At 44.1% G+C, this 288,358-nt stretch overlaps 15 protein-coding genes and 1 non-coding gene across 23 annotated transcripts; 6 read left to right on the forward strand and 10 right to left on the reverse strand.

Moving 5' to 3' along the window:
* Nucleotides 1-2,592: 2,592 nt before the first annotated feature.
* Nucleotides 2,593-4,448, forward strand: il8 (interleukin 8). The gene is made up of 4 exons (NM_001140710.3): nucleotides 2,593-2,832; nucleotides 3,227-3,359; nucleotides 3,606-3,692; nucleotides 3,973-4,448. The coding sequence occupies exons 1-4, from the start codon at nucleotides 2,769-2,771 to the stop codon at nucleotides 3,980-3,982; spliced, it is 294 nt and encodes a 97-aa protein (NP_001134182.1). The 5' UTR covers nucleotides 2,593-2,768; the 3' UTR covers nucleotides 3,983-4,448.
* A 7,880-nt stretch (nucleotides 4,449-12,328) lies between these two features.
* LOC106607048 (permeability factor 2) lies at nucleotides 12,329-14,116 on the forward strand. Its single transcript, XM_014203609.2, has 4 exons — nucleotides 12,329-12,563; nucleotides 12,903-13,035; nucleotides 13,282-13,368; nucleotides 13,649-14,116. The coding sequence occupies exons 1-4, from the start codon at nucleotides 12,500-12,502 to the stop codon at nucleotides 13,656-13,658; spliced, it is 294 nt and encodes a 97-aa protein (XP_014059084.1). The 5' UTR covers nucleotides 12,329-12,499; the 3' UTR covers nucleotides 13,659-14,116.
* On the reverse strand, nucleotides 13,830-26,563 carry LOC106607049 (ferredoxin-2, mitochondrial). Of its 3 annotated transcripts, none has more exons than XR_001329153.2 (5): nucleotides 26,256-26,563; nucleotides 22,059-22,142; nucleotides 20,620-20,707; nucleotides 18,013-18,061; nucleotides 13,830-15,785 (listed from the first exon to the last, which is right to left on the reverse strand). XR_001329153.2 is itself a non-coding variant. In XM_045720327.1 (4 exons), exons 1-4 carry the CDS (start codon nucleotides 26,266-26,268, stop codon nucleotides 15,668-15,670), a joined length of 303 nt encoding a protein of 100 aa, XP_045576283.1. In that variant the 5' UTR covers nucleotides 26,269-26,563; the 3' UTR covers nucleotides 13,830-15,667. The 3 variants fall into 3 exon arrangements, 1 of the variants encoding a protein (XP_045576283.1); XR_001329154.2 differs by having other exon boundaries at nucleotides 13,830-15,848; XM_045720327.1 differs by lacking the exon at nucleotides 18,013-18,061.
* A 43,281-nt stretch (nucleotides 26,564-69,844) lies between these two features.
* LOC106607047 (sphingosine 1-phosphate receptor 1) lies at nucleotides 69,845-74,798 on the forward strand. The gene is made up of 2 exons (XM_014203608.2): nucleotides 69,845-70,126; nucleotides 71,815-74,798. The coding sequence occupies exon 2, from the start codon at nucleotides 72,093-72,095 to the stop codon at nucleotides 73,293-73,295; it is 1,203 nt and encodes a 400-aa protein (XP_014059083.2). The 5' UTR covers nucleotides 69,845-70,126; nucleotides 71,815-72,092; the 3' UTR covers nucleotides 73,296-74,798.
* A 1,423-nt stretch (nucleotides 74,799-76,221) lies between these two features.
* LOC106607046 (kinetochore protein Spc24) lies at nucleotides 76,222-78,261 on the reverse strand. The gene is made up of 6 exons (XM_014203607.2): nucleotides 78,141-78,261; nucleotides 77,736-77,902; nucleotides 77,487-77,631; nucleotides 76,853-76,957; nucleotides 76,637-76,713; nucleotides 76,222-76,502 (listed from the first exon to the last, which is right to left on the reverse strand). The coding sequence occupies exons 2-6, from the start codon at nucleotides 77,887-77,889 to the stop codon at nucleotides 76,396-76,398; spliced, it is 588 nt and encodes a 195-aa protein (XP_014059082.2). The 5' UTR covers nucleotides 77,890-77,902; nucleotides 78,141-78,261; the 3' UTR covers nucleotides 76,222-76,395.
* A 20-nt stretch (nucleotides 78,262-78,281) lies between these two features.
* LOC100286593 (protein KRI1 homolog) lies at nucleotides 78,282-84,104 on the reverse strand. Its single transcript, XM_014203605.2, has 19 exons — nucleotides 83,901-84,104; nucleotides 83,510-83,586; nucleotides 83,233-83,338; nucleotides 83,011-83,113; nucleotides 82,861-82,921; nucleotides 82,723-82,772; nucleotides 82,505-82,595; nucleotides 82,326-82,403; nucleotides 82,130-82,236; nucleotides 81,855-81,987; nucleotides 81,669-81,764; nucleotides 81,383-81,553; nucleotides 81,215-81,290; nucleotides 80,993-81,120; nucleotides 80,680-80,833; nucleotides 80,424-80,554; nucleotides 79,870-79,934; nucleotides 79,664-79,759; nucleotides 78,282-79,562 (listed from the first exon to the last, which is right to left on the reverse strand). Exons 1-19 carry the CDS (start codon nucleotides 83,983-83,985, stop codon nucleotides 79,076-79,078), a joined length of 2,295 nt encoding a protein of 764 aa, XP_014059080.1. The 5' UTR covers nucleotides 83,986-84,104; the 3' UTR covers nucleotides 78,282-79,075.
* On the reverse strand, nucleotides 80,114-80,211 carry LOC123743613 (Z30 small nucleolar RNA). The gene has a single exon (XR_006770469.1). It is a non-coding gene; the product is annotated as a Z30 small nucleolar RNA (small nucleolar RNA).
* A 9,805-nt stretch (nucleotides 84,105-93,909) lies between the features above and the next one.
* LOC106607045 (low-density lipoprotein receptor) lies at nucleotides 93,910-106,055 on the reverse strand. The gene is made up of 19 exons (XM_014203604.2): nucleotides 105,861-106,055; nucleotides 105,705-105,765; nucleotides 100,892-101,017; nucleotides 100,645-100,767; nucleotides 100,088-100,465; nucleotides 99,830-99,952; nucleotides 99,599-99,721; nucleotides 99,298-99,417; nucleotides 98,805-98,930; nucleotides 98,507-98,678; nucleotides 98,138-98,365; nucleotides 97,906-98,024; nucleotides 97,648-97,787; nucleotides 97,371-97,512; nucleotides 96,963-97,106; nucleotides 96,602-96,850; nucleotides 96,387-96,461; nucleotides 96,090-96,253; nucleotides 93,910-95,940 (listed from the first exon to the last, which is right to left on the reverse strand). The coding sequence occupies exons 2-19, from the start codon at nucleotides 105,760-105,762 to the stop codon at nucleotides 95,908-95,910; spliced, it is 2,643 nt and encodes an 880-aa protein (XP_014059079.1). The 5' UTR covers nucleotides 105,763-105,765; nucleotides 105,861-106,055; the 3' UTR covers nucleotides 93,910-95,907.
* A 5,345-nt stretch (nucleotides 106,056-111,400) lies between these two features.
* On the reverse strand, nucleotides 111,401-130,552 carry LOC106607010 (transcription activator BRG1). 5 transcript variants are annotated; one of them, XM_045720332.1, is made up of 31 exons: nucleotides 130,311-130,552; nucleotides 126,724-126,981; nucleotides 126,406-126,541; nucleotides 125,238-125,651; nucleotides 124,886-124,984; nucleotides 124,056-124,603; nucleotides 123,231-123,404; nucleotides 122,969-123,142; nucleotides 122,758-122,805; nucleotides 122,226-122,356; nucleotides 121,940-121,994; nucleotides 121,208-121,471; nucleotides 120,849-121,012; nucleotides 120,537-120,603; nucleotides 120,283-120,393; nucleotides 119,924-120,166; nucleotides 119,721-119,834; nucleotides 119,407-119,514; nucleotides 119,192-119,278; nucleotides 119,025-119,071; nucleotides 118,743-118,909; nucleotides 118,321-118,484; nucleotides 117,860-118,126; nucleotides 117,348-117,425; nucleotides 116,903-117,121; nucleotides 116,536-116,798; nucleotides 116,273-116,378; nucleotides 113,397-113,498; nucleotides 113,004-113,145; nucleotides 112,385-112,521; nucleotides 111,401-112,075 (listed from the first exon to the last, which is right to left on the reverse strand). In XM_045720332.1, the coding sequence occupies exons 2-31, from the start codon at nucleotides 126,937-126,939 to the stop codon at nucleotides 112,043-112,045; spliced, it is 4,878 nt and encodes a 1,625-aa protein (XP_045576288.1). In that variant the 5' UTR covers nucleotides 126,940-126,981; nucleotides 130,311-130,552; the 3' UTR covers nucleotides 111,401-112,042. The 5 variants fall into 5 exon arrangements, with proteins under 5 accessions (XP_045576288.1, XP_045576286.1, XP_045576287.1 ...); XM_045720330.1 differs by having other exon boundaries at nucleotides 116,273-116,381; nucleotides 130,311-130,551; XM_045720331.1 differs by having other exon boundaries at nucleotides 122,758-122,808; nucleotides 130,311-130,551.
* LOC123743535 (transcription activator BRG1) lies at nucleotides 127,965-144,185 on the reverse strand. Its single transcript, XM_045721295.1, has 7 exons — nucleotides 143,485-144,185; nucleotides 138,553-138,769; nucleotides 138,230-138,365; nucleotides 136,839-137,252; nucleotides 136,495-136,593; nucleotides 135,824-136,273; nucleotides 127,965-128,044 (listed from the first exon to the last, which is right to left on the reverse strand). Exons 1-7 carry the CDS (start codon nucleotides 143,493-143,495, stop codon nucleotides 127,965-127,967), a joined length of 1,407 nt encoding a protein of 468 aa, XP_045577251.1. The 5' UTR covers nucleotides 143,496-144,185.
* A 3,902-nt stretch (nucleotides 144,186-148,087) lies between these two features.
* On the forward strand, nucleotides 148,088-150,178 carry LOC106607044 (galactose-3-O-sulfotransferase 2). Its single transcript, XM_014203602.2, has 3 exons — nucleotides 148,088-148,383; nucleotides 148,669-148,986; nucleotides 149,184-150,178. Exons 1-3 carry the CDS (start codon nucleotides 148,265-148,267, stop codon nucleotides 150,091-150,093), a joined length of 1,347 nt encoding a protein of 448 aa, XP_014059077.2. The 5' UTR covers nucleotides 148,088-148,264; the 3' UTR covers nucleotides 150,094-150,178.
* A 418-nt stretch (nucleotides 150,179-150,596) lies between these two features.
* On the reverse strand, nucleotides 150,597-159,816 carry LOC106607042 (cysteine protease ATG4D). The gene is made up of 11 exons (XM_014203601.2): nucleotides 159,673-159,816; nucleotides 156,396-156,636; nucleotides 154,214-154,297; nucleotides 153,910-154,083; nucleotides 153,386-153,662; nucleotides 153,225-153,292; nucleotides 152,983-153,131; nucleotides 152,795-152,873; nucleotides 152,632-152,708; nucleotides 152,243-152,362; nucleotides 150,597-151,714 (listed from the first exon to the last, which is right to left on the reverse strand). The coding sequence occupies exons 2-11, from the start codon at nucleotides 156,628-156,630 to the stop codon at nucleotides 151,529-151,531; spliced, it is 1,449 nt and encodes a 482-aa protein (XP_014059076.1). The 5' UTR covers nucleotides 156,631-156,636; nucleotides 159,673-159,816; the 3' UTR covers nucleotides 150,597-151,528.
* A 460-nt stretch (nucleotides 159,817-160,276) lies between these two features.
* Nucleotides 160,277-217,254, reverse strand: LOC106607040 (microtubule-associated serine/threonine-protein kinase 1). Of its 2 annotated transcripts, XM_045720333.1 has the most exons (26): nucleotides 216,418-217,254; nucleotides 203,979-204,007; nucleotides 181,378-181,475; nucleotides 181,182-181,257; nucleotides 180,569-180,641; nucleotides 175,526-175,762; nucleotides 174,863-175,072; nucleotides 174,183-174,284; nucleotides 172,571-172,703; nucleotides 172,374-172,441; nucleotides 171,890-171,966; nucleotides 171,530-171,738; nucleotides 171,267-171,405; nucleotides 171,009-171,141; nucleotides 170,226-170,391; nucleotides 170,011-170,112; nucleotides 169,645-169,767; nucleotides 168,993-169,102; nucleotides 167,620-167,780; nucleotides 167,177-167,448; nucleotides 166,848-167,078; nucleotides 166,409-166,638; nucleotides 166,100-166,222; nucleotides 164,366-164,502; nucleotides 164,066-164,253; nucleotides 160,277-163,942 (listed from the first exon to the last, which is right to left on the reverse strand). In XM_045720333.1, exons 1-26 carry the CDS (start codon nucleotides 216,454-216,456, stop codon nucleotides 162,270-162,272), a joined length of 5,139 nt encoding a protein of 1,712 aa, XP_045576289.1. In that variant the 5' UTR covers nucleotides 216,457-217,254; the 3' UTR covers nucleotides 160,277-162,269. The 2 variants fall into 2 exon arrangements, with proteins under 2 accessions (XP_045576289.1, XP_045576290.1); XM_045720334.1 differs by lacking the exons at nucleotides 203,979-204,007; nucleotides 216,418-217,254 and adding an exon at nucleotides 202,003-202,144.
* Nucleotides 217,255-236,536: 19,282 nt separating this feature from the next.
* On the forward strand, nucleotides 236,537-246,059 carry rbp (Riboflavin-binding protein). The gene is given in 6 exon segments (NM_001173783.1): nucleotides 236,537-236,611; nucleotides 237,509-237,716; nucleotides 237,887-237,980; nucleotides 238,166-238,294; nucleotides 238,424-238,520; nucleotides 244,416-246,059. Coding segments are annotated over 5 exon segments (855 nt in total). The 5' UTR covers nucleotides 236,537-236,611; nucleotides 237,509-237,553; the 3' UTR covers nucleotides 244,788-246,059.
* On the forward strand, nucleotides 245,835-254,508 carry LOC123743536 (peroxiredoxin-like). The gene is made up of 5 exons (XM_045721296.1): nucleotides 245,835-245,847; nucleotides 246,150-246,234; nucleotides 253,438-253,559; nucleotides 253,687-253,818; nucleotides 254,078-254,508. Exons 1-5 carry the CDS (start codon nucleotides 245,835-245,837, stop codon nucleotides 254,161-254,163), a joined length of 438 nt encoding a protein of 145 aa, XP_045577252.1. The 3' UTR covers nucleotides 254,164-254,508.
* A 3,616-nt stretch (nucleotides 254,509-258,124) lies between these two features.
* Nucleotides 258,125-259,999, reverse strand: LOC106607037 (transcription factor jun-B). The gene has a single exon (XM_014203597.2). It carries the CDS (start codon nucleotides 259,613-259,615, stop codon nucleotides 258,635-258,637), a length of 981 nt encoding a protein of 326 aa, XP_014059072.1. The 5' UTR covers nucleotides 259,616-259,999; the 3' UTR covers nucleotides 258,125-258,634.
* Nucleotides 260,000-288,358: the final 28,359 nt, after the last annotated feature.

The raw sequence follows: 288,358 nt of genomic DNA on the forward strand, positions 1-288,358 counted from the left end.
TGGGCAATTCCACTAAGGGTGACCCCTGGCTCTACACGGGGCACAACATCAGGAAGTAGAATTAGCCACTAGTATGGTGGTGGAAAATGGCGTTTTGTAAAGAAAGAACACATTTTCCCAAGTTTTTTCCCGCCTTCTGGTCATTAAATCGAGTTAGAGAGTAAATCGACTCCATTGCAGCCTGAATGGAGAATGTTTTATGTACAAATATATAAAGGAAGAGAAGCTTAGACCTAATCCCAGAGAGAGAGAGAGAGAAATATGCCAGGGGCATGCTACAACACCTAGATACATTTCATTATGTCAAATGGCTCCTGCATCAGCTATACAGATAGAGATGTACAAAAGGAGGCTAATTCGTACATTTTTATAAAGTTAAGCATTATATTGTTAGATTATAGGAGTAACTCTGGTAGCCCTGAATCAGACTTCCTCACCTCAAGTTCAACTGTCTGAGTCAGTTGGAGAGCCGGGTCGGGAGCGCTGGGGCGCACTGCCTTCATATCACAGGTCTGCAGTAGCTTAAGCTTAACAATAACCAAATCTTCACAAACGTTTCTAAACTTTATTAGGATAATATAAAAAGCCATTGTTTATAGGGAAAATACCAACAGAAGAGTGAATGTAAACCAGGGAAAAAACACACAACCATCCCCCCAGTAGATTTCGACCTGTCCCTATAGTGTCCGACTTTCAATTGTTGCAGATGCACCTTGCTGACTTCACTCCTTGACTTTTGTATACAGTTGGTTGTTTTGCCTCACCACTTAAACGAGCCCTCTGTTGTTAGTTACTGAGTTTTCCCAGTGAGGTCACTTTAAGGTCAGAAAAAACTCCCTTCCCTACTTATAGCACATGCATTGCAGCAAAATCGGTTAACCTGTTCATTTATATAAAATCCCCCATCAATCTTATTAAAATTTTCAAAAAAGACACACGTCCTCTCATAGATGTGGGCTGAATGGTCATTCATGGTGTGATTTCGTAGTTGTACGGGCCTGATGTGTTGGTTTATGTTTAGTTTAGAGTCTCTGGCACCCTGCCTGTCTGGAGGAATGTCATTTCAGTTACTCAATGTTTACTTAAATTGTATTGTTTGCCACTTCCTGTTTTAGTGAATGTAGTGTTTATAACAGAACATTGTATTTAAAGTGTGGACAGAGATTGTGATATAGACTGTGTATACCAAAGATTAGGAACCCCCCCTTTTGCCGTCAGAACAGCCTCAATTCGTCGGGGGCATAGACTCTATAACCATACCCTGTTCAAAGGCATTTACATCTTTTGTCTTGCCCATTCACTCTCTGAATGGCACATAAACACAATCCATATCTCAATTGTCTCAAGGCTTAAAAATCCTTCTTTAACCTGTCTCCTCTACTTCATCTACACTGATGTGAAGTGGATTTAACAAGTGACATCAATAAGGGATCATAGATTTCACCTGGATTCACCTGGTCAATCTATGTCATGGAAAGAGCAGGTGTTCTTAATGTTTTCTATACTCGGTGTAAAGCATGCACAGATATGATGATTTAAAGTGTTATTAGGTAGGCCTATTTTTTGAAATAAAACATCAGTCAGCTGTAGAGGCCCAGGAGGTGTAAAGTAGCCCTACTTGCAATAAAATGTAGTACTTTTAATAAAAGATTATTGAATTGAATAAAATTGGATTCAATTGGATTCAATTAAAGGCTGCTTTCCCCTACTATGTCTTCATTGAAACTCCCCATCATACAGTAGGTGAGCGAACATACAGTATTTCATGCCCCATTCAATGGTAGAGTAAAATAAATAGGGTCTGTGGCGAGGCTGTCAGGGAAAACTACTGGCCCTCATATCATAGTTAGGTTCAGAAGTTTTGTGATCCAGTGAGCCTAATCACTGGCGATGATGATTCTTTGTTGAAACATTCCATCCTGTGTGACGAATGTCTTGTGACACAATACGCATTAGAAATGTTCTATTAGTCGATGTCAGTTATGATTCCAGTGTACTCATCTTAATGTGTTAATACATAGTTGTCAGTGAGCAATATAGCGCTGTGCACTTTACTCATATGAATAGTTTAAAAATAAATCTGGTTAGTAAAGAATCATCAATGCATTCAAAACTCAAGCATTTCATAACATTTCATGACACTTTCATTTGGCATTTTTCCATCTGTATGATGTGACAGGTTGTTCCATGAAAAAGCTGTTGATAAATCAAAATCAAATCAAATTTCATTTGTCACATGCGCCGAATACAACAGGTGTAGACCTTACCATGAAATGCTTACTTACAAGCGCTTAACCAACAATGCAGTTTTAAGAAAATAGTGTTAAGAAAATATTTACTAAATAAACTAAAGTAAAAAATAAAATCTATAAAAAAGTAACACAATAAAATAACAATAATGAGGTTATATACCGGGGGTACTGGTACCAAGTCAATGTGTCTTGCTGTCACTCATGAGTTAAAGGGAGAAATTCCCTACCTCAACTAGCCCTCAAAATCAGACAAATCCCAGATTTCACAATCTTTCACATACCACAATGACTCACTTCCAGAATTTGGCTTTAAAACAGCTCTCTCCCCACAGTGGCAGACAAAGCGGCTCTCTTCTCATAGCGGCAGATTCAAACTCACCACAGACAGAGAAGGAAGGAAAAAAAGAACTAGCAACTGGACTGACAATAAGAGAAAGATATAACAATACTTGTTACCAGCGAGATAACAACAGACTTTATTAGAGGATTTCTAGTAGGATCATCTGTAACTCCAAGATGAGCATCAGAATGTCAGCCAGCCTTGTCATTGTGCTCCTGGCCCTCCTGACCATTACTGAGGGTGAGTTTATATTATTACCTACATCACTCTGACTCAATGCATTGACACCAATGGACATGAATATAATGGTTATGAGTAGCAGGATTACTATTTACCTTTATATACTGTACTGTATCTTGTATCTTATTGTACATAAAATAAATCTGCATCTCTCTCTCTCTCTCTCTCTCTCTATATATATATATATATATATATATATATATATTAAATATATACTGTATATATACAGTGTATATATATGCCATTTAACACACGCTTTTATCCAGAGCAACTTACTGTCATGCGTGGATGACTCTCTCTTTCGCTCTCTCTAACTAATCAAGTGTGTTTGTCATCACGGTGGATGCCTGTGCATTCCTTCTACCACTGACCCTTGACCTCTTACCTCTAACAGGGATGAGTCTGAGAGGCGTGGGGGCTGACCTGCGATGTCGCTGCATTGAGACGGAAAGCAGACGAATTGGTAGACTCATTAAGAAGGTGGAGATGTTCCCTCCCAGCTCGCACTGCAGAGACACTGAGATCATGTGAGTTCTGTTGCTTCCTGATTATAGTTCTATTACATTTGCAAATGCTTACTGTAAAATATGGTTAATATATGATGTTGACATTAAATGTGGTTACTATATAACGGTAACTTAAAAATATAGAATTTTAGTTAATCAGTCCTACTCCCTGACTACCATCCAATTTCACTAGCTAATGTGGACACTAAAATGTAGTTATTACCAGATTTCATGATTGTCTGACTGTGCTGTGTGTCTGCCCTGCAGTGCAACTCTGAGCAACAGCGGTCAGGAGATTTGTCTGGATGTCAGCGCTCCTTGGGTCAAGAGGGTCATTAAGAAGATGCTGGCCAAGTAAGTACAAGTTAGGCTGTATGAGTTTAAGGATGTGAACCGACCGGGTAAAACAACACAGATAGGATGACTGTTAAATGACAGAGAGTTTGATTGGACAAAATAATGTCATAAATACAGCAGAGCATGACTTGCTTCACCTGACAGAAATATGTCTAGGTTCAAGTGACATTTTCTTTCAGCTGAGTTTGGGGAATTTTCTTGTCTAGCTTCACAAAAAGTTGTGAAACCACATGGGCAATTATATTGTAATAACGTAACCTTTTATTTTCCTCAACAGCAACAAATGAAGAAGGGGAATCATTCCATGAAAACTCTGGGATTCTGAACTGTTACAAGATACAAACCAAATAAGTATTTATAAGATTGATAGGCTGAATTCTATCATTTTCTATCCAGGTTGAAATACAATACTAGATTTAAAGTGGCATGAGACTTTTTTAAATGAAAATATCTCTATATATACACAACCAAGTACTATGTACTAAGCTTATAATTTATTTTTTATTTCTAAAGTGTTTTTCTTTCATTGTTATAATCAAATTATGAGATTTACATGCATTCCGGTTGTATTGGAATGATTTCGTATGAATAACGTCACATCCTACTTGACCCTCAAACTAATGTATTCATGTAAACCTCAGGATATTTATTGATATATTTATTTATTTGCCTACTTATTTATATTAAACTGTTGGATCATGTTGAAACTTCCAATCTAATTCAATTACAATAAATGTGTGAAAAAACCCTCTGAAATCTGTCTCTCGCTGTCTCTATTTTCTGTATATAACCGTTACTCCTTCTAAAATGCAATCACAGCTTTTTACAACAGCTGGACTTAGACAAGTCTTATGACACTTTTGCCTGAAGCAAGGGAGGGTAGAGCATTGTAACAACAATACTAACAAGCAATCATTCAGTAAAAATAAGAACATCTCCTCACAGTAAACCAAAAGTTGGATTTCCATTTGACAGGAAAAGGGTAATTTATTGTTGCCCGTTTGAGTCATAGATTAAGATAGTGCTTGTTTCTACACAGTGGCCAATGAGCTCGGCTTGGATTACAAGTCACTTTAGAGCAGTGGTTCTCAGCTGATTTTGCCTGGGGACCCAAACTTGACAATGATAATTGAGTTGCAAACCAATGTTATGCACTGTTGATGATAACATTTTGTAATGTTGTATTGCAGCTGCTTTCTTGGGCAGGCTTCACTTGCAAAATAGACTCAATTATGGTATTAAAGAAAGGCATTACACAGCCATATTAACTGAGAAAACATGTAGTATAAATTCAAGAGAATAAGCCATTTAATTAAGCGACCAGTTCAGGAGTGGGGTGTAATACATTTTCACTCAGAACATGACATCAAAACCAGCCCAATAATGTTAATGAACTGTAACCCATAACAGTGTTTAAAATAGAGAAAAAAAACAATCATTAGGAAATCTTAATCATCAATTACCATGTGAATAGTTTCACAACTTTGAATTTTTTTTTTAAAGGTGTACGTTTTTAACCAGTTCAATGAAATGTTATATGAATGTCAGAATGAATTAACAATAATAATTAACATAGTGAACAATAACTCATTAACCTGTTTATGTATTGTGTGTGTGCGCGCGTGTGTGTGGCCTGTCAGTGTGGAAGCTGGGGGTGTTTCTTTAGTTTGATAAGTTCATTGAAGTCTGGGGTGATGGTTGACAGGGCAACTTGGAGGTCATGCTGGCAGTCCAATTTGTTTCTACTTTTAGTTTTCAGCACGGCCATAGCAGAGAAGTCACTTTCACACAGAGGTAGTGCTGAACGGTAGCATGATTCATGACAGGCGAGAGCAGGATACTCTCCCATTACTAGGCACCAGAACTGTGGCAGTGTCATTTCTGAGAACTTCATGACAGCTCCAACAGCAGATCCTTTTCGTTGCTTGGCAACATGAGGCTTCCCATCTCCACTCGAAAGGTGTCTGGTGTCCAGTCATCTAGTCTCCTGTTCTCCTCCGGGAAGTAGTCGCTCTCCTCTGGGAAGTAGTCGCTTTCCTCCGGGAAGTAGTCGCAAAACTTTCCCTGCAGGTTGACACGATGCTGTTTAAGGGGTTTTTTCAGTGTCGTGGTGTCAGATTCTGAATCTCGAAATCAGCATTGGGAAACATGTCAAACCTCCTGTTAGAAACATGATATGCCCAAATGGTAAGCTTAATCTTGAAGGAATCCACTTTGTCCCTCTGTTCAAATTGATTTTGCCCCCTCCCTTGCATTGATACATTGAGCAAATTCAGATTATCAAAAATACCCACCAGGTAGGCAACCTGTGCAAGCCATTCCTCACAATCAAAATCTTCGAAGCTCATAAAAGCGACCCAAAAGTTTACCCTGGAAAGCCAGTGGACCTTTGCATGATAAAGCACCTGCTGGTGCTCCCTCCCCATATTTCTGCAGAAGGCCTGGAAACACCTGCTTTTCATGGAACTCTTTTGATATAGTTGATACACTTGATCACATTCTGGAGAGTGGCGTGGTGCTCAGGCACGATGTCCTTCGCTACCAAAGCCTCCCTGTGTAGGAAGCAGTGGTTCCACGTCGCACTCGGTGCTCTCTCCAGGATCCGCTTTACTACTCCGGTGTGCTTTCCCGTCATGGCAGCTGCCCCATCAGTGGTCACACCGACACACCCATCCCAGGCCAGTCCCACGGAGCCCAGGTGCATATCCATTGTGCCTAAGACAGCCTCTGCGGTGGTGGTGGGCAAATCAGCACTAAAGAGGAACTGCTCCTCAAAGTTATTATCCCAGACGTGTCTGACATAGACCATTAGAATTGCATTGTTAGCCACATCTGTGGATTCATCAAGCTGCGGTGCGTAATGGCCATTTGCAGTGTTGCACTATGATGTCTGACACGATATGTCCTCAGACATGTCCTGGATTCTCTTCCTCGTGGTGTCATTGGATAGGGGTATGGTTTTAAGTTTGTTGGCGGCTGACTATCCCACGATTTCAGTGCACATATCAATCGCAGCAGGGAGTATGAGATCCTCTGCGCTGGTTGGGCTTTTTTGCACTTAGCAATATGCTGGGCCACAAGGTACGATGCGCAAAGTGCCTTTTCTTGTACTGTGCATACCTTGTTCAATTCATCTTGTGAAACCTCCAGATATTGACATTTCCTTTTAAAAATGTCAGCTGTCTATCTTTATGGCTTGGATGCTTGGGGCCCAGATGCCTTTTAATTTAGGAAGGTTTCATGCTCTCATTAGCTAACAGTTCATTGCATAGGACCCACTTCAGTCTACACCAGTGGAGGCTCCTCAGAGGAGGAAGGGGAGGACCACCCTCCTCAGTGAAATTTCATAAAAATACTATTAGTGAAACATAAAAAAAATGATCCTTCACATTCTTTTTTATATATAGTGTATGATCAGGGCCGGCCCTAGCCTTTTATGTTTTAAAGTTAATTTCCTGCAATTCTATACATTTTGCCATTGAGTATAGTGGAAATATTGCCATTTTAAAGCAAGTTTCCTGCAATTCTACACATTTTGCCATGTGTCAGAGAGAGCATTTAGCAATTGTATAACTCATATCATGCAATTCGGGCTAGGGCCGGCCCTGCTCCCACAGCTCACTAACAGCATCACAACAAAACACACAAAGGCTTTTGTTGAAGTAAATACTTATTTTCCTCTCTGTAAGGGCTGTCGTGAGAGAGAGTAGACCAAGGTGCAGCGGAGTTAGTGTTCATCACTGAATATTTAATAGCAGAAAGAACACTATACAAAACAAAACGAGAAAACTGACAGCCAAACAGTCCTGTCAGGTGCAAACACTAACAGAAACAATTACCCACAAAACCCCAACGGAAAAACAGGCACTTATGTGTGACTCCCAATCAGCAACAACACTCTACAGCTGTGCCTGATTGGAAGCCACACGGCCAAAATCAATGAAACAAACCAACATAGAAAAATGCACATAGAACGCCCACCCAATGTAACACCCTGGCCTAACCAAAATAATGAACAAAAACCCCTCTCTATAGCCAGGCGTTACACTCTCACACTATCGGTTCCTCAATGTGGTCTAATCCTGCCCCCTCCATTGTCCACTGCCCACCCTTTTCCCATCGTAAACCCCGTCTCACAATTCAACGCAGGCCCTGGTGTGGTATCACTTCATGATTTTGCCCCATAGAACATCCGATGAAGGTAGTAGGCTAGTTGAAACACACACTTGAATCCCAAATCACCCCCTTCCCCCCTCCATTTGTGTGTTCACGCAAAAGCGTCCATAAACTGAAGGAGCAAAATTTATCGAGGGTGTTGTAGCATCTTGCCAATGCCATTCGGCCATCACTCATCCATATATTTATATGTACATATTCTCATTCATTCCTTAACACTTGTGTAAAAGGTAGTTGTTGTGAAATTGTTAGATTACTTGTTAGATATTACTGCATGGTCGGAACTAGAAGCACAAGCATTTCGCTACACTCGCATTAATTAATCTGCTAACCATGTGTATGTGACCAATACAATTTGATTTGATTTGATCTAATTCGACCCTCCCGTAGACACTTCTACTGAGCCTGCAACGCTGCCGCCTTCATAGCAAATTAGAATACAATAAGGAACAGTGTTATTTTTGAGTTTGCGCAATTTCACACAAGAATGGAGAAGTGTGACTAATTATATGACACTTGCATTTGTTTTTTTCTGATTTCGAGACTTGACAAATACAAAAGATGAGATACTTATGAAATTAAATGTTTAAGTGTTTAGCCTACTGATGTTTTATTATTTAAAAGTGGAACATGAATTGTCCTGAAGTTGATGGGTTTACTGATCCTCTCACCACTCAATTCAAGGGGCTTTATTGGGTAGGCCGTCATTGTAAATAATAATTTGTTCTTAACTGACTTGCCTAGTTAAATAAAAGGTAAAAAAAAATTGCCAAAGCACCACTCTGGAAGTCACCCTCGGAGTTTCGTCAGCAACACGTGACAACAGAGGGTACTCCGAGCGAGTTGGTAGCAGTGTTTAGAGAGTATTCAGACCTCTCTAGCAACATATTTTCAAAAAAGCAACTAGCGACAAATCTAGCGACTTTTTCTGGTGTTATTGGAGACTTTTGGAGACTCTGACTTGAAAGCACATATCGTTCTTACTCTTCTCAATGAGCAGTGGGTACTGCCGTGGGCCCCACCCCTTCCCAAAGCACTCACAGGCGGCCCAGTCCTCGCACAGCAGTCCCTCCCAGCTGCAGTCAGAGCAGGAGATGTTCACCCCTCCTCGTCCAGACTGCAAATGAATCGCGCATGCGGGAAGCCGCCGCTAGCTGATCCCGCCCTGGCTTACATTAAAAAAATTTTTTACCTGAATTAGGGCCAGACTAGTTACCATAATTTTCTCACATTGCCATTGCCAGTTTTTTCTATTGTCTCTTTTTGGTCCATTTAGATTGTTAATGTAGATTGAATACAAAAAATGTAAAAAATGTTATGGTTAAAAATGTCATGTTTTACTGTGACTAAGTGGACCAAAAGGTTAAAAACCAAACCAAATTAAGAAAAATAAAAAAAAAAAAAAATAAAAAAATTACAATAAAAACTAAGTAACTCTGCCAGAGTGTCTCTTTTGGGTCACTTTTGCCGGTCCCAAGCCCGGATAAAGGAGGAGGGTTGGAATTGTGACATAAAAAAAAAAAAAAGAATCGACAGAAGAAAGTTCATTTGTAGTTCTAAACATATTCAGGGTGTTTCTTACTCACTTTTTGTCTCTCCCACAACGTTATTCCTCTCTCCTACAGCATCCATCACAATTACATGCACATGGCCAATTATGCAAATTAGGCGATGACGTCATTTAGCGACTTCTAGCAACTTTTAGGACAGCCAATAGCTACTTTCCTTACTGAGGAGTTGGCAACACTGGTTGGTAGGAGTGAGACAGTGGTTTGGGAATAACCAAGAAGAGCTGCATTCCAAACACTTAAAAGACACACCCTTTCCCCTCAAATTATGTGGATACTTCTGATGTCTGACGAGTTGACACTTGCAGGGCAAGGGAAGAATGAATTCATTTTAAATGGACCGGCTCTTGCCCGGAAATTTCTCACTCTTTCCTTCCACTGTTGTGTTTTCAGTTTTCAGTCATCATTTTCTTAGCGGATGTACAATAATCACGAATTGAATTATAAGGCGTTTCGTGCCCCGGAGTGAACATAGTTGTACACTCGCAAACTCGATGAAAAACAAGTGCTGAGGTGCGTAAGTTGCCAATTTCTTTTGCCTGGCTAATCATTTGGGCTGACTACAGAGATGGGTGCGTTCTTATCTCTTTTGTCAAATTATTTTGAAGTGTGGTACATTATGGGGATACAAATTGTCTGACTTGAGCCTACATGTCGACTGCATGAACAAGACAAAAATCATGTGATCAAAGGTAATCAAGTTTTGACTGCGGCCATCGCTTGCATTGTGGGAGGCTCTATTGTCAATCAATCAAATAAAATCGTATTTGTCACATGCGCCGAATACAACACACATGAAATGCTTTCTTACAAGCCCTTAACCAACAATGCATTTCAAGAAAGAGTTAAGAAAATATTTACTAAATAAACTAAAGTAAAAAATAAAAAAGTAACAAAATAACGAGGTTATATACAGGGGGTACCGGTACCGAGTCAGTGTGTGGGGGTACAGGTTAGTCAAAGTAATTTGTACATGTAGGGAGGGGTGAAGTGACTATGCATAGATAATAGACAGCGTGTAGCAGCAGTGTACAAAACAAATGGGGGGTGTCAATGTAAATAGTCCGGGGGGACATTTGATTAATTGTTCAGCAATCTTATGACTTAGGGGTAGAAGCTGTTAAGGAGCCTTTTGGTCCTAGCTCCTGTACCGCTTGCCGTGCGGTAGCAGAGAGAACAGTCTATAACTTGGGTGACAGGAGTCTGACAATTCTTTGGGCCTTCCTCTGACACTGCCTAGTCTATAGGTCCTGGATGGCAGGAATCTTGGCCCCAGTGATGTACTGGGCCGTATGCACTACCCTCTGTAGCGCCTTACGGTCAGATGCCTTGCAGTTGCCATACCAGGCGGTGATGCAGCCGGTCAGGATACTATCGATGGTGCAGATGTAGAACTTTGAGGATCTAAGGTCCCATGTCAAATATTTTCAGGTGTTGCCGTGCCCTCTTCACGACTGTCTTGGTGTGTTTGGACCATGATAGTTCATTGGTGATGTGGACACCAAGGAACATGAAACTCTCGACCCGCTCCACTACAGCCCCGTCTATGTTAATGGGGCCTGTTCGGCCCGCCTTTTCCTGTAGTCCACGATCAGCTCCTTTGTTTTGCTTACATTGAGGTAGAGGTTGTTGTCCTGGCACCACACTGAAATAAGTTATGAACATTACAGTGTTTGTTTGACCCATGCGAGGGTGACTGAAACAGGAACCAACTTTGCTGTAATTCATGTATACAGTGGATATGTACAAATTAATGTAATATTTGAGTCTCTCTCTCACACTAATTGATTGTACAATGTACACATATATATTTTCAGTTTGTGAGTGTGTAAATATGAGAGTTGGAGACATGTTTGTTTGTACATAATAAAGAAAAACTTTTGTAAACAATGGGAACACTGCCATTTTGCACTGAGCCTTGCTGTTGGAAAACCACATCAGTAGTTAGGTTTCCATCCAATAGGCAACAGATTGTCATGCCAATATTATGAGAAAAAAGAAGGAACCCGCACACTGCTCTTGATATTATCACTGCTCTTTAATAAGCTTTACTTGTTGGCCTTACGGCCTTCATCAGAGCGTTTGTGAGTTAAAAAAAAAATATCACCCTTATGTAAACCTAGCCTCACCCACATCTGTTCCACGCATCAAATGGGGTTGGAGTCGATATTATAAAATCCGCATAAAGAGTATGTTTCCACCAAACTGACTTGTTGTTAAGTCAGTGCATGATGACATAGTTCACACAACATGTACTTTGCTTACGTTTTCATGTACCAAATAAAAATCTAAAGTTCATTGTGTTTCAATCGCATTTTCTACTCTACCACCATTTTTGTACAAAAATAAAAATGCAAATGTGCCAACTCTGTGAGGGTAGGCTAGTCTACATGATTACATTATTAATAATAAGACAGAGAATATTTATATTTGTCAAAAAAATTAAAAATATATATATATTACAGATAACTATGCGCACACTCCAACACTGACATCATTTACAAACAAAGCATTTGTGTTTAGTGAGTCTGCCAGATCATGGGCAGTAGAGATGACCAGGGATGTTCTCTTGATAAATGTGTGAATTACACCATTTTCCTGTCCTGCTAAGCATTCAAAATGTAACGAGTACTTTTGGGTGTCAGGGAAAATGTATGGAGTAAAAAGTACCTTATTTTCTTTAGGAATGTAGTGAAGTAAAAGTTGTCAAATACCCCAAAAAATGACTTAAGTAGTACTTTAAAGTATTTTTTCTTAAGTACTTTACAGCACTGATGTCACTCAGGAGTAAAATTGAGAAATGCCCTGCCTCACTCTGCCAAGCCCCCGATTTCACAATCTTCTATATGCCATCATAACTCACTTCCAGAACTCGGCTTTAAAACATCGCTCCTCACAGCGGAAGATTCATACTCGCCACAGACAGAGAAGGAAGAAGAGCAAGAAAGAGAACTCACAACCGGACTGACAATAAGAGAAAGATATAACAATACTTGTTACCAGCGAGATAACAACAGACTTTATTAGAGGATTTCTAGTAGGATCATCTGTAACTCCAAGATGAGCATCAGAATGTCAGCCAGCCTTGTCATTGTGCTCCTGGCCCTCCTGACCATTACTGAGGGTGAGTTTATATTATTACCTACATCACTCTGACTCAATGCATTGACACCAATGGACATGAATATAATGGTTATGAGTAGCAGGATTACTATTTACCTTTATATACTATCTTGTATCTTATTGTACATACAACTCAATCTGTCCATCTGCATCTTATATATATATATATATATATATATATATATATAATATATATATAATATATAAATGCCCTTTTAAAACACGCTTTTATCCAGATGACTCTCTCGCTCCCCCTCTAACTAATCAAGTGTGTTTGTCATCACGGTGGATGCCTGTGTATTCTTTCTACCCCTGACCCTTGACCTCTTACCTCTAACAGGGATGAGTCTGAGAGGCGTGGGGGCTGACCTGCGATGTCGCTGCATTGAGACGGAAAGCAGACGAATTGGTAGACTCATTAAGAAGGTGGAGATGTTCCCTCCCAGCTCGCACTGCAGAGACACTGAGATCATGTGAGTCCTGTTGCTTCCTGATTATAGTTCTATTACATTGGCAAATGCTTACTGTAAAATATGGCTATTATTTGATGTTGACATTAAATGTGGTTACTATATAACGTTAACTTAAAAATATAGAACTTTAGTTAATCAGTTCTACTCCCTGACTACCATCCAATTTCACTAGCTAATGCGGACACTAAAATGTAGTTATTACCAGGTTTCATGATTGTCTGACTGTGCTGTGTGTCTGCCCTGCAGTGCAACTCTGAGCAACAGCGGTCAGGAGATTTGTCTGGATGTCAGCGCTCCTTGGGTCAAGAGGGTCATTGAGAAGATGCTGGCCAAGTAAGTACAAGTTAGGCTGTATGAGTTTAAGGATGTGAACCGACCGGGTAAAACAACACAGATAGGATGACTGTTAAATGACAGAGAGTTTGATTGGACAAAATAATGTCATAAATACAGCAGAGCATGACTTGCTTCACCTGACAGAAATATGTCTAGGTTCAAGTGACATTTTCTTTCAGCTGAGTTTGGGGAATTTTCTTGTCTAGCTTCACAAAAAGTTGTGAAACCACATGGGCAATTATATTGTAATAACGTAACCTTTTATTTTCCTCAACAGCAACAAATGAAGAAGGGGAATCATTCCATGAAAACTCTGGGATTCTGAACTGTTACAAGATACATACCAAATAAGTATTTATAAGATTGATAGGCTGAATTCTATCATTTTCTATCTAGGTTGAAATACAATACTAGATTTAAAGTGTGCATGAGACTTTTTTAAATGAAGAGACAGTCGGTTTCTTATATACAACCAAGTACTATGTACTAAGCTTATATTTGCTTTTTATTTCATAAATAGTTTTCGTTTCATTGAGATTTACATGCATTCCGGTTGTATTGGAATGATTTCGTATGAATAACGTCACATCCTACTTGACCCTCAAACTAATGTATTCATGTAAACCTCAGGATATTTATTGATATATTTATTTATTTGCCTACTTATTTATATTAAACTGTTGGATCATGTTGAAACTTCCAATCTAATTCAATTACAATAAATGTGTGAAAAAACCCTCTGAAATCTGTCTCTCGCTGTCTCTATTTTCTGTATATAACCATTACTCCTTCTAAAATGCAATCACAGCTTTTTACAACAGCTGGACTTAGACAAGTCTTATGACACTTTTGCCTGAAGCAAGGGAGGGTAGAGCATTGTAACAACAATACTAACAAGCAATCATTCAGTAAAAATAAGAACATCTCCTCACAGTAAACCAAAAGTTGGATTTCCATTTGACAGGAAAAGGGTAATTCATTGTTGCCTGTTCTACACAGTGGCCAATGAGCTTGGCTTGGATACAAGTCACTTTAGACTCCCCCACTCCAGAATGGATGATTGTGCTTTCAGATGATGTTATTTGAGAAGATTCCGAACTCATCAACAAAAATATTTTGCTAGATGAAACTTCTCTTACAGACTAATTGATGCAACGTATCACAGCGCTTACATTTTTGAAAATCTGGCAGTGGAGCTTGGCACTCTTTTGGTCATTACATGATAAGGTACATGTGTTTTAAATTCATTATCAACCACTATGTGATCTACATCTCATGGCTTCAAGTTCATTTGCTTTACTTCAATGCTGTACTGGCAACAGAAGATACACACAACTGACAAGGTGAAGACATTGTAGACTCCAGGTGAAGACGGTGTAGACTCCAGGTGAAGACGGTGTAGACTCCAGGTGAAGACGGTGTAGACTCCAGGTGAAGACGGTGTAGACTCCAGGTGAAGACGGTGTAGACTTTAGGTGAAGACGGTGTAGACTCCAGGTGAAGACGGTGTAGACTCCAGGTGAAGACGGTGTAGACTCCAGGTGAAGACGGTGTAGACTCCAGGTGAAGACGGTGTAGACTCCAGGTGAAGACGGTGTAGACTTTAGGTGAAGACGGTGTAGACTCCAGGTGAAGACGGTGTAGACTCCAGGTGATAAGTGTTTTTGAACCAGCTGCAATATACAACTTCAAGGAACTTAAAGTTCCCAAGACCTTTAGTATCCTAATGTAACCGAGTTGAGTTTTCTAAACTCACTCCTCTGAGTTTATTTTTTATTTTTTTGCTGGCGTAGCTGGTTAAAGGTATTTCAAGAGGGTGGTGAGGTGCGTTTGCAAGACAGAGGATGGGAAATCTAGTCTCAGTGCGAGCTGGTGAGCCAAGAAGCTATGCTGTTGAAGCAGCAGCGTGTGGCCGGGTACACTAACAGGACTTACCTTGTGCAATTTGTGTGGACACATTTGTATTAGTCCAACTTGTAACTCTCTTTTCAACTTGCTAAGCACAGTATGAATCCATGGAGGAATTTGGTCTATCTCAGGGAGGAGGGGTACAGTACACTCCTATTCATAAGATCATTTTGAAAGTTAAGACGAAGAAAATGTACAGTAAACCTGGCTAGGCATTTACCCTAATACCATGCTATCCACACACCTAAGACATTTATGTGCCACAAGGAGCTTCCATGAGCAATGGCACTTCCTCTTTCACCCTAACTCAGCTCACTTTAATCCTCACTCAGTTCTCGCTTTGATCCTCACCGCTCTCTTTGGGTCTCAGCCTCTCTCTTCCCTAAACTTAGTGGTGTGCGGGCACGTGCCCGTCCACATAGAAGTTGCGTGTGACCTTGGGCAGGGTGACCCCGATGCCATCCATCTCTGGGGTCAGGATGATCTGGCAGCGCAGACGAGTTCTCCTGGAGCAGAGGGGCCATATCCAACACGTCATCCTCCCAGTGGCGAGCAGTCATTTGATACAACTGTATGACAATCATGAACTTGTGTCAAAAATTCAATGTATATCTTTCCAGAATGTAATAATTACAGTGCATTTGGAAAGTATTCCGACTGTTTCTCTTTTTCCATATTTTGTTATGTTACAGCCTTATTCTAAAATTGATTAAATCTTTTTTTCTTCTTATCAATCTACACACAATACCACAACGACAAAGCAAAAACAGGTTTTTAGATTTTTTTTGCTAATTTATTACAAATAAAAACAGAAATGTTAACCTTATTTACAAAAGTATTAAGACCTTTTGCTGTGAGACTTGAAATTGAGCTCAGGTGCATCCTGTTTCCATTGATCATCCTTAAGATGTTTATACAACTTGATTGGAGTCCACCTGTGGTAAATTCAATTGATTGGACATAACGTGGAAAAGTACACACCTGTCTATATAAGGTCCCACAGTTGACAGTGCATGTCAGAGCAAAAGCTAAGCCATGCGGTCGAAGGAATTGTCCGTAGAGTTCCGAGATAGGATTGTGTCTAGGCACAGATCTGGGGAAGGGTACCAAAACATTTCTGCAGCATTGAAGGGTCCAAGAACACAGTGGCCTCCATCATTCTAAAATGTAAAGAAGTTTGGAACCACCAAGACTCTTCCTAGAGCTAGCCAGCCGGGCAAACTGAGCATTCGGGGGATCAGGGAGGTGACCAAGAACCCAATGGTCACTCTGACAGAGCTCCAGAGTTCCTCTGTGGAGATGGGAGAATCTTCCAGAAGGATAACCATCTCTGCAGCACTCTACCAATCAGGCCTTTATGGTAGATTGGCCAGACGGAAGCCACTCCTCAGTAAAAGGTATGTGACAACCCGCTTGGAGTTTGCCAAAAGGGACCTAAAGAACTCTCAGACCATGAGAAACAAGATTCACTGGTCTAATGAAACCAAGCTAGAACTCTTTGGCCTGAATGCCAAGCGGCACGTCTGGAAGAAACCAGCCACAGCTGGGGTTGTTTGTCAGTGGCAGGGACTGGGAGACTAGTCAGGATCGAGGGAAAGATGAACGGAGCAAAGTACAGAGAGATCCTTGATGAAGACCTGCTCCAGAACAGGACCACAGACTGGGGCGAAGGTTCACCTTCCAACAGGACAACAACCCTAAGCACACAGCCAAGACAACGCAGGAGTGGCTTCGGGACAAGTCTCTGAATGTCCTTGAGTGGCCCAGCCAGAGCTCAGACTTGAACCCGATCGAACATCTCTGGAGAGACCTGAAAATAGCTGTGCAGCAACACTCTCCATCCAACCTGACAGAGCTTGAGAGGATCTGCAGAGAAGAATGGGAGAAGCTCCCCAAATACAGGTGTGCCAAGCTTGTAGCATCTTACCCAAGAAGACTTGAGGCTAATCGCTGCCAAAGGTGCTTCAACAAAGTACTGAGTAAAGAGTCTGAATATACTTTTATACATTTGCAAACATTTCTAGAAACCTGTTTTTACTTTGTCATTATTTTGTATTGTGTGTAGATTGATGAGGGGAAAAAACGATTTAATCAATTTTAGAATAAGGCTGTAATGTAACAAAATGTGGAAAAAGTGAATGGGTCTGAGTACTTTCCGAATGCAGTGTACATGTTATTTAATGCTTTCATCATATGGTGTCATTATAAACAGGTATTTTTAAGAGGGCATTGCCTTGCACTTGTACTGTATCAGACATGTGTGTGTCATGTACTGGACTATTCAGGAGTGTGGGGTGCTAAGATGTATTTTAAAAATGAAGATGTCCATAACAGAGCACTATGTTACTTTTTAGGTGTCCACAAGTTTGCACCTTGCAATAATTGGGAACATGGGCTGGGAACCCTGTGAGGTGAGATGGAAGGTGTGTATGGTGAGACTTTGGAATAGTCTGTTGGATATGTCAACTGCCAGAATAGCTAGTAAAGTTGTTCAATGGGATCTATCCATAGCGGGAGCCTGGGCAACTGAAATGTCTGACCTTTTTCAACAGTCTGACTGTGAACATCTGTACGAAATCCAAATTAAGGGAGACAGAGATATGATTAAAATACAACTGTTGATGCAATATGAAAAAAAATGGGTGGAGGAGATTAATCATAAACCCAAATTGAGACCCTTTTGTTTGATTAAGGGTGAATTTGTGTGTGAGAGATATATTATGTATAACTTACCTAAAAGCAAGAGATGCTATGTGCACAGCTAAGATCGGGGATTTTGCCTCTGTGAATTGAAACAGGTCGGTATTGTGGTGAAATGGAAGAGGAAAGCCTATGTAACTATTGTAACCTTGAAGAAATAGAGAACTCATTTTATCCTATATTGCCCTTTCTACCATGATATACACTTGCTCTTATTCCAGAAAGCACACCAGATAGACCCTGGCATTATGTGGCTGAGCAATGAGGAGAAACTGAAATATTTTTTTGTCCATTGTTTATTTCTGTTTGGGGAATATTTAGATAAAGCCTGGAATAAAAGAAAAAGGGCTACCTGTAATCAAATTGTAAAAATGTTTAGCTTCTATGTGGTAAATGGCACGTGTGTGTATATAGATTGTGTATAGGCTTGTCTCCCATATGAATCTTCTCTTAGTGCCAGACTGGGTTCAAATGCCTTCTGTTTATTTTTTTCTGTATATGTATGTATGTATGTATGTATGTATGTATGTATGTATGTATGTATGTATGTATGTATGTATGTATGTATGTATGTATGTATGTATGTATGTATGTATGTATGTATGTATGTACAGTTGAAGTCGGAAGTTTACATACACTTAGGTTGGAGTCATTAAAACTCATTTTTCAACCACTCCACAAATTTCTTGTTAACAAACTATAGTTTTGGCAAGTCGGTTAGGACATCTACTTTGTGCATGACACAAGTAATCTTTCCAACAATTGTTTACAGACTATAGATTATTTCACGTATAATTCATTGTATCACAATTCCAGTGGGTCAGAAGTTTACATACACTAAGTTGACTGTGCCTTTAAACAGCTTGGAAAATTCCAGAAAATGATGTCATGGCTTTAGAAGCTTCTGATAGGCTTATTGACATAATTTGAGTCAATTGGAGGTGTACATGTGGATGTATTTCAAGGCCTACCTTCAAACTCAGTGCCTCTTTGCTTGACATCATGGGAAAATCAAAAGAAATCAGCCAAGACTTCAGAATAAAAATTGTACACCTCCACAAGTCTGGTTCATTCTTGGGAGCAATTTCCAAATGCCTGAAGGTACCACGTTCATGTGTACAAACAATAGTACGCAAGTATAAACACCATTGGACCACACAGCCATCATACCGCTCAGGAAGGAGACACATTCTGTCTCCTAGAGATGGACGTACTTTGGTGCGAAAAGTGCAAATAAATCCCAGAACAACAGCAAAGGACCCTGTGAAGATGCTGGAGGAAACAGGTACAAAAGTATCTATATCCACACTAAAACGAGTCCTATATGGACATAACCTGAAAGGCCGCTCAGCAAGGAAGAAGCCACTGCTCCAAAACCGCCATAAAAAAGCCAGACTGTGGTTTGCAACTGCACATGGGGACAAAGTTCTTACTTTTTAGAGAAATGTCCTCTGGTCTGATGAAACAAAAATATAACTTTTTGGTCATAATTACCATCGTTATGTTTGGAGGAAAAAGGGGGAAGCTTGCAAGCCGAAGAACACCATCCCAACCGTAAAGCATGGGGGTGGTAGTATCATGTTGTGGGGGAGCTTGCTGCAGGAGGGACAGGTGCACTTCACAAAATAGATGGCATCATGTGGAGGGAAAATGATGTGGATATATTGAAGCAACATCTCAAGACATCAGTCAGGAAGTTAAAGCTTGGTCGCAAATGGGTCTTCCAAATGGACAATGACTCCAAGCATACTTCCAAAGTTGTGGCAAAATGGCTTAAGGACAACAAAGTCAAGGTATTGGAGTTGCCATCACAAAGCCCTGACCTCAATCCTATAGAAAATTTGTGGGCAGAACTGAAAAAGCGTAGGCGAACGAGGAGGCCTAGAAACCTGACTCAGTTACACCAGCTCTGTCAGGAGGAATGGGACAAAATTCACCCAACATATTGTGGGAAGCTTGTGGAAGGCTACCCAAAACGTTTGACCCAAGTTAATCAATTTAAAGGCAATGCTACCAAATATCAATTGAGTGTATGTAAACTTCTGACCCACTGGGAATGTGATGAAAGAAATAAAAGCTGAAATAAATAATTCTCTCTACTATTATTCAGACATTTCACATTCTTAAAATAAAGTGGTGATCCTAACTGACCTAAGACAGATAATTTTTACTAGGATTAAATGTCAGGAATTGTGAAAAACTGAGTTTAAATGTATTTGGCTAAGGTGTATGTAAACTTCCTACTTCAACTGTATGTATGTATGTATGTATGTATGTATGTATGTATGTATGTATGTATGTATGTATGTATGTATGTATGCAGTATATATGTGTGTATGTATATTTTATGCTCTAGGGATATAATTATTGCTTGGATAACCTTATTTACTATTATGGATTCAGTTTTACCTTACATTTTTTCACTCTTCATGCGATGCGCAATGCAGAGAACACGGGAAGAATAATTCTTTTTAATTACCACAGTGAATTATTGTAATATTTGTTTATGTGTCAATTAATCCCATAAGGGATGGGTTGCCAATTGGCAATTTGACACAAAAATAACATGTCATTCAGTCATTCATGTACCTTACTGCCTTTAGATAAACAGTAGACCTATAGTTTTTAATTGTTCATTACCTCTCCTCAGGTTGGGGCTGCCTGTCGACGTAGACTTCATTTACATACACATGGCATGTAGAACAGGCCCACGAAGCCTCATATGCACCTGAGTATAAACACAGTACCAGATGGTAACAGAACAGATCACAAGTAGACTATGAAATGCAGGCACTGTTGTCTTTCCAAGTAGTATACTAAGAGAGAAAGACAATACATTTCAACCTCTTGAGGAACCCATGTCTTTGATCATGGACATAAATGTGGGATGGATAGAGGATGTTGTCCTCCACATGAGCCTTCACTGGGATTCTCTGTCCTGAGTGGGCTATGTAAACAACTTTAACTCTGCAGACAAGTGACAGAGAGCAAAACAATTGGACTCCAAGAAAATGATGCTACTTTGTAGGCAAAAAGATAAGCAAATGGTGGCACTCCCAAACAGAAGGCCTATTTCAGTTTCTTTTAACACACACATAGAAAATAGGCAAAAAAAATTTGGCCCAATTTCAAAGACATTTCTTCATTTCAACACCTGGTTATAAAGACTCTGTAATAGACTATTTGTACAAATGTTTCAAATTATACAAACTAAAGTATTACAGTTTATCCTATGGTAGTTTCAATGAGCAGCAATAGCCCAAAGGCCGGCAGATGGCAAAATTGAGTCATGTCATCTTACCGTCCAAAGGCTATACATATGCTCGTATCCCCGTGGACTGGTTCATACATAAAACATTCTCCATTCAACCTGCAAATAAGGTTTTCACTAGTTACCACAGTCACAAAGTCAAAATGGCTATATCGTAAAAATGTATGAAAATTCAAATTAGCTTTTTGGTCTTAATTTAAGGTTAGGGTTAGGTTAGCAGTGAGTTTTGATTAGGGTTAGGTTAAAATCAGATTATAAGAAGATAAATTGTAGAATTATTATGACTTTGTGGCTGTGGTAACTAGTGACAACCATGCCAGAAGTGGATAATGCCTAGGAATGCTAGTCCCGGATGTTGAGTAATGCGTTCTGACAATCAGGTTGCTGCAGTCTGTTGTTTACGCCTGGCTAACCTAACAAAGCAGGTGTAAAAGAAAACGCCTGAGCCAGGGGCGAAAATCTGATATCAACTTTGGAGGGGACAATTACATGAAATTTTCTCAAGAGCAATTCCTGAGGGGGACACCAAAAGTAGTGCTGTAACACATAGCCTACATTGTAATATGGTAAATGTATATTGAGGAACCAAAGAAATAAGGTGTTTGCCGTACTCCTAACTACCGGTACCCAAAACTACACAACTAATCACAACAGCAATACCATTGCCTTTAACAAATCTTAGTTCAGTCACCAGTTTAAGTTGAGAGTGGGGGTATCCATGGCATTTTCCAATTATGTTCCTATTTTACAAGTAAAAAAAATGGAGAACCTTTCATAATGTTGCCAAACAAAGACTTAACAAACTTACCTGAGACTCCCTGTCTCTGCCAGTCTGTCCCTGCATATCTGTCCCCAGCTCTGCTGTCTGTGTGCCATCTGTTGCCTGCTCTGCCTAATGACATCATTGTGAAACATTTCCATTAGAATTTCATTTCTTTCTTATGAACATTTTATCAACTAGTCTTTGAGATATTAGGCTACTAGGGTTCTTACTATGCGTTTTGGTGTATTGAAAAATACTCTGATGTCCGTCTTTTATTTTTCTGCCATTTTTCTACCTGGCTGGCTGGCTGGTTTACACACACACACAATGTGTAGGTTATTTACAGTAGGAGATGGGCTTCTATCATCTTCAATCATTCTATTTGGGCTTCGATCTAAAAGGTAGCTAGCAAATGTGAAACAGATTAAAATGACTAGAGTTGACAGCTGTATGAGTTCACCATTTACACAACATATGCTGCAACCTTTTGTAATTTTAATAGTTTGTTTCATATTGGCTGGCTTCCAACAATAGCTGAATTTGCAAAGCTAGCGAGCACCAATTCAGTTTCAGTGGTGTTTGCTATAATCTTTGCTACCCGGGTTAAATAAAGGTGAAATAAAATAAATAAATAAAAGTTCCCTTGCGACAATTTAGCTTTTGCAACGAGACCATTAAATATATTTAAGACAATGGTAGAAGAGAGTGTCGTTCTGTTCAGTTTGGACTTCAGTTTATCGCTAACCTTATCACAGGGACTTTGAAGCACTAACTTACATCATCTGCATGCTGAACTTGGAATAAATTGACAATAGCAAAGATTCCATCTTTGACGACGCCACATAAATGGAATAGGTACTAGCTAGCTCAATAGTTAATATTTGCGTGCTAGCTCTGCATATTCAGCTAGTGTGTGTGCGCGATTGACTGGATTAACCTCACGTCAGTTACGTGCATTGAGTGCCTTTCAGACAGTAGATACGACCTCTCTGTTACCTAGCAAGCTAAGGAACTGGCAGTGGATCAAACCATTGTGAGGCAAAGGGTGGGGGGGTCGCAATCTTTTGAAACTTAAAAACGCCCTATTAAGTGTCTATAATCAGCACAATTGCTTTCATTGCGTATTATTAATATTATTTAAATTACATAGTTATGTTTCAGTGATATATTGGGGGGGACAAATCATATTTTTCCCAGGATGGGGGGGTCGTGTCCCCCCGTCCCCCCCGGGATTTCCGCCCCTGGCCTGAGCGGAGTTCCCACATCCGGTTTTCAGAGGGGAAAAAAACTACAATACATGACCAAAAGTTCTTCGAACATCTCATTCCAAAATCATGGGAAATAATATGGAGTTGGTCCTCCCGTTGCTGCTATAACAGCCTCCATTCTTCTGGGAAGGTTTTCCACTAGATGTTGGAACATTGCTGGGGGGACTTGCTTCCATTCAGCCACAAGAGCATTCGACAAACATTTCTGCATGGACTTTGTTCACTGGGGCATTGTCATGCTGAAACAGGAAAGGGGATTCCCCAAACTATTGCCACAAGGTTGGAAGCACAGAATTGTCTAGAATGTTATTGTATGCTGTAGCGTTAAGATTTCCCTTCACTGGAACTAAGGGGCCTAGCCCGAACCATGAAAAACAGCCCCAGACCGTTATTCCACTTCCACCAAACTTTACAGCTGACACTATGCATTTGGGCAGGTAGCGTTCTCCTGGCATCCGCCAAATTCGTCCGTCGGATTGCCAGATGGTGAAGCATGATTCAACACTCCAGAGAATGTGTTTCCACTGCTCCAGAGTCCAATGACGGTGAGCTTTACACCACTCCAGCCAATGCTTGGCATTGCGCATGTTGATTGTGTATGGCTGCTCAGCCATGGAAACCCATTTGATGAACCTCCCAACGACATGCTGACATTGCATACTTTTGTATATATAGTGTAGGTTGAATTAGCTGTATCCCTGAAAACCGGATGCATCTGGTTGTTGGCAATTCCACTAAGGGTGACCCCTGGCTCTACATGGGGCACAACATCAGGAAGTAGAATTAGCCACTAGTATGGTGGTGGAAAATGGCGTTTCGTAAAGAAAGAACGCATATTTTTCCAGTTTTTTTCTGCCGTCTCGTCAAAAAATCGAGTTACAGAGGAAATCGACACCTTTACAGCTTGAATGGAGAATTATTTATGTACGAACCTGTCCACGGGGGATACGAGTTTATAACTAGCTGCATACAACGTCTTTGGACAGTAAGATGAAACGACTCGGCATGCGCTCCGGACCTTCTTTCAAGGATTTTTGATCCTTATAACATTTGACTGGAGAGGCTTGGGAATTCCTCAGGACGGCGAGCGCCAGTGGAGGAAGTGCAATGATGCGAAGGTGTAAAAATTGTGCTGTTAAGATCAGAGATTTGTCTCCTGAGTATACATCTTTGTTCGAGGTGTACATACCTACGTCTCCTGATTACAAACCAATATGACTTCCAACATTTGCCCTGAGAATTCTACCAGAGATGAGTTTGGACAGGTAGAAGTGAGACTTTAGGAAAGAGTGGATTCTTGCTTTTTGGCCAACCTATACATTGTGTCGGGCTGGGTAAAGGACAAACTGGGAATGGATGCATGTGAAAGTTTCCAGAAGTGGAATTGTTTCCATTTGTTGTGTATCCGCCACCCAGAGTAAGCGTACGCTTTGAGTCACACGAATCGGGGCTCAAACTGTGGTGTGCTTTGCTCTCTGGAGCCACTAAAAGGGGTGATCAGTGGGGTAGTGTTGAGTGTAAAAGGGGTGATCAGTTGGGTAGCGTTGAGGGTAAAAGGGGTGATCAGTGGGGTAGTATTGACCTATGTTCCAAACTCGCTTCTGTGCTTTTGGGGCCAAGGATTTGGACACGTTGCAGCAGTTTGTAAAAGGGAGATCCCACGATGTGAGTGGGCATAGTCAGAGGGAGATTACAGTTGGGATAGAGAAAGCACTGTGTCAACTGTAGGGGTGTACAAAAGCTGAAGAACAAACACACATCCAGGTACACGCAACAGCACATCTTCAACCTCAGGAGGCTGAAGAAATTTGTCTAGGACCCTAAGACTCTCACAAACTTCTACAGATGAACCATTGAGAGCATCCTGTCGGGCTGTATCACAGCCTGGTACAGCAACTACACCGTCCTGTCCAGAGGGTGGTGGGGTCTGCACAACTCATCACTGGGGGCACACTGCCTGCCCTCCAGGACATCTACAGCACCTGGTGTCACAGTAGGGCCAAGAAGATCATTAAGGACCTCAGCCACCCAAGCCATGGCCTGTTCACCCTGCTACTATCTAGAAGGTGGGGTCAGTATACTGTAGGTGCATCAAAGTTGGGATTGAGAGACTGAAAAACAGCTTCTATCTTAAGGCCATCAGACTGTTAAATAGTCACCACTAGCCGGCTACCACCCAGTACCCTGCCCTGAACTGTCACTGTCACTAGCCGGCTACCACCCGGTACTAATAGAGACAGCTTCCCTATGTACATTGTCATGGAACACTGGTCACTTTAATAATGTTTACATACTGTTTTACCCACTTCATATGTAAATACTGTATTCTAATCAAGGCCTATCTTATTTAACTATTGATTTACATATACTTTCCGTAATGTCTATACATCCCATCATATCTACATGTATATTTATATTCCGGACTCTGACATTGCTCGTCCTAATATTTACTTATTTCTTAATTTGATTATTTTACTTTAGATTTTGTGTATTGTTTTGTATTGTCAGATATTACTTCACTGTTGAAGCTAGGAACATAAGCAGTTCGGTACACCCGCAATAACATTAGCTAAATATGTGTACGCGACCAATAACATCAGCTAAATATGTGTACGCGACCAATAACATCAGCTAAATATGTGTACGCGACCAATAACATCAGCTAAATATGCGTATGCGACCAATAACATCAGCTAAATATGTGTACGCGAACAATAACATCAGCTAAATATGTGTACGCGAACAATAACATCAGCTAAATATGTGTACGCGACCAATAACATCAGCTAAATATGTGTATGTGAACAATAACATCAGCTAAATATGTGTACGCGACCAATAACATCAGCTAAATATGTGTACGCGACCAATAACATCAGCTAAATATGTGTACGCGACCAATAACATCAGCTAAATATGTGTACGCGAACAATAAAAGAAGTAGAAAAAGAAGAATGAAACGATTCAATATCACCATCTGCAGGCATTTGGGTAGAGCAGCCAGAAGTTGGAACAGCGAGATGACTTCCACTTCCAATTAGATGTTTGCAGGCTTCTTTTCGGGGGTTCTGAAAATGTCAATGTTGTATTTCTCTGTCTGCTCAATATTCAAGTATTCAATTGAGGCAAATTAACATTGCCATGAGTGTGTTTAGGTCACATAAAATCGAATTGAACCTAGGCGAGAAACAATGTTGCCAGTTCGAAAAAACAATGACACGAAGAAATGATTACATACAAGGCTTGTGGAATTACAAAATGTGTCAATAGGCTCATTTTCTTTCTCTCACGGGAAAGACAAAACTACACATTTTGTGTGGCGCTTCAATTGCTTTTGACAACAGAGGGCGCTCTTGCATTGCATTTTAAAGAAGAGGGCCAACAACCTTTCATCAACAACAAGAAGTGGTACCTTTTTGTTGTTTGTTATTGAAATGGAAATAACTTTCCCTGCATTCACAACAGCCTATACATTTTATGATAAGCATTAAATTGAAAACAGTGAGGGTAAGGTTAAAACTCTTGAAGGCCTACACACCCTTTCATGCTGTAATATGGCTGAGATATTCCCCAGAGCACATACACCACTCTGTCAGGTGTCTCTCTCACACACACTGACAGACAAACTCCCACCTCATTTAGCTTGACTTAATTACCTTCTTTGACTGACACCATACACCATACTGCACTAGTTAAATACTGCCTAGTCAAATAAAGGTTGAATAAAATGAAAATAAAACTAGCAGCTGTGTTTGCTGGCTGTTACCTCCTGAGAAAGCAGTGGGCTACCACTACATATGTGTTGTAGAGGCACTAATTAAGATACTATATAATGATGGGATATTGCCAACCTGGACTCAGGGGCTAGATGTAACATAGTAAATGTAATTCATTTTTGTATGATATGTAATGTTTGGTATGGTATGTATTAATTTGTGGATGTCCATCATCCATTTTGTATAATATGTTACAAATTACAATTCATACAATATTTTACGAATTTGCAAAACGTATAATGTGTTACGAATTCCAATTTGTTGTGGGTAACATTGGCTAGGTGGCTAACGCTAAAGTTAGCAAGGTGGCTAAATTAGGTGGTTAAATTAAAGGGTTTGGGTTAGGATTAGAGGAAGGGTAAGCTAACATCTAAAAAGTAGTAAATAGTTGCAAAGTTGCTAATTATCTGAAATGATCACCTTGTCCGTGATGAAATTCAAACACACATCCTTTGGGTTGCTAGACCTTCGCGTTATATGCCGACCCATCCACCCTAACCAGCCATCCTGCTTTTGTTTTTGCCTTAAGTAACCTTCTGTTTTATGTAACCAAACTTAACATATCCTACTAATTTGAGTATCCCAGATGTACATTTACTATGTTATGTCTAGTCTATGAGACCAAGCTGATATCACTGATAAAGGTATTACCTCAGCAGATGGACATGTCAATTCTGTAGCTCTGCAGTAAAGATGGAAGCACAGATGGAAATCTTACCACACTTCCCATTATTGTAGCTACAGTTCTTGGCACCTAGAACATCCCTTTACCCAGTTGGCCTTGGTCAGTTGTTTGTTATTGTAGGATGTTGGAGGGGCATTAAAAATCTGTCTAATATCAATGGTTTTTGGTTGTGTTCCTCACTCAACTCTATGCAGATTGACAGCAGTGGTTACAACTCTGAAACAGTAGTTTCCCCTGAGTTGTTGTCAGTCATCTCACAAAGACTGAGAGTGAGAGGAATGCAGATGTTTTTTTGTTTTAAAGCTCAGTGTGTATCAGATTGACAGACGCTCTGAGGTCAGAGGACTAGGGGGGATTGTGTACAGCAGCGAGTTGTTGGAGCGTATGTGAGATGAACGGTGTTATGACTGGACTCTACTGGGTGAGGAATGGGGAGTGGAAACGTTAGCTCTCAGGCTCTATGCCTCTACAACACAGACAGGATTCTGAGAGAGAGATAAGAGTGTGAAGATGTACTGTAAAGATGTGTACTTGACAGCTTTGTGCTCCTCTCACTTCACGTGTCCCTTCCCAGGATCTAAGGGCTGCAATGTAATGCCAATCTTGTATCTCTCACTGTTATCATAACAAGCAGTGAGTTAGGACTTGTCCACAAGGACCATTGAATCACGGCGTGGTTTGAAAAGCGTGGTTTGAAAAGTGTATTGTTTGGTCTAAGATCTGAAGGAACGGTGGAATAATGGGCTAGCCTCAGAGTAACTGGCAGTGTAGGATCCTCTGATGTGCGCACATTGGGTCTTGGCAATGATACACGATTCCACTACACAAACACTACCAGCAGGGCTGCAGCCTGCAGCCTGATGATTTTCTTTCATGTGGTTTTCAACAGTTAGGATTTGGTGGTCCTCAGAGGTCAATGGGATGGACCACCTGGTTTCAGTAATCCCCCCAAATATTACTGTAACGGAAACTAAAACATGAGATTCCAGAGACATTAACCCTGAGGCAACTGCACCTATAGATCATCACCCTAACAGCCGTAAGGGAAAGTTGAGCAATATGTAACTTTCTGAGATAACGAGTTGTAAAATGACTGTCTGAATTATATTTGTAGGCCATGATTCTATCCGTAGCGCAGCACGCTGGACAGCTGGCAATGCGTTTTTTTAAAGGTAACTTTCCAATTGAGCTGACATCTTCACATATACAGCATTGACCGTGAACGTAATTTCCGCAAATGTGGGAACTTTGCCTTTCAAAGCCGCATTGTCCACAACGCGCGTTCGGATTGAATTGGGTTGAGTATCTGTATATAGACATTTCATGATGGTTTATTACTATTGCAGTGTATTATTATCATCAGACAGTGCCAGTAATGTAGTCTGAAATGTTTCTTACTTCAATTTAATTTAAAAAGCGTTACTTATCCCCGAGAGCCAATTCATTAGGGCAGTCTGCAGGAAAGACAACAACAAGGCAACATACCACAATGACAATACCACACACAGGGTTGGAAAGGGAGGACATATTACTGGTAACTTTAAAGGTTTACCAGTAACTACCAGAATTTGGATAACTTTCAAGTATTTATTTTATTTTATCACATGACATCTACTGGCCTTTTTGGGTGCTTAAGATTATCACAGATGTCTGTAATTATCTCTGGCCCTCTGTGTGGCCTTATCACATGTAAAATATATCAAATAATAAAATACGATGATTTTCAAATACAAAATAGAATGACAAATCTGTAAAACATTATCCTAAAAATAACCTGTCAACTTAGTGAATTCCTTTGGTGTTTTATATGAGGGTTTCCGCATGAAATATCCTTTCTTTTTTATACACTTAGATTTTTTACTATGTAAATATGTCTGTAAATGTTTTGGCACCAAGCTGGTGGCAGTTGTGAAAAAGTCAATAGTTGGAAGAGTTGCAGAGTTAATAGAAAACAATTCCATTGTTGATTTGATGCTTTATTTCATGAATTACGCTATTTTTTCTTAAACCATGATGTCTATCCACTAGAAACTCATGGACAATATGGACACATATAGAAAAATGTAATACTATATATGAACACATTTTTCTAAAAGTTATTCAAGTATAAATTACCAAAGTTACCGTAGATTGCCATGGATTCTGGTAACTTTGCTAAATTACTGGTAGTTTTGCAACTCTAACCACACACAACCATCACATCATCATTAAAATCATCATAGACCACAGGACAGTACCTGGCATACACATTGACAGATTTAAAAGGCATAACAAAATGTATGTCCATAATAAAAGGTCAAAGATCAAGTCCATTACCTGATGATGTATGTCTTTACATGGATACAGCCAGACAGAGGGAGCACCAGGCAGCAACTGCTTTCAAGGAGCCCTGGGGGTCATGACCCTGGGGTGGTGTGTAGTTGAGAGAGGGGCGACCGCTGCACTGAGGCCACGTTGTTCTTGTACCCTGCCCAACCACCCTACACCCCTCATAATCTCCCCAACCATCCAGGCAACTGCTCCTGACCCCCTCAGCTGTGACGGCACCACATTCCTCGGACAATTCTGCTGATAGATACATTCCATCAGTGGCATTCTTTACACCCACCTGGGTCTCTCTATAGTTTGGATTACACCCATAAGGCTCCTCCATAACTTCTGTCAAACTAAATATTTTCTGTACTTTCTGATGTGCTAGCACAGCAGTCATATATATGACAGCCAGGCCTTTGATTACTAGTAAAGTTGCATGTTGTTTGATATTGATGGAGTAGGGGATGCATTCCTACAGTTTCACCAGTCTGTGATGTTTGTACACTTGTGGATACCTCCTATGAATTCATTTGCCAATGTATTCATGTAGGAGTGAGGTTGTTTGTGCTATGCCTGTAGATGAGTAGGTGGTGATTATGCACGTGGATGTCTGTTGAACCGCTGGCCTACATTCTCTCTGGGCAACAGGCCTGAGAATCTGAGGGGATGTCCCACTGTTCTCTCTGACTTCCTGCGAAATCCATTACTATCAGTCAGGCCCAGACGTAACACCACACACTTCAACCCAAAACAGCAAAGAATACACAACAGAGGGGCCATTTCATCTCCAGCTCATCCATTTGGGCCCCCTTTCTTGACACATCTACTGTAGAGACTGGTTGGGGGCCATGCTAAGAGGGGTTGGAACCAGTGTCAGGACAGTGCTCTGGTCAAGGATGAACAGTCTTTTGTAAACTTCCCTCTCCTGGAGTCATGTGTCTGTGGACTGGGCAGCTGATTTAATTAGTACAGTAGACATTTTTAAACCTTTATAAAGCACTAAGGACCCGTGAAGCCAGCTATGAGCTGGATTGTCGATGTGTTTATTAAGTTTGCCAGGAGGTTTCTTAGGCAATGCCACAGGTGATACTACATTTAGATGTAGCATTACATTTGGACAGCTGTGAAATGTGTTTTACAATAACTTTACTGCAGGGAGTTGCAGTAGATATGTTAACGAGCAGTATAGTTGCCATGATATGTCTGTCAGTACTGGGCATCAGTGTGTGAAACGTGTGGATGGTAGATGATGGGTAACAGAACTGGCAGCTTGCTTGCCTGCCTCTCTCTCTCTCTCTCTCTCTCTCTCTCTCTCTCTCTCTGCCTGCCTCTCTCTCTCTCTCTCTCTCTCTCTCTCTCTCTCTCTCTGATGAGTGTTCCTGGTGATGGGAATCCAGCTCCTCGCCTGCTCCTCAATCGCCCAACCTTAACACACACACACACACACACACACACACACACACACACACACACACACACACACACACACACACACACACACACACGCGCGCGCGCTCATGGACATGCACACGCATGCACCCACACAGAAAACACCTCAATAAAGCATCAGCACACTCATCCTAAACTCAGCAGCTTGCTCCCAGGAGGCTCCCCATGTGTCCTCACATTCCTCTCTGCTATAAACGGATCAGTGTTTACCCTCCGTCTCCTCAACATGAGGACATTCTACAGACAGACAGCAGCCCCACTCCACTCATTAGCCCTGACTTTGATCCCTCTTCCTCCCTGTCTGACTGTCCGTTACCTGTCTGACTGGCCCTCCACTTTAATTGAAGAATCGTTTGAATGTAGCCTAAGAGTAACAGTATGCATTCAGCACATTCTTCACTCTTGCCTATTTTAGGTTATCATTCACTCAATGCATACTGTTTATAATGGGCTTATTGGTCTTCCTCCAAGTTTGGGTAATTGACATGACATGACATGACTAAAGGTATGTTTGACAGGAATGTGACCTTAACCACTCTCTCTTTCTCTCTCTCACACACACACACACACACACACACACACACACACACACACACACACACACACACACACACACACACACACACACACACACACACACACAAATGCACACAGTACTGCTTGCAAAGGGCATTCACACTTAAGAAATGTTATTTGTCCACACCGATCACACACCCATCACTTTGACACTATAAGCTCAGTAAGCATTCATGACAAAAGACAAACAGGTCACAACAAGTGTGCATATTGTTTACAGGGTTGCTCAATTTTCTCTAGAACCAGAGCTACAGTACATTACCAACTACCCTTGAAAGAGGGTGGACCGCCTCTGCCATGCCAAGCCAACTCATTTAAAACAGGTTTCTCTATGTGACACCACTTTCAGTTGTGTAGATGTGTGGGAAAATGTCACTCTATCTCAGAGACGCTCAAACTATGAGGAAATGTTTTTCCTCCTATTACAGTGAGGTCCCAGCTTATCATGGCCACCCTAACATGGTCTCTGGGCCAAGAATAGCAGCAATGAAGGAGTATTATCTTTTATCTCCTTTGATTGTGTCAATGCCTTCCAGCTATGAAACTGTCTGGCAAAGAAGTGGATGTTTTTTAAGCTATCATTTTCATTTTGGTAAAGTAAATGGTATGGTTAATCACACATACTGGCCTAGGTGTCACAGATGAAGCAGTGAGTCAAAGAGATGTTGCCATTATATGTCATTTGATCTTGTTTCTCAGCTTAACTCAAACAGATTTACAGGCTTATGTATTGATCTACCACTACGCTGTACTTCTTTTCCTTCACATTCTTTCTGTAACAACAAAACAACAAAACAGAAAGTAAACACAAAGTTCAGTTGAAGGAGTGAGAGTCCGGAACAAAGATGTACCAGGTAAACCTCTCCACCAGTTAAACCTCTCTACCAGTTAAACCTCTCTACCAGTTAAATCTCTCTACCAGTTAAACCTCTCCACCAGTTAAATCTCTCCACCAGTTAAACCTCTCTACCAGTTAAACCTCTCTACCAGTTAAACCTCTCCACCAGTTAAACCTCTGCACCAGTTAAACCTCTCCATCAGTTAAACCTCTCCACCAGTTAAACCTCTCTACCAGTTAAACCTCTCCACCAGTTAAACCTCTCCACCAGTTAAACCTCTCTACCAGTTAAACCTCTCCACCAGTTAAACCTCTCTACCAGTTAAACCTCTGCACCAGTTAAACCTCTCCATCAGTTAAACCTCTCCACCAGTTAAACCTCTCCACCAGTTAAACCTCTCCACCAGTTAAACCTCTCCACCAGTTAAACCTCTCTACCAGTTAAACCTCTCTACCAGTTAAACCTCTCTACCAGTTAAACCTCTCTACCAGTTAAACCTCTCTACCAGTTAAATCTCTCTACCAGTTAAACCTCTCTACCAGTTAAACCTCTCTACCAGTTAAACCTCTCCACCAGTTAAACCTCTGCACCAGTTAAACCTCTCCATCAGTTAAACCTCTCCACCAGTTAAACCTCTCTACCAGTTAAACCTCTCCACCAGTTAAACCTCTCCACCAGTTAAACCTCTCTACCAGTTAAACCTCTCCACCAGTTAAACCTCTCTACCAGTTAAACCTCTGCACCAGTTAAACCTCTCCATCAGTTAAACCTCTGCACCAGTTAAACCTCTGCACCAGTTAAACCTCTCCATCAGTTAAACCTCTCCACCAGTTAAACCTCTCCACCAGTTAAACCTCTCCACCAGTTAAACCTCTCTACCAGTTAAACCTCTCCACCAGTTAAACCTCTCTACCAGTTAAACCTCTCCACCAGTTAAACCTCTGCACCAGTTAAACCTCTCCATCAGTTAAACCTCTCCATCAGTTAAACCTCTCCATCAGTTAAACCTCTCCATCAGTTAAACCTCTCCATCAGTTAAACCTCTCCATCAGTTAAACCTCTCCATCAGTTAAACCTCTCCACCAGTTAAACCTCTCCATCAGTTAAACCTCTCCATCAGTTAAACCTCTCCACCAGTTAAACCTCTCCATCAGTTAAACCTCTCCATCAGTTAAACCTCTCCATCAGTTAAATCTCTCTACCAGTTAAACCTCTCCACCAGTTAAACCTCTCCACCAGTTAAACCTCTCCATCAGTTAAACCTCTCCATCAGTTAAACCTCTCCATCAGTTAAACCTCTCCACCAGTTAAATCTCTCTACCAGTTAAACCTCTCCACCAGTTAAACCTCTCCACCAGTTAAACCTCTCCATCAGTTAAACCTCTCCACCAGTTAAACCTCTCCACCAGTTAAACCTCTCCACCAGTTAAACCTCTCCACCAGTTAAACCTCTCCACCAGTTAAACCTCTCCATCAGTTAAACCTCTCTACCAGTTAAACCTCTCCACCAGTTAAACCTCTCCACCAGTTAAATCTCTCTACCAGTTAAACCTCTCCACCAGTTAAACCTCTCCACCAGTTAAACCTCTCCATCAGTTAAACCTCTCCACCAGTTAAACCTCTCCACCAGTTAAACCTCTCCACCAGTTAAACCTCTCCACCAGTTAAACCTCTCCACCAGTTAAACCTCTCCATCAGTTAAACCTCTCCACCAGTTAAACCTCTCCACCAGTTAAACCTCTCCACCAGTTAAATCTCTCTACCAGTTAAACCTCTCCACCAGTTAAACCTCTGCACCAGTTAAACCTCTCCATCAGTTAAACCTCTCCACCAGTTAAACCTCTCCATCAGTTAAACCTCTCCATCAGTTAAACCTCTCCACCAGTTAAACCTCTCCACCAGTTAAACCTCTCCACCAGTTAAACCTCTCCATCAGTTAAACCTCTCCACCAGTTAAACCTCTCTACCAGTTAAACCTCTCCATCAGTTAAACCTCTCTACCAGTTAAACCTCTCTACCAGTTAAACCTCTCCACCAGTTAAACCTCTGCACCAGTTAAACCTCTCCATCAGTTAAACCTCTCCACCAGTTAAACCTCTCCATCAGTTAAACCTCTCCATCAGTTAAACCTCTCCATCAGTTAAACCTCTCTACCAGTTAAACCTCTCCACCAGTTAAACCTGTACACAAATGACGTCTCCACTCTCCACTTCATGATGTTTCCGCTTGGTTACCAGCCTCCCACCATGGCTCCCGCAGTTCAGCTAATAGCTGTGTCAGCTCCCTGGTGATGTTACAGTACCTGCCTGGCCTGGCTGTAGGCTATTTGGACAGTGCTCTTCTACATAGCTGTAGCGGCACATCCTCTGAGTGTGTGCCAGACGTGGAGCAGCAGATCAGAGCGAGGCCCTCTCTGTCCACAGGGACTCTTTACTGAGCCAGGGGGAAGATTTACGGGTGCAAGGGTTCTGAGGGATGCACACTACACTGAATGTCTTCACTGTACTGAAACCATGTGTTGAGTGATATTGGGTGAAAGAGAGATGTGAGGCATTTCACAACCCTCTCATGGGATCTAAAGGCCAAACCATACACACACGCACAGAGACAGACCCCCCCCCCCCCCCCCCACCACCACACACACACACACACAAAGATACATACCCACACAGACACACACACAAATCAGTGATACAGTAGGCCTTAATGCTGTGGTGTTAGAAAGAGGTCAAGATGTTATTTCTGTACCTAATTTGATGTGATTTATTAATCCATCACATCTTGGAAGCATCCAACAATTTGACTACTGAGAAAAAACAAATCTATAAAATGATTGGATAAATGATGAACATCTCAACTCCTACTGTACTTCCCATTGATTTTATTTATAAATGTCATACCGGTCCAAACCGGAAATCAATAATAATAATAATAATAATTTATTACAGTTCTGTAGCACTTTTCATAGAATCTCAAAGCGCTTCAAGAGCAAAAAAACAAACAAGCAATATATCATGACAGCTCAACCAATTGAGGCCAAGTCTTTGAAAGCTGCATCCTACGAAGACGGAGAGGGACAGTTGATGGCTTGAGTGAAGGGAGATAGACAGAGGATGGTAGATGATGGTGATGGAGTCTGCTGATGATCTTGTAGAGGGCAAGTCTGGGAACCAGCCTGAGTCTTATAGCCACTGGACTTGGCAGCCACTGGAGTGATGCCTCAGCAGCTCTGGGTGCCAGAAAGCTCACCACACAAAGTTCAGAATAGTATCCAGTCGTCTTCTCTACGAGCCCTCTGCCTCAGCACTGCTGTATTCCTCTGTCTCCCATTCCTATTACGCTGCAGGCCACTCCTAAAATTATGTTCTCAAAAGATCAGGAATTGGCAGACAGATGAAACAAAAAAAAAAGTGCTGTCATCACTAAGCAGATGCATATGTAACATGGGAAACATACTGACTGACCCACCCACCCAAGAGTTCTGGGCCTGGAGTAGACTTTACCCAGGAGCACTATGCTGTCTGAAAGCAAGGCTACAAATCAAGCCTCCTGGCTGTTTATTCCTGTTCCATTTCATCTGGGTTGAATCCACACAGCTAGAGAAAAGCTCTCACCCTTGAGCCTTCTGCCCTGGCTCGCTGTGCTTGGCAGGAAGGCAGAAATCACACGATACCAAAATCCCTCACACACCGCATGAATTATGTGAGCTGCATCCTTTTCTCGCATTCTTTCTCTTGCTTTAGGCCAGCTTTGTAAAAATGGATTTATTTTGTCTTCTAATCTTGAGTTCCTTTCTTTACCAAAAGAATCATGTGCCAGAAATAAAGTTCTGTAATACCAATGTATGGGAGAAGGAAAGTAACACAGGCTTCCAGTTCAAATAAACCAAGGTTGTTTGAAGTTTGAGTGGCAATAAATCCTCTTTGTCAATTTGAAATATATTCTTTCAGTGCTTCAACCACAGTAGAGTGACATTTGACTGATGTTTCAATTTCAGGGATCTATTCAGAAGTTCACCCCATATTCCCCTGAGTTCTTTAGGAAAGACTCTAAAACATTATGATTTCCAAGGATGAGGTTAACAGCTTTGTGTGAGTGTGTTCGTTTGCTCCTGAACGGGTTGCAGGTAGCCTACAGGTTAAGAGCATTGGGCCAGTAACCGAAAAGTTGTTGGATCGAATCCCGGAGCCGACTAGGTAAAAAAATCAGTCAATGTGTCCATTAGCTAGGCACTTAACCCTAATTGCTCCTGTAAGTCACTCTGGAGAAGAGCATCTGCTAAATGACTAGTGTGTGCGCATGCATGTGTCTGCTTAGTGCGAGTGTGTGAGGCAACTCCCTCTGATTAGAGGGTGGCATTCTGCCTGCAGAGTTTCCCTTGGATCAATTTACCCTATAATTTTCCTCCACAACCCGCGCTCTCAATGAGGAGAGCGGGTGCGTGACCTCCTACCTACACACGGCCACAGGAGGTGGACTTCCCCATTCACACACCCCTGCAGTTTAGGCCTCACTGAGCCCTGCAGTACTCTACATTCTAGTAAACAGGAGCTTCTAAAGCTCCAGCCTCTTGCACTTTTCTACTTGAGCTAAAACTGTATGTCCATTGTCCTCCATATGATACAGTATGTACTATGTATACGGAAGTCTTCAGTGGAGATGAACTGATGACATTTATACAGGGCTAAGGCCGTCTTGTGTGGATTTAGGCTTCCTTCCCTAAATCTCTCTGAGCTGGAGAAGACACATAAAAGGGCCTAAAAAGAGACTAATGTTGACCCAGGCAGCATGTCTTTGAGGATTTCTTTGTCAACCTTGTCTCTTTCTCTTGCTCCCCCTGTCTCTCATACTCTCTCACTTTCTCTCCCAGTCATTTGGTTTCAGTCTCTCCTTTCCCTACTCTCTCCTCTCTTGCACACGTACACTGCACTCACCCACATCATTACTCAATGCCTAGGTTTACCTCCAATGTACTCACATCCTACCTTACCTTTGTCTGTCCACTATGCCTTGAATCTATGCTATCGTGCCCAGAAACCTGCTCCTTTTACTCTCTGTTCCGAACGTGCTAGACGGCCAGTTCGTATAGCCTTTAGCCGTACCCTTATCCTACTTGTCCTCTGTTGCTCTGGTGATGTAGAGGTTAATCCAGGTCCTGCAGTGCCTAGCTACATTCCCACTCCCCAGGTGCTCTCATTTGTTGACTTCTGTAACCGTAAAAGCCTTGGTTTCATGCATGTTAACATTAAAAGCCTACTCCCTACGTTTGTTTTACTCACTGCTTTAGCACACTCTGCCAACCCGGATGTCTTAGCCGTGTCTAAATCCTGGCTTAGGAAAACCACCAAAAACCCTGAAATCTCCATCGCTAACTATAACATTTTCCGCCAAGATAGAACTGCCAAAGGGGGCGGTGTTGCAATCTACTGCAAAGATAGCCTGCAGAGTTCTGTATTACTATCCAAGTTTGTACCCAAACAATTCGAGCTTCTACTTCTAAAAATTCACCTATCCAGAAACAAGCCTCTCACTGTTGCCGCTTGCTATAGACCTCCCTCTGCCCCAGCTGTGCCCTCGATACCATATGTGAATTGATTGCCCCCCATTTATCTTCTGAGCTCGTGCTACTAGGTGACCTAAACTGGGACATGCTTAACACCCCGGCCATCCTACAATCTAAGCTTGATGCCCTCAATCTCACACAAATTATCAATGAACCTACCAGGTACAACCCCAAATCCGTAAACACGGGCACTCTCATAGATGTCATCCTAACTAACTCGCCCTCCAAATACACCTCTGCTGTTTTCAATCAAGATCTCAGCGATCACTGCCTCATTGCCTGCATCCGTAATGGGTCTGCGACCAAACGACCACCCCTCATCACTGTCAAACGCTCCCTAAAACACTTCTGCGAGCAGGCCTTTCTAATTGACCTGGCCGGGGTATCCTGGAATGACATTGACCTCATCCCGTCAGTAGATGATGCCTGGCTATTCCTTAAAAGTGCTTTCCTCACCATCTTAAATAAGCATGCCCCACTCAAAAAATGTAGAACTAGGAATAGATATAGTCCTTGGTTCACTCCAGACCTGTCTGCCCTTGACCAGCACAAAAACATCCTGTAGCTTTCTGCATTAGCATTGAATAGCCCCCGTGATATGCAACTTTTCAGGGAAGTTAGGAACAAATATACACATGCAGTTAGAAAAGCTAAGGCTAGCTTTTTCAAACAGAAATTTGCATCCTGTAGTACTAACTCAAAACAGTTCTGGGACACTGTAAAGTCCATGGAGAATAAGAGCACCTCCTCCCAGCTGCCCACTGCTCTGAGGCTAGGAAACACTGTTACCACCGATAAATCCACTATAGTTGAGAATTTCAATAAGCATTTCTCTACGGCTGGCCATGCTTTCCACCTGGCTACCCCTACCCCGGTCAACCCCCGCACCCTCCACAGCAACCCGCCAAAGCCCCCACCATTTCTCCTTCACCCAAATCCAGATAGCTGATGTTCTGAAAGAGCTGCAAAATCTGAACCCATACAAATCAGCCGGGCTAGACAATCTGGACCCTCTCTTTCTAAAATGATCTGCCGAAATTGTTGCAACCCCTATTACTAGCCTGTTCAACCTCTCTTTCGTATCGTCTGAGATTCCCAAAGATTGGAAAGCTGCCGCGGTCATCCCCCTATTCAAAGGGGGTGACACTCTAGACCCAAACTGCTACAGACCTATATCTATCCTACCCTGTCTTTCTAAGGTCTTTGAAAGCCAAGTTAACAAACAGATTACCGACCATTTCGAATCCCACCGTACTTTCTCCGCTATGCAATCTGGTTTCAGAGCTGGTCATGGGTGCACCTCAGCCACGCTCAAGGTCCTAAACGACATCATAACCGCCATCGATTAGAGACATTACTGTGCAGCCGTATTCATCGACCTGGCCAAGGCTTTCGACTCTGTCAATCATCACATTCTTATTGGCAGACTCGACAGCCTTGATTTCTCAAATGACTGCCTCACCTGGTTCCCCAACTACTTCTCTGATAGAGGTCAGTGTGTCAAATCGGAGGGCCTGTTGTCCGGACCTCTGGCAGTCTCTATGGGTGTGCCACAGGGTTCAATTCTCAGGCCGACTCTCTTCTCTGTATACATCAATGATGTTGCTCTTGCTGCTGGTGATTCCCTGATCCACCTCTACGCAGATGACACTATTCTGTATACTTCTGGCCCCTCTTTGGACACTGTGTTAACTAACATCCAGACGAGCTTCAATGCCATACAACTCTCCTTCCGTGGCCTCCAACTGCTCTTAAACGCAAGTAAAACTAAATGCATGCTATTCAATCGATCACTGCCCACACCTGCTCGCCCGTCCAGCATCACTACTCTGGACGGTTCTGACTTAGAATATGTGGACAACTACAAATACCTAGGTGTCTGGTTAGACTGTAAACTCTCCTTACAGACTCACATTAAGCATCTCCAATCCAAAATTAAATCTAGAATTGGCTTCCTATATCTCAACAAAGCATCCTTCACTCATGCTGCCAAACATACCCTCGTAAAACTGGCCATCCTACCGATCCTCGACTTCGGTGATATCATCTATAAAATAGCCTCCAACACTCTACTCAACAAACTGGATGCAGTCTATCACAGTGCCATCCGTTTTGTCACCAAAGCCCCATACACGACCCACCATTGCGACCTGTACGCTCTTGTTGGTTGGCCCTCGCTTCATACTCGTCGCCAAATCCACTGGCTACAGGTTATCTACAAGTCTCTGCTAGGTAAAGCCCCGCCTTATCTCAGCTCACTGGTCATCATAGCAGCACCCACTCGTAGCACTCGCTCCAGAAGGTATATCTCACTAGTCACCCCCAAAGCCAATTCCTCCTTTGGTCGTCTTTCCTTCCTGTTCTCTGCTGCCAATGACTGGAACGAACTGCAAAAATCTCTGAAGCTGGAGACTCAGATCTCCCTCACTAGCTTTAAGCACCAGCTGTCAGAGCAGCTCACAGATCACTGCACATGTACATAGCCCATCTGTAAACAGCCCATCTATCTACCTACCTCATCCCCATACTGTATTTATTTATTTATCTTGCTCCTTTGCACCCCAGTATCTCTACTTGCACATTCATCTTCTGAACATCTACCATTCCAGTGTTTAATTGCTATATTGTAATTACTTCGCCACCATGGCCTATTTATTGCCTTAACTTACCTCATTTGCATTCACTGTATATAGACTTTTTTTTCTACTGTATTATTGACTGTATGTTTTGTTTATTCCACGTGTAACTCTGTGGTGTTGTATGTGTTGAATTCCTATGCTTTATCTTGGCCAGGTCGCAGTTGCAAATGAGTACTTGTTCTCAGCTAGCTTCCTGGTTAAATAAAGGTTAAATAAAAAATAAAAAAACATCCAAAACCTTCTAAAGACGTCAGAGTCCAGAACCATCCAGAAAGACAGAGGCATTGAAGCAGGTACCACCGCAAAACAAACAGCCTGAGGGCTCCTTGGCCAGGCCATGGCCTCTCTCTGAGGGATGGGAAACCTAGTGCCTCAGAAGGAAAAACAAAGAAAACTTCCCGCCGCAGACAAAAACACTGGATTCCATTGTGCTGAAAGTTTGACCTTCAGGACCATTAAGTTTAAGGAGAGCTGCAACAATACTGGAGGTGGATTAGAGGCTGTACTTCAGAGCAGAACAATGGATGGCAAGCAGTGCTGTGGTCCTGCTGTCTGCAGTTTGCAATCAGATGGATCTGATGAAACGCATGGGTCTGAATCCAGGGTTCCAATCTTCTCATAGGGAGGGAATGGGAACCACACAGTCAGAGCGGGGTTCAGTTTGCATTGTTGGAGGCCAAGACAGACTCCATGCAAAACAGGCACAATGCGTTTGGCAGGTATTGTACGTCTGAACTATGAGGGAGAGAAGTTAATGTGACGAAGACAGCTCTCCATGTGCTTTAGATGATAATAATCTAGATCAACACCAGTCCAATGGCCTTGATATACAGCTTCAGCCTGGCTTCAATTAGCATTAACCTCTCATCTGACACCAAGCCTTGCCACTATAATTCATGGCAAGCTTATCTTTATAGGAAAGTAAGATCACCTAACAGATGGGACTCTCACAGGGCACAATATATGACTACTGTAACACCATGGGGAATACCATTTATCCGACAGGGACATTTATCCCCATATGTATCTACCTGTAGGCCAACTTCAAAGGGCCAACATAGATAGGGTCCCACAAGGGGCCTCAATCAGCCCACAGGGCATGTATATGACCCCACAGAGGAGGTCAATTTCCACTGTTGTGGTTGGAGTTTTCACCCTGGGGCAAAACATCATCACCATAGGGACTAATCCTCAGGCTCAACTCCACAGGGCCCCACACTAAGCCTTTCATTGACACCATAGAGATCACATAGACCCCACAGAACCAGGCTGTTCACCACTTTGTGATAGCAGGACTTTTTACAGGTGTTGTTTTATTCATTATCCTTGTATCCTTCCAAGTAGAAACATAGTACTTTTTATTTTTTGTAAGGCTCAGAAACTTCTATACTCTTCTGTCAATATTGATTATCACCATGTAATACCAAGATGAAGAAAATAAGTAGTGTCTCTCGTCTTCCTCTATGCCATGAATGAAGGAAGGTGAAATGTAGTGTCACAGTTCCATTGAGAGAATGAGGCCACTTTGTTTCCCACAGATATTCTATAAGTGTCCCTCACCCCAGCTAAAAGACAGACAGATACCACAGGGGCTACACTCATTGTCTGTGGTCACATGGAGACTGTGGCACGCCCGCACCACACACACACACACACACACACACACACACACACACACACACACACACACACACACACACACACACACACACACACACACACACACACACACACACACACACACACACAGAGAGATATATATACACACACACAGAGAGATATACACACACACACACACAGATATACACACACACACACTGATATACACTCACATACACACACACAAACACACACACACACACAGAGAGATATGCACACACACACACACATATACACACACACAGAGATATACACACACACATACACACAGAGATATATATACACACACACAGAGAGAGACATATACACACACACAGACATACACACACACACAGAGATAAACACACACACACAGAGATACACACACACACACACACACACAGAGATATACACACACATATATATATACACACAGAGATATAACACACACACACACACACACACACACACACACACACACACACACAGATATACACACACACACACACACAGATATGCACACACACACAGATATAAACACACAGAGAGATATAGACACACAGATATTCACACACACACAGATATACACACACACAGAGATATACACACACACACACAGATACACACACACACACAGATATATACACACACAGAGATATATACACACACACACACACACACACCCACACACACACAGATATACACCCACACACACACACACACACACACACAAAGGAGTCCCCTAAGATAATGATGTTATCTGTTACTACGTACAGGGATCCTAATCAGACAGAGGGATTTCTGGTAAGATTACCCAACCCCGAACAAGGGTTTGTTTTCAGTCAGGACCACTCCTATTTTACTATCGCTCTATCTGTGTTGTGTTAGTGTTGATTATGTCAGTGTTAATCATATGGGCATATACTATAACAGGAGAAACTGCCCCAAATACTTGAATATATTAAATATAAGTATTATATTCTTAAGTAAACTGCACTTGATTAATGACACTGTTCAGTCAAAGCCTTAGAGGTCCCTGTCTTTAGGGCAGAATAGTTATACATCTCCACAGAGAGAACATGGAACAGAGAGTCCAAAGGGCATGTGAGCCTTCACAAAAGCACCTCTTAATGACGTCCAAATGTTTGTGATTAGAACAGCTTAGCACTCTCTCTCTAGTTGGAGGATGACTCAATTATTTAATGCCCCCACTGTTCCTGTGTTCCCATGAACTACGTGAAGTTTACAGACCCAACTTTTCCCCCTCAAAAACTATCCTTAAATACTTGCAGTCCCATAAATACTTCCAGTCCCCACAAACAACATTAGGAAATAACCTCCAGGGGATTTTACAATGCAGGAGGCTGTGGCTGGCCGCCTTTGCAAGGGCCTCAATGTCTGACAAAACCCAGCCAACCTCAAATGACAATGACCTGAACTGATTACTGATAAGGGACAGACAGGCATGGGTCCAGCAGCCTGGTTTCCTGGGTCCTGGCATATGTTGGAGGACTGTCACAATACATGATGAAGATCCTGCATAAGTAGTGTAAATCAAGGGTTGAGATGTTCTGAAATACATGCAGTGGTGCGGAAGGCCTTACAGTACATCCAGCACACACAGAGACAGATTGACAGGATACTTGGTTCTGCTGCTGTGGAACAGGATGCTCTGCACTGTGCTTGTCTGCTGGTGGCAGCATTCAACTCTTTTCCTCTCTGTCTAGGAGAGTTGTTGAGTCCCTCTGTCTGTAAGTCAATAGGAATGTGAGCGTCCACAGGCACCTTACCTTATCACCACAGGAAAAGAGAGGAAGTATGTATTAAACACATTATGTAATGAAGTTTCAAGGATTCGCCTAAAGAGTTTCTATATTACAGAGTAATGCAGTAATAAAGCACCTTTTTTAAAGTTATCTCTCCATTATCTTGGAGAGGCTTATCTGCATAGATGGCAGAAAGTAAATGAAAGCAGTGGTGAGGGATTCCTTGATGTTTTCTGGAGGTGAGTGGGGACATGTAGCTCTTCCTTTTCCAGTTATGCAGCTGTGGTGGACAGCTGTGGTGTGGTGGACAGCTGTGGTGGACAGCCTGCCTGGTCACTGCTCTGGTCTGGCCCCGCCTCCACCGCTGAACAGCACGTTCTCCAGACCTGGCACTGCGCCTACCCAAACACCCCTGTGCCTCCACTCGACCCAACAACCCTTCCGCTTGACCCCTACGTCACACACAGCCACAGCTGCATCCGCACAACCAGAGAGAGAGCTGTGTGTGAGAGATGAAGGTGGAGTGAGGAGGGTGACAAGAGCACCTCTACTCTAAATAGAAACAAAGAGGATCTTCAAGGACTCATGACTCGGGCAGATATAGCCCATGTGCCTTCTTAAAAGTTGCCTTGTTTCTGCCCAGGCACCCTTCCCCCTTCTCCTGAGATGGAGGGAGAACAAAACAGCGAGGAGTTGGACTGAGTTTATACTGTATCTACAGCTGACAGGTCAGCTTTCCTCTGGGACAATGTGAGGATATGACTGTTTGATGACAAGATACGATAAGCGACTCAGAGGGGGAGCAGGGGTGACGGGTGCAAGGCGACAAGTACACTTTCTTGTATTTATTTTTGCCACAGCCCTGGCTTACCCTTTCATTTTTAGCTGCTGCTACATTTCTGAGAATATTACTAATGTGTCAGTGTCCTTGACTGACTGTGTGACTCTTTTTAACTAGAACGTGTGTCTCTCAGCTCGGGTCCCAGAGCTGGGACTGTGTTGTAAACATGATGAACGGTCAGTCGAACTCACAATGGCTTGTTTTCTTCTACTGTGAACTGAAAATAAACGTTGTTTAGAAGCTTTTAAAGACTCTCCCTGGCCCTCCAATGTATTTGGAGGGACCTCCATGGGTCACTGTAGATATGCTCTAGAAATTCAGGGAATAGCTTGTACAACCATACTGTCGTTAGTTATATCACTGTAGAAATCTGTATTTATTTGAAAAAGCCTTATTTCCAGGTCATTCAGAGGAAATAAACAGCTCATCAGTGGTCAGGGAGAGCACATGTTTTCCCAGGGCAGAGTTAGTGATGAGCAAACACACATCCTTCTGTCAGAATCACATCAAGGCCTCTATCTGTCGTACCAAACAATGGACTCAGGATTCCTGCTCTGTTCCGCAAAGAGTCAGGTAGCAATTTAGATAACCGTATCTCAGTATTTAGACACTCAAGCTGGGTCAATGATATCATTTGTTGAAACAGTGCAGGGTTAATAGCTATTCAAGAACAGTTGTTTCTAAGTAACAGAGCAAACAGTCAGTTGACAGAAGGATTCTGATTGTTCAGTGGCCTTTGATGTTTTAAACTTTGATTAGGCACGTTTGTGTTCTTCCTAGGTACACAGGCGATCTTTAAATGGTTACATTGCAGAATGTAAATGACACTGACCAGTGGAACATATGTACAACAGTGCCAAACATTCCCAAGATCAGAGGCACTGTTGCTCTGCGCTGGGGTATCTGATGCTGAATCTGTGATGGAGGGAGAGAGGGAGGGAGAAAGAGAGACTACTACACTAACACTGACATTTCAGTCCACCATTGAGTAGTGGTTTTAGGAAGAATGGGTAAGCTAAAACTGCCCCCATATCTACTCTGTGTCAGACTCAAGAGATTCTAACAGACCACTCCCAACACCCACACCAATCTGAAGACTGAAGAAAGGACATAGAACTATGAGAATGGAATGGATTAGTCAGGATTGGCAAACGATGGCTTCCTGTAAAGAATGCATTGACATAGAATTACCATTCCTCCATATCTCATTTACCTTCTTAGACATTCTCCAATACAGAGCTCTGAAAACTATCATCTCCCAGTTTGCTAGGGATCTTTTGTAATGGCAGGTTGTGCTCTTCGACTACCATACCCACAAAGATGTTAACATAGGCGAGACAGGGCAGCAGGAAAAGGAGGAGTGGGTTGAGCTGGCTCTTGGGTGAAGACTGTGAGTTTCATGGTTATGGGCTGCAGGGTGGTTAGTTACAGGGTGAAACAGCTTCAATCTAAGTTGCTCGCCACTCTTAGAACGTGAGAACCTGAATGTGGTTCACCAGGCTTTATTGGCTATAGTGCTCCCACTTCCACTGCCATCACCACCCATTCTGACTACATGTAGCACATGATGATGTGTGAAACTTATTCCCTCAGTCTGAAGTCTCCCCACTTGTGCCAGTGAACAGCTAGCTTTTTGTGTGGCACCGACTGGTAAGAAGCTTCAGGAGGGCGGTCACTTGTGCTAGCAAGGCAGAGGTCCCGCGTTTGCGCCTGGTATGGGCCGAATCAGGAGGAAGTGGTACTCGCTAAGCAAACAACGTGATGTTCTTTATATATGCATGAACAAAACCTAGGAAGTCGCAAAACTCAAGGTTTGCTTTATACATGAAACAAGTTCCTCATAAATGGATGTGGTACATTTTTGGGTAATCGCACACATTCACACATTCATATGAACTTATTTGACAAAAAGAAAGCTTAGAAGAAGTCACTAACAGAGAAGCATAGGCCTATCTGAGTTCATAGAAGTGTGATATTTATTTACTGAGGGGTGAAAATAGCTGCAAGCAAATGTGTCAGCCTAACTCCAGCCCGGCTATCTAGTTGTGGTGTAACCTGTCACATATTGTAATTAGGTCTCTGAAAACAGTGCAAACAGCTCATGAACTCATGGGTAAAAACAGACACACCCACCTCAGACCGTAAAGGCCTGAGTGATGGTATTAACATCTCCTCCAAAGCTATGAGACTTCACATTGGAATTCTCTCACAAAACGCAGATATATAATTATAGTGTAAGGCTCTGGGTCTAGTGGGTGCGAAGTCAGGCGCAGGAAGCAGAGAGTACAGGGTAGTGCTTTATTTGCACACACGGCGAACATAAGCCACCCCACGAAAATACAGGGCGCACACAAAACAAATGCCCCAAACACTGGGGACTGAAACAGTCCGGAGAAAACCCACAACCGAAAACACGTCAGACACAAGCGTGCACAGTAGCAACACACAAACAATCCCGCACACAGAGCAGGCGGGCCTACTGGCTAAAATAACCCGACTAATCAGCCTAACACAAAACAGGTGAAACCAATAAACAGAAAGGGGAAAAAAGGGAATCAGTGGCAGCTAGTAGGCCGGTGACGACAACCGCCGAGCACCACCCGAGCAGGAAGGGGAGCTACCTTCGGTAGGAGTCGTGACAGTACCCACCCGACGCGCAGCTCCCGCAGCGCGCCGACACCGGCCTCGAGGGCGACCCGGAGGGCGAGGCGCAGGGCGATCCGGTTGGAGGCGATGGAAATCCCTCAACAGTGACGGGTCCAAGATGTCCCCCACCAGTACCCAGCACCTCTCCTCCGGGCCGCACCCCTCCCAGTCCATGAGGTACTGCAGGCCCCTCACCCGGCATCTTGAGTCCAGAATGGCCCGTATAGTGTACCCCGGGGACCCCCCGATGTCCAGAGGGGGCGGAGGGACCTCCGGCACCTCACCTTCTTGCAGGGGACCAGCTACCACCGGCCTGAGGAGAGACACATGAAACGAGAGGTTAATACGGTAATAGGAAGGGAGTTGTAATCTATAACACACCTCATTTATCCTCCGCCCATGGAATGTACCTAGACCACTCCCCTGGCCGGTCCTGGCAATACGACCGCAGAAACCTACCCACCTCCTGGTTCACTCTCTCCGCCTGCCCATTACTCTCGGGGTGATAACCGGAGGTCAAGCTGACCGAGACCCCCAGACGCTCCATAAACGCCCTCCATACCCTGGACGTGAACTGGGGACCTCGATCAGAGACGATGTCCTCCGGCACCCCGTAGTGCAGGAAGACGTGGGTAAATAGCGCCTCAGTAGTCTGTAGGGCCGTAGTGAGACCGGGCAACGGGAGGAGACGGCAGGACTTAGAAAACCGATCCACAACAACCAGGACAGTAGTGTTCCCCTGAGACGGGGGAGATCGGTCAGGAAGTCCACTGACAGGTGAGACCATGGCCGTTGTGGAACGGGGAGGGGCTGTAGCTTCCCTCTAGGAAGGTGCCTAGGAGCCTTACTCTGGGCGCATACCGAACAGGAAGAGACGTAGAACCTAACATCCCTAGCCAAGGTGGGCCACCAGTACTTCCCCCTGAGACCCCGCACTGTCCTCGCCACACCAGGATGACCCGAAGAGGGTAGTGTGTGAGCCCACCGAATCAATTGATCACGAACACCAAGCAGCACGTACTTGCGACCCGTGGGACACTGTGGAGGCGCAGGTTTCACCCGTAACGCCCGCTCGATGTCCGAGTCCACCTCCCATACCACCGGTGCCACCAGCCTAGAGGCTGGAATGATGGGAGTAGGATCGATGGGCCGGTCCTCCGTGTCATAGAGACGGGACAGTGCGTCGGCCTTCGTGTTCAGGGAGCCTGGTCTATAAGAAATGAACCTGAATCGGGTGAAGAGCATGGCCCACCTTGCCTGACACGGATTCAGTCTCCTAGCTGCCCGGATATACTCCAGATTCTGGTGGTCGGTCCAGATGAGAAAAGGGTGCCTAGCCCCCTCAAGCCAGTGTCTCCACACCTTCAGGGCCTTTACCACCGCTAACAACTCCCGGTCCCCCACTGCATAGTTACGCTCCACCGGACCGAGCTTCAGTGGCGTACCCGAGCGCTGTGATAGCACGGCACCCACCCCAGCCTCGGACGCGTCCACCTCCACTATGAATGCTAGACAGGGGTCCGGGTGCGCCAACACGGGTGCATCGGTGAACAGCGCCTTCAAACTATTGAAGGCTCTGTCAGCCTCTGTCGACCACCGCAAACGCACCGCCCCCCCCCCTTCAGCAGTGAGGTAATGGGGGCCGCTACCTGGCCAAAACCCCAGATAAACCTCCGGTAGTAATTGGCAAACCCTAAGAACCGCTGCACTTCCTTCACCGTGGTTGGAGTTGGCCAATTACGCAGGGCCTTAACACGGTCACACTTCATCACCACACCGAGGTGGAAATGTGATAACCCAGGAAGGAGATGGCTCGTTTGGAGAACACAGACTTCTCAGCCTTGACGTATAGGTCATGCTCCAGCAGTCTACCAAGCACCTTGTGCACCAGAGACACATGCGCAGTGCGGGTGGTGGAATATATCAGAATATCATCGATATAGACAACCACGCCCTGCCCGTGCAGGTCCCTGAGAATCTCATCTACAAAGGATGGAAAGACGGCTGGAGCATTCTTTAACCCATACGGCATGATGAGGTACTCATAATGACCCGATGTGGTACTAAACGTGGTTTTCCACTCGTCTCCATCCCGAATACGCACCAGATTATATGCGCTCCTGAGGTCCAGTTTTGTGAAAAACCTTGCTCCGTGAAATGATTCCACCGCCGTAGCGATGAGAGGTAGTGGGTAACTAAACCCCACCATGATGGCATTTAGGCCTCTATAATCAATGCACGGACGCAGACCTCCCTCCTTTTTTTTCACAAAAAAGAAACTCGAGGAGACGGGTGAAATGGAGGGCCGAATGTACCCCTGTCCCAGAGATTCCGTGACATATGTCTCCATAGCCACTGTCTCCTCCTGCGACAATGGGTACACGTGACTCTTGGGAAGCGCAGCGTTTACCTGGAGATTTATCGCACAATCCCCCTGTCGATGAGGTGGTAATTTAGTCGCCCTCTTCTTACAGAAAGTGATAGCCAAATCGGCATATTCAGGGGGAATGCGCACAGTGGAAACCTGGTCTGGACTCTCCACCGACGTGGCACCGATGGAAACTCCCATACACCTCCCTGAACACTCCTCTGACCACCCTGGAGAACCCCGTGTCTTCACGAAATCCTGGGATTGTGACTAGCCAGCCAGGGAACCCCCAGCACCACCGGAAACGCAGGCGAATCGATAAGGAAGAGACTAATCCGTTCTTTATGATTCCCCTGCGTTACCATGTCCAGTGGAACCGTGGCCTCCCTGACCAACCCTGACCCTAATGGCCGGCTATCTAAGGAGTGCACGGGGAAGAGGGGATCTATCGGCACTAGCGGAATTTCCAGCTTGATGGCGAGTCCGCGATCCATAAAGTTCCCAGCTGCGCCTGAATCGACTAGCGCCTTATGCTGGGAAGAGGGAGAAAAGCCACGAAAACAAATAAATACAAACATGTGACCAACAGGGGGTTCTGGGTGAGTTTGGTGCTGACTCACCTGGGGTGACCGAGAAGTGTTCTGCCTGCCCTCTCGACTCCAAACTGGCTCCTCCAGCACCAGTCGGCCGTGTGTCCTCTCCGACCACAGCTGGTGCAGGAGGAGCCTCCTCCTCCGGTACCCCTCGGCACGGTCCCCCCTAACTCCATAGGAATAGGGGCGGGAGTACTAGGAGGTGGAACACACAAACAATCCCGCACACAGAGCAGGCGGGCCGACTGGCTAAAATAACCCGACTAATCAGCCTAACACAAAACAGGTGAAACCAATAAACAGAAAGGAGAAAAAAGGGAATCAGTGGCAGCTAGTAGGCCGGTGACGACAACCGCCGAGCACCACCCGAGCAGGAAGGGGAGCTACCTTCGGTAGGAGTCGTGATATATAGCCTAAATGTAACACTGAAAGATTTATTGTTGTGATAAAGTCATAAAATAACTAAGATTTAAAAATCCTAAGTAATCTTTAAAATAATATTGAAAACTTTTGACATTGGATTGGATGCAATTAATCATCATAGTAAATGTAATATGAGCCTCGTATAAGGTGTAACTGTTAACCCCAGTCAGTCCAGCCTACATGGGCAAGCTTCAGCACCTTCTATTACCTCATGGTCATACCCCAAATTACCTCGAAGAGACAGGCCTTTATGAGAACCTGAAATAACCACAACCTGTTTCTGTCTGTAATGAGAGTGGTGGTCTGCATTTGACCCCAGCTTAAAGCATCTCTCTAAGTAATATCACATTGATTTGAAATATCAGGTTAACTAAAAATGTAATTTCACATGATTAATCACAGTTGTTATCGGATCTGTGTAACAGTCAAAGGGCAGGACGTAAAACTGCTGCTGTCTGCAGGAAATGGCCCTGCATCTGAAGAAGCCCCAATAAGATGGGCCAAACACAATCAGGCACAGACGATGAAAAGGAAATGCAACCAATCAGAGAAATAACAGGAAATCTAGACTTGATAACAATAGTATTTCAACCCTCCAGCTAACATTAGCAGGTCAGGAGAGATACCGTACATATCTGACCCCAATGTCATATTATCTGCTTATTGTGGATGTACTTTTTAATAGCAGTAGGGGCTTCATAGAGGGGTTTTGTCTTCCAAAGAGATTCCCATTCACTTTTCATAACTGCAGGGCTCCTCTGAATTCATCTAAAACAACCCCTTCAATGATTAGTTAACAAACAGGGATATTAAAGGGTTCAGGTGATTGGTCTGGCCTGTCATCATGGGCAAATGGTGAGCACTGGCTTGAATACAATGCATACAGTATGAAGGCATTAATTGAGGTGCCGTGGGGGAGGAGCCAATATCGAACCATACTGACACTGACACTTTCTACGTTTCTCGCGTCCAGGTTTTATCATCAAAATCTTAATGAACCAATTCCATAATCACATGGCTCGCTGCATAGGAGATTAACTACAGAGTAGATCTGCCTTGTTAACAAGTCAACTAGATCATTTAGAGCAATCTCAAAAAATTATGTATTCTAAATGCTAACTGGCTGCAAAGAGTTGCAGTTGCACTTCTCAGGCATGCAGCTAAGCCTTGAGTGAGAACACAAGGCTATTTCTGCACCTAGTGTTGGGTGTTAAATTAAACAACTACTCCATCCCAACAACCACTAGCTCTGACACAATGATGATGTGGTTAACACATTCTGCAAAATTGATTACTAGATAAGAGGCAGATGTAGGTGTGTGTGTATTTCCTTTCCTAATGGTTGCCCTCGGGTTACTGAACAAGTCTGAGCCTGAGTGTTGTGTCAGTGTAAAGAGTTGTGGTTAAGCAAAAAAAAGAGAAAATGTCAATGGAAAACTTAAAGCTCGAATCCTTAATAGGTGAAACTACTACGTCCCTTTGGGATATTATAAAAACAAACACAATTCTTTACAGTCGGACATCCTTACACACGCAATAGAACAGCAGAATATGGACTGCAATAATTTTTTCCACACTGCCGGATGCTTCTCTGCTCCGTTTTCATCAACAAAACAAAAACAATAACTATGGTACTGGGGGGGCAAACAGTGGCTGCGGATTTAATCTTTAAAGAGCAACTGCCCCTAAAAACAACTTATCATTTAGAAAACAGCCTATGTGGCATCAATATGAGTCAGAAACATTTATTCTACTGTTAAAGTGTGTCATAAGATAATTTTGGTCGTAGTCAGTCTCGTCCAAAACAGAGTTTTGTGACACTTGTGGTCGTGAATGCATCACAACAAAAGTTTATGTTGGGTTTGTTTCAATCTTGCCCGCTTGCCCACAGCTGGCAGCACAGAAGTAATCATCAATTCGGAGTGCAGCTGCACACAACCCAATTGTAATGCCTGTGGTAAATTTGGGTTGACTTTGGATACACTGTACCTCTGGGACTAGTTAGGGACCATTGGTAAATTACACAAAGTACATGAGACAATATGTAACATTCCAATGGCTCCAAATTTAAATTACTTAAAAACCTCAACCCCACTATAAATTGTAGAAATTCATATACAATATTGAAAGCATTTAATGAAAAAACTTAAAGGTCTGCAACATGAAAATATTGTCTCATATACATTCATAAATTATCGATGATCTCAAATTAGCCCCAGAGATAGGCTATCCAAAGTCAATCAAATCAAATAAAATGTATTTATATAGCCCTTCTTACATCAGCTGATATATCAAAGTGCTGTACAGAAATCCAGCCTAAAACCCCAAACAGCAAGCAATGCAGGTGTAGAAGCACGGTGGCTAGGAAAAACTCCTTAGAAAGGCAAAAACCTAGGAAGAAACCTAGAGAGGAACCAGGCTATGAGGGGTGGCCAGTCCTCTTCTGGCTGTGCCGGGTGGAGATTATAACAGAACATGGCCAAGATGTTCAAATGTTCATAAATGACCAGCATGGTCAAATAATAGTAATCACAGTGAACAGGTCAGGGCTCCATAGCCGCAGGCAGAACAGTTGAAACTGGAGCAGCAGCACGGCCAGGTGAACTGGGGACAACAAGGAGTCATCATGCCAGGTAGTCCTGAGGCATGGTCCTAGGGCTCAGGTCCTCCGAGAGAGAGAAAGAAAGAAAGAGAGAAAGAGAAAGAGAGAATTAGAGAGAGCATACTTAAATTCACACAGGACACCGGATATGACAGGAGAAATACTCCAGATATAACAGACTGACACTAGCCCCCCGACACATAAACTACTGCAGCATAAATACTGGAGACTGAGACAGGAGGGGTCAGGAGACACTGTAGCCCCATCCGATGATACACCCGGACAGGGCCAAACAGGCAGGATATAACCCCACCCACTTTGCCAAAGCAAAGCCCCCACACCACTAGAGGGATATCTTCAATCCAATTTTGCCACAGTCGCACACCAGCCGGCTGAAGCTAATTGACAAAATAATTTGGCTTATTCTTCCCACATCAAACCACACCCCAAAATCAGAAAGTGCAGTCACCCTTTAAGGTCAGTGAGCTGAATAGGTTTGGTTGCACACTGATACATGTCTCAGAGTCAGGCAATTTTTTTGTCTTCATTTGAAAGTGCTGAAATTACATCCTTTTATCAGGTTATCGCAATGCTTAACCCCTGTACTGCACTCAGCTCTATGCTGACTACAGTAGCTGCTGCCCTGTACCTTGTACATGTTGTACAGTATGTGAAGGTTTTGTCTATTGTACTTCAAGGGCACCTCAAGCATTTCATAAACCCCAGAGTCTTATACCGGCCAAAGACAGCCACAGGACACATGGTGGATCAGAGCAGAGGTTTATGGGAAACCAGAGCTGTTCTACAATACTCCAGGTCATCTGCAGCCCTGCACATGGTCCAGCTAGTGCATCTCATAAAGCCCTGGCTGCTGCTGCCTAGTGTAAATATTTCCCCTCTCATCAAAATGCTCTCCGTTTTTTACTGGCACAAAGAGCGGCTAGGCCTCTAAAACAACAAGGCTTTGTCCTCTGTCACTGGCCTGCTTCTCATTACTCCAGATCAGCCCTTTCATTTCACAGGTGTGTCCCCCACTGCACGGTTTAAGCCCTTATTTGTCACTGTGCCATTGTCCGTGCTCACTGCACCAGGGAATGACATCCGTTTGTGACTCAGTGGCCATCAATTGTGTTTGTCTGGGGCAGGAGGGTGAAGGGGACTGTGGGGGGGGGGGGGTTGTATGTCATTAAAGTTCCTGCTGTGTGTGTCATAGCAGGAACTTTAATGACATACACCCCCCCCCTGCCCAGAAAAAAAAGTGTTAGTGGTTGAAGCAGCCTGTGCCTTACTTGTTTCAGTATGTGTTTCCTTCCAGTGACTGTAACATATTGAGAAGCCCGGCAGAGCGACTAATAACGAAACACAGGCCACTCTCCAACCATCTTTCCCTTGTTTCCTGAGGAAATGCCCAGGGTCGCAGCTTGCCTTTGCTTTTTTCCAGACCATTTGTAAACTGGATTCCTGTTTGAGAGAGGGAGCATGGGCTTGTATCGCAGCAGAGGAGGAATGAGCAGAGGTTCTGCAGTGACATGAAACATAAAAGATTTCCTTCAGGGCATCCAACTCTCACAGCTCCTTACACACGATCATGCAATGGCCTGCGGTCGCCGTTCAAGAGTGGCAATCGAGCATCTCTCCCACTCCTTACCTTCTCATCACCTAGATTCATTCCCAGTTGCTTATCCAACGCCCAGCCCTGAGAGACAGGTTACAATGAGTTACACTCAATGACTTCAACTACCAAGACGTCTGTATCTCAACTATAGAAGCCCTATATTAGTGAAATGTTGATTCAGTCAAGTAATAGCCTACATTTTTATTTGATTACAACATTAATTCATACTGTAGAACCTTATCTGCACCAACCACAATCAAGTAAATAATTCAGGATCAAGACAAAAGATATAACTCATTAAGAAATATCTTCTACGAAAGACCCATGGACATGGCCAATAGCAAAGTTGGTTAACTATTAAAGCTCATCACTAAGCTAAGGATTCTGGGACTAAACACCTGGTAAGGGTAGGCACAAATACATCAATGACGTCGCTCTTGCTGCTGGTGATTCTCTGATCCACCTCTAGACGACACCATTCTGTATACTTCTGGCCCTTCTTTGGACACTGTGTTAACTAACCTCCAGACGAGCTTCAATGCCATACAACTCTCCTTCCGTGGCCTCCAACTACTCTTAAATGCAAGTAAAACTAAATGCATGCTCTTCAACCGATCGCTGCCCGCACCTGCCCGCCCGTCCAGCATCACTACTCTGGACGGTTCTGACTTAGAATATGTGGACAACTACAAATACCTAGGTGTCTGGTTAGACTGTAAACTCTCCTTCCATTAAGCATCTCCAATCCAAAATTAAATCTTCCTATTTCGCAACAAAGCATCCTTCACTCATGGTGCCAAACATACCCTCGTAAAACTGACTATCCTACCGATCCTTGACTTTGGCGATGTCATTTACAAAATAGCCTCCAAAACACTACTCAGCAAATTGGATGCAGTCTATCACAGTGTCATCCGTTTTGTCACCAAAGCCCCATATACTACCCACCACTGCGACCTGTATGCTCTCGTTGGCTGGCCCTCGCTTCATATTCGGCTCCAGGTCATCTATAAGTCTTTGCTAGGTAAAGCCCCGCCTTATCTCAGCTCCCTGGTCACCATAGCAGCACCCACACGTAGCACGCGCTCCAGCAGGTATATTTCACTGGTCACCCCCAAAGCCAAATCCTCCTTTGACCGCCTTTCCTTCCAGTTCTCTGCTGTCAAAGACTGGAATTAATTGCAAAAATCACTGAAGCTGGAGACTCATATATCCCTCTCTAACTTTAAGCACCAGCTGTCAGAGCAGCTCACAGATCACTGCACCTGTACATAGCCCATCTGTAATAACCCATCCAACTACCTCATCCCCATACTGTTATTTATTTTTTTGCTCCTTTGCACCCCAGTATCTCTCCTTGCACATTCATCTTCTACTCATCTATCACTCCAGTGTTTAATTGCTAAATTGTAATTATTTGGCCACTATGGCCTATTTATTGCCTTACCTCCCTTAGCTCATTTGCACACACTGTATATAGACTTTTCTATTGTGTTATTGACTGTATGTTTGTTTATTCCATGTGTAACTCTGTGTTGTTGTTTGTGTCGCACTGCTTTGCTTTATCTTGACCAGGTCGCAGTTGTAAATGAGAACTTGTTCTGCCTGCGGCTATGGAACCCTGACCTGTTCACCGGACGTGCTTGTTGCACCCTCGACAACTACTATGATTATTATTATTTGACCATGCTGGTCATTTATGAACATTTTAACATTTTAACATCTTAACCATGTTCTGTTATAATATCCACCCTGCACAGCCAGAAGAGGACTGGCCACCCCTCATAGCCTGGTTCCTCTCTAGGTTTCTTCCTAGGTTTTTGGCCTTTCTAGGGAGTTTTTCCTAGCCACCGTGCTTCTTTCACATGCTTTGCTTGCTGTTTGGGGTTTTAGGCTGGGTTTCTGTACAGCACTTTGAGATATCAGCTGATGTACGAAGGGCTATATAAATAAATTTTATTTTATTTTATTTGTTCTCAACTGGCCTACCTGGTTAAATAAAGGTGAAATAAAATAAATACAAAAATAAAAGGTAACAACACATCCGCCACGCTGATCCTCAACACGGGGGCCCCTCAGGGGTGGGCGCTCAGTCCCCTCCTGTACTCCCTGTTCACTCATGACTGCACGGCCAGACATGAATTCAACACCATCATTAAGTTTGCTGATGATACAACAGTGGTATGCCTGATCACCGACATCGACGAGACAGCCTATAGGGAGGAGGTCAGAGACCTGGCCGTGTGGTGCCAGGACAACAACCTCTCTCCCTCAATGTGATCAAGACCAAGGAGCTGATTGTGGACTACAGGAAAAGGAGAACCGAGCACGCCCACATTCTCATCGACGGAGCTGTAGTGGAGCAGGTTGAGAGCTTCAAGTTCCTTGGTGTCCACATCACCAACAAACTAACATGGTCCAAGCACACCAACACAGTCGTGAAGAGGCCATGACAAAACCTATTCTCCCTCAGGAGACTAAAAAGATTTGGCATGGGTCCTCAGATCCTCAAAAGGTTCTACAGCTGCACCATCGAGAGCATCCTGACGTGTTGCATCACTGCCTGGTATGGCAACTGCTCGGCCTCCGACCGCAAGGCACTACAGAGGGTGGTGCGTACGGCCCAGTACATCACTGGGGCCAAGCTTCCTGCCATCCAGGACCTCTATACCAGGCGATGTCAGAGGAAAGCCCTAAAAATTGTCAAAGACTCCAGCCACCCTAGTCATAGACTGCTCTCTCTGCTACCGCATGGCAAGTGGTACCAGAGCCCCAAGTCTAGGTCCAAGAGGCTTCTAAACAGCTTCTACCCCCAAGCCATAAGACTCCTGAACATCTAATCAAATGGCTACCCAGACCATTTGCACTGCCCCCCCCCCCCCCCACACCCCCCGACCCCCACCCCCCGCTCCTCTTTTACGCTGCTGCTACTCTCTGTTATCATCTATGCATAGTCACTTTAATAACTCTACCTACATGAACATATTACCTCAATTACCTCAACTAACCGGTGCCTCCGCACATTGACTTTGTACCGGTACCCCCGTATATAGCCTTGTTTACTTCTTTTTTTAGGTATTTATTTTTATTTTTTTAACTACATTGTTGGTTAGGGCTTGTCAGTAAGCATTTTACTGTAAGGTCTACACCTGTTGTATTCGGCGCATGTGACAAATAACATTTGATTTGATTTATAGATCTGTAAGGGAGGGAGGGGGCGAGAGAGAGAGAGAGAGTCTCTGGAGAGCCTATATTCTGTAGGCCAGTGAACTCACTGTGCTGTACAACTCATCAAGTCTGTCTTGTGAAAAACATTATTCTGAAAAGTCTCTACTGAAACAAGGTCATCCATTTACTGGTTTCAAAGCAATCACTCAACTCAACCTTTTCTTTTGTATCCATACACTCAACTTCAACTTCAAGTGGTGAAGGGCAGCCACATATATCCTCCTATCTAAAATAGAGAGGCCATCCACGTAGTGTGTTTCTTTTGTCTCTGTCTCATGAGTAGGGCCCTGTGTTTAGGTACGGTTGCAAAATTCTTGTAACTTTTGATAAATTCCCTGGTTTTCACAAAATCCAGGTTGGATGTGTCACGGAATCAGGGAGGAATAAGCAAGAAAACTGTAATCCTCCAACCAGGATTTCTGGAAAATCAGGGAATTTATTGAAAGTTCCAGGAATTTTACAACCCTAGTTATGGACTGTCATGTCAAGCCTTTTCTATAAATGAGAATTACACAAAAAATGTAAGTGATTATTTGAGGATAGGGCTGGACCATCTGACATAAAAATATGCTGTTGCTCTCTTTGGGTCAGAATCCTCCATGATAAAAACACACGTGAGGAAACTGACATTCCTCCAGCGAATGCTGGTTTGGAGGTTGGGAACCATGGACAGCTTGTGAAAATCACTGGCATCCAAACAGGGCTCTGCTTTCCCTCTAGTTAACAGTCCCCCAATAAGCCTTCCAATAAAACTACATTTTAAAACAGTCACCCCATTTATTCTTTTAAACATAATTTAACATGAACACCATGCCGGACCATTTTTCAGGGTTATAAACATGTGATGCACAGGGGAAAGAAAGACAGTGGGGTAAACTAATTGTGGTAATTGGTTTAAATGAACAGAGGATCGGGATATTGTAAACCTTCCAAAGGGATCACATAAAAAGATAATGGAATCCATACGGGTAATCATGTTTATGATAACAGAAACCATGTGTCCAAATAATCAGCCGTCCCGCAAAATGATACATCTCTCAACTCAATTTAGACAGCTCATCAAAATAAACAAAGGGATGAGCCTGAATGGAGAGGCATGCTACTAATTTCCAAAGAACATCAACAAAGAGCGTAAGCCAATATGAGCCTGTGCTGTAATTCCTGCGTGTGGATGAGGCAGGATTTGGGGAATTGAAACCCTCTCCTGGGTTGAAGAGGGGGCTGTTCCAGGGCTACAGTTACAAAGTGCAGGAGACAGGAGTTTGGAAATAATCTACTCCTTGTCTCCTGGATGTGTTTTACAGCGGAATACCTCACATAGCTCCACAGTCATACGGTAACACAGCACAGACACAGTGGGGTGTTGATGTCCCCTTGCTGCCATGTGTTGAGCACTGTCACCATCATGCCCTTCACAGTTACAGTACACACTATCACCACCGGAAAATTGGCCCCACAGCTGTTTCCTATCTTTGATGCCTGTTTCCAACACGCAGACTTGACATGATACATGATCAGAGAGAGACTGCCACGGACCACTACCGCCATGACCCAGATGAGGAAGTTACCGGTCCTGGTTTGTGTAGCCCAAGACAGGGCGGTTAATCGCTGGTGATGGGTAGAGAGAGGGAGGCAGGCATACAGATGTAGCTAGAGACCCATCAAACTCAGGCCCATGTCTGAGTGTTCTGACTGTGTTCTCCAGATTGTGCTGGCTAGATCTACAGTAATGGGTTCTAGAGGGTTATTGTCAGCCAATGACAACACAGTCACAATAGGCAGGACAATTCACTTCCTGTAGTGATGGGGGTTATCACCACCACAGGCAGCATGCACACTCTTCTCTTACTAAAATATGTCAGGTTTCAATTATATTCTAACAATAGTCAAAGTTAGATTCACACGTTTTTAAGAGAAAATATAAGGCCTTTGGGTTGTAAGTTCAATTTAAGCCCTTTGCTACAATGTAAATCCAAACATTGCTCTCTCTTTTATGTGAGACGTAGTGCAGGAAATCAGAGAAGCAGAGACAACAATAGTTTTGGTTTGGGTTAAGCTGAGCATCAGTGGAACATGCACGGCAGAACCTCTGTGATGGTCTGGGTAACTCAAACAGCTGCCTGGTTTCCCCCAGAGCGGGCCCGTACCACACTGACAGAGTACACGCATAATTAAGGGTTTACGTTCTGCTTTTAGGGAATGCTATGAAACAATATACAGAACATATATTTAACATATAGGCGAGGGGTGGAAGAAGACAGAAAGCGAGAGGTCTTTGCTGGAACCAAACTCATAGATTTGTTTAGTTTCTCACTCAGAAGGGTTTAAATCTAGCCTATTTGCTGGTTTGCATGGATTGAACTAAGGAAATCCCATCCTTCGAAACATGGTCCAAGAGACAAACTTCTTGTTTCTTTTTATATTTGATTTGGTGCAATTATGGTTCGGTGAATCATGACTTATTAGAGATATTTGGTTTGTTTATTTGCTCGTGAAATGACAGATCCCATCATACTTTAGAAGTTACTATCCAAACCTCCTCACCACAGCAACATACGGGTTGAGCCAAGTGCATCTTATATGTAAACATCCATACCCTTGATTGAGAGAACTGTGCAGGCATACAACCTGAGGAATCTCCAGCACCACCATAGTCCCTCACTTGAGGGAATGAGTGGGCTGGTTTCCCTCCACTGTGCTCATTTAACCCTAATAAACACACCAAAAGGCATAGGGGGAATAAAAGAAGGAAAACTTAAATTGTCTCAAAACATTGTTAGTCACGCTACACTGCACCCGACTTGACTTGAACAGGGCCGTATCAACAATCAAAACTCTCGAAGAAAACCGCAAACAAATCAAAAGAAAGAGCGGAACAAGAGAAGAAAAAGACTCCAGGGCATGACAGTAGTAGCATTATGCCTTATCAGCCTTTACACTCCATGTTTTAATGATTAACCTTCCTCTCGGGAAGCCAGCCACTCCAGTCCGGCTCACTTCTGGCACTGTAGGTTCAACTTTATGGTCTTATTTTTTATGGAGGTAAAAAAGTTATACAACAGATTGGAGAATAGTGATGTTTGTGACGATGACTGGCCTGGGGGTGGCCGTAGTTAGGTACGGCTATTGAATACAGACAATGGGCCTGAAAAAAGCTATTTTTAATGTTGACGTGTGCTTCGTAGAACGGCTTTACATTACATATTAGGTCAGTACACTTCCAAATTCTGTCCTAAATACAAATCAGAGATATTATATTACTTCCCCCAAACCCATAAAAGGCATAATTGAGACACTGTTACACTGGCCCATATCCTCTACCTCAGTAGCTAACACACAAGTGATGTGGTCAGAGAGTATGCACTCCTCTCTACAGGAAGAGAGTATGAACCCAGGGCTAGATCTCATTATTGCTGGAGTTCACCAGAGGAAAAATGAAGACAACTTCATTCATGTGTATTCATTCATTCAATGAATACACATTCACTCTTTTATCATGTACCAGGGGAACACCAAAACTGGAAAGGGTCCCAGGGTCGGAGGCTGGATTTTCCCATCGTCTTGATGAAAAGAGTCTTGCCGTTTATCATTTCATTTTGGATTCCGCCCCGCTCCAACACAGCTGCCCCCTCTGTGTGGAAGCGAGGGTGGCTCTTCCCAGAATCTGACTCCTGACTAAGACATGGTGGGCTGTTTGGTGCGTATTGGTCATTGAAAAAGTTTGAATAAATCTTGTGAAAGACCTAACTCATTCACATGACTCACCCAGAACGGTTACACCCCCACCCCTTCTCCCCTTCTCCATGGGAATGTTCTTTCTTCCATTCCTCCATCCAGGATGAACTCATCCCAAACCACGATTCAGTGCGGCTTCTATGAACAAAACAGCCTTTCATAAGACCCTTCATTCAAATCACACTCAGCAACAGATAATCTGGAAAAATACATATGTAATAGCATGAGCAAACAATTTTAGGTCATCCACCATGATGCTAGCTAGGGAGCCTGAGAATTGAAAGTGACAGTAAGTGTAACATTGTCAGTAAAACCCTTTATCCTAAGGCCTGGGGAGGGGCTGGGGACCAAACCACGCTCCAGAATGTAGTGTTTCAGAAGGTTGCTACGTCAGTGAAAAGGGGACCTGGAATGCTTTGTTATACACTGCTCAAAAAAATAAAGGGAACACTTAAACAACACAATGTAACTCCAAGTCAATCACACTTCTGTGAAATCAAACTGTCCACTTAGGAAGCAACACTGATTGACAATACATTTCACATGCTGTTGTGCAAATGGAACAGACAACAGGTGGAAATTATAGGCAATTAGCAAGACACCCCCAATAAAGGAGTGGTTCTGCAGGTGGGGACCACAGACCACTTCTCAGTTCCTTTGCTTCCTGGCTGATGTTTTGGTCACTTTTGAATGCTGGCGGTGCTTTCACTCTAGTGGTAGCATGAGACGGAGTCTACAACCCACACAAGTGGCTCAGGTAGTGCAGCTCATCCAGGATGGCACATCAATGCGAGCTGTGGCAAGAAGGTTTGCTGTGTCTGTCAGCGTAGTGTCCAGAGCATGGAGGCGCTACCAGGAGACAGGCCAGTACATCAGGAGATGTGGAGGAGGCCGTAGGAGGGCAACAACCCAGCAGCAGGACCGCTACCTCCGCCTTTGTGCAAGGAGGAGCAGGAGAAGCACTGCCAGAGCCCTGCAAAATGACCTCCAGCAGGCCACAAATGTGCATGTGTCTGCTCAAACGGTCAGAAACAGACTCCATGAAGGTGGTATGAGGGCCCGACGTCCACAGGTGAGGGTTGTGCTTACAGCCCAACACCGTGCAGGACGTTTGGCATTTGCCAGAGAACACCAAGATTGGCAAATTCGCCACTCTTCACAGATGAAAGCAGGTTCACACTGAGCACGTGACAGACGTGACAGAGTCTGGAGACGCCGTGGAGAACGTTCTGCTGCCTGCAACATCCTCCAGCATGACCGGTTTGGCGGTGGGTCAGTCATGGTGTGGGGTGGCATTTCTTTGGGGGGCCGCACAGCCCTCCATGTGCTCGCCAGAGGTAGCCTGACTGCCATTAGGTACCGAGATGAGATCCTCAGACCCCTTGTGAGACTATATGCTGGTGCGGTTGGCCCTGGGTTCCTCCTAATGCAAGACAATGCTAGACCTCATGTGGCTGGAGTGTGTCAGCAGTTCCTGCAAGAGGAAGGCATTGATGCTATGGACTGGCCCGCCCGTTCCCCAGACCTGAATCCAATTGAGCACATCTGGGACATCATGTCTCGCTCCATCCACCAACGCCACGTTGCACCACAGACTGTCCAGGAGTTGGCGGATGCTTTAGTCCAGGTCTGTGAGGAGATCCCTCAGGAGACCATCCGCCACCTCATCAGGAGCATGCCCATGCGTTGTAGGGAGATCATACAGACACGTGGAGGCCACACACACTACTGAGCCTCATTTTGACTTGTTTTAAGGACATTACATCAAAGTTGGATCAGCCTGTAGTGTGGTTTTCCACTTTAATTTTGAGTGTGACTCCAAATCCAGACCTCCATGGGTTGATAAATTGGATTTCCATTGATTATTTTTGTGTGATTTTGTTGTCAGCACATTCAACTATGTAAAGAAAAAAGTATTTAATAAGATTATTTCTTTCATTCAGATCTAGGATGTGTTGTTTAAGTGTTCCCTTTATTTTTTTGAGCAGTATATTATGTTGATAGACGAGACACAGCAGCAGGGAAAACGTGTTGACACTGCACTTTTAGGGTGATATCTCTGTGGCAGGGGTTTGTATTCAAAAAGCAATGCACGTCAGCTTCGGAGTGAGGATTTGTAGAGGTTTAGATAAAGCTGAGGATGTTTGTGTTTATGCATAGACAAAGTCACATTCACATTTGCAGAGTGTGTGTATAATCAAACTGTTCCCAAATGGGAGCCTCTTCCTGTGCTTATTTGTCCCAGAAAATCCCCACTGACTGCAACGACAACATCAAACTGAACAAAGCGTTTTCCATCTCCTGTTCCACTCAAAAATAGGAAAAATATACATGGGAAAAGATTCAAACAAGTTTGTTTACCCAGCAAAATAAATGAATGCATTCCAGTGTAATTTCTGTTTTATTGCACAACCCCTCTCTATAAAGTCTGCCTGGCTTACACACAAAGGCTAAACTTCAAGAGTGTTTCCCTATAAAAACAAAAAGTCTGGATCACAGCAATTTGACATTCTGCTCTACTTGAGAATCTCAAACACACAAAGCTACAGACTTACAGCCGAGCAGAGACTATGGCCCATACACTTAATACAACAATTGCTGCCCATGTTTGATATATTTGCATGCATTTCCATGTAAGACATGCAAGTTTACATACTAGAAGTCACACACAGGGAATGGACAAGGGAGGGAGGCAGATACAATCTTCATCCATCTATCCATATTCAAATTGTGACAGAAGAGTGTAGTGAGTCCTGTTGTGTGGTTTCGAAAAGGACTGCATGACAGCACAGCCTCAGAGTGCTCCAGACAGCCAGTGGCTGGGAGGAGAGTCAGGTGACGTGCCTGACAGAGGAAGACGGACCAGTAATGGAAAGGAAACAAGTCCAGCAGTTTCATATGTTCCTCTTACATCCTCTCATTTGGAACTTGGGCTGTGGTCATTGTTTGAACACTAAGCTGTAGTTAACCACCATCAAAAGCTGGACTTTCTACACAGAAAGGCAGGCGAGCAACTTGTTGCGCAGATTCAGAGACATTTTTATGAACTCTGTCAGTCTCTGTCCTTTAGTCTCTCCACTGTAGTCTCTGTGGGAGGTTTGTGATGGACAGACGCTGTGTCCAAGCCACCCTACTCAGTTACAGTGCTCCAGACAGGAGGAGTGGAAATCCCATGACCTCACTTCACCCAGTGCAACATCGGGTCAACAAGCCGCCCAACTCAACAACTTCCAAATGAAAAAGCGGTCACTCCCTCAACCTACTGTACCTCTCAAATATGACACCTTGCATATAACTGAGAGAGAAAGAGAGAAGAGAGAAGAACGAGTGCAAACACTTTCTGCTCATGTGTATCTTGTGGCTTGGATCTCCGCCCACTATGTTTTGTGATGAATCCTGCCAAAAAGATAGCGTGGAACAAGTAAGGGAGCAAGGGAACAGGGATGGATGACAAGACATGTCCTTTTGAGTTCAACCAGTCATCCAGATGAAATATTGTTTAACCCCTCCCTTTCATCCTCTGTTCTGTTGACCCTGTGAAGTGAAGGGGTCAGCGTTAAATCAGAGGATGAGGATATCTAACAAGCTCTTGATTGGATAAACACACTAATGAAACGCCGTTCTAAGCAGTGGGAAGGTGTGATTGCTTTTCTCATGACCTTTTCAGGGTCCTTCGTACAGTATGTATGGCAGGCTCTGTGTTATTTTCAGGGTCCTTCGTACAGTATGTATGGCAGGCTCTGTGTTATTTTCAGGGTCCTTCGTACAGTATGTATGGCAGGCTCTGTGTTATTTTCAGGGTCCTTCGTACAGTATGTATGGCAGGCTCTGTGTTATTTTCAGGGTCCTTCGTACAGTATGTATGGCAGGCTCTGTGTTATTTTCAGGGTCCTTCGTACAGTATGTATGGCAGGCTCTGTGTTATTTTCAGGGTCCTTCGTACAGTATGTATGGCAGGCTCTGTGTTATTTTCAGGGTCCTTCGTACAGTATGTATGGCAGGCTCTGTGTTATTTTCAGGGTCCTTCATACAGTATGTATGGCAGGCTCTGTGTTATTTTCAGGGTCCTTCAAACAGTATGTATGGCAGGCTCTGTGTTATTTTCAGGGTCCTTCATACAGTATGTATGGCAGGCTGTGTGTTATTTTGACTGAGGTGAGAATATTATTCTGAGGTGAGAATGTTGCTCGTCAACTGGATTAGCACTGAAATGCTGCAGCCAAAGGAAATTGTCATAGTCTCAGAATGCAACGCTACACTGAGGTGTGATTGACTTTCTCACATCTCCCTATGGACAAAATAGTGGTGCATATCTTTTCAGCAGAGAAAGGATCCTGTATCATGATGAAACAAGCAGAAATGTCAGACTGATCAACAGGGTCCCTCTCTTTTTGGGGGTTTCTGGCTCATCAATCAAGACATGACAGCCGTACTGGCAACATGCCTTCCCTAAAGGGACAACAACACACAGAGCACACAAACAACAGATACATTAAAAGCTTATCTTTCCTCCCATTGACTTCCACATTACAAGACCAACGTCACAGAAATATATCATCCAAATCCAAAGCACTTCATGCATGTACTATACTCCCTAGGGGCGATGGGCGACTAATAAAGAGTACAGACACAAGACCTGAAGGAGAATAATAGGGGACTGAGTAGATTCCTACTGTGGGAAGCAGCTGGGCTGAGTGGGGTGTCATTCCGTTTACTCTTTGTGTGTTAATAAGGGTGATATGGTGAGATAGTGTCACAGCAGGAGGCTAACTGCCACTCGGGTGACAGGCCCATGGAGAGGATCACCTCCTGAGCAAGCAGCCACTGGGTGGGCCTTAGGCCAGAGGACAACTGAGACAGGCAGGACAAGTCAGGGCTTACCAACAGTTCTCTACTGCGGGGCCAACTGGAAATTAATTGTGGCAAGAAAATAAATAGTTTAACTCCAGAGAAGCAGGTGAAGTGAGAAGTATGCCTCCTCAACAGTTAAATAAAACAGCCTTACAGAGAAAAATTGCTTAAATAGATTTAGCCTCTAGAAGCTGATGGAGCATGTCAGAGGAATGGAACCCAATCGACTAAAAACGAGTCTCATGTCTCATGCAGTAACAAAAACAATGTATTTGTTTTTGGTAAACGTGATTTGTTTCCAACGTATTATGAATCCTCTTCTAACTGGAAATGAGTAAGGTGGCATTGCATTCCCAAAGGATAGTGTGTTCCACGTCAAGCTGGAATGCACTGTGTCAGTGTCGAATCCGTCTTACTATGACTTCATAGGTGTTTCTCAAGGAAATCCCTCTCCCTTCTAGGCACAATGAGATGGCTTCCTGTTTAGAGAAAGTAGGATCCAGCCACTCAGCCACCCACCATCCCTTTACGTAATTTCTACATACTAATGTAATAATTTATCATAACTGCACAAAGTGCACATATTGCTGTATTTCCATCATCCTTCTCATCCTCAGAAACATGTACGGTTATGAGGAAGGTCTGCATACTCTATACGCATTGAGGTGGGGGACTGACAGAGAGCGTTGTCCAAATCATGAAAAAAGACCCATGGCCCATGTTTTCATTCAGAGTGTGAGTAAAGATAAGAAGTAAACCAATAAAACTGACAGTCTTTAAAAATTAAGTACCATATCATTGTAGGAAGTGCAGCCTGGTCTCATATACTAGATGTAAGATAGTAAATGTAAATCCGGGCCCTCAAAATATTCTGAACAATAAAAATAAACGCACATGTAACAATTTCAATGATTTTACTGACTTTTAGTTCATATAAGGAAATCGGTGAATTGAAATAAATTAATTAGGCCCTAATCTATGGATTTCACATGACTGGGCAGGGGCGCAGCCATGGGTGGACCTGGGAGGGCGTAGGCCCATCTACTTGGGAGCCAGGCCCACCCACTGGGGAGCCAGGCCCAGCCAATCATTATGAGTTTTTCCCCACAAAAGGGCTTTATTACAGACAGAAATACTCCTCAGTTTCATCAGCTGTCTGGGTGGCTGGTCTCAGTCGATCCCGCAGGTGAAGAAGCCGGATTAGGGGGTCCTGGGCTGGCATGGTTACAAGTGGTCTGCAGTTGTGAGACCGGTTGGACGTTCTGCCAAATTCTCTAAAACAACATTGGAGGCGGCTTATGGTAGAGAAATTAACATTCTCTGGCAACAGCTCAAGTGGACATTCCTGCAGTCAGCATGCCAATTGCACACTCCCTCAAAACTTGAGACATGTGTGGCATTGTGTTGTGTGACAAAACTGCGCATTTTAGAGTGGCCTCTTATTGTCCCCAGGACAAGGAGCACCTGTGTAATGATCATGCTGTTTAATCAGCTTCTTGATAGGCCACACCTGTCAGGTGGATGGATTATCTTGGCAAATGATAAATGCTCACTAACAGGGATGTAAACAAATTTGTGCACAACATTTGAGAGAAATAAGCTTTTGTGCGTATAATACATTTCTGGGATCTTTTATTTCAGCTCATGAAACATGGGACCAACACTTTACATAGTATGATATGTTTAGTTTGGTATGGTTACATGACAGAATGTTACTTAATGCAAAACTAAAGGAGGGAAAGGGAAAGGGGGGTACCTAGTCAGTTGTACAACTGAATGCCTTCAACTGAAATGTGTCTTCCACATTTACCCCAACCCCTCTTAATCAGTGATCGGTTGAACATATAACGTGAATGTCTAGCAACCCAAACGTTTCGTGTTCAAATCTCATCACGGACAACTTGTGCATTTTTGTTAATTAGCAACTTTTCAACCAATTGCACATTTTTAGCTACTTTGCAACTACTTAGCATGTTAGTTAACCCTTCCCCTAACCCTAACCTTAACCCTATCCCCTAGCTAACATTAGCCAGGTAGCTAAGGTTAATGTTAGCCTCCTAGCCACCTAGCTAACATTAGCCACAACAAATTAGAATTCATAACATATCATACAAATTGTAATTCGGAACACATAATACGAAATGGATGATAAACATCCAGAAATGAATACATACCATACGAAACGTAACATATCATACTAAATGGAGTGTGATGTATTTATGTTCAGAATCATATGAAATGCTCTGAGACCAGGTTGGGAAGTAGTATAGTGATCCATTTTACAACCACAGATCAAAAAACATATCAGATGGCAATTGGCCTAGAAAGAATGCACCTTTATACCTTCCAGCATGAGAAACTGCCTGTAGCCAAAACAGATCATAAATGCCTCACACCGCATCCCTAAAATAATTGTAATCCAGAGAGTAATGCTATTTCATCTCCAAGCCAGCTCGGGCAATGCATTTACCTATAGTTATTGCGACTTCAGAAGCCAAGTAAATGAGAGGTAGAGAGGAAGGCTGAGCGTTGGAGGGCAGAGTCCAGCCCAGCCCACTTCAAGTCGAGTCTCGCGTCAGTCTGTTTTCTCCCATCACAATCTGTCACGTCTGATCATCAGTCAGAGCGTACTGTATTCAAACGCAAGACAACTGTGCTAAATAAGAACACGATCTCAGGCAAAGCTAAACTTCTAAAAGGTATGTCTTTGTAGTTATATTTGTGTAATAGCCTACTTATATTTGTACGGGGTATTTTTCGTTTTTATAAATATTTGAATGATACTTGTTTGGTATTTATTTATTCAAAAGATAGTATGGTGTTTTAGACAGTTGATCGAAATTCTATAATTCGATGGCATATAATAACTAGGCTAAAGCAAGGACAGGTTTATTTGTCTTATATTTGAGAAATTAAGCAATGTTGTGGAAAATCCAGATATTTAGCTTCACAATTTTGATACAAGCCTGTAGCCTATACTTGCCCACTGACAAGTTGATGAAAACAACAGATTTCAGTGTTGTCTTGTTCTTTTTCTGAAATAATACAAACTTGAATAACTACTAATTATTTAAAAAACGTAACTTAATTCATACATTTGCATACCCAATCCATAATAATTTTGAATTAGTGTTTTATCATATGCTATGTTTAAAACAGATAGGCAACAGTGCCTCAAATACAATTGAATCCAATTGTATTTGCACACGCTTTGAAAACAACAGGTGTAGACTAACACTGAAATACTTACTTACGGGTCCTTTTCCAACAATGTAGAGTTAAAGATTTTAAAAAATTGAAATAGTGGGACAAGGAATAAATACACAGTGCACAACGAATAACAATAACGAGTAAAAAAATAACATGGCTATTCAGGGAGTACTTGTACCTGAGTCGATGTGCAAGGGTACGAGGTAATTGACGTAGCTGTGTATATATAGGTATGGGTAAAGTGACTGGAAAACAGGATAGATATCAGGCAGTAAATAGACATTAGCAGAAGTGTATGTGGTGAGTGGTGTGAAAGTCTGTGTGTGTGTGTGTGTGTGTGTGTGTGTGTGTGTGTGTGTGTGTGTGTGTGTGTGTGTGTGTGTGTGTGTGTGTGTGTGTGTGTGTGTGTGTGTGTGTGTGTGTGTGTGTGTGTGTAGAGAGAGAGAGAGAGAGAGAGAGAGAGAGAGAATGTGGCGTCAGTATGCATGTATGTGCGTTTTGTGTGTGTGTGTGTGTGTGTGTGTGTGTGTGTGTGTGTGTGTGTGTGTGTGTGTGTGTGTGTGTGTGTGTGTGTGTGTGTGTGTGTGTGTGTGTGTGTGTGTGTGCGTGTGCATGTGTGTGTGTGTTTTGAGGTGTTAGTGTAAGTATGCGTGATTGTAGAGTCCAGTGTGTGTGTGTGTATAGAGTCAGTGCAGGAGATTTAGTGCATACAAAAAGTGTTTGTGTGTGTTGGGGTGTCAGTGTAAGTATATGTGTAGGTGTGAGTGTGCCTACATTTCTGTTCATGTGTGCATCGAGATAATTAATCAAAGTTGACAGGCAGAATGACCGTTTTCCCCCCCAAAATAAAACTGAGCTGGAAGATAAAGATGAATATGAATTAGTGACATAATAGGCCAAGTTTCTCCAGGACAAAACACTAATATTGGGAATTCTGTTATTATGTCTTTTTAATGGCGCCTTAGCTTGGTAATTTCTCATTTGTAAGGTACCTGTGGAGTAATGTCTTTGCTAGTTTCATACTCAAAAACATTCTATTAGAATTTGAACGAAGACAGGTACTGTTAATTACAAGGTTAATGAAGAATGTACACCTCCCCCTTTTATTTACATGTGTGTGTTGTTACAGATAAATAGGCTATTATACTGTATTTCAATACTGTTATTTTGTTTCCAGGTTTCTTGCTTGTCTGAGCCATCCAGTGGATTGTCCAGGCATTGCACAGTATTGGATAATGCTATCACATTGAGGATTCTTATTACCATCTATTCTAATACTAAATACAAAAAACTGGACTGCTCTATCTGTCAGAAACGACATTCAAAGATAGATTTCCTAAGGAATGTACATTCCCCACTTCCAACATACTGAATTATGGACTGCCTAAGAATTATGTGATGCAGAGTGGAAAGCATCTCGTCAGCTAAAAAGAAAGCAACATTCTCAGAATACCAATGGAAGCATCGCATGCTGCTTACGCTGCTTACGCTGCCCCCACTGTGGTTCCCATGTCCCCATCGGCAGGGTACCTGCTCCGGATGTTCCACGAGTACCAGAGCAATGCTGTCATCAGAGAACACTACAACTACACAGGCAAACTGAAGGAGAACAAGTACAAGGATGGACTAAAGCCAGAGGCCATAGCCTTCCTGCTGATCTGCTTGCTCATAGTGCTGGAGAATGCTGTGGTGCTGTTGGCCATCTGGAAGAATAAGAAATTCCACCTGCCCATGTACTATCTGTTAGGCAACCTAACACTCTCAGACCTGCTAGCAGGCTTCACCTACATGGTGAACATTGTGACTTCAGGGGCCAACACGTTAAAGATGACCCCTGTGCTGTGGTTCCTGAGGGAGGGGGGGGTGTTCATAACGCTGGCCGCCTCTGTCATCAGCCTCCTGGCCATCGCCATTGAGCGCCACGTCACCATGGTGAGGATGAAGCCCTACCAGGGGGCCAAGCGAGGCCGGATGTTTGCCCTGATCGGGGCCAGCTGGGTTCTGTCAGTGTTCCTGGGGGTGCTGCCCGTCCTGGGCTGGAACTGTATGGGCCGTCTGGACCAGTGCTCCACCGTCCTGCCGCTCTTTGCCAAAAGCTACATCCTCTTCTTAATCACCGTGTTCACCGCTGTGCTGCTGGCCATCGGGGTGCTTTATGTGCGCATCTTCCACACTGTCAAGTCCAACACAAAGCACCTGGGCTCTGGACCGCAGCGCAAAGGCCTGGCCCGCAAGTCCCAGAAGTACATGGCCCTGCTGAAGACCGTCACCATCGTGCTGGGTGTCTTCATCGTCTGCTGGCTGCCTCTCTTCATCCTCCTCTTGCTGGACTTCTGCTGCCCGGCTCAGAGCTGCCAGGTGCTCTTCAAGGCGGACTACTTCCTGGGCATCGCCATGATCAACTCTCTCCTCAATCCCATCATCTATACCCTGACCAGTAAGGACATGAGGAGGGCCATCCTGAGGCTGCTGTGTCGACGCTGCCTCCTCACCAAGGATGGCCAGGTGAAGAAGATAGGGATGTCCTTCCTGGAGTGCAGTACCAGTAAGACTGAGGCGCCCTCCCATAGGCTGGAGGGCCTGGAGATCACAGTCTCTTCTGCGAACTTCACCCCTTCCACTACAAAAGCTATCTACCCCAGGATGTCAAAGACATGACTTGTCCATGACGGCCCAATGTGACTCAGCAGTAATAATGGATAATTGTCCAATTACAGTAAGAGCAGAGTCTTGGATACCCCCTTGACTGGACCGCTCTTCGGCACCATCTTACAGCTGTGAGACTACTACATGTTACGTATGGGTTGTAAATGGAACTACAAGCAGGGAGGAAGTAATACTCTTCCTCTCACCTCAAAAGGGTAGAGAACGTCAGCGGAACCCACCATTGTCTTATGTTTTGACCTTCCTCCCCTGGTCTGGCATTTTCTTCCTTGACAGATAAGCTGGAGGTTTCCATTTAAAGACAGGTCGGTCTATTGTTAGGAAGTCAACCCTCAGTCACAGTGTTAGAGAAAGAAATACCTTGTTGGTTTTTAGTCTTCGGCGCCAAGCATTTAACGGATTAATATGCTGTTCTCATACTGTGAAAGTCCTTCTCTCGTATGCTGAGATACAATATATCTTTCATACGTTAACAATACTCCAAACTGCAGAAAAGAAAAACCCTCCTGAAGGAATGGATTCATGTTTGCAGCAGTATTTTGAATTCACCATTTACCGGTATTTAAAGAGAACCACTCAACCAGCAGCTGTGAAATTAACATTATTCATGTTTTTTATTATACAAAGATTGAAACACATTTAGTACATTTTATTTTGAGTCATACACATAAGTAAAGTATACATTTGAGTCATGCTAAGGCTCATCCTTATATCCCCTCTCTAGAAAATACATAATACAAACATAATGACATGTAATTAAAACATGAAGAATCCACACCCAAAACTTCTACCAGAACCATGTCATTTTTGTCATCTGATCTCAGGTCAGCTGGAATTCTGGGTAGAGGTTCCCAGACCAACATTAGAGGCTTGGTGGCTTAGACAGACAGAGAATGTCACGTTGATGCCTCTTCTGGTTTGCACATCTCTGGAGGTCTCTAAAACACACGTAGCAGCAGACATGATTGTGAGCAATAAAAAGGACATTATTGACTGGCTCTAGTTTTGTGGACTCAAAAAGTATGGAAATTATATTGAACACAGCCTGTTCACAAAAACAATAGCCTTCAGATCTTTCCTGAACAAGCTGGAGAATATCCCTCTCATGCAATGAAGTGTTATGTCTATCTTCTGTAAACAGTGGTCAATAGAAATGTGTCAAAGACAAACCACAAATGCATGGGGTTCCATGTATAAAGTTCCATTGTAACAGCAGTGGTGTTTAAAAAGCAAGCAATTCAAAATCTGTTCTCACATTGTATATAAATGTACAAATGAAAATATTTATATTTCTGTCTTACTGTACTATACAGTATATTGTGTAAATAAAATGAACAATAGTTTCTGTATTTCGTTTATTCTGAACTAAACTTAATTTATGAGGCCACTGCCAATGTTTTATATGTACATTCAAACAATAAATAAATGTATGTGAACAATATCTACAAAAACAGTATTTTTGGTCATTGTTTGCAGAATAAACATCCATACAAATAACATTGAATCTAGTTATTTCCTCTCACCATATATTTGTGAAGCCAGAGGCCTCATGTGTGAGAATATGAAAGTGCTAGTGTCAATGTGGTGAGTGCGATGTTTCAGATCTTTCACAGGAAACTTACTCTCCCATCATCCACCAGTTATAAAAGGCTTTGACCTATATAGTCATCACATACCATACACTTCAACACTGAAAAGTGCATAAACACCGATAAGCAAATGTCAACTTAATTCATTTGAGAAGATGGAACAGTCTACAAAATATACATATACACCAAGGTGTAGTTTCCCACGATAGAGCAGACAGATGCCAAAGAAACGATGTACTGTATATCACAATAAAATGTAAATGTCTGATCGATGCTGAAGTTATTAAAGTAAACACACAAGCACACACGACAAACCCCTCCACTTGACCCACAGTGCACCAAATCCATACCACAAGCAACCATTCAAGAAGAAGACATGCGCTTGTGGCAACACAGAGAGAAGGCAGCAGTCATTGGGGACAATATACTTGACGCCCCGTTTCCAGTAAGATTATAAACAAGAAACCACCAGCTGACGAAGTTACACGAGTTGAGATCCAAACGAAACCTGTCCCCCGCCCTGTATCAAATCAACTACTCACCACATGCTACACTGGCAGAAACCTACCTAAGCATTGGCAATAAAATATGACTCATTTACAAAATGTGTGGGACATGCAATGAAGAGTAATGGTAAGATTTGCATAAATTGTGTGTGAACAAAAAAACTGCCCTTTTCCATTCAAGACTAGAAACAAGTCCCCTTAACCATAAATGGTTGAACTCACTTTGTCAACATGGACTTTTGCAAAAGTGGGTAAAGTTTGGCCTGGCCACAAATTTAATAAATAGAGTTGCTCTAAAATGAGATAATCTCCACAATAACTCATGTCAGGCTTTCTGCCCTGCCAATTATTTTAGGCTCACAGATGTTCATTAGGAAAATTCAATGGGTAGACAACTAATAACAGCAACACATTATTACTGCAGCAGTTACAATTATGTTTCTATTCAACCAAAACCTCAGAAACACTAGTCAATTGTGCATCCTTCTTGCTTGGAAAGCCCATGGAGGAATAGCATTTACCATGAATAACAGTTACCATTCCTGAAAATCTCAGTTTGCAAAAACAAACTGCAATGCAGTCCAGAATACTGTCTGTTGCATAAGCACACCTTCACATTGGACATTTATTGCATTAAAAAGGTGATCAGCACCCAACTTTTCAATACAGTAATTTCAGTACCATATCAAAAAGCAATGGGTTTGCAATGACACCTATTGGCAGAAAATAGTATTTCTAAAAATCATAATGTCTATGGTGAAAGTAGATACAAATAAAAGCTAGGGTTATAGGTTACTACCCAAATAAGTATTCTAGGAAATGTGATGCTTAGGAAAACTGCTTTATTCAATATAACAAAATATCATGCAAGTCAATACCAACAATAGGAATACAATCTTATTATAAAACAAATGTATTACAACACATAAACACAACAGACAATCCAACCACAGGAGAAACAACTACTGGATACTTATGGCAACTTTCCTTTGATCTCTTCTACCATTCAGTGCTGACAAAGTTCCACAGCTCATCACTGACTGAACACCGAGACCGCACAGAGGTGTCTATGTTGATTGGTGTGGCCAGGTCAGCTCCATAGTGCACTGCAAGGGATTAAAGTACACTCAAACATTAGTTAAACGCAACCAAAACCCACATCAACCAGCCATTAAACAAGAATTCCACATTTGTGACTTGTCAAAGGGTGATGGAAAAACAGTTATGCAGTGACAAATACCTCCTCTCAGAACGTGTGGCTCCGTGTCATACTCCCACTTGATCTTGGTCACCTTGTGGTACAACTGGGCCACGTATCTGCAGAATTAACAGTTTGTCAAGTTGCACCATGCTGTTCATGATGTGAGATCAATGCTCACCGACTATCATGGTTTAGTGCGGTGGGCTCGTGTGGTGTTGGGAGTGATTATTTCAGTATGCTGTTAGTCCTACTCACATGGCTGATGGGATAACCTCTGTAGTGTCATCATCAACCTCCTGCTGCAGAGTCTGCAGCTCCTGCTCTGAGTCACGCAGACTCTCCAGCTCCCTCTGCAGGAACCTGAGGAACCGGTCAAGGAAACCAACACGGAGAGAATCTCAATTGGTGCTGTTCGACTCCACGCTTCCTCAACTCCATCCTCTCCTACTCCTCAACTCCAACCTCTCCTTGCCCGATTTTGAAAAAGGTCAAAGGTAATTGAGGAGCGGAGGCGAGGAAAATGCGCTTGTATTAAATAAGAATCCTTGTCCACTCGTATGTCATCAGGCAAATTACGTTTACAGGGGTGGAGTCCCAAAATAAGTGTAACGTGATAAAAACATTTAGCTAGTAGATAAAATTTGCATAGATTTAAAAAAATGTGTGCATGCATTTCTCTTTAGAGAAAACAGCTGATTCAAAGGCGTTGTTGCAGATGCTCACTGTATGGCATATAAACTGAAATCTCAAAATACTTTCAACAATGGATGGCAGCCTGGTCAGCCTGTTGCAATAGACAAAGCATTCATGTGCACTTTTAAGAGAACCAATTGCAGTACATGAAGAACTTGTTCTGTGTAGAGACAGAGCATGACTGGGTGAAGGATACTGTAGTTCTGAGTCCATGTTCTGGCTCCTTGCTGTACACTGCAGCAGCTCCTGCTCCAGGCTGTCCAGCTCCCGCTCTGCCTGGCTCTTCTGCCCCTCCATGTCCAGCAGCTTCTGACTCGCCTCATCCTCACACTGAACTACACCTGAGGACAATGGCGATCAAAAAGGCTATATAGCTTGACGGCATGAAAATAAATAAAGTAAGTTATCATATGACAGGATCTACAAGTTTGTTATTTTTCCTTGCCGTTTAACACCAGTGTGATGGTTTTCTTCGTGTCCAAGTGTCGCTCAAAGAAACACTGCTGTTTTTCTCTCACTTTTCTTAATTCATCGTCAGCTTCGCTGCTTTTTAGTATTTTGATCATCGACTCTCCCGTGTCCATAACGTCCTGAAGCATGGTAACGTCTTTTCTGTGGAATATTTTAGTAGAAATAGACAAATTACTGCCTATTCAAGAGTAGACTAGCTGGTGCATCATCAACACCACTAAAATTGTTTGCTGACTACGTTAACTAACGTTAGCTGCAGAGGCTCTTGCTTGAAAACAGCCGTCAACCTTAATGCCCAGACCCTCTGCCGACAGCTACTGTTACTAACATCTTAATTAAATACGTTTAGAAAGGTATACAATAACAAGCATTGATTTACCGTGTTTTGCCGAATGTAAACAGTTCACTTCACTCGTTTCCGTAATTCAAAGTTGTCCTGCGAACGCGCGCGCTTACATGAGGTGCCAGAGAAAGTGCCTGACGGAATTTTTGTTTCTAAACAAAAAACTAAATTACAGGAGAAATGTAAAATATTTATTCACATACACAATATAACAATAAGTAGATGCATACAATTGAAAATATAGAATTAATAGAAAGCGCCAAAAATATCTAGCGTTCTGATTGGCTAGATCCACATGGGGGCGCCAATGTCATGAGATTACTAGATTTATTTTACACAATGTCACCTGATGGACCCACGGAGTTTCATTTTCATTAGACGAACAACGTACAGCAGTGGCTCCCAACCCTTTTCGATTACTGTATCATCTGAATTTTTCACTGCCCGGAGTACCCCCTCATGTGTATTTTACCGGGTCTATTATTCTCAAGTACCCCTGGTTGGGAACCAATAATTTATAGTATACATACTCTCTTTGATGGAACTGCGGTGGTGTTGTGGGATAGGTAGGCTCACTGTACCCCCAGAGGTTATTTCTGGACAAAATTTGTACATTTTAGGGAACCATTTTCTTCTTAAGAACAACAGTTGGAGTACACAAAATGTCCTACAATTGTATTGCACAGTTTGCAAAATACAGTCAAGTAAATCACAATTGTTCCAAGAGTTGTTCAAGTTGATCTGATAGTTTTCAGGAATAAAATACAAAATATACAATTCTAAGCAGCCCTCAGAAAAATAGCAGCAATGGCAACTATCAGTGCCAATGCTATTGTAAGCTCATTGAACTTTGATTTATGAGGAACCATACTGTTCTCTGGTCCATTTATATTGTGCAGTTTGTCACTTTACCAACCATAAACCACAAAAATATAAGGGGAACATAAATCAGAATGCTGCCATTCTCTCCCTCACTCCTTGATCCCTTGCTTCTCAGTCTTCTCTTGAGCCTTTCGTTTCTGCCTGCCAAGCTGCCTGAAGTGCAGTCTCTTGGGATTCAGTCCATAGGCCTTCAGTCTCTGTCCGCTGAACTCTCGCCCACCCATTTTCACCCTGAAGGGCCCCTTCCCCGACATGAGGCGGCTTCCTGGGTGCCTGTTTTTCTTCTTTGGCAATTTTGGCCTTTCAGTCCTTGTGTTGGCAGTCTCCTGAGTGGTAGCAACTGTTTCCTCCTCCAGTTTCAACTTCTTGGATTTAGGTACCAGGAACTCCTCTTCCTGGTCTCCTGCCTCTCTCAGTGCCTGGACTACCGTCCTCTCACCAGAGTCCAATGCAGAGCTTTCCTGACTGGGTCCAGCCTCATCATCATCCTCCAGATCCTTGTCATCCTTCTCTGCATTCTTCATCCTGTCTCTTCTCTTCTTACCCACTTTGGTCTTGCCCTCTGCTTTGTCCTCCCTGCAAGGAAATATGAGCACAAATTGGTCAATGATGATAATTCAGTTTTCAGATTTCTTAGAGAACATATTCTGCCAATCTGCATATGGTAGAATACTCACTCAGCATAGAAAGAGTTCAAGACTTCTATCTTTTTCTTCACATTTTGTCCTTTGATTTTGTAGTTCTGCAAATCACTCATCTCCTCCTTGTCAGACCTGAAAAAGAGATTGAAGAAAAAAAATAGAAAAGGAAAAATATGAAAGGCCATTTTCCCCATAGGTAGCTGATTAGTAAATGCCTACTGTTTTGAAACCAGGTTCAGTACCTGAACATGCAGGTCTTCTTTAGCGAGGCCCAGCGGTTCAGCTCTTTCTCATCTGCTCCCAGGATCTGAGGGAAGAACAAGTTACTTTCTGTAATAGTAACATATTCATACAGCCACTTTAAACAAAGACGCTAAATCCACAGAAATGACTTTAAACCTAATTTGTGCAGATAAGGCTCCAAGCAAGTTGATAACTCAGTGCATACAAGCATTTCCCTTTCTATCATTCTCTCCTCATCCTCGTCTGCTCAGAGAGAAGATTAACTGAAGTCATGCCCTGGTCAGAGCCGTCCCCAGAGGGTGGCAATACCAGGTCAGTCACATCTCAGCTCATCAGTGCAGGACTCAGGGTCTGTACAGTACAACACTATAGCACAACCCAGGGTTCGGGGGTCAATTATATTTAAATTCCAGACAACTAAAAAAGTTAACCAAACTCACATTTTTTTCTAATTGAAAAGCATGGGGAAAAGTTTGCATTTTAGTGTACTTCCTGAATTCACTTGAACCCAACCCTGAGACAACCTATTAGGAACTAGAGCTCCCAGTCTCACCTCGTCAGTGGACAGGCCAAAGTCATTGGCCAGGACCTGCCTGTAGCGAAACCTGCAGGGGATGTCGTCTATGATGTCCTCATAGTCCAGCTTATAGTACTCGTCCAGGTACTGCTCAAAGGACTTCTCCTCTGAAACACAAAGGATGGATGCATGAAAGAGCATTCAGTCTCAATATCTATAGTACATCAAACAGAATCGAAAAGGTTATGGAAAATAACCCAAGATTCATGGTGCTGAACCTCCTGAGACTTACGGGGGTCAAACACAGGCTTGTTTTGGGTAATGACCTCAGCAAAATGAGACTTCTTTCTCTTCTTTCCCATCAGCGGGGCATCCACCTTCATCTTCTCCTTTTTCTTCTGCTTCTTGGAGGTGGTTGGCTGACTGGGATCATAGTCTGCATCCATCTGGTCAAGTGAGAGTTCAGATGAGTGAGTCACATACAATCTCAAAGGCCTGACTATCTCCAACATCAACGAGACCTTTATTTCTGACTAGCCTCCCTAAATGTGTTTCTGAAGGTCTGCAGGCAATGCTGAAGTGATGATCATATTAGAGGAACTCACAATAAAATCTGGATCTTCACAGTTTGGCTGGTCATACTCTTCTCCTTCATGCTCCTCTTCCTCCCCTTCTTCACCACCATATTCCTTTTCTCCACCCTCTCCTGTCCATGTGTCCCAGTTCCAGTGTTCTGCAGGACAGAGAAAGCTACCTTATTACAATGCCACCGATTCTAAAGTATTAAATTCTACTTGAGATAATAAAATCAGCAACGAGTGACTTACCACCCTCTAGCTCTTCAACTTCAAACTGGGGCTTCTCCCCCTCTTCCTCTCCATAATATTCATCACCAAAGAATTTCTGGAAGAAGAAAAAAATACAGGGAGAGACAATAAGACGAGTGTCTTTTTATTTACAATCCGTTTCTCTTCTTGAGGTGTGAGAGTGGTCACCTGCATGAGCTGGTCATGCTGCTGGGGGTCAAAGTCTCCCTCCAGGTCCACCTGACTGAAGGCCAGCTGCTCGTTGCCCGTCAGCTCCTGCAGCCGCCGCAGCTTCTGCATGATCTCATTACGCTTCAGGTTCTTCAGCTGCTTCAGCTGCTCATGCTTCTGCTCCTTCTCCTGCAGGGGCCAGAAGAGTGACAGGTCGGTTCGTTGGCAGAGTGGGAGGGTGAGAGAAATGAGGAAGGAATGGTATGATGTATAAGATTAAAACTAAAAGAGAGAGTCTACTGACCTTTTTCTTCCTATCCTTCACTTCCTCCCTTTTGAGCTTCCTGCGCTCGTCTTTGGAGCGGACAGAGGTGGCAATGGTACGGGGGTAAGTCTTGATCTGTAAGGAACAATAAGATATGAGACCAAGGTACATACACTACACCATACAAACAGACATGTGCATGTAGAGACAGACGGGAAAGTCCACCTTCTGGGCATCAGGCTCCTCAAAGCGGAAGTTGTAGTGTCTTTCAAAGTCCTCCTGGCGCTCCAAGAACGACTCCCCATCCTCTTCTGAGTCCTCCACGTCATCATTCACCACTTCGTCATAGCTGGGGATCCTGCACAGAGCCATGGCAGATTAGTACACAGTCAGAGTGGTGCTGAGCACTGCTCTACGATTACAATTGAAAGCATACAGACAAAACAACAAAAAAATGATAAATGTATAGACATAAAATAACTTATGTAAATAACTGTTACCTGTCCACGTCATCTTTCTCCATGTAGCCCTTATTCAGGACAAAATCCCTAAGGAAACACTCCTTCTCATCCAGCTCTGGGTCGTTCCAATAGTCCCTCAGGTATTTCTGTCTCAACACAGTGCACATATTTCAGTCACAGCAGGTCATTACATATCTCTCTTTCCCTCTATTCCAACAGTCTCTCCATCACTCACCATGTCCTGCACCTCTTCTGGGCCATCCAGCTCTGCCTGGCCTTTCAGCCAGTCCACATAATCCTCTTCCTCTTTATCCTGTTGGGTAGAAAGATAACAGGTTAGAGGAATAGAATGTTTCTCTCTGCAGTGCTTTATACTGTAAGATAAGACAAAGTCAGGCACCGGTTCCCACTGACCTTCTCTTCCTGTGTTTTGGTCCTCCTCTTCAGCAGCTGAAAGTCCTCTTCACTGCCCTCCTCATCACTGTCCTGTATGAACTTACGGAAGCTGGAGGAAGCATGACACAGTGTTTAAAAGAGTTATAAAAGACAGAAAACAAGGGTGTATTTACACAAATAAATAACTGTTATTTAGGACAAACGACACAGTGATTATGAGAGAATTTAACCCTTACCTCTCTTTCAATTCTCTCTGCTCCTGGATGTAACTTGGAGATGCAGCTCTCTGTCAAAGAAAGCAAAGGCAAACAAATGACTTCTTGTGACATACCTCCATGTAAATGTGTCATAACATACAATGTATCATAACATGCCTCTCTCCTCTTTGCAGCCTCTTCATCATCACTCTCCTCCTCATCATCATCCTCATATTTACTGGGAATGAGACAAATTGTTATTGTCAAACCATTTGCCCAAAATGAGATATGAAGATATGCACAGTAGGACATCTGCAGCTCACTCACCCTCCCCGTTCCAAGATAACTTTTCGCTCATAGTCTTTCAGATACATTGGCTTCTCTGTTTTCTTTGAAGTTGAAGGCTGGGCATCATCCCCAATGGATGCATCTGATTAAGAATGAAACATTGGGTGGTGAAAGACACCTCTTAAACAAACAAACACAGAATCAAAGTGTCATACTGTAATCAGTTGCAGCAACAACAAGACACGCTGACTGATGACATACCTTCCACTGTGTAGAATGTTGCATCAGTCTGATAGATCTTAGGATCTTTCTTCTTCAGCAGAGACAATGTTCTGTAGAAGTCCCTTTCAACTTTGGGGTCAAGTTCCTAAGAGGACACACATTAGTCTGCATTGAAATTACAAATATACAGGTCAAGGACCTACCAAAGGTAGGGCCAAAAACACTGACAAACCATAAACAGAACACCATGGCAGTGTTGGCATTTTGAACTTGAAACTATATAGCTAGCCAAATTAGATACAGTAATAGTACTTACCACCTCGCTATCATCATCTGACTCTGAATCTGAACCAGACTCACTCTCGTCAGCTTGGTCGCCATATTTGTCTTTCACTGAAATAAATCAATGATGAACATGACAAGCCATTCAATGGGGTGCAAGCATTCCGCTAGGAAAACAAGTCAGAACTAAATTTCTAGCTAGCTGGACATGCTAGCTAACTAGTTATAACCAAAAATGTAACGATGACTAAGTTAACTTCTGAACGTATAATTATATAAGTTAAATAAATTACAGAATAAGATTCATTTCAAATGGGATCAAAAGTTAGCAAGCACGTTGAAAATGATAACTTTAGCTAACATGAATTAAACGGCTGGCTTGCTAGCCATTTAGCTAGCTAACAAGCTTGGGAAGTCACACTTACGCCTTTGTAACTCTTCTTTTTGTCTATATTTGTCATATTTCTCTGCAAACTTTGAATTAATCTTGAAATCCGATTTTCCTGACATGATTACTTGTGAACTGGATAATATTTATCGGGAAAAGAATTCAGTGATATCTGTTCATGATGCTAACATCCACAGCTGCATGTATAGAACTACCACGTGGTTTCATGAGAGGAGGGTCAGAGTTGAAAATGAGGATCAACCAATCATAGGTCTAGAAAATATGTCCGTTTTATCAACAAATATATTTGTTGCCAATATAAAACTATTTTTTGAATATATAAAAAAATCACAAAATACATATTGATTTGCAAATATTTCTTAGAAATGTATTGCCAATTCAAATTAAGGGTCCTAGTTTGAGAGCATTGATGGCCTTGCCTTTTGTGTTAGTAAGAATATTAGTATAATTTATGTAATTTAATCATCTCCAACCTAGTAGCGATGTACGCCTTCCCTGTGGCTCAGTACGCCTTCCCTGTGGCTCAGTTGGTAGAGCATGGTGTTTGCAACGCCAGGGTTGTGGTTTCGATTCCCACGGGGGCCAGTACAGAAATAAAATAAACAATTAATGAAATGTATGTATTCATTACTGTAAGTCGCTCTGGATAAGAGTGTCTGCTAAATGACTAATATGTAAATGTAATGTGTGTGTCCTTTACAATGATAGTGTGCACTGAGGGACATGTTGAATTTTGTCTTCATTTATATAAAAAATCTGATTTATTGAATTATCTATGTGGTCTATATTAAAGAGCACTTAATTAAATATAACAAGCTTTAAAAATGTAACATTGTGCAAAATTTCTACTTAAAACAACAAAAGGCACTCATTTCGTGAAACAACCCAATTATATTGCTGTCCCTTGGCTATCACCTCCGATCTCAAACAAACACCTTCCTCCTCTCTGAATCCCACTGCAGCCTCACTCCCTAGAGCCCTCCAATACCTGGTCGACTATTCAAGACATGACACAGGGAACGAGGTGTATGAAGCTACTTAAAGTCATTCATTATTCCAGAAACAGTCTTTATCTCATGCACTATTGTTTGCTTTAGGTGGGATGTGTTATTATTTGACAGACTCGTTTGACAGGGGTGATAAGCTACAAGGATTGGCAAAGAATTGCAATGTAAACGTAACTGATGTTTTATTGTGGGGCCCAGGGAGATGAAGACATGACTCAGAGTAGCTAAGTACAAAGAGCAAACAGCAAAGAGGACATGAATGATGCCATGTAAGACCATATACGAGGTTGTTGTTTGAAAGGATCTAAGTAAAGCCCAATTCAGAGAGGTCAGAGCCACAGGAATGTTGAAGTGACAAACAGAATATACTGAGAGAATTTGGGCATAGGCCTAAATTGTCCAACTAGACAAAAACAGAACATTATATTGATGAAGTATTAAAAAGGAATAGTTGTCTCGATAATTGCAATTGAAAACAGGGTGAGTAAACTGGTGTCTTTGACCTGTTCTTTCTGAGTCAGACAATTGGAATAATGAATTCCATTACTGTTTTTAAAATACATTCATAAATCTTGTGTAAACTATCCTCCCAGTAGACATTATCTCCTGTACTTTCACTGTCTGGTCACCTTATGATCTTTAAAAAACCATAGGGATGGACCAGCATGGTACATATGGGCCTATACATATTGACAATTTGTACTAGAGCGCCTCCAGCTGTGCTACTGAGTCTCACTCCAAAAACATTGTGATGGGCTACTACACCATACTACACACACAGACAACACAAAAACATTGTGATGGGCTACTACACCATACTACACACACAGACAACACAAAAACATTGTGATGGGCTACTACACCATACTACACACACAGACAACACAACAACATTGTGATGGGCTATTACACCATACTACACACACAGACAACACAAAAACATTGTGATGGGCTACTACACCATACTACACACACAGACAACACAAAAACATTAGATAGCTACAGAGTAGATTAGCATTGTATCTGACACAAAAGCCCCAGTTATTTTTCTGCTTTGACAAAGTCATTTCTGAAGAGCAATATATATTTAATGTGATTAGTGATTCATTTTAAGGATAAAAAAAATCGAACTGTCCCTCATTTTAAGGTCAACCCTATTATGTGAAGTGAACTCTCGTTTTAATATGGTGAAACTATTACATAACATCTAATAGTCAAATCATAGCGTATAAGAAAGTGAGTTGGTTCTACTCTTTTTGGCCATTTTATGGTGTTTTGTGGTGAAAACTGAGTAGTTCGAGCATAACACATCAACGCTGTTACCCATGGATAAACAAGATAGAAATGTTTTAACAATGAAATTTTTTTTCTGACGCTTGCATTCAATTGCACCTCCCTGTGGCACACAACAAGCTTCCTTTTCCCCTGTCACAAGGGGAAGTATGGCTAATTTAAGATAAAATCTTCAACCCTGTTACTTTATTCGGGAGTCAGTGCCACTTACCGTAGTAATTTAGTTTTTGAACCTCTTGAGTTGGGAAAAATGTTTTTTTATTAAGTTGAACATGTGCTCTTTATCGAATGTTAAAATGAAGTGAAATCAAACTGTTTTTTTTTTACCAAGTTACACATTTCAAAAGGCACCAAATTGGTGTAATTTATGTATCCTTTTATAATAGCCTACCCCGTGGCAAAGGAGTTTTTCTCACCTGACCTGGTATAAATTGGAGTTAAAAATGAGATGAAGATGGGATGAAGAATTTAACTGGAAGCAAAACTACAAATCAACGCTTTCTGATGTGTACATTACGCGAGAGGGCTCACCTAAAAATCTAGAGCCATTGATATAGGTAAACAATAGGTAAAACATCAACAGGTTTCAGAAGGAAGCAGTGTCCTTCCATGGCCTATTTCCACCCTCCGCCCACTGCTTCCCCTTCTGGGAAAAGTGAATACGTCCAACCTCTGCATAGAATATTGTCATATATTCAATGTACACAAAAAACATAAGGATGGCCTCACCATTTATCTCTTCTGTAATGTTTACTTAAAATGAGAGAGTATGGTTAATATGTTTCCATATAGATAGGTTGTATTTCATATTAACTCCACTGATGATGTAAACTGTTTATTACACCAATCTGTTTGAATACCAGTATAAAGAATATTGCCCATATTGACAGTTTGTTACAGTTTTACACTCTGCTGTACCTCTAATAAACCCAAGCTCCAGTTCAGCTGTACTGAACTCATGTTGTTATGTTAATGATTAAGGACAACCCGAGGTTCTTTGCTTCAAAAATGCGTCATGCCAACAAAAACAACCAGTCTAGAACACTGTGTTAGGAAATGATGTCATATTCCAGGGAGCAGTTATTTGTTTGGATGAATGTCACAAGTAAAGTAATCAAACAAAAGGAGGCCAAATCTCCAGTTGAATAAGTGTCCTAGTTACTGACAGCTGGTTAACATTATTCAGCCAGTGATCCAAACCCAGCATCTACTTTATCTTTAAGTGTGTGCAGTACTGTCCTACTGTAACATGATCATCTAGTGTCCAAGGTCAGTTACCACCCATGACAGTCTAATAAAGATGGGGACTCTCCTAATTTACCATCTTTCACAATGGCAGCCAGAGTCACAACCTGAATGGAATGGAGATGTATGTCTGTTTGTATGTTTTTTATGTATTTACTGTATATGCATAAGTACGGACGTGTGTGTGTGTGTGTTTTCTTGGTATGTCATCATTTATCCTCCCTTCACAGCCTTGAACTTTGTCTACAGTAGGGAGCCTGCTGCCAGGACACATAGACAGTTTGACCTGATGTCACGTCCTGACCAGCATAAAGGGTTATTGGTTATTGTAGTTTGGTCAGGACGTGGCAGGGGGTATTTGTTTTATGTGGTTCGGGGTTTAATGGGATATGTATTTATGTAAGAGGGGTGTTTGATTTATGTGTTCCGGGGTTTTTGGGTAATGTTCTTGTTTTGTATTTCTATGGTTTTCTGTGTTGTGTATTTCTTTGTGTTGGCCTGGTATGGCTCTCAATCAGGAACAGCTGTACATCGTTGTTGCTGATTGAGAGTCATACTTAGGTAGCCCTGTTTAACCTGTCCCTTTGTGGGAAGTTGTTGTTGTTTGCATAGCTGTATGTGTAGCCTGCAATCCTGATCGATCGTTTTGTTTGTGTGCAATAAAAGTCATTATAAGCACTCAACCCGCTGCGCCTTGGTCCACTACGTACGACGGCCGTTACATCTGAGCGATATAGCCTGAGACCTAATTTCTTTTTTGGACGCTGTTTTTTAAGGCTGCCACCCAATCTGCAAAATCATTTCAGTTGGAGATTTGTGCTGTGAAAAGTGTTCTCTTGAAGTGTTCTTGTGCAATAGCTTTGACATAAACTGGTGTCATTATGACTTTGTAGACCAGAAAGCTCGTGGCAATATGACATGAAGATGAGATATTTCAGTCTACATATGGAAAGAAAGTACCCATACACACTTCATCCCAGCTTGAACAAAAACTAGGCCTACGTCCCATCAATAAATAATCAGATCTGTGCAGAAACAGAGTGCTCCTTTTTCTTTATTTAAGACAAAAACAAGCTCACACTAAAGGTCAGTCGTCTGAGTCCATATACAGTGGGGGAAAAAAGTATTTGATCCCCTGCTGATTTTGTATGTTTGCCCACTGATAAAGAAAGGATCCGTCTATAATTTTAATGGTAGGTTTATTTGAACAGTGAGAGACAGAATAACAACAAAAATATCCAGAAAAACGGATGTCAAAAATGATATACATTTATTTTCATTTTAATGAGGGAAATAAGTATTTGACACCCTCTCAATCAAAAAGATTTCTGGCTCCCAGGTGTCTTTTATACAGGTAACGAGCTGAGATTAGGAGCACACTCTTAACCTGTTGGGGCTAGGGGGCAGTATTTGCACGGCCGGATAAAAAATGTACCCGATTTAAACTGGTTATTACTCTTGCCCAGAAACGAGAATATGCATATAATTAGTAGATTTGGATAGAAAATACTCTAAAGTTTCTAAAACTGTTTGAATGGTGTCTGTGAGTATAACAGAACTCATATGGCAGGCCAAAACCTGAGAAGATTCCATACAGGAAGTGCCATGTCTGACAATTTGTTCTCCTTCTGTGGCATCTCTATCAAAAATACAGCATCTCTGCTGTAACACGACATTTTCTAAGGCTTCCATTGGCTCTCAGAAGGCGCCAGAAAGTGGAATGACGTCTCTCCAGTCTCTGGGCGAAAAACAGCAGGAGATTTTGTGAGTGGTCAGGCTGAGAACAGTGACACTGGAGATGCGCGTTCACGTGAATTCTCCATTTTCTTCTTTCAGCCTTTGAATGAATACAACGTCGCCCGGTTGGAATATTATTGCTATTTTCCGAGAAAAATTGTCACGTCCTGACCAGCAGATGGAGCTGGTGTAGTAGTTTGGGGGTCAGGACGTGGCAGTCTGGTGTGTGTCTTGTGACTCCTGATCAGGAACAGCTGGGAATCGTTGTTCCTGATTGGGAGTCACATATGTAGGAGTTGTTTGTCACTGGGGTTTGTGGGTAATTGTTTCTTGTTTAGTGTGGTTGCACCTGACAGGACTATTGGCTGTCAGTTTCCTTGTTTTTGTTTTGTATAGTGTTCTTTCCAATTAAATTGAAGGATGAATACTAACTCTGCTGCATTTTGGTCCTTTCCTGAAGACAGCCGTTACAGAATTACCCACCAACAAAGGACCAAGCAGCGGAAGAAGGCTGGCGAGGTAAGGGAGACCGGGAGGCACCCCCAATACATTTTTAGGGGGGGGCACAAGGGGAGTTTTGCGGGGCAAGAATGGAGCCCCAGGCCAGCTCCCCGCACTAGCATGGAGGTGCGTGTTCGCAATCTGGTACGCCCAGTACCAGCACCACGCACCAGGAGTCTAGTGTGTCAACCCAGCCTCGCCAGTCAACAGTCGTCATCAGAGCTGCCCGCCAGTCAAAAGTCGTCATCAGAGCTGCCCGCCAGTCAACAGTCGTCGTCAGAGCTGCCCGCCAGTCAACAGTCGTCGTCAGAGCTGCCCGCCAGTCAACAGTCGTCGTCAGAGCTGCCCGCCAGTCAACAGTCGTCAGAGCTGCCCGCCAGTCAACAGTCGTCAGAGCTGCCCGCCAGTCAACAGTCGCCAGAGAGGTCAGACTGCGCTGAACTGCCGGAGTGGCCAGACTGCGCTGAACTGCTGGAGTGGCCAGACTGCCCTGAACTGCTGGAGTGGCCAGACTGCGCTGAACTGCCGGAGTGGCCAGACTGCCCTGAACTGCCGGAGTGGCCAGACTGCCCTGAACTGCCGGAGTGGCCAGACTGCCCTGAACTGCCGGAGTGGCCAGACTGCCCTGAACTGCCGGAGTGGCCAGACTGCCCTGAACTGCCGGAGTGGCCAGACTGCCCTGAACTGCCGGAGTGGCCAGACTGCCCTGAACTGCCGGAGTGGCCAGACTGCCCTGAACTGCCGGAGTGGCCAGACTGCCCTGAACTGCCGGAGTGGCCAGACTGCCCTGAACTGCCGGAGCGGCCAGACTGCCCTGAACTGCCGGAGCGGCCAGACTGCCCAGACTGTCCCGAGCGGCCAGACTGCCCAGACTGTCCCGAGCGGCCAGACTGCCCAGACTGTCCCGAGCGGCCAGACTGCCCAGACTGTCCCGAGCGGCCAGACTGCCCAGACTGCCCCGAGCTGCCAGACTGCCCAGACTGCCCGGAACGGCCAGAGCCTGAGCCGCCTCCAGGATAGGTGGGTTGGGGAGGGAGGGTGTAGCACAGTGCCGTCATTGACGGCAGCCACCCTCCCTTCCCTCCCTTATTGTTTAGGGTTACTGTTTTAGGGTTTTGTTGGGGATTTTGTTTGTTGGTGGTTTTTTGTTGTTGTGGTTAGGTGCATTCCGGGGTCTGCACCTTGAGGGGGGGGTACTGTCACGTCCTGACCAGCAGATGGAGCTGGTGTAGTAGTTTGGGGGTCAGGACGTGGCAGTCTGGTGTGTGTCTTGTGACTCCTGATCAGGAACAGCTGGGAATCGTTGTTCCTGATTGGGAGTCACATATGTAGGAGTTGTTTGTCACTGGGGTTTGTGGGTAATTGTTTCTTGTTTAGTGTGGTTGCACCTGACAGGACTATTGGCTGTCAGTTTCCTTGTTTTTGTTTTGTATAGTGTTCTTTCCAATTAAATTGAAGGATGAATACTAACTCTGCTGCATTTTGGTCCTTTCCTGAAGACAGCCGTTACAAAAATAGCATAAAAATGGATTTTAAACAGCGTTTGACATGCTTCGAAGTACGGTAATGGAATATTTTGAATTTTTTTGTCACGAAATGCGCTCGCGCGTCACCCTTCGGATACTGACCTGAACGCACGAACAAAACAGAGGTATTTGAATATAACTATGGATTATTTGGAACCAAAACAACATTTGTTGTTGAAGTAGAAGTCCTGGGAGTGCATTCTGACGAAGAACAGCAAAGTTAATCAAATTTTTCTTATAGTAAATCTGAGTTTGGTGAGGGCCAAACTTGGTGGGTGTCAAATTAGCTAGCCGTGATGGCCGGGCTATGTACTCAGAATATTGCAAAATGTGCTTTCGCCGAAAAGCTATTTTAAAATTGCATAAAGGAGTTCTGTATCTATAATTCTTAAAATATTTGTTATGTATATTGTGAATGTTAATCGTGAGTAATTTAGTAAATTCACCGGAAGTTTGCGGTGGGTATGCTAGTTCTGAACATCACATGCTAATGTAAAAAGCTGGGTTTTGATATAAATTTTAACTTGATTGAACAAAACATGCATGTATTGTATAACATAATGTCCTAGGAGTGTCATCTGATGAAGATCATCAAAGGTTAGTGCTGCATTTAGCTGTGGTTTTGTTTTTTGTGACATATATGCTTGCTTTGAAAATGGCTGTGTGATTATTTTGGCAGGGTACTCTCCTGACATAATCTAATGTTTTGCTTTCGCTGTAAAGCCTTTTTGAAATCGGACAATGTGGTTAGATTAACGAGAGTCTTGTCTTTAAAATGGTGTAAAATAGTCATATGTTTGAGAAATTGAAGTTATAGCATTTTTGAGGTATTTGTATTTCACGCCACGCGTCCCTCCTTGCCCAGGGAGGTTAAAGGGAGTTCTCCTAACTGCAGCCTGTTATCTGTAAAAAAACACCTGTCCACAGAAGCAATCAATCAATCAGATTCCAAACTCTCCACCATGGCCAAGACCAAAGAGCTCTCCAAGGATGTCAGGGACAAGACTGTAGACCTACACAAGGCTGGAATGGGCTACAAGACCATCGCCAAGCAGTTTGGTGAGAAGGTTACAACAGTTGGTGTGATTATTCGCAAATTGAAGAAACACAAAAGAACTGTCAATATCTCTTGGCCTGGGGCTCCATGCAAGATCTCACCTCGTGGGGTTGCAATGATCATGAGAACGGTGAGGAATCAGCCCAGAACTACATGGGAGGATCTTGTCAATGATCTCAAGGCAGCTGGGACCATAGTCACCAAGAAAACAATTGGTAACACAGTACGCCGTGAAGGACTGAAATCCTGCAGCGCCCGCAAAGTCCCCCTGCTCAAGAATACATATACATGCCCGTCTGAAGTTTGCCAGTGAACATCTGAATGACTCAGAGGACAACTGGGGGAAAGTGTTGTGGTCAGATGAGACCAAAATGGAGCTCTTTGGCATCAACTCAATTCGCCGTGTTTGGAGGAGGAGGAATGCTGCCTATGACCCCAAGAACACCATCTCCACATTCAAACATGGAGGTGGAAACATTATGCTTTGGGGGTGTTTTTCTGCTAAGGGGACAGGACAACTTCACCGCATCATTTGACGGGGCCATGTACTGTCAAATCTTGGGTGAGAACCTCCTTCCCTCAGCCAGGGCATTGAAAATGGGTCGTGGATGGGTATTCCAGCATAACAATGACCCAAAACACACGGCTAAGGCAACAAAGGAGTGGCTCAAGAAGAAGCACATTAAGGTCCTGGAGTGGCCTAGCCAGTCTCCAGACCTTAATCCCATAGAAAATAAATCTGTTGAGGGAGCTCAAGGTTCGAGTTGCCAAACGTCAGCCTCGAAACCTTAATGACTTGGAGAAGATCTGCAAAGAGGAGTGGGACAAAATCCCTCCTGAGATGTGTGCAAACCTGGTGGCCAACTACAAGAAACGTCTGACCTCTGTGATTGCCAACAAGGGTTTTGCCACCAAGTACTAAGTCATGTTTTGCAGAGGGGTTAAATACTTATTTCCCTCATCAAAATGCAAATAATTGTATAACATTTTTTACATGCGTTTTTCTGGATTTTTTTGTTGTTGTTCTGTCTCTCACTGTCCAAATAAACCTACAATTTAAATTATAGACTGATCATTATTTCTTTGTAAGTGGGCAAACGTACAAAATCAGCAGGGGATCAAATACTTTTCCCCCCCACTGTAATTAAACACAGTAAATCAACATAGTCCGGAAATATAAAACACCTGTGTGATTTGTGTATTTACAATCATACAATTTCATAAATAAATACATCATATCTTCCATGCTTCTGTCAGGAATTACAGAACGTTTGTGTTATTCAACAGGCTGTCATCCTGCTAATGTAATGGCCATTGGTAGTGCCCTTATTATCTAAAAGGATAAAGAAATGTATTTCTGGAAATATTTCATTCTCAAGTTAGTGCTAAAAATCTGATGGAATGATAAAGTATAATAGATCTCTGTGAAAGGTGACTATTTTGAAACTACTAAAACATCTCAATATTGATTAATTCTGGAAAACCAAAGGCAGTAAACACAATTAACACAGTTAACTTGTAACATGTATTTGGTGTATGTATGACACATATGTAACACAAAAAGGCTTGTCAGAAAAACTTCAGGCATACTGTAAAGTACCAATCAGAGTGTAATGATTCAAATGTTTAACGGTGTACAAATTCTACACTGGGACATCATGACCAATTTTTTTTAATGAATATTTACAAATACATTATAAACATAATATTTACATATTCATGATCTGCACTGTTGATGTTAGTTAACACAAATTTCTGGATTTATTCCATATGGCTATTGAATTAAACAATATGTTTAGCCCCAACCCCACATCAAAAACACAACAGAAACATAAACAAACACTTTCACTGACTCAACAATAATGTCTTTGTTAGGCTTAGACCATATATAATTACCCAAACTCTCTGTCTGTCCAATACCTGTAACACTGTGACATCCTCAAGGTCAAACACATTTAATTGTAAACAGTTAGACACATTAATTTCACTCTGATCTCAGAGAAAGAGGTGTCAAACATTGTGGCCTAAAGCCACCTCAGCACTATCATTAGTATTTGAACAAATCATCTGGTTAAAAGGTTATCAGCATGATATATAATGCACTTGGACAGCTTCTATTCCAGTACCTAGAACTGTCATAATCAGTTTTTACTTAGTCAAATAAATCTCTCTCTCCAGTAAACAATGCTGTGAAAACCATTGAAAGGCAACTTATGTTTCTGAACCTGAATGAAGACATGATATGCTACACTCTTAGAAAAAAGGGTTTTAAAATGGTTCAGCTGTCCCCATAGTAGAACCCTTTTTGGTTCCGGGTAGAACCCTTTTGGATTCCATGTATAACCCTCTGTGGAAAGGGTTCTACATGGAACCCAAAAGGGTTCTATCTGGAACCAAAAAGGGTTCTTCAAATGGTTCTGCTATGGGGACAGCCCAATAACCCTTTTAGGTTCTAAATAGCACCCTTTTTTCTAAAAGTGTAGTCTGTGTACTACTGTTGCATGACACATGAACAATGAACATGGTTTAAGGCTTTCTGTCATAGAAGAATTACACAATTATATACTGCTCTCACACAGTTGGGCTGAAAGAACGGGAAGCTTGAGAAGGAGTGGATGACAGAAAGTTAGACAAGGGAGAAAATGAGAAAGATACATCTCAGACAGACTGTCCTAAATCTACTGTCTTGGCTTGCAATTAAACACCATATTAGGGAAATTGAATGTTCCCACAGCAATAGTGTTACCAAGGCACATAGACATACAGTATAAGTGTCAGTGTGTTTAACCGTCCATTTGGATAGTGCTCCACTAGTGAGGCAATGTGGACGATTGGTATAAATAGCTACGATTTGACTTTGTCCCTGTCTGGTGATGTAAGAGGTAAAATTGGCTCATGTATAGAATTCAAGACGACATTCACTATCAAAGGGTTTCATTTCAACAAGTGGCTCAGGTGTTAGTTTAAGTCAGATTTTGATATTAAAACAATTCAGGAACAAAGAAATTAGTTTAGACATAGTAAAAGATATGATCCGCTCATTATTTCTCAACATTTTGTCACTCAGACATAAGTCAAATAAATACCTACGTTATTTACAATACCTAATTTCTGAATTCTACGTAACAAGAAAGATATTTTTCTCAATTCTAAGTGGTGTTAAATAAAGTTGCAGTCACCTCATATATCAAGGGCACTTCTTCACAAACACAAAACACTCAAATATTACAATTACATTACTGTTCTTTCATAATGTGGTTCAACTTCTGAACAGTCTTGCATTTGTTAGACATTTCACAGTTCAGACAAATCGTCTCTGAGAAAAATACTATGTTGTAAAATGGACCAATAAAACTCAAGCTTGGTGGAGATGAGTTGATGGTCTCTTATGGCTCTGGATTGTGCACAAATGGGCAAGAAAGACACATGAATGTGAAAACTTCCTCCTTTTCCTGCTTTTCTTTCCAGAGCTTCCATTTGTCTTTGAGCACACAGTGGTTTGGTCAGCGGTATGACACTTTCTCTGCCTTCTCATGTCTTTGAGGTTGTGAGGTAAAAAAACAAGATTGTCCAGGTAGCTTATATAAAATGTCTCTCTTACTCCTCTGCTCTCTCCTCTTAAAGTGTTTGTGTTGGCAGGGAACAGCAGCACTACGGTCAAGCCTCATCATCAAGACTCACAATCTGTCTCTGAGGGCAAGGAAACAAAGAGGAATACATTAGGTCACTGAACTACAGCTACTGTACAACATACCATAGGCTACATATGCTAATACCAAAACACTAGCATACTCCAAGTGACATTGAGATTGACTGTGTATGACAGATTGGCCTCTTACCGGTGGGTAGGAGTAGCCGTCTGGACTGTGGCTCCTGCATATGTGCACCTGGTCTTCAGTGGTCTTCTGGTAGACTGGGTTTTCAAAGTGAATGGTGCTAGTGTTCTTCAGCCTGTAGTTCCTCCACAGCAGCACGGCACCAAAGGCCACCAGACACACAATGGCTGAGAGACAGAGAGAGAGAGAGACATACAGGTCAGAGGGGATTTGTTGATGCTAAAGTGGGGTTTTAACATCATTGGTGTGTAATAATCATGCTAACTGTGTGTCTAAGTCAGTGATGTTAAAGCAACTTACCTATAGGCAGCGCGATGTATAAAGCTGCAGGGGTTGAAGGGGCTGTGGGTATAGCAGCAAATTCATGGCGGATGTCTGAAGGGAAAAACAAGAAACATTTAGATCAATGATACACCATGTCAAAGTGTGATGTTCCAGGAAAGTTTCATCTTTAAAAATATTCATTGCTGATAACTCCTGCATTTAATGAGAGCACACATTTAAGTCATGCTTACCCTGAGTGGTGACTTGAGGCACTGTGGTAGTCTGGGCCTGGGGGATCCTGGGTCTATCTGGCTGGGCAGGCTGGGGGTTGCGTGGCACAGGCTTGGTAGTGCGGGGAGGCGCAGGCGTAACTGTGGTAGCGATGATGGGGGCCTTAGTGGTGGCGCGGGCTGGAGGTGCAGGGGAGGTGTGGGCGGGTGCCGGTGGGGGGTTGGGGGCGGGAACAATGGGCTTGACTGGAGCTGCAGGTGTTGGTGCAGCTGGTCAACATACAGATAACACTTAGGTTAGATATTGTACAGGAAGCAAGGGATCATATATTTCCCCTGTTATGCTACATAGAGAGGCTGAGGGTGCTAGCTAGATATATACCTGGTACACATTTCCTCATGTCTTTGGCCAGCAGCATGTTGTCAGGGCATGCACAGGTGTACTTGGGGGAATGTATGCCCACCTGGGGGGCTGCCAGACACATGAACTCACAGCCTCCGTTGGCCACCTTGCACCAGTCCCTGCCTGGAGTGGGGCAGAGGGGAGAAGGGGATTAAGTCTGGGAACTGGTTTGTCTCAATAGAAAGCACATTGCTATGCTACTGCAGCATTGTAACTTCATTGTAATAGTCTGAGGCTCCAGACACAAAAATAGCACTTTGAATAAAATGCATCCCTGAGGTGCAACCGTCATGTCAAAACCCATTGGTGCCTAACTCCATGGCATAAACAAACTACTGATCTAACTAACTATGGGAAGATTAAAAATCTGAGAGACCTGATACATACCAGTTGGCTGTTTGAGGTTGTGGTACAACACAATGTCCTCTGGGGATACCAGGTGCTCTGCCACAGGCTTGATGTCCCTGCCTGTCACACGGTTGGCACTCAGAATGGCATTGTTGCTGACATCTGTCCAAAACACTCTTTCCTACACACAGAATACACAGTACTCCATTTAAACATGTCTAATCTCTGCATAAACACATGAATTATATATGGTTATTTTCAGACTTATTTTCATAGTGCCTCATTTGAAAGTTAAAGTTGTAATTTTGGCACTCACCTCAAACACAGTGATGCCTAGGGGATGGGCTAGCCTGTGTTCATCTATAATGAGTGTCCTTCGGCCACCACCCTGGACGTCGATACTGGAGAGGGTGTGCAGCTTGGAGTCCACCCAGTACAGCCGCTGGTTCAGCAGGTCTGACCAGGGGACAGGACAAGAGAAACTAGTCAGACCAGAGAGACCATCCAGAAACACACACACAATTATGCATGCGCACCCTCACACACAAAGGTAGGAAATTATGAAAGTGCTCACCAAGTGTGATTCCATTGGGCCACACAATGTCGTCTGTGACCAGAGCAGCACGGTCTCCTCCGTTCAGACCTCCCTTCTCAATCTTGGCTGGAGTTCCCCAGTCAGTCCAGTACATGAAGCTAGGAGGGCAGGAGAACACATTTATTAAAGCATGTCCTCATTCAACAAATATCCTGTGTAGGCTCAATGTTTCAGTCATTATGCTCATTCCTGAAGCCAGTGTGGGACCTACTTGCTGTGGGGGTCGACCACAATAGCGCGGGGCTTGGCCAGGTCATTCTGGAAGAGAGTCTTGCGGCGGCTCCCGTTGGCGGTTGACACGGAGATGCTGCTGAGGATACTGTCGGTCCAGTAGATGTTGCCGTGGACCCAGTCAAAGGCGATGCCCTCCGGAGCTTCGATGTCGCTGTCAATCACAACTTTGTGCTGCGCTGTGTCTGCAGCCAAGTCCATTGAGGTGCTGGATTGTAGGAGAAGGGTGGAAAATAGAGAGAAAATATATTTATTATACTATCATCATCATCATCATCAAGATATCACTGGGTGCAATAGGCCGACAACAGGGCTCTAAGGATAAAGATAACATGGAAGCTTTGCTCACCTGTAGATCTTCTTCTGGGAGAGGTCAGACCAGTAAATCTCCTTGGCAACCATGTTCATGTCCAGAGCCACTGCATTCTTCAGGCGGGGGATGACACGCGTGTACTCACTCTTGTCCAGTGTCATCTTCCTCACCTCATGGCGATTGGTGAAGAACAGATAGGCTACAGTGCCTGTGTGATCAGATGAGAGAGTATCGTTCCAATAACTGCAATGCATGACCCATGACAATATAAAAATAACCTTGATCAAAACATGAGCAAAGTAAGCATTCAGTCTTTCTTAGGTCCAATACTTACCGATGGCCTTGCAGGCTTTGGTGGCTGGGTCGACCTGGTAGCCCTCCTCACACTCGCACTTGTAGCTGCCCATATGATTGACACAGATCTGGCTGCAGATGTCTGGGTTGGCACACTCATCGATATCTGTGGGAAGAGGTACAGGACAGATATGACGTCTGTGTAACTGGCACAGTGTTGGAGAAAGTAAACGGTGGCGTAGGGTCAGACGAAGGGGGTGTGACGGTAACAGCACTGAGTCATCACGGCTCCACAGGGAAGTGGTCCAGTCAGGACAGAGACCTTCTCACCCCACTATCACCAGCTTTACACTGCCATACAGGATTGAACTAAGGCAAAGGTATCAATGGGCACATCGCCTGGCACTAGGACTAAAGGATGTACAGTCTGAAGTCCACATTGGCATGGACATCAGATCCAATATGGCTGCTGATTGAGCCAACTTTTTGGGCTCTGTGGACACACATGCAGCTACAGTGGTAAGGAGTTTTACCTTCACAGCGTTTCTTGTCCGTCAGGTAGTAGCCGGCGGGGCATTGGCACTCATAGCCGAACTTCAGGTCATTGCAGATGTGTGAGCAGCCGCCATTGTTGTACAGGCACTCGTTGGAATCTGCAGGGAGGATTAGAGAGAAAAGTGACAGTTCAACACACCAGTCCACAACTCCTCCTTTCTTTCAGCAACCACAGCTAGATAGCATTCCCATGGTTTCCATCCAACTCATTTTACGCGAGAAGCTAACCATAGGCAAAACAATATTCCCCCGAAGTACATTTTCCATCTTCATACTCACCACACTCTCTGAGAGGCTCATCTGACCAGTCCCTGCAGTCACGCTGCTTGTCACACACCTTCTCCATACTGATGCACTCCCCACTACGGCACTTAAACCTGGTGGGACCCTTGCAATGGCTCACTGTGGAGGAGAGGAGAGTGTGACTATAACACAAAGGAAGTATTACATTTCCAGTAGGTCACAGTAGTAGAAGCAGGGGTAGTAGCTTTATGTGGGGCAAGAGCCTACCATTGACACAGCCTATTTCATCACTCAAGTCTCTGCAGTCGTACTGGCGGTTACATTGGCGGCCGCCGTGGATACAGGTGCCATCACCGCATTGGAACTCATCGGGGCGGCAGGTGAGGCGGCCTATGGAGAGAAGGAGAGATTGAGAGGTCAGTAAAAAATCCATATGCAACTTACATATTAAAGACAGAAAATATGAAAGCGAATATAGCTAACAGAAGTAATAAAAGGGTAGTAAGAGAGAGGGAATGTACTCACTACAGTTGGTCTCGTCAGAGCGATCCAGGCAGTCGAACCCTCCATCACATTTCCAGCTGCTGTGGATACACTCCCCGCTGCCACATTGGAACTCCCGAAGGGAGCAGGGCTTGGGGGCACCCTCAGGGGCTCGCGTCCCACAGTTCTGGGGCCACTCGTCGGAGCCATCCGAGCAGTCAGCGTCCCCGTCGCAGGCCCACAGGCGCGGCACACACACAGAGTTGTTGCACTGGAAGGAGGTGGAGCTACAGGCGCTGGGTGGGCAGGAAGCCTCGTCGCTCCCGTCATCACAGTCCAACTCCTCATCACACACAAAGGAGGCCGACACACACTGGCCGTTACTGCAGCGGAATTTGTTATCTGTGCAGTGCTTGGGCGCTGTGGGAGGAACAGAGACGTGTGTGTGTTAGAGGGGAGCCTCGTTTGTCAGGCTTATATCAGTTGGGAAAGAATGGGACTGAGAGGGGAAAGAGAGAGTAGATGAGAGAAGGGGAAATGTTGGGAGGTAAGTTGGGGAGAAGGGTACAATAGAGAGTGGAGAAGACAGGACCACTCACCACAGCTCTCCTCATCAGCTCCATTCGCACAGTCGGCTTTGCCGTCACAGAGCCAGGTACTGGGAACACACTGGTTCAGACGTCCACCACAGCTAAACTCTGTGGTTCTGCATGTTCTGGCCGCTACAGGTGCAACCGAAAAGAGAGAACAACCATCAGAGACTGAAACTGAAAAAGATGTTGAACTAGAAGTGTGGTTCAATCCTCTATTGTTTTCCTATTAGCTACGGCGGTATGTGTTACTCACAGCAGGTTCCGGGGAGCTCATCAGTTCCATCTCCACAATCATCTGTGTCATCACACACCCATCTCAGCGTAATGCACTTCCCGTTCCCACACAGGAACTGCCTGATCCCACATACTGTCTCTGCGTCTATAAGGGAAAAACACACGTACCCACACGGTTAGTCCATGACTATTCATTCTGGTGAACAACAAAATCTCAAAATCAAAATGGGCTATAAGGAGCATTTCACTGACTAACATTTACAACCCCGGATACATTGTATAATGGGACAATAAATCTCTCATGAATGAAACCAATTGCTGTTCTATTTATTTCTGGGAAGTACACAAACCAGACGCTTTCCTGAGAGGACACTGTATATAGCTGCACATTGATCTGGTACTGGTACTCCTGGCAAAGTACACAAATCAGACGCTTTCCTGAGAGGGGTTGCGTGGCAAGCCAAGCCCATGGCACTGCAAAGCCTTAGCAGGATAGGATAACCAGTGGTAATTCTCTGCCGTGTTTTATCATCATCATCATACTGCCAGGTCAGTCAAGAACACAAAACATTATTTGAACACCTGTATCCTGACATCACAATAAACCACAGGAAAAGGAAAAAGTGTCTGTTTTCTGTAACTCTGTGGACGTTATCTGAGGCAAATACTTGAGCAGACCATAAATCAGAATGTATAGAGTTAAAACAAAAGTGCTAGAGCAGGTTGCATCTGGTGGGTCTCATTTCCCAGGTATGTAACAGTGAGTGGGGGAGGGTCTGGCTGTTCAGTGGGCGATGGCTGGGATGAGGCAGGGGGATGGGTGGGAGAGGCCCATTATGACCCTCTCAACATACATACGTATACATGTACAGACACATACACATGCAAATTCCAACCTGCTTATAGAGGAATGTGGAGAATCTACAACTCAAACACATTGACACATGCACACACACACACATGCACACACACTCACACTAATGTTTACATCTGCCATTGGTAGTGGAGAATGTAGATTTTTGTCAGTAATTGGGTGGTGGTGACTGAAGACAAATGAAAAGAGATCGTAGACATACAGTACTGGCTGATGTTATGTTCTCCTTAACATCTTAATTATACGCCATGTAGTTCTGAATGCTCTTCATCCATCAAACAAAGACCTTCTAGACCTCCTACAGCTCTCCACCCAACCCCCTATCTAAATCACCCTACTTAGTGAACTGGAAGAACCAATTAAGACACTGTACTGTACATCAGTGCCCCTGGCCACAGAGATGACTCACAGCAGCGTCCAGATGCCACTGGGAATTCCTTATCCTGCACTTAGGCCTCAAAACACTGGATGGACACCTGTTTCTGATAGGAGCCAGAGGGAGGAGCTTGACCAGAGGGCGGAGCTTGAATCACACCACTGGTAGCTGATTGGGTCAAGCGGAAGGTTTGCATGATAATAACAGTAGAGACAATAGTGGGCTAGGTACTCTTTTCACTGACCACTGAGGATGGATTTTCAAAACAGGACAGTTTCTGGGTGGTGAATCTTTAGTTTCTCACCAACGGTTTCAGTTGCAGGAACAATAATACCTACTGAATTGCACTACCATGTTATTTCAAGGAAGTAAATAAGGGAATTTGTAAAGATTTAACAATTTATGCTCATTTAAGAGAAGGCCCGTAGTTTGGCGTACATTTTCTTCCCTGAGATATTTTGATCATAAACTGTGACAGCGGAGTTCTGTTGCTTTTCATTCCGTTCTATTCAACAGATGTCAACCGCAGATCTGGGAAAGTGGGTGGAAATTAAATGGGGAAATCTAGTACAGATATTTCTCTGTGAACAAACAGTATGAACATGAGAAGTCAATGTCCTCAGTCACCATGTCTCCACAGCTAAACAGGTTACTGCCATTCCAGTTCTGGACCCAGCTGTCCCCATGTAAGAGTGTACTATGGGCGTCTGTATTGGTGGGACCCTCTTCCATGTGCACTCCCTTTCTTTAAAGGTTTTATCATTAGTGACTTTATTGTTATCTTACCTGGTTGTCTTATCTATAGAGTTCCCTCATGAGTGAACAAGACAAGCCACAAAATAAGAGCAAAACAACACGTGAATGAATACCCACACAACTGAGAGAGAACATAAAAGAATACCCAGATGTGATCACATTTCACACTGCCATCCCTTGGAAAACAGTTTGGATTCTAGTAACTCACACAACATGACCCTCTACAGCCAGGTGAGTATATTGACTTAATACCTGCAAACTCTAGTTAAAAGCTATCAACATATCTCTCTCTTTATCATATCCACCTGTCCTCATTCTCAGAGAGAAATGATGGTCAGATGCAGGCGAATGCCCTGCCTTCAATAACATTTGGTTAGGCTTAAAGTTCAGTCCATCAAAGGCTTGGACTGACAAGGTTTACTGATTAACCTTGGGGAGAAATGTAACGTGGCATACATGTTTGTCTGTCCTCTGATGTGTGGTGTGTTTAATTGATCTTCTGTCCTCTATCAGGACAAGCTGGAGGAGAGGAAACAGCTCTGCCCACTGTTTGATGAGCTGTTGAAGCTGGCTAATAAAGTAGAAATCTCTTAATATAATACTTAAAAGGCATGGACATGGTTCACAGATAGCATGGTAAAGTGATTTGCACAGGCTTACAGTTAGCCAGTACCACATTCTAAATAGGTGATGGAACAGATATTTTTGGGGGCATGTAATGGAGATGGGGCATGTAATTCTGCACCTACTTTTATTTATCGCTCAGCATTCTCCATTTAGGCCCTCAGAAAATGTCAAGGCAAAAACTGTATTCTTTCTGATTATTTGCAAAGAGTTTGAATCAAGTTCCCAGTGTGAGTCTCCAATTCGATGTCACCAAATCGATGTCACATTCTCAATATATCTGCACGTTACAGATTGCGCAATATGAGGGATGTCCGCTCCTCCTGATAAGACAATGGACAATGTGAGAATGAGCACAGACTGTTTCAGACTGCTGAAGCTCTCACAACAACACAACTCTGTTGTGTCAATGGATAGGAGTGTGAGAGCCAGTTCCAACACGTTCCAGGCACTTTTTCCCAAACATTTCCATACTGGCCCCAACACTAACACTGGAAGTTATTGCATACAGGGCAGATGGTGTTGAACCAATACGTTGGAATGTTGCCTCAAGAGAAATACTTAAAAGTCATGCTTTGTGGAGGTGGGCAAGAGGGATTCCTTTCATTCTCAGGGTGGCCCACCACAATGATTTCATAGGGCCATCAATACATCATGAAAGGGTCAAAAACATGAGTGAACAACAGAGTCTAGATTGCAATGTGACTGGTTATTGCACCAGTTGAGGAGAACACATTTAGTCTATTCCAGCCTTGCTATGTAGCCTAATTATACAATAATTCACTTGTAATCTGCTGTACCTGAATTTGGAAGATTATTGCACTTTAAAGCTAGAACGAGCTGTTGAAATAATAAAGCAACTCCTCAGTTTTGGTAAAAAGCTGAGGGATGGGCCTGAAGAAATGTAACCTCTCTCAAATTCATAGACAGAGCCAGACTATGGATGCAAGGGCTGACCATCCATGATATCAAAATTATAATTTGAACCATGTTTTGAGACTATGCAGGGTTTGTTTACATTTAGCCTATATTGTTTACAAACATTGGAGGGAAAACAGCTTATATTTTGGGTTCTGATGGGGTATAACAGCTGGACTAAGCTCATTAGGTATGTATAAGTGGCACAGCGGTCTAAGGCTCTGCATCTCAGTGCTAGAGGCATCACTACAGTCCCTGGTTCGATTCCAGGCTACATCACAGCTGGCCATGATAGGGAGTCCCATAATTGGCCCAGCATTGTCCAGGTTTGGTCAGGGTAGGCCATCATTGTAAATAAGAATCTGTTCATAACTTACTTGTCTAGTTAAATAAAAATATAATCAATGGGTGTATATATAATTAGGTAGATACCCATACACTTCTAGTAATTGCGCTAATGCTAGTTAGCATTGGCTCGCTAAACTACCTCAAACTTCCTTCATACTGGCCAATGGTATCCACGAGTTAATTTGACTCTGGGGAAGTAAATAGCCTCATTGGCAAAATCCCGTAGTATCCCTTTAATTTATAAATCCTAAAATGGATGTAGTAATAAAGGATTATAGCTTTAAAATAACAATAGCCTACTAACAAAATAATTGTATTGCACAATAGTGCAAAAATGTAAACTGCTGCTCTTCTCAGCATGCACTATAATGCATGCATCGTTTAGCCTCGACCCGGCTCCTATTCCACAACAAGCTTTCTGAAACGTCTTGTTGCACATTCTCAAATCTGATTGGCCACAGAATCTCATGGCCAACAACAAATCAGAGGCAGTGAACGTAGTTCAATCATACAAATGCCGGTAAAAATAGATCATGTAAATGTATCAAGGTAAATGCGAGCGCAATGACAAAATAAATAATCGTCTTAGCATTGTGTTCTGATAATAATAAGAAACAATTTGTGTTGCACACTATCACAGCTTCTTCAAGATGCAACACAAATTTGACCTACATTCTACAAATAACTAGCCCCCTCCCCCGTCGTGATGCATCAGGCGATGTCCACGAGTGGGCTATTTAAACATTTCAAATCGTTTGATAACTGCCATTTACGATAGCCTACTTTCTTGTTAAATATTATGTCTATGTTTAAAATATACTTACTTTGCCACTATGCATTAATGGAACAAATAACAAATAAGCCAAATGAATTGGGAATTATTCCCGAAGTTTACGATACACTAGAGTAGACCTATGTTAGAATAAAGATACTTACTTGTTTGGACAACACAGCAAGCCAGGAACACCAACAGCACGCACAGCAGCCGCCCCATAGTCTGCAGCCAAATTGTTAAAATGATTTACACTTTACTCTGACTGTCAATAAGGTACAATGATACAGCTATAACATATGATATGATTATTCCTTTACCAAGTTAAAACGATTGTTTTATTTTAATGTCACTGCTTCCAAGCTATTCAGTTCCTCTGCTCTTATGTTCTGGATTCAGATGCGCTTCGGACGAGAGGTTAGACAAGGATGCTCCTGACGGTGTAATCATGTTTGGCAACATCAGAGCAATTTCAATGTGGTCCAGGAGTGGGCTGGAACGGGAGGAGCCCCAGGAGCATAGGGCGGGGTTTGGAGTGGTGTGATCTCTGGAATACAGAGCCCCACTATCGAAAGGCGTGTCTTCAGACGCTCTATTTTACTACTGTTTAACCCTTTGTGTGTGTGTCTGTGTGTCTTGAGTTCATTCTTAAAGCTCCAGGCACGAACACACACACACACACACACACACACACACACACACACACACACACACACACACACACACACACACACACACACACACACACACACACACACACACACACACATTAGAGGCGGGCCTAGACATACCAATATTTGTCTTTAAGCTCATTCTGACAGGTGCTTCAAAAGCAGGATCTCCCTGGTCAAAACAATAAATAAAGATTGTTTGAAGTTTTGGTCAAAACATATTTGCTTGCTTTTCCATGGAGTTGGTAAAAGTGGTAACTATAAGGTGATTCTTAATAGTGATAGTTTTACTGAGATATGTAGAACCTATCTTGTGACATTTTGATAAAACTGTACATTTTCATGACAGAAAATAACATAGGCTGTTGTGGTTCCTCGAGGTTGTCCCTATGAAATACATAGTGGACCAAACAATAAGCACAGAACATGTTATCAGGTCTATCATGATGGCCTTGAGGACTAATTCTCGTCTAGTTTGTACTTGCTCTATCTATTTTTAATATTGATCTATCCAATGTCCATCAGTGTGCAATGACGCACCATCTCTTATACAAAACACAAAAACGCCACAGCCAAACAACTGTGCTTTTCCCTCATGGTCAGAGCGGCAACACGTGACAACACAAATAACAGCAAAACAAGTAGTCAAACTGCTCCAGTTGTCATGGGTCTGCTGCCCCGACCAGCATTAGTATGACATCCTGCCATGCCTCTGTCAACCAGTAACTGACTACAGCCCCTATCCTATTTCAGATCTAATAGAACAAGTTCAAAACTGTAATCTAATAGCGGCTTCACATCAGAGTTGAGGATCTAGCTACACACAGTAGCTGGAAATAACATGGCAGGAGAAGCCAAGGCTTTTATGATGACAGCAAATTATATCGCTATTACCCTCTCCTTCTGAAGCAGTGGTGTTTTATTTAGTAACAGGGAGCGGTAACACAGATGTAATCCTGATTATGTCAGACAGATTTGGATCATACTACACTACATCAAGATGAAAGAGTAACATTTCAATTTCATGTTGATACCTTACAAAATAATCATTGCTAATTGGTTTTTACTCCAGGATTGAGATGTATTTCCTTCACATGGATTCAGAGAAAGCTAACCTAATATTTGAGACCATTAATAGGAGTTGACAGTCACACAACTCTCTGCCCTCTGGTGAGAGTGGGTCCTCTCAGTGACTGGCCCTTGAATAGCCCGCCATGGGGCATGAAAGCTTCTGAAACTGTGCAAAGGAGAACCACAGAAGTGCCTAATGAGACTGTACTAATTGTGCTGCCCTCACTGCTCCCGCTATTGGAATGCTGATTGAGCAGATATGTCTCATTGCAGGGAAAAGCATTCTTCCGATATCAGCTATTCAGCTTCCTATAAACACAGTCCTTCAAGAGCAGGAACAAAGCCGTTAATTGAGAGTGGAGGTAAGGTGAGCATACTGTATCACCCCATCCTATTTTCACCTGAAACCAGAAAGTGCACCATCCCCACTGCTCACTAACCCATCTCTCCGCCCCCTACAGCATCTCACCATGTGCAATCCCTCCCACAATCCAGCCTATGTAAACAATGAGGACAACAGTGGTGTAAAGTACTAAAGAAGAAATACTTTAAAGAACTACTTAAATCCTTTTTGGGGGTATCTGTACTTTACTTTTCTATTTATGTTTTTGACTTTTACTTCACTACATTCCTAAAGAAAATAATGTACTTTTTACTCCATACATTTTCCTGTACACACACAATGTATTTGTTACATTTTGAATGCTTAGCAGGACAGGAAAATTGTAAAATTCACACACGTACTCTATCAAGAGAACATCCTATAATCTGGCGGACATCCCAAACAAAAATCTAAGTTAATGAATAGGACTATATAAAATCAAACTGTAAATGCACTTTAAATAAAGTTTCATTTGATTTAGTCCTATTCTTTAACTTAGATTTTTGTTCCAACATATAAATTATTCATTTGCAGACAAACTGGAAATAAAGAGAGACTAAACCAGTGGCACAGATGGAGCTATCCAAGAAAATATATTTCTCCTTCAAATATCGATAGTTGAGTGTTGATAACATTGCAAATGCTATATAAGCCTAAATAGCATCAATGGTGATATATATTGTTTTGTATTTAACCAGTCAAACCCAGATGACGCTGGGCCAATTGTTTGCCGCCCTATGGGACTCCCAATCACAGCCGGGTTGTGATACAGCCTGGATTCAAACCAGGGTGTCTGTAGTGATGCCTCTAGCGCTGAGATGCAGTGCCTTACACCGCTTCACCACTCAGGAGAATATGAGTGTTAAAGTATGGTCACATTTCATTTGCTCTGTTAAACCTACCCTTTGGAATGATTTTGTTAGCAATAGTGAATCTATGCTGAATAAAAATGTAAACACAACATGTGAAGTGTTGGTCCCATGTTTCATGAGCTGAAATAAAAGATCCCAGATATTTTCCATACACACAAAAAGCTTATATCTCTCAAATTGTGTGCACTAATTTGTTTACATCCCTCTTAGTGATCATTTCTGCTTTGCCAAGATAATCCATCTGACAGTTGTAGCATATCAAGAAGCTGATTGAACAGCATGATCATTACACAGGTCCACACTGTGCTGGGGACAATAAAAGGCCACTCTAAAATGTGCAGTAATGTCACACAACACAATGCCACAGTTCTTCCATGGGTTGCATAGTCACCAGACATGTCACCCATTGAGCATGTTTGGGATGCTCTGGATCAACGTGTTCCAGTTCCCACCAATATCCAGAAACTTGGCACAGCCATTGAAGAGGAGTGGGACAACATTACACAGGCCATAATCAACAACCTGATCAACTCTATGCGAAGGAGATGTGTTGTGCTGCATGAGGCAATTGGTGGTCACACCAGATACTGACTGGTTTTCTGATCCACAGGCCTACTTTCTTTAAGATATCTGTGACCAACACATGCATATCTGTATTTTCAGTCATGTGAAATCCATAGATTAAGGCCTAATTTATTTATTTAAATTGACTGATTTACTTATAAGAACTGTAATGCAGTAAAATCTTTGAAATTGTTGCATGTTGCATTTTTATTTCTGTTCAGTGTATTTCATTTTTCAGGTGGAGATCCCTCAACAATCATTCCCACGATAGCACATTGGTAGTAGTCAGTGAAAATAACATGGTGAAGCAGGGCTGGGCTTGGTTAAAACCCTGGATGGGACACCAAAGGGTAACTGTAGAAGGAAGGGGTTCTGCCCAGCCTGTCATTTTTTTTCCTTCTGATAGTGGATATAACTTTGAAGATCTGACATTGTTTTAAAGTTATTCTACATATTTTATACAAGTTTTATCTACGTTTGAATTTGATTACCATGATAACATAATCCTGTGGTTGAAATTTCACCCTCAAAACAACAGTTTACATTGATGACTCTTTTCAAATCCAATGTATTTTCCATGTAGATTCCACATCACAACACGTTGACGAATTACATTGGAACAACGTTGACTCAACCAGTTTGTGTCCAGTGGGTTGGCTGGGAGTGAGAGTCCTTTCTCCCTCACAAGAGAGGAGACAGAGTCAGATCAGGTTCCTCCAGCTGCAGTAGAGCCTGTGGCCCAGTGATCCATCCTGACAGACCTGAGAAGCATATGCTGTGTCGACATCAGGGGCCTTGCACTAGATGCATTATAAAGTTAAAATGAGGAATGCACTAGATTCTTGGCATGTAGCCTAGTCTGATGTTTCACGTGGAGGCCTTCACCTAGCAAAACATCAGTCTGTAGACTACAGGGCAATCCATCACCAACCATCTGGAAGGACTGCCATTATTTATTTCCCAATATCTCAATACAAAAGCATGGTTTTATTTCTAATGGGAGGAAAGCATACCGCTTTTAGAATTGTTTTACAATGTTCTGCCCTTGGACAATTGGATAAGGCAGAGATAAGAGATACGTTGGGTGTATACTGAATATAGAGTAAAATGACTACATTGTCCTCAAATGAGATTGTCCGACACTCAAGGTCACTTCTGTTGGAACCTTGCTATCCAGCTTTCGCTCGTATGTCACGAGTCTTGGAGATGTGACAATGTGAGACAACTTGTGCAGATACATGTTGAAACATATAACCACAGGTTGCAGCCCCTCCACTCAACCCCTCAAGACAGCTCACATCCATGACACACCCCTTGTTCATAACAGACCATCTCCTCTGCCTGCCTGCCTGCCTACAGTGCAGTGAGAGGAACTGTTCCATTGGCTATTTGGTTCTTCCACCCCTGTGGGGAGCCAGCTGTAAATCCTGTACACTGATCTGATCTCCTGGTTTCAACACTCACAGTATTGTCCATCTTTCATATCTCTTCAGATTTCCCTCCTAGCAAATAAGCTTTCTTATTGGAATGTATTTCTGATCAATGACAAAGTAAAAAAAACACAAAATAAACTGGCCATGTTAAACCCATATACACATAGGAGAATAAGGCTAGTCAGAGGTTGGGCTCAGCGCAGTCAGAATCTTCTATCAAGGTTAATGCAGTGACGGTAGCACTTTAGAGTCACTTAAAATGAATCGACAAACCATTTGAGAGAACAAACTCTACAGCAGATCCATTCAAAATCGTTCCACTGAAAAACTTTCCAGACAAAAAAAAGTATTTGTCCAGGTGTTATGACATGAGCCCATGGCTGGAACAAAGCAGTGTGAGGGGGAGCGGAAAACACAGCAGGGTCAGTGAGTGACCTGCGGAAGAAGAAACTGGTGTATATCTGAGATCAGAGACATGGAAGCCCTGGCAGAATCTCACACATGCCCAGAGAAACACTGTTTGAAATACAACTGTGTGAGTGCTAAAAGCCTTTAAAAGCACTGTGGCCTAAAATACATCATTTCTATAATTCAGTTTATCATAGCAAACTAGCATTCATTTAGTGGTCAGCATGTTTACAGTTCAGACTCCAGGAGAAAATCTTCAACCTAAACAACAAAACACCTAAATCTTCAACGATGGCTTTTCATCCAGTACTGTTATCTGGTCAAGGTGAGGGCCATCTAGTGGACATACAAGATAACTACAACTAGTCAAAGATGGCTTAACAGTTCATTCTATTCGGCACATTTAGGATACAGCAGTCAATCATGTGAAGTGCATAAAGACAACAGCAGTGAGGAAAGTTTAATTACGAGACGCCTTTATTGTACTTTTTGGAATCCAGTGACACAGACGGGAGACAGAGTCCCGCCCTTCCCTTCTCACTCGTAGCTGGAGGAAGGCCTAAGGGGGAACGTACCGTTATCTCACTTGTATTCTTAAATTAAACAGAGATATAATAGAATGACACACCCAGGTGCATTTCCACAGACCAAACGACATGCATTCAAGGGACTTAGAAACCACAGCGACTCCGGTCACACAGCTCCATCTCAAAGGAAACAAAACGACAAAACAAACTCACTTAAAAAGTCAGCAAACTCTCCCTGTGGTCCACGATCAGTCTGCTAATCAAACCCTGTCCACCTTAAATCACTTTCAGGAGAAAACAACAAGGCAAAAAGACATACAGTCCAGCTATTCATACCAGGATTGCCTGCTTAAATATGTAAGTGTTTTTTTTGTTATAATTTTTGTAATTTTTTAATTGATGGTGTATTTTAACTATGGAATACATTTGTCTCACTAAAAATCAGCTCATCTAGGTAAAACTAGGCCCCTCTCCACTGGCTTGTCACCCTGCTATAGAATCTAGGTAAAATATATAAGTTCCAGTCGAGGGTCTCAGTGGGCCGTTGGTCCTCACAGAACAGGAGTGGTTCAGTTCAGTTCTCCTCACTGCCGCTGGCCGAACCCGCCTGGAACAGAAGGCCAAAGAAAAAAAAACACTTAATCCTTCAACCCAATACAACATAGTTTGTTGATCACCAGCCTAGTCTACTATAGACATTTAAGAAAACATTTCTGAAAACAAGAAAAAAGTGTTAAAGACAATTCAAATAAAATACTGCAGGTTTGAGTTACACAAGTTAATCAGTGTTGCTAGACAGCCTTCAGTGCAAAGAGCTTAGAAGAGGTCAACTTCAGTCAGGACAGTAGACAGCTACGAATGGAAGCTTAAATTGACAGTTAAGTAGTGTCTCAATGTATTTTTGCATGCGTCTTACCTCCTCCTGTTCTTCCTCGCTGTCGTCGTCGCTCACTACAGGTTTGGCCCGGGAGCCACGGCCCCTCCGGCGCTGGCCCTTCCCTCTGCCCTCCTTCTCCTTCCTCCCCAGCTTAATCTTCACCTTCACTGAACGAGCTGAAAGAGAGGGAGAGAGAAAGAAGAAGCATGGACAAATCCATGAGTATACAATTCTTCAAAAATTCAACAAATTATTAAATAGTTTTAAGGGGCAATCCCTGATAGCAACATCTATTTTTGGACTTTTAAATTAATGATTTACACCCATTGATTCTTGATGAATATAAGTTATAAATGCCTCATGAACTGAGTTAAATTGGCACATTCCACCAGATTCAAAAATATAAACTTGTTTTACTCCTTTGTAAACAATGTAATTGTAAACAAACACTGTACAGCCTCAAACATGGTTAAAACTATAATTATGCATTCATACCGGTCTATGAATTTGAGAGTGGTTTTAACAGCCCCATCAGTCAGCCATTTACCAGACACTGGTGGGGGGGGGGGGGTGGGGGGCGTTGTTGTTTGAACGGCAGATTGCCCTTCTAACAGTGGACTATGACACTAAGTGCATATGTAAATACTGTAACACTCACATTCAGACTCAGAGCCTTCGTCCACCTCCTCCTCTTCTTCCTCCTCACTGTCCTCTCCCTCACTCTCCTCCTCCTTCTCCTTTTCAATCTTCTGCCTGACGCTGGTGAAGACTGACTGCAGTACGATGGAGTCCTCATAGATCTGGGGGGTGAGAGACGCCACAGAGAAATATAGAAGATGTCAGCAGCAGGGTAACAGGCTACTGTGACATTTCTTCAGAGTATGAGAGATTCCATTCAATTCACCATAAAGGTTGTGACAAGTCTCCTCGGATCTGTAATACATTGGGCTGAAACATGCCCTCCATATCCCAGCACCCACACAGCGTTGTCTTATCATGCCCAACAACGGTCTGCCCTCCCCTCACTCCCTCCCTGTTGCCGGACACTCACCAGAGAGCCCTCCAGGTTGAAGGTCTGAGCGTTACTACACAGCAGCATCACATCCTTCTCCAGGTCATTCAGGCTGCGGTATTTATGGCTGCGGATCCTCTCCTGGAGGGGAACAGAGGAGAGGACAGAATAGTCATCAGACCAGTAGAGCACAACACAGGACAGAGAAGATCAGAACTAGACAGCTAGATGTGACTTGTCAGTCCCCTAAACTCCCATGAGGACTGTTTTACTGAATGTGATGCCCTAGCCGATTCCCGCGATGTCTAATATTAAAGAAGCCTCGAGGTATTGCTCGCCTGAGGTAGATTACCTAATGATAAACTGTAGACCACACTATCTACCAAGAGAGTTCTCATCTATATTATTCCTAGCCGTCTATTTGCCACCACAGACAGATGCCGGCACTAAGACCGCAATCAACCAACTCTATAAGGCCATTAGCAAACAAGAAAACTTCAATCAGTTTTAACACATTTTTACCAGCATGTCACATGTGCAACTACAGGAAGAAAAACAAATCTAGACCACCTTTACTCCACACACAGAGATTCATACAAAGCTCTCCCCCGCCCTCCATTTGGCAAATCTGACCATAATTCCATCCTCCTGATTCCTGCTTACAAGCGAAAACTAAAGCAGGAAGTACGGAAGAAAAAAAAAAAAATTTATGCATTCACTACTGTAAGTCGCTCTGGATAAGAGCGTCTACTAAATGACTAAAATGTAAATGCCAGTGACTCGCGCTACAGGACTATTTTGCTAGCACAGAGTGGAATATGTTCCGGAATTCAATGGCATTGAGGAGTATACAACCTCATTCATCGGCTTCATGAATAAGTGCATCGACGACGTCGTCCCCAGTGACCGTACGTACCGATCCCAACCAGAAGCCATGGATTACAGGCAACATCCGCATCGAGCTAAAGGCTAGAGCTGTCGCTTTCAAGGAGCGGGACACTAATCCGGACGCTTATAAGAAATCCTGCTATGTCCTCAGACAAACCATCAAACAAGAAAAGCGTCAATACAGGATTAAGATTGAATCCTACTACACCGGCTCTGACGCTCGTCGGATGTGGCAGGGCTTGAAAACTATTACGGACTACAAAGGGAAACCCAGACGCGAGCTGCCCAGTGACACGAGGCTACCAGACGAGCTAAATGTCTTTCATGCTTGCTTCGAAGCAAGCAACACTGAAGCATGCACGAGAGCACCAGCTGTTCTGGATGACTGTGTGATAACAATCTCGGTAGCTGATGTGAGTAAGACCTTTAAACAGGTCAACATTCACAAAGCCGCAGGGTCAGACGGATTACCAGGACGTGTCCTCAAAGCATGCGCGGACCAACTGTCAAGTGTCTCCACTGACATTTTCAACATCTCCCTGAGTTTGTAATACCTACATGTTTCAAGCAGACCACCATAGTCCCTGTGCCCAAGGAAGCGAAGGTAACCTGCCTAAATGATTACCGCCCCGTAGCACTCACGCCATGAAGTGCTACCCACCTGAACAAAAGGAACACCTATGTGAGAATGCTGTTCACTGACTACAGTTCAGTGTTCAACACCATAGTGCCCACGAAGCTCATCACTAAGCTAAGGACCCTGGGATTAAACACCTCCCTCTACAACTGGATCCTGGACTTCCTGACAGGCCGCCTCCAGGTGGTAAGAGTAGGCAACAATACATCTGCCATGCTGATCCGCAACACTGGGGCCCCTCAGGAGTGTGTATTTAGTCCCCTCCTGTACTCCCTGTTCACCAACACGATCATTAAGTTTGCTGACGACACAACAGTGGTAGGCCTGATCACCAACAACGATGAGACAGCCTATAGGGAGGAGGTCAGAGAACTGGCAGTGTGGTGCCAGGACAACAACCTCTCCCTTAATGTGAGCAAGACAAAGGAGCTGATCGTGGACTACAGGAAAAGGCGGGCTGAACAGGCCCTCATTAACATCGACGGGGCTGTAGTGGAGCGGGTCGAGAGTTTCATGTTCCTTGGTGTCCACGTCACCTACCCCAACTTCTTATCTTGCCAAATTTTTAAGGAGTTTTGTTTACACACCTCCTTGACAGTATATATTTTTTCTTTTCATGGTCCAAACACACCAAGACAGTCGTGAAGCGACCACGACAAAACCTATTCCCCCTCAGGAGACTGAAAATATTTGGCATGGGTCCCCAGATCCTCAAAAGGTAATACAGCTGCACCGTCGAGAGCATCCTGACTGGTTGCATCCCCGCCTGGTATGGCAACTGCTCTGCATCTGACCTTAAGGCGCTACAGAGGGTAGTGCATACGGCCCAGTACATCAGTGGGCCAAGCTTCCTGCCATACAGGGCCTATATAATAGGCGGTGTCAGAGGAAAGCCCATAAAATTGTCAGAGACAACAGTCACCCAAGTTATAGACTGTTTTCTCTGCTACCACACGGCAAGCGGTACCGGAGCGACAAGTTAAGGACCAAAAGGCTCCTTAACAGCTTCTACCCCCAAGCCATAAGACTGCTGAACAATTAATCAAATGGCCACCGGACTATTTACATTGACTGACCCCCCCCCATTTGTTCTGTACACTGCTGCTACTCACTGTTTATTATCTATGCATAGTCACTTCACCTCTACCTACATGTACAAATTACCTCAACTAACACTGTACCCCCTGTATATAGCCTTGTTATATTTTATTATTCTTTAGTTTATTTGGTAAATATTTTCTTAACTCTTCTTGAACTGCACTGTTGGTTAAGGGCTTGTAAGTAAGCATTTCACGGTAGGGTCTACCCTTGTTGTATTCGGCGCATGTGACAAATAAAGTTTGATTTGATTTAGTCTTATAACCAATACATTAATGGGTTAGTGCAATACCTTAATCTTCCTGAAGTCGACAGGCTTGCGGATGAGCTCGTAGTACTCAGGCAGCTCCTTGCGGGAGGGCAGCTGGATGAAGACTTCACTCAGCTGGCGCCCATTGCTGCTGTGAAATAGGAGAACAGGGAAACTCCGGGATTAGTCCACCTCAACATGCTCTGCTCTGACCATTAAATGACAAAGTAGGTTGTGTTTGTGTATGTTGTCATGTGCTGACCTTCACTGAGTTGTCATCCAGACATAAGAGCCCACCAACTCACCCGTCCTTGTACTTGATGACAGTGTCCACCACCTTCTTCATCTTCTTGGTGAGGGATGGGGGGTTAGGGGACAGTTTTTCAGCCGGAGGGCGCCCGCGTTTCTTGGCCTTCTTGACCTCCTCGTCCTTGTCACGGCTGCGACCACCGCTGGAGCTGGGCGTGGCCGGGCCGGGCATGTCATCACGGTCTCGCTTGCGCTTCCGGGTCGTCTTCTTGTGACGCACCTCCTCCTCGAGGTCCTCCAGATTACCGTCCTCTATGGCCTGTTGGAGGGGGAACCACACATCAGCATTCCAGGTCATAGATCTGTTATAGGACTCAATTATTAGCTCAAATATTTTTCAACTACAACAGTTGGATAGCTGACCTTGAGCCACTGCTTCTCTGTGAGTGAGTCGCTGTAGTCCACCTCCTTGCGCTGGCGAGAGCCGCGACCAAACATCTTCTCCTCCTCCTCCTCACAGGTGAGCCTCTCCACCTCGGCATCATCCTTTAGGATCCAGGTGGGCAGCTCGTCATCCTCCATCAGACGGGGCTTTCTCTTGGGGTTGCGAGCGTCCTCACGGCGCCGGTCCAGGTCCATACGCTGGAGGGGAGAGGGGGAGGTACAGTGTAAGAGGGAAAAAAACAGTTGAAGAATGGTAGATTTCCATCTTAAGTCTATGCATGGATGTCATTTTATCAGACTTGAGGTTGTGTCAAAGCCTCCAACAGGGCAGTCTTCAGTCTAGAGATTGACAGTGAAGCCTCCAGTTGCCTCAAGCAAGACTCAGACTACATTACTCTAAATCTTGAAGAATTATGGGACTGACCATGAACTGGTCAAACTCCTCCTCGCTCCTGGCAATCATCTGGTTGACGGTCTCATCATCAGGCACCTCGTCCTCCTCCTGTAGACAATAGAAAGGGTGAGCACAGGGCTGTTAGTGGTGCCTCAGAGCCACATCTCTGAACTAGAATTCTTGAATGCTTATCAGTTATGTTAGTATCATATAAAGTGCATTGTAACATGTAGCACGTGATGTATTGGAGTGAATAACCTACAATAGGTGTGATGCAAAAGTCTACCAGGAAACCACTGCTCCTACTAACTGTATAGATAGTAGCCGTCCTAGCTGGAAGTCTGTTCTATGTTATTGAAAAAGTGCTTCATTAAATAAATAAAAAAGTAAACATTTTTAAAGAAAAAACCACAAAAAAAAGGAACAGCCCCTAAATCCAGAAGGTAGAGAGGAGGAGGAGAGAAAGAAGTAAAGAAAGGTTAAATGGTAGGGAGGCGTGTGGGTGGTTGGGAAGTGTGGTGGACGGTCATGAGCACACCCACCAACGCCCCCCCAGCGCGCCAGCCCCCCGGGGCCCCGACCTCGTCCTGTTCCTCATGCTCCAGGATGGCCTGCAGGAAGGCACGGCGCTCGTGACTCGACGACTTCTGGTCGAACATGCCGGCCTGGATGACCTTCTGGTCCACGTTCAGCTTGTACTTGGCCGCCGCCAGGATCTTCTCCTCCACACTTTGAACGGTGCAGAGACGCAACACACGCACCTCGTTCCGCTGCCCGATACGGTGGGCTCTGTCCTGGGCCTGCAGGTCCTGTACAGGGGAGGGAGAGAGAAAGAGAGGGGTGAGTGATCAGAGTTAGGGGGGGGGGGGGGCAGGACATGGGAGTTGGCTATGTTACCTCAATAGCCTCTAATCCTAGCTGTTTTCTAAATATATATCAATAACTCCAGTGAGATTCCAAGATCATAACACTACAGAAGACAGTAGAGGGTAATGAGCTGAACCTGATGTGGGTTCCAGTCGGAGTCAAAGATGACCACGGTGTCAGCAGACTGAAGGTTGAGGCCCAGCCCGCCGGCCCTGGTGCTGAGCAGGAACACAAAGTACTGAGAGGCGGGGTCATTGAAGGTCTTCAAAAGCATCCCACGATCCTCAGCCTTAGTGGTTCCTATGGAGACAAAGAACCAATGGTGTTAGTTACCAGTTTCCACAGGACAACAGCAGGAGGGATATGCAAATAACATGAGCTCAGCTTGAGATCATACATCAGCCTCCCCACATCACAATGTTGAGCCATTGTGTTCTAGTAAACTGCATACTGTAAATACAAAACAAATCCTACACATAGTACAAAATACTTCTGGAATTTGTCTTAAATTCATTTTCCCAGCACCAGACTTAATAACTTTCCTATCCCGCCTCTCACCGTCCAGACGCAGGTACTTAAAGTTGCGCCAGCTAAAGTAGTCCTCCATGATGGTCATGGTGGAAGTCATCTGACAGAAGAGCAGAACCTTGTGGTCGGTGACCCTCAGCTTGGGCAGGATACGGTCTAGCAGCTCAAACTTCCCAGCGGCGCGGTACAGGTCAGGTCTGGAGGGAGCAGGGGACGAGAACAGGGGTGGATGAGGGAACGCGCCACACACAGTAAGATCAACCACAAGACCATGAAGCATCAACATGCAACGTCTGCAGATGCTTTGCTTACCCAGACACTACGCCTCCAGTGAATCCCAAATGCTCAGAAAAGGACTCCTGTGAACAGACGAGTCACAGCTATTCGGTTAAAATGAGAAGCTTTAACCACAACCTTACACTTCAGTCAACATCTCTTCTCAATTCATGGAAGAGTTGAGGTAGGCCCTTGCACTGTACCTCGATCTGCTGGAACATGTAGGGATGGTTACAGATCTTCCTCAGCTGCATGATGGTGTTCATCAGGGTCTTGGTGCCTCCTTTACCCTGAAACACAACACTCTGCAGTTAGTCATCCTGTAGTAACCATCTAAACAGCCTAGTATAACTGACCCCCAGTCAGTTGTTAGGGGGTGTATGGAGAGCAGTGAGGGGGGTTCTCTACTCCTCCTTACCTTCTTGTCTTTCTCAGAGCCGTCGGTGAGCAGCACACCCTTAGCCTGCATGTGTCTGTACAGCACTCGCTGCAGGGCCGACATGTCACACTTGATCACATACTCCACCTGGGGAACACACACACACACACACACACACACACACACACACACACACACACACACACACACACACACACACACACACACACACACACACACACACACCAGGTTAAAACATTGCATTGATATGAGTTTAAAGCGCTGAAAGAATAAATTGATTGATCTTTATTGTCTTTGGAGACTGAAAGCCAAGTGATTGACAGGAGTCAGACCTTCTCAGGCAACTGGGACTCCACTTCCTTTTTCAGTCTGCGCAGCAGGAAGGGGCGGAGCACTTTGTGCAAACGACGGATAATCAGGATGGTCTCTTCCTCGTTCAGATCCACCTAGGGTCGAGAGAGAGTGGGGTAAGAGTCCAGCCATGATGACCCCAATGTCTCCAGAACACCCCTCTCCAGAGCCCTGACTAACTCACCTTCTCTCCGGTCATGGCGAAGGGAGCGTTGAACCACTGCTCGAAGGTTGTGCAGGACTTGAAGATGGTCGGCAGCAGGAAGTTGAGCAGGGCCCAGAGCTCCGGCAGCTTGTTCTGCAGCGGGGTGCCGGTCAGCAGCAGACGCCGCGGGGCCAGGTAGTGAGTGTTCAGAACCACAGTCAGCTTACAGTGGTGGTTTTTCATACGGTGGCCCTCGTCCACTATCATGTACTTCCATCGCAGCTGAGAGGGAAAGAGTACAGTGGCGTGAGAAGTTGAAATGGAAGTTTCCATAGGTTTACCTGTCTGACTAGGGCCATTTCTATTGCACAGGGTGATTTGAAGAGGTGGGTCCCTACCTTAGCCAGCACTTGCTTGTCTTTGATGATGTACTCGTAGGTGGTGAGCAGTACGTTGAACTTGCCGCTGCGCAGGATGGGGAGGAAAGCCCGGCGAGCTTGTGGGGAGCCCTGGACAGAGACGTAGTAGAACACACATCAACTTTACATCTACAGAACATTATAATCAAAGGATATTCACATGTACATGCGGACCACCTACTACGCAAATGTCAAACTTCACCCTGGAAGAAGCATTGAAAGGGGCTACTCACTTTGTAAGAGACTTTCACCACAGTTGGAGCCCACTTATCAAACTCATACACCCAGTTGGACAAAGTTCTGAAAACAAAGACGGGAGATAAATTGATAAACATACACTTGCTCTGTCCACCACAAGTCGCACTGACATAACACAAGGCAAAAATATCTATGACCGTGGAAAATACCCATAACAGCCCTTTCGGGCTTGTATCCGTATAATTACAGGCGAACATCTCGATTGAAACAACAGAAATACTACATCAGTCCCGGTCCATAAAGGAACAGAGAAGCGACTAGAGGAAAGGCGAGGCAGAGGGACTCACGAGAGGGGCACGATGATGAGGAAGGGGCCGTTAATGCGCTTGTGCTCCATGAGGTAGGTGATGAGGCCGATGGTCTGGATGGTCTTGCCCAGACCCATCTCATCAGCCAGGATCCCATTCAGGTTGTTATTGTACAGAGACACCAGCCACTCCAAGCCCTTGATCTACGAGGAGAGAGGGACACAAACCAGTCATTCTACTGTCTCACATGGTCATCAGGTACGCATGGCTTTGGTCATGTGTCATCTCTTCTTTTTTGACCTCGTTACTTCTTGTAAGCATTGTGAAAGGTAATGAAACACTACAGCGTGCATTGTGTATGGAAAATCATGTTACGGTGACGTGGGTAGACTGTGTACCTGGTAATGTTTGAGCTGCCCGTTGACCAGCAGTGTGGACTGTTTGTCCACCGTCTCAGTGACGGCGTGGGCCACAGCGTAGTAAGACTGCAGGCCTCGGGCGAACGCCGCCTCCGCACTGTTATACTCATCATCCACATCCTGCTTGGCTCCCTCGATGATGTAGCGGGCGTCGACCTCGGACACGTCCTCTGTGTCGGGGTCTGGGATCTTCTTTTTCTCCTCGGTGGGAGCCTGGGAAGGCTGGGGCTCCTCCTCTTCCTCCTGAGGTGAACGGAGCAAGAGGATAGACTCAGATACAGATGCCACACAGCCTGGCTGAAATTGTCTCAGCCAAGGTCAAGTCAAAAGGCATGTTATCGAATCGGAATAAAATATGCTTTATGGAAACTAGAACACAGCATGTCCCATGAACTGGTCAGGATTAAAATTAATCTGGAAAATCTCTGTTTCAGTAAAGATATTTACAGCACAATATGTTTTGATTTACATGAATATAAGCTTCATAGTACACAATGCAGAGAAAGGGTTACATTAGTTTGGGCTTGGCAATGGCCTAGTTTCTGATAGCCCAAGGCAAGAGTGGTACGCCTCTGAACAGACTCCACACGCAAGGTCTCATCCACGGCGGTCGCCTTACATTTATTTAAGGTGACTTGAGGTTTACGATATAAATATATTAAAAAGGGAAAGTAGGGGTAAGGAGAGCATTATGGTCTCTAAGGTACATACCTCCTCTTCCTCTGAGCCACTGTCCTCGCTGTCTGAACGAGGAGCCACTTCATACCTGCAGGAGAAAAGTTCAAATGATTAGTTGTGATGCCTGATGTCATTGTTCTGAGATGACAGTGTTTATGTACTTATGGCTAAGCAACAGTGTGAAAAGCATTTAGATGTGTACAACGTTCATCCTTTCCAAAGGAAAATGGTATTTCATATTCCTCAGGCTCTCGTGTCCTCATTATTCCCACAGTCTGGGTAAACAAGCGTGTCTTCTAGCTAGCTGTGTTTAACTGACCCAGGGTTCATCTCCAGCCAGGTGTCCAGCTGGCCAGCCCGGGGCGCGTCCAGCCCCGTCAGTATCTTCCCACTGTCTACATGGATCACCTTCACAGGCAGGTCACTCATCTGACTGGTCTCATCCAGAGGCTGAGAGTGGAAGAGGGAGTGAGTGAGAAATTGACTAGAAACTGTGTGATATATTACCTGCCAATATGATCATTTCATGGTAAATTAAACAAGTATTCCTGGGGCCTTGTGAAAAACAGGGAGCCTGGAAACAATGCTACTTTTCGGTTTCTTATCAACACATCATGAGGCAAATGGCCTATTACCAGACACGAAAAGGGCCTATTACCAGACACGAAAAGGGCCTATTACCAGACACGAAAAGGGCCTATTAGTTAAAATGTTGAGTGATGGGGCTTACATTCGTTCATTATATCGTTCTTCATGAACCGATGGCAGAGAAGATGACTTTGTAAAAAAGCTTGGGGGGAAATTGTCTGGATTTTATCGGACCAAATCTTTCACTGGGATCTGAAACTCACCTCTCCGTCGGGTCCCAGGGCAGGAGGCTGGCCCTCCCCACTCTCTGGCTTCTAGGGAACATGAACATCAGTTTCTCATATTGCAATGACAGGCTCAACAACGGAAACACAAGGGGTTGCATATCGCAGTAAAACACAAGGTAACACAATACAACAAATGGAACTTCAGAAAGATGCACTTTCAACATTTGTCCTTGGCCTCATTCCTCACCTTCTTCTTCTTCTTCTTCTTCTTCTTCTTGTCCTTTAAGGCCTGATCAGCCTTGTGGGCTCTGACCAGATCGGTGAGGTTGGCCACGTACTCGTCTGTCTGCTGCAGCAGGTAGGCCAGACGCTTGTCTTTCTTCTGGTCAATGAGCTTACGGTAGCCCTCCTCATCTTCAGCCTAGGGAAGGACACACACATTGACGACAGGTGTTAGAGGCACTGGGTGTGAGAGTAGATCTATGGCTATTTAATGTGTGGTCACTCACCATCAGCCTCCTCATTCTCTCCTTCTCAATGCGCTCATTCTCCTTCTTCTGCTCGCGCTCAGTGTTGGCGTGGTACGTGGCCACAGCCTTGGTGGCCTTCTGGAGCTTGGCTGTGATGGAGCGGTGGTACTCCTTGAAGTCTTTAGCATGCTGCAGGATGCTGTTAAGGTATTCCTGTACAAAAACCTCAGAATATTAGTGTCTACACAATACAACGCAAAGCACTGGAGGTCTTACAAGAATGCGAGGATCACCTGACATTTGGTTGTGAACTTTAGTCTCGACCCCTCTGTGTACCTGGCGTTTCTGTCCCGACCCCTCTGTGTACCCGGCGTTTCTGTCCCGACCCCTCTGTGTACCCGGCGTTTCTGTCCCGACCCCTCTGTGTACCCGGCGTTTCTGTCCCGACCCCTCTGTGTACCCGGCGTTTCTGTCCCGACCCCTCTGTGTACCCGGCGTTTCTGTCCCGACCCCTCTGTGTACCCGGGCGTTTCTGTCCCGACCCCTCTGTGTACCCGGCGTTTCTGTCCCGACCCCTCTGTGTACCCGGCGTTTCTGTCCCGACCCCTCTGTGTACCCGGCGTTTCTGTCCCGACCCCTCTGTGTACCTGGCGTTTCTGTCCCGACCCCTCTGTGTACCTGGCGTTTCTGTCCCGACCCCTCTGTCTACCTGGCGTTTCTATCCCGACCCCTCTGTCTACCTGGCGTTTCTGTCCCGACCCCTCTGTCTACCTGGCGTTTCTGTCCCGACCCCTCTGTGTACCTGGCGTTTCTGTCCCGACCCCTCTGTGTACCTGGCGTTTCTGTCCCGACCCCTCTGTGTACCTGGTGTTTCTGGCGTCGTTTGCGCTCCTGTTCAATCTTCTGTTGCTTCTCCAGTTTCTCTGTGATGCGGGCCTCGCGGAGGGACTGCCTCTTGCTGCGCTTGTAGGCCTTAGCGTTGAGGGCCGTTTCCAGGGCCGTGTCACGACGCATACACACCACTACCTCCTGACGCAGCTGTCTCTGGAAATTTAGCAGCCTCAGGGCCTTGAGCTCGATGTTGGCTTTGGTGCGCAGGTCTCCGGCCAGAGACCCTGGTAGATGCTCCAGCTCCTGTATACGGTGGGTGATACGAGCCTGCAGCCTGTACTCTCTCTCCTGGAGGATCTCCACTGGGTCCAGGCCACGGGGCTTCTGGATGGGCGTGATGCGGTTCTGTTTCTGGTGCAGCACCATCGGTGGGGGCTGCCCAGGGGACTGGGTCTGGGGGGGCATGACCGGGGAGGCAGCAGGGGGCACGGAGGGGGGAGCAGGGGAGGGTCTGCCAGTGGGCTGAGGGGGAATCAGCTTCTGGGGGGCACTGGATGGAGCAGCAGCATTCACCATGGGCCCTAGAACATATGGCATTGAAAGAGTTATTAGTTCTACCATCCAACAGAGTGTTTTGGTGCAATGATTATCTGTTCAATATGTGCATATTACTTTTTTAATTTTTATTTAACTAGGCAAGTCAGTTAAGAACAAATTCTTATTTACAATGACGACCTACCCTTGTGATAGGTCTGGTGAAATTATCAGCACAGAAAAGAGAAGAACATGGACTAAAAACACTACAGACTAGTACCCTTTCACACACAGGTGAATCACTGCCCAGGGGTCAAGAGGAGGCTCACCTTCGGGCCATTGTTTAGGGGGCCCATTGGTGGGCTGTCCCTGCATTCCAGGGGGAACACCTGAGGGTCCTGGAGGAGGCATGTTTGGGCCTACCATTCCTGCAAGATGACATTAGATATGATCAGACACTGCCTGGGAATTCATGGCTACTGAAGTCTAGTTAATGTAGAAAATGGTGCCTGAACTGAGAACATGTGTTTAAGTTTCACCACCAGGGGTCCGTGTTCAGCATACAAATTATTTATTTTCTTTGTTTGAGACAGACAGCATTTGTGTGTCATTCACAGGGTTGCAAAACTCATTGACAGACTGTGTAGCATAACTTTGTACATTTCCCCCCCCCCCCCTCACCATGAGGTCTGTTGTAGTTTGCTGGTGGCTGTCCAGGCCCCGCCCCAGAGGAAGGGGGCATGTTGGGCATCCCTGGCTGCATCCCTGGCATGGGCCTCTTGCCCTGCACGGCCATCTGCAGGTGGTCTGGCAGGGGCTGGCTGCGAGCCAGCATCTTGTAGGCCATGATCTGGGCCCTGAGCTGGTGTAGCTGGTTTTGGTTGAAGGGGGTAGGTCCGCCTGGCCCAACCCCACCTGGCCCAGAACCACTACCCGGACCTGGTACCCCAACGCGGTTCTGCTGGCCCATGGCCTGGGGGTCACCGCCCTCCATGGGGACACCTGGGCCAGAGGGCATCATGGGGCCGGGGGGGGGGCCGTTGGCTGGCACAGGGCTGGGAGAGTGCTCAGAACCCCCCAGTGGAGAGGGGTAGCCTGGGGAGGAGAGACAACAGCACAGGTGAGAAAAGTAATCTTCCCTGGGAATGGTAGGGCATGACTGTCCCTTTAACTGAGAACAGTGGGGAACTGATTTGAATGACTAAAATAATGACTTGATACATCAAAAATGGTGGCGAAATGGATGCTAACAGACCAGGAGAAATGTTAACCAAATCCAGACTGGTATTATGATTATGAGCTGGACTGGCGATACAAACACTTCACAAATCAGTCTCTAACAGACATGCACAAATTACAGCTGAGCCTCGCCCTCTGTCACACCAGTCAATACAGGATAGAAGAGTCAACAGAAAAATACCCTCTCCTGTGTTACAGTATTTCAACAGTCCCTCTGTCTCCCTGTCCCTCTCTCCTTGGTGACTGAGTAGTTTTGTAGCAGACAGCTGCCACCGTCATTGTCTGAAAGGGGAGGCCTCATGCCCCGCCCCTCCACTGAGCGTCTGCTGCTCACGCTACCCAACAAAACGACAGAAGTGAAAGAGGAGAAACTAGCTGGTTGAGTTCACAGTACAAGTGCACACGCGTCTACACGAGTTACAGTTCACAGTTCCTCTTTTCAGGTAATTGGCTTTAATGACAATTGTGCTTAAGTCTAAAATCATAATCCCCATATTTAGATCACATGGAAAGCTAATAAGTTAACCTTTTGTGTAAAGGTCCTTCAATAACAGAGTCAATGTTTCCTCTATCCTCTTTACAATCTAATCAGTACCCCATGGTATGGTACCTTGAGAATGTTGATCCATGGGGCTAGGAGGGGGTCCCATTCCAATGTGGCCTCCACCTGGTCTCATGCCCATGCTCTTCATCGGTCCATAGCGAGGGTCATCAGACATGCCCTTCTCATGCATGCCTTCCATAGGCTGGGAGAAGACAACACACATTAATACATTGACATAAGCATGTCCTACCTAGATAGCACATACATTTATGTACGGTAAAGGAAGAATAGATGAATGCTAATCTAGTATATAAAAAAAAAAAAATTGTCATAAAATGGTACCGCATACATTACAGTTATGGATATGCCCATTTTCTGTCTTACTTTGTGCATCTGATGCATATTCTCCTGAGGATATACTGAGGGCCCCTGTTGTGGGTGGGAGTGCCCAGAGGCTGGGGGACCAGGGCTGGGTCCCATCATGCTATGAGCAGAGCCCGGGGAAGGGCTGGGGCCCATCATGGCTCCTGGAGAAGGCCCCGGTCCTGGAGAGGGGCCCGGCCGAGGCGTCCCTCCCATGGGGGGGTCTGGGGTGGACATCTCTCAGCTGAGTCTGAGAATGTGACAGCACCAAGCTCCACTCTGCAGAGAGGACAAATTACAGATGATACTGACCAAATTGTAGTTGACAATTTTGCAATATTTGTTTGCGTTTGTTGGCTGTACCTGCACCAAATCTCCAGTGGTTTTCCTTCATAGCTTGTTTCCATTATCTTTTTAAATAGGGAGGCTTTTTATTTGCAATTTTATTTCCATGACAGATCAAAAAACATGTTTTCTCATGACTCTTGTCCCTCTGCAGCAGACATATGGTATTATAATTTGATTTTAAGGCTCGTATGAATATCCTGCTTAATATAATATTTGTGTCATTATGACAAATCAACTGCATTATACTTAAATAACTCAACCAGAAAAACGGCTCTTTGGCTAGCTTTTGCCACAGCATTTATCAATGAGCCTTAGGATTCTAGCTAACAATTGATGCATTCAAAAAAGTTATTTTTCAAAAGACGACAACCAAATATAATCTTAGCAACTTTTCAAGCAAGAATCAAAACATCATCGTTCTGCCTCTGAACAAGGCAGTTAACCCACTGTTCCTATGCCGTCATTGAAAATAAGAATTTGTTCTTAACTGACTTGTCTAGTTAAATAAAGGTAAAATAAAAATTGTAAGCGTATGAGAACCCCAAAAAGTTATTTTGTTCAAAAGTAATAAAAACGTAAATCTCAGCTATGTTGAATGGGTGCAGATGGCAACGGATTCGGATGTGCCCAAATGACCCAAAATGCACCAGTTGGTCTGAATAACAAGATCCAATTCTCAAGACAGCCTTTATGTAGTCATTTGAGTATGTTTTGTGTTAATATGCACAGCTAGCACAAATATACACAAGTAGGACTAGAAAATATGTAGAAAATAAGACACTAGACTGGCAGAACCTGAGTTAGTTTATTTGATAGCCAGTTTCTGCTTCAGTCACAAGGTGGCTCATTTTGTCAAGATATTAGCCCAAGCATTCTCAACTTAAGACAAAAGTAGGAGCGCAGGCAAAAACACATCAGCCACACTGACCCTCGAAATGGGGCCGCTCCAGGGGTGCGTGCCGAGTCCCCTCCTGCACTCCCTGTTCAGCCACAACTGCACGGTCGCGAACAACTCCATTAAAGAATGAACATGGTCCCCACACACCAACAGTCCCGAAGAAGGTACGACAATGCCTCATCCCCCACAGGAGGCTGAAAAGATTTGGCAAGGGCCCTCAGATCCTCAATAAGTTATACTGTTGCACCATTGAGAGCATCTTGACAGGCTGCATCATCGCTTGGCATCCAAACGCAAGGCACTACATAGGGTAGTGCGTAAGGCACAGTACATCACTGTGTCCCGTGTGGCTCAGTTGGTAGAGCATGGTGTTTCCAACGTCAGTGTTGCGGATTCGATTCCCACGGGGGACCAGTACGAAAAGAAAAATGTTTGAAATGTATGCGTTCACTACTGTAAGTCGCTCTGGATAAGAGCGTCTGCTAAATGACTAAAATGTGAAATGTAAAATATGGGTCCGACCTCCCTGAATTCCATGACCTCTATACCAGGCGGGGTCAGAGGAAGGCCCTAGAAATTGTCAGACTCCAGCCACCCAAGTCATAGACTGTTCTTTCTGCTACTGCACAGGAAGCGCTACCAACGCTGGAACCAAAAGGGCCCTTAACAGTTTCTACCTCCAAGCCATAAGACTGCTAAATAGTTAACTAAATAGCTACACAGACTGTCTGCATTGACCACCTTAAGCACTAACTCTGACTCATCATACACGCTACTGCTTATTATCTATCCTGTTGCCTAGTCACTTTACCCATACCTATATGTACATAGCTATCTACCTGAATTCCCTCGTACCCCTGCACATCGACTCAGTACGGGTACCCCTGTATATAGCCAAGTTATCGTTGTGCATTTTGGCTATTCCTCATGTTATAATTTTTTATATTTTTCTCTGCATTGTTGGGAAGTTAGTCTACACCTGTTCGTTGTGAAGCATTTGATTTGTTGAAAGACACCAATGTTCTGTTTATGTTCAGTTTGCACAGGCCCACCTAAAGACCTCTAGATGATGATGACATAAAGAGTGGCCCGCCTTTGATAATACAACCCATATCACAAATAAATTTGAAATGGATTACTTGTATTAATAATTGCTTTCCTCAAATATAATAATTGCACATAGATAGTTGGACAGAAATATGCTCTAATGACTAAATATGTTTCCCAGTGTGTGGCGATTGACAGAAGGATGAGAGTTCTTGTTTGGAAACCTTAGACGAGGTGATTCGGATGATGCTGCCCAGCAGCAGCTGCATGCATAAAAATAAGCCCAACACACTCCCGACAGAAGAAACTAAATAAAGGTAAACAGTAACCATGATGTGTGGGTAAAGATGTCGACATCATGTTAGTGAGACGAGTCACGTTATAGCTAGCTATTTAAACGATTGATAGTGGAATCTATTGTCGTTCCTCCTCACTAGAGATTGAACAGTTATGTCCAAGGAGTGATGCATTCTCTTTGGTGAGACAGTAGTAGCTTGGTACTGTAAACCCGCTACCGGCGACTTGACATAAGCTAGCTAGCGTTAGTAAAACACGGATATTTAGCTAGCTAGTGGGGCATAGTTGCCGGTTGCAGTTGGTAATCGTAGAAAATGAACTACAGTAGCTAACTGGGTAACGTTAGATAATTAATTAAAGACTTCATTAACTACTTGCTAAATATTTCGTTATAAGAAGCTAACTAACCAACGTAAAAAAAAAAGTTTACGGATGCTAAGCTAATGTGGTGTACGGTGTATTTAGCATAGCTTGACTTGGCTAGAAAGCTAGCCATGTATAGTAACTCAGTTCCGTTTACAACACAGGTCAGAAACCATTCACTCGTGTGATGTGCTAACAAACATTGTTTTCTAGCTACATAGTAAGTGTATAAAATGAAAACGAAAAACAAAGAAACACTGCCAGACAGTTGGCTAACGTTAGCTGGTATAGTCTTTACTAGCAGAACATGCCGTAGTTACAAAATGTATGGTGAGAATTGGGTTATTTTGCTGACTTTGGAGATGCAGCAAGAGAGTAAAAGTTAAACAATCCTTTCAGTTGATTGATCCAACCTGCATCCCGTACCCCCGCTCTAGCTAGACAGATACATTTACCAAAAACACAATTCATTCATTTCACTCTGCCGCCTGTCTGCACTGCATACAAGACTAATAAATATGTCGGTCTAGATGCTAACGTTCCTTCCAACCCAACGATAAGCAAAAGGTGTTAGAAACTGAAATTATGTATCAATAATCGGAATAAGGATACCATCGACGAAGTATTAAAAATAAAACGGTTGAATCTGACTTACATTTAAATCACCCTTCGCCGATAGGTCCCTTCGATTTCCAACGCTAACCAGAAACAAAGAGCGACCTAGCCTGTTAGCTTTTTTTCTCTCACCACCCCCACTTCTCGTCTGATTGTATCGCCAAGGAACAGCCTTCACTACAGCAACCGTGATACAAGAGCGCCCCCCCTACTCGTTCATCCCCCATGAACGACTGGAAAATCAACGCATGCCCAGTCTAGGCCCCATTGCAGAGAAGAATGCGGTCGAAGTATGCCGACGTGGGGGATGGGTGTACAAGTTATTATAGAACAGCACTATTACATGTAGTAAAATAAGATCACGAGGGATCCTTGTTGATAGTAGTCATTGACAGTAAACAATGAAATCAATTGAGCTCCGTTTACATACATTTTTCTGCCTGAATAAAATGTGCAATGTCAAAACACATTTGTCGATATCAACACAAGCTTTTATTTAACTAGGCAAGTCAGTTAAGAACAAATTCTTATTTACAATGACGGCCAAACCCGGACGACACAGGGCGTATTGTGCGCCACTCTATGGGACTCCCAATCACAGTTGGATTCGAACTGTAGTGCCTAAGACCGCTGCGCCGCTCAGGCTCGCCACTCAGTAGATGGCGTAGAATAGGCTTGGGCCTTCAGCAAATGACTTGTGTGAGAATGATACTATAAAGACACAGAAGAGCCTTGTCTAGAATAACTCCTGAGCTGCAAAATAGAAAGTAAACATGATTTAGGCTAGGCCTATTCCACTATCTAAATATGTGTGTTCTTTAATGGACATATAATTGCATAATTTATTTTTATAGCCACGTGGGGCTACTGTAGTGATCATGTGACCTAATGAATCACACCTTTTCCAGTATTTGGGAGCACGGACTGTAGGCCTTATATTAGGCATTTTGACGGTTGTATTTGCACATTTCAATCTGTATGTAGGCTTGTTATATCCATTTGCATTGCACAACCCGATCACACAGAGGCTATATCCATATCAAATAACGAGACAAAACAAAATATTGATTACGTGTTGGCTATAACCTGTCTTGAGCGAAATAGCCAACGGGTCCCAAATAGTCAAGACTATCTATAGCCTATTCTTACTGCCAGATCTGTTTTCCCCTATCAGCCACTGCATGTGCTTCAACTGTTTTGTTTAAAATGTATTTAGAGGCTATATTTAGAGGCCTGTGAGCTAGGGTCTCTTTTTAAGGGGAGGCCTATAATAAAAACAGTTATAAAACACAAATAGAATTCTACAATTATTCCGCAAGACACCAGTACCCAAAATGACAGCATACATTGCAATGCCTACAAGTTGATGGCCCATTGTTTTATTTGGATGGGACTAAATTAAACATTGAATTATTAAAATGATAGGCTACTTGAGAATTTAGATACCCTTGAATACACACATGGATTTCAATAAACAAACAGATAAGACTGTTCTATTCTCTTTGATTTAGTTCCTATTGGAACTCAGACCATAGACAGAATGGATGACATACTGACTGACAACTGAATGATTCATTAAATGTTGAAATATGTTGGAATGATGAGTTGCATGCTCTGTACTTTATTTGGCTAGTAGGCAAATAGGCCTACATTAAGGTATAATGACTATGGCTGCATGCCTCCAGAGGGACATCTTCTGAGGCTGAGGGGTGCTTTTCCGAAGGCGCATAGTGCTGTATGGAGATCACAAGCTCGTCAACTGGGCAGCTGTCACACAACGGAGGGAATAGCCTACATGGAGACTACTTAAGACCACTGCAACAGAGTTATTGTAAAGTGTGGGAATAAGATCATGCTAGACTTAGCCTACGTTTAACCTCTCCCTTGTTCATTTTAAATGCCATATGTTCTTGACCCGATTCATATAAATCATGTCAAATTATTTAAAATTCATATTAACCCCTCATACAGAATATGCTTTGGCAAGATTGAGTGATTAAATAAACGTCAAAATATTCTAGAAAAAATATTGAGTGTCAAAGGCTCCAGTGGTCATACATAATTCATAGATTCACCAAACATCTATGTTTCATTATTCCTGGTATATACTACTGGTTATGATTGCAGACAGAGAATGGGATGGTGCAGTACTAATTAGTCATATTTTGATTAAGTGCATGCATGGATATGCCCATGCTGTAGAGATACACCTAGCTGACTGAAACTTCACTGTTGTAGGCATAATACAGCTAGTGTTATCTAGACTCGCGCTGGCAAACACATCCATTACATCAGCTACCGAAATGTGAAGTAAACTCAACTGAGGAGTAATAGAGAATGGAGACTTTTAACTTGAAAACGTGCAGGATAACTTTCCGGTTTCTCAGGCTTCCATTTTTTTTTTTACACTGTGTTATGGTTGTTCGTGTAGCACTCCTCACAGGCCGTTTGGTGTACGTTTTTTTTGTTGGTGAGACGAAACTGCCAAAACTCTGAAAGGTATTATTGTACGTCAGAATTGCAACACAAGATTTGTTCAAGGCTAAAATGTTAGTACGTAATCGTAACATGGTGTTTGTATGTTCACAGATTAAATTTCACATTTACGTTTTTTGTTTCACACATGGCTTTTCTTACGCTCCTAACAATTTATGTATGAATTTTCTTTTACGATCTTAACGATATGTACGTTCAACCGTTTGGCAGCTATCTGGCTCCATTGAAAAACTACGACATTTACCTGGATCTCACTCTGCAAGTAGCACTGCTGGTGATTTGAAAAGTCAATCAATCAATAATATAATAATACTATTAGCAAAATTGTTTATATTTAATTTACAATCTGTAGAAACTATGACAATAGAAAGGTTCCGAACTTTTGTGAAACATCACAGTACAGCTGAAAAATATATGGCAAATAGATATCAAAACTGGATGGTGTTCAGAGATGGATGGGAGGGGTTGAGAGGAGCTGAAGGGTGGGACTAAAAATAACAAAAAACAAGATAACTAAAGTAAAATGTACTGTGTCCATAAAATGTACACTATATAGTATGTATAAGCTGGAAGTAGAAGCCTAAGTGTTGTTGTCCATTAGTTTAATCCAATTAGGGGAGGCGTGGTAGGGTTATGGGAAAATAATAAATGGACTATATAAAAATCAGTCAAAAGTTTGGACACACCTACTCATTCAAGGGTTTTTCTTTATTTTTACTCATCTATACATTGTAGAATAATAGTGAAGACATCAAAACTATGAAATAACACATGAAATCATGTAGTAAACAACAACAAAAAAGTGTTAAGCAATTCAAAATATGTTCTATTTTTCAAAGTTGCCACCCTTTGCCTTGACAGCTTTACACTCTTGGCATTCTCTCAACCAGCTTCATGAGGTAGTCACCTGGAATGCTTTTCCAACAGTCTTGAAGGAGTTCCCACATATGCTAAGCACTTGTTGGCTGCTTTTCTTCACTCTGCGGTCCAACAAATCCCAAACCATCTCAATTGGTTTGAGGTCGAGTGATTGTGGAGGCCAGGTCATCTGATGCAGCACTCCATCACTCTCCTTCATGGTCAAATAGCCCTTACACAGCCTGAAGGTGTGTTGGTTCATTGTCCTGTTGAAAAACCAATGATAGTCCCACTAAGCGGAAACCACATGGGATGGCGTATCACTGCAGAATGCTGTCGTAGCCATGCTAGTTAAGTGTGCCTTGAATTCTAAATAAATCACAGTGTCACCAGCAAAGCACCCCCACACCATCACACTTCCTCCTCCATGCTTCATGGTGGGAACCACAGAGATAATCTGTTCACCTACTCTGCGTCTCACAAAGACACGGCGGTTGGAACCAAAAATCTCAAATTTGGACTCATCAGACCAAAGGACAGATGTCCAAGGTCTAATGTCCATTGCTTGTGTTTCTTGGCCCAAGCAAGTCGCTTCTTCTTACTGGTGTCCTTTAGTAGTAGTTTCTTTGCAGCAGTTTGACCATGAATGCCTGATTCACGCAGTCTCCTCTGAACAGTTGATGTTGAGATGTCTGTTACTTGAACTCTGTGAAGCATTTATTTGGGCTGCAATCTGAGGTGCAGTTAATTGTTGATTTTTGAGGCTGGTAACTGTAATGAACTTATCCTCTGCATCAGAGGTAACTCTGGGTCTTCCTTTCCTGTGGCGGTCCTCATGAGAGCCAGTTTCATCATAGTGCTTGATGGTTTTTGCGACTGCACTTAAAGAAACGTTCAAAGTTCTTGACATTTTCCGGATTGACTGACCTTCATGTCTTAAAGTAAATATGGTCTATCGTTTCTCTTTGCTTATTTGAGCTGTTCTTACCATAATATGGACTTGATATTTTACCAAATAGGGCTATCTTCTGTATAGCACCCCGACCTTGTCACAACACAACTGATTGGCTCAAGCGCATAAAGAAGGAAATAAATTCCACAAATTAACTTTATCAAGGCACACCTGTTAATTGAAATGCATTTCAGGTGACTTCCTCATGAAGCTGGTTGAGAGAATGAAAAGCTGTCATCGAGGCAAAGGTTGGCTACTTTGACGAATCTCAAATATAAAATATATTTTGATTTGTTTAACACTTTTTTGGTTACTACATGATTCCATATGTGTTATTTCATAGTTTTGAAGTCTATACTATTATTCTACAATGTAGAAAATAGTAAAAATAAAGAAACTCTGGAATGAGTAGGTGTGTCTAAACTTTTGACTGGTACTGTATATAGACAGCCAAAAAATATGTGGGATTGGAAATGATGCAGATATTTACACTGATAAAAGCCACAATCAATTTGCAACATTTGAGCTGATCTAACCCCCCCTGCCAAAAGAAATAGTGTACACTACATGACCAAAAGTATGTGGACACCTGTATGTGGACACTGCTCTTTGAACATATCATTCCAAAAATCATGGCCATTAATATGGAGTTGGTCCCCCCTTTGCTGCTATAACAGCCTCTACTCTTCTGGGAAGGCTTTCCACTAGATGTTGGAACATTGCTGCAGGGACTTGCTTCCATTCAGCCATAAGAGCATTAGTGAGATCGGGCACTGATGTTGGGCGATTAGGCCTGGCTCGCAGTCTGCGTTCCAATTCATCCCAAAGGTGTTCGATGGGGTTGAGGTCAGGGCTCTGTGCAGGCCAGTCAAGTTCTTCCACACCGATCTCGGTAAACCATTTCTGTATGGACCTCACTTTGTGCATGGGGCCATTGTCATGCTGAAACAGGAAAGGGCCTTCACCAAACTGTTCCCACAAAGTTGGAAGCACAGAATCGTCTAGAATGTCATTGTATGCTGTAGCGTTAAGATTTCCCTTCACTGGAACTAAGGGGCCTAACCCGAACCATGAAAAACATCCCCAGACCATTATTCCTCCTCCACCAAACTTTACAGTTGGCACTATGCATTCGGTCAGGTAGCTTTCTCCTGGCATCCGCCAAAGCCAGATTCGTCCATCGGACTGCCAGATGGTGAAGCGTGATTCATCACTCCAGAGAACGCGTTTCCACTGCTCCAGAGTCCAATGGCGGCGAGCTTTACACCACTCCAGCCGACGCTTGGCATTGCGCATGGTGATCTTAGGCTTGTGTGTGGCTGCTCGGCCATGGAAACCCATTTCATGAAGCTCCCGACGAACAGTTCTTGTGCTGACGTTGCTTCCAGAGGCAGTTTGAAACTCAGTAGTGAGTGTTGCAACGGAGGACAGACGATTTTTACTCGCTACGCGCCTCAGCACTCGAGCCTGCAGCCTGTACTCTCTCTCCTGGAGGATCTTCACTGGGTCCAGGCCAAGGGGCTTCTGGATGGGCGTTATGTGGTTCTGTTTCTGGTGCAGCACCATGGGCAAGGGCTGGGGGGACTGCCCAGGGGATTGGGTCTGAGGGGGCATCACCGGGGAGGGTCTCCCAGTGGGCTGTGGGGGAATCAGCTTCTGGGGGGCACTGGATGGAGCAGCAGCATTCACCATGGGCCCTAGAACATATGGCATTGAAAGAGTTATTAGTTCTACCATTGATTCCACAGTGTTTTGGTGCAATTATTATCTGTTTAATATGTGTGTATTCCTTGTTTAATTTTTATTTAACTAGGCAAGTCAGTTTACAATGACGGCCTACCCTGGAATAAAAACACTACAGACTAGTGCCCTCTCACAAACAGGTGAATCACTGCCCAGAGGTCAAGCTGAAGCTCACCTTCGGGCCATTGTTTAGGGAGTCCATTGGTGGGCTGTCCCTGCATACCAGGGGGAACACCTGAGGGTCCTGGAGGAGGCATGTTTGGGCCTACCATTCCTGCAAGATGACATTAGATATGATCAGACACTGCCTGGGAATTCATGGCTACTGAAGTCTAGTTAATGTAGAAAATGGTGCCTGAACTGAGAACATGTGTTTAAGTTTCACCACCAGGGGTCCGTGTTCAGCATACAAATTATTTATTTTCTTTGTTTGAGAGACAGCATTTCTGTGTCATTCATAGGGTTGCAAAACTCATTGACAGACTGTGTAGCATAACTTTGTACACCCCCCCCCCTCACCAAGTGGTCTGTTGTAGTTTGCTGGTGGCTGTCCAGGCCCCGCCCCAGGCCCAGACGAAGGGGGCATGTTGGGCATCTCTGGCTGCATCCCTGGCATAGGCCTCTTGCCCTGCACAGCCATCTGCAGGTGGTCTGGCAGGGGCTGACTGCGAGCCAGCATCTTGTAGGCCATGATCTGGGCCCTGAGCTGGTGTAGCTGGTTTTGGTTGAAGGGGGTGGGTCCACCTGGCTCAACCCCACCTGGCACAGAACCACCACTCAGGACACCAACGCGGTTCTGCTGGCCCATGGCCTGGGGGTCACCAACCTCCATGGGGACACCTGGGCCAGAGGGCATCATGGGGCAGGGTGAAGCGCCGTTGGCTGGCACAGGGCTGGGAGAGTGCTCAGAACCCCCCAGTGGAGAGGGGTAGCCTGGGGAGGAGAGACAACAGCACAGGTGAGAAAAGTAATCTTCCCTGGGAATGGTAGGGCATGACTGTCCCTTTAACTGAGAACAGTGGGGAACTGATTTGAATGACTAAAATAATGGCTAGATACATCAAAAATGGTGGCGAAATGGATGCTAACAGACCAGGAGAAATGTTAACCAAATCCAGACTGGTATTATAATTATGAGCTGGACTGGTGATACAAACACTTTACAAATCAGTCTCTAACAGACATGCACACATTACAGCTGAGCCTCGCACTCTGTACATATTACCTCAATACACATTGACTTTGTACCGGTACCCACTGTATATAGCCTCGCTATTGTTATTTACTGCTGCTCTTTATTATTTGTTAATCTTATCTCTTACTTTTTTTAAAAGGTATTTTCTTAAAACTGCATTGTTGGTTAAGGGCTTGTAAGTAAGCATTTCACTGTTAGGTCTACACCTGTTGTATTCGGCACATATGACAAATACAATTTGATTTTGATTTGTCACCAGTCAATACAGGATAGAAGAGTCAACAGAAAAATACCCTCTCCTGTGTTACAGTATTTCAACAGTCCCTCTGTCTCCCTGTCCCTCTCTCCTTGGTGACTGAGTAGTTTTGTAGCAGACAGCTGCCACCGTCATTGTCTGAAAGGGGAGGCCTCATGCCCCGCCCCTCCACTGAGCGTCTGCTGCTCACGCTACCCAACAAAACGACAGAAGTGAAAGAGGAGAAACTAGCTGGTTGAGTTCACAGTACAAGTGCACACGCGTCTACACGAGTTACAGTTCCTCTTTTCAGGTAATTGGCTTTAATGACAATTGTGCTTAAGTCTAAAATCATAATCCCCATATTTAGATCACATGGAAAGCTAATAAGTTAACCTTTTGTGTAAAGGTCCTTCAATAACAGAGTCAATGTTTCCTCTATCCTCTTTACAATCTAATCAGTACCCCATGGTATGGTACCTTGAGAATGTTGATCCATGGGGCTAGGAGGGGGTCCCATTCCAATGTGGCCTCCACCTGGTCTCATGCCCATGCTCTTCATCGGTCCATAGCGAGGGTCATCAGACATGCCCTTCTCATGCATGCCTTCCATAGGCTGGGAGAAGACAACACACATTAAAACATTGACATAAGCATGTCCTACTTAGATAGCACATACATTTATTATGTATAGTAAAGGAAGAATAGATTAATGCAAAAAAAGTATCATAAAATGGTACCGCAGACCATAGCAGACATTTTACATACATTACAGTTATGGATATGGCCATTTTCTGTCTTACTTTGTGCATCTGATGCATATTCTCATGAGGATATACTGAGGGCCCCTGTTGTGGGTGGGAGTGCCCAGAGGCTGGGGGACCAGGGCTGGGTCCTATCATGGCTCCTGGAGAAGGCCCCGGTCCTGGAGAGGGGCCCAGCCGAGGCGTCACTCCCATGGGGGGGTCTGGGGTGGACATCTCAGCTGAGTCTGAGAATGTGACAGCACCAAGCTCCACTCTGCAGAGGACAAACAACAGATAAATACTGACCACTATTTACAACAAACCAATCCAGCAGTGGGGAGTCAAATTTACTGTGTACTAGTGATGGGGGGGATTGATACCGTTACATATCGGGATATTGTTGACGATATGTTGTATCGTTTTGACAATATCACATTAGTTGGCTGTACCTAGGGTTGCAAAGGGTTGGAAACTTTCCGGTAAATTTACGGAATTTTTTCCTTGGAAGTTAAGCCCTGGAATTTGGGGAATTTTGCTTAAATTCATCAAAAAAGTTAACTTAAAACAGTAAACCTTTTTTGTGGGATACATGGCAATTCTAGGTCTTATGGGATATTTTGGTTAAACTATCCCCAATTCAATGGAATTGCAACCCTCTGCATGCACAGTGCATTCTTCCATCACATGTACAGCTGATTCTCAAGATCTTGCACACTAACGAAATGCTATTCAGCCAACACTACTACACTGTCTGAGCCAAGGACTACATGCTTTCTGGTAAGTTTTGATTACAATATTGGGTGGGGTGAATATTTTTTTGTTAACAAGTAAATAGTAGCCTACAGCAAAGTGTGTTTAAATCATTTCTAACTTGTTAACAATTTCTGCTAGTTAGTTTTTGCTACCATGTGGGATTTAGCTTGCTTGAGCCTGCTAACTGAGGAGTGTTAATTCACCTGTTTCCATACATGTTTCATTTTAAAACATTTATCTTACAAAATGAGTTGTTTAACCTGTTAGGGCTAGGGGGCAGTATTTACACGGCCGGATAAAAAAACGTACCCGATTTAATCTGGTTATTACTACTGCCCAGAAGCTAGAATATGCATATAATTATTGGCTTTGGATAGAAAACACCCTAAAGTTTCTAAAACTGTTTGAATGGTGTCTGTGAGTATAACAGAACTCATATGGCAGGCAAAAACCTGAGAAGATTCTGTACAGGAAGTGCCCTCTCTGACCATTCCTTGGGCTTCTTGACTCTTTTTATTGAAAACTTAGGATCTTTGCTGTAACGTGACACTTCCTACGGCTCCCATAGGCTCTCAGAACCCGGGAAAAAGCTGAATGATGTAATTCCAGCCCCTGGCTGAAAAACATTAGCGCCTTTGGTAAGTGGTCTATCAGAAGACATTAAGACTGAGGCGCGTGCACGAGGGGATCCCATGTTTTTATTTTCTCTCTCTTTGTACTAAAACACAGATTCCCGGTCGGAATATTATCGCTTTTTTACGAGAAAAATTGCATAAAAATTTATTTTAAACAGCGGTTGACATGCTTCGAAGTACGGTAATGGAATATTTAGAATTTTGTCGTCACGAAACGCGTCGGACGCGTCACCCTTCTTTACCCTTTCGGATAGTGTCTTGAACGCACGAACAAAACGCCGCTATTTGGATATAACTATGGATTATTTTGAACCAAACCAACATTTGTTATTTAAGTAGAAGTCCTGGGAGTGCATTCTGACGAAGAACAGCAAAGGTAATAACATTTTTCTTATAGTAAATCTGACTTTGGTGAGGGCTAAACTTGATGGGTGTCTAAATAGCTAGCCCTGTGATGCCGGGCTATCTACTTAGAATATTGCAAAATGTGCTTTCACCGAAAAGCTATTTTAAAATCGGACATAGCGAGTGCATAGAGGAGTTCTGTATCTATAATTCTTAAAATAATTGTTATGTTTTTTGTTAACGTTTATCGTGAGTAATTTAGTAAATTCACCGGAAGTTTGCGGGGGGTATGCTAGTTCTGAACGTCACATGCTAATGTAAAAAGCTGGTTTTTGATATAAATATGAACTTGATTAAACAAAACATGCATGTATTGTATAACATAATGTCCTAAGATTGTCATCTGATGAAGATCATCAAAGGTTAGTGCTGCATTTAGCTGTGGTTTGGGTTTATGTGACATTATATGCTAGCTTGAAAAATGGGTGTCTGATTATTTCTGGCTGGGTACTCTGCTGACATAATCTAATGTTTTGCTTTCGTTGTAAAGCCTTTTTGAAATCGGACAGTGTGGTTAGATTAACGAGAGTCTTGTCTTTAAAATGGTGTAAAATAGTCATATGTTTGAGAAATTGAAGTAATAGCATTTCTAAGGTATTTGAATAACGCGCCACAGGATTCCACTGGCTGTTACGTAGGTGGGACGATTTCGTCCCACCTTTCCTAGAGAGGTTAATCTAACTGCTTAACTATTTATCTGTACATGGAATTGTATTTGGGTTTTTTTACTCATTTTTTCCTAATCTTTACAGGAAAATGTCACGGGCATTATCTGATGTGTGGAGACGTTTCACTGCAGCCAACGTAGAAGGAAAAGCTGTGTACATTTGCAAATACTGTGCCAAATCATGTGAAGAATGCAACAAAGATGCAGAATCATCTGGCCAAGTGCATAAAGTTCCCTCAGCGCTCACAATAAGCAACCTCTGACAAAAGTCCCTCTACTTCTATTCGAGGTGAAGATTATGACTCAGACACCTTATCGATAGCAACAGCTCATGGTCCTCCTGGATTCAGAAGTTTTTTTGACTCAATGGAGGAACGTAGTCAGAGAAATGCTGATGAATGTCTTGCTCGAGCTGTGTATGCAACTGGTTCACCTCTGATGCTCACAGGCAATGTGTATTGGAAGAGATTTCTGAATGTTCTTCGCTCAGCATACACCCCTCCAACCAGACATGCTTTATCTACTCATTTGCTGGATGCAGAGTTCAAGTCAAGATCAAACAAAGCACAGAAAAAGCAGACTGTATTGCAATCATCTCTGATGGGTGGTTGAATGTTCGTGGCCAAGGAATAATTAACTATATCATCTCCACCCCTCAACCAGTATTCTACAAGAGCACAGACACAAGGGACAACAGACACACCAGTCTCTACATTGCAGATTAGCTGTCATCAATGACCTTGGACCACAGAAGGTATTTGCACTGGTGACAGACAATGCTGCGAACATGAAGGCTGCTTGGTCTAAAGTGGAGGAGTCCTCCCTCACATCACACCCATTGGCTGTGCTGCTCATGCATTGAATCTGCTCCTCAAGGACATCATGGCACTGAAAACAATGTATACACTCTACAAGAGAGCCAAGGAAATGGTTAGGTATGTGAAGGGTCATCAAGTTATAGCAGCAATCTATCTCACCAAGAAAAGTGAGAAGAATAAGAGCACCACATTGAAGCTGCCCAGCAACACCCGTTGGGGTGGTGTTGTCATCATGTTTGACAGTCTCCTGGAGGGGAAGGAATCTCTCCAAGAAATGACCATATCACAGTCTGCCGATATGGACAGCCCCATCAAGAGGATCCTCCTGGATGATGTATTTTGGGAGAGTGGTAAGCAGCCTGAAACTCCTGAAACATATAGCAGGTTTGAGGGAGACAATGCCATCCTGTCTGATGTTCAGACTCTGCTTGCAGATGTAATAGAAGAAATCCGTACTACCCTGCCCACTTCACTGTTGCTCCAAGCAGAGGAAACTGCAGTTCTGAAATACATCAAAAAGCATTAAGACTTCTGCCTGAAGCCCATACACGCCGCAGTGTACATGTTGGACCCCAAGTATGCTGCCAAGAGCATCCTGTCTGGTGCAGAGATCAACAAGGCCTATGGTGTCATCACTACCATGTCTCGCCACCTTGGCCTGGATGAGGGCAAGGTTCTTGGCAGTCTGGTGAAGTACACTTCCATGCAAGGGCTTTGGGATGGAGATGCAATATGGCAGTCGTGCCAACATATCTCATCAGCCACCTGGTGGAAGGGACTTTGTGGATCTGAGGCTATTTCCCCTGTTGCCTCCACCATCCTCCAAATCCCACCAACAGCCGCCGCCTCAGAGCGCAACTGGTCCTTGTTTGGGAACACACACACCAAAGCACGCAACAGGCTGACCAATACATGGGTTGAAAAATTGGTGGCCATCCAGGCAAATTTGAGGCTTTTTGAGCCTGACAATGAGCCATCCTCAACAAGGTGGGAAAGTGATAGTGAAGATGAGGCCTCAGAGTCTGATGATCAAGAGGTGGACATTGAGGAGGTCCAGGGAGAAGACATGGAAGCCTGAGAGGAAGACAACCAAAGCTTTAGTTTCATTTTAAAGATGTTGAAAACGTTTTTGGGAGATGCGATGGATCATTGGAGATCATTCAATATTCCCTTTTGTTGTTCATCCCATGTGAAGAGTCAACTCATTTAATTAAAGTACAATTCGTAACTAATTAAAAAATATATATTATTATTCTATTGGAAGGATTTTATAATTTTCAATTGTGTCTACTTATGATAAGGTAAAAGGCTTATGTTTCTGTATCCATATATGGTAAATATATCCAATGCAAAAAAACATCTACATTTAAATTGTATTCATTTGCATATTCCCGTTAATTCACATATATTCCCGTTAATTCCCTCGGAAAGTATCCACCTCTGAATATTCCCCAAAATGTGCAACTCTAGACACACCTACTCATTCAAGGGTTTTTCTTTATTTTTACTATTTTCTACATTGTAGAATAATAGTGAAGACATCAAAACTATGAATTAACACATATGGAATAATGTAATAACCCCCAAAAAGTGTTAAACAAATCAAAATATATTTCTTATTTGAGATTCTTCAAAGTAGCCACCCTTTGTCTTGACAGCTTTGCACACTCTTGGCATTCTCTCAACCAAAATCCACCAACGCTACACGTACCTTTGTCTCATGCCCTTCTGCACACCTAGGAACCTCCCTCCTACACTGCTGCCACATGCCCATTAGCTTGACACACCTGTAACGTTAACATCGTAATGTATTCGGTACAAAAGCTCGTACAGGTATAACTGATATTATAACGTCACTTTGCCCGGCAACGACTCAATATCAAACTCAAAAGAACACAACAACTCTTCTGTTTCTCCACTCAAGCCACACAGTCTGCGTCGCACCAAACGAAGAGCATCACAAACACCGGGAATCTTCCCCTGGCTTCAGGTGGTCCACTTTCACATTTACCGCTGCCCCAGTAATCACTCCTTTTAATGGCGCCATATATTTGAGAGCGAAACAATCCACATATCCTGTCCCCAGACGTTTGACGCGGAGCGCCTGCTTCTTCTGACCCAACAGAAACAAACAATCACAAGACCTCTTCGGGTTACCTTCATCGATTCCACACCACCCAACTCCATTTTCACCCACCCTGAAACCACAAATGGATCAGCCAAAAGGCAAGGGTCTACTTTTTCCCCAATTTCCCTCCTACGGTCACAGACTCATCTTTATCCTGACCCTCCGTGTAATCCTCGGGCTCCGAGAACTTCACCACACCTACCACCTCCGATATTTCGCCCTCATTCACTTTCATTTCTCCTCCTCTCCTGTATTCGATCCAGTGTACAGATCACACTTTCTACGATTCTTCAACAAACATCTCCTTTTTCCTCCACTTTTGACCAATTCAAGCTCACCTTCTTCCTCTATTTGTCCTTCCATTCGTCCGCCGTAATCCAAGTATATGTCTCCTGATAAATCTAGGACGCCATTCCCCGCTCGCTCCAGCCCTCCGCATCCAGCTGCGACACACACTTCCAAGTTTGATCACCCCAAACATTTTCCCCTACCAAAGATAACGGTATCTCCTTATCGGTCATCGAGGCCGTTAACACTTTCAACACTCGCAGAGATCGACAGTATTGCAGCGCGTGAGGCACCTAATGTGACGTATAGCTCGACTAGAAAGCTAGCTAGCAGCAAAACAACCTCCGTTAGCTCCGTTTACAACATAGTAGCACGCTATATTTGTTTGAGGTCAGAAACCATTCACCCATGTGACGGGCTACATTCCAAACATTGTTTTCTACGTAATAAATGCGAATAAACTGGAACACTGCCAGACAGTTGGCCAACGTTAGCTAATGGTATGGTCTCTGCTCCATGCTGTCTTAACAAAATGTAGGGTGCGAATGACGTTGTTTTGCTGACTTTAGAGATGCGGCAAGAGTAAAAAATATATTTCAGTTGGTTGATCCAACCCGCACCCCGGCTCTAGTTAACTGGATACATTTACCAAAAACATGTATTCATTTCAGTCTGCCGCCACTGTCTGCAGAGAGCCAGACGAGTAATGTCGGTCCTGATTACCGTTCCTTCCAACCCAACGATAACCAAAAGGTACTAGAAAGTGAAATTACGTATCATTCATCTGAACAAGGATAACATCGACGAAGTATTAAAAATAAAACACGTGAATCTGACTTACATTGAAATCACCCTTCGCGAGTAGGTCCTTTCGAAGTATGTCGACGTGGGGGATGGGTGTACAAATTATTATAGAACAGCACTATTACATGTAGTAAAATAAGATCATGAGGCATCATTGTTGATAGTAGTCATTGACAATAATAAATAAAGCGATTGAGCTTTATTTATTATTGTCAATTACTTTCTATGTAAAAAAAACATTGACGTTATCAACACTAACTATATTGACTCGTTTAATAACCACAACCAAAGGCGCTGTTTTGTAGATTGGAATATGTACCAGTCCGCTTTACAGTAAACAACAAATATGATAATACAGGTTATTTAAATTAAATGCATAGGGACTAGATAGAACCACTGAGAGAACTGGGTAGTGGTGGATAGTCGACTCCAAAATAATCGATTCCGCGACTCCTTGACTGTCGACTCCCTTTTCTGGGTGTCAAGCTTCGAATCCTAAGATTCAGTATTTTTGCAATGGAGGAAACTATTTTCCGTAGAACACAAACTCTCGCTTCTTTCACCGCAAAGAGCGAGGGAGAGATAGGAGGGGCACAGCCAGGCATGTCCGCCACCAGGCAGAACTGTGCATCGGTTATCAAAATATGTTGGCTATAGCAAAGCTGTATTTCACAATTTCTTGCCTTGTAATGTCTCGTGCAAATTCACTAAAGTAAGTGCTATGAATGAGTAGGCTGAGCTATTCTACACGCAACAGACCGAAGACCAAACACACACTAGCGTTTTTCATAGTGAAGGGAAAGGAGCAGGCGAGGGAGAGAGAAGATAGATAGGGTGAGGCAGTGTAGAATAGCTCAGCCTACTCAGTCTTTCTGCCTCACCCTATCTTCGCATAGGCTGTATTTTGGTAATCTGTATCTAGCTATGCCTCGTAAATTACCAAAAGTATATTAAAGTATATATTAGGCAGTCATTGAGTATGGCTAAACTGATCTTCATAGTGCCAGTGAATTGAAGTTAAAAATCACCAAATGCATCAGTTAAATTAGGCCTAAAGGTGCAATAAAAATGATTGCCTAAAGCCTATTTAATGAAACTCTGGCTGGCTTTTGATGACCTAAGTCAGGGCTCCCCAACCCTGTTCATAGAGAGTTCCTGTAGGTTTTTGCTCCAGACCCAGTTGTAGCCTAACTAACTTGATTCCGTTTATCAAGCAGCTATTTTTTTTTATCAGATGCGCTAGATTAGGGTTGGAGAGCCCTGTCCTAGGCAATAGCTCGCAAAGCAGGATCCCCGCTGAACTTTTTGTAAATGGCAAGTTCACTTTCTCATCCATATACGCAATCAAATGTGCATATACCGTTCAGCAGCTCAAATCAGCAGGATGTGGGGCATTGTTATTGGGAAGGACGTCTACCATGAATGGATCGCAAAAAGAATGGTTATGATCACACTTCATCAATATAAATATTATGGGGAGACCTATATTTTTGTCAACGCACATACTTGGATAATAATTACAAAACCAACGTCTCTAGTAATGCCCGTCCGAATAGGGCTGTAACATGTCAAAGAATGGGCTCATCAGCGTCGAGTGCGCAGTATCATCGCATGGGATCCGTCGAGGCTGCACACGGCAGAAACATCACTGAAATATTATAGATGTAACTTCTTACAAATCACCTTCTATAGTCAAACAAAATAGTCCTTTAATATGCAACTGGAGGGGGGGCATCATGCTCTTGCCAGTCCTCTGAAACGCAAATATAATCTTCCTAGTAGGACTGCAATAATGATATGGTGCATATGTGTGTGCATCCGTTTCAGCGTGTTTTTGGAGTTGAGCAACAGTCGACTCCAATCACAGGAGTCGGAGTCGACTCCAAAAATCGTGAAGTGGCGCACCACTGGAACCGCGTTCATCAGGACAACACTTTTTAAATTGTTTTATTTTATTTAACCATTATTTAACTAGGCAAGTCAGTTAAGAACAAATTCTTATTTACAATGACGGCCTACCAAAAGGCAAAAGGCCTCCTGCGGGGGACGGGCCCTGGGATTAAAAATACAAAATAAATACAATATAAATATAGGACAAAACACACATCACAACAACAGAGACAACACTACATAAAGGGAGACCTAAGATAACAACATAGCATGGTAGCAACACAACATGGGAGCAGCACAAAACATGGTACAAACATTATTGGGCACAGATAACAGCACAAAGGGCAGAGACTACAAAACATCACACAAAGCAGCCACAACTGTCAGTAAGAGTGTCCATGATTGAGTCTTTGAATGAAGAGCTTGAGATAAAACTGTCCAGTTTGAGTGTTTGTTGTAGCTTGTTCCAGTCAAAATTTTGGCCAACGTTCAGATAGAAATGTATGATGTAGAACAAACATAGCTACCTCTTTTGTGTATAGAATCAGGTCTGCTCTAGTCATGGCATTTCTATCTGCAATGTTTTTGTAATGAACACGGCCTGCTCATAGGAGGGTAAGGGTTACCCGTTTATCACCGGTTTTATTATGAGCCAATAGTATCTTGACATGTAGCATTTTAATCAATTGAATGATAATGCACATTAAGGGTCGATAAGTAAAGCAACATCAGCATCAGACCCTCCCTTTCAATGAATAGCACTGTCAATGTGTTTGCCACAGTCATATCACACATATTCATATCAGACAATAGTGAAATACCATAAAAACAAGGGTTTCATTCACTTGTTTGTAGATGTGTAGGCTATTCTTATAATACATTTTCATTGTTGCACACCTTGATTTAGGCCTAGGTGGTTTACTATTCTTTGTGTTGGGGAATTTTCTGTTCTTATTTTAATTGTATCTAATTTATTGTATTTATTTATTTTCCTTAATGTCCTTGTCTCTCATCCAATTTAGCTTTTAGTATTTGGCACTCCTAATATACAAAACCAGTGATTGCTGCTCTTAACATGTGAATAAGGACATTAGCTTTGTCATATTGCAGTTGCACCTTACGACTGTTTACAGCAGCAAAGCTTGAGAATAGACAGCCTCAAATCTTATGTTAGTCAAAAACTCAATCACGACTTCTTGGCTGGAGAGTTGCTGGCTGGCTGCGTGACGCCTCGCTGAGCCAGCTTAGAGGGTGAGGTCAGGTCTCTGTTTCTTTAAGCTCCGGAACCCAGTCTCACCTTCTAAGTCCCAGAGCCTATTTACCATGCTAGGAGGGAAGAAGGTTCCAGAGGAAAGTGTTTCGGGTGAGCCACAGAAAGGAGATGACCCTCCGCTGGTTGTCCACCCAACTTTGGAGACACCGTGTGATGGGTCTCCTGTTGGCTTTGTGTGTCACCTTGTTACTCATGCTCCTGGCTACTCAGTCATTGCAGCATCCAAGGTAAGGGACAGTCTGTCTCTCTCTTTCTCCCCACACCATTATGCAGTCTGTAGCTGTAGGTGGTGGTAAAACTAATAGATTTAGCTCAGTGGTTATTGTGAATGTACCAGAGAAATTCTACATATATTTGTGTAAATGCATTACGGATTAAAAAACCTTTTAAATACAGAATTGATTAATGAGGAGTTTTTTGTCATGGCATACAGCTAAGCTGCATAAGTCCTGTTGAGACTTTGTTTACCTAGATGTCTGATGAAATCCTCTGTCTCTTTCCTTTTTCGAAAGCCACTATGCTGGGCACAAGGGACATAAGGTGGAGGAGAGGGGAGCACTTTCCGACAATGCTCCTCCAAACACCCCCATCCCATCCCACACTGCCCCTAACAGGAGGAAGGAGGTTCAGACACCCAATCTGCAGCATCAAAGAGACCCCAATGGGTACACCTTTATGAGGACAAGGAGGAGCCCTCCACCTGTAGCTTTCCTCAAAACACACAAGACTGGAAGCAGCACTGTTCAGAATCTGATGTTCCGCCTTGGGGAGAAGGAGAACCTCACTTTCGCCTTCCCCTATTACGCATACCAGTTCAGCTACCCAGATAGGTATGGGCACGACTACTATCTCCTGTAAGATATGGTTCCCTCTATTCATCTGATGAGTAGATCTGTTCTATTGCAATGTTCAGATGATCAAATTTACTGTCAGGTCTCTGGTACATTTGGAGCCCCTCCATTTGGTGGATATTAACTGCAGATAACTTTCACTGTTTTAACGTGCTTAACCTTCCTTATGGCTGCAGGTTCCGAGCAGACTTTGTAGATGAGCTGCCACCGGATTCCTCTCAGTTCGACATGCTCTGCAGCCACATGCGGCTGGACCTGGGACAGCTGAAACAGGTGATGCCCAGGAACACCATCTACATCACCCTGCTGCGTGATCCTCTACAGACCTTTGAGTCCGTTTTCAGCTACTACACTTCCACTGTACCCGCCTTCACGCTAGCCAAAAAGGCAGCTGACGCAGCTAACAGGAAGTCCGCCCTCTCGGTCTTCCTGGAGGCCCCAGAGTCCTACTGGGACCCTACAGAACCTGGGAATGGCCTAGCCAGGAACCCTATGAGCTTTGACCTGGGCCTCAGCAGCCAAGAGTGGAACGCATCCTGGCCCATGGAGCTGACTCAGCTGGAGGAGGCCTTCCAGCTGGTGATGATCGCTGAGCACTTTGATGAGTCTCTGGTTCTCCTGGGGGCTCTGCTGCAGCTGGAGCCTGAGGAGCTGGCCTATGTGCACCTGAATGTCCGTGCCCCATCGGACATCACCCCGCTGGAGGAGGACACCAAGGCTAGGCTCTGGGCCTGGAACAGTCTGGACGTGCTGCTCTACAACTTATTTCTGCAGGTGTTCTGGGAGAAAGCTGAGCAGTATGGCCTGGGGAGACTGAAAAGGGAGGTGGCCCTACTGAGGGCCTCCACACAGAGGCTCAGACAGAAGTGTGTGGCCAGAGGAGGAGTCCCCCCTGGTGAGCTGGAGGACCTGGTCAGGCCCTGGCAGACCGACACAGTCACCATCCTGGGATACGAGGTACGAGGGAACCTGACCATACAGGAAGAGGGGCTCTGTGTGCGACTAGTGCTGCCTGAGCTACAGTACCACACTCACCTGTATTTCCAGCAATATGGCCATGACATGAGGTCCATACCTACAGACTAATGTGCAGCACTTTCCCTTTTAGATACTACACCACTCAGAATTTCTGCTTTTGATGTATTTTTCCAATAAACCAAAAATACTTACATTGTTAGGTCTCTTTCCAAATGTATTTTAATTTTTTAAATGTGGACCTTCTTGTTAAAATACTATAAATGACCTTAATTCAACTCCTAGCAACCTAATCAAGAGATGTTAGCCTCTTGGGGAAGCTAAAAGAGGCATAGTTCAGCCATAATCCGAGAGGAAGTGGCGTATCTTTTTACTAGAAGCTCAAGGACATTATTTTAGCTATAATCATTACATTTTTTGGGTCGGGAGAAACCCCTCTTCAGTTATCAAACAAATTTATAAAACCCTTTTTACATCAGCAAGTCACAAAGTGCTATACAGAAACCCTGCCTAAAACCCCAAATAACAAGCAATGTAGAAGCACAGCATGGTATCCGTTAAACATGTAATTCAAATTTGTATGGCCTAAACTAAATCAGTCTGATGACGTTGAGTGATTTTTTTAAAACAGAGCTTTTATTGAATGCATTGTGCCACTCATTTTCCATGTAAAAAATATTCATAAAAAAACAAAAAAACAGGGCAAATGCAACCCCATATTGCTCAGAATGTGCCTCTTAATTGACTGATAGCAATTAAAACATTTATATTTTATACTCTCCCCACTCAGCCACATAAAACCAACACATCTCTAAGAAGACAAATTGATTCCTTCACTGGTTCCATGTGCACGTCACAAGGTCTAAGGAATCTGATTTCCTAATCCATTCACAGAGCAGACATCCTGTCACATGACGTCAAACAGCAGCTCAGAGTCTAATGCTGGACAAAGTAGTTCAACAAAAGGTTGTAGTGGAGAGGACTATGGGATGAGCAGCCCATCTACACAATGAGGAAATAGGGTCAGTTAGTGTCTTTCAGCCAGGCATAGTCACCCATGACTTCATGTAGAATAGTAAACAACGAAGTTGAATGCAGGTTATTTAACGTAAGAACCTCAAAACCATACTAATATCAAAACCTTAAATTAAAAACAATTATACAAAAACCTTCATTTAAAAACATTGTTACATTCATAAAAAGACATCCCCTTAAAACAAATAATTAGCCAAAATGAATAAATACACATGAATAGTGTCATTGGCCTGTTCTATTCAGCAACACCTCACCCAGCCTGGTTATCGCCTGTGGAGGTTGGGGATAAAGGCTAATGCTGGAGCATGTCACCCGTCAGTAGCTGCCACTGATAAAGCTCAGTTCAGTAACCGTGTGTATGAGTTGGTATGTGAATGATGTTCCCTGCTGGCCACATTAAGTCAGTCTGTTCACAGCACCCTTAGCGGAGTGGCCAACAACCAGATGTTCCAGTTTTCAGGGATACAGCTAATTCAACCTAGCTTAGAAGATTTATATCTGCTACGTTAGTTCACAATAACACAAACTCATCCATGCTGTTGCTGTTATTGGTCCTTCTCAGCCTCGCCTTGTCCTTGGTCAGGATGTGGGTGACAGAGTTTGGGGGTGCATCGCTCTCATCCTCCTGCCCCCCATCCTGTCCCTGACCCTCTGCAATGGTGAAGATGGGGTACCTTTCTGTTGATGATGAGAGAGCCTGGGGAAGAGAAAGAGATGAATGAGAGAACCATCTCTAGGAGAGCTCTTATTTTTCCCCTCATCTCAATTTAACCATTAACCAATGACTGCATTACAACATACTGTAAAAGCAATAAATGTACTTGGCTCCTTGCAACTAAAACATGTTCTGCATCAGTTATACAGCATACTCTTCATATATGTATATTTGATGTTTGATCTCAAGAGTAAACAACAGCATCTTGTCCAGGGTTCAAATCCATAGCCAGCCTATTCCCCTGACATGAACACTGCAAATAAAATCAAGTTGGTCACATTCACAGGATACAGGGTGTAAACGGTACAGTGAAATGCTTACTTGCAAGCTTTCCTCAACAGTGCAATACCCATTTATAAAAATAATACACAATAAGTAATACAAAGTAACCATTTTAATGTTCGGAATTTTTATGTTTGGAAATATATACACAAAAATAATATACAGTATAGCTTAGATAAATAATAAATAGTAGCAGCAATAGTGGCTGTGTGTGTGTGCCCCACATACCGTGCTAACAGCTGAGCACAGTAACTCAAATTCCTTCTGGCTCTTGGCATAGAAGCCTATAGTGCAGCTGGGATCCATGCGACTGAAGGAGATCTTCCTGGGACACTTGCAGTGAAACGACTGCAGGGGGAGTGGAGAGGAGAAGGCCCCATTAAGGCGAGAGATGGTGGCATCAGGTTAGCCCAGTTTCTAGACAGATTTGATCTTGATTGTGTCACGAAAGCGTCGCCAACAGGCACAGACAGGTTGGTAAATAAGTGGGTTAGTGTTACACTGCTAGACCGAGATACAATCTTGGTCTAGGACCTGGGCTAGTGTCATGGATATAGAATAATATATAGGGTTTGCAAACAACACAGCCAAAACAGGAAGAGAGCGCCTTCCATTACCTCTAAGGGGAAGTTATCCTGTGTGATATCCACTGTGGACTGGCTGTAGTGGGGGTCCAAGCACAACAGCTGTTCGTCTAGCACAGGAGACATGAGCATGGTCAGAGTGAGGGTACAAGGACTGTAAAATTACAGAATGACAACAGGAAGACCATACACCTACCTTGGTACCCAACGAAGAACAGAGAATGCTTGGGTTTGCCACCTATGATTCCAATGCAGCATTCTAACCTCAGGAGATTCTATGGAAAGATAAAAACACAAGAATGGTTTACCAATCTCTCACTGTGTTTTGTGGTTGTCATTGTCTGTGTGCATGTCTCTAGCATGTTACTCTGACTTGACACATACTTTGACACATTTGATGTAGGTGGGGTTGAGGACTTCTCCTCCCAGGCGCACAGGGACCAGGATGATGACAGACTTCCAGGCTGGACTGGGTCCTGTGGAGCCCTCAGATAGAGGTCTCTCACACAGCCTCACCACGTCATCTATGTACACTACACAGGGACCACACAATGATACCACCTATTACTATGGTCTGATGGGCGCCCTGCCAAATAGTGAGAATGAGATAACAAGGGAACACTCACCAGCGCAGTCCTGTGCTACATACACTGTCAGATTGGACACCTCTGATGATGCTGCGTCAACAGCCTTACTAAAACAAACAGACACCCCACATCACTAAGGGAAGATGTATTGTACTGAATGCAGATGGCTGGGGGGGCAGGTTTAGCTTCTAAGTTCTCACCGAAGTATGTGTGCTACGATGGAGGGGCCGTACCAGTCCCCTGCCTTCTTCCCTGAGCTTGTGCCTTGTTCTACCAGCTGATGCAGCCCGAACGGGGCGATGGGATGGTCCCCAAACCAGGACACCACCCGTCTGTGAGTGACCTCAGTCCGGCTCTCCAGGAAGGACACTATGCTCTTCCTCCTTCCCTTCTTAGTCACCTCTGGACCCAAGGAGCGAGACTCCTGTACCTCCATGTCATCTTTGGAAACATGGTTGGCAGAGAGCCAGGTCCAGCCTGGCAACAATAGAAAGACAAGGGACAAGGTTAAGTAGTGATAAACTGTAGTAGTGTGTTACTCAGGAGATACTGCTGGAAACATGTACCTGTGTATATATATATATATATATATATATATATATATATATATATATATATATATATATATATATATACACACAGGTACATGTTTCCAGCAGTATCTCCTGAGTGAGAGTGTGTGAGAGTGTGTGTCCCACGTGCACAAGTGTGTTTTTTATTTTACCTGGTGGCAGCAGGTGTAGCAGCAGGCCCTGTGCCAGCAGCATCTGTCCACTGCGCAGCATGCAGCCCCACCCACTGTCTGTGGTCAGAGAGGAACCATCCAGCTGTGGGAAGCCCCGCCTGTACGTCAGCCACAGCAGAGTGGCAAAGGCCCGGCGAAAGCACTCCCTCTCCACTGACAAAACAAAGGACAGACACTATCCTTGAATATAGAATTGTCTCAAATCCAGTTACATACCAGTTTAGCATTAGATGCGAGTCTTTTTAAAAGGGTGGAGTTACCCAACCAACAGAACATCTCTCACCTCCATGACTGAGCAGATAAGACTGTCCAAGCATGGTCAGAGGAGAGGTCTTGCTGAAGCGGGCCTTTGACTTGAACGACCAGCCTGGACCAGCAAAGGAAAACAAACTATAAAATGACAAACAATAACTCGCCCAAGCCTCCCCACTTCTCCTTCACCCAAATCCATTCAGCTGATGTTCTGAAAGAGCTGCAAAATCTGGACCCCTACAAATCAGCCGGGCTAGACAATCTGGACCCTCTCTTTCTAAAATGATCTGCCGAAATTGTTGCAACCCCTATTACTAGCCTGTTCAACCTCTTTAGTATCGTCTGAGATTCCCATAGATTGGAAAGCTGTCACGGTCATCCCCCTCTTCAAAGGGGGTGACACTCTAGACCCAAACTGCTACAGACCTATATCTATCCTACCCTGCCTTTCTAAGGTCTTCGAAAGCCAAGTTAACAAACAGACCATTTCGAATCCCACCGTACATTCTCCGCTATGCAATCTGGTTTCAGAGCTGGTCATGGGTGCACCTCAGCCACGCTCAAGGTTCTAAACGATATCATAACCTCCATCGATAAGAGACATTACTGTGCAGCCGTATTCATCGACCTGGCTAAGGCTTTCGACTCTGTCAATCACAACATTCTTATTGTCAGACTCAACAGCCTTGGTTTCTCAAATAATTGCCTCACCTGATTAACCAACTACTTCTCAGACAGAGTTCAGTGTGTCAAATCGGAGGGCCTGTTGTCCGATCCTCTGGCAGTCTCCATGGGGGTGCCACAGGGTTCAATTCTCGGGTCAACTCTTCTTCTCTGTATACATCAATGATGTCGCTCTTGCTGCTGGTGATTCTTTGATCCACCTCTACGTATACGACACCATTCTGTATACCTCTGGCCCTACTTTGGACACTGTGTTAACTAACCTCTAGATGAGCTACAATGCCATACAACTCTCCTTCCGTGGCCTCCAACTGCTCTTAAATGCAAGTAAAACTAAATGCATGCTCTTCAACCGATCACTGCCTGCACCCACCCGCCCGTCCATCATCACTACTCTGGACGGTTCTGACTTAGAATATGTGGACAACTACAAATACCTAGGTGTCTGGTTAGACTGTAAACTCTCCTTCCAGACTCATATTAAGCATCTCCAATCCAAAATTAAATCTAAAATCGGCTTCCTATTTCGCAACAAAGCATCCTTCACTCATGCTGCCAAACATACCCTCGTAAAACTGACCATCCTACCGATCCTCGACTTCGGCGATGTCATTTACAAAATAGCCTCCAACACTCTACTCAACAAATTGGATGCAGTCTATCACAGTGCCATCCATTTTGTCACCAAAGCCCCATATACTATCCACCACTGCGACCTGTACGCTCTCGTTGGCTGGCCCTCGCTTCATACTCGTCGCCAAACCCACTGGCTCCAGGTCATCTATAAGTCTCTGCTAGGTAAAGCCCCGCCTTATCTCAGCTCACTGGTCACCATAGCAGCATACTTATCACGCGCTCCAGCAGATATATCTCACTGGTCACCCCCAAAGCTAATTCTTCCTTTGGCCACCTCTCCTTCCAGTTCTCTGCTGCCAATGACTGGAACGAACTGCAAAAATCACTAAAGCTGGAGACTCTTATCTCCCTCACAAGCTTTAAGCACCAGCTGTAAGAGCAGCTCACAGATCACTGCACCTGTACATAGCCCAACTGTAAATAGCCCATCCAACTACCTCATCCCCATACTGTATTTATTTATTTATTTATCTTGCTCCTTTTTATCCCAGTATCTCTACTTGCACATTCATATTCTGCACATTCTACCATTCCAGTGTTTAATTGCTATATTGTAATTACTTTGCCACCATGGCCTATTTATTGCCTTACCCTACCTCATTTGCACATGCTGTATATAGACTTATTCTACTCTATTATTGATTGTATGTTTGTTTATTCCATGTGTAACTCTATTGTTGTATGTGTCGAACTGCTTTGCTTTATCTTGGCCAGGTCGCAATTGCAAATGAGAACTTGTTCTCAACTAGCCCATCTGGTTAAATAAAGGTGAAATAAATAAATAAATAAATAAATACCAGTCACTTAAAAAAAATATATATATATATATATATATATATTTTTTTTAAAGTGACTGGTCACTGGTAGGTCAAAACGGTTTTAGGCACACAAACCATATTTGACGTTGTTCCATGCTGACACCAACTTGGACTTGAGTCTGCCTTTCTCCTCAGGTTCCTCTGGGTCATCCTGGCTCCCATCAGAGCCGTGAGTTCCCAGAGACATGGTGGAAAGGTGGAACCAATCGTCTGGAGGGTCACCCTCAGGGCTCTGGCCCTCACAGGGAGAACTGGGGTTCATGACTACTGGGCTTGACCAACTGTCTGGAGGTCGTTTCCTTATCGCCATATCAACCTGAGAGTGGACACAGCATTGAGTATTCAGCCAAGAAGAAACCTTGATTACCATCAGGGGCAAAGCTCAGAAGTAAGCTGAGAGATATTGATTGCACAGATCATAGTAGTAGCTTATACTAAGTCTTCTCTCCAGGAAGTAGCTACAAACATATATTAAACTGCATGACATGTTAATAATTCCCCTCAGTGTGTTAGAATGAGGGCATGTGACTAGCTTGTGATGACAGTAGGAATTTCAGACATGTATGGGTTTCTTTCAAATAGATAGACTATAGTAATGTTGACAGAAGACACCAACCCTACCGTTAGGCTTGTTTACACTGAGCTCCACTGGGGTCGAAACGCAATCATGATTAAATTAAGACAATGGGGAGCCAGCGCGAGATATGGGTCAGAATATGAATCTCAATGTAGGGATGGGATATGTATTATTACTAACGTACGCTAGCTAGCAGTAACCACCTTAGCCATTTTCGAATGGCAGTGTCAGCCAATCAGCTCCTTTGTTGTTCAACGCGACTTGCCATTCCATAATGGCTGCTGTGGTTACCGCTAGCTAGCATGAGGATGAAAAGGGCAGTTTTCCAGGAAAACTAGCAGCATTTCAATCTTCTCGATGCATCAGTGTGGTTAAAGCAAAAACTTGGAGTACAGTGGCATATCCCATCCCTGCATTGAGGTATGTTTTCTGAGCCATATCTCCAGCTAGCTCCACAGTGTTTTAATATAATCCTGATTGAGTTCCGACCCCAGTGCAGCTCAGTTTAAACAATCCTAACGGTAGTGTCAGTATCTTCTGGCAAATAATTGTGGAGCAGCACTTTCTTTTCAGCAGACACTGAAAATGCAGTTACTCACACAGTAGAGCTCCATCTGCCTTCGCAAGTAGCAAGTATCCAACTGTTTAATATATATTGAAAGATTTTATATCTGGCTAGTCTACAGTGCATTCGGAAAGTATTCAGACCCCTTGACTTTTTCCACATTGTTACGTTACAGCCTTATTCTAAACTGGATTAAATCGTTCCCCCCCCATCAATCTAAACACAACACCCCATAACGACAAACCAAAAACAGGTTTTTAGACATTTCGGCAAATGTATATATAAAAAAAAAATTAAAAACGAAATATCACATTTACATAGGTATTCAGACCCTTGACTTAGTGCTTTGTTGAAGCACCTTTGGCAGCAATTAAAGGCTCAAGTCTTCTTGGGTATGACGCTACAAACTTGGCAACCCTGTATTTGGGGAGTTTCTCTCATTCTTCTCTGCAGATCCTCTCAAGCTATGTCAGCTTGGATGGGGAGCATTGCTGTACAGCTATTTTCAGGTCTTTCCAGAGATGTTCAATCGGGTTCAAGTCCGGCCTCTGGCTAGGCCACTCAAGGACATTTCAGAGACTTGTCTCGAAGCCACTCCTGCGTTGTCTTGTCTGTGTGCTTAGGGTCATTGTCCTGTTGGAAGGTGAACCTTCTCCCCAGTCTGAGGACCTGAGTGCTCTGGAGCAGGTTTTCATCAAGGATCTCTCTGTACTTTGCTCCGTTCATCTTTCCTCAATCCTGACTAGTCTCCCAGTCCCTGAAAAACATCCCCACAGCATGATGCTGCCATCACCATGCTTCACTGTATGGATGGTGCCAGGTTTCCTCCAGATGTAACGCTTGGCATTCAGGCCAAAAAGTTTAATCTTGGTTTCATCAGACCAGAAAATCTTGTTTCTCATGGTCTGCGAGTCTTAAAGTGCCTTTTGGCAAACTCCAAGCGGTCTGTCATGTGCCTTTCACTGAGGAGCGGCTTCCGTCTGGCCCCTCTACCATAAAGGCCTGATTGGTGGAGTGCTGCAGAGATGGTTGTCCATCTGGAAGGTTCTCCCATCGCCACAAAGGAACTTTGGAGTTCTGTCAGAGTGACCATCGGGTTCTTGGTCACCTGCCTGATCAAGGCCCTTCTGCACCGATTGCTCAGTTTGGCCAGGAGGCCAGCTCTAGGAAGAGTCTTGGTGGTTCCAAACTTTTCCATTTAAGAATGTGTTCTTGGTGTTCTACAGCTGGATTGGAGTCCACCTGTGGTAAATATCAATTGATTGGACATGATTTGGAAAGGCACACACTTGTTTATATAAGTTCCCACAGTTGACAGTGCATGTCAGAACTTCAACCTCATGGCTTGGTTTTTGCTCTGACATGCACTGTCAACTGTGGGAACTTATATAAACAAGTGTGTGCCTTTCCAAATCATGTCCAATCAATTGATATTTACCACAGGTGGACTCCAATCCAGCTGTAGAAACATCTCAAGGATGATCAATGGTAGCAGGATGCACCTGAGCTCTATTTTGAGTCTCATAGTAAAGGGTCTGAATACTTGTGTAAATAAGGTATGTTTTTTATTTTTAATACATTTGCAAACATTTCTAAATCCCTGTTTTTCGCTTTGTCATTATTGGGTATTGTGTGTAGATTGAGGAAGCTCATTTATTTAATCCATTTTTAAATAAGGCTGTAACGTAACAATTTGTGGAAAAAGTCAAGGGGTCTAAATACTTTCCCGAATGCACTGTATATCAGTAGCGAGCTAACAATCTGTGATACCTTGTGTGATAAGTCAGCACCCGAATTGTTTAACGTAAGTAATACATTTCGTGTTGACAACCAGCTAACATTAGTGACACGACTAGGGTTGAGTTACCTACATGTCTCAACATTACAGATGAATCGTCAAGATTTTTTCCAACACAATGCCAATGGCAAGCACGTTGGCATTCATTTGTCACTGACGAGCTTCTTGCTGACTGAATGTGTTCTAACGTTGCATTGTAAAAATATATCTAACAAAAATATTGTATATTGCTTTCAAATCTTAAACTAACTCAATGTATGCTAACTTGCTAATGAATAGCTAATTGACAGCGGGTTAACGATATCTAACTAGACAACAACGTCCATGTCTTTATTATATTCTGTAAACAAGCTAACATTACCTGTTCTTTTCTCCTGAGCTCTTTATAGTTGGTTATAATTTGTCCTCTTACCTTTAATTTACATATCTGTCATCTTGTATGTTTCACTTACAAACTGCTGTCAACGAAATAATCCTCTGAATTGGAGATGACTTTCAAGAACAAGTTATCCCATGATTAGCTAGCGGCCTGACTTCCTGTTTGTCTACCTGTCAATCGGTATCGTGATTGGTCAATAAAGGTCCAACGTTTCATTTACCCTATGCATTTACCCCTATTGATTTACTCCCTCCACAGCGGCGTGTTCAGCATGACGCAACGTTTTGGAAAGTTCATGTATATGCTCCGTAAAACAAACATGCCTCTCTGTCGTATAGAATAAGGATTTATGTATTGCTCTAATCATGAAATGTCTATCTGCAAGGTTGGACAAAGTTTTGCTGAACGTGGACCCCTCTGTTGTAGACCCCTCTGAAATCCATTTAGAAGTTGTCTGTCAAAGTTGTCTCAAAACAAGAACACAAACAGGCACATGGTAATTTAAGGATTCTCTTGAAGGATTTTATTACTCTTTAGGCTTTTTTTTGCATTGGTTTCATAACAGTGCCTAGGGAATAAAATGACATGGACAACAATGAACTGAGAGAAGTGTCATAAAAAAGTCAAAACTCACAAATAAGTCAACATGGATAGAGGCCATGGTGTATTGCAACTCTCTTATGGAATGACAGAAGTATAACTGCACAAAATAGGACAACCACACAGATTTGGTAAATTCTCTCATTTGTAGACTTACAATTTAGAGATATAAATAACAATTCAAAGAACAATGCACAAGTAAACTGTTTGAGAGCAATTGACAAATAATCAAATACAATAAATAAAAAGTGTAATAAATAGATAAATAAATACATTTGACACAAAATAAAGTGCAATTTCCACGCACACCCCCACATACACAAACACAAGCTTTTAACTAGCATTCATCTAAATATGAGCTGTTTGTCGTCTCCTAGGAGCACTGTATCAGTATCATACATCTCTCTTTATCGGTCATAATACACACAACAAAAGTTTTTTCTAATTGTATTTAGACAAACAAACAAGTTTCTAGTAGCTATATGAATGGAACAGTGGTTACAATAGGAAATCATGAAGATATGAGGGTAATATCTCAGATAAAATCTAATCTTGTGTCATTAAATTGTGAACTGATTATGTGTAAATTACATTTTGACCTCAAATACTATGTTCAGGACAGCCGTGTGATGACCACAAGATGGCAGTCTGATACAGGTATGGGCATGAACATATTGAGTTACATCCCTGATGAGAGTGCTGCCTAGGTCTACGGTGGGCTCTCAGATCTCACTAGGAATTCTACATAGAACTTGCATATCATTAACAACATATCCCTCAAATAAACTGGCACTTTTATTCGCACATTACATTATACAACGCTAATTTTGCATACATTGAAAAGGGAGAGAGTTCTAGCCTACGTTGCCAGAGTACGAGTAAGTCTCAAAGAAGACTCCCATTCTATAGTATCTATTTCATCACCTGACCACACTTAATTCACACACAGAGACATCTGGGTTCCACTTCTTTAGTTCAATTCATTAGCACTGTGTTCATTTCAGAACCTAAATAATTGCACATTTCACAATGCCCATTGGGCACAGATGTCAATTCCATGTCTATTCCATGTTGGTTCAACGTAATTTCATTGAAATTATGTGGAAACAACATTGATTCAACCAGTGTGTGCCCAGTGGGTTGAGTCAATGCAGACAATTCGTAGAACAATATATCTGCTTGTTTGGCTTATTGCAAACCTTTACCTCCCTAACATCCGTTCATGGGTACATTGTAGGGGACACACAGGAAAATACTTAAAAATCCCATTGCATAGTGTCCCTGTGCAAGTTCAGATAGTCCACCTAAATCCAACCAGGACTCAGCCCTTAAAACACTCAAACAAATTCATTCAGCTCTCCTTTACACAATACAATTCCAAGTTCCACATTTAGCAAGCAGGTCATCATTTTAGTCCAGTTAGGAACACATCTCAATTTGTTACACCAATGCATGTTACACCAATGCATGTTACACCAATGCAACAATTCCTCTCTCAATCTATTTTCCAGGTACTGTGTGAGAAAAAGAACAAGGTGCTATCTTTAGGTATTTTAACTGAGTTAAAAGATGGCACCGGAGTTGACGGACATGGATAATGTTCCTCGTGGTGACAGACTGTGACAGAAGCCTGCCTATAGACATGATGTTTACATTGGGAACATGTGGGGGCTGTTGACATGATGTTCACAGTGTTCACTACCATCAGGTCTGTTAGATTGTTTTCCTCATCTCTTTAAATATTCTCTTTCATCTCTCATGTATAATTTGGAACATGCAAGAAGACACACTTTTACTATATACATTACACATACATTACATACATACACACATTTGAGAACAGCATTAAAGCACATTCCTCCACATATTCTTGTTTTATCTACAGGTCTGTATTTTTTAGCTATTTGGTGTGTGTTTCTTAGGTGTACATGTTTTTGTCCCTTTTTTGAGGGTGCCCTGTAGGTGCCTGATATGGTGACATGATATTCCGATCCAAAAGGCATTTCCCAGGTTTTTCCCTCACTTGCAAATCAGGAGTGGTGCTTACCTGAATTCCTCGTGTTTGCCTTTTCAGGCTGAGCTGAGCCGGCAGGACTTGGAGATGTCCCCTGAGCTCCCCGTCGACCACCTCCAGACGGAGCCTCAGACTTTCCTGCTGAACTTCCCCGTTTCTCCTCACCGCCCTCGGGCCCTTCCTGGGATCCCATCTTCATAGGCCCCAGCACGTTTTTGGCCACACTGGTCAGCTGAGTCACAAAGCTTGGCTTGTCACCAGGGGAGACGGGGCGTGACTTGCTGGAGCAGGGGGAGGCAGCGGTGGAGGAGGGGGACATAGGGTTCTCCTCCACCACCTCCAGGTGACTCCTCTCCTCCTTGGCCCCTCGGTAACTGCTCAACGGGACAGAAACCTTGTCTGTTCTGGATTTTGTTGAAGCAGGAACTGGGCCTATGGTAAGAGGGGATGGGGCCGAGGTTGGGGCTGGTGCTTGGGTTGGGACTGAAGGAGCAGGTCCTTTAACCTTGGTCTCAGTGGCTTTGTCAATGCCACCCATCCCTCCTTTCAAAGTGCTCTCTCCCATCTGTGTGTCTTTACTTGCTTTGGCCAACTCTGTAGCTCCCGCCCTCTGTGTAGTGACTTTGTCTGGGCCCACACTCCCTTTCTCCTCACTCTTCTCCCGGCTTCTGCTTGCTGGGGTGGTGTCTGTCTGGACAGCCTGGTGTTTACGCTCCTGGGAGAGCGGACTCTGGGATGTAGCCTGGACTTGGGCCCTCTCAGTGGGTTTAGGGTCTCCACTGGCTGTCTCAGAGCTTGGAGTACTAGAGCTTAGAGGTTTGTCTGCTGGGCTGGACTTGGCCCCTGGAGTGGAGGGGGTTGAGGCTGGGCTAGGCTGGGCCTCACCTGGTACTGGGGAAGCTTTTCTCTTCAGAGCCTCACAAGGGGTTAATGTCTTAGCTGTCTCACCAGCGCTGGTCTTGGGCTCTACTTTAACAGGTGTGCTGTCAGTGTGAGGGTCAGATGCTGTAGTCTGGGAAGCTCTCTCCCTCCCTGTCTGCACTGTGTCCCGGCTCAGGGGCGACTCCTGTCTCCCCAGCCTCCTCGCAGGCTTCAGGCACCCTGTCTCTCCAACCGTGGGGGGAGAGGGGGAGGAGGAAGACGAGGGAGAGGGGGGAATGGGCCCGTTCTCTCCCTCCATCTCCAGCAGACTCTGCAGGCTGTGCTCGCAGTGGAAAGACTCCCTCCTGTAGTCCCCATGTGACACCTCCAGGCTGTGCTTACGCATTGACACCCCCCCTGCAAGGGGTGAGGAAGCTGAAGACGAAGATGAAAAGGAGGGCAGGAGGGTCGCGCCCAGTTTCTCTGACGACTGAACCCGCTGTAGCAAAGGTGAGCGGGGGGGCTCTGCGCTTTTGGGCCTGGGACGGGCCACAGGGGGAGAGGAGTGGAGCTTGGCTGGGAAGGCCTGGGTGGTGTTGGAGCTACCCACCGTGTGGCCAGACAGGGGTGGGGGAGAGGAGGTGGTGGGGGAGGGTGTGTGGGCCAGGGGGGACAGGGGGATGTTGCCAGCTGACTTGCAGCGGGCTGAGCGGTACTGGCGGTGCAGCTTGGGGGAGAGGCCGTGCAGGGAGCTGGGTCTCATGTGCTGGGAGGCAGCCGGGGAGTTAGGGGTGCTGGAGACTGGAGAGCTGCTCTGAGAAGTGTTGCCTGAGGAGTGAAGAAGAGACATATAGCAATCATTCAAACTGTATTATTTTGTTATGTGAGGGTGCAGATGCTAAGAGGAGTGCTGTACAGTAATGTAGGTAGAGTAATGCCCTTCATACTGACCCAGGTAGGTGGAGTCGGGGGTGGAGCGGTAGCTCTGTGTGGGGGAGCGGGCAGAGAGGTTGTGGGTGGGGGAGCCTGGGAGGCTGTCCCCTGATGACAGAGAGCGGTTCAGAGAGGACAGGCTGCGGCTGGTGTGGAGCAGGTTCGACTGCTTAGTGATTTTCCTGAACAACGAGCTGCGCTTCTTACTGCGAGTGAGAAGTGAAACGAGAGAGGTGGGAGGATGAGAGGAGAGATTTTCTAGAGCGCTCATCTGAAATCATAGTGTACCATCTGCTGTGCAGAGAAACCCACTTGTACCTTTCTTGTCCCTCCTTAGCCCCTGTCTTCTTGTTGCGCCGTGCCATCTTGGACTTGTAGCTGGACTTGCGGGCAGGACCGATCTTGATGGAGGTGTTTTCAAAGGGCGTGGTGGTCACCGTCACATTGTTTCCACTCTGGAGAAACAACGGAAACAAAACACGTACAGTATACACTGCTTGCACACTTATTAGGCAAATTGTATTCCTCAGGATTCATTTTATTGCTGAACAAACACAATGCTCTCAGTCAATCCAAAATGGTATTGAATCTCAAACCTGAATGTTTAACAAAGGAATAGTGAGTTTTGTCTTTCTCATGGGAATATATAAGTGTGCTCAATTATTAGGCAACTATTAGTGTGCACAATTAGTAGGCAACTAAATGACAAAAATAATTTCTCCCAACTCACTTTTTATTCTCAATTTGTAGAGTAAGTGTAACAAATTAGTAACACAAAATGACAATTAAATAACATTTTTGGCCTTTCAAAAATATTCAGTGACCAATATAGCCACCCTTCTTTTAAATAACTGCCATGAGCCTTCCATCCATTGTCTGTCATTTTCTTGATCTGTTCACGAACTTTCGCTGAAGCAGCAACTACAGCCTCCCAAATGCTGTTCAAAGAGGTGTATTGTCTTCCCTCACTGTAAATCTCACGTTTGGGAAGGACCCACAAGTTCTCAATAGGATTTAAGTCAGGTGAGGAAGGGGGCCAGGTCATTATTTGGGCATCTTTGAGGCCCTTGCTGGCTAGCCAAGCAGTGGGATACTTGGATGCATGTGATGGAGCATTGTCCTGCATAAAGATCATGACCTTCTTGAATGCTGAGGACTTCTTCCTGTACCACTGCTTGAAGAAAGTATCTTCCAGTTTCAGTCCATCTTCAAACCGAAAAGTTCCAACTACCTCATCCTTAATGATAGCAGCCCATACCAGTACCCCTCCTCCACCTTGCTGGCGCCTGACTCGAAGTGGTGCCCTGTGTCCATTACTGATCCAGCCACGGGCCCATTCATTTGGTCCATCAAGAGTCACTTTCATTTCATCTGTCCATAAAACCTTCAAAAAAATCTGTCTTCAGGTATTTCTTTGCCCAATCTTGACGCTTCAACTTGTGAATCTTATTCAGTGGTGGTCGTGTTTCAGCCTTCTTGACTTTGGCCATGTCTCTGAGCACTTGACACCTTGTACTTCTGAACACTCCAGGTAGGTTGCAGTTCTGGAATACGGTGGCACTGGAGGATAATGGGTTCCTGGTAGTTTGAAGTTTAATTCTTCTCAAGTCTTTTGCAGTTAATTTGCGCCTTTTCTTCTCCATGCGCCCAGCGCCCCAGAGGTCACGCCTCAATAGTTTATCTATTTTAAGAGTGTTGCATCCGTCTGAAAGGCATTTTACAATTTTTTACCTTTCAGTGTCAGTTAAATCTCTTTTTTGGCCCATTTTACCTGAGGTAATGAAGCTGCCTAATAATTATGCACACCTTGATATAAGGTGTTATTCACTTTCACTTTCACCACACCCTCCCTCATTACACAAATACATATCACCTGAAAATGATTCAATCCAATAAGCATTCAAGTGTATATGGTTTGGAGTTGGAAAATGTGCATAGAAATAATGATAAGATCAGAATACTCACTTGCCTAATAATTGTGCACACAGTGTATGATAGGCTTCACCTGTATTCTATACTGTAGAAAAAAAACACATGTTTCTTTCCTCTCACCTTCAGAATGAGCTCCACCACCTCAGTGTGCACCAGCCCGTGGACAGACTCCCCGTTCACATGAGTGATGAGGTCACCAGCGCAGAGTCCCGCCTCCTGGGCAGGGCCTCCGTCCTCCACATGCTGTGATTGAAACAGATCAACATCAATCAAACAAGTCATCATGCTATTGGACAAGTCTGTTTTTCCACTACAAATTGTAGCGATGTTTGTTATGATACAGAACTTCTTCAAAAGAGTGATGTCTACTTAACACTACTTTCTCCATGGAAATGAACACAGAACATATCATCTCTATCGCTGTCTCACCCAGACCATGTGGTGTACACTGTAGACATCACTGTCTCCCATGTAGACTCGAATGGCTCGGAGGGTGAAACCGTACTTCTTCCCAGAGCGGTGGATGGTGATGGGAGAACGCAGCACGTTGACCGTGGGCGAGTAGTCTCGGCTGGGGGAGGAGTCACGAGACGACAGGTCGGAGGAGATGGATTGAGGAGACATGGGGCTGGCCAGGGGGGACGTACCATGCTGCTCCACTGAGGAGGGGGGAGAGAATCACAGGAATAAAGTGTGAGCAAAAACATCTGAATAAGTCAATTGAAGGTCAAAGCAATAGATAGTTTTAAAGAAATGTACTATTTTCCATAACAAGCCCAGTTAACCGTTTTACTGTTTAACATTAATATTGTCATTAGCAACAGACAGACCCGGTCTTCTCACACTGCCTTGCCTTCCAGCTCCTCACCTGTAGGTATGATGACAGACAGGGCTGTGGTGGAGGCAGACTTGATGACCTTGGTCACGGGTCGCGAGTTGCGTTTCTCTCCCTCAGCTGAGAGCTGGCTGTGGCGGACCCTCCTCAGGACCAGTTCGTTGGTGGCCCGGGACCCCTGGGGCTCTGTGGCCCCAGCAGTCACAGTATTGCTGGGGCTGGGGATGACTCCCATTGGTACATCAGCTGGCCTCAGCTGCTTGTCTGGAGCAGAGCAGAAAGATGGAGGAATAATATCATTTAAGTATCAAAGTGTATGTCAAGCCAGGATTCATCCATTATCCAATGCCAAATGCCCTCACCTCCAGCAGTCAACCCGTTGCCCTCCTTTTCCTTCCTAAAATCCCCCTGGCTGGATGTGGTGCCCATGGATGTGGTGCCCATGGCCCCCTCCAGAGAGGTGCCCCTGACCTTGACTGGGGGCTGTCTGGTGGGCACGGGCAGCTCAGGATCGGCCTCTAGTGGGGAGGCGACGCGGTGAGTGTCCATGAGGGCAGAAAAGCGTCGCCGGGCCCCAGATGGAGGACTGGAGTCACTCTCAATGAAGGAGGACTCTGAGCACGACAGTCGCTTCCTACACACAACAACACAGCACAGAATTGATGTATTGTATTTATGAAAACAAACAATGAGTAATGATAATGAGAGCCTTGATAATGAGGACCAACAATGTCACATTTCCAACTTGTTATGCAAGGTAAGAGGGCACTAGTACTAGTCAGAGTACAGTAGTGGTCATACTCACATCTCAGGTGATCCTGTCCTCCAGCTCTTATCTCTCAAGGTCAGGCTGCCCAGGCTCTCTCTCTTGGCCGCCCGGTCCTCCCTGGGGCCCTTGTGCTCCCGCCGGGTCACCGTTGAGGGCTTGTGCTCCAGCTGGGACAGGTGCTCCATGCTGCTGTACACCTGTAGTTCACAACAGAGAGAGGACGCATAAGCTTTCAGCACCCACAGAGGGAAAAATTACACATTTTCCCATGATTCTTCCTTTTACAATAGGTTCAGTGGCACAATTAGCTTTCACAGATTAGTCAAGAAGGGGAGATCTGAGCAGAAAGATACATATGTCTGAGGCATGTGTGTCAATAAAATCCAAGGTTACCAAAGAGGTTCTTTCATGACTTAAGTCACTTGGCTCAGACATATGTATCTTTCTGCTCAGATCTCCCCTTGTTGACTAATCTGTGAAAGCTAATTGTGCCACTGAACCTATTGTAAAAGAAAGAATCATGGGAAAATGTGTAATTTAGGATTATGAGATTTACTGACAGGATTTAGGGAAGACGCGTTTACATGGCCTAGACTTGTACAATGAGGGGCATCAAGTTAATCTAGTTCAACAAGGAGTGTTGAAGAAGGGAGGTGAGACAGAAGAACTGATTAGGCCGAAGTGTAGGTTTTATCGTAAACATCAATTAATAGCCCAGGCATTTATTTGCTTGAATCACTGAACACAACAGGCTCTTATTAGACAGGCTTCTATTTGAGTCAGGTGTCTCTTTCCTTAATGCACACAGCGTTTGTTCACTTGCATAGTTAATTGTTTAATTCCAGCATTCACTTCCAGTATTTTATTCAATATCTTAATTTCCTGCACTAATGTGCTATCATTTACACACTGTGCCACATTTATTTTGTCTTAGTATGCCTCTAATAAAAATGTATAAAAAAACCCACCCTTGACAGAATAATTATTCTCCTCTTTGAATGTGCATTTTTTCTGCAGTTCTTACTTTCGTCACTAGAGCGAACAGCTGATTTCTGGGGGGTCTGTGTTCCTGAAGTTGTTGACAGTTTTTGTGCTTGCCAGTTAGCTAGCAGTTCTCATCTGTTAGCAGCCAATGGCTAGCAGTTTCTTACTGGCGATAAAAACTGATGATTGCCATCACTTTTTCAAGTCATTACTGAATTATTTAATGTAACAAATTAAACATTAAACCTTGTAAACAATTCATGGTAATTCATGGTAACGTTGTAAACAATTCATTTAGACCCAGTGTTTATTTGCTGAAATGTGTAGCGCTGGCCGGCTATTCAAATGGACAGGTCGGCTATTTGAGACTGTGTTTATTTGAAGTTTTAAGGTATGTTTATGGATGAGTAAGTGTAGAGTTTGACCTTGCTGAAGCGAGGGGAGCAGGAGGAGAAACGACGGAGCTCGACAGGTTCATCATCATTGGTGTCGTCCTCATCATAAGAGTGGACGTGGTGGTAGCGGTCCGAGCGGGCTGGGGACGGAAGAGGACATCACACACACACACACACACACACACACACACACACACAAATGCAAACAGACAAATAGCATGGAGAAGTGCCTCAAAGCTCCAAACACAGCTAGTTCTTATCTCTATCCCATATGCCAGTGGTATTCAAAGTTGGGGTTGCGACCAAACTGTAGTTATTTTTTTAGGAACAGAGTAAAGATTATTGTATGGGACAATATGCAAACCTTTATGAGAAATACAACTTTTTTAAGGAAATGTATTTATTGGTTTCTTTGATAACCTTCAATAACATTTGAATCTCTTATTTGTTGATGTAAAAATCAACATTTTTGTCAATAGATTAGGGGTGGGCTGGGCTGGGGTAACGAGAAATTGTTACAAAAAAATGGGTTCCCCAGAAATTCTGGAGAAGAGAATGGGGTCCCCGTTGAAAAAGTTTGAATACCACTGCCTTATGGTGATTCTATACATTAAGAATGCAACGAGTCAGCACAGTTCCCCTCCATGTGACCAGGGGGCAGTGCAGTTTGAGAGAGACTCACTGTCGAAGTAGCTGGTGTCCTCCTCTGACTCTAGGTGGGGGATGAACTCAGCCTTCTGTCTCAGCAGACTGTTCCAGTCCAGTTCAGTGAAGAACGAGTGCTGCTTCACCTCAAATGCACCGCCTGGGGCAGCGAAAGAGAAAGAGGGAGAGAGAGAGAGAGAGAGGGAGAGAGAGAGAATGAAAGGGAGAGTGAGAATGAAAAGGCGAGCGAGCGAGAGAGGGGGAGGGAGAGGGAAAGAGGGATAAGATGTGTGTTGTTGAGTGAATCTATATTTTCACTATGAATAGGCAGTTTAGTCCATTTCTGCTACAGCACTCTACGTCTGATGTTAAGCATGTTGTCAACATGCACGTGTATGCTGACCTGTGCCCAGTCGGACCAGTGGGTTGGTCTGAAGCAGAGTAGAGATCAGATGCTGGGCATCGGCAGGAAGAGCGTCCTCACCTTCTGGCCACATTATGTCATCTACAAGAGACAGACAGAGATAAGTTGCATTGGACAATGTAGACGTGAGAAAGATGACTTCAAAATGGCTGTAAGATGCTGATCGATGAACCCACTAACCCCCGACCTCTCACCTGTGATGACCTGTCCAAAGAGCTCCTCAGGCGTGGCTCCAAAGAACGGCACACAGCCCACCAGGAACTCATAGAGGATGATGCCCATAGCCCACCAGTCTACTGGCTTCCCATAGCCCTGTCTCAGGATCACCTCCGGGGCGATGTACTCTGGCGTGCCACACACCTGATGGAGGACAGAACCACAGCGCTCATATGAGAGGTTCTATAGTCATATCTATGGATAAAACACTACTGGTGAGATGCTAAGGCCAGTCTCTCTCAAAATGTGAGTGAGAGACGTGTGGCCAATGCACGTGTTTGCCAAGCTGATGGGATCAATGCGAGAATGCCAGGATGAAACATGAAAGCTTGGACGTTGTGTTTTCATGTGCAGATGGGTATTCATCAAATGCTAACAGATCTGTGGCTGTGAGAAAGCCGAGCCAATAAATAATTGGGGATTTAATTGAAGCGGCACCATTCAAAGGGTGGGAAAAATAAAACATCTGAAAAGACAGTTGATTATAATAACTGAGGCATATTTGGTTATCATTTTGTTTGATGTTGATCATTTCATTTCTTCACGCTTTGACAACTATATGCACACATTTATAAACTCAGCATGTATTTATTATATTTGTCTAGAAATAAATACATACAAATTGATTAGCTACAGTTTTTTTGGTCTGAATGGTTATGGAAAATGTAGAAATGTAAATATATTACTGCAAATTCATTTTGAATTCCTGCCAAGGTTGTGTATGCTGTGGTGGGTTTCTCTGCTCTATATACAGTACACACCTGTTTGTCCAGGAACTCTCTGGTGTCCTTCTCAATGTGGCCCTCGTACAGGTTAGTGGTGAGGCTCATCAGACCCATCTTAGACAGGCCGAAGTCAGTCAGCTTGATGTGCCCCATGGAAGTGATCAGAAGACTGGGGACAGACAGGTCAAAGGTTACCTGAAACACTCTTCGTGTTTGTAATATAATCAAACTTTGAGTTCACTCCAACGAGTCCCACATGATAATTGTTCAATGCCAACCCAAGTGAGGTCTTACTTGTCTGGTTTGAGATCGCGGTGCACGATGCCATAGTTGTGGATGTACTCCAGTGCCAGGACGGTCTCGGCAAAGTACATGCGCGCCATCTCCACAGGCAACGCCCCAATGTTTTTCAGCAGGGTGGCACAGTCTCCCCCTGGCAACAGATAACACGTGATCAGGCTGACTGCTAACATTCCCATCACCAGCAATGTCCTAAATGCTGCTCTTGTCCTAAATAGACAAGTAATGGTGTCCAGTGTATTATTGTGTTAACTTACCCTCCACATACTCCATGACCATACAGAGGTGCCTGCGGGTCTCAAAGGAGCAGAACATGGAGACCACGAATGGGTTCTCAGCGAAGGTCAGGATGTCTCTCTCTACGAAGGCCTGCTGGATCTGGTTCCTCAGTATCAGGTTCTGCTTGTTGATCTTCTTCATGGCGAAACGCTGACGGGTCTCCAGGTGACGGACCAGGTAAACAGCCCTGGAGACACACACACACATACACACAGTTAGTAATCTGAGTAAATCCAGTGTTTTCTCCTAAAACCATTCAATGGACATCAACAAGATGGCTCAGAGACATGTACTAATGTAACATTCATATGCGTGAACACACCCACACCCACACTCACCCATAGGCTCCATTGCTGATCAGCTTTATGGTCTGGAAGTCAGCCTCTTCCGGCGTCTTCATAGCTCTCATCTTGCCCTGAGGGAGAGAGCATGACAGCAGGGTAAGACGAGACTGGATCTGGGCAGACCTCCAACACCAGGCTCACAGGAGTGACGTCGTCTCTTTCTCCCCCAGTGCTACCCTTGTCTTCTTGACTTCTTGTCCAGTTAGCTGAATTTTGGCACCTGCCCTGATGGTTGAAGGAGGGCTGATTGCAGGCCTAGAGGATATCCTGCTTTGACTTCAGACTCTAATCAAAGCAAATGGACTCAATTACGTAGAGTAATGTCCACTGTGCCAAGTAATTAGTAGAGGAAGCACTCATATTCATTAGAGTCAGCAGGGCCTTGGACTACAGTTTGACTTAACCCAAAGGGACAGAGGGAGAGGGGGGTTGATGGTGGGCGGGCTGGGAAGAGGTGGAGTAGGGACAAGGTTCTCACCTCTGTTGAGTCGTCTGTTTCTGGGGTGAGAGGTCCCTCACTGTCGTAGCTGTCCAGGTTCACCATTTCTGGGGACATACAGAGGGAGTACATATGAGCTGCATTTCAGCAATACATAGAGTGAGAGAGCAACAGTAGTCAACACAAGTCAAGGCTTCCTCTTTCTCTCTCTCTCTCGGACTCATTCTCTCGCTCACCCTCTATAGGGTCTCTTGTCAGTCCCAGCTGGCTGATAATGTAGCGGGGGATGTCCGTCTTCATCAGGTGTCCCTCCTTGGCGTGGTCCTCTGCTGCCTCCAGCAGGTGGTAGAACTCCTCTGGATTAAACTCCTGAGGGACAGGAACAGGAGGACCACATTCAGTGTGACACAGGTATAACACTACTTTAATCAAGATATAACACATTTTTATTGCACGCACTACAGACGCTATATTGGTCCGCTAATACAGGACTAGTAAAGGCCCAGTGCACTACTTTTATGAAGACATTGTTTTCAAATAATTATTCCGATTTTTCAAGGGGGCCCTCAGCACCCTCAGCACCCCTACTTCCCCGGATATGCATGTACCAAATAAAAAACACAAGTTAAATGGGTTTACATCACATTTTCAACACAACTGATGATTTTCTCACAAAAAACAAATTGTATATAGCGAGTGTGCCCACTCTGGTATTGGCACAGTACTGTATCTGTGCCCTGCGCGCTGTTGGCTAGAGCACACGCATAGCCTACATCATGGGTATTACACTCTTAACCTACGAGGTCCGGAGCCTGCTGGTTTTCTGTTTTACCTGATAATTAATTGCACTCACCTGGTGTCCCAGGTCTAAATCAGTCTCTGATTAGAGGGGAACAATTAAAAAATGCAGTAGAACTGGCTTCGAGGTCCAGAATTGAGTTGATGAGATTATTGTGGACAAAAGAGCGACATCATTTGTATTCGTCAAACAGCACCCAAGCATCAATGAGGATGTCACCAGAATAAGACCCTAGATATTTATTGGAAAGGAGCATCAAGCTCATCACCTTGCACTTTCACCACCCTGTGAAGTTCATCATAAATGATTTAATCTGTAGCCTAATAAACTGCATGCTTCGCTGACAAGTTGTAGTGGGAGGACCATACAACATGTCATTGCAAGACTCTAAGTTTACTTCGATATGATGGGTTATTATTTCAATATTTGAGCATAAAAGAGTCAGAGTGCAGTATAACTACAGTATGCTGCAAATACTGCATCCAAAGAAATCTGTTTCCATCAGGCCTGTCATGACATTTCTTATTCCAACATGTACTTTACGCACATAAAAAGGTTGGATGGAAGCCAAGTTCATGAGGCCTGCCGGCTGCGGTCACCCAGAGGACAGGACTACTGCTCTGCCAGAGACCCTGAGTCAGTCTGGGCAACACACACAGGCTCAAACTTTAAATGACACAGTCACGGTCTGTGAGACTCAGACAGCACTTCAGGGGGCCGCTGGTATTTGAAATACTGTAGTGAGGCAAATGGAATTTTAATCTAAATGCAAATGGAATGGCTAGCCAGTCAGATTGGGCCTTTTATCAAGGTGCTTAGTTGGAGCTCAGTATTTTTGCCCTACTGTGTAATAAATCCCCTGTTTAAATGTTTATAATGACTATTTGTGCTCATATTTATTTAAGGAAATGAATGTGTGTTTGGTCCAGGCCAGGGATATGGTCTGTTAAATAATTAGTGGGGCCATGGACCGTGAATGTGACTGTGAACACTCCCATGACCATTACCATGACTGTGATTGTGTTGAGAGTTCTGTGTTCTGTTCTCACCAAGCACTCCAGCAGCCTTGCTGGGCGAGAGATGATGATGAGGAGTTTCTTCACCAGCTCTGTGACGAAGGCCACCTCTGAGCTCTCTGATCGCTCGTACGCCTGAGAGAGAGAGAAATAGATGGAGGAAGAGAGAGAGAGAAACGTTGAGGGAGAGAGAGAAGTAGAGAGAGAGAGAGAGAGACAGACAGCGACAGACAGACAGAAAAATACAAAATAAATCAAAGCTTTGCAGCAACGTGGGATGTGAGAACAGTCATATTCCAGGCAAAACTAATCCAATCAAAAAGAATAATCAGACCGATTTAATTAATCAACCCGTCAAACCAGGGGTGCAGATGAAGTTCCTTGATAGCTTCTATCTGCTCAGACAAATCACACACACTATTACACAATTGGCCTTATTTTACTCCTTTACTCGTTCTTGTCCTTCTGAAAGGCGTAGTGCTGTCATTTCAAATGAGATGATAAAAACTAAATGTGCCTCTCAGCAGCCTGCAGCTAGGCCACTCAGACCTGAGAAGAGCCTGATATTGAGACAATTCCACTCAGGGCTATGCTGATGTTATACACTGCAACATAAGACTGGCTTATGGGCAGCTCTATAACCCCAGAACTGACCTGTCCTGGCCCCTATCATGACATCTTAGCCTTATAGTTGCAGTGCTTCTGTGACTCACGTCATTGAGCAGCTTCTCCAGGTTCTCCTGCAGCTCAAAGAAGTAGACAGTGGTGATGAGGCCCTCGCGAGCTTTGGATAGGCAGTCCCTGGACAGCTCTGCTATCTGATGGTGGATGAAGCTGATGACCCCGTCGGCCCGCGGCAGCAAGCTCTCAGGGGAGAAGGCATTGATGAACTCTGCCAGATGCTCCTCCATCTGAGCCGTGGCCTGGGAGAGGGAGATACAGGAAACAGAGTTAGGAGAGTTTTATCCATTTCATATTTTACATTCATAACTCAAATAGTTCAGTTTTGCTCCACTGAGCCGTGGTATTTCCATCATTCTCACTTCCACCTGTTTAAAAGTAGACATAACTCCTGACTTACAAATCAGAGAGGAGACAGCCTCGTTTCCCCTCAATTTCCATCGAAGAGAGTTATCTATCTCTGACACACAGTACCACACTGAGCAAACACCAAAACCTGCTTCCTTTTGACACCAGTCTGCTCTAACCAATCCTTATCCTTTCTTGCACTTGAAAGTGTGAGAGAAAATTATATTGTGTGTGTGTGTGTGTGTGTGTGTGTGTGTGTGTGTGTGTGTGTGTGTGTGTGTGTGTGTGTGTGTGTGTGTGTGTGTGTGTGTGTGTGTGTGTGTGTGTGTGTGTGTGTCATGTCTTACTTTGGGGAAGCGATCCTTGTACACATGGTTCATCATGACGATCTCATTGTCATAGCAGGAGGGGGAGCGTCCAGGACTGAGGCTGCGGGAGCGCGGTCGCATGTGTGGTGAGCAGCGGCCCCCATCATCGTCGGTGATGCTCTCTGTGCTGCCAAAGTGCTTGGACAGAAAGTGCAACTCGTCCATGGTGGGCTGGAAGGGCAGCTGGTGCAGCCGCTCCTGAGACGAGCTGGAGGACTGGAGGGGGAGGAAGAGAGGGAGAAGGAGGAGAAAGAGAAGGGAGGACGAGTGGAGGTGTTGGACAGAAGACAAAAGAGCATGAAAAATGATGTTCTCTCATACATGAAATCCAGTTTTTGTATTGGCCAGAACCATAGCTAATCATGTACTCTGGTGGCTCTGGTAGTGGCTATACTGGGAAGTGGGGACAGTTAACCTCATCCATCTGTCTCACCTCTGAGAGACAGAGAGAGACACTAATGAAGTGAGCCCAGCACCAGGGTCTGCTACATTCATCTGTCTCTTTCAGACACAGACTCATTTACCTGCTGAGTCAAAGCAATGGGACTTGACATTCACCACAGGATCAATCCCAAATCAACCCAATTGGCATCCCTGCTTAAAACAATCAGGACAAGGTTGAATGGAAGGACGGGAAGATTATCTCTGTCACTGCATTTCATGGTTATAAATGTTCTGTTATTCATCGATGCTGCTTTCTCAATATGTCTGCCAGGGTATTGAAAAAGCACAGTTTTCACTCCCAAATGGATCTGTCTCCACCATAGCTATGATCAGACTCAGTCCAGGGGAGAGGAGGGGACTCTGTAGTAGGACTGGTACTAGTTGTGAAGAGGGCACGATAACACCCTTTTCCCCTCAGGAGACTGAAAAGATTTGGCATGGGTCCCCAGATCCTCAAAAGGTTCTACAGCTGCACCATCGAGAGCATCCTGACTAGTTGCATCACCGCCTGGTATGGCAACTGCTCGGCATCTGACCGTAAGGCGCTACAGAGGGTAGTGCGAACATTCCAGTACATCACTGGGGCCAAGCTTCCTGCCATCCAGGACCTATAGACTAGGCGGTGTCAGAGGAAAGACACAAAAATGTTCTCTGCTACTGCACGGCAAGCAGTACTGGAGCGCCAAGTCTAGGACCAAAAGGCTCCTTAACAGCTTCTAGCCCAAGCCATAACACTGCTGAACAATTAACCAAATGCCCACCGGACTATTTACATTGACTGACCCCCCCCATTTGTTCTGTACACTGCTGCTACTCACTGTTTATTATCTATGCATAGTCACTTCACCTCTACCTACATGTACAAATGACCTAGCACATTGACTCGGTACCGATACCCCCTGTATATAGCCTCGTTATTGTTATTTTATTGTGTTACCTTTTACACTAAGTTTATTTGGTAAATATTTTCTTAACTCTCTCTTGAACTGCGCTGTTGGTTAAGGGCTTGTAAGTAAGCATTTCACGATAAGGTCTACACATGTTGTAGTCGGCGCATGTGACAATTAAAGTTTGATTTGGTTTGAAGCCGCCCTGCCAGCTCCATACTAAGTTCCATGTCTGGGCTCATTCAGATATATATGTGTTGTTTGTTGACATATTATTTCCAGTGGGGGTATTTTGCTAAATAGAGCCTGTGGTGAATTGGGCACCGAACAGCGTGTACTATCTATTTCTCCTCTTTTCTACTCTCCTCTTCCATCCCACCGGTCTGGTACTTATCTAGCTACCCTCCTCTGTTCCTCCCTCTCTCCCTGGCCAGACGAGAGCAGTCCCCAGGCCTCTGATGTTGTGTTACATAAGTGAGAAAAACAGAGAGAGAGAGAGAGAGAGAGAGAGAGAGAGAGAGAGAGAGAGGAAGAGACCTGAGGGAGGAAAATCAAAGACAGAGAAAATGTGGGTATAGATGATGCGTGTGCCGGTATGTGTGTGTGTCTATGAGTGTGTGAATGAGAAGCTGAAGAAGACCCTGAGGCAATGACAGAGACAGTAAGAGTGTACCATGGTGTTAGAAAGAGAAAGGAGACAGAGACAGTAAGAGTGTACCATAGTGTTAGAAAGAGAAAGGAGACAGAGACAGTAAGAGTGTACCATGGTGTTAGAAAGAGAAAGGAGACAGAGACAGTAAGAGGGTACCATGGTGTTAGAAAGAGAAAGGAGACAGAGACAGTAAGAGTGTACCATGGTGTTAGAGAGAGAAAGGAGACAGAGACAGTAAGAGTGTACCATGGTGTTAGAAAGAGAAAGGAGACAGAGACAGTAAGAGTGTACCATGGTGTTAGAAAGAGAAAGGAGACAGAGACAGTAAGAGTGTACCATGGTGTTAGAAAGAGAAAGGAGACAGAGACAGTAAGAGTGTACCATGGTGTTAGAAAGAGAAAGGAGACAGAGACAGTAAGAGGGTACCATGGTGTTAGAAAGAGAAAGGAGACAGAGACAGTAAGAGTGTACCATGGTGTTAGAAAGAGAAAGGAGACAGAGACAGTAAGAGTGTACCATGGTGTTAGAAAGAGAAAGGAGACAGAGACAGTAAGAGTGTACCATGGTGTTAGAAAGAGAAAGGAGACAGAGACAGTAAGAGGGTACCATGGTGTTAGAAAGAGAAAGGAGACAGAGACAGTAAGAGTGTACCATGGTGTTAGAAAGAGAAAGGAGACAGAGACAGTAAGAGTGTACCATGGTGTTAGAAAGAGAAAGGAGACAGAGACAGTAAGAGGGTACCATGGTGTTAGAAAGAGAAAGGAGACAGAGACAGTAAGGTCATGGTGTTAGAAAGAGAAAGGAGACAGAGACAGTAAGAGTGCACCATGGTGTTAGAAAGAGAAAGGAGACAGAGACAGTAAGAGTGTACCATGGTGTTAGAAAGAGAAAGGAGACAGAGACAGTAAGAGGGTACCATGGTGTTAGAAAGAGAAAGGAGACAGAGACAGTAAGAGTGTACCATGGTGTTAGAAAGAGAAAGGAGACAGAGACAGTAAGAGTGTACCATGGTGTTAGAAAGAGAAAGGAGACAGAGACAGTAAGAGTGTACCATGGTGTTAGAAAGAGAAAGGAGACAGAGACAGTAAGAGGGTACCATGGTGTTAGAAAGAGAAAGGAGACAGAGACAGTAAGAGTGTACCATGGTGTTAGAAAGAGAAAGGAGACAGAGACAGTAAGAGGGTACCATGGTGTTAGAAAGAGAAAGGAGACAGAGACAGTAAGAGGTTACCATGGTGTTAGAAAGAGAAAGGAGACAGAGACAGTAAGAGTGTACCATGGTGTTAGAAAGAGAAAGGAGACAGAGACAGTAAGAGTGTACCATGGTGTTAGAAAGAGAAAGGAGACAGAGACAGTAAGAGTGTACCATGGTGTTAGAAAGAGAAAGGAGACAGAGACAGTAAGAGTGTACCATGGTGTTAGAAAGAGAAAGGAGACAGAGACAGTAAGAGTGTACCATGGTGTTAGAAAGAGAAAGGAGACAGAGACAGTAAGAGGGTACCATGGTGTTAGAAAGAGAAAGGAGACAGAGACAGTAAGAGTGTACCATGGTGTTAGAAAGAGAAAGGAGACAGAGACAGTAAGAGTGTACCATGGTGTTAGAAAGAGAAAGGAGACAGAGACAGTAAGAGTGTACCATGGTGTTAGAAAGAGAAAGAAGACAGAGACAGTAAGAGTGTACCATGGTGTTAGAAAGAGAAAGAAGACAGAGACAGTAAGAGTGTACCATGGTGTTAGAAAGAGAAAGGAGACAGAGACAGTAAGAGGGTACCATGGTGTTAGAAAGAGAAAGGAGACAGAGACAGTAAGAGTGTACCATGGTGTTAGAAAGAGAAAGGAGACAGAGACAGTAAGAGTGTACCATGGTGTTAGAAAGAGAAAGGAGACAGAGACAGTAAGAGTGTACCATGGTGTTAGAAAGAGAAAGGAGACAGAGACAGTAAGAGGGTACCATGGTGTTAGAAAGAGAAAGGAGACAGAGACAGTAAGAGTGTACCATGGTGTTAGAAAGAGAAAGGAGACAGTAAGAGTGTACCATAGTGTTAGAAAGAGAAAGGAGACAGAGACAGTAAGAGTGTACCATGGTGTTAGAAAGAGAAAGGAGACAGAGACAGTAAGAGTGTACCATGGTGTTAGAAAGAGAAAGGAGACAGAGACAGTAAGAGTGTACCATGGTGTTAGAAAGAGAAAGGAGACAGAGACAGTAAGAGTGTACCATGGTGTTAGAAAGAGAAAGGAGACAGAGACAGTAAGAGTGTACCATGGTGTTAGAAAGAGAAAGGAGACAGAGACAGTAAGAGTGTACCATGGTGTTAGAAAGAGAAAGGAGACAGAGACAGTAAGAGGGTACCATGGTGTTAGAAAGAGAAAGGAGACAGAGACAGTAAGAGTGTACCATGGTGTTAGAAAGAGAAAGGAGACAGTAAGAGTGTACCATAGTGTTAGAAAGAGAAAGGAGACAGAGACAGTAAGAGTGTACCATGGTGTTAGAAAGAGAAAGGAGACAGAGACAGTAAGAGTGTACCATGGTGTTAGAAAGAGAAAGGAGACAGAGACAGTAAGAGGGTACCATGGTGTTAGAAAGCGAAAGGAGACAGAGACAGTAAGAGTGTACCATGGTGTTAGAAAGAGAAAGGAGACAGAGACAGTAAGAGTGTACCATGGTGTTAGAAAGAGAAAGGAGACAGAGACAGTAAGAGTGTACCATGGTGTTAGAAAGAGAAAGGAGACAGAGACAGTAAGAGTGTACCATGGTGTTAGAAAGAGAAAGGAGACAGAGACAGTAAGAGTGTACCATAGTGTTAGAAAGAGAAAGGAGACAGTAAGAGTGTACCATAGTGTTAGAAAGAGAAAGGAGACAGAGACAGTAAGAGTGTACCATGGTGTTAGAAAGAGAAAGGAGACAGAGAAAGTGAAGTAAGTCAGACAAAGGAGAAAGAGAAAGTGGAAGAAAGCAAGTTCTGAAGAAAAGACTAAGAGCTTTTTAGGAAAATGCCATTGATCCATGAGATGAGACAAAGCAGGGTAAATCGGTGCTACCGTGGAGCTGGGCGTGTTGGTGCCATATCCAGAGGAGGGCAGAGATGCCAGGGACCATCGTCGACCATCCGCCCTTCAGAGGAGAAAAACAATGTACAGTATTAAACCTGAGCGCATCAGACTTATGTCCAACATCCTCAATGCATCCACCAATGGAACTAATATGGAAATATGCGAAGGAGGCGGCGCCCACATCCTGTATAACACAACTGATCCACCGTATTGTATTAGTCATCAGAGCCATCCGAAGGGAGAGGGAATAGAGTGGAGTGACCTGGCCATTGTGTTTCTATGGGGCTGCAGCATGCTGCAGTGACAGACAGGCAGAAGGATTTGATCAACGAGAGCAGTGAGTACAGGAAGCTATTACTGCTCCTGCCTCTGCTCCTCTAACTCTGACTGACTGACTGACTGACTGACTGACTGACTGGGAAGAGAAGGGATGACCTCCTGGCTAGGCTCTTTGGCTTCCTCTCACCACTGACTCTGAGAGGTGTGATCATTCTCACTGGGAGGTGCTAGACCTGCATCTAACAGGTATTCAGCTCTCCCTCCCTCTCTCACACACACATACACACGAATGCATACACACACAGTGTCAGGGAGCTGTTACCTTCTGGAGGAGGCGAATGAGAAGTGTGCCGGGGTGCTGGAAGATAAGTTGCGAGGGCTGTCCAGGGGGCTACTTCCTGGAAACATAAAGGAATGGGAATAGAGAAACAGACAGAGCATGCGAGAGGAGGAGAGGTACTGTATAATGACGTGTTTACAGTAAGATGTTTGCAGTCCGAGACGGCTGTAGTACGTACCGAGGTGTCCAGGGAGGGGCAGAGGAGAGTGTGGGCGGTGGGGCAGCGTGGGGGAGGTGGTGGACAGGATCAGACTCTTCCTGTTACTGGTACGACAACTGGAAGCACAGAGAAAGACAAATAGAGGGAGTTTTATGAACAATGATGAATTAACAGGAGACCTTCTGTGGAGGTTCAGTGTGGTACATAAAAGAGAGAGTGTGTTACTGCAAGTATGTGTGTGTTTGTCTGTGGTTTAGTGTGTTCAAGTGTGTGTGTGTTTGTCTGTGGTTTAGTGTGTTCAAGTGTGTGTGTGTTTGTCTGTGGTTTAGTGTGTTCAAGTGTGTGTGTGTTTGTCTGTGGTTTAGTGTGTTCAAGTGTGTGTGTGTTTGTCTGTGGTTTAGTGTGTTCAAGTGTGTGTGTGTTTGTCTGTGGTTTAGTGTGTTCAAGTGTGTGTGTGTTTGTCTGTGGTTTAGTGTGTTCAAGTGTGTGTGTGTTTGTCTGTGGTTTAGTGTGTTCAAGTATGTGTGTGTTTGTCTGTGGTGTGTGTGTGTTCGTGTGTGTGTATGTGTGTGTGTGTGTGTGGACATGTGCGTATGCAGGGCTCACTGCAGGAGGACCAAGGCGATAAAGAAAATTATATTTGCCATCAATCCCCAGCCGTCTCCTCTCATGCAAGATAAGGGTGAAGAATAGGAAGGAGGGAGAGATACAGAGCGAGAGAGAGAGAGAGAGAGAGAGAATGGGAAGACAACAGGATCCTCTCAAATCCATGGGAGAACCTCAATCCTAATTGGAACCTCCACTCCACACACTCTCCTCCATGTCATACTACACATGATGACTCTATCTGAGTCACACACAGACGTTGTCAGTAATGGCACGGGGCCTCTTTAATGACACTCTAAAAGCCCACATCGCAGACCCATTTGAAACACACTCAGATAGCTCCATCACCAGCACTATGACACATTGCCCCACCCACTCCTTTTTAATACGGTTTGCACTACTAGTCAGTCAGTGTGGCTTTTACTGTCAAGGAAAGGAGGAGAGACGCTGCGTTCATATGCTGGTCGGAAATTGGAAACTCTAAAATGTCTGACTTTCTGATTCGTGGAATGTGGCAAGTGTATAACTACAACCAGTTAGCAAGATATTCCTAGTTCTGTATAGCACGTGAATGCGGGAAGAGTCCAGCTGTTTTTCCACATCCTACCTCTGTCACACAGGGGAGAGGTTATACAGACATGCTTGTTGTCATAGCCGCAGGAAGTAAGGGTGCTGAGGGTGCTGAAGCACCTCCTAAAAAATCTAAATTAAAAAAATATATAAATAATCATTTAAAAAATATTTTAAAAAATTCTTCACTAAAGTGGCGCACTGGGCCTTTACTAGTCCTTTATTAGCGGACCGTTGTAGCCCTCTGTAGCGCGGAAATACTTTTTTCCACAAAAAGTGTCTCAAGCCTTGAACAATGCAGCATTTAACTGATTGAAAGTATGGGGATATCAGTGGACAAATTCCATTGTCAAGGCTACGACGGCGTCAGAGCAATGAATGAAGCTTACTCACGTGTTTAAAAGCGCATATCAGACCGGAAGCCTAATGGTTCTCAGGCAGGCCTAGCTCTTTATGTGTTTTAGTTTAGAAAACTATCTCTCCGCAGAAGCGACAGTTACAGGGTTGGTAAAAACAGCTTGATTGCCCTAGCAACATCCGGGAAACTGAGTAGAAGGGAATGGTGCTTCAAATACAGCAATTGAACAACATCTTTAATTGAGCCTCTCATTCTCCTTCAACACGTTATTGAAAGAGATTCATTGCATCGAAAAGTTATTTAACAATCTGCAATGTTTGAATTTCCAACTTTAATTACTGAACAAGTAATTACATTATTGCCGCCAGCAATCAGTCTAAACATGGCAGCATTGCGACACCATGTATAGCGTTGTGAAATGTTAACATGAAGAAATGATGACCAAATAGGCCTACCAATAAACATTTATCCATTAGCTAAAGCTCTAGACCACATGCCTTGGCACCACAGAAAGCCTATTATCGAATAGATGTCACAATTTCAGCACCATGGACAGTGATCAGCAGTGAGTGCCTGTCTGGTTAACGGGAGGACGAACTCCTACCTTGTGGGGATCCAGAGAAGCTGCTTTATGCTAGTGGCACAGATAGGGGGGTCTACCTGTGTCAGAGGACCTTCCCCTTTGCCCTCCCACTCCTCAAGTGCACTTTTGGGTATTTTTCTATATACCGTGTTTGTCACTGTTGTTCTGAATCCACTGACCACAAGTCGTCGTGATGTCATCACCCACTCCCTACCCCGTCTGTTGGTTTGCACTGTACAGAGCTCACATACTGCCGGCTGTGCCTTTTCTCAGTCTGCTCTGTATGGAGATTGCGTGCTCACGTTCAAGTGTGTGTAGCAAGCAGTGGAGGCTGGTGAGAGGAGCTATAGGAGGACGGGCTCATTGTAATGGCTGGAATAGAATAAATGGAACAGAGTCAAACGTGGTTTCCATATGTTTGATGTGTTTGATACCTTTACATTTATTGCATTACAATGAGCCTGTCCTCCTATAGCTCATCCCACCAGCCTCCTCTGGTAGCAAGCCACAGCAACATAGCATTTGAGTAACACTTGATTTAAATAGTCATCCATATTCGGTCTGGTAGTTGGCTGTTACCATGACAATCCAATTGCTAACTCAACGACAAGCCGATGCGGATGACCAGTGCAACGGTGGTGCAATTCCCACTCTTTCTTCCTCCTGACTGGGCAGTAGCAGAGAGGCAGCAGTTGGTTCCCACACCTGTGTGAAGCTAGCCACAATAAGGATTAGCCACAATATTGGAATTTGTGCTCCGCCTTAAAAATTAAAGTCTCCAATTAAGACTGACCAAAACAGATACAGAGAGTGGAATAATGCCATATTTGGACTAGATATTAATGCTAAACAAGGTTGGAATGTTGTTATATAACGTATAAATAAATACAATAATTTATTAATTAGATAATAAACAGTAAAAGAAACCGTTAATTGGTGGTATACATACATGCACATGTACAGCCTTGCCTATAGAGTGTGTACACATGAAATGGGGTATTAGCCTACTCAGTGACACCCACAGAACACAACTATGTCTCGGGTCAGATCTTGGGTATTCGGTTTATGAGCGGACCCGAGAAAGAATTCTAATCCCCACTCAACTATTGCTGCACGACATATGTCATCATTTTAGGGCACCAGGCATATCCATTCAAACCTTCACAGCACACAGGCAGATACGCGAGAGGAACTCTCCTTGACCACACACATACACCCCCCCCCACATACACCCTCCCCACTATCACCACACCCCACCGCCACACACACAGTTCCTTTGACGTTGTTTCAGAGGAGTGTTTTTCCGTCTGAATAAATGCAGAGTCACTGGGACTAATAGGCTGATTGCTGAGTCATGACGTGAGCTGACTGTAAGATCACCCAGTTGGACAGACACAGAGGCAGTCGCAGAGACAACCCCCTCTATTCCATTGGGAGACAGTGACAGAGTGCTGCTAGCAACCAGGCTGCAGGTAATGCTAATGATTAGCATGACTCTGCAACAAATCAGTTCAATCAACCCGTGCTTGCTCTATCTGTTTGTTTCAGTTGTGAAGATTGTACTCCTGTGCTTGTGGTTATTACTGAGAATGTTGATAAAGAGTTGATCACAAAACCAGCTGTTAGCCTAAACCCAAATATCACCAACCACTAACCAGAGTGAGGAGTTCATTCATTTTTGTTTTCATTAGCTATCCTATAAAATACGATCTGTCATCAAGCTTATAGTTATGGTCATTTCCAGTCTTGACTCTTTAACCTTTGCTACTGATGGATGCCTCTGTAATCCTCATTTGTGGCCCTCATCCCCAGCACTGGGCCTCTCCAGATTCAACCCTAATTAAACATGAGGGAGAAGCTTTGGAGACGTATTAATTAACGTTTCATTTCACTGCAGATGATGGTGGGAGCAGAAAGCAACGGCGAACACATTAAACACTGTTCCACTTGGCTTTCATCACATTCGTGGTTAATTGTTTCTTCAGCAACTGGGGCTATTTAAAGGAGTGCAGGGCGCTTTGAGGCATCAGTGAGAAACCCAGAGTACAAAGAGCCTCACTGGCTGATATTCTACTTCTGTGGTTCTCAGACTAGCAGGGTAAATGCACTCTCAATGCCGTGGGAAATAAATACGGCTAAGTGTTCACACAAATATGTACACACGCACACAAAGGCACGCACGCAAACGTACACACGTGCAATTTAAGATGCACTACATGGCCAAAAAGATGTGGACACCCCTTCAAATTAGTAGATTCGGCTATTTCAGCCACATCTGTTGCTGACAGGTGTATAAAATCTAGCACACAACCATGCAATCTCCATAGACAAACATTGGCAGTAGAATGGCCCATTCGGAAGAGCTCAGTGACTTTCAATGTGGCACCGTCATAGGATGGCACCTTTCCAACAAGTCAGTTCATAACATTTCTGCCCTGCTAGAGCTGCCCCGGTCAACTGTAAGTGCTGTTATTGTGAAATGGTGTAAGGGCTGTCGTGAGAGAGAGTAGACCAAGGTGCAGCGGAGTTAGTGTTCATCATGATTTTAATTTAATAAAGAACACTACACAAAACAAAACGAGAAAACTGACAGCCAAACAGTCCTGTCAGGTGCAAAACACTCAACAGAAACAATTACCCACAAAACCCAAAGGAAAAACATGCTCCTTATGTGTGACTCCCAATCAGCAACAACGAACTTCAGCTGTGCCTGATTGGGAGCCACACACGGCCTAAAACAAAGAAATACAAAAACATAGAAAAAGGAACATAGAACGCCCACCCAATGTCACATCCTGGCCTAACCAAAATAAAGAACAAAAACCCCTCTCTATGGCCAGGGCGTTACAAATGGAAATGTCTAGGAGCAACAACGGCTCAGCCGCAAAGTGGTAGGCCATACAAGTGCACAGAACGGGACCGCCGAGTGCTGAAGAGTGTAGCGCATAAAAATCATATGTTCTTTGCTGCAACACTCACTAATGAGTTCCAAACTTCCTCTGGAAACCACATCAGCACAAGAACTATTTGTCGGGAGCTTCATGAAATGGGTTTCCATGGCCGAGCAGCCGCACACAAGCCTAAGATCACCATGCGCAACGCCAAGCGTCGGCTGGAGTGGTGTAAAGCTCACCGCCATTGGACTCTGGAGCAGTGAAAACACGTTCTCTGGAGTGATGAATCACGCTACACTACCTGGCAGTCCGACGGATGAATCTGGGTTTGGCGGATTCCAGGAGAACACTACCTGCCCCATAGTGCCAATTTTAAAGTTTGGTGGAGGAGGAATAATGGTCTCAGGCTGTTTTTCATGGTGAAGGGAAATCTTAATGCTACAGCATACAATGACATTTTAGATGTACATTTTTATTTAAATAGGCAAGTCAATTAAGAACAAATTCTTATTTACAATGACGGCCTACCGGGGAACAGTGGGTTAACTGCCTTGTTCAGGGGCAGAACAACAGATTGTCAGCTCGGAAATTCGATCCAGCAACCTTTCGGTTAGTGTCCCAACGTTCTAACCACAAGGCTACCTGCCGCCCTGAATTATGATTCTGTACTTCCAACTTTGTGGCAACAGTTTGTCGAAGGCCCTTTCCTGTTTCAGCATGACAATGCCCCCCTGCACAAAGCGAGGTCCATACAGAAATAGTTTTTGAGATCGGTGTGGAAGAACTTTATTGACCTGCACAGAGCCCTGACCTCAACCCCATCGAAGTCCTTCAGTACACCCCCTTACTCATTATTTTAAAGTAAAATTAGTGTGGGTGTAATGGCTTTATAATTTAGGACCAGTCCCCCATGGCCCTGGGGCCCAGGCCCATTCTCTGGTTGCTCATTCAGGGTCACAGCCAGACAGGACAGTGGGGAGATGTGGCTGTTTGTTTCAGCCCCAGTGACTAAGGCTGGACTGAACCGGCTGACTCCACACAACCTCCCAGCTGACAGGCTGCTCACTGCCTGGGGCTTCTCACTGAAGAGGAGGGAGGGAGATTGAGAGGAGGGAATAAATTAGGAGGGATGGAAAGGTAGGGAGAGATGCAGAAAGAAAGATAGGTGGGGAGAAGACATGGAAAAGAACAAGGGCAAGGGAAGAAAGGGATGGATAGAGAAAATAAAATCAAGTGGAAGAGAAAAACGAGGGAGGAAAGAGAGAGAGTCAAAGAGAAATTAGGGAGGGAAAGGGAGGATGTTCTCCCAGTGGTGCTCATCATCCTTGCAGGTGTAACCGGTGTGAAATGGTTAGCTAGTTAGCGGTGCGCGCTAGTAGCGTTTCAATCGGTGACGTCACTCACTCTGAGACCTTGAAGTAGTTGTTTACCTGGTTGTCGATGTGTTCAGAGGGTCCCTGGTTCAAGTCCAGGTTGGGACGAGGAGAGGGACGGCAGCAACACTGTTACACAGGTGTAAGGTAAACATGACCCAGTTTTTTCACACACACTATAATGTAAACACATGGAAACATAGCGAACACACACATTCACAAAAAAACACAGGCCCTTCTGCTTGAACAAAATGCCTGACAAATAGGAGCCCGTGTCACCTTATTTATGCTTATCCTCTGCCTTTTCATAATTTCCCTCTCTCTCTTCCTCCATTCACAGCAGAGGGACCAGACCTCATTAATACTGAGCAACCAAACCATGTCTCCCTCCATGCTAACAAACAGGCAGGTGCAATATTACATTTCTACGGATGTGATGACAAATTTGAACTGATTATATTCTGAAGAACAAAGAGAATGCGAGAAAGTGATAGAGAGCAAAAAGAGAGACACAGAGCTGCAATGGAGGGAGGAAAAGAGAGAGAGAGAGAGAGAGAGCAAGAAAGAGAGAAGCTGAGGTTGAGTTGAGGTACAGCAGGTGTTTACATCCGGCACTGGAGTGATGGATAGAGGAGGGGGGAAGAGATGGGTGGAGAAGATCTGAGACTGGTAGAGGAAATGAGGGGAGTGATGGATAGAGGAGGGGGGAAGAGATGGGTGGAGAAGATCTGAGGCTGGTAGAGGAAAGGAGGGGAAAGATGGATAGAGGAGGGGGAAAGAGATGGGTGGAGAAGATCTGAGACTGGTAGAGGAAAGGAGGGGAAAGATGGATAGAGGAGGGGGAAAGAGATGGGTGGAGAAGAGCTGAGACTGGTAGAGGAAAGGAGGGGAGAGATGGATAGAGGAGGGGGAAAGAGATGGGTGGAGAAGAGCTGAGACTGGTAGAGGAAAGGTGGGGAGAGATGGATAGAGGAGGGGGGAAAGAGATGGGTGGAGAAGAGCTGAGACTGGTAGAGGAAAGGAGGGGAGAGATGGATAGAGGAGGGGGGAAAGAGATGGGTGGAGAAGAGCTGAGACTGGTAGAGGAAAGGTGGGGAAAGATGGATAGAGGAGGGGGAAAGAGATGGGTGGAGAAGAGCTGAGACTGGTAGAGGAAAGGAGGGGAGAGATGGATAGAGGAGGGGGAAAGAGATGGGTGGAGAAGAGCTGAGACTGGTAGAGGAAAGGAGGGGAGAGATGGATAGAGGAGGGGGGAAAGAGATGGGTGGAGAAGAGCTGAGACTGGTAGAGGAAAGGAGGGGAGTGATGGATAGAGGAGGGGGGAAAGAGATGGGTGGAGAAGAGCTGAGACTGGTAGAGGAAAGGAGGGGAAAGATGGATAGAGGAGGGGGAAAGAGATGGGTGGAGAAGAGCTGAGACTGGTAGAGGAAAGGAGGGGAAAGATGGATAGAGGAGGGGGAAAGAGATGGGTGGAGAAGATCTGAGACTGGTAGAGGAAAGGAGGGGAAAGATGGATAGAGGGTAGCGTGAGCAATGGGTGGAGAAGAGCTAAGACTGGTAGAGGAAAGGAGGGGAAAGATGGATAGAGGAGGGGGGAAGAGATGGGTGGAGAAGATCTGAGACTGGTAGAGGAAAGGAGGGGAAAGATGGATAGAGGAGGAGGGAAGAGATGGGTGGAGAAGAGCTGAGACTGGTAGAGGAAAGGAGGGGAAAGATGGATAGAGGGTAGCGTGAGCAATGGGTGGAGAAGGGGAGATATTAGTAGAGGAAAGGAGGGGAGAGAGATATAGGTAGAATAGGAGACTACTGGGTACAGGAGAGGTGGGAAGGAGGTAGAGGAGAGAGTTAGTGGAGAGGAGAGAGCACTGAGCGGTGGGCTCAGTGCTACGCAATGTGCAGCAGGGGAGACACAGATAAGAGTTAAGAGAGGGTGACCAGTGAGAGGAGGAGAGGAGACAGAGGAGAGAGACACCCGACTCCATAGTTATTCAAGTTCACAGACCATGTGAGATGAAAAGAAAATGACAAAGGAGAAGCAATAATGTGAAAGAGAGAAAGAACAAAATGTATGATGTGGGTGCAATAAGATTTTTAATAAATGGTATAAACAATTACTACAATAGTACCAAAGATTTTTGTAACTAACCCAAGATAGACCACAGCCTGTCGTTTCCATTGTGAGCAAATGAAGCATAGTGGGCAGAACAAGCATATGGAGGTGGGCAGAGCCAAGCACCAGCTAGCGAAATCCTATTGGCGTGGTCTAGTATGTATTTGCATATTTCCGTTAGGGAACGCCTACTCTGCGAAGTGCGTGTGTGCAATAACTGAATTCGCCCCTGCACTCCTTCTAAAGGACTGTACGTTATTTATAATGAGGGATATCTGAAGAAAATCGGACCACTCTGACATGAAAATGGATGGCCCTCCCTTCAGTAAAATATATTTTTACCCAACCCTACCTGAACGCTTGAAAAAAACCAAGTGACCCTCCCCTATGCCCAAAATAATAATTAAAACATGAAGTGGATAGCAGAGGACATGCCTACCATTTACCCTCACTCAGAGCAGAGACCAGAGCCTTTAGATATGCAGTTTTAGAAACTGTCCTTCATTTTGGAAGCATTAGCCAACATGGTAAAGTATCCAGAAGGTTGTGGATTCACATTACACCGCGGACAAGGGTAGGTGTGAAAAGATCTCCATTATAATAAAAACACTGCATGAATGTATCTGAGAAAAAAATTGCCTTTTATAAAAGCATTTCAAGCAATTCTACATTATTTTACATGACTGGAGACAAGCAGAATCTTTTAATATCACAACAGCGCATGACAACTAATGAGCGCATGCTGCAGCACCGGAGAGGTTGTGATTTCTATAAAGGATGTTGTTAAAAAAGAGGATAGTCTAAGTTTGGAACAGAGCTGAAGTTGTCTATCAACTGTAAAAATTGAGAGCAACAGAACCAGTTACAACTGGTGTTTCTAAAAGTTCATTCAAAGGCACTGTAGAATGATTGTATAGCCTTATAAGGCATTTTTCATTTCATTATTATTTCATTCTAAATCATTATTTCTTTGAAACTGCAGAGGAGAATTTCTGACTGTAATAATCCCCTTTTGTGGGGAAAAACTCATTCTGATTGGCTGGGCCTGGCTCCCCCATGGCTGCGCCCCTGTCCAGTCATGTAAAATCCACAGTGGTGTAAAGTACTTAAGTAAAATATACTTACCATTGCTACACCTGGCTATCAGCGGAGCCTTGTCTAGCAGCGAAACAGTAAAATATGAAAGTCGTTTATTTGGGGTATCTGTACTTTACTTTACTATTTATATTTTTGACAACTTTTACTTTACTACATTCCTAAAGAAAGTAATGTACTTTTTACTCCATACATTTTCCCAGACACCCAAAAGTACTCGTTACATTTTGGATTCTTAGCAGGACAGGAAAAAGGTCCATTCATGCACTTATGAAGAGAACATCCCTGGTCATCCATAGTGCCTCTGATCTGGTGGACTCACTAAACAGAGAACATCCCTGGTCATCCCTAGTGCCTCTGATCTGGTGGACTCACTAAACACACATGCTTTGTTTGTAAATGATGTCTGAGTGTTGGAGAGTGCCCCTGGCTATCTGTAAATGATGTCTGAGTGTTGGAGAGTGCCCCTGGCTATCTGTAAATGATGTCTGAGTGTTGGAGAGTGCCCCTGGCTATCTGTAAATAAAAATACAAAACAAGAAAATGGTGCCGTCTGGTTTGCTTAATTTAAGGAATTTAAAATGATTTATACTTTTACTTTTGATACTTAAGTATATTTTAACAATTACATTTACTTTTGATACCTAAGTATATTTAAAACCAAACACTTTAAGACTTTTACTCAAGGAGTATTTTACTTTCACTTTTATTTGAGTCATTTTCTATTAAAGGTATCTTTACTTTGACACAAGTATGACAATTGGGTACTTTTTCCACCACTGGTATGTTGTTTAATAGCCTGTTGAAATGTTGATCGTCAATTAGTGACAGAATCACACATTACTTCCCAAGCAAAGATATTCCTTTAGCATTGGAGTCACGTCTTTCCCTTGCATTTTATAGCTTGCTTCTAGCATAAAGCTCTGCGGACTAAAGCGTCGATATAGATTGCGTTATATAATCAGGCCTTTTTAAAAACCATTTATCTAAAGCTAACAAGGGGTAGGCCCAGTGGACATTTTAGCCTGTAAATCCTGGTGGGGCTAACTCCCCCCCAAAATTAATTGCACTATAATGGTGAAAAACGGTGCCCACAAACTGTTAGGGCCTACATAAAGCTGTCCCAACAGCAGAGCTTTCTTTTCAGCAATGGAGTGAATCCTTACCACCGCTACACCTGGCTATCAGCAGAGCCTTGTCTGGCAGCAAAACAGTTCATTCAGCCTCATTTACTGCCTTTAAAAAAGTGGCAATCTGATAAGTGGCAATCTGTAATTTTGATTAAGACATTAATGAGCGAGCTAGGATGGACGTAGTCAATATAACTATTTGTTCAGCACTTTTGTAATGTACAGCAACAGAATTCAGAACATAGGCCGTTCTTACAGTAGTCTCCCTGTTCACCAAGACAGAACCGTAGGACAAATAAAGTGGGCATATGAGCAGACAATGAAAGGTCTTACAATATTCGATGATGACATTTCTCTTAAACAGGCTATAGGCTACATGTGCACCACCAAGTTAGAACAGTAGGCTAAATTATGAGGGGAAAAGGGGCCAAATTATTAGGGTGAGGCACATGGGCTAATAACAGCTTACTACATAACATACACATAGTATTACTTTCTTAGCTCCAGTATACATATCTCCCTGGCATATTACAGCATTTATGCAGCAGCATACAAGACATTTTTGAACTCACCATGTTGTGCAGTGCTCACTTGAACAGAAGAGTGGAGATACTTTGTGGGCAAATTTTGTTATCAAAGTCTGGCATTCTCTGGATTTATGGTGCTTTCAAGGCAACTGAAAACTCGAAGAAAAAATAAATAAAGTTGAATCATGATGTCACGTCCTGACCAGTATAAGGGGTTATTTGTTATTGTAGTTTGGTCAGGACGTGGCAGGGGGTGTTTGTTTAGAGTGTTTCGGGGTTTGTTGGGCTATGTTCATATTTAAGAGGGGTGTTTGTTTAGAGTGTTTCGGGGTTTGTTGGGCTATGTTCTTTGTTAGTCTATTTCTATGTTAGTTCAAGTATGTCTATTTCTATGTGATATTTATTGGGTGGACCTTCAATTGGAAGCAGCTGCTCCTCGTTGCTTCTAATTGAAGGTCCTATTTAAGAGGGGTTTTCCTATTGGATTTGTGGGTAGTTGTTCCTTGTTTAGTGTTTGTGCACCTGACAGGACTGTTTCGTTTTTTTTTTTGGTATACGTATTTATTTGTTTCTCCTTCTTCAAAATAAAAAGAAGATGAGTATACATATTCCCGCTGCGTTTTGGTCTGATCCTTACGACAACCGTGACACATGATGTCTGTGATCTTCAGGTCGGAGCTCTAGAAAGAGGCTCAAGTTCCAGACTTGGAATTCCAAGTTGGATGACCGTTCAAAATGTATTTTCCCAGTGTGGCAAAATTGCATGATTATGTTATAATACTTTTATTGCATCATGGTTGTTTTATTCAACAGAATAGAGTATTCTTAACTATTGTGTGTGTGTTCTACTGAGGATGGGCCTCTGGAAGATAACACTGACAGGAGATTTACGATGTCTTTTGGGTGATAAAACCTAAAGAGCATTCCAGAGCATGAGTTAATGTTTCTGTTCTATACCGTACCAGGGAGAGACGGCTCCAGTTTGGAGTCGGAGGACCAGACACTGGTCTATACAATGAAAACTGTTGACACAGCAGATATTGTCTGCTATGTATTATAGGTATCTTTCATACAGATCTTAACCTTGTGACCCATTCTATATATCTGTTGTTCGTCATGTAGGTTGAAAGGGGTGTATCTTGGCTATAAAAGACCTTTGTACTTTTGTCTCGGCGCTCTCAACGGATCATCAGAGATGGTGATTCGTCGACCAGCCATCGCTATTGCAAAGCTCTCACTATTAAAGATTTAGTTTAAGTATAACTCTGACTTGTGTGATACGTTTGTCTCTCCTCATTTGATAGTAAAGAAATGAACCACCACACCAGTCGGAGCTCATTTTTTTCTGAGATCCTAGTTGTCTTGAATGCACTGAAGTCTGACATTTCCCAGTTCCGAGTTTCCAGTTGTTTTGAACAAGGCAGAAGTCATGCTGGATTGACAGCATGACCAATGTCTACAACCTTTTCTGGCCCATGGTGTTAAATGTTTATCCTTTTAAGCTTGGAAAAGAGATACTTGAACCGAGACCACACACACACTCCACTGAATTTATCAATCTAAACCCAAACCTTTTTGTGGCACCGCAAGCACTGCGCCAATCATTTTTGGCTGTGAAAATAGCACACATATTTCTGCCCCCCCCGAATCTAAAGGTCTACCGCCAGCACTTAGATTTACTATTGCAATAGGTTTGGTTATGTTTTTAACTAGGCAAGTCAGTTAAGAACAATAATCTTTACTCTTATTTACAATGATGGCCTACCCCTCCCATAACCCCGATGACGCTGGGTCAATTGTGTGCCGCCCTATGGCCAATCACGGCCGGTTGTGATACAGCCCAGGATCAAACCCGGGTCTGTAGTGCTGCCTCTAGCACTGTGATGCAGTGCCTTAGACCACTGCACCACTCAGGATTCCTGTTAATTGATTACAAATTAGATGACCCTCCTCTGGACAAAATAGAAAAATACTAAACCCTCCCCCTGACTGAAAATGTAAAAGCATGACCCTCCCCCATTTTCCTCCAGGTAACAACTGTGTACATTTCGACCACTCCCTAAACAATTACATTTTTTCTCAACTTTGGCAAAGGGTAAAGTCTACAAAACTTAGTCCAGTTTTCATCAATGAGAAAATGTGCAGAATGTCAGCCAAAACCCATCTTGCTACATCTTCTCCCACTGCCGGCCACTAGGCTTCCTCTCATCACCATATTTGGTGGTGAGTGGAAAATCCAACCGTATGCTTCAGATTTATACATCCGGTGAAACATCTAGCTCATTGTTCTATCTGTGATAGTACTGTATAGGCTACATTATGTGACCACAATCGATGACATACCAAGCAAAGAAAACCAGAGAAGAGAGAAGAATATTACAGTGAAAAAGAGAGTGCCTTGCCTTGTCCTCTATCCTGATACTCAACACCTATACCTATCTAGAGCCATCAAGAATCTTCTCAGTCAATCCAAATTCACACATTCCTTCCATCTCCCAGCATCCTCTCCTCCTCCTGAACTCCATGGGCTGGGACAAAGTCGCCAGCGTCAGCACATCACAGCAACCCAATCTGGACAGACACCCGAGGAGAGGCGATGCCACCCCAGCCTGGAAGATGATGGATGTGGCTTTATTGTCCCTGAAAGTTTAAACACTGACATATGTTGAAATGGACATGCCAGCTCTCAAGCAGAGCTCTGGCTAACACAGCTTTGTCACATCTCCACTGGACCACATAAGGATGCTGTGTGTTAAATGTCAAATTGTGTGGCCTAATTTCATTACAACCACCAGAGAAGTCAAACAGAGCCTAGTCACCTTCTACTGACCCTCTTACAGCTGTCTGAGACACAAGTTCCAGGTCCTCATACAACATGCCCTGAGGCACAGATCTAGGATCAGCCCAGATCCTTATAACTGTTCAAAACAAAAACAAACTTTTTATGTGAGAAGTAGGCATTGGTCTGAAGCCGAAAAAGAAAGGAAATTCACGAGCACCACAATTCCTACTCCACCAAGGTTTTCCAGCACACAGCTTTGACCTAATACAATAGCTACATTGGTCTATTGTACTTCAAACAATGTGTATTCAGGTTGCTTAGAATGTAAACCTTATCAAACACCCACAGTAACTCAATATTAGGAAGTTTCTGTTCATATGTATATATATAACTAGGCATGTCAGTTAAGAACAAATGATTATCTACAATGATGGCCTACACCAGCCAAACCCGGACGACACTGGGCCAATTGCGCACCGCCCTATGGGACTCCCAAGCACAGTCGGTTGTGATACAGCCTGGATTCGAGGTGTCTGTAGTGACACCTCCAGCACTGAGATGCAGTGCCTTAGACCAGTGCACCACTCGGGTGCCCATTCTAAACTTTGGTGTCCTTAATGTTTTATACACTCAGTGTATGTAGACATTATAGTTTTTGCACCATAACACAGCAATACAACTAAAGTAAAAATACACAATAATGACAAATGGAAACAGAAATAATGTAGTTATTAGTATTTATTCAATATTAACAACTGATTTTCCAGAGGGAAGTTGTCAGGGATTTCTTCGTCGTCAAACGATATGGCGAAATCATCGTCGGAAAATGAGGACCAATATGCAGCAGAGTTGAGATAGTTAATTTTGAACTTTTAACAAACTCAAAACGAACATACAAAAATAACCTCACGATTTACAGACAGTCCTGTTAGGCTCACTCACGCTAAACAAGAAACAATCTCCCACAATTACACAGACAAACACACCCAACTAATATAGGACTTCCAATCAAAGGCAACACCACACGGCTGCCTTCAATTGGAAGTCCACCCCAATTAACCAAACATAGACATACAACCAACTAGATCAACATAGAAATACGTAAACAAGGAACAGTGCCCAAAAACCCCGGAATACTTAAATCAAATGCCCTTTTAGAAAAAACACCACCCCGAACCACATAAACCAAATACCCTCTGCCACGTCCTGACCAAACTACAATAACAATTAATCCTTATACTGGCCAGGACGTGACAGAAGTGAAAAACCAGAAACACATTTAAGCCAATATGGAGTAAACTGGAAAAATATCCCTGATCTCATTTAACAAGACAATCGAGCAAGCTACTGGAAAATATACAAATAATCAACTTCTCCCCCTGGTATCCTACTTCTCCCCCTGACATCCTCTTTCTCCCCCTGGCATCCTACTTCTCCCCCTGGCATCCTACTTCTCCCCCTGGCATTCTACTTCTCCCCCTGACATCCTACTTCTCCCCCTGACATCCTACTTCTCCCCCTGACATCCTACTTCTCCCCCTGGCATCCTACTTCTCCCCCTGGCATCCTACTTCTCCCCCTGACATCCTACTTCTCCCCCTGACATCCTACTTCTCCGCCTGGCATCCTACTTCTCCCCCTGACATCCTACTTCTCCCCCTGGCATCCTACTTCTCCCCCTGATATCCTACTTCTCCCCCTGACATCCTACTTCTCCCCCTGATATCCTACTTCTCCCCCTGGCATCCTACTTCTCCCCCTGACATCCTACTTCTCCGCCTGGCATCCTACTTCTCCTCCTGACATCCTAATCTTCCACCTCGGTGGAAATGACTTGAGATATACCAAGGGGGCGGCACTGGTGCAGCAGATGCATGGATTTAGAGGTGGTCATCCGAATGTTTCCCGGGACAACAGTGGTCTTCTCTGATATCATGCAGCGGAGGAGCTGGATGTTCCAGTGGGGCCAGAGGATAAACAAGTGCATAGAGAGGGCCCGGCACTCTATCAATCATCTGGTGTATGCATTTCAGGGAACACAATCCGCCACCGTGATGTTAAGCACTGTGTCCCTGGGATGTCCCGTAGGGATGGAGTGCATTTGACGGAGGGGCAACAATGTATTCCTTGAAAGTTTAGAGTTGGTCTCTCCTGTCTCTCCAGCGTGGCAGTTTCCCAAGGTTTGGTGTTGACAATGAACTTTACTTAGCTAGCTAGCTGTGCTTTGTGGAAGAATGTGGGCAATATTGTCAACATTGAGTTGTGCCAGTTCATGATCAGTCCATACAGCTAATGTTAAAGCCTTGTTAGCTTGTAGCTAGCTAGTTAGCTAACATTACTGGCTAACATTAGTTGGCTAGCTAACTGGCAATAGCAGCCAAGGACGTTCACTATCTTATTTGTGCTTATTTGTTCGTACTCTGATTACACGCAAGTTTCAAGGCCAACAGTTTACACAGATGACTTCAGCCATGTGAAAAACCTTCCATAGGAAAATATAGCTAGCTTCCTTAGCTTGTAGCTTGCCTCTCATCTGACTGGTGAAAGCTAGCTACTAGCGCTGTTGCTTGATTGATGCAATTTTAGATAAATGTATACAAAATTACCTGATTTAGTCATATTTTATATTACTATTATACATTTTATACATACAAATTATACCCATCCACAATTTTTTAAAATAATTGTATTTATTTATTTATTACCCCCTTTTCATCATATCCAATTGTCTTGTCCCATCGCTGCAACTCCCATACGGACTCAGAAGAGGCAAAGGTCGAGAGCCGTGCATCCTCCAAAACACAACCTTCCAAGCCGCACTGCTTCTTGACACAATGCAGGCTTAACCCGGAGGCCAGCCGCACCAATGTGTCAGAGGAAACACCGTACACCTGGTGACCATGTCAGCGCCTTACCCACCACAGAAGTTGCTACAGCCTGATGGGACAAGGAAATCCTGGCCGTCTAAACCCTCCCCTAACCGGACGACGCTAGGCCAATTGTGCGTCGCCTCATGGGTCTCCCGGTCGGCACGGGTATTGAACCAACATCTGTAGCAACGCAGTTTGCACTGCGATGCAGTGTCTTAGAGCGCTGCACCACTCAGGAGACCCCATCTGCAAAGGTTTTAATGCTCATCAATTGCCTTGCACAAAGTATCAAAATACTAAAACACTACTTAAATAATTGCATTTTCTATCACAGAAACAATGAGAAAATATGGAAAAAGAAATAAATAATGAAATGTTAATTATATAAAGCAGCCTGTGTAATCATCTGCCAGAGAGTAGCACATTGGCCCGAGCCCCAAGTAATACATTTGGGCCAGATAATTGACACAGGAATTGGCCCGAGCTCAATCCCCACAACCTAGCCATAAGTAATACTGCCCGAAGTCGGCCCAGACTCGGGCCACATGACGTCGGCCAAGTCTAACTCTCAGCCGAGTGCCCCGACTCTCAGCCGGAATCGGCCCAGATCCACTGTGCTAGCTGGGTGTTAGCGTTGTCAGAAATGTAACAAAAGGGTAGGACATCGTTGGTTCTTAATGGACAGAAACGAGCATGTGAGATTGATAAATTATACATTTAATCAAAACTGTTGCTCCTACAAACGTATTCAGTCCAAAAGGTGGCAAGTCTAATAGTCACTTTATGGACGCTGAAGTCTTGTTCTTGTCCGACTCCTAGATATTGAGCTAGGTCGGGGAAAGACATTTTATTGTTTTCCTGAATCTAACAACCCAGATGGCTCATGACCAGAGGCAGGGAGTGTGTTGTGTACCTGAATTTAACATTGAGCTTCCACCAATGCCATACTGTTGTGGGGGCTATAGCCAGTTAAGGTAAATCACAACTAACCGTAGATCAGTGTCTAGGGCAGTGAAATTCCCCCCAAAAATCGTCAAGTATGGGCACCCCATCGACATTCCAATAAAAAAAGAAACCAATAAATACATTTACTCAATAAAATAAGAATTTTCAAATGTTCTTTCTCAAAAATGTTTGTATATTGTCCCATACAATAATCTTTACTCTTAATTTCATTTTTTTAAATTACATCCCCAACACCGAATACCACTGGTCTAGGGGCTTACTTCAAAGCTAGAACAGCTTTTGATGTTGCAGTCTCAGAGACAAAACATTAGCTTCTTGTTATTGTCTTTGATAAACAAAGATCCCTTATTTTGTCTAGAAAGATAGAGGCTGACAGAGAAACAGGACAGTGTCAAGAGTGGCATTCTTCAGATTCAGTTATTGAGGGGGTAGACTTTTCCTGGAACTGAAGTCAGGATCCGACGGGACTAAAGAAGATCAAAGAGAATAAATGCCCCATTACTCCACAGAAATGATTTTTACTCTAAGAGAGGAGTAATGCTACCACTTCCACCAAAGCTACTGCTATTGAATCCAAACATCCCCGGAGAGACAGGGGACCACTCAGAAGGACGGATTCTTTGGTCTGGCCCAGGTATCTTGACACCCCACTTACCTCCTTCGATGTGTGATATGTGTGGTATTGTTTGAAGGTAGATTCAGCAAAATGACATTGCCACGAGCAGCACCGGAGATATATTGAGATACATGAGATGCAACACTTCACTCGCACAGTCACACACAGTATCTGCGTATGTGCACGGGTTCGCTTCACACTGTGAACAACGTCGCAGCCAGGGCACCAAAACAGTGGAGAAGTTGAGCCTTGTGCTTTAATGCTATTAGTTGACCCACTACGCTCTTCACTTTCTGCATCTACCTCATATTACTGAGTCTACCTTAAGTACTGTGTAATAGTGGTCTGATGGCCTTGTTTGTTTGTAAGGGTTAAGGTGTGGCCATGAGAGAGAGGTGTGTGTGTGTGTGTGTGTGTGTGTGTGTGTGTGTGTGTGTGTTCTAGGGAGGGGTTGGGGATGGAGCAGTGTTGTTTTCGCTCTGATCTTTTTTGTGATGAGGTACACCTGAGCCCAGCACCTGAGGGACACACACTGTCTGATTATCAACACTCATTATCTCTCCTTTTATCCTCCTTCCCTCTTTATCTTCTTTACCTCTCACTCCTTCCATCCTGAACACATCCACCCACTACATCTGTATTTAGCTAACACACACACATGGAAACACACACACCCCCACATAAAAAGAGGAGAGACTCGTGTGCACGCATGTGCCTGACTACAGCTGAATGGACACTCACCCCAGGACGTTCTCTCGCTCACTAGCTCTCTTTCTCTCTGTCATCCTCTCTTTCGTGATTAAACTGTAAAGAGCTGGATACAGACAGAAAGAAAGAGGGAGAGGGAAATAGAGAGATGGAGAGAGAGGGAGAGAGAGAGAGAGGCCTGTGCATGTCTTCACTGCTCACATAACCCCAGTGTGTTGGTCCTTGATGGAGGCTGAGATAGAGATATTACCCCTGGGCCCTGTGCTCTTACTCACTCACTCCCTCACTCTCCCTCTCTCTCATTTTCTCCACCCCTTTCCTTCTCCCTCACTCTCTCTCCTCACTTGCTAAGCCACTTTGACTTGAGGATGTGACTGGAAGATAATGTAGTGTGATAATGGCATGTCCATTCAAAACAAATAGGGAATGATGTTGATGAACCTGCCGTAGCAGAGCACCAGCTAACTGAAACTGGTAACAAAGGCTGATAGATCTATTACACTGCAGTGTAATGGGAAGATATACATTTGTTTGAAAGTAATTATATAGGGGCACTATGAGATGATTGAACATATAAATTCATATGAAACTACTACCTTCAGCACAACAGACTTCTTGTTAATCAGCATGCTGACTAAGTCGAGTATTTTCTGTCTGGTGGGTGTTTGTGTGTGTTGGTGTGTGTGTGTGTTAAAACTGCAGTAATAACAGGCCAGAGGCAGCCTAATCCCTGGCCAATCAGCAGGAGAGAATGAAGTCATAGGAAGTCAGAGGGACTGGGGCACAGTAGGAGAACTTCTCCGAGATGAAAGCGAAATGATCTTGATCATGGCTAGAACTGTTTTAGAATATTCTATGTGTCAGGAAGCTACGTATCCCCTTACAGTCATCACTCAACAAAGAGTTTATCTCAGCATCACTGAGTCAACCTGATTCAAACAGAGTCGTGGATATAATCAAACAGTCACCTTTCATTTCAGTCACTGATTAGTAAATACTATATTAAGCCTCAAATAATGCTACAGTCCTATCTTAGCTGGTACGTAGAGGATGTCCGTAGAACCACTGACACAGCAATCTTCATAAACACTACTCTAAGCCACTCGACAGCCTCACTCAGCAGAACTGAGCAGAAATACAAAACCAGATGGAGACTCACACACACACACACGCACACACGCACTCACGCACTCACACACACACTCGGTGACCTTACAAGCACAAACACATCAGTCGCATTGTCCATGCTAACCACCTCCTCATGTACACTTAGCTGCTACACAAACACAGAGACGGAAACACAGATAGATGAGGTGATGGAGGGAGGGAGGGATAAGAGAAGGATAAAAACAAAAGGGAGGACAGGGAACAACATCACGTATTACAAAGACAGAATCCCCCCACCCCTCAGGACACACTGACCTATTTAACAGTGCCCTTTGTTTTATATTGTACCTTTTGGTGCGTCGGAACATGTTGCTTGCGTAGTGAGGGTAGCTTAGCGTAATGCTAAGCAACGAGAGCAGTTGAGAACTGAGAGTCAGGAAGCAGCAGGGTCCCTTGAAAATGTCGTCGCAAACGCTCCCTCAACCTTTAGATGTGCACCGGTGTCTGAGTGATGTGGCGGTGGACAAACGACAGTAAAGGAGAGTGAGGGAGAGAGAGAGAGAGAGAGAGAAGGAGGGAGGGAGGGAGGGAGGGAGGGAGGGAGGGAGGGAGGGAGGGAGGGAGGGAGGGAGGGAGGGAGGGAGGGAGGGAGGGAGGGAGGGAGGGAGGGGGAGTGGCTGAGGCTGTCTTTGATTTTAAATAGGAACAAAAAATCAGACAAGGTATTGTGGATTGTGTCACAAGCGTAATGGCCCTGGCAAAGGATGGGCTTACCAAGAAAAACTTCCAAAAGGACTCATTTGAGACAGAAAGGAGTTGGGGGGGGGGGTAATGTCATAAGAATGCGCTCTCTCTCTCGCTGTGTGTGTGTGGGTGTGTCTGCTTGAGAGGTAAATCTGTGTGAAAAGCTTTTTACTGGAGGCTACTGTAAATATGAATGAGAGAAAAGAGAGTGAGGGAAGAAGGGAAGATTAATTCATTATCCCAGGAAGGGGGAGAAGACACTTAAAGAAGTCCAGAACATGTTAATTGAAGCTTATGCTAGGAGGTGGTAGAGATGTGTGTGTTTATCTGCAACATGTGTGTATACAAGTGTCTTACATAACAAAAAACAGATAGTTTAGATTAGATATGAGCACATCCATTCCATAATTCATCCAAGCAAATGTAAAACCACGACAGTGCTGATAAATACAAGCCGACTGAGAACAATAGAGGAGACAGATGAATAGATCAAGGCAGTAGATTAATGTGAGGCCTACTCCAGTGAGCTCATCTATAATGGATGATATGGATGATACTGGTCTAAGGGGAGGGAGGCCTAGAATGGGAACCAGACTGAGACAGAATGAAGCCAGATGGTACATCTCTGGAGGAGAGCATAGAGTTGATGACTAAATGGGGGACAAAATGAAAGCTGAATACCACTAGAGGAGATGACCAGCGGTCACTGACGTCAGAGGTCAGCACGGTCCCCAGGTTCATTTCCTGGTTTATTTCCCAGGGGTATGGTGTGGGTGATATGGGCAGGGAGAAGAGACGGGTCACAGAGAAAGGCAGAGAGAGGGACTGGAGGGAAGCAGGGACAGAGACTACACAGAGAGACTGCTTGGGTCTGTGTTCTGTATGCTGTGATTATAAACACACACACACACACACACACACACACACACACACACACACACACACACACACACACACACACACACACACACACACACACACACACACACACACACACACACACAATGATAGAATGATGAAAGCTTCATCTACCACATTATTAACATATTATAACATTTAATTAACCCAATCAATTATGTCAGCCATATCTTTGTCTTGCTGACACAGACAATAACACACTGGAGCTGTTTCCCTACCACACACAAGCTAGGGTATGAGAAAAGGAGGGTGAGCGTGAGGGAGAGCGAGAGACAGAGCGAGAGACAGAGCGAGAGACAGAGCGAGAGGCAGGGCGAGAGGCAGAGCGAGAGACAGACAAAGAAGGAGGAGGAAGTGTTTCAGCACCATGGAAAGCGATCAGACGCAGAGCGCTGTCTACCCAGACACACGGCAGGATTGCCTCCTCCATTCATTCTAATTCCCCTCTAAGTACCTCTAAAGTATCCTCAAACCCTCAATAGGGTGTTGAAATGCTAATCATGTCTCAACAGGGATTCAACAGGGATGAAATCTTCCAACCAGGACAGATGAGCCCTCGGCTGATAAAAGAGTTGCTGTTTCCAAACACACACTTCCCCTGGCTCGGGGTGTGTTTCATAGGGAGTGCCCAGTTGGCCAGGAGGGAGGGAAGATGTACTAACCTGCTGTTCTTGCGGGGCAGTGGCAGATCCTTCTGGAAGAAAGGCAGAAAAAGAGAGCACAACAGAGATCAGGTACTGGTAACAGAGGGATTCACAGGTTACGAGGTGGTTAGAAGCAGAGAAACAGACATCAACTTAACCCCTGTACGTCACCTCACCACATTAGTACATAAGCTAAGCAATGGCATGTTATGACTTGACACCTCCCTTCAGTCTCTTAGTCCACTTGGACCTCGCCTCTGCTATAAAGACTCACATATACAGTACATTAATATACACAGTACATGGTATTCTGTGTGTCTTTGTGAATTCCGTTGAGGGAGAGAAACCAGGAAACAGCAGAACAGAGAGGATGGGTAAGTGCATTATGTGCTTGTATATGTGAGTGTGTGCTTCAGTAATGTGGACCAGTGCTTTTAAGTGGACCAACGCTCTCGCTACCTCTCCCTCTCTGTCTCTCTCTCTCTCTTTCTGTGTTCCCCCAGCAGAGCAGAACAGTGTGTCCATCCTCCTATCTCTCCCCTGGGTCCCAGATGGACCCAGAATACTGGGCTGGAACAGCAGCAAACGCTGAGAAGTGCCAAATCCTACACCAGCTCAGCCTGGCTCTTTGAAATGCTTCTAACTGAGGCACTGGTTTAGTTTCCCTGGCACTGTTTTAGCATTTATGGCACAAATCCCATTCAAGTCATGGTACCGATATTTGCATTTTTCATGCATCATGTTCAAATCATCTATAAGTGACATTGTTGAGCTTCACAGTCAATTTTAGATATTTTTGGAGGATTTGGACATGCGCAAAAAATGCTAATATTGGTACCATGACTTTAATGGGATTTGTGCCACAAATGCTAAAACATTAGCATTTGGAAACAATGGCAGGAAAATAAAACGAATGCATGGATTGCTGTCATACCTTGTCTATAGACTGCTTACAGGGAAACCAATGTGTCATTGTGTAATTTGGGATGAACTATCCCTTTAAGCTCTGTGGTGCCTAGAGCTTCAGCCTCAACCAGAGCCTGATTCTGCCTCTGTCTGTGTCTCTGACTGCTTACTTCTTACACACACATTCACTGCAGCAGACTCCCGCTCTCTCCAGACATACATGTAGAACATGAAAGAGACAGAGAAATAAAATAAATCGGGGAAGAGAGGGGCCAAGAGAGACACTGATCCTGTTTCCCAGGTGTGTGTTGTGTGGAGCGTTAATTAATGCATTAGCCACTCCACATCCACTCCTGTCAATGACGGGCGACTCAGTCAAGATCCCATTAGCATTGACTGACAGGCAACCAGTGACAATTAATACAATATTTGGTTAATGTTGAGCTAAAGTGTACATGATTGTTTGAGTGTGTGTGTGTGTGTGTTTTGTGTGTGTGTGTGTGTGTGTGTGTGTGTGTGTGTGTGTGTGTGTGTGTGTGTGTGTGTGTGTGTGTGTGTGTGTGTGTGTGTGTGTGTGTGTGTGTGTGTGTGTGTACATGTATACTATAAGCTATTAGGGCTGGGAATTTCCAGGGACTTTACGATACGATATTATCACAATACTTAGGAGCTGATACGATATGTATTGCGATTGTCATGATTTTATATTGCGATTCGATGTTCAGAACATATTGCTCACTATATGTCTGCTGCAGAGAGAGAGAGCATGACAAAATGAGTTTTGATCAGTTGTAACGGCAGTCGTATAGAGGGGACCAAGGCGCGGCGTGTTGAGTGCTCATGCTTATTATTTAATGAAAAAACTTAAACACTTTACAAAGGAACAAAAACGACAGCAAACAGTTCCGTCAGGCAACAACCACAAAACGAAAAACAACTACCCACAAAACACCATAGAAAAACCCCAACTTAAATATGATCTCCAATTAGAGACAACACGAACCAGCTGCCTCTAATTGGAGATCATCCCAAAACTCAACATAGAAATAGAAAAACAAGAACTAAACATAGAAACAACAAACATAGACTGCCCACCCATATCACACCCTGACCTAACTACACAGAGAAAAAACAGCTCTCATAGGTCAGAGCGTGACATCAGTCGTGGAAATAAAAGTGCTGAAGGCATGTTGGCTCACTATTTAAAAAGAAGATGGAGAACAAGCTATAAGATGAAAAATACCAGAGTTTTGGCGCAGGTACAGCCGACTATCTCTACCTACAATTATTTGTATAATTTTTTATTATTACAAATCAATACTTAATATCATCCAAAAAATTATGTTGCGATATGTAACTGTATCGATTTTTTCCCCATCACTATAGGAAATAGAGTGAATAATGTGTGTGGGATCCTCTTCATAAGGTTCTCTCTCTGGAACAACTAGAGAAACCCTCTCCACAGTGTGTGCTTGTCTAGTGGAATGTCTTTGTATCCCAGGGACAAACCTCCCACATAGCAGAATACCTTCAACACTCAGTTACCTTGAAGTGTAAAACGGAACACTCCACAGATTTAGTCTTACCCCAGAGAGAGCTGGTAACAGCTATGAATGCTTGGGAGAGAAGGCAGTAGGGCCTTGATTGAGGAGTGACAATGAAATAAATCATTTTGGATCAAAAGAGAAGTAACTTCACCATTGTAAGGTCAGATTCTCACATGAGTTTTACACCCAGCACAAGCCGAAGGTCATCGATAGTTGTTGGTGTATATTAAGCTCCTCCCATGGGTTTACGTGTTAATAGAAACAAATTCCTCTTTACAAGGACGACCGAATATTCAACCTATTGATTCCTCCTCACTCCTCCTCCATTGGTCAGACTAATTGATCCTGAGCCATCAGAGCTCTGTACATTACTTTAAAGTGTGGATGGAGGGAACACAGTGCAGAGAAAGACTGGTGATGGGGAAGGTGTATGAACATATCTCAGACACAACATCATAAAGATATCTGGCTCGTACCCGTCATACTACACATACCAGTAAATCACTTTATAATTGCCACTTTAAGAGCTGTGGCATAGATCCATATTGAGTCTGTCTGTACTGAAATGCACTTTCAATAGATACTCTTCATGGTGCATATTTTTTCATCCAGGTCATGTAACCTCTCATAACATGATTATGAAGAGAACATCTAGTTCGCTTTGATACACAAGGAGCGGAAATCTTTTTATGCTACAAGTGCAGACTAGTTAGAGTAAGAAAGAATGTAGAGAAAACCTTCAGAATATAGAGGTATGAAACCAAAGGAACAAAGCAGGATGCACTACGCCGACTACGGCATTGCATCAAAATGAGTCTGCTCTGATGTCATCAGTAGGGCCCTTTACTGCTGTGGCGTGTCTGAGGCATGTCTAGACAACAAAGAGAACAATGTGGTGCATCAAAGAGATTGCAACATTCTATTTGTCTGGGAGGAAGAAATCAGAACCATGGACAGGGCCCAACAGGTGTAGGATCTTAATTTGAGCCAGTTTTCTACTTCAGGAAAATAATCCAGCAGCAACAGGAAATGTGAATTATTATATTGATTATAAATAATGAAAATGTTTGTTGGGGTTGATAAATTTTAAGCAAGAGAAAATCAATTTTGAAATTTCAAAATGTAAATTGCTGTCACAGATCCTTCTGTAACTTTCATCACGCACACCTGTCCCCTATTCCCACTGATTCGTTTTTCTATATATGTAACGGGCGTCGTATAGAGGGGACCAAGGTGCGGCGTGTTGAGTGCTCATAATTATTCTTTAATGAAAAACAAAACACTTTACAAAGAAACAAAAACGACAGCAAACAGTTCCGCCAGGCAACATACAACTAAACGGAGAACAACTACCCACAAACACAATAGAAAAACCCCAACTTAACTATGATCTCCAATTAGAGGCAACGAGGACCAGCTGCTTCTAATTGGAGATCAACTCAAAAAACAATAACATAGAAATAGGACCGCCGCCGAAGACTCCGGACTGGGGAGCGTCGCCGGAGGCTCCGGACTGAGGAACGTCGCCGGAGGCTCCTGACTGAGGAGCGTCGCCGGAGGCTCTGGACTGGGAAGCGTCATTATAGGTTCCGGACTAGGGACCGTTGCTGCAGGCTCCATGCCATGGATCGTCTCTACAGGTTCCGCGCCATGGACCATTCCTACAGGCTTCTTGCCATGGATTATCCCTACAGGCTCCGGACCATGGATAATCCCTTCAGGCTTCTTGCCATGGATTATCTCTACAGGCTCCGGGGCCATGGATTACCTCTGGAGGCTTCGTGCCATGGAACATCCCTACAGGCTCCGGGCCATGGATCATCACTACAGGCTTCGTGCCATGGATCATCTCTACAGGCTTCGGACCATAGATTATCACTGCAAGCTTTTCTCGTGGAGCTGGAACAGGTCTCACCGGACTGGAAACGCACTGAGGACCGGGTGCGCAGAGCAGGCACAGGACGTACTGGGCTATGGAGGCGCACTGGAGGGAGAGTGCGAGAAGCAGGCACAGGACGTACTGGGCTATGGAGGCGCACTGGAGAGAGAGTGCGAGAGGCAGGCACATGCTCACCACAATAAGCACGGGGAGTTGTCTCAGGTCTCACCCCTGGTCCCGCCAAACTACCCGTGTGCCCCCCCCCAATTGCCTCTCATTCCTTCCCGGTAGGCTACGATATCTGTCTATTACCTGGCCCCAAGTCCAGTTTCTCCTTTCGATCCAATCCTCATTAGACCAGGTATTCATCTCTGCCCGGGCACGCCGCGTGATCCAATCGTGGTGGGTAGTTCTGTAACGAGCATCATATGAAGGGGACCAAGGCGCAGCGTGTTGAGTGCTCATCGTAAATTTTTATGAAAATGAACACTGAATACAAATAAACAAAAATGACAGCCGACAGTTCAGTCAGGTTAATCTAACAAAACAGAAAACAACTACCCCCAAACACAATAGAAAAAAACCCAACTTAAATATGATCTCCAATTAGAGGCAATGAGCACCAGCTGCCTCCAATTGGAGATCAACCCAAAAAACAACAACATAGAAATAGAAAAACTAGAACGTAAACATAAAAATAGAAAACATAGAAAACCACCAAAAACACCCCGTCACGCCCTGACCTACTTTACTATAAAAAATGATATCTTACAAGGGTCAGGACGTGACAATATATGTGTTCTTTGGTTTCCATTGGGGGGTCGATTATTGTTCCCATGACCGTTGGTGGTGTGAGTACCTATGTGTTGGTGCAGCTGTTATTCTGCGTGCTATATACTGTATATTGTGTATTACGGGCAGAGGTGACTTGGACTCGAGTCAGACTCGAGTCACAAATATGATGACTTGCAACTCAACTTTGACTTTAACACCAATGACTCGTGACTTAACTTGGACTTAAGCCTTATGACTCGACCTGACTTAAAAGCATTCATGATTTGAGTAAATGTAATAAACTAACTATTACTCTTGTTAAAAATATGAAATGGTATTACATTTGGTGAAGAGCACATTATGACTTGTTTAGGACTCGAAACTCAAAGTTTAGGACTTGAGACTTGACTCGGACTTGCCTGTCTTGACTTGGGACTTGACTTGGGACTTGAGTGCTAAGACTTGAGACTTACTTGTGACTTGTAAAACAATGACTTGGTCCCACCTCAGATTACGGGTATTGTCCTGTGTCGTTCAACGAGGTTGACCCTCGCTCTTTTGTTTGGGTACAGCCCAGTGTTTTTGTATACGTGTTTGTTTTGGGTGTATTAAAAACCCTTATTGTGTATTCCTGCACCTGTCTACAAAATCCTTTATACCAGCGTGACAATTTCAAACTTCAGAAGCCTTTTAAAACGTCAAATTCACTAGAAGTTTTAAATGTCCTGCGTTGCAGGAAGGAATCAGCACCATGGACAGGGCCCTACCTTGGAGGAAGGAATCAGCACCATGGACAGGGCCCTACCCTGGAGGAAGGAATCAGCACCATGGACAGGGCCCTACCTTGGAGGAAGGAATCAGCACCATGGACAGGGCCCTACATTGGAGGAAGGAATCAGCACCATGGCCAGGGCCCTACCTTGGAGGAAGGAATCAGCACCATGGACAGGGCCCTACCTTGGAGGAAGGAAACTGGACCATGAACCGGGAATACTTAGGAGGTTACTCCTCAGAGCCAACTCAGGAGTGGGATATGGAAGAGGGATATAGTAAAGAGATTCAGGGAAGCGTATAGGTTCAAAAAGACCAAATGAGATCAGGAGAGGAGATTAGCTGCTTGAGAGCCAATGTATCGTATCAGCTCATACATGATGGAATAAAATCTGGTCTGGAAAGTGGTCTGACAAAAGGTGACTCACCTCCTGAATATTCTTTTGCTTTAGATTTGCATCAGAATGTCAGATAATGTAGGTTATAATGTCATGTGTCCTAATAAAAAACTATTCAATGAATAAAGATCACCTCCTCAAACTGCCCTACAAACAGCATGATTGTCATTGTTGAACCAATATTTTAATGCTGTCTCACTTTGTCAGGCCGTATGGGGAGAAACTCATGTCACACTGAAATCTAGACTTTATCAATGGTCAGCCATTGTGTCATTGACTCAGTCAATCCAGGAAGCTGAGACTAATGAAAGGGATTGTAATTGAGTTTCCGCTTTCTGAATGTTAAACACAATAAAAGTGCAGTGACTGGCTGACGGTAGAGATTGGTTCTCTGAATCTGATGGATCTGGAGCGGAATGACGACAGATGGAGCTCTGTCACAACCGTACCGTTCCCACGGACTGATCACAGATTTGAAAGCAAAACAATTATACTCTCTCTCTCTGACAAGGATGACTGCTCTTCCAGAAGGTTCTGCACTGTGGGTTGAGGAGTCTAAATCATCCCTCTGAGTCGCAACCACATTGGGATGTTTGTGACACAATGACAAAACATACGCCAAATGTCTATGAATATTCAAATAGACTGCATTGTCCTGTGATTGCAGTGGTTGGCAGCATTACAAATACAGTTCAGGTTCATGATTATATTGCCTGATTGTAATGCTGTGTACAATATAGTACACTATGCTGTGGCCCAGGGGGGAGGTTGAACTCCCAGTTACAAGTCACTGTTCCACCGGATGCACCACAATATACTTGTGTATTCAGCCCAGAGCAGAACGTGGTGCGCTGGTAACCGCTTCAACACGGGATGGTGCATCTCACGGGGTTATATCCTTTCAATAAGAATTCCTAATTAATAGAATACATGTGATTGGATGTACAGCACATTCGGAAAGTATTCAGACCCCTTGACAATTTCCACATTTTGTTACGTTACAGCCTTATTCTAAAATGGATTAAATCGTTTTTTCCCCTCATCAATCTGCACACAATACCCCATAATGACAAAGCAAAAACAGGTTTTTAGAAATGTATGCAAAATTCTTAAAAAAACAGAAATATCTCATTTACATAAGTATTCAGACCCTTTACTCAGCTCTTAGTTGAAGCACCTTTGGCAGTGATTACAGCCTCAAGCCTTCTTGGGTATGATGCTACAAGCTTGGCACACCTGTATTTGGGGAGTTTCTCCCATTCTTCTCTGCAGATCCTCTCAAGCTCTGTCAGGTTGGATGGGGAGCGTCACTGCACAGCTATTTTCAGGTCTCTCCAGAGATGCTCGATCGGGTTCAAGTCCGGGCTCTGGCTGGGTCACCCAAGGACATTCAGAGACTTGTCCCGAAGCCACTCCTGCATTGTCTTGGCTGTTTGCTTAGGGCCGTTGTCCTGTTGGAAGGTGAACCTTCACATCAGTCTGAGGTTCTGAGCGCTCTGGAGCAGGTTTTTATCAAGGATCTCTCTGTACTTTGCTCCGTTCATCTTTCCCTCAATCCTGACTAGTCTCCCAGTCCCTGCCGCTGAAAAACATCCCAACAGCATGATGCAGCCACCACCATGCTTCACCATAGGGATGGTGACAGGTTTGCTCGACGTGACGCTTGGCATTCAGGCCAAAGAGTTCAAGCTTGGTTTCATCAGACCAGAGAATCTTGTTTCTCATGGTCTGAGAGTCTTTAGGTGCCTTTTGGCAATCTCCAAGCAGGCTGTCATGTGCCTTTTACTGAGGAGTGGGTTCCGTCTGGTCACTCTAACATGAAGGCCTGATTGGTGGAGTGCTGCAGAGATGGTTGTCCTTCTGGAAGGTTCTCCCATCTCCACAGAGGAACACTGGAGCTCTGTCAGAGTGACCATCGGGTTCTTGGTCACCTCCCTGACCAATGCCCTTCTCCCCCGATTGCTCTGTTTGGCAGGGCGGCAAGCTCTAGGAAGAGTCTTGGTGGTTCCAAACTTCTTCCATTTAAGAACGATGGAGGCCACTATGTTCTTGGGGACCTTCAATGCTGCAGAAATGTTTTGGTACCCTTCCTCAGGTCTGTGCCTAGACACAATCCTGTCTCAGAGCTCTACGGACAATTTCTTCGACCTCATGGCTTGGTTTTTGCTCTGACATTCACTGTCATCTGTGGGACCTTATATATACAGGTGTGTGCCTTTCCAAATCATGTTCAATCAATTGAATTTACCACAGCTGGACTCCACTCAAGTTGTAGAAACATCTCAAGGATGATCAATGGAAACAGGATGCACCTGAGCTCAATTTCAAGACTCATAGCAAAGGGTCTGAATACTTATGTAAATAAGGTATTTCTGTTTTTGGATTTTAATACATTTGCAAAAAAAAAAGTATAACTTTGGTACAAGACTTTGAATGTCCTTGAGCGGCCCAGCCAGAGCCCGGACTTAAACCCGATCTAACATCTCTGGAGAGACCTTAAAATAGCTGTGCAGCAACGCTCTTCGTCCAACCTGACAGAGCACACCAAACACAGGTGTGCCAAGATTGTAGCGTCACACCCAAGAAAACTTTAGGTTGTAATCGCTGCCAAAGGTGCTTCCACAAAGTACTGAGTAAAGGGTCTGAATACTTATGTAAATATGATATTTCTGTTTTTCATTTTTAATAAATTAGCAACCATTTCTAAAAACCTGTTTTTGCTTTGCCATTATGGGGTATTGTGTGTAGATTGATGAGGGAAAAAAAAATATTTAAAACCTCTTCAGGATTGGTGGGTCCCCCTCGGGACGGTTGAGGTAACGTAGGCTAATGCGATTAGCATGAGGTTGTAAGTAACAAGAAAATTTCCCACGACATTGTCACGAATCCCACCGAAGGTAGCTCCCCTGCCTGCTCGGGCGGCGCTCGGCGGTCGTCGTCGCCGGCCTACTAGCCGCCGCTGATCCCTTTTTCCTTTTCGTTTGGTATGTCTTATTGTTTGCACCTGTTCCTTATTTGTGTCTCTTGATTTATGGTTATTTAAGCCTGTTTAGCCCGCCCAAGTTTGTGCGGGATTATTTTCGTCAGAGTGTTTTTGTATGTGCTGGCGATCTACTTGTGTTATTTTATATGCGTACTGTGGACCCGTTGTAATTGGGCACTTCGCAATTCACGCCGGTTGTGTTGGCGTCGACCGTTTTTTGCATTTGAGGAATAAATACATTTTTTCCTTACCTCTGCTCTCTGCGCCTGACTCCTACCACCACTCCTAGCATTCGCTGACAGACATAAACATATCTGATATTTGCAGAAAGCTTATATTCTTGTTAATCTAACTGCACTGTCCAATTTACAGTAGCTATTACAGTGAAATAATACCATGCTATTGTTTGAGGACAGTGCACAGTAGTGAACTTGAAAAGTTATTAATAAACCAATTAGGCACATTTGGGCAGTCTTGATACAACATTTTGAACAGAAATACAATGGTTCATTGGATCAGTCGAAAACTTTGCACATACACTGCTGCCATCTCGTGGCCAAAATCTAAATTGCGCCTGGGCTGGACTAATACATTATGGCCCCTTCTCTTGCATTTCAAATGATGATGGTACAAATAAAATACAAAACAATGCATGTTTTTTTTTTGTATTATCTTTTACCAGATCTAATGTGTTATATTCTCCTATGTTCATTTCACATTTCCACAAACTTCAGTGTTTCCTTTGAAATAGTATCAAGAATATGTATATCCTTGCTTCAGGTCCTGAGGTAAAGGCAGTTAGATTTCGCTATGTCATTTTAGGCGAAAATTGGGAAAAATGGGTTCAAGCCTTAAGAGGTAAATGTGGAAAAAATCAAGGGGCCTGAATACATTCTGAAAGCACTGTATATAGAACCTTCCACCCCCAGCTGGGATATGGATGCTGATGAACGAAGAACTAATGTTCGAAACGTTGTTGTACTAAAATCCCCTGGGAGTATGAGCAGCAGGGTGCAGTGTTTTCCTTTCTATTAAACATAAATTCACCTAGAACTCTAGCACCTGCAAAAAGTACCTGGATGTACGTATGTTCTTCAGCTTTTGTACAACACCTCAATATCAGCAATATGGTGCTACTTTAATTATCTTCCCCCAGACCACTTCCTGGCAGTAATCTATGTGAAGCTCTCTGATAATGAGATGGGCTGGCTAAGACACCAGCCAGCCATGAGGATCAGACAGAGGCAGGCAGAGAGTAATGCTGCTGCCGGACCCTGCCATGAGATAGGAGAAACAGCAGCACTATAAATGGTCGTCTGACGTCATGCCCTTCAGCTCCTCTTGTCTGAGCCGGAGGAGAAATGGCCCCGGCTGTTATGAAACAGTACTGGCTGGGCTCCCTGCCCACAGCTACACTGCCGCTGCCCCCATCATTTCGTGGACACACGAAGGACAATGGTGAGAAAGTGAGTCTGGGGAGGTGATCGGAACCTAGACAGGGGCCTGCTCATCACCTCAGTCAGTGTCAGTGATTGGCTTACCGTCCCATGTCTGACAGATGGAGAGGGGCTGGGGAAGAGGGTGATGCTGTAGTATGGAAGTGTCATGTCATCCCCACTGGCTGGCACACCATCCTCAATACCCCACACATTATTCAGATCGGTCCTTCCCCTGTATGCTACTGTACATACTGTACATGTATATACATGTGTGTGTGTGTGTGAGAGTGAGTGAGTGAGTGAGTGAGTGAGTGAGTGAGTGAGTGAGTGAGTGAGTGAGTGAGTGAGTGAGTGAGTGAGTGAGTGAGTGAGTGAGTGAGTGAGTGAGTGTGTGTGTGTGTATGGAGGCTGGAGAGATAGTGTCTGGAGCAGATATAAAGACTTTTTTTTAATGTTAGTCATGTTGAAGCAGTGCATTATGGGGCTGACCCTTGACCTGCTCTCTGTGGGAGTGGGGTGTGTCACCATATGGCGCAGAGAGATGAGAGATGCGCCAGAAGGGGGATTTTAAACAGACACTAACGGTTGTGAGAGTGGCTGGGATGATGAGACTCCAGGGAGATGAGCTGTTGGATGAATCTGAAGGATGGTCATCCAGACACTATCCATCCTCATAAACACACAGAGAGAAGCACACTGGCATACACACACATCTTCCTTATGCACATTCATGACTCATGCTTGTTGTTGAGACATGTAGATGTTTCAAGTTGTCACCTGTTGTCACTAGTTTGCTTTGCCTTATGTTTTACTTCACACACACATGCACTGTTGGTTTGCTGTTGTGTTTTACTTCACACACACATCCACTGTCTGTTTGCTGTTGTGTTTTACTTCACACACACATCCACTGTCTGTTTGCTGTTGTGTTTGTGCTGTTGCCAGTGTCTTCTGTATGTGTCGTCCATTTTGTCTGACATTGCTTTTTGCCTCTTGCCAGGCCATCATTGTAATTAATGATTTGTTCTTAATTGAATTGCCAGGTAAAATAAAACATGAAATACTGTGAAGTCAAGCATATGTGCACAGACACAGACCCCACACACACAGGATGGAATTGAGAGTGTTGACAATGCCATGAGGTGGATTTTCCCAGCACAATAAATAAACTGAGTAATGGTCATCCCCAGTCTCTCCATCCCCAGCTCTCTATCCTCCCTCCTCTTCATCACTATACTGCCCAGCCCTAATGATGCCCTAAGGCCCTCTGCCTGGCTGGCTGGCTGGCTGACCACTCAGCTCAGTTCACTTGACTGAATCACACTCCGAGGGGGAGGGGTGACCATACTTAACCAGGCTACTTCATAATGGATGAACACGTAGGCTTCAGTAATATGAACATGTCATATCAATATGCATGGGTACATTTTCATTATGGAGATATTACCTTGAATGGCATTATAGACATAGAGTCGCCAAGCATCTTATGAATTTGACCTCTGCTGAGATACATTAAATCAACATTTCTGCAGCTGAGCACATGAAGTCGTAAATGCATAACACAGTTGTTATAACACATGCTCTAAAAAGGATGTTGTGTGTGGGTAGTTGGTTATTAACATACTAACCTACACATTGTATTGAACATAATCTCAACTCAATGGCACATTGTGTACGATTTCTATTGACATGAGTGTAGCCTACATAGAACGAACTGTGACATGAGAGATACTATCAAACACATTACACCCGACCCTCACCTGCAGCCTCCGACGCCGAATTATCCCCGAGTCATCCATGGTGTAATAAGGCGCAGTCGGATGGGGAATTCCCAAAAACAGCCCCCTGACCCTTCACTTGTTTCGGTTTCGACCCAAACAACTTTGCGGCATCCACTGGCTGTCCGGTTCTCACTCAAATAACACAGCCGAGACCGCGGCGTTGCTCACTTTGAGCCAAAGCGCACAGTGTGCGTGCAGTGTCACGTTGAGGAACCGCTTGAAAACCACCAAATGCCAGGATGTCCCGTAGCATCTGAAACAAGCAGGGTCTTCGGGCTTTTAATTCTCTAAAATAAAGTTATTGCGCTATAGCCTATAGGTTAATTCAATGTTTAAGTCAATGATTCATAAATCCCCATGTTGATAGTCGACTGTCACCTTCACTTCTTCCGGTTGTTTTTAGAGCATCTTTGTGCACCGCCAACATTTCTTTAGAGACTTCACTTGCAATATAGTCTACTGCACCAATTCTTTGGCGGTGTCTAAAATAAGTTACACCTACAGCATTAAATGTTCACAATATACCAGAATGTTCATTTCGCGGTTGATGCTGCTTGAGCAATGGTGCGAGACGTGCACAGATGCTTCCTCAAGCTCAGTCAGTCCCGTTAACATTGCTGCTGATTCGCCCAGGAATCCATCCACTTCTTTGGACTGCCAAGGCAATAACAGTCCATGACATAACAAAACACATCGTCTTTCCGCTCAAACTTTTAAAATTCGACAGAATGTTCTTCTCCCTGGCTGCATATCGCGGTCCATTCATTCTTCCACCTTCACTTCCTTTGATAACGTACGACAATAGCGCGATATCTGTAACCCTTCCGTGCCCGGGATTCCCTCACGCCCCTCCTCCACGCGCAATCCGCAACTGGGCCAGTGTGATGAACTAAACATCCTTCTCCTCTCGCCACAGGCAAATTGGGGGAATAAGAAGGATAATATGGGGTGAACTACTTCATTGCTGGGCAACGATGAGAACCGCATGCTTGTGAACGGCCATACTGGTCATTCACGACCATGGACAGCGCAACGTAGCCTACGAATGAGTGCCTTAGCTTTTAGATAGTTTTTGCAATTGCATTGTCATTCTTTTTTTTTACCAGCATTACAATCAAAATGTTGTACCTTGTATACGATATACAGTACCACTCAAAAGTTTGGACACACCTACTCATACAAGGGGGTTTCTTTATTTTTACTATTTTCTACATTGTAGAATAATAGAGAAAACATTGAAACTATGAAATAACACATATGGAATCATGTAGTAACCAAAAAAGTGTTAGGGCTAGGGGGCAGTATTGACACGGCCGGATAAAAAAACGTACCCGATTTAATCTGGTTACTACTCCTGCCCAGTAACTAGAATATGCATATAATTATTGGCTTTGGATAGAAAACACCCTGAAGTTTCTAAAACTGTTTGAATGGTGTCTGTGAGTATAACAGAACTCTTATGGCAGGCCAAAACCTGAGAAGATTCCATGCAGGAAGTGGCCTGTCTGACAAGTTGTTGTTCATCTTGGCTCTTTTTATTGAAGACTGAGGATCTTTGCTCTAACGTGACACTTCCTACGGCTCCCATAGGCTCTCAGAGCCCGGGAAAAAGCGGAATGATATCGAGGCAGCCTCTGGCTGAAACACATTATCGCGTTTGGCAATTGGCCGATCAGAGTACTATGGGCTTAGGCGCGTGCCCGAGTCGACCCCATGCTTTATTTTCTTTCGTCTGTTTACCTAAACGCAGATTCCCGGTCGGAATATTATCGCTTTTTTACGAGAAAAATGGCATAAAAATTGATTTTAAACAGCGGTTGACATGCTTCGAAGTACGGTAATGGAATATTTACCATTTTTTTGTCACGAAATGCGCCATGCTCGTCACCCTTATTTACCCTTTCGGATAGTGTCTTGAACGCACGAACAAAACGCCGCTATTTGGATATAACAATGGATTATTTGGGACCAAACCAACATTTGTTATTGAAGTAGAAGTCCTGGGAGTGCATTCTGACGAAGAACAGCAAAGGTAATAACATTTTTCTTATAGTAAATCTGACTTTGGTGAGTGCTAAACTTGCTGGGTGTCTAAATAGCTAGCCCTGTGATGCCGGGCTATCTACTGAGAATATTGCAAAATGTGCTTTCACCGAAAAGCTATTTTAAAATCGGATATATCGAGTGCATAGAGGAGTTCTGTATCTATAATTCTTAAAATAATTGTTATGTTTTTTGTGAACGTTTATCGTGAGTAATTTAGTAAATTCACCGGCAGTGTTCGGTGGGAATGCTAGTCACATGCTAGTCACATGCTAATTTAAAAAGCTGGTTTTTGATATAAATATGAACTTGATTGAACAAAACATGCATGTATTGTATAACATAATGTCCTAGGGTTGTCATCTGATGAAGATCATCAAAGGTTAGTGCTGCATTTAGCTGTAGTTTTGGTTTTTGTGACATATATGCATGCTTTGAAAATGGCTGTGTGATTATTTCTGGCTGGGTACTCTGCTGACATAATCTAATGTTTTGCTTTCGTTGTAAAGCCTTTTTGAAATCGGACAGTGTGGTTAGATTAACGAGAGTCTTGTCTTTAAAATGGTGTAAAATAGTCATATGTTTGAAAAATTGAAGTTTTTGCATTTTTTAGGTATTTGAATAACGCGCCACGGGATTACACTGGCTGTTGAGTAGGTGGGACGCAAGCGTATATTTACAATTTATGGGCAAGCGTCCCACCTAGCCCATAGAGGTTAAACAAATCAAAATATATTTTAGATTTTACATTTTTCAAAGTAGCCACCCTTTGCCTTGATGACAGCTTTGCACACTCTTGGCATTCTCTCAACCAGCTTCACCTGGAATGCTTTTCCAACAGTCTTGAAGGAGTTCCCACATATGCTGAGCACTTGTTCACTGTTTTTCCTTCACTCTGCGGTCCAACTCATTCCAAATCATCTCAATTGGGTTGAGGTCGGGTGATTGTGGAGGCCAGGTCATCTAATGCAGCTCTCCATCACTCTCATTCTTGGTCAAATAGCCCTTACACAGCCTGGAGGTGTGTTGGGTCATTGTCCTGTTGAAAAATAAATGATAGTCCCACTAAGCACAAACAATTTTTACATTTTACATTTTAGTCATTTAGCAGAGACGCTCTTATCCAGAGCAACTTACAGTAGTGAATGCATACATTTAATTTCATTTAAAAAAAATTGTACTGGCCCCCCGTGGGAATCGAACCCACAACCCTGGAGTTGCACACATCATGCTGGCATTGCAAACGCCATGCTCTACCAACTGAGCCACAGGGAATCATCCAACCAGATAGGATGGCGTATTGCTGCAGAATGCTATGGTAGCCATGTTGGTTAAGTGTGCCTTAAATTCGAAATAAATCACAGTGTCACCAGCAAAGCACCCCCACACCATCACACCTCCTCCTCCATGCTTCACGGTGAGAACCACACATACAGAGATCATCTGTTCACCTAATCTGCGTCTCATAAAGACACGGCGGTTGGAACCAAAAATCTCAAATTTGGATTTATCAGACCAAAGGACAGATTTCCACCGGTCTAATGTCCATTGCTCGTGTTTCTTGGCCCAAGCAAGTCTCTTATTATTATTGGTGTCCTTTAGTAGTGGTTTCTTTGCAGCAATTCGACCATGAAGGCCTGATTCACACAGTCTCCTCTGAACAGTTGATGTTGAGATGTGTCTGTTACTTGAACTTTGTGAAGCATTTATTTTGACTGCAATTTCTGAGGCTGGTAACTATTGAACTAATCCTCTGCAGCAGAGGTAACTTTGGGTATTCTTCCTGTGGCGGTCCTCATTCGAGCCAGTTTCATAATAGCACTTGGTGGTTTTTGCAACTGCACGTGAAGAAACTTTCAAAGTTCAGAACATTTTCCAGATTGATTGACTTTCATGTCTTTTTGCTTATTTGAGCTGTTCTTGCCATAATATGGACTTGGTCTTTTACCAAATAGGTCTATCTTCTGCAGACCACTCCTACATTGTCACAACACAACTGATTGGCTAAAACGCATTAAGAAGGAACGAAATTCCACAAATGAACTTTTAACAAGGCACACCTGTTTATATAAATGCATTCCAGGTGACTACCTCATGAAGCTGGTTGAGAGAATGGCAAGAGTGTGCAAAGCTGTCATCAAGGCATAGGGTGGAGAAGAATTTCAAATATGAACTATATTCTATGTTACTGTCACGTCCTGACCATAGAAAGCTTTTATTTTCTATGGTAGAGTAGGTCAGGGCGTGACAGGGGGTTTTGTCTAGTTAAAATGTTCTATGTTGTGTGGTTCTAGTTTATGTTTTTCTATGTTTTTTTGGGATGATCTCCAATTAGAGGCAGCTGGTCATCGTTGTCTCTAATTGGGGATCATATTTAAGTAGTTGTTTTTCCCACCTTGGTTTATGGGAGATTATATTTTGAGTTAGTGTATGTTGCACCTCTTCGTCACGGTTTGTTGTTTTGTTTATTGGTTTATTTGTATGTCTTGCATAGTTTCACAGTTATAATAAAATCGGCGCCTTGGTCTGCTCCTTCATACAACAAACGTGACAGTTACTACATGATTCCATATGTGTTATTTTATAGTTTTGATGTCTTCACTATTATTCTACAATGTAGAAAATAGTAAAAATAAAGAAAAACCCTGGAAAGAGTAGGTGTGTCCAAACGTTTGAGTGGTAATGTATATATTTATCCTTTTGCAATATCTGTTCATGGTGTATGTTGGTCTCAAAGCTCATATCAGGAGACCATGCAAATGGAATCCAGTAAGTCTACTGACCTGATGTTGATCAAGCATGGATCATCTTTATCATGCATGGATCATCTTTATCATGCATGGCATATCCAGGATTTAACCCCCCTAGGGATGACTGATCATTCCTGGCTCATATCCAATATCTTTCATTCCTGGTGTTTGATCAAATAGGCCTATGTGCAGCAAACAGGTTAGATCTCAAACATTTGTCATCACTTTTTGCATAAGAAATTAGCATGAACCGATTAGAGGGCTGGGAGCTGAAACTTTTGAATGTCTCTCTCCATCAGAAAATTGCTTGAGTGGAGAGAATGTTTTACTCATGGTTTGGTGCCCTCAACATCTGTGAACAAACTGAAACAGACAGTCAGACAGTGCATGACCTGAGTGAAAAGAAGGAGCACAAACAATGGCCAATGTTTGCCCTTGGACAGTTGGCCATTGGATAGATCTACAGATCTACTATAATGAGTTCCTCTCATCATATTTGTTTGCCTGGGATGATGATGAGGGACAGATGGATTGCCCTTTGGCAGAGAGAGGTTGCGTAATGCTTTGCGATCAAGGATTAGGACTTTCACGCTGTTTTTATGTAACATATGGTCGGTCCGAGTATGGCCCACGCAAGGATGACCTCACCCTCAGCCCGGACATAGCCAGCCCACAGAGCAACACTGCACCACACACACACACACACACACACACACACACACACACACACACACACACACACACACACACACACACACACACACACACACACACACACACACACACACACAACAAATCAAATCAAATCAAATGTATTTATATAGCCCTTCTTACATCAGCTGATATCTCAAAGTGCTGTACAGAAACCCAGCCTAAAACCCCAAACAGCAAGCAATGCAGATGTAGAAGCACGGTGGCTAGGAAAAACTCCCTAGAAAGGCCAAAACCTAGGAAGAAACCTGGAGAGGAACCAGGCTATGAGGGGTGTGCCGGGTGGAGATTATAACAGAGCACGGCCAAGATGTTCAAATGTTCATAAATGACCAGCATGGTCAAATAATAATACACACACAAACACACACACACACACACGACACACACACACACACAATGCCACTTGAATTAGTACATTGTGCTCATAATACAAAATCAAGGAGAAAAGCTGTGGTAAGCAGGCTTTGATTCATTTGATTAAATAGCAACCACCAGGGCTTTCTGGCTGGCTGGCACACTTTCCTAATGCTGATGGCTGCTCTTTATGTTCCATTTCTATGCAGCCTACATCCACCTCACAGAGACAAACACTCACAACACAATCAGGAAGCCATTAGAGTCCCTCACCCAAACCCTGTAGCACCTCATCCACTCCACTCAGTGAAATCCTCAGGCATCTCTACTGCTGTGGCGCCTTTAGACATACTGCAGGCACTGTATTGATTTTTGCTCCTTGTTGCTTTAACTCATCTGACTGATAGACCCTGCAAGATGCCCTGCATGGCAGGTAAAAGCCTGGTGGGCATACAGTACATTCGGAAAGTATTCAGAACCCTAGACCTTTTCCACATTTTGTAACATTACAGCCTTATTCTAAAATGGATTAAATACACATTTTACTTCATCAATCGACACATAATACCCCATAATGACAAAAACAGGTTTTTAGAAAAACATAAATAAATTATTTACTTAAGTATTCAGACCCTTTGCTATGAGACTAGAAATTGAGATCAGGTGGATCCTGTTTCCATTGATCATTCTTGAGATGTTTCTGAAACTTGATTGGAGTCCACCTGTGGTAAATTCAATTGATTGGACATGATTTGGAAAGGCACACACCTGTATATATAAGGTCCCACAGATGACAGTGCATGTCAGAGCAAAAACCAAGCCATGTGGTCGAAGGAATTATCTGTAGAGCTCCGAGACAGGATTGTGTCGAGGCACAGATCTGGGGAAGGATACCAACAATTTTGGCAGCATTGAAGGTCCCCAAGAACACAGTGGCCTCCGTCACTCTTAAATGGAAGGAGTTTGGAACCACCAAGACTCTTCCTAGAGTTAGCCGCCCGGCCAAACTGAGTAATCGGGGGAGAAGGGCATTGATCAAGGAGGTGACCAAGAACCTGATGGTCACTCTGACCGAGCTCCAGACTTCCTCTGTAGAGATGGGAGAACCTTCCAGAAGGAAAGCCATCTATGCATCACTCCACCAATCAGGCCTTTATGGCAGAGTGAGCAGACGGAAGCCACTCCTCAGTAAAAAGCACATGGCACCATCCTTACGGTGAAGCATGGTGGTGGCAGCATCATGCTGTGGGGATGTTTTTCAGAGGCAGGGACTGGGAGACTAGTCAGGATCGAGGGAAAGATGAACGGAGCAAAGTACAGAGAGATACTTGATGAAAACCTGCTCCAGAGCACTCAGGACCTCAGACTGGGCTGAAGGTTCACCTACCAACAGGACATCGACCCTAAGCACACAGACAAGACAACGCATGAGTGGCTTCAGGACAAGTCTCTAAATGTCCTTGAGTGGCCCAGACAGACCCCGGACTTGAACCCAATCGAGCATCTCTGGAGAGACCTGAAAATAGCTGTGCAGTGACGCTCCCCATCCAACCTGGCAGAACTTGAGAGGATCTGCAGAGAAGAATGGGAGAAAGCACATTTTGCAATATTCTGAGTAGATAGCCCGGCCATCACGGCTAGCTAATTTGACACCCAGCAAGTTTGGCCCTCACCAAACTCAGATTTACTATTAGAAGAATTGGATTACCTTTGCTGTTCTTCGTCAGAATGCACTCCCAGGACTTCTACTTCAACAACAAATGTTGTTTTGGTTCGAAATAATCCATAGTTATATTGAAATAGCTCTGTTTTGTTCGTGCGTTGAGGTCACTATCCGAAGGGTGACGTGCGGGTGCATTTCGTGACAAAAAATGTAAAAATATTCCATTACCGTACTTCGAAGCATGTCAAACGCTGTTTAAAATCAATTTTTATGCTATTTTTCTCGTAAAATAACGATAATATTCCAACCGGGCGACGTTGAATTCCTTCAAAGAGAGAAAGACAAAATGGAGTCCTCTCGTGCACGCGCGCTCCAGTGTCAGTGTTCCCTGCCTGACCACTCACAAACACTCCTGCAGTTTTTCGCCCAGAGACTGCAGAGCTCTCATTCCACTTTCTGGCGCCTTCTTAGAGCCAATGGAAGCCTTAGAAAATGTCACGTTACAGCAGAGATGCTGTAGTTTTTGATAGAGATGCCCTAGAAGGACAACAAATTGTCAGACAGGGCACTTCCTGCATGGAAACTTCTCAGGTTTTGGCCTGCCATATTAGTTCTGTTATACTCACAGACACCATTCAAACAGTTTTAGAAACTTTAGAGTGTTTTCTATCCAAATCTACTAATTATATGCATATTATATGTCACTGACGTGGTCTTCCTGTCTGGGTTGGCGCCCCCCCCTTGGGTTGTGCCATGGCGGAGATCGTTGTGGGCTATACTCGGCCTTGTCTTAGGACGGTAAGTTGGTGGTTGGAGACATCCCTCTAGTGGTGTGGGGGCTGTGCTTTGGCAAAGTGGGTGGGGTTATATCCTGCCTGTTTGGCCCTGTCCGGGGGTATCATCGGATGGGGCCACAGTGTCTTCTGATCCCTCCTGTCTCAGCCTCCAGTATTTATGCTGCAGTAGTTTATGTGTCGGGGGGCTAGGGTCAGTCTGTTACATCTGGAGTATTTCTCTTGTCTTATCCGGTGTCCTGTGTGTATTTAAATATGCTCTCTCTAATTCTCTCTTTCTCTCTTTCTGTCTTTCTCTCGGAGGACCTGAGCCCTAGGACCATGCCTCAGGACTACCTGGTATGATGACTCCTTGCTGTCCCCAGTCCACCTGGCCGTGCTGCTGCTCCAGTTTCAACTGTTCTGCCTGCGGCTATGGAACCCTGACCTGTTCACCGGACGTGCTTGTTGCACCCTCGACAACTACTATGATTATTATTATTTGACCATGCTGGTCATTTATGAACATTTTAACATCTTGACCATGTTCTGTTATAATATCCACCCTGCACAGCCAGAAGAGGACTGGCCACCCCTCATAGCCTGGTTCCTCTCTAGGTTTCTTCCTAGGTTTTTGGCCTTTCTAGGGAGTTTTTCCTAGGGAGTTTTTCCTAGCCACCGTGCTTCTTTCACATGCTTTGCTTGCTGTTTGGGGTTTTAGGCTGGGTTTCTGTACAGCACTTTGAGAATATCAGCTGATGTACGAAGGGCTATATAAAAATACATTTGATTTGATATTCTCGTTTCTGGGTAAGAGTAGTAACCAGTTTAAATCGGGTACTTTTTTTATCCGGCCGTGAAAATACTGCCCCCTAGCCCCAACAGGTTATGGGGTATTGTGTGTAGATTGATGAAGGGGAAAAACGATTTAATAAATTTTAGAATAGGCTGTTTCCGAATGCACTGTATTAAAAAATATATTTTTATTCCTTTGGATTTTTCTATTCCTTCTGTGCGAAGGATGGGCTGAACTAGACCCCACATGGTCAGCAGAGGAGAGGGTTTATTTTCACATGGTCAGCAGAGGAGAGGGTTTATTTCCACATGGTCAGCAGAGGAGAGGGTTTATTTTCACATGGTCAGCAGAGGAGAGGGTTTATTTCCACATGGTCAGCAGAGGAGAGGGTTTATTTTCACATGGTCAGCAGAGGAGAGGGTTTATTTTCACATGGTCAGCAGAGGAGAGTGTTTATTTCCACATGATCAGCAGAGGAGAGGGTTTATTTTCACATGGTCAGCAGTGGAGAGGGTTTATTTTCACATGGTCAGCAGAGGAGAGGGTTTATTTTCACATGGTCAGCAGAGGAGAGGGTTTATTTTCACATGGTCAGCAGAGGAGAGGGTTTATTTTCAGGGGTAAGTAGTCCAGGTACAGTAAATGTTCTGATCACTGTCATCCTCAGCACCTACTATTCACACTCCACAGTGCATCCAAATACCCCTTCTTCTCCTGCAAGTTCGATTTATATAAAAGCCCTTTTAAAAGTGTATCTGAATGTGGTGGCAGGATGGCAAAATGTCATAAATGTTTCATTGAGATTGGATGGAGACCAGAGGTTTTTACTTAAACACAATTCTGGGAAAGCATACAGACTGTGTAGATTATGCAGGGATTTTTATGCCCTCATGCCAGCGAGCAAGGGGCCCTGACTACAAGACACGGGGGGGTGGTTGATTATATCAGGGGTGAGGAGAGGCAACCTCAGCCTGGGGTGATGTAACAAACTGAAGCAGTGTTCATCCTAAGACACCTGTCATGTCATACACACACACACACACACACACACACACACACACACACACACACACACACACACACACACACACACACACACACACACACACACACACACACACACACACACACACACACACACACACACACACATATACACACACATATTCACACACATATACACACACACACCGATAGGGGAGCACAGATGGAAAATGAGGGATGCATTCCTTTTCCCCTCCCACTCAGCCAGAAGGCAAACCAACCATTACTAAAGACAACCGTAAAGCTGTCACTCAGTGCTCCAGAGTGCTCTCTTCTTGGTGTTCTGAGTGTTACTGTAACAGACAGTTTCATACAATTGTATGAAGTGCAAGGACGATACCACACAAACCGCTGTGCAAAGGAGCATTACTGTCTGACATTATCTCCACCATTTCAAATGCCTTTGACCTAAGATGACATAGCCCTGCTAAGTGTGTATGTGTGTGAGATGACATAGCCTTGCTAAGTGTGTATGTGTGTGAGATGACATAGCCCTGCTATGTGTGTATGTGTGTGAGATGACATAGCCCTGCTATGTGTGTATGTGTGTGAGATGACATAGCCCTGCTATGTGTGTATGTGTGTGAGATGACATAGCCTTGCTAAGTGTGTATGTGTGTGAGATGACATAGATCTGCTATGTGTGTATGTGTGTGAGATGACATAGCCTTGCTAAGTGTGTATGTGTGTGAGATGACATAGCCCTGCTAAGTGTGTATGTGTGTGAGATGACATAGCCCTGCTAAGTGTGTATGTGTGTGAGATGACATAGCCCTGCTAAGTGTGTATGTGTGTGAGATGACATAGCCCTGCTATGTGTGTATGTGTGTGAGATGACATAGCCCTGCTAAGTGTGTATGTGTGTGAGATGACATAGCCCTGCTATGTGTGTATGTGTGTGAGATGACATATCCCTGCTAAGTGTGTATGTGTGTGAGATGACATAGCCCTGCTAAGTGTGTATGTGTGTGAGATGACATAGCCCTGTTATGTGTGTATGTGTGTGAGATGACATAGCCCTGCTAAGTGTGTATGTGTGTGAGATGACATAGCCCTGCTAAGTGTGTATGTGTGTGAGATGACATAGCCCTGCTAAGTGTGTATGTGTGTGAGATGGCATAGCCCTGCTAAGTGTGTATGTGTGTGAGATGACATAGCCCTGCTATGTGTGTATGTGTGTGAGATGACATAGCCCTGCTAAGTGTGTATGTGTGTGAGATGACATAGCCCTGCTATGTGTGTATGTGTGTGAGATGACATAGCCCTGCTATGTGTGTATGTGTGTGAGATGACATAGCCCTGCTATGTGTGTATGTGTGTGAGATGACATAGCCCTGCTATGTGTGTATGTGTGTGAGATGACATAGCCCTGCTATGTGTGTATGTGTGTGCATGAGAAAAAAATCTCTAGCTAGTCTAAATGTCTGTTTTCATTATTACAACGTTAACCATAATGTTTCCCTCTCCCACTCTCCATAGTAAAGAAGTGGGTCACAGTTTCCACACACACACACATACACACACACATACACACACACACGCACATGCACACGCACACGCACACGCATACACAGACCGCCTGCATGGAAAGACTCCTCAGAGGATCATCATTAAGAGCGAACAGACGTGGCTCTGGACCTCAGAGAACACATTCAGCCACACAGGGGGCTTGTTCCAATGCCAAGGCATGAGGAGTGTAAACATCACATAAACGAGGGGATGAGAGGGAGGAGAGGAGACAGGGATGAAAACACAACTGATGTTGCCAGTTATTTTTCCCTCTTCCTCTCTGAACCATACATTGACATTCCCATAGGAACATCAGTTTCCTTGTTTCTCTTTTCCTTGCCTTTCCCAAACCACTGTAAGCTTAGACCAGACTGTTCTATACTCAATCCGATTATTCTTAATGAGTCATTTAATTTCATACCACAGCCGCTGTGGAGGGCCATGAGTCTGGTAAACAAGACCAGGTTCACTATAATAAATCTCAACTGTGCCACTGCTACCCTGTGGTGACATGTGACAGTGCAGCAAAGTTGCCGCACCTATTTGAACAGCACTGAGTGGACCCATGCTGGCCTTCTCCCAGTGAGGAGGGACTGACAATATATTTTACATAGGAAATCCATGAGGCAATAAAAGGAACGGGCAGTTTAATGTAAACCAGTCTTCAGGCAGTCTTTCAGTTATTGTTCATGGTGGTACAGTCAGATCTGGATTGGCCTGCTTTGTATTATCCCCCCCCGAGCACTAACAAGATGATGTCATTACTAGATGATGACAGAAGGCATGGTGGGTAATCCGTGTGGTCAGCGTGTCTGTGTCTGAGTCAGGAGGTGAGTCCCCTCTGCTAAACCAATGGATGAGCCTAGCGGGATGCCATTAAGCTCTGATCAGCACCACAGTCGTCACCCACTGTTAGGGACAGCCACTCTAAGAGGATTGGTCAAACACACACACACACACACACACACACACACACACACACACACACACACACACACACACACACACACACACACACACACACACACACACACACACACACACACACACACACACACACACACACACACACACACACACAGGCACACACACATCTCAAATGGCTCACAACCAACCAGCCAGGGGCAGGGGACAGCCTGGCCTAATGACCATGTCATGGCTCCTTTCTTCTGGGTAGCTAGACATTCTCCTGGATCAGACTCTTTTTACTGGAACTGAGAGAACAGCAGACGGTAACCGTAAACCCATATGTGCCAGATAACTGTATTAGAGATCCAGGTAAATTACTCCATGATCCTGACTGACAGGGGATTTCAAGGCAGGATTTGCCCTGGTCACGTTGGGGTCTTACAATCTTTTGTTTTTACTCAATGGGACTTTCTGGTAAAAAAAAAAAAGTGAAACAACTTTACTTATGAGAGACGTTTGCTGTCACTCTTTTAAGCCAACTTGTAAAGAGAAACTCCCTTTCATGTATAATTCATAGTTACTTAGCTCAGGCAGAAGGCAGTACACAATATACCAGAGATAAAAGGCAACAACAAAGACAGACACAGCAAACGTCATTAGAGGAAAGTGCTTCCAGAGAGCAAATTGAGATGGATTAAAGTCTTAGTGCAGTCTTTGTGTGTGAGTGTGTGTGTGTGTGTGTGTGTGTGTGTGTGTCACTGTGGAGTAGAAAACAATGTTTAGCACTGTTGCCAAGTGGCTCTGCAGGCACTGTGAGTGAAAAATGGCGATCAGAATGGATTTCATACACAGCATGTATATAGGATGTACCGCTTCTCTGTTGATTTGATGTCCACAGAGACAGCTGGAGTTATAGTCTCCCTGGACACCTCCTGTCACACTCACACACATACATGCAGGCTTTACACTCACACTCTGTTCCTGTCCAACTAAGCCTATTAAATAGAAGCAGAGGGTCAGTGTGTGAATCTGTTTGAGAGCGTGTGACGGCGTGAGAAAAACACTACGCTGCTGCAGTAACAGGCTTAAAAGCGGTAATGCCCCACTGACCCACTGAACATAGGTCACAGGGGTGTTCCATCAGAAACAAGACCTTCTCAAGGTTTTTTCCGGTTCCACTAATTTCATTAACAGTGGTTACAGCATGCCCCTCGTCTACAACAGTGAATGATGATGACTGCCAAAACAAAGTGTGATCAGCATGCATACGGCTGGTCGCGCTGCAGAGAAGGCAGAGAGGGAGAGAGGTCAGTGTGGTGTATAGATCTGTTCCCTCTGAGGTGTCAATGTAAAGGTAGAGTTATGGGACAAACAGGGCCTTACGAGAGGACGCTCCCCTCCAATCCATCTACAGGAGACGAGATTGAGTGCGGAGACTTCTCCTAATGCAAACATGAATGTGTCTGCGTAGTGTCTCATGCAGTCTATACTGAGTGTACAAAACATTAGGAACACCTTCCCAATGTTGAGTTACACCCCCACAGCCTCAATTCGTCGGGGAATGGACTCTGCAAGGTGTCGAAAACATTCCACAAGGATGCTGGCTCATGTTGACTCCAATGCTTTCCACAATTGCGACAAGATGGCTTGATGTCCTTTGGGTGGTGGACCATTTTTGATACACACGTCAAACTATTGAGTGTGAAAAACCCAGCAGCGTTGCAGTTCTTGACACACTCAAACCATTGCGCCTGGCACCTACTACCATACCCCGTTCAAAGGCACTTCATTATTTAGTCTTGCCCATTCATCCTCTGAATGGAACACATACACAATCCATGTCTCAATTGTCTCAATGCTTAAAAAACATTATTCAACCTGTCTCCTCCCCTTCATCTACACTGATTGAAGTGGTGACATCAATAAGTGACCATAGCTTTCACTTGGATTCACCTGGTCAGTCTATGTCATGGAAAGAGCAGGTGTTCCTAATGTTTTGTACAGTCAGTGTATCTTCCCTGTGTGTACACACAGCCAGACACTCTGGAGCTATACGCTGATATAAAGGTCATAACACCGTGGGTGCTTAAATGTCACCACATTTCTGTAGGCATTAAGGTGTGTTGGGAGTGATGAAAATAAAGAGAGAGAGAGAGAGAGAGAGAGAGAGAGAGAGAGAGAGAGTGTGTGTGTGTGTCAGTGCACCTCTGTCAAAATCAAATCTGATCATTACTCACCGATTCTTTCTCTCTGTTCATCACTCCATTTTTCTCTGAGCCTGTCTGTCACGGAAAGGAAATGAAAAAAGATACTCTTGGAAAGCGTAAAATGTCTACCGCCTCCCCCAGCCAAGTCATAGGCTGGATGGATGCCAAAAGAAGATGAAAAAGACAATGAAAAAGCCTTGCTCCCCCACTCTGGTTTTATTGAAAACAAACTTCATCCATATAACCATATGATATGCTCTGTTGTAGACAGAGTCCAATAATGTCCCTGTTGGTTGTTTAGAGACACAGTAGACAGTATATAGGCAATCCCATTAAGAAAGGAATGGGAGGTAAGTTAGTATAGGCCTTGGCCCCATAGAGAGGGGTAACAGAGCCAGGTTGGCCTGACTTGCTGTCGTTAGGTCTCAGGCTCTTTCGGAAGGCTGTGGTGCTGTCCATGGTCCTGATTTAGGTACTGGAGTAGAGGCAGTATAATGTTGTGTGGGACGTTTCTTCGGAAAATAGATGAATGGATAGCACCTCTTTGGCATGGCAGGACTCTCTAATGCAGTTACAACCTTTCGATCCTTTGCTAAGGAGTCCAGACACGGGCTCATCTGTCACCAATCCTGTCTATGCAGCAGGCCAGGGTGCTTAGCTAATTTGGAGGATTTTACATATCATGACATGTTATCAAAACACTGCAGATATTAGAGCAATGAAACAGATGCCGAGTTCAAGACAACTCAGAAACTCATAGATAAATGTGAGTACATTTTTTATGTCACACTTCTGATTCTGATACTTTCCAAGTGGGAAACTCGAACCTCACCTTTCTACAACGAGTTTCCAAGTCAGAAATGTTGGAGTTTCCGAGTTCCAAGGCAACTTGTCTTGAATACGACAAGAAGGTTAGAAGCATTGTCTTACATCAGATAGAGTGCTGAGTTCACCTGCACAAACGGGTTAAAATTTGAGTTAAAATTTGGGTCTGTTTTTTGCATAGAGCTTGATATTGGTTGATTTTTTTCTGATACCTTCCAATTGGGAAACTCTGAGCTCATCTTTCCACAACGTGTTTCCAAGTCGGACATTTCTTAGTTTCCGAGTTCTGAGTTGTCTTGAACGCAGCATGATATCGGTTGAGGGACAAGCGTTGCATAGGAGTGACATCATCTGACATAAAACAATGGGTTAGTTATACCGCGTTCAAATCATGTCGGGGACTTGTAAATATATCCTTCCTACTGGGAAAAATGCACGTGTATGATGGTATGATGTCTGGGCCTCGATCTTTCCAACATGCTGAACTCTGCAATGCATTTAAACGTTATACTGAACCATTTAAAAAGTGTCTCTCCTAACTTTCCTTTTTTTCCTCCCAATAAACTACATGGATGAATAATAATACTGTTTTTTACTATTGAGCATGACATGTTAACGTACTATTTTATGGTTTGTTTTTTATGTTCTTCATGTAGGCCTGATGGACCTCAGGTGTTTTTGATATGGCCATCATGCTGAGAATAACCAACCAACCATAACAAAGCTGAGAATAACCAACCAACCATAACAAAGCTGAGAATAACCAACCAACCATAACAAAGCTGAGAATAACCAACCAACCATAACAAAGCTGAGAATAACCAACCAACCATAACAAAGCTGAGAATAACCAACCAACCATAACAAAGCTGAGAATAACCAACCAACCATAACAAAGCTGAGAATAACCAACCAACCATAACAAAGCTGAGAATAACCAACCAACCATAACAAAGCTGAGAATAACCAACCAACCATAACAAAGCTGAGAATAACCAACCAACCATAACAAAGCTGAGAATAACCAACCAACCATAACAAAGCTGAGAATAACCAACCAACCATAACAAAGTGTAATAACATAGTAGAACCACAGGGTGGGAGTCTTGCCATTAGAAAATGCTTCAGGTGGGCTTCAAACCAATGATCCATGCTCTGCCAACTGACACACACACACACACACACACACACACACACACACACACACACACACACACACACACACACACACACACACACACACACACACACACTCTTTATTTTCATCACACCCAACACACCTTAATGAAACATGGTGACATTAAAGCACCCAGGTTGGTGTGACCTTTATTTACAGCCTAACATTATTTAGTTTTTAAATCCTCAGCAGTCTACACACAATACCCTATCATGACAAAGCGAAAACAGGTTTACATTTTCTTTGCAAATGTATAAAAAAGAAGAAGAAAAAAATAGGTATTTACATAAATGTTTAGACTCTCTAGAGCTGGCAGCCTGGCCAAACTGAGCAATCGGGGGAGAAGGGCCTTGGTCAGGGAGGTGATGGTCACTCTGACAGAGCTCTAGAGTTCCTCTGTGGAGATGGGAGAACCTTCCAGAAGGACAACCATCTCTGCAGCACTCCACCAATCAGGCCTTTATGGTAGAGTGGCCAGACGGAAGGCACTCCTCAGTAAAAGGCACATGACAGCTCGCTTGGAGTTTGCCAAAAGCCACCTAAAGACTCTCAGACCATGAGAAACAAGATTCTCTGGTCTGATGAAACCAAGATTGAACTCTTTGGCCTGAATGCCAGGCATCACTTCTGGAGGAAACCTGTCACCATCCCTACGGTGAAGCATGGTGGTGGCAGCATCATGCTGTGGGGATGTTTTTCAGTGGCAGGGACTGGGAGACTAGTCAGGATCGAGGCAAATGATGAACGGAGCAAAGTACAGAGAGATCCTTGATGAAAACCTACTCCAGAGCGCTCAGGACCTCAGACTGGGGCGAAGTTTCACCTTTCAACAGGACAACAACCCTAAGCACAAAGCCAAGACAACGCAGGAGTGGCTTCGGGACAAGTCTCTGAATGTCCTTGAGTGGCCCAGCCAGAGCCCAAACTTGAACCCGATTGAACATCTCTGGAGAGAACTGAAAACAGCTGTGCAGCAACGCTCCCCATCCAACCTGACAGAGCTTGAGAGGATCTGCAGAGAAGAATGGGAGAAACTCCCCAAATACAGGTGTGCCAAGCTTGTAGCGTCATACCCAAGAAGACTCAAGGCTGAGTAATGGGTCTGAATACTTATGTAAATTTGATATTTCCATTTTATACCTGTTATTGTTTTGTCATTATGGAGTATTGTGTGTGGATTAAGTAAAAAATACTATTACATATTTTTTTAATAAGGCTGTAACCTACAAAAATGCGTAAAAAGTCCAGGTGTCTGAATACTTTCCGAAGGCACTGTATGTAGAGTTGTAGTTTTCTTTTTTTGATCATATCAAGTATGCAACGCTGTAATTTCACAGAATATTTTTCAGATCATTTCTAGGGTCCAGTCTTCAGGAAGTAATACTCAGGCCACATTCTGTTGGCCTGGAATTCCAATCAGTCTGTATTTCACTTGTCATTGTGTGAGAGGTCAGGTTGTGTGTGGCCTCTCTTAGCTTACATAATCACACTACACAGCCTCTGCAAAGCAACACAGACTACACTAATATTTTTGATTTGTTTGGAAATTCAAAAGGGATTAGTATTTTGAGTTGTCTTCCTCTTTAGTTGTCAACAACTCTTAAACCTATCAGAAAACCCCAAAAAGTTTAAGAAATGGTTCAGTGGATCAAAGCAAATAATGTTTTGCAATTCGCGAGACAACAAGGATCGTTACACTGTTTGCCAACTCTAGGACTGGTTCCCGGCAACCTCGCGGTTAATTAAAAACAACGGTTCACAGCAATGCAAATCTCTGTCCCCCATTTCATTGGTCCCTGAATAGCTCCAACACAAAGGATATCATTATTCGCCTTCTAATTGCCAAAAGGAAATAGTTTCTGTCTGCCTCTCGCCCCCTCATCCTCGTAAATAAGTGCATTGTGAACGTCCCCTGATTATGAAACTGTCTGGTGAATTTGGTCCCATGTGAGGCAAAGGTGTAGAATCCTCCTCCTGCCAATAGGATGATATGAATCTAGGCATTCTATAGGTCTACTATATGTTATTGCTCCATTAAGCTCCATCCTTTTCTTCTATGAATACACTTAAACTCAATACTGTACAATGGACTTATATAAGACTCAAGGTATTGCACACCAACGCTACCAAACCCAATAATGGATCAGAACGTCATTATCTTATTGCCATATCTTATTGTCATTATCTTATTGTCATTATCTTACTGCCATATCTTATTGTCATTATCTTATTGCCATATCTTATTGTCATTATCTTACTGCCATATCTTATTGTCATTATCTTATTGTCATATCTTATTGTCATATAATTGCAGGTTCTTGGTTTTAGGAAATCGTATCTAGGCCACAAGGAACTCCATCTGCTGTGATGAGGCCAAAAGGCTAGTGACGACAGAGGAAGTCTGGGGCAGGGATTAGTTGGCACCCTGGGTCTGAGGGGGAGAGAGATTACAGGACAGGATGAGCACTGGGCAAAGTGTCTGTTTAGATCTCTATTTACACCAACATAAGGTAGGTCACACAGGCCCAAACATCAAAACAAACATTGAAACAAATGTATGCCTCATTGGGGGAAAAAAATGGAGTGCGGATTTTGCTGCAAGTGGCAGATTGAAGTTATTTGTGGGGCAATGGTTGTCAGCAGGGAGATGTATTCCAATCCTCTCAGCATATCATACAGTATCAAATCTCACCCTTCACCTCCCCTTCACACAAAGCCCTGACCTGTGGGTTTGTGGGAGGAGGGGAGGACAGGTGACTCAGCACTTGAGGAGGATGCACTTATACCAAGGACAATGCCGCGCCAACATGTTCATATAGGACCAAATCAATTTGATGAATCCACTGACAACCATATCCTGGTGTTTTTCAGTAACTGGTGCGTGATACAGAATGACAGTACCTTTAATACAGAATGACACTACCTGGACATAATATGCTCAGGCCAAATCATTTAAAGGTCATCCCTATTACATGGTACAATACTGGATGGGAATACCTCCACACATATCTTTCTAATTTATATGATACAAATTATTGTGTGTGTGTGTGTGTGTGTGTGTGTGTGTGTGTGTGTGTGTGTGTGTGTGTGTGTGTGTGTGTGTGTGTGTGTGTGTGTGTGTGTGTGTGTGTGTGTGTGTGTGTGTGTGTGTGTGTGTGTGATATGGATTACCAGCAAGGGGGAGGTCGGAGGAGGAGGTGGGGGAGGTGGCCAGGAGCTTAGATGTCCTTCAGTTAAACCAGTGAGAAACTGTCGTGCTGCCCCTGGGAAGAAGTGATCATAACAAGCAGTCAGCCCGGAGGAAGAGCTGCGTAGAGTGGTGCTGATTCGACGACGATTCCAAAGCTGAGGAGACACGTCGCACAAGACCAAGCAGAATCAATAGGAAAACGGTTTCTCCCACCGACAGGTAGGCTAAGGCAGGCGAGGAGTAAAGTATTTTTGTCGATAGTGGAAAATAAACAAATGGACATAGATTGCAAACTACGCAGTTGGGATATTGTGGTGTGAAATCTTGTCATTCCCGTTATTTTGTTTAAAGCTAATCAAACATGGTTTTATAGTAGCCTATCTTTGCATTTGTTCAAGTCTTAATTATTTTCTCGTCAAATTATTAGTTGATAGTTTCGTTTGTCGGGTATGGTCATCGTTTTACTGAAAGAAAGTCAGTCATTTGTAGGTTTGTAGCTGATAGTCTCAAGTAGCCTACATACAGACGACCTACAATAAGTAGCCTACATACAGACGACCTACAATAAGTAGCCTACATACAGACGACCTACAATAAGTAGCCTACATACAGACGACCTACAATAAGTAGGCTACATACAGACGACCTACAATAAGTAGCCTACATTGTTATACATCTAACAAAGCGATTTGTAAACTCTGAAATGTGTTAAACATGTCTGTCACTCATTTTCTATAAAATACTTAAACGGAAGTTCATAAGAAAATACCATATTTAGGATTTAATCAGTTATTGTTATGCATGCTTAGCGTTATCCAATGGCTAGATAGGCTATAGCTTAATATTTCACAGGCTGTGTCATACATCACACCAATCCTTGAACCTCCTTAATTAGGCTAGATGCTCCATGGCACGTCATTGAATACAAACTATGTTATGGACAGACTAGACCGTTTTTGATCAGTGGTGGTTGATCTTACTCCCTTTTTGAGGGAAACATTCTCGTTAGTGCGATAAGAAATAGGGAAACATTCAAATGTCACATTATTAAAAAAAAACTGGTCTTCACATTGTATGGTTCACTGAACCCGCTTGTCTCCCGCTCCGCTGTCCAAGGTCCTGATTATAGCCGGCTAGCTGAACGTATCGCAGGTTGAAGAAATGGCCATCACGTCAAACTCCCTGCCGTTGGTCTGTGCATATTTAGCGGCTACCCTGATTGGTCGCATTTTGTGTTTGGAGGGGGCGTGTCTACAGGACGGTAGAAAGAAGGCCACGCCCAGCCAGGAACCTCACCTGAAAGAGTGCACAATCTATGCTGAGAGTGAGTGAGAGCACTGTGCTTTTTAAGACAACAACATGCATCATCAAACCATGACAATGAGAGAAAACTGTTGTTGGAAGTTTGCTATCTAAATCCTCAACCCTCCTATGAGATGAGGTGTCTCTCCACACCCCATGGTCATAATCTATCCATATCTGTTCTCTCATCAGATGCATGTTGTTCAGAGGATGACATCCAGGATCTTCATCCCATGACCAGTGAGAAGAACAGCCCCTGGGACAAGTGTGGGAAACTGAGCCCGAAGTAAGTCTGCGATTTACAGCGGCCTTTGATCATGACTAGCTGATATAACCAATATTTTCAATCTATCACATCAAAGCCAATAGCCAATAGCCAACAGAGACAAAAGCATTGCACTGCTGGAGCAAAGAGAGAGTTACATGCTGTGGTCTACCCTCACTCTCTCTCCCATCCATTTCTATGTCCAGGTGTGAGGACTTCCTGAAGCGTGTGACCTGTTTCTACCGTTGTTCCCCTGATGCAGCACGCTGGCCACACTCTCACCTCCAGTCCTCCATGCAGGCCGTGCCACTGTGCCACAGCTTCTGCCGTGACTGGTGAGCTCACTACAATAATCTAGGGTCCCCAATGTAAACTGTACTGAAGGCTCTGCGCTAATCACATCATCCAGCAGTATCAAATGTTGATCTGTCATCTGGTCATTGCAACGTGACATTTTTCTTCAGGTATGAGGCCTGCAGGATGGACATGACATGTGCTCGTAACTGGGCCAGAGACCCCAGAGGACAGAACTGCACTGGGAACTGTGTGCCGTATCAGCAGGTAGGCTGTTGATTGGATGGGCAGCAGCCAGTCTCATGGGAGGGAGCCATGTTGAGTTGGCTGTAGTGCTATGTTGAGCTGTGTTTTAACCTTGCTATAAATATATTTTATTTTATTTCAAAAAGAGATATTTAGACTCAACGATTCATTTCTTTGAGGAAGTTAAGAACCGTCCTAGTCTCTTTCTCCAGCTGTGTCTCTTATGATAGAGCTGTAGGAAGATATAGAAGCCTGGCATGCAAGGCTAGGTTAGCAAAGAATCATGGTAGTATAGCTGAGTCAGTTGTACTGGTACTGCTGGTCTCAGTGGTCAGTGAGGGGTTAAGGAAACAGAGCCTGGCTCAGTGGAATAAAGGAGGTGCTCTACCAGGGGCGGACTGGGACCAGAAATCGGCCCTGGCATTTCTAACAAACCTGCCAGTTTTTTTTTCTTGAGGGCCCCACACCGGCCCATTTCTTTCCTCGAGGCCCCCATTATTAGCCAGATAATGATTATTTTGTGCAAAGAATCCAAGTTAGACAGGCCCACTGTGATAAAAAATGGTCCAGTCTATCTGGCATTTGCCCAGAATGTCAGATGGCCAGTCCACCCCTGGGCTCTGCTCTGTACTGTTCCACTTGACAGAGGAAGATATAAAAAGAGGCAGAGTGACCCAGGGCTTGTGCACAGCTGAGACCAACTGTGAACCTCCCAGTCACACACAAACATGCACGCACACCAGAGGAGGCTGATGGGAGGAGATGTAAGAGGACGTGCTCATTCTAATGGCTGTATTGGAATGAATGGAATGGTACCAAACACATCAAACACATGGAAAAACAACGGTTCCATTGATTCCATTCCAGCCATTACAGTGAGCCCGTCCTCCTATAGCTCCTCCCACCAGCCCCCTCTGACACACACACACACACACACACACACACACACACACACACACACACACACACACACACACACACACACACACATAATCAGTGGTTGGATGTGATGATGAGAGGTGACAGGAGTGTGTGTATGTTTATGTGGAAGAGGCAGGTCAGGGAATCACAAATATACCAAATAAAAACGTAATTATTGTGAGGCCATTCAATTAAAGTGAAGCTGTTCTGAATATGAGGCCCTGCTATACAGAGACCTCCAAAAGACCCCCAAAGGAGGAGTCAGAATGTTAGAACAAAACAACTCACATCTAATAGAAGTATTGTTTACACAATAACAATATGTTCACAGATTTATGGTATTCATTAGTTTGACCCTTTGCTTAAGAGCAACTGACTTAGGAACTCAAATGAGGTTGGAAGCAATTTGTGTCCAGGCATTTTAATGACGGCTCTTTTAATGATCTTCAGCTGTTCAAAAACAATTATTTAAACATGGTCTGAGGTAAACAGTTTGTAGGTTAGACTGGAATGTTCCGTTTGATTCCTCATCAGACAAAGGAATTACATTTACATTTACATTTAAGTCATTTAGCAGACGCTCTTATCCAGAGCGACTTACAAAATGGTGCATTCACCTTATGATATCCAGTGGAACAACCACTTTACAATAGTGCATCTAAATCTTTTAAGGGGGGGGGTTAGAAGGATTACTTTATCCTATCCTAGGTATTCCTTAAAGAGGTGGGGTTTCAGGTGTCTCCGGAAGGTGGTGATTGACTCCGCTGTCCTGGCGTCGTGAGGGAGCTTGTTCCACCATTGGGGTGCCAGAGCAGCGAACAGTTTTGACTGGGCTGAGCGGGAACTGTGCTTCCTCAGAGGTAGGGGGGCCAGCAGGCCAGTGGTGGATGAACGCAGTGCCCTTGTTTGGGTGTAGGGCCTGATCAGAGCCTGAAGGTATGGAGGTGCCGTTCCCTTCACAGCTCCGTAGGCAATCACCATGGTCTTGTAGCGGATGCGAGCTTCAACTGGAAGCCAGTGGAGAGAGCGGAGGAGCGGGGTGACGTGAGAGAACTTGGGAAGGTTGAACACCAGACGGGCTGCGGCGTTCTGGATGAGTTGTAGGGGTTTAATGGCACAGGCAGGGAGCCCAGCCAACAGCGAGTTGCAGTAATCCAGACGGGAGATGACAAGTGCCTGGATTAGGACCTGCGCCGCTTCCTGTGTGAGGCAGGGTCGTACTCTGCGAATGTTGTAGAGCATGAACCTACAGGATCGGGTCACCGCCTTGATGTTAGTGGAGAACGACAGGGTGTTGTCCAGGATCACGCCAAGGTTCTTAGCACTCTGGGAGGAGGACACAAGGGAGTTGTCAACCGTGATGGCGAGATCATGGAACGGGCAGTCCTTCCCCGGGAGGAAGAGCAGCTCCGTCTTGCCGAGGTTCAGCTTGAGCTGGTGATCCGTCATCCACACTGATATGTCTGACAGACATGCAGAGATGCGATTCGCCGCCTGGTTATCAGAAGGGGGAAAGGAGAAGATTAATTGTGTGTCGTCTGCATAGCAATGATAGGAGAGACTATGTGAGGATATGACAGAGCCAAGTGACTTGGTGTATAGCGAGAATAGGAGAGGGCCTAGAACAGAGCCCTGGGGGACACCAGTGGTGAGAGCGCATGGTGCGGAGACAGATTCTCGCCACGCCACCTGGTAGGAGCGACCTGTCAGGTAGGACGCAATCCAAGCGTGGGCCGCGCCGGAGATGCCCAACTCGGAGAGGGTGGAGAGGAGGATCTGATGGTTCACAGTATCAAAGGCAGCAGATAGGTCTAGAAGGATGAGAGCAGAGGAGAGAGAGTTAGCTTTAGCAGTGCGGAGAGCCTCCGTGACACAGAGAAGAGCAGTCTCAGTTGAATGCCCAGTCTTGAAACCTGACTGATTAGGATCAAGAAGGTCATTCTGAGAGAGATAGCAGGAGAGCTGGCCAAGGACGGCACGTTCAAGAGTTTTGGAGAGAAAAGAAAGAAGGGATACTGGTCTGTAGTTGAATTGGGAAGCTAACTGCACCTCACCCATTCACATGTCCTCCCTAATCGAGCTGACAACGCTTCAGTCTGCCTCAGGGCCACTGTACACAGCACAGGCAGGCTCCAAATAAATACACGGAAACACACACACTTGCACGTAGGCTACTGCACTCACATATAGGCTACACACAAACACATGCACATTCTGTACTCACATATAGGCTACACACAAACACATGCACATTCTGTACTCACATATAGGCTACACACAAACACATGCACATTCTGTACTCACATATAGGCTCACACACACACAAACAAACACATGCACATTCTGTACTCACATATAGGCTACACACACACACACACAACACATGCACATACTGCATTCACACATAAGCTAGACACACACAAAAACATTTGTAAATGCACACACAATACTGCACACACATGTACAAACCATCAAAACGTCCCCCTGGCCCTTCTCCCAGGCTCCTCTCTGGCTTTCTCCCTTATCATCTGTAAGCTCTGCTGGCTCCTCTCCATCGCCTCACTGGCCACAGCAATGTTCTGGGGCTTATTAACATCATCAACAAGGAAACCAACACTCTCTTCACGCTCTCCACTCAAACACTGGTTCTGAAGTGGGCAGTGACTCTGCACTAACATGCACAGAGACTGACAGCCTGTGTTGTGATAACAGCAGGTTGACATTTACTGGGATTAATCTTCTCTTTAAGGCAGATCTGAGCAATTTCTCTAGATCCAGCCAATGGCAAAGTAAAAATATTGTCTATATTGTAAAATGTCATGAAAACAGATGTAAGGTTAGGCACTAGGGTTAGGCACATGACCATGGCCGCCCCCAGGAGAGGAGGCTAGTAATCAGACCAACTAGTAGCTATCTGATGCACAGTAACAGCGCTGTCCTTTTAACACAGTCAATATAGCAGTGCTTCCTAAATGTTCTGGGTGACTCATTCACTCCTTATCCCTCAGACAGACAGGATGAGAGAGGGGGAGAGGAGAGAGGAGAGGGAGGAGAGAGGAGAGGAGAGAGGAGAGAGGGGAGGGAGGAGAGAGGAGGGAGGAGAGAGGGGAGGGAGGAGAGAGGGAGAGGAGAGAGGGGAGGGAGGAGAGAGGAGAGGGAGGAGAGAGGGGAGGGAGGAGAGAGGAGAGAGGGAGAGGAGAGAGGGGAGGGAGGAGAGAGGAGAGGGAGGAGAGAGGAGAGGGAGGAGAGAGGAGAGAGGGAGAGGGAGAAGAGAGGAGAGAGGGGAGGGAGAGGAGAGAGGGGAGGGAGGAGAGAGGAGAGGGAGGAGAAAGGAGAGGGAGGAGAGAGGAGAGGGGAGAGGAGAGAGGGAGGGAGGAGAGAGGGGAGGGAGGAGAGAGGAGAGGGAGGAGAGAGAAGAGGGAGGAGAGAGGAGAGGGAGGAGAGAGGAGAGAGAGGAGAGAGGAGAGGGAGGAGAGAGGAGAGAGAGGAGAGGGAGGAGAGAGGGGAGGGAGGAGAGAGGAGAGGGGGAGAGGAGAGAGGGGAGGGAGGAGAGAGGGGAGGGAGGAGAGAGGAGAGGGAGGAGAGAGAGAGAGGGAGGAGAGAGGAGAGAGGGGAGGGAGGAGAGAGGAGAGGGAGGAGAGAGAAGAGGGAGGAGAGAGGAGAGGGAGGAGAGAGGAGAGAGGGGAGGGAGGAGAGAGGAGAGAGGAGAGGGAGGAGAGAGGAGAGGGAGGAGAGAGGAGAGAGGAGAGGGAGGAGAGAGGGGAGGGAGGAGAGAGGAGAGAGGAGAGGAGAGGGAGGAGAGAGGGGAGGGAGGAGAGGGGAGAGAGGAGAGGGAGGAGAGAGGGGAGAGAGGAGAGGGAGGAGAGAGGAGAGAGGAGAGAGGAGAGGGAGGAGAGAGGAGAGAGGAGAGAGAGGAGAGGGAGGAGAGAGGAGAGGGAGGAGAGAGGAGAGGGAGGAGAGAGGGGAGAGGGGAGAGGAGAGAGGAGAGAGGAGAGGGAGGAGAGAGGAGAGAGGAGAGGGAGGAGAGAGGGGAGAGGAGAGAGGAGAGAGGGGAGAGGAGAGGGAGGATAGAGGAGAGAGGAGAGGGAGGAGAGAGGAGAGAGGGGAGAGGGGAGAGGAGAGGGAGGAGAGGGAGGAGAGAGGAGAGGGAGGAGAGAGGAGAGAGGGGAGAGGGGAGAGGAGAGGGAGGAGAGAGGAGAGGGAGGAGAGAGGAGAGAGGGGAGAGGAGAGAGGAGAGAGGGGAGAGGAGAGGGAGGAGAGAGGGGAGAGGAGAGCACTTCTTACAAAGTGGTGATGACTCACTCCCCAGAGAATCAGAGCTTACAGATATAGGATCTTCATTTGACCTATATTGTCACAGCAAAATAATCATTCAGCAACAGGATTTAAATGCTTAGTCCATAATGTAGCGGGAGCTGTGGTTAAGCTATTAGCTGGCCAAAAGTAGGCTACATGAAAAGTGTAATACTGTTAATATAATTGTGCGTTAGATTGGGTTTTCAGTTAATTTATGTAAATAACAAAGCTCATCTGCATTGCTTGGGGTACAGGAAAATTCCCAGCAACAAAAGAGTGATCAAATGAAGATCCTCTGTAAATGTGTAGACCCATGGTGTCCCTACCATTCTATTAATAAGCTTTTCCAATATCAAGCTTTTCTGAGAAATGTAGACTTAGACTTCATGATGGGGTTTTTGGCCCTAAAACCTGAATTTGGATTAAAGTGAAGGGAAAACATATTTATTTCTCTCTATCAGCTGGCTTTTATATGACAGATGAAGCATGACCTTGTGTGCTGCTCCCCGTGTCTCTAAAAGCCTTTCTCTGTATGATGAGGGCACTAATGGATGGGTGAGAGAGGGGTGGGAGTGGCAGCTGCTGCCTGGCAAAGGCTTTGTTTTGTTTTTTCAGAAAAGGTACATCTTTGTGTAATCAATAGTCTCAATTAAAACGAGTGCCTTAATCAGAGGTATACTTTGCTCTTTGCTACCACAGATGTACCAGCACGGCCGGGACCTGTGTGAGAGCCTGTGGGGGGACGCCTTCATGACGGTGGAGGATGAGGAGGAGGAACGGGAGGGGGGTGAGGGTATTAGCAATGATAATGGTGGACGTCCCTGTGGATGCCTGACCCTCAGCCCCTCGGACAGGGAGGTGATCGCTGCCCTCAGGGCCCTGGAGGAAGACCCAGAGGAGCTGGACACCACCAAGAGTGGCTTGCCTCAGTACCGTGCCCCCTGCCACACGCAGCCCCAGACCAAGCCTGCCACACTGCCCCCGCAGGCGCGGAGGAGCAACGGCAACGTTGTGATGCGGAAACGCTCGGTCGTGGTGGATGATGTGGAGGGTAGTGGGAGTGGGCTGTAGATGAACTGACAGAATCTGATCTCTGAATCTGTAGCACTGTCCCCAAGCTGGGGTTGTCATATCATGCTCCTATAACTAACCTTACCTCACATACTGTACCTCTCATCATTACGCACCATTATAACCCATCAATCAAATGTTGCTTAGAGACGCTCCATGTTTTGAAGTAATACCAAACATATAAACCATTATGACATGACATGCCCTTAACACTGTGTAAATAATGTACGAATAGTGACATTGACCGTAACATTATTCTGAAAGGTAAAACTATCAACAGCTAGCAACAAAGTGTATGACATCATGTTGTATTACAGTCTGTTGTTACATGGTACTTGGCCCAGGGACTGCAGTTGAAAATTAGCCGGCTGACCTAATCTTTTATACAGTAGTAATGTTGATTAATGTCCACTGTCCCTGTAAAAGTTAATGTAATAAAGTAAAGTAGTTGCTAAAACAGGTGACATCATTCATGATCGCCATCAATGTTTGGCATGTAATTGTCAGTCATGTATGCTCATTATAAACATATGTAGTCTGGCAGCTACATTAGTAGGCCTACAAATGAAAATATCTATCATCTTGTGAGGCGCCTGGGACTGCCTCGGTGCATATCATACTGTAGAGTTGTGTTTACTCATCAGTAGACTGCAGTAGTTTCTAAACTGTATTGTGTAACTTTGCCATCAGACAAGGCATACAGGAGATATGTATCCATACTGAAGCTTCCAGAATTCCTCTATTCCTCAATCCTAAACACCTTTTTTTAGACATACCTGTACAACTGTCAACATGCTTGGCATATTTTACTATCGTGATATAACGTAATGTACTACTGTTTTCTTGTCATGAAATGTTTGATAGTGGAGGAGGGAGGTTGGGTGTTTGTGATGGTGGTGCAGAGCCACATCATTAGAGTGGCTGCCATCCTGCAACCATAGGAGTCAGCTGTAAAAATGATGAAGTATTCTTTATAGCTGGAGGAAGTCTGGAATTTCAGAAAGAGAATCTCCGCAAAGGACAGACTTAGACTGCTGATGTAGAAACATGGCTCATGCCAGTAAGGCTTTTGTGTTGGTTTGAAAATGCATCGGAACTCTATTCAGGCAATGTCATTCAAGATCATGTGAAGTAGAATTAGAGCCAAACTCTATAGAATGTCTAAAGAATGGAGGACCAAAAGGAAACCTGTTTGTCTGAGTGTGATAAGAATACCTATTTGGTGTTCTTTTGTTTCTTGACATCCTCAATAAACACTGGATTTCAAAATCATTCCATTGGTATTTTCTATTGTGTTGTTATTAGAGCCATTGCCAGATCAAAAGACATAGCAAATATGTGTTCTGTGTTCTCCATATGCAGCACTGTCCAACCGTTTGACCTGTCACCTCAGGATAAGGACACTGTGTATTCCAGGGATGATGTCATCACCCAACATGGCCGCAGGGTCAGTCCACCTCTGATGTTCTCACCAGTCCAGCTCAAGCAGGCAGACAGCTTGACAGTTTGATTATGGGAGTGAATAAATATAGTATATGTATTGTTCAAATTACAAAGGCGCCACACCAGCAGTTGAAGCCATCAATATGGCTGTTTTTGTGCCACTCAAATTAGTAGTATGAGACCACTGTGTGTGTGTGTGTGTGTGTGTGTGTGTGTGTGTGTGTGTGTGTGTGTGTGTGTGTGTGTGTGTGTGTGTGTGTGTGTGTGTGCGCACTTGCAGGATGCTAATACAAATAACAGAATAACGTTGTACGTCATTATAGCTATAGTCATATCAATAATACCACAAAGTACTACTGGACATTCTCCTGCCTAAAGGATAGACAGTAAAACACAGCCTGCTCCACCCTCTCCAATTCTCCTGCCTAAAGGATAGACAGTAAAACACAGCCTGCTCCACCCTCTCCAATTCTCCTGCCTAAAGGATAGACAGTAAAACACAGCCTGCTCCACCCTCTCCAATTCTCCTGCCTAAAGGATAGACAGCAAAACACAGCCTGCTCCACCCTCTCCAATTCTCCTGCCTAAAGGATAGACAGCAAAACACAGCCTGCTCCACCCTCTCCAATTCTCCTGCCTAAAGGATAGACAGTAAAACACAGCCTGCTCCACCCTCTCCAATTCTCCTGCCTAAAGGATAGACAGCAAAACACAGCCTGCTCCACCCTCTCCAATTCTCCTGCCTAAAGGATAGACAGCAAAACACAGCCTGCTCCACCCTCTCCAATTCTCCTGCCTAAAGGATAGACAGCAAAACACAGCCTGCTCCACCCTCTCCAATTCTCCTGCCTAAAGGATAGACAGTAAAACACAGCCTGCTCCACCCTCTCCAATTCTCCTGCCTAAAGGATCGACAGTAAAACACAGCCTGCTCCACCCTCTCCAATTCTCCTGCCTAACGGATAGACAGCAAAACACAGCCTGCTCCACCCTCTCCAATTCTCCTGCATATTATCAAGGCACACTCTCCATCCCTCCCTTCTTCTGTATAATTCCTAGGGTTGATAGATACTGTTTCTGCCCATGTACAGTACATTACGGGATATTATAAATATGTACAAGCAACTGCCAAAATAATGGAAACACTTGAGTAAATTCAAAGCATATTGAAAGCAGATACCTCCACACAGGTGTGGTTCCTGAGTTAATTAAGCATTTAACATCCCATCATTCTGGGCAGGCAATTATTTTGACTAGCATAGCTATGCCCCCATAGGATGACAATGCCCCTATCCACAGGGCACGAGTAGTCAATGAATGGTTTGATGAGCATGAAAATGATGTAAACCATATGCCATGGCCTTCTCAGTCAACAGATCTCATCCCAAATTGAACACTTATGGGAGATTATAGAGTGATGCCTGAGACAGCATTTTCCACCACCATCAACAAAACACCAAATGATGGGCTTTCTCGTGGAAGAATGGTGTTGCATCCCTCCACTCGAGTTCCAGACACTTGTAGAATCTATGCCAAGGTGCATTGAAGCTGTTCTGGCTCGTGGTGGCCCAAAGCCCTATTAAGACACTTTATGTTGGTGGTGTTTCCTTTATTTTGTCAGTTACCTGTAGCTCTATATCATTTTACACAGCGGGTCTGTAGGCTCTGACAGGCCTGTTTTTTTTCCTGTGCGCTTTATTAAAAATATTGTCAAGGGGCAGTGTGATTGAACTCCAGCAGTAGAATACATTGCTTGTCAAATCATTGTTCAAAATCATTAGGCCTGGCTATGCTTTATTTCTTAAAGGTCTAAGCCGCTGACACCATGGATCATTTAGCTATTTGATATTTGATTTAGAATTTTATATTGAATTTGGCCTTTACTACTATAGCCCATAGAAACACGTTGAATTACGCATTCATAAATGGCAACAACAAAAAAGACAGTCAAAAAATAAATCACATGGAATAAGGTTTTGAAGTGTCTGTCCTAAAAGTTCAAAAATGAGACATAATAATTGTAATCAGAAGACACTATTAACATCTAAATATTATTGGTAACAGAATAAATAACAGAATAATAACTGCAGATTAAATAGTGCTGTAATTGAAAATTGTACACCCAATATAGGTTACTGCATGTTAGCAGATACCCATAGACCTACAGTCATTATGCTTACGCTAGTTAGCAGATACCCATAGACCTACAGTCATTATGCTTACGCTAGTTAGCAGATACCCATAGACCTACAGTCATTATGCATCATGTTAGCAGATACCCATAGACCTACAGTCATTGTGCTACAGTCATTGCGCATCATGTTAGCAGATACCCATAAACCTACAGTCATTATGCTAGTCATTGTGCATCATGTTAGCAGATACCCATAGACCTACAGTCATTATGCATCATGTTAGCAGATACCCATAGACCTACAGTCATTATGCATCATGTTAGCAGATACCCATAGACCTACAGTCATTATGCTAGTCATTATGCATCATGTTAGCAGATACCCATAGACCTACAGGCATTATGCATCATGTTAGCAGATACCCATAGACCTACAGTCATTATGCTAGTCATTGTGCATCATGTTAGCAGATACCCATAGACCTACAGTCATTATGCTAGTCATTGTGCATCATGTTAGCAGATACCCATAGACCTACAGTCATTGTGCTAGTCATTGTGCATCATGTTAGCAGATACCCATAGACCTACAGTCATTGTGCTTACGCTAGTTAGCGTTGGCTCGCGAAACTACCTCTTAACTTCCTTTATACTGGACACGGAGGCATAAAAAATGGTATCCACGAGTTAATTTGACTCTGCCAAAATCCCAAAGTATGCATTTAAGAGCTAGAATTTATTTTGTACCCTATGTTCTGATTCTCACCAATGTTGTGGTCTTCTCACACTATTCAAACAACACAATCGAATAAATGGCTTATGAAGCTCTCTTAGCCTATAGATCACATAGGCTATTGAAAACAAATAATCTGAACTAAAAAGACACATATTTTGGATTTTCTGTGCATTCTCGACAATAGCTAATCAACATCGAAAAATAGCACGTTTTTTCTGCGAACCTGCACATTATCATCTTCTGTCTTTCGTGGCATCAATGTGATTGGTTATGGCAGGGGAAACGGTGGTCGAGTAGTCTAGTGTATGTTAAGCGGACCTTGGGAGCTTTGTGTTCACGTTGTCCTACAAAAGGGGAACAGGACTATAGAATTTAAGCGAACCTGAACTCAGACCAACGAGTTCGGTTCGCTTCCTTTGAGTTCCTTTGGAGTATTCACACTACACAAAATAATAAGCAAACCGCACTGAGTTCACAAAAATCGGATGGCAGTCTTTCTGACGCTTTGAACACACAGACAGCGTTTGCACAAAATAGTTAACAGCATCATCTGGATATGTATGCAACAAAAGTTCAACATTCACCTTCTGCTACCATTTCTGTCGAGCCGTTTACACATACAGTTTGATGCATACGTTCGATAAATCCAACATATGCACCACACCGAACGCACTGCAACTGCCTCCTCAACGCAATGCTGCAAGGCAAACGTAGCGTTTCATTGGAAATTAATGTAATTGTCGCCACCAGACAATTTGCATTGACCCCCCTTCCTTTTGTACACTGCTGCTACTCGCTGTTTATTATCTACACATAATCACTTCACCCCCACCTACATGTACAAATAACCAGTACCCTGCACACTGACTCAGTACCGGTGCACCCTGTATATAACCTCATTATTGTTATTCTTATTATGTTACTTTTTTATTATTGCCTTTTATTTTTGTCTACTTGGTAAACATTTTCTTTAACTCTTCTTGAACTGCACTGTTGGTTAAGGGCCTGTAAGCGTTTCACGGTAAAGTCTACACTTGTTGTATTCGGCACATGTGACAAATAAAGTTTGATTTGATTTGATGAATTCTGGTGTACCAAAATGCAATTACACTGTCGGTGTGTTCGAAGCATGAATCCTTGATGGGTGCACATCCCGGTCTATAGTTATACATGAAATGCCATGTTCACTTGCTGGCCAGAACTAGGAAACTCAGACATTTTTCTGAAATGTGAACTATACTTAACAAAAATATAAGCACAACATGCAGCAATTTTAAAGATTTTACTGAGTTAAAATCAATTGAAATAATATCATTAGGCCCTATCTATGGATTTCACATGACTGGGCAGCCATGGGTGGACCTTGGAGGTGTGGTGTAAAGTACTTAAGTAAAAATACTTTAAAGTACTACTTAAGTCGTTTTTGTTGGGGTATCTTTACTTTACTTTACTATTTTTATTTTTGACTACTTTTACTTCACTACATTCCAAAGAAAATAATGTACTTTTTACTCCATACATTTTCTCTGACACCCAAAAGTACTCGTTACATTTTGAATGCTAGCAGGACAGGACAGGAAAATTGTCAAATACATGCACTTATCAAGAGAACATCCCTGGTCATCCCTTGCCTCTGATCTGGCAGAATCACTAAACATAAATGCTTCGTTTGTAAATCATGTCTGAGTGTTGGAGTGTTCCCCTGGCTATCTGTAAATAAAAAAAACAAGAAAGCGGTATGCTTAAGTATATTTTAGCAATCACATCTACTTTTGATACTTAAGTATATTTAAAACCAAATACTTTTAGACTTTTACTCAAGTAGTATTTTACTGGGTGACTTTCACTTTTACTTAATTTTCTATTAAGTTATCTTTACTTTTACACAAGTATGACAATTGGGTACTTTTTCCACCACTGCCCACCCACTGGGGAGTCAGGCCCAGCCATTCAGAATGAGTTATTCCCCACAAAAGGGTTTTATTACAGACAGAAATACTTCTCATCTGATCTTGGCAAATGAGAAATGCTCACTAACAGGGATGTAAACAAATGTTGACGTTTTTGAGAAATAAGCTGTTTGTGCGGTATGGACGTTTTCTGGTATTTTTTATTTCAGGTAATGAAACATGGGACCAACACTTTAAACGTTACATTCATATTTTTGTTCAGTGTATTTGTAGTTATACACGTGCTGCGTTCAACGAATCAGCATGTCGGACATTTCCGAATTTCCTAGTTCCGATTAGGATGTGAGTGCTGCATATCCCCCAAAAGACAGTAGCCTAGTAGGAAGATAGGCAGAAACTGCTTTTCCAATAGAAATCCCGATCACGCTTTTGTAGGCGATGTCACGGCGACGTTTGCTAGCTAAGCTCATGCGCAGAAACACGTCATCGTGTCTAACGGTCTTCTCACGCCGAACTGCGCATGTGCATGCCGTCAATTCAAAGACACACCTTGGATATAAAGTTGTTTTTGACGAAAATGTAAACGTGTCAGTTTGACACTTTCACGAAGTTCAGATAATAATATGTTAAACTACTTAAGACATTGGCTCGAATCTAGGTTGTGTCTTCATATTTAGACAAATTAACAGCTAAGGAAGAACTTTTCAGTTCTCTCATTGACTTCTCAAACCTCGGCCTACTCTGCGTGGTCATTTTCCCGGAAGTCTCACGATGTCGTGTCTCTGGGTTTAGAAACTCTGTGATATACATTTTCCACGATTGATAACGTCAATCAAATTCTTCACATCCAGAAAACTGAGAAAGCCTATTCTCGCGGGATTTGCATCTCATCAGCTTTTAGTTACTGGTCAGTTGTTGATCATCTCTATTACTATGTCCGTGTTCTGACAGCAGTAAGTGTTTGAATGTTAAATGACGAGACAGAGGCATTGATGCGAGTAACCAGTCTTGTTCAGTATATTGCAATACATCCGGGTATCTCAAGCACACCGGTAAAACACTGGAGTTGCAGTAATTAACATTTACCAACAGATGGCATCACTGTGCCATCTTACACCCATAACAGTAAGGGCCTAGTCTATCTGTTGCCACTTGATTGTGCACTTTATTTGACATAAACTCAGACACCTGTACTATTTCTTCTTACTTGTGTGGCGGTGACCTGAGAAAGTAGCAGTAGCATATGTACCTCTACACTCTACTGACAGTCAAACTGACACTATCAAACTGCTGACAGACTAGGTAGAGTAGGCTACACTGTAGAGAGGGGTAATAGATCAGACAGCCTAAGTTAGTTTGGTTGTTGGCTGTGTGAACTGCAGTGTTATTTTATTAGGCTAGTGTAGACTACACGTTTTATCTTACAATGTTTGTAATGCAGTAGATTGATAGAAGAACAGTTTAACCAAATGTGACTGTTTCCTTTAATGTTTAATACCAGCTTTAACTCTACCAAACTCTTATCTGAAGTTCATGTTTCATGATAAAGATTTCTGAGACAGATTTCTGGTTTTATTTTATAATCAGAATAATTAGTATTCTGTGTTTGATTCCCCTCTACTAATTTCTTGCTGTGTCATATGGGGGAAAATCCTCTGCCCACAGGTCTGAGATGATCTATTCAAAGCCTAAAGTAACAATTATAAAAATGTGACATCAGTTAAAAAATAATACAATAGGATATGATTATAATATCCCTGTGTTATATTGTGTTTTAAGTACATTTCTCTCAGCTCAGAGTTCCCCTTTGGAGCAGTGAGTTCAGTGAACTGTTCTAGTTTCGCAGCAAGGAATACTTTAAAACAAGCATGCGTGTAAATATTATAGTGTCCTTCACTGAGAGGTTGCTGCATGAAAACTTTACAAAGAAACCAATTCCTCAAGCTCAAGCATGACTGTGCTGTGTGTCATGTGCTTCAGGCATGTGCTCGAGTGTTTTGAGGCAGACAATAGTGTTGTCAAAGATTCCTGACTCTCAACAACAGGTTTCATGTCTCAATAATCTCTGTTTTTATTTTATTTTTTTGCATATTGCTGCATATATCTAACTTAATACCCCAACTTGTGGCTATGGTTAGGTAATCATTTTCATGTTTGTGAAGAGGAATCGAGGAAGTAAATGCACTAGGCTGCATAGGGTCCTGAAGCCCCACCCTGCCCAGAGTTAAGCTTCTCCTCTCAGCCTATGTAGCTGTGATAAGACCCTGGAAGACTGACTGAGTCGGTTTGCAGCTCCAGATACACAGCAGATGTGTAGCTGCCATTGTTCAAGTCATCAATAATCATGCAGGCATGCAGTGCATTTGCCTACAGTCCTGCATTTATTGTGTGTGTAATAGAGATTCTCTCTCTCCCCCTCCTGTGCAGGATCAACACAGAGAGGAAACACGGAGGTCTGGGCCCCATGAAGATCCCTCTGCTGGCTGACCCCACCCAGGCCATCTCCAGGGACTACGGAGTGCTGAAGGAGGATGAGGGCATAGCCTACAGGTCTGTTACCAAGCTTTGGGACAAGTCTTATAATCCTATTCTCTCTCTCACTCACAGCTGCTCATTTGCTGACCTTTATACAGTACTCAGCCCTAAACCTGTTCTAACCTTCCTCCAAACTGTCCTGAGGTCTGTTTGTGATTGATGACAAGGGCATCCTGAGGCAGATCCCCATCAACGACCTGCCAGTGGGGTGCTCTGTGGATAAGACACTGCAGCTGGTGCAGGCCTTCCAGCACACTGACAAGTTTGGAGAGGGTGAGAGGAGGAGGGGACAGAGAGCAGGTTGGGGATTTAGAGTAGGATGTGCTGACATCTCAGGACATGGCAGGAAACTCATATTGTTAGGCACCAATAGACCTCCATTGTATGCACTCTAGTGCTACTTGACCTCTAGCCCCTCTTCAGCTCAGTTCCCATTCTTATTAGAGTATACAGTACATTTAGTGAGCAAATGTGTTTGATATACACTGTATGTTCACAGGGCAGATGTGTGACTTGTTGTTTCTCTTTATAGTGTGCCCAGCAGGGTGGAGACCAGGGAGCGACACCATCGTCCCAGACGTCCAGAAGAGCAAGGAGTTTTTCTCCAAACAGAACTGATCCCTCCACACCTCCTTAGAGGTGCTACATCTATACAGGGTACTAACTGAGCACTTACTGTTGTTAGCTGGATCGCTGACTGACTGAGTCTGCTGATCGCATTGATTCTGTGTAAACTACACTGTCAGTGGGGATGTGTTTTGTGAGATTTCTTGAAAATGATATATTATTTGTGTATTAGGCTTGATGTTGATTCCATCATGGGGCCTATTTTACTGCTGTTTACTGCTTGTAATTAAGCATTTCACTGTTAGGTCTACACCTGTTGTATTTGGTGCATGTGACAAATAACATTTGATTTGATTAGATTACAATTCAAACAGTGCCATGTGAGTATTTTGTTGATGAACGTGAACGTTAATTAAAAAAAACTGAATTTATAGCTAAATTTTTCTCTAGTTTTGTAGTGATGAGGCATTTGGAAGTTGCTTTTGCCTTTTTAAAGAAAATATAGTTTAAAACCAAGTGTTTTATTCAGTACTTTTCTATTGGAATATGACAGTAACACTGGAATAGAGTTAATAGTAAGCTTTAGTTACTAACCACTAGATGGTGCTATGCACACATTGAACAAGCAATGTCCCTGTTTTTCTGGAACACATTGGTTTTGTATAGGTTTTGTTTATTGATATGATACAAACAAATTAGTTTTAAAGAGCAACTGCCCCTAAAAAACAACTTCTCATTTAGAAAACAGCCTATGTGGCATCGAGTCAGAAACATTTATTCTACTGTCTAAATTTAGTATAATGTGTAAGTAGGATCATTTTGGTCATAGTCTCGTCCAAAACTGAGTTTTGGTCATGACTGCATCACGATGTAAATGAAGGTTGGGTTTGTTTCAATCCTTCCCACAGCTGGCAGCACACAAGTAATCATCAATTCGGAGTGCAGCTGTATGTGACCCGATTGTAATGCCTGTGCTTGGGTTGACATTGGATATGCTGTACCAATGGGGCTAGTTAGGGACCATTGCTAAATTACACAATGTACATGGGACAATATGATAAAATTCAAATAGCTGCAAATTTCAATGACTTAAACACCTCAAACCAACTATAAATTGTAGAAATGATAATACAAAAATGTAAAGCATGATGAGAACTAAAAGGTGTATAACATGAAAATATTCACATTTACATTGTGTAATTTATTGACAGTCCCCAACTTGCCCTAACCAACTTTGCCACAGTCGGACACCAGTCGGCTGAAGCTAATTGGAATAGTTTGGTTAACTCTTCCCACCTGCGAACACACAAACACAAGACCCCCACATCAAACCACACCCTGATATCAACTCATATTTTGAATTCAGTCATGGCCGCTAGCATTTCTTAATTAACCTAATCTAAAACGAGGCCAGATCAGGAAGTGTAGTTGCCCTTTTAAAGTTTTTATGTTATAATAGAAACATATAATATAAACATTCTCTATTTTTGAATGACCCCACTTGTTATGACCAAACTACTTATTCTATCGCCCAGGGTGATAGTGTACACTGCATGTCTCAGGAGAGGTTATAATCTGTTCCCTGTGTTTCAGAGGTCATTAATGGTGAGCTGCACAGTGTACACTGCATATCAACTCCATTCTATTACAACTTAACTTACTCCTCTAGTGACACATGGGACTGAGAAACCAGACATTATGTAGACCACTACTTATTACAAATTGACTGTCTTTAAAAGATTATGGGATTACCTCCCACGGTTTGAGATAGATGGAAAAAGTTTGTAGTAGTGTTTTAGACGATTCCTATTGAAGACCTATGTCGCCTTTACATAGACATTCAGCATGCAAAATCCCATTCAATCTGCATTGTCCTACGTAGGCCTAAATGTCTCTGAAATTAGTTATGTAATTATTGAAAGAAGCTCAGATGGCCATGGTGAGGTGGGAGGAATATGTATGATGCGAGAGAAATGTGGGAGATGGAGCGAGAGAGTGATGCCTGTAGGAGTGAAAGGGGGCTAGCGGGGAGGAAAATAAACCCACCCCAGATCTTCATACGTCATCACTTGCATCACAGATGTTCCCACAGACACTGATGGTTGTGGGCTGTGGTAGCGAGAAGCTGAAATGGGCAGGTTGTGCGTGTGTAGGCCTATACATAAATAACCATGTTAACACCATGTTTTTATGTATTTCCCCCTTGGTGGGATCTGAGAAATCAAGTATCCAAAAAACATTGGTTCCATCTGGCAATGGAACATTTATGCTCCCACCAATGTGTCGAGAAGTGAAAACAATAGAAGAGTACAATAAATTGGTATAGGAGAGAGAAGGGTTAGGACACCTTAGCTCTTGACTGTCACATTTTAATTATGTATGTTTTAACAAAATAAAAAGAAATAAAAAATCTTACAAGAGATCTTTGTACTAAAACACAGAAACTGCACTTGTTTTTATGAGTACTAGTAGGACTATTTAAACTGAAAGATACACAAATGGAGTACACGTAGGTGTCATAGCTGATATTTTCCATATTGGGGCATAAAAAAAAAGAAAAAACGTTTTAACCTCTCTCCAAAACAGCTTAGGTCAGAAAGTGTGTCAAAAACCCAGCGTTCAGCGATTCTTTTGAAGTGGTTTTCTTTTTCTTCTCAAGTGTGGTGAAGGTTGTGGAGAGCAGTCTGGCTGGGTTGTTTGCCTAGCCAGCTGCTGTAGCCTATATCATTAACTGCTTAACAGGACAGAATTCCCCTCCTGGTTTCCTGAGAGCAGCTTGTGCATACTCAAGCTCCTCTGTCTGCCAAAGACCGCAAAACAACAGGAGTTGCAACTGTTGCCAACTTCGAAGGGCTTGAATTTAAAAAACTGTTTGGATAAGAAGTTAATGTATGATGACTAATCCTCAATTAACTCAACTTTACTGGGACTTTTCCCATATCCCTGACTCAATTCAAAGAGAACAGGGCCTCACATATTTCTCTGATGTCCCCACAATGTTCTTGTCCTTGGCAATGCCAACCCAAACCAACCATACACACAGATGCTCTCACACACCAGATGCCCACTCACTTCTACTGCTCTGCCAAGCGGTGTGGCATCTTTAAACACCCCCGGCATTCCAAGGGCCACTGTCACTTCCTTCCATGTGCACTCATTCAAATATAAGACCTGAATCTGTCGTAACTGTGGTGTGTACACAACCACCATGTTTAGTTACCCTGGCTGGGCATCATGGGAAAGAATGTGTCCAGAATGAGCTGGTGGCCATTGGACATCAGTCTTTATACAAATAGATGATCCAACCAGAGAATTGATGGACTGTGGACAGACACCTTGAATATGGGATGACTGAATATTTTTGTCTAGTGGTAGACCACTTCATGCCATAAGAAAAATGTAGTAATATGTCATTTAAAATAGTCAAGAAAAGTTAGTGGCTTAACTTTGTAGTCATTGATAACCCTTGCGAAATGATGACTGTGCCAAGTCCATATCCGGTCAAAGTTTGTTTCCCTTGTCATGCTCCTTATCGAAGTTCTGAATTACCCTATGCGCCAGCTTAGTTTCAATAATAATATTGGAAAGTCCGTTATGTCAAACCATTTTATTGATACAAAGTGTTAGATGAAGTGGAATGAAACCAATTTGCAAGGAAGGCGGGAGTTCCCAGAAAGCTTCGCTCACAGTGACGTAATCTCTACCAGAAATGTCCCTATATGGACACGCTGTGCGTAAAGGAAATGTAACGCAACGCGCTGACGTTCTGGACATGAAGGCGCTGAATCTAGTCTAATGGCATCGATTGCATAGAATTTATCACTGTAAAGTAGCATGAACTAAACCTATTTAAGTCACACGCTTAAGGTTGTTGTTTAGGTATAATAGACTTCAGTAAATGTGTAAAATCCTCTTCATATACCCTACTTCAACGACCAACAATTTCTAAATCGCTTTTAATTAAACACCATGGATGGCATAATGACACCAACAGACAAACATGAAGCCAAAATCGTTTTGAAAAGAGACTTTACTTAAATATACATACCACAAATAAAAAAAGACATTGTAAACATGACAAAATATTAATTTGTCAGGATCAACCTGGCAAACAAAATAACTTACACATTTAATGAATGCAGCATTGCATGACGATATGCAAAATTACAAACAATACAATAGCATTTCCATTTGATACCTAACCAAACCAGCCTATCAAGTGGTCTCTGGTTTGTTTGTCTAGTCACTCAGTGTTAGTGTCTATGTTCAGTCTGGATGCTGTTCCTGTTATGCATTTGGATTATATGGTCCCTTGTGCGGTGTCCAGCATCCGGAAGTACCATTTCTGTCAGTCTTTTACACGAAATGAGAGTAGCCTACACACAGCCTGCGGCCGTATTGTCATTACCAACAATAGCCTGCCGGTATATGGCTTATTGCAGTGCTGTTCATGTAGAACATTCCTCCAGTGTTGTCACTTCTAAATCATGAATTACTCTGCGAAATGCCCTCGCCTCTCCATTTAAAATGCCTCCATTTTGCTCGTCAACATAAGTTGACAGCCGCTGCTTACATGTGTCAGGACTTTCTGTTTGAGCTGGGCGACTTGTTCACGAAGCACAGTCGCCGTATTGGAGAGCCCAGCATTGTCCGACTTCAGAACTTTCACCTTGTCCTCCAGTCGGGAGATGCGCTCCAGTTTGCGGCGCCGGCATTTGGTTGCTGCTAGTCGGTTTCTAAGCCTCTTCCGCTCGGCCTTGATTATCTCTTGGTTTTCCATGTCGATTGGGGACATTGGCGGGGAACCGTCGCTGCTGTGTAGATCAGGGACGGTTTGTGGTTCTTCTTTGAAAGCCACAAGGCGCTGTGGATGGACCCCAGCGCCAGGTAGAGAGTACTGAAAGGGGTGTGACGCGTGCGTCGAGGTCTGTTGGTGATGGCTCTGCTGGTGGTGCGGCGGTAAGTAGTTGATGGTGGTACTGGGGTAACTGGATGCGGAAGAGAGGTTAGTGTTTGGGCAATAAGCGTTCAGTGTTGTGTAGATTGGAGGCTCGGGCTGCAGGGAGGAGCCGAAGACACTAGAGGCCGCCGCCGAACAGGTCGTCACACCACCCGCTCCAATAGACACGTTGGGCGGGGCCATGGGCATATGGTTTATCTTGTGGAGCTCGTCCAGGGCTTTCACGAAGCCCTCCGCAAAGCCCTCCTGCTCATCGGTGATGCTCCGGTTGTAGAAGTACTGGCCTGGGGTGGGAGTAGTAATTATACCGTTACTGTTTTGGATGATAAGCCTTTCGAGTTCAGGGGAAGCAAGCTTCAGTGACCCGACGTCCTGGTGCGCTGCTTGGTATAAGTCAGACTTGAGGTTGCGATATGGCTCTGTCATGTTCAAATTCATATTCTGCTTTAGGTGTTTGTAGTCGTGCAATGCAGCATCAGAGTGGCCGTAAGCCGAGAGAAAAGAGTCGTCATGATAAAAAGGCTGCTCCATTTTTGTAGACATAAAGTCGTAGGAAAGTGAGCTTACCAGTTGTGTTTAAACAGTCTCAGGATATTGGTCAACAAATGACGGTGTCAGCAAAAAGTAGGCTACGCATCAAAGCAAGCACCCGTCTTCTTTTTCAGCAAAGGTCTTTTTCAGCAATGACCCAAGTTCAAAACTAAAAAGAATTTCACTTCTAAAAGTGTGAGGGAAAATCCGAGATGTAGAACAGAGCAGTGGTCCACGAAGGCTGTCAACAGATGAATGACCGCAGTATTGACGTGATCCAATGTCTTGAGCTGTCTTTTTCAACCTTGTATAAGAAAATAACTTTATACCCACATATAAAGTTGCGTTCCCGGTATGTTGTTCTATGTGATAAATTCACTCTGAGTGAACAGCTAGTAACATGCCGTTTTATATATACACCAAACATTGGGCGAGTTCGTGTTGCATGGTCCGGTGCCCCGGGGAGCGGAGTCTATATATTTTTAGACTATTCCATTGGTCCATAAATGAAATCTCCACCCACCCCGTGCACTGGCCATGCAAAACGAATTAGCCCACACAACTGCTGTCAAGATTGGCAAAGGGAATTGATTGGATAGAAACTATTTGTGCACGCCCAACAACATAACGTCAGGGTTATGACGCGATTGCCAGGAACCACTTTGATTATAAACCGATCGTGCTCATGCTCATGTAGGCAAAATGAAAAGTGAACAGTGAAGCGAGGGCTGGATTTAGAATATACTTCGATACATTCTTCACCTAATTTATTGAAATCGCTGTGCAGACTAATGCACAACGAGGTATAGACTCATTTGACAACATGTTCGTAGGCTGTTGATATATGTTGTTTTGTGATCTGACTGTTACATTGTAACTACAGTAGTATAGACTCATTTGACAACATGTTCGTAGGCTGTTGATATATGTTGTTTTGCGATCTGACTGTTACATTGTAACTACAGTAGACTACGTTACTGTGATGTTGCAAGTTCAACGTTTTTACATTGTTACAAATTGATAGGCATTGTCCATCAGACGCTGAGCTGCGCTGCCTACACCTACATATTTGTTGGACGCTATACTGTGTAGGCCTTTAAAATGAGTTGCAATTCACTTGTTCATTTAACAGCAAGTTTGTTTGATGAATTGCATGTAGCAGGGATAGCTATTAGCCTAATGTTGAAATTATATTTGATTGTTCCGTGTGCAAATGTGATGAACAGTGCCGCGATGGGGTTAACGTAACCGTGGAGACCACATAATGTATACCATGTATTAACATATATATATATTGATGTACTACGTTAGGATGGAGTACTTCGTTCTGAGAAAATCCGCGTTCCATATTTGGGCATGCCGACGCGTTAGTTCCTCTGAGAGAACTGGGAAGCTAAGGCCCCCTTCAGCCTCATTCCAGCAGCATTCCTGTTGTATAAAGCTCATCCGTGTGAGAGCTAGGGACTTTTTGTTTGAATCATTTTAGATGAAAGCAAATATTTCTCACCTACATTTTGTATTGTTGGAAGGCAACTCCTTTACTGAGTTCATGGTTATCTATTGATTTAATGTACCCCACGAGTCTTATTTAATTTTAATTAATCAGTTAAAATTAATAATTCATTGTTTTCCAATTTTAGCAGCGATATTGCCTTTCTCGTCTTATGTACTGTGCATTCGGAAAGTATTCAGACCCTTTGACTTTTTCCACATTTTGTTATGTTACAGCCTTATTCTAAAATTGATTAAATTGTTGTTGTTTTTCTCATCAATCTACACACAATAATGACAAAGCAATAACACGTTTTTAGAAATGTTGGCAAATGTATTAAAAAAACTGAAATATCACATCTAGTATTCAGACACTTTCCTCAGTGCTTTGTTGAAGCACCTTTGGCAGTGATTACAGCCTCTAGTCTTGGGTATGACGCTACACGCTTGGCACACCTGTATTTGGGGAGTTTCTCCCATTCTCTGCAGATCTTTTTTTATTTAATTTTTTTTATTTCACGTTTATTTAACCAGGTAGGCCAGTTGAGAACAAGTTCTCATTTACAACTGCGACCTGGCCAATATAAAGCAAAGCAGTGCGACACAAACAACACAGAGTTACACATGGAATAAACAAACGTACAGTCAATAACACAATAGAAAAATCTATATACAGCGTGTGCAAATGTAGTAAGATTAGGGAGGTAAGACAAAAAATAGGCCATAGTGGCGAAATAATTACAATTTAGCAATTAAATACTGGAGTGATAGATGTGCAGAAGATGAATGTGCAAGTAGAGATACTGGGGTGCAAAGGAACAAATAAATAAATAATATGGGGATGAGGTAGTTGGGTGGGCTATTTACAGATGGCTGTGTACAGGTGCGATGATCGATAAGCTGCTCTGACAGCTGATGCTTAAAGTTAGTGAGGGAGATATAAGACTCCAGCTTCAGTGATTTTTGCAATTCGTTCCAGTCATTGGCAGCAGAGAACTGGAAGGAAAGGTGGCCAAAGCAGGAGTTGGCTTTGGGGATGACCAGTGAAATATACCTGCTGGAGCACGTGCTACGGGTGGGTGCTGGTATGGTGCCCAGTCTGCTAAGATAAGGCGGGGCTTTACCTAGCAGAGATGACCTGGAGCCAGTGGGTTTGGCGACGAATATGAAGCGAGGGCAGCCAACGAGAGCATACAGGTTGCAATGGTAGGTAGTGTATGGGGCTTTGGTGACAAAACGGATGCCACTGTGATAGACTACATCCAATTTGCTGAGTAGAGCGTTGGAGGCTATTTTGTAAATGACATCGCCGAAATCAAGGATCGGTAGGATAGTCAGTTTTACGAGGGTATGTTTGGCAGCATGAGGGAAGGATGCTTTGTTTTTGCGAAATAGGAAGCCGATTCTAGATTTAATTATGGATTGGAGATTCTTAATGTGAGTCTGGAAGGAGAGTTTACAGTCTAACCAGACACCTAGGTATTTGTAGTTGTCCACATATTCTAAGTCAGAACCGTCCAGAGTAGTGATGCTAGACGGGCAGGCGGGGGTGCATGCAGCGATCGGTTGAAAAGCATGCATTTAGTTTTACTTGCATTTAAGAGCAGTTGGAGGCCACGGAAGGAGTGTTGTATGGCATTGAAGCTCGTCTGGAGGTTTGTTAACACAGTGTCCAAAGGAGGGCCAGAAGTATACAGAATGGTGTCATCTGCGTAGAGGTGGATCAGAGAATCACCAGCAGCAAGAGCAACATCATTGATGTATACAGAAAAGAGTCGGCCCGAGAATTGAACCCTGTGGCACCCCCATAGAGACTTCCAGAGGTCCGGACAACAGGCTCTCCGATTTGACACACTGAACTCTGTCTGAGAAGTAGTTGGTGAACCAGGCAAGGCAGTCATTTGAGAAACCAAGGCTGTTGAGTCTGCCGATAAGAATGCGGTGATTGACAGAGTCGAAAGCCTTGGTCGATGAAGGTCGATGAAGACGGCTGCACAGTATTGTCTTTTATCAATGGCGGTTCTGATATCGTTTAGGACCTTGAGCATGGCTGAGACGCACCCATGACCCGCTCAGAAACCAGATTACATAGCGGAGAAGGTACGGTGGGATTCGAAATGGTCGGTGATCTGTTTTTTACATGGCTTTCGAAGACTTTAGAAAGGCAGGGTAGGATAGATATAGGTCTGTAACAGTTTGGGTCTCGAGTGTCTCCCCCTTTGAAAAGGGGGATGACCACGGCAGCTTTCCAATCTTTAGGGATCTCAAACGATACGAAAGAGAGGTTGAACACGCTAGTAATAGGGGTTGCAACAATTGCAGCTGATAATTTTAGAAAGAGAGGGTCCAGATTGTCTAGCCCAGCTGATTTGTAGGGGTCCAGATTTTGCAGCTCTTTCAGAACATCAGCTATCTGGATTTGGGTGAAGGAGAAGTGGGGGAGGCTTGGGCAAGTTGCTGTGGGGGGTGCAGAGCTGTTCACCGGGGCAGGGGTAGCCAGGTGGAAAGCATGGCCAGCTGTAGAAAAATGCTTATTGAAATTCTCGATTATCGTAGATTTATCGGTGGTGACAATGTTTCCTAGCCTCAGTGCAGTGGGCAGCTGGGAGGAGGTGCTCTTATTCTCCATGGATTTTACAGTGTCCCGGAACTTTTTGGAGTTTGTGCTACAGGATGCAAATTTCTGTCTGAAAAAGCTAGCCTTTGCTTTCCTAACTGCCTGTGTATATTGGTTCCTAACTTCCCTGAAAAGTTGCATATCGCGGGGGCTATTCAATGCTAATGCAGTACGCCACAGGGTGTTTTTGTGCTGGGCACTCAGGACTGGAGTGAACCAAAGGCTATATCTTTTCTTAGTTCTAAATTTTTTGAATGTGGCATGCTTATTTAAGATGGTGAGGTAAGCACCTTTAAAGAATAACCAGACATCCTCTACTGACGGAATGAGGTCAATATCCTTCCAGGATACCCGGGCCAGGTCGATTAGAAAGGCCTGCTCGCTGAAGTGTGTTAGGGAGCGTTTGACAGTGATGAGGGGTGGAAGTTTAACCGCGGACCCATGACGGACGCAGGCAATGAGGAAGTGTTCGCTGAGATCCTGGTTGAAGACAGCAGAGGTGTATTTAGAGGGCAGGTTGGTCAGGATGATATCTATGAGGGTGCCCATGTTTACGGATTTAGGGTTGTACACTTGCCCGTGTTACGGATTTAGTAGGTTCCTTGATAATTTGTGTGAGATTTAGGGCATCTATCTTAGATTGTAGGACGGCCTGGGTGTTAAGCAAATCCAAGTTTAGGTCACCTAACAGTACAAACTCTGAAGATAAATGGGGGGCAATTAATTCACATGTGGTGTCCAGGGCACAGCTGGGGGCTGAGGGGGGGTCTATGACAAGCGGCAACAGTGGGAGACGTATTTCTGGAAAGGTGGATTTTTAAAAGTAGAAGCTTGAACTGTTTGGGCACAGACCTGGATAGCATGACATAACTCTGCAGGCTATCTCTGCAGTAGATTGCAACTCCACCCCCTTTGGCAGTTCTATCTTGGCGGAAAATGTTGTAGTTGGGGATGGAAATTTCAGATTTTTTGGTAGCCTTCCTAAGCCATGATTCAGACACGACTAGGACATCAGGGTTGGCGGAGTGTGCTAAAGCAGTGAATAAAACAAACTTAGGGAGGAGGCTTCTGATGTTAACATGTATGAAAACAAGGCTTTTACGGTTACAGAAGTCAACAAATGATAGCGCCTGGGGAATAGAAGTGGAACTGGGGGCTACAGGGCCTGGGTTAACCTTTATATCCCCTGAGGAACAGTGGAGGAGTAGGATAAGGGTACGGCTAAAGGCTATAAGAACTGGTCGTCTAGTGCGCTGGGGACAGAGTATACAAGTAGCAGATCACTGGGCATGGTAGAATAGATTCAAGGCATAATGTACAGACAATGGTATGGTAGGATGTGAGTACATTGGTGGTAAACCTAGGCGTTGAGTGATGATGAGAGAAGTTTCGTTTCTCGAGGCACCAGTTAAGCCAGGTAAGGTGTGGGGTGAGACATAAGAGCTATCTAAGGCATTTTAAGCGGGACTGAGGGCTCTACAGTGAAATAAAACAATAAGAACTAGCCAAGACAGCAGTAGACAAGGCATATTGACATTAGAGAGAGGCATAAAGCAAACACAGGTGTTGATCAGGAGTGCTAAGACAACAACGGGTAAATGGCAATGAATGGGCAGAGCAGGTCAGTTAAGTATATACAGGACCTGAGTTCGAGGCTGGGGCCGACAGGTAAACAAAATGAGGTACCGTGTTATTGAAACAGTCCAGGGGGCATCAGCTGTGTAGTCGAGTGATCATAGGGTCAAAAGAGCAGCAATAGGTGAGTCAGGGTGCCGTTCGGTAGTCATTACTACACTAGGCGAGCAGGAGACACAGCGTTCAGAAAAGCTAGTGGGCCGGGGCTAGTAGATGGTTCTTCGGCGACATCGTAACAAAATGGCCTGTTGAGACCACATCGGGCGATCACGTCGGCAGTCCAGTTGTGATGGATCGGCAGGGCTCTGTGTCGACAATAATGGGTCCAGGCCAATTGGCAAAGGAGGTATTGTAGCCCTAGAATTAGCTGGTATATGGGCCTAGCTCGAGGCTAGCTCGAGGCTAGCTCAAGGCTAGCTGGTGCTTGCTTCAGGACAGAGGCGTTAGTTAACAGTAGCCACTCGTTTGCAGCTACCTAGCTGCGATGATCTGGTGTAATAATCCAGAGCGGCAGGAATCCAGTGATGTGGTAGAGAAGAGCAGTCCGATATGCTCTAGGTTGATATCGCGCTGTGCAAGACAGGCAGGTGTTGTCCGAGCTAAGGCTGGCTGGCTGGTGACCGGGAAAAAGGTGAAGACCGTTAGTCGTGGCTAACAAAGACTAGTAGCTAGCTGGCTAGCTCCTGATGGAAGTTCCAGTTGTAAGGAATAAAAATAGCAGATCCGTGCCACATTGGGTGAGGCGGGTTGCAGGAAAGTATATTTAGTTCGTAGATAGAAAGAGAGATTAAGATATATACGAAAAAGACTGGCTATTTACAAGACATGGGATAAGACAAAGACAAACACACATGTCCTACTGCTACGCCATCTTGGGTATAGTAGTATATCTTCTCAAGCTCTGTCAGGTTGGATGGGGAGCGTTGCTGAACAGCTATTTTCTCTCCAGAGATGTTCGATCGGGTTCAAGTCCAGGCTCTGGCTGGGCCACCCAAGGACATTCAGAGGCTTGTCCTGAAGCCACTGCTGCGTTGTCTTGGCTGTGTGCTTAGGGTCATTGTCCTATTGGAAGGTGAACCTTCACCCCAGTCTGAGGTCCTGAGTGCTCTGGAGCAGGTTTTCATCAAGGATCTCTCTGTACTTTCCTCCGTTGATCTTTCCCTCGATCCTGACTAATCTCCCAGTCCTTGCCGCTGAAAAACATTCCGACAGCATGATGCTGCCACCACCATGCTTCACCGTAGGGATGGTGCCAGGTTTCCTTCAGATGTGACGCTTGGCATTCAGGCCAAACTCCTGTCTTGCATTTTACTGAGGAGTGGCTTCCGTCTGGCTACTATAAAGTCCTGATTGGTGGAGTGCTGCAGAGATGGTTGTCCTTCTATAAGGTTCTCCCATCTACACAGAGGAACTCGGGTTCTTGGTCACCTCCCTGACCAAGAGGTATATCAAATGAGATTTTGTTTTACTACAATGTAAAAACAATTTAAACTGAGCCATGTTGGTTTAAAAAGCTGACTCTTCCAAATGAAAAATTGATTACTCTCCCCCGATTGCCCAGTTTGGCCGGGCAGCCAGTTCTAGGAAGAGTCTTGGTGTTTCCAAACTTCTTCCAATTAAGAATGATGGAGGCCACTGTGTTCTTGGGGACCTTCAATGCTGCAGATATTTTTTATACCCTTCCCCAGATCTGTGCCTCGACACAATCCTGTCTCAGAGCTCTATGGACAATTCCTTCAACATCATAGCTTGGATTTTGCTCTGACATGCACTGTCAACTGTGGGAACTTATATAGACAAGTGTGTGCCTTTCCAAATCATGTCCAATCAATTTGAATTTACCACAGAGGAACTCCAATCAAGTTGTAGAAACATCTCATGGATGATCAATGGAAACAGGACGCACCTGAGCTCAATTTCGAATCTCATAGCAAAGGGTCTGAATACTTATGTAAATAAGGTATTTCTGTTTTCAAAAATGTCTTAAAATCCTGTTTTCACTTTGTCATTATGGGGTATAATGTGTAGATTGATGAGGAAAATGTTTTATTTGGTCAATTTTAGAATAAGGCTGTAACGTAACAAAATGTAGAAAAAGGGAAGGGTTCTGAATACTTTCTGAATACGCTGTATGTCTTTCATGACTGCTCAGAGAGGGATATAATTTGTCCCAGGAGTCGAGGATCATAGGGGGTCAACCTTTCTCTCAACTGTTGTGGTTTAATTGGTTTCGCCACCGGTCAGTGTCACACAGAGCAGAGTCATTGTAACTGGGTGAGCTGATTGACTGTGTGAGAATGGGAGAGTTTTTTGGCCACTCTCCATCACCTAAAAGACACCTTCTACCTGTAACTAATATAATGAACAACTCCATCTAGCCTGCTGTGTTAGAACTTTTTGTGCTGCAGATGGGTTTCATTTGGAATCTTGCCACGAGTTCTATTCCTTTCATCATAGATTGGATTCAAAGGCAATGTCAAACAATGGGAAGATAAGCCAGGCTACAAGCAGAATCTTGTTCGATAAATTGCTCCAGTGCTCAGGTTGAATTTGACCCGTAGTTTGTCCCAATAAACCACATTTGATTTGTCTTTCTGCAGATCAGTTTCTGTTTACTACCCATCCCAACTCAGTGGATATTGAGAGGGAAATGTGATTCCCCCACAGTGCACCAGCTTTGGTTGACGAGAAGGTGCCTTTGTCTCTTGTGTGTAATCTTTCCATCACCCACACAAACACGGCTCAAACCTGCAGATCCCATTGTGGTTGTAAAACATGACAGTGAAATGTAACCACTTTGTCTCACTAACTCATACATGCATCAGGAGCTTACTTGAAAAATCCATATCCCTCATCTTAAGCATATTGAAACCTAGAATTTCTGTGTTGTGTTGATATCACAATTCTTGGCAACCTCATTCACACGGGTTAGTAGAGCTGTGCTGGAGCGAAGGGGCTGGGTTAAGCTTTCAACACATTTACCGTCTTGGAACAAACCAGAAACAGCAACCTGCGTCAACATGTATTTAATGTGAATGGCACAGTCAGCACATATATTTGTTAAGAAAATACTGTTGTCATGTTTAGGCCTGTGGTCCAACTTCTCACGAGGCTAGAGGATAACCGATCACTATGTTATGTTAGCACACAAACTCAAAAACTGCACATTATTGTCATGATTTTATGTGACACTTGAAATCGAATTATCCAGAGCCCATGTTGAAACTTGAAGCTGTGGCTTGCCACTGCTTTATTTCGTATCCTGAATGATGCCCATATAATGTCTGTCTTTCTGGTAAATTTAAAGTATTTAAATACTATTATTGAGTCTGCCTTTTTGTCAGTATCCATGGGAATAGACCCTAACAGAGGAAAACAGTTACTGGCAACATTAACACTCCCAAACTGCCACCTCCCTCATACATTCTATTCTGTCTCTGCTAGCTCTGGTCAAGTTGGTTTTGGTTTAATGCATCATTGTGGTAGAGTTTTGACCTCAGCTCCTGTGGCATTTGGCATTGACTGCAGCCCAGTGGGGTTCAGCATAGTGAGTGTTTCCCGTAACACCCATGAGAGTACATGCTGCCACTGCCACACCTTACTCTAAAACACTCCCAGGTTATCCAAGAGGGAGGAGGGATGAATGTGTGCAAGAGGGACACAGAAAACATGGTTATTGAATGCACACTTCCAGTTGAATATTCAATGTGCTGTACCACCCTCCCATGTAATAAAATCATTATAACAGAACAATGTGCTGTACCACCCTCCCATGTAATAAAATCATTATAACAGAACAATGTGCTGTACCACCCTCCCATGTAATAAAATCATTATAACAGAACAATGTGCTTCATCAGCCCCACCTCTGTTTACAATAGAGATTGGATTCAACAACCCTTTTTATAATATGTCTTTCTGAAGATCTCTATTCTATTTTATCAGTGTTTGTACTTGTCTTGTGCCAATGTGTAATTGTGTTTTTCTGTAAATTCTCTGAGATAGGAGGCCTCTTGGGAAGAGACATGGTTTACACGGTTGGGATCACATGGACGAAGGCCAAAAACAACTCAATGTTACCTGCTGTTTCTCCTGGGGGAGTTTGGGAAAGGCAAGCCTTAAGGGGTGGGGTGTAAGTCATTTACGGTAAGAGTTCAAACTGTGTGTGTGTGTACAACAGTATGTGTTTACAACAGATGCCCATGCAGCTGTGTGAACATCTGCATGGAAAGAGGAGGATAACGTGATCATTATTTCCTTTCTGCATATATTGTTTTTCAGTATCGAAAATTACTCCTGCACATGATAACATCTGCTTGTTTTATTGTGTTGACATTTTCAAGAGCTTTATTACAAGGACTGTAATTATCTATGATGGACTAAGCAACGGGGCTTTTGCTCACTGCACCATATGGAGAGACTGTGTGATGTTGTCCATGTTAGCGTTCACTTCAAAAGTTAGCTATAGTTCAAAGTATTACAATATCTGTTTTCTTCTTTACAATGGTTATGAGAAAAACGTTAACTAGGATCAGCCTAATAGTCATTGACCCATATACAGTGATAATATCACAGTTGGATATAATTTCTAGCCTACTAACCAGTAGGTAGACAGGCATAACTCTATTCCTCAGTTTTTCCATTCGCCATGTTATGCAATATTACCTCCAGGGGAAGAAATCCCTGGAAAATGGGGAATTTGGGACTTTTCCAAAGGCACCCCAGACAAAGCAGGCTCTCACAATAAGACACTGATCTGAGTCTTCAGCCCTCCACACCACCTCTTCACAACCATCCCGTTGTCCCTCTCCACCTCCTCACAACCCTGCTATTGTCAGTCCCGGCTCACAACAGCCTCAACCACTGTCCTGGGCTCTGATTGGCTGGAAGCTCCCGCTCTCTGACTCACCCTGGCTGGAGGAGTCTGTGCAAGTCAGAGGTCAAAGCCCCGAGACCAACAAGTCTTCAGAGTCTTTTCACTGTCCTTCATACTCTGCAGAACACCCAGTCAGCAAAAAGAGAGGGGTGAGGGAAAGTGAATAGAGAGAGGGAAGAGAGAGGGAAAGAAAGACATGCTTGGTTGGATGAGGGTTGTGAATGCCCTCTCGGCTGACTCTTGACTGAGTGGGTGATTCTCCCATTGGGACACAATGGGGCCTCTCATGCTGTTGTTGTCTTCTGTGGTCAGTGTTGTGAGGCTATAAATAGAACCATCCATCATCATTATCATCATTAACAACATCACATGATGGTTACAATGGTGTTTTTCTCAAGTCCAAGCTGTTGACCCAAACAGCTTAGACTCATGTCGATCGATTGGCATCTATTGATGTCATGGTAGGCCAATGGACGGCACAGAGAGAATCCTGGTTTCATCTGCTCACCCGCAGTTCACCGTGCTTACTAACTGATGGGTGGTTCCATGATTCTGTAATTCTCACGTTCAGCTACTGCAAAGTCAAGTCTTGTTTAAGTCAGGAAAGGACAAGACAGGCTTTACCCCTGGAGACCAGCAGCCTCTGCAGCCCATTCTAGGCCTGTCACAACCTTTTGCTCACATCTTTTTGATAAAAGGGGAAAAGCCTGTTGGGCAGAAACACGGCCCCATGCTTTAGCACTGGCTAAAGCAGCAAATGGGGCAAAGCTATATCTAGCCAGCCTTCCTCCTTTGCATAGTACCACACTCGCCAAGCTCACTCAACCTAAAGGAGCCTGTAGGAGAAGTGAGTCAGGTAGTTGGCCAGGGTATCGGGGGCATGCCCCAGGGTAACCGTCCCTCTGCTCGGCCAACCAGGACAGAGAGGTCCTGTTAGTCAGCTATAGGTGGGGGTCAGTGATGTCAGCGCCAGAGGTCAACACATTCTCTTTACCTCATGGCTCTGTCAACCCCCTCCTCCTCTGCTCTATCATGTAGCGCTCTCTCCGTTCATTATTCTGTTAGTGCAGTGGTGTATAATCATTATAATGAAGGCTGAATGTGCTCTTAATGAGCTTGGCCTATACAGAACTACAAGTTAAAAGGCAAAGAGCCTGTAGCGCAAGAGAACATTTATTGTAACACGGGAATGCGGGGGTGAGCGAGCATAGCATGATAAAACAATTGTCTCCTGATTTTTCTGTGTGTGTGTATGCATGTGAGAGAGATAGAGGAGTGTGTGAGTGAGAGAGCGAGGGAGAGAGAGCCAAGATTTTGTTCCCATGACTTAGAATAGACAAATCAAAGAAAATAGAATTTTTCTCTTCCCTCCAAATCCAATCGCATGTTTGATCTCTGTCTTATTCTTCTGCTGACTCTTTCTGGGTTCTTTGTGATTTCCTTTGAGTTGGTCCGCTTAGTTACGGTTTGGCCCGGCTCGAATGTTATCTGTTTGTTTTTGCTAGTTCTCTATCTTCCACATGGCTGAAATGCGCCTTTGTTTTTTTATTAAAAGTGAATGCCACAAGGTTATTGCCATGTCAGGTCATACGGTGCTCATAAAGTGGGGTTTTATAATAGCATAATTTATACAGCACTCTGGGAGTTATTTCTCCCTTAGGAGGTTCTGCCGACCCAGGCACTTTTCAAAGCAGCAGCCTACTGATTTACGGCTTTCATTACAAACCAGATCTCATAAATTAAAAAAACTCAAAGAGCCCCTTAGACAAATCAAAAATGTATGTGTGACCTGACGATCAATCTGTGGCACGCTGTGGAGAGGCTTCGTTCTCAGTCAATCTGTGGCACGCTGTGGAGAGGCTTCGTTCTCAGTCAATCTGTGGCACGCTGTGGAGAGGCTTCGTTCTCAGTCAGCAGTTGTTGATGTTTAGAGGAGTCATATCCACTCCCAGAGTCTGGTCTGTTTCCTGATATCTCACCTTGGCCGTCTGAACTGGCTGAGCTGCTGTGGAAAGTTGGCAGTGTTAACTCATTATCATAGCATTGACCTGCTGGCCAGGGAATCCCTTCATGGGTGATAGAGATTTTGAGGTCATGACCTTCAATGGGAAGACGTCATTGGCTGGGGAGAGGGAGCGATAAAGAGTGAGAGGGGATGACGGTGCAGTGAGTAAGTTACAACTCACACACCCATCGTAACCGGAAACTCAAAACAAATGTAAACACATCATACATCTAAAGACTGGCATATTACTCAGTTTATTATTCCACAAACATAATGTGCAATGAAAGGTCTCACGAAATATCATAGTTAAGAAACAGTAGGCCTATAAAAGGAACCACAGTGCCAGCAGTTTCTGGGGGCAAAAGCACTCATATTTTTTTTGCCAACACACAAAACCAAAAAGATCTGACTTTGGCCACGTTTGCAACTCTTGTAAAGCCCAAGGGAGCCGTGTGTGATTTTGTAACCGAGTGTCATTCCCAAGGCCTTGAATTGAGCATGTCTTAAACAAGCCCAGACATGGTTGTCCTCAAGTAAAGTAGTGCATGTAAAAACGATCAATTCCCCTCCCACACCCACACATGCATATACCCATACGCTGCTTCGCAAGCACAAACACACATAAAAACTAAAGCTCAGAATTATTGCTTTCATCTCCACTCTGTGCCATCACAATATTCCAGTTTTTATTTTTTTTCACTTCAGACGATAGTTCCGGGCAGTGCCTTTGGTTCAGTGAGGTGATGTTGTGAAGGTTACCCTCCAAGGTTGGTGTTTACAGCGGTGGAGGTTCTGTAGGGTGGAGGCAGGCTGGGACTACCACATGCAGCTCAATTAGCAGTCTGCGGTCTGTGTGTGGCACGGTAATTACCTCACATTTTACCTTAAGTAGTGCATTTAGGAAGCTCCACTCCAAATATAGACTCTCTCTGGCAATTTCATGGTCTCGTTTTGGCACAAATCACAATTTAATTGTTTGTGCGTTGTTTAGTTGTGGCAAATATTTTGGTTTTGGACATTTGGAGGCCAGTCAGTACAAATCCTTTACATACAGTACATACTGTGTGCACTATATATAGGCCACAGTAATGCATAACATATATAATGTACAATCACATTTGTCAGGTAACTGCCAAAATAAAGGAAACTACTTGAGTAAATGAGGGATACAAAGTATATTGAAAGCAGGTGCTTTCACACAGGTGTGGTTCCTGAGTTAATTAAGCAATTAACATCTCATGCTTAGGGTCGTGTATAAAAATGCCCACTTACCCATTATTTTGGCTACCATGGCTAGAAGAAGACATCTCAGTGACTTTAAAAGAGGGGTTTCAAAGGAGCATAGGGGGTTTAAAGTGTGTCTGTGTGCGCTTGTATTACCATCCTTGTGGGTACCTGAAATCAAGTCCCCACAAGGATAGTAAAACAAGGACAATTCTCCCTCGTGGAGACATTTCCCAGGTCCCCACAAGGACAAAGGCTCTTTTAGGCATAGGGTTAAGTTTAGGGTTACAATTAGGGTTAGGAGGTAGGGTTCGGGTGTCACGGGCTGGTTCGAAAAAACAGGAGAGGTAGAGTCAGGCGCAGGAGACAGAGAATTCTTGACCACACTTCTTTATTCAAGAAAATGGATGTGGTCGCCAAAAGTATAGGGACGCAGCCCTTAAATAATTCTGCGGTGGTGTACACAATGAAACCAACCACAGGCAGAGGAAAACCAGCACACGTTCCTCAAGCACATAAACCGGACAAGAAACACAATCACGCACAAACACAGACATCCTACGCTAAACTAAATAACCCCCCCTACTAATGACTAACCCAAAACAGGTGCGTGCCTACCTAGACCTAACCAACAGAAAGTGAAACAAAAAAGGATCGATGGTAGCTAGTAGGCCGGCGACGACGACCGCCGAGCTCCGCCCGGCCGAGGAGGGGCGCCACCATCCGTCGGTGTCGTGACATCGGGTTTAAGGTTTAGGGATTTTAAATGGAAATACATTCTAGGTCTCCACAAGGATAGTAAACCCAAACATGTGTATGTGTGTCTTATTCACCAGATCTCAACCCCATTGAGCACTTATAGGAGATTCTGAGAAGACTTTTTCCAGCAAATTATGGAATTTCTTGTTGAAAAATGGCATTGCATCCCTCCAGATGCTTCTAGAATCTATGCCAAAGCACATTAAAGCTTTTCTGGTGGCTTGTGGGGGCCCAACATCCTATTAAGGCACTTGTTGGTGTTTCCTTTATTTTGCCAGTTACCTGTAGCCTTCTTCCTCTCCCAACTGCCCTCATAAATGTGATAAACTAACTCCTAAATGTTGAAGGAGACCAGAGCAGACAGTAACATACAAACAACTATCACCACAGGAAAAAACTCCCACCACACGAAAAAACCACCACCATAGAAAAACTACCACACAGGAAAAGCTTGTTTAGGTCTCTGCGACATCAAAGCCTCCTCAACTTGTTTTCTCTGAAGAAGAGACAGAACTTCCACTCATCCCTCAGTCTGAAAGTTAAGTTAGTCATCTTCTCAGTGCCTGTCAAACAGCTCGCCGCTTCGTCACTCCACATCAGAGTGATGGACTAGGCCAAGTCGGGTGTCTTCATGTGTTATCATGTGTATACTTAATGAAGGTACTTAATCATTAATGTGTTGCGAGTTTACAAGAATTAGGTTGTTTATGTGTCATCATGGGTAGTGAGCTGTCATTGGCAATTAATCATTCATTTATTTGTTGTGTGTCCCTCTCTACTGTATTCTGCATAAAGAGGTTCCCAAACATCGGAGGAACATATAGAAAATAACATGCTAATTCATCCAAGCGTTATTATTTTTTACCTCTGGACGTATTTGATGTGTCTAAGGTTGTCATTATATTCAACCCAAATAAGATGTACATCTGATTTGAATGTTCCAATATAGTTGACACTAAAAGCAAACCAGTTTTCTTTGAGTAATGTACAACACTGCCAGCTCACATTTTCCTTACAAGATGTACTGGTACAGTAATGCCGTCTCTCTAGCTGTTCATTTTTATCCTCTGTTTTAATGGGGCTCTGGTGGATCTTTCAGTGTAAGGCGAGCAGACAGAAATAGCTAAACAATGCCTGGCGGCTAGAGGCTCACATCTATAATGACCCTTATGTTGTTTGAAGAGGCCCCTCTAAAAGGCTGAGCAGGTGGGAGTGTAGGTGGTCTCCAAACTCCCTCAGCATCCTCCTGCATAGGCACACACAGCTGCCCCACGACACACACACACACCCCTGATACATGTTCTTGGCTTTCTCTCTCTAAAAGACACACAATAATGGTTGGTTCTCTCTCTCTCTCTCTCTCTCTCTCTCTCTCTCTCTCTCTCTCTCTCTCTCTCTCTCTCTCTCTCACACTCTCTCTCTGTCTCTGTCTCAGTCTCAGTCTCAGTCTCAGTCTCACACTCTCTCTCTCTCTCTCTCTCTCTCTCTCTCACTCTCAGTCTCACTCTCTCGCTGTCTCTCTCTCTCTCTCTCTCGCTCTCTCTCTCTCACACACACACACACAAACACACACACAAGCACAAAAATACAACTCTAAATCATCTCAGATTCCTTCTCTAAGATGTCTTCCTCCTCTCACTCTCTCTCTGCTGAAAGTGAATGTTGACCCCATATTTAAAGGTGACTGAAATGATATTCCTGCTGTTCTCATATGGAAATAAATCAACCACTATCGTTCTCACATCCTTTTACCCAATAGCATTTGATCAGCTCTATTTTTGGGTCTCTCTATGGAACAGTGTATATATTCATGTTTGTACTGTTTGTACTGTGTTTGTACTCTTCTGATTCCGGTTGGAGAAAATAGCCTACTTCAGGGACTGATGATAATAATTACAACTCTTACTTGCGTCAAACATCCAGAGTCCTGCTTTCTGTAGAACCGGATGCATGGACTCTTCATTTAATCCCTTTGAAGATTGCTAACTTTTCTTTATATACTGAACAAAAATATAAACGCAACATGTAAAGTGTTGGTCCCATGTTTCATGAGCTGAGAGAAAAGATCCCAGAAATGTTCCATACACACAAAAAGCTTATTTTTCATAATTTTTTGGCAGAAATTGGTTTACATCCCTGTTAGTGAGCATTTCTTCTTTGCCAAGATAATCCATCCACCTGACAGGTATGGCATATCAAGAAGCTGATTAAACTGCATTAAACAGGTACACCTTGTGCTGGGGACAATAAAAGGCCACTCTAAAATATGCAGCTTTGTCACACAACACAATGCCACAGATGTCTCAAGTTGTGAGGGAGCGTGCAATTGTCATGCTGTCTGCATGAAAATCCACCAAAACTGTTGCCAGAGAATATAATGTTATTTTTTCGACCATAATCTGCCTCCAATGTCTTTTTAAAGAATTTGGCAGTACATTCAACCGGCCTCACAACCGCAGACCAGGTGTAACCACGCCAGACCAGGTGTAACCACGCCATCTCCACATCTGGCTTCTTCACCTGTGGGAATAATCTGAGACCAGTCACCCGGACAGCTGATGAAACTGAGGAGTATTTCCATCTGTAATAAAGCCCCTTTGTGTCGAAAAACTCATTCTGATTGGCTGTGCCTGGCTTCCCAATGGGTGGGCCTATGCTCTCCCAGGCCCACCCATGGCTGTGCACCTGCCCAGTCATATGAAATCCATAGTTTAGGGCCTAATTTATGTATTTCAATTCACTGATTTCCTTATATGAACTGTGACTCAGTCAAATCATTGAAATTGTTGCATGTTGCGTTTATATTTCTTTCAGTATAGCAATACTTAAAAAAATAATTATATTGTGTTATTGACTCTTGGTTTGTTTATGTGTAACTCTGTGTTGTTGTTTTTGTCGCACTGCTTTGTTTTATCTTGTCCAGGTCGCAGTTGTAAATGAGAACTTGTTCTCAACTGGCCTACCTGGTTAAATAAAGGTGAAATAAAATAAATAAATAAAAATTCCAGAAGTAGCACTGAATTATTTGCTAATAAATATTGTACTATAGGCCTATTAATAAAAACGCAATTAAAAAATAAAGGGAACACTTAAACAACACATCCTAGATCTGAATGAATGAAATAATATTATTAAATATTTTTATCTTTACATAGTTGAATGTGCTGACAACAAAATCACACAAAAATAATCAATGGAAATCCAATTTATCAACCCATGGAGGTCTGGATTTGGAGTCACACTCAAAATTAAAGTGGAAAACCACACTACAGGCTGATCCAACTTTGATGTAATGTCCTTAAAACAAGTCAAAATGAGGCTCAGTAGTGTGTGTGGCCTCCACGTGCCTGTATGACCTCCCTACAACGCCTGGGCATGCTCCTGATGAGGTGGCGGATGGTCTCCTGAGGGATCTCCTCCCAGACCTGGACTAAAGCATCCGCCAACTCCTGGACAGTCTGTGGTGCAACGTGGCGTTGGTGGATGGAGCGAGACATGATGTCCCAGATGTGCTCAATTGGATTCAGGTCTGGGGAACGGGCGGGCCAGTCCATAGCATCAATGCCTTCCTCTTGCAGGAACTGCTGACACACTCCAGCCACATGAGGTCTAGCATTGTCTTGCATTAGGAGGAACCCAGGGCCAACCGCACCAGCATATGGTCTCACAAGGGGTCTGAGGATCTCATCTCTGTACCTAATGGCAGTCAGGCTACCTCTGGCGAGCACATGGAGGGCTGTGCGGCCCCCCAAAGAAATGCCACCCCACATCATGACTGACCCACCGCCAAACCGGTCATGCTGGAGGATGTTGCAGGCAGCAGAACGTTCTCCACGGCGTCTCCAGACTGTCACGTCTGTCACATGTGCTCAGTGTGAACCTGCTTTCATCTGTGAAGAGCACAGGGTGCCAGTGGCGAATTTGCCAATCTTGGTGTTCTCTGGCAAATGCCAAACATCCTGCACAGTGTTGGGCTGTAAGCACAACCCCCACCTGTGGACGTCGGGCCCTCATACCACCCTCATGGAGTCTGTTTCTGACCGTTTGAGCAGACACATGCACATTTGTGGCCTGCTGGAGGTCATTTTGCAGGGCTCTGGCACTCCCCCTCTGCTCCTCCTTGCACAAAGGCGGAGGTAGCGGTCCTGCTGCTGGGTTGTTGCCCTCCTACGGCCTCCTCCACGTCTCCTGATGTACTGGCCTGTCTCCTGGTAGCGCCTCCATGCTCTGGACACTACGCTGACAGACACAGCAAACCTTCTTGCCACAGCTCGCATTGATGTGCCATCCTGGATGAGCTGCACTACCTGAGCCACTTGTGTGGGTTGTAGACTCCGTCTCATGTTACCACTAGAGTGAAAACACCGGCAGCATTCAAAAGTGACCAAAACATCAGCCAGGAAGCATAGGAACTGAGAAGTGGTCTGTGGTTACCACCTGCAGAACCACTCCTTTATTGGGGGTGTCTTGCTAATTACCTATAATTTCCACCTGTTGTCTATTCCATTTGCACAACAGCATGTGAAATTTATTGTCAATCAGTGTTGCTTCCTAACTGGACAGTTTTATTTCACAGAAGTGTGATTGACTTGGAGTTACATTGTGTTGTTTAAGTGTTCCCTTTATTTTTTTGAGCAGTATATTTTCAAAGCAGCACTAGTTTAATTGAGTCCTTGTACTTTCCCACTGTAATAATGACTAATAGTGAGAGTTGTACTCTCATCACATCGTCTTTGTGATGCACCAGTCCATTGACTATCTATTAAATGGTGGTGTGGTTATGATATGATTTTCAGTGAGAACCTCAATAACATCAACCGACATACAACTACGCCCCGAAACAGAGACGAGAGGATAGCGAAAGTTTCAGACAAGGAGACCACATTCTGCTTAATTCCAACCAGCATTTAAACGGTTAAATGTATTTTCTTCCACCACCCAAAAACCCGACTGCTCACAATTGCAGTTACTCATGTAACAGACTGCCTTACAGATGCCCCGTGTGATGACAGTCCAAGTCTTAGTTTATTTGATGTTATCTGGTTACAGCTTCTGCCAAAACCATGGTATTCAAAACCTGTGACTCATTCCCATGTATGATACCTAATACTAAATCTATCACTGTGATGTGAATATGCCTGGTATATCGGTATGGGGAAAGCTGTTTTCTCATTCAGTACTTTTCAGTAGATAATTAGATTAGTCTTTTTATGCTGACTCAGTTCCAAGCACAGATGTTGTAGATGATTGCATGCAGGTGGCTCCACACCAGTGAAGGCTGCTGAGGGGACAATGGCTCATAATAATGGCTGGAATGGAGTCAATGGAATGGTATCAGACACGTTTTTTGGGGGGGTATGGGGGGGGTTTCATGTGTTTGATACCATTCCATTATTCCATTCCAGCCATTATACTCAGCAGCCTCCATTGATCCACACAGGTGTTCTTCAGATGCCTCTCACGCTGCTGTTCACTCACAGCTGCACTTTATGCACTTATTTGAGAAAAGAACGAGCTTATGAGGCTATAATCGATACATTTATTTACACCTAAGTATTGGTCATAGCATAAGAGACAGACATTTTGATCTTTATGAATTTATACATGCCATTTAAGAAATCTTCAAGTATTCAGGTGAGAGTGTTATTAAGCACCCACATGAGAGTATGAAGTGTTGATATGAGGGTATTTATTTTTTTATTTTATTTAACTAGGCAAGTCAGTTAAGAACAAATTCTTATTTACAATGACAGCCTAGGAACAGTGGGTTAACTGCCTTGTTCAGGGGCAGAACAACAGATTTTTACATTGTCAGCTCGGGGGTTCAATCCACCAACTTTTCGGTTACTAGTCCAACGTTCTAACCACTAGGCTACCTGCCGCCCCCAATCAGCTCATCAGCTCATAGGTGAGTTCTGTCCCTGTAGGACAGTGTGAGGTCGTGCCTGTCTTTCTGTGTTCCAGACGTGAGGCTCAGATTGCGTAGAGCATCTGTCCTGTCAGGCCACATCACACGGCTCCCTCTTAACAAGCCCTAACGAGCACCTGAGTGTAATCGGCCCACTCAGAGTTCACTCTAATGACAGGCCTCACTCTCTTGTCCCCCTCTCTCTTTCTGTCCTTCTCTCTCCTCCCTCCCTCTTTCTTTCTTTCTTTCTTTCTTTCTTTCTTTCTTTCTTCCGTTCTCTCTATCTCATTCTCTATCCCTCTCTGCCCCTTTCTTTCTTCTACTCTCTCTCCTTCTCCCTCTCTCTCACCCTCTCTCTTTTACAACCTGCACCTGCACTTGGCCTCCTTATGAGGCTCCTTGAAAGACTGATCTGGGTCCAGTTGGCCCTGCCATCCCGGCAACAGCCCTGGTCCAGCCATCAGAGGCACAGTGCGCCCAGACTGACCACATCCACAATGCCTCACAGCACATGAAGCTGGTGCGTGCATGGAGGTACTTAGACAGGCCCTTGGAAACCATGTGGACTCCGCAGGTGCCCTCCCTCCTGCAAACATGAAGCCCCCCGAAACCACTCACACCGCCGCACATCCAATCAGGATCACAGAAAGGAGCCATGTCCTGCGGCAATTCATCTGCTCTATCAAACATTATCACATTATCACTGACTACTCTCTCTCAGGTATTGTACACTCAGCTCAATGTCTTATTCCCCACCATATCCCCACAAGCCTCAATGTCCTACTCTCTACAGAGGACGCTTCCTGTGCAGCAGTTGTAAGGAAGAGAAAAAAAAATTATGTTGTTTTTACATAGTGTGTTTGGTGTGAGGGGGTGGTGTATGTGTGGTGTGAGGAGTGGTGTGTGTGTGTGTGTGTGTGTGTGTGTGTGTGTGTGTGTGTGTGTGTGTGTGTGTGTGTGTGTGTGTGTGTGTGTGTGTGTGTGTGTGTGTGTGTGTGAGGGGTGGTGTGTGTGTCTGGTGTGAGGGTGGTGTGTGTGTGTTTGGTATGAGGGCTGGTGTGTGTGTGTTTGATGTGAGGGGTGGTGTGTGTGTGTGTTTGATGTGTGTAAGGTTCTGGGTATAGCTGGTGCAGCGGAGTCAGGCGCAGGACAGCAGAAATGAGTAACACAATGAACTTTACTCAAAATTTTGGACCGAACTTACAATAAAACAATCACTCACAAAAACCATGGGGAAAACAGAGGGTTAAATAATGAACATGTAATTGGGGAATTGAAACCAGGTGTGTAAAACAAAGACAAAACAAATGGAAAATGAAAAGTGGATCGGCGATGGCTAGAAGGCCAGTGAAGTTGACCGCCGAATGCCGCCCGAACAAGAAGTGGGACCGACTTTGGTGGAAGTCGTGGCAGTACCCCCCCTTGACGCGCGGCTCCAGCAGCGCGTCGACACCGACCTCGGTGACGACCCGGAGGACGAGGTGCAGGGCGATCCGGATGGAGACGGTGGAACTCCCGCAGCAACGAAGGGTCCAAAACGTCCTCCACCGGCACCCAGCATCTCTCCTCCGGACCGTACCCCTCTCACTCCACGAGGTACTGAAGGCCCCTCGCCCGACGCCTCGAGTCCAGTATGGCTCAAACAGCATACGCCGGGGTCCCCTCAATGTCCAGAGGGGGCGGAGGAACCTCCCGCACCTCAGACTCCTGGAGTGGACCAGCCACCACCGGCCTGAGGAGAGACACATGGAACGAGGGGTTAATACGGTAATCTGGGAGAAGCTGTAACCTGTAGAAAACCTCGTTTAGTCTCCTCAGGACTTTGAATGGCCCCACAAACCGCGGGCCCAGCTTCCGGCAGGGCAGGCAGAGGGGCAGGTTTCGGGTCGAGAGCCAGACCCGGTCCCGGGGCCTCACTGCGGTGGCGATCGGCGCTTTCCTTCTGACGCCTCACGGCCCGTTGCAGGTGCACATGAGCGGCGTCCCAGGTCTCCTCCGAGCGCTTAAACCATTCGTCCACCGCAGGAGCCTCGATCGGGCTTTGATGCCAAGGTGCCAGAACCGGCTGATACCCCAGTACGCACTGGAAGGGGGAGAGGTTAGTGGAGGAGTGGCGGAGCGAGTTTTGGGCCATCTCTACCCAGGGGATGAACGCTGCCCACTCCCCCGGCCGGTCCTGGCAATAAGACCGCAGAAACCTACCCACATCCTGGTTTACTCTCTCCACCTGCCCGTTACTCTCGAGGTGAAAGCCCGAGGTAAGGCTGACCGAGACCCCCAGACGTTCCATGAACACCCTCCAGACCCTTGACGTGAACTGGGGACCTCGATCAGACACTATATCCTCAGGCATCCCGTAGTGCCAGAAGACGTGGGTAAATAGGGCCTCCGCAGTCTGTAGGGCTGTAGGGAGACCGAGCAGCAGAAGGAGACGGCAGGACTTAGAGAACCGATCGACAATGACCAGGATCGTGGTGTTACCCTGTGAGGGAGGAAGATCCGTGAGGAAAGCCACCGATAGGTGCGACTATGGCCGTTGTGGAACAGGTAAGGGCTGTAACTTCCCTCTAGGCAGGTGCCTAGGGGCCTTGCACTGGGCGCACACCGAGCAGGAGGAAACATAAACCCTCACGTCCTTGGCCAAGGTGGACCACCAGTACTTCCCACTAAGACAGCGCACCGTCCGACCGATGCCAGGATGACCAGAGGAGGGTGATGTGTGGTCCCAATAGATCAAACGCTCGCGGACAGCAGACGGAATGTACAAACGCCCAGCTGGACACTGGGGGGGAGTGGGCTCTGTACGTAACGCCCGCTCGATGTCCGCGTTCAGCTCCCACACCACCGGTGCCACCAGGCAAGAGGCCGGAAGTATGGGAGTGTGATCTATGGACCGCTCCTCTGTGTCATACATCCGGGACAGTGTGTCTGCCTTAGCGTTCTGGGAACCTGGTCTGTAGGACAGGGTGAAAACAAAACGGGTAAAGAACATGGCCCACCTTGCCTGGCGAGGGTTCAGTCTCCTCGCCGCCCGGATGTACTCCAGATTGCGGTGGTCAGTCCAGATGAGAAAAGGGTGTTTAGCCCCCTCAAGCCTATGTCTTCACGCCTTCAGAGCCTTGACAACAGCCAACAGCTCCCAGTTCCCCACATCATAGTTTCGCTCCGCCGGGCTGAGCTTCTTCGAAAACAAAGCACAGGGGTGGAGCTTTGGTGGCGTACCCGAGCGCTAAGAGAGCACGGCTCCTATCCCAGCCTCGGACGCATCCACCTACACTATGAACGCCAAAGAGGGATCCGGATGAGCCAGCAGGGGAGCTGAGGTAAACAGAGCCTTCAGGTGACCAAAAGCCCTGTCTGCCTCAGCCGACCACTGCAGTCGCACTGGTCCCCGCTTCAGCAGTGAGGTAATGGGAGCCGCTACCTGACCAAAGCCCCGGATAAACTTCCGGTAGTAGTTGGCAAACCCTAGAAACCGCTGCACTTCCTTTACCATGGTGGGAGTCGGCCAATTATGCACGGCTGAAATGCGATCACTCTCCATCTCCACCCCTGAAGTGGAAATGCGGTACCCTAGGAAGGAGACGGACTGTTGGAAGAACAGACATTTCTCAGCCTTGACGTACAGGTCATGCTCCAACAGTCGACCAAGCACCTTGCGCACCAGGGACACATGCTCGGCGCGTGTAGCGGAATATATCAGAATGTCGTCGATACACACCACTACACGCTGCCCGTGCAGGTCCTGGAAAATCTAATCTACAAATGCCTGGAAGACTGATGGAGCATTCATCAACCCGTACGGCATGACGAGGTACTCATAGTGCCTTGAGGTGGTACTAAATGCCATCTTCCACTCGTCACCCTCCCGGATACCCACCAGGTTGTAAGCGCTCCTGAGATCCAATTTGTGAAGAAGCGCGCCTCGTGCATTGACTCTATTGCACTGGCTATGAGAGGCAGCGGGTAGCTGTACCTCACAGTGATTTGGTTGATACCTCGATAGTCAATGCACAGGCGCAGACCTCCATCCTTCTTCTTCACAAAAAAGAAACTCGAGGAGGCAGGTGAAGTGGAGGGCCGAATGTATCCCTGCTCCAGGGATTCGGAGACATATGTTTCCATAGCCGCCGTCTCCTCTTGTGACAGGGGATACACGTGACTCCTGGGAAGTGCTGCGTCTACCAGGAGATTTATTGCACAATCCCCCTGTCGATGGGGTGGTAATTGAGTCGCCTTCTCTTACAGAAGGCAAGCGCCAAATCGGAGGGGATGCGCACGGAGAGGGATGCGCATCTATTCAGAGGGGATGTGCACGGTGAAGACCTGGTCTGGACTTTCCACCGTAGTAGCACTGCTGGAACCCCCTAAACACCTCCCCGAGAACTTTCGTGACCACCCCTTGAGAGCCCTCTGTTGCCACGAAATAGTGGGGTCATGACAGGCCAACCAGGGTAGGCCCAGCACCACGGGAAACGCAGGAGCATCAATAAGGAAAAGACTAATTCTCTCCTTGTGACCCTCCTGCGTAACCATGCCCAGTGGACCGGTGGCCTCCCTAATTAGCCCTGACCCTAATGGTCAACTATCTAGGGCATGCACAGGGAAGGGCATATCCACAGGAACAATGGGGATCCATAAACTATGGGCAAATGCTCTGTCAATAAAATTCTCAGCTGCGCCTGAATCTACGAGCACCTTATGCTGGGAATGCAGGGAAAATTCAGGAAAATGTATAAACAACAACATGTGAGCAACAGGGGGCTCTGAGTGAGCCTGGTGCCGACTCACCTGGGGTGACACGAGAGTGCCCTGCCTGCCGTCTCGACTCCCAGAAGAACCTCCCCAGCACCGGCCAGCAGTGTGCCCTCTGCGGCCACAGATGGTACAGGGAACGGCCCCTCTTCCGGTCGCCCTAAGCGCAGCACCTCCCAGCTCCATGGGCGTCGGAGCGGTGGTGCTGGGGGATGGAACTGACAGGTCCCGATCCGGACATCCGCGGGTAGCCAGCAGGTTATCCAGCCGGATGGACAGGTCCACCAGCTGGTCAAACGTAAGAGTGGTGTCCCTGCAGGCCAACTCCCGATGGACGTCCTCGCACAGACTTCACTGGTAGTGATCGATCAGGGCCCTGTCATTCCATCCCGCGCTGGTGGCCAGGGTCCGGGAGTCCAAGGCGAACTCCTGTGCGCTCAAGTGGAACAGACGTTCACCCGCCGCTCTACCCTCAGGCGGGTGGTCGAGAACTGCCCGAAAGCGGCGGGTAAACTCCACGTAATTGTCCAACACCACTTCTCCTTCCCCCCATATGGCGTTGGCCCACTCCAGGGCTTTCCCTGAGAGACAGGAGACAAGGGTGGACATGCTCTCACGTCCCGAAGGAGCCGGGTGGACGGTCGCCAGGTAGAGTTCCAGCTGGAGTAGGAACCCCTGGCATCCGGCAGCCGTCCCATCATACTCCCTCGGGAGCGCAAGCCGAATCCCACTGGGACCGGGTGAAGGAGGGGTGAACTGTGGTGCCTGTTGTAGTGGTGCCGGTGGAGGCGCTGGCAGAACTCCTCCTCTCTCCCATCGGTCCATCGTCTGCAGCACACGATCCATGGCGGTGCCGAGACATTGCAACATGGTCGCATGCTGCTGGATGCGCACCTCAACCGCCAAAGGGGGGTTGTGGATCCTGCAGACTCCATTTTCGGGTGAGGGATTCTGTAAGGTGCTGGGTATAGCTGGTGCAGAGGAGTCAGGCGCAGGACAGCAGAGAAGAGTAACACAATGAACTTTACTCAAAACTTCCAAATACATGAAGTAATACCAAGCCCACAAAAACGGACCGAACTTACAATAAAACAATCACTCACAAAAACCATGGGGAAAACAGAGGGTTAAATAATGAACATGTAATTGGGGAATTGAAACCAGGTGTGTAAAACAAAGACAAAACAAATGGAAAATGAAAATTGGATCGGCGATTGCTAGAAGGCCGGTGACGTCGACCGCCAAACGCCGCCCGAACAAGAAGAGGGACCGACTTTGGGCGGAAGTCGTAACAATGTGAGGGCTGGTGTGTATGTGTTCGGTGTGAGGGTTGGTGTGTGTATGTGTTTGGTGTGAGGGCTGGTGTGTGTATGTGTTTGGTGTGAGGGCTGGTGTGTGTGTTTGGTGTGAGGGATGGTGTGTGTGTGTTTGGTGTGAGGGGTGGTGTGTGTGTGTTTGGTGTGAGGGGTGGTGTGTGTTTGTTTGGTTTGAGGGGGGGTGTGTATGTGTGTGCTTCAGTGGGACAGAGTGTGTGGGCGTGTACTGAACCCTTGGAATAGAATATCTGTGTGCAACGATCAATACCATCACTGTTGTAAACAAGATAAGAGAGCATTGGTTTGAAGTGTGTGTGTGCTGCTTGTGTGTGTGAGTGTGTGTGCATGTGCGTACAACGGAGCCCTAATGGGGTAGGTGAGTGTGCGTGAGCGTGTGTGTGGGCTGCAAGGCCACCCTCTGATCGTCTCCTTGGCAGCCGCTGTGGTGAAGTGCACTCTGGGTGTTTGAGAGGCCTCCCAGAACAAGAAAGAAAAGACACACACTAAACGCTTTATCAGAATTGTCAAGCTCTATTTGTCTGCTTGCTCGGCAGGGACTAGTGTAGCCTAGATGCAGCTCTGCGAGGTTGTGCAATGTTATGATGCCAGCCCCCTCACACTTTCCCTCCCCCCATTCGGCTTCCCTTGTTTGATGTGGTCTTTGGAGAACTCTGTTTAAAGAAAATCTTCTCCCACTTTGAAGTCTCCCTCTTTTCCCTCTTTTTATCTCTCTTTTTCTACTCTTTATCTTCTGGTAGTTTCTGAGGGAGGAAAAAATAAACAGGGATGAAATTGGATACTTGTCCTACATACGCTGTTCACCTCGTGTTATGAGCTTGAGACATTTCTCAAGAAGAAACTATTGTTTGGTTAAGGAATGGTTACACACCTCCTGTCACCAAACACTGGGATTTTAACTGACTGGCTTCTTTTGATACAAAAGCTTTGAGAGAAGTGTTTTGATGTCATTCCAAGCATTTATCAAACACTGTTATGAGGGTTGAAGTCTTGAACTACGCCTGGTATGCTTAATCAAATACAGCGGGTGTCATTTTCGGATTTTCACTGCAGAGACAATTACTTCAAAGCTCTTTCATCTGCAGCTAAAGTACATTTATCTTTTTGACTTGACATCCTCCACTCACAAAGCATGGAATTTACTCTCAAGTGGTGACAAGACAGGTTTGACATCTCATTGTAGCGTGGAGAAAATCCTGCACGGAGCCTTCGCCATGTGCTGCCACTTTAAGAGCTCACCAGCTGTCAGGAAGATGGAAACCCATACAAACTTGCCTTGTTCTAAAGCACGGTCTTGTCAGCAACACTGCTTTGATGGTAGTGCAACAATTTGCTGTAGTTAGTTCCTGTTGAAGTCTGTTTTAAATCGCAGAGACAAGAGGAGTTAAAGTAAATTCCACTTCAGCTCCAGTCAATTCATGAGTGAAAAATTGCCCATAATGCACCATGAGGATTTATTAGATGTATTCCCTTATATTTTGATGAAGGGAATTAATTAATATTAATTGATTCGGATTTATATGGAATGGACTACGACCCTGACTGAAATACTGTCTCTTGAGTACAGGGTAGTATAAGTACATCAAGCTTCATAAAGTATGGCTTTATTATCAATCTTCTAGTGTTTTGAAACATAACGTAAAAGGAACCAGTGAAGGCAATTAGATAAATTGCCTTTGCTCTTAGCTCTGAGGCCTCATTATGCATGGCTGGCTTGATTGACCTTCTTCACAGTAATCAGGCAAAGAGAGCAGTCGTGTTCACAGGTCAGTAGAACTCATATTAACCGTGTTTACAGAGGTCAGGGATCACAGCCTTCATTAACTGGCTTGATCAGATGACCCCAATAAAAAAACAGCAGCTAATGCCCACTATGGTAATGAAATATGGGACCCAGGGAAGCTTAAGGAATAACAGACTACAGTTTAAAACCCTAAAGGGAGATAGTGGACATGTTACATCATAGGTTGGAGGGGTTAATGCTATACCCCAGGCCTTTTCCTCGCCCATGGCCTATCTATGGTCATTAATGATCAATGTCCAGCCAGACAGACAAACAGGAAGCAGCTGTTGCCAGGGCAACAGCCCGAGGGTCTGTAGAGTGGTGTGGGAGAGATGTTAGGTAAGCAAGGAGGGAAAAAAGACTGGTAA

Source organism: Salmo salar, chromosome ssa06 (genome assembly GCF_905237065.1).
Source record: "Salmo salar chromosome ssa06, Ssal_v3.1, whole genome shotgun sequence".
Taxonomy (NCBI): domain Eukaryota; kingdom Metazoa; phylum Chordata; class Actinopteri; order Salmoniformes; family Salmonidae; genus Salmo; species Salmo salar.

Bases quoted from the DNA above. Each gene is read 5' to 3' on its own strand.
- il8 (NM_001140710.3), top strand. From the start codon at position 2,769: ATGAGCATCAGAATGTCAGCCAGCCTTGTCATTGTGCTCCTGGCCCTC. The intron at 2,833-3,226 runs GTGAGTTTATAT...TACCTCTAACAG, and splicing joins CCTCCTGACCATTACTGAGG to GGATGAGTCTGAGAGGCGTG. The intron at 3,360-3,605 runs GTGAGTTCTGTT...TCTGCCCTGCAG, and splicing joins TGCAGAGACACTGAGATCAT to TGCAACTCTGAGCAACAGCG.
- LOC106607048 (XM_014203609.2), top strand. From the start codon at position 12,500: ATGAGCATCAGAATGTCAGCCAGCCTTGTCATTGTGCTCCTGGCCCTC. The intron at 12,564-12,902 runs GTGAGTTTATAT...TACCTCTAACAG, and splicing joins CCTCCTGACCATTACTGAGG to GGATGAGTCTGAGAGGCGTG. The intron at 13,036-13,281 runs GTGAGTCCTGTT...TCTGCCCTGCAG, and splicing joins TGCAGAGACACTGAGATCAT to TGCAACTCTGAGCAACAGCG.
- LOC106607049 (XM_045720327.1), bottom strand. The intron at 20,708-22,058 runs GTAAGTTTGTTA...GTTTATACTCAG, and splicing joins GCAGAGACAGGGAGTCTCAG to GTGCATATGAGGCTTCGTGG. The intron at 15,786-20,619 runs GTAATGAACAAT...CCTCTGCTCCAG, and splicing joins CAGCCCCAACCTGAGGAGAG to GAGAACTCGTCTGCGCTGCC.
- LOC106607047 (XM_014203608.2), top strand. From the start codon at position 72,093: ATGGAAGCATCGCATGCTGCTTACGCTGCTTACGCTGCCCCCACTGTG.
- LOC106607046 (XM_014203607.2), bottom strand. From the start codon at position 77,889: ATGCTTCAGGACGTTATGGACACGGGAGAGTCGATGATCAAAATACTA. The intron at 77,632-77,735 runs GCAAGGAAAAAT...CATTGTCCTCAG, and splicing joins CATCACACTGGTGTTAAACG to GTGTAGTTCAGTGTGAGGAT. The intron at 76,503-76,636 runs GTATTTGTCACT...AATCCCTTGCAG, and splicing joins GCCACACGTTCTGAGAGGAG to TGCACTATGGAGCTGACCTG.
- LOC100286593 (XM_014203605.2), bottom strand. From the start codon at position 83,985: ATGTCAGGAAAATCGGATTTCAAGATTAATTCAAAGTTTGCAGAGAAA. The intron at 82,596-82,722 runs GTAAGGGTTAAA...TGCTTCCTCCAG, and splicing joins CAGAGAGAATTGAAAGAGAG to CTTCCGTAAGTTCATACAGG. The intron at 79,563-79,663 runs GTGAGTATTCTA...ATTTCCTTGCAG, and splicing joins TTGAACTCTTTCTATGCTGA to GGAGGACAAAGCAGAGGGCA.
- LOC106607045 (XM_014203604.2), bottom strand. From the start codon at position 105,762: ATGGGGCGGCTGCTGTGCGTGCTGTTGGTGTTCCTGGCTTGCTGTGTT. The intron at 100,466-100,644 runs GTGAGTGGTCCT...TTCCTCCCACAG, and splicing joins AGCTGATGAGGAGAGCTGTG to CGCCCAAGCACTGCACAGAT. The intron at 97,107-97,370 runs GTATGTATCAGG...GCCCCACTCCAG, and splicing joins CAACCTCAAACAGCCAACTG to GCAGGGACTGGTGCAAGGTG.
- LOC106607010 (XM_045720328.1), bottom strand. From the start codon at position 126,939: ATGTCCACCCCAGACCCCCCCATGGGAGGGACGCCTCGGCCGGGCCCC. The intron at 121,995-122,225 runs GTCAGTTAAACA...TTTCTCCTGCAG, and splicing joins TGGCTGGAGATGAACCCTGG to GTATGAAGTGGCTCCTCGTT. The intron at 120,604-120,848 runs GTGAGTCCCTCT...CTTTGTTTTCAG, and splicing joins CTCATCATCGTGCCCCTCTC to AACTTTGTCCAACTGGGTGT.
- LOC123743535 (XM_045721295.1), bottom strand. The intron at 136,594-136,838 runs GTGAGGGGGGGG...GTCATCTTGCAG, and splicing joins AAACTACAACAGACCACTTG to GAATGGTAGGCCCAAACATG. The intron at 128,045-135,823 runs GGACTCTGGAGC...GCGACCGTGCAG, and splicing joins GTGTAAAGCTCGCCGCCATT to TTGTGGCTGAACAGGGAGTG.
- LOC106607044 (XM_014203602.2), top strand. From the start codon at position 148,265: ATGACCCTCCGCTGGTTGTCCACCCAACTTTGGAGACACCGTGTGATG. The intron at 148,384-148,668 runs GTAAGGGACAGT...CTTTTTCGAAAG, and splicing joins CAGTCATTGCAGCATCCAAG to CCACTATGCTGGGCACAAGG. The intron at 148,987-149,183 runs GTATGGGCACGA...TTATGGCTGCAG, and splicing joins CAGTTCAGCTACCCAGATAG to GTTCCGAGCAGACTTTGTAG.
- LOC106607042 (XM_014203601.2), bottom strand. From the start codon at position 156,630: ATGGCGATAAGGAAACGACCTCCAGACAGTTGGTCAAGCCCAGTAGTC. The intron at 154,084-154,213 runs GTGAGAGATGTT...TTGTTTTGTCAG, and splicing joins TTATCTGCTCAGTCATGGAG to TGGAGAGGGAGTGCTTTCGC. The intron at 152,363-152,631 runs GTAATGGAAGGC...CTCCCCCTGCAG, and splicing joins AGGATAACTTCCCCTTAGAG to TCGTTTCACTGCAAGTGTCC.
- LOC106607040 (XM_045720333.1), bottom strand. From the start codon at position 216,456: ATGGATGACTCGGGGATAATTCGGCGTCGGAGGCTGCAG. The intron at 175,073-175,525 runs GTAAGACATGAC...TCCCTCTCCCAG, and splicing joins ACAAGGATCGCTTCCCCAAA to GCCACGGCTCAGATGGAGGA. The intron at 164,254-164,365 runs GTACAAGTGGGT...TCTCACTCGCAG, and splicing joins GCTAAGGAGGGACAAGAAAG to TAAGAAGCGCAGCTCGTTGT.
- LOC123743536 (XM_045721296.1), top strand. The intron at 246,235-253,437 runs GTCAGTCCACCT...CCTCCTGTGCAG, and splicing joins TCACCCAACATGGCCGCAGG to GATCAACACAGAGAGGAAAC. The intron at 253,560-253,686 runs GGTCTGTTACCA...CCAAACTGTCCT, and splicing joins GGATGAGGGCATAGCCTACA to GAGGTCTGTTTGTGATTGAT.
- LOC106607037 (XM_014203597.2), bottom strand. From the start codon at position 259,615: ATGTCTACAAAAATGGAGCAGCCTTTTTATCATGACGACTCTTTTCTC.